The 288,358-nt window shown below is 41.6% G+C and overlaps 1 protein-coding gene, 3 long non-coding RNA genes and 1 pseudogene across 9 annotated transcripts; 4 read left to right on the top strand and 1 right to left on the bottom strand.

The window, feature by feature from the left end:
• Positions 1 to 7,764: 7,764 nt before the first annotated feature.
• Positions 7,765 to 162,732, bottom strand: LOC103458082 (estrogen receptor beta). Of its 6 annotated transcripts, none has more exons than XM_081603648.1 (11): positions 162,481 to 162,732; positions 98,298 to 98,804; positions 89,657 to 89,856; positions 89,450 to 89,566; positions 59,174 to 59,259; positions 58,909 to 59,101; positions 40,467 to 40,605; positions 22,412 to 22,545; positions 10,870 to 11,053; positions 9,737 to 10,060; positions 7,765 to 8,503 (listed from the first exon to the last, which is right to left on the bottom strand). In XM_081603648.1, the coding sequence occupies exons 2-11, from the start codon at positions 98,723 to 98,725 to the stop codon at positions 8,386 to 8,388; spliced, it is 1,923 nt and encodes a 640-aa protein (XP_081459774.1). In that variant the 5' UTR covers positions 98,726 to 98,804; positions 162,481 to 162,732; the 3' UTR covers positions 7,765 to 8,385. The 6 variants fall into 6 exon arrangements, with proteins under 6 accessions (XP_081459774.1, XP_008396871.2, XP_017158114.2 ...); XM_008398649.3 differs by adding an exon at positions 104,314 to 104,390 and having other exon boundaries at positions 58,909 to 59,259; positions 162,481 to 162,731; XM_017302625.2 differs by having other exon boundaries at positions 9,744 to 10,060; positions 58,909 to 59,259.
• A 22,148-nt stretch (positions 162,733 to 184,880) lies between these two features.
• LOC103458083 (uncharacterized) lies at positions 184,881 to 186,593 on the top strand. Its single transcript, XR_532536.3, has 3 exons — positions 184,881 to 185,565; positions 185,664 to 185,727; positions 186,035 to 186,593. It is a non-coding gene; the product is annotated as an uncharacterized LOC103458083 (long non-coding RNA).
• Positions 186,594 to 215,054: 28,461 nt separating this feature from the next.
• LOC145550056 (uncharacterized) lies at positions 215,055 to 217,665 on the top strand. The gene is made up of 2 exons (XR_014085904.1): positions 215,055 to 216,245; positions 217,362 to 217,665. It is a non-coding gene; the product is annotated as an uncharacterized LOC145550056 (long non-coding RNA).
• A 4,185-nt stretch (positions 217,666 to 221,850) lies between these two features.
• LOC103458244 (uncharacterized) lies at positions 221,851 to 224,995 on the top strand (annotated as a pseudogene).
• Positions 224,996 to 270,384: 45,389 nt separating this feature from the next.
• LOC145550030 (uncharacterized) lies at positions 270,385 to 275,225 on the top strand. Its single transcript, XR_014085870.1, has 2 exons — positions 270,385 to 273,149; positions 273,191 to 275,225. It is a non-coding gene; the product is annotated as an uncharacterized LOC145550030 (long non-coding RNA).
• The last annotated feature ends 13,133 nt before the right edge of the window (positions 275,226 to 288,358 follow it).

Consider the following 288,358-nt stretch of genomic DNA (forward strand, 5'->3'; position numbering starts at 1 on the left):
ACAGGTCAAAATCTCATGTTTGAAGATATAAGAAGCAAAGAAGCCAAAAAAGCTTTATCTCATCGAAATAAGTGAAAAATGGACTATATCTGATTTCGTAGCTCTACATTAAATTTTCAGCCATATTAGATGATGGACAGCTCCAAAATGCTAAGAAGCAATAGATCTGGCAGTTTCAAACTGGAAACAGGTCTAAATATCATGTTTGAAAATATCAGAAGCCTAGAAGCCAAAAAAGCTTTATCTCAGCGAAAGAAGTGAAAAATGGACTATTTGTGATTGCGTAGCTCTACATTAAATTTTCAGCCATATTAGTTGATGGACAGCTGCAAAATGCTAAGAAGCAATAGATCTGGCAGTTTCAAACTGGAAACAGGTCTAAATATCATGTTTTAACATATAAGAAGCAAAGAAGCCAAAAAAGCTTTATCTCATCGAAATAAGTGAAAAATGGACTATATCTGATTTCGTAGCTCTACATTAAAACTGGAATCAGGTCAAATTCTTTTGTTTTAATAGAGTTGAAGCCAAAATCGCTTTATCTCAGCGAAAGAAGTAATAAATAGATATCTTTAGTTTACAAAGCTCCACAGTGAAGATCCAATTTAGTTAGATGTTGAAAATCTTCAAAATGCTGAAGAGCAGTACATCTGGCTTTTTTAAACTGGAATCAGGTCTAATTCTTATGTTTTAATAGAGTTGAAGCCAAAATCGCTTTATCTCAACGAAAGAAGTAATAAATGGACTGATTGGGTTTACGAAGCTCCACAGTGAAGTTCCAATTTAGTTAGATGTTGAAAATCTTCAAAATGCTGAAAAGCAGTACATCTGCTTGTTTTAAACTGGAATCCGGTCAAATTCTTATGTTTTAATAGAGTTGAAGCCAAAATCGCTTTATCTCAGCGACATAAGTAATAAATGGACATTTTTAGTTTACTAAGCTCCACAGTTAAGTTCCATTTTAGTTAGATGTTGAACAGCTTCAAAATGCTGAAAAGCCGTTTTTCTGGCTGTTTTCAACTGGAATCAGGTCTAATTCTTATGTTTTAATAGAGTTGAAGCCAAAATCGCTTTATCTAAACGAAAGAAGTAATAAATGGACTTATTGGGTTTACGAAGCTCCACAATCAATTTTCAGTTTAGTTAGATGTTGAACAGCTTCAAAATGCTGAAAAGCCGTTTTTCTGGCTGTTTTAAACTTGAATCAGGTCTAATTCTTATGTTTTAATAGAGTTGAAGCCAAAATTGCTTTATCTCAACGAAAGAAGTAATAAATGGTCTTCTTGAGTTTTCGAAGCTCCACAGTTAAGTTCCATTTTAGTTAGATGTTGAACAGCTTCAAAATGCTGAAAAGCCGTTTTTCTGGCTGTTTTAAACTGGAATCAGGTCTAATTCTTATGTTTTAATAGAGTTGAAGCCAAAATTGCTTTATCTCAGCGAAATAAGTAATAAATGGACTTATTAGGTTTACGAAGCTCCACAGTCAATTTTTAGTCTAGTTAGATGTTGAATAGCTTCAAAATGCTGAAAAGCAGTACATCTGGCTGTTTTAAACTGGAATCAGGTCTAATTCTTATGTTTTAATAGAATTGAAGCCAAAATCGCTTTATCTCAGCGAAATAAGTAATAAATGGACTTATTGGGATTAAGAAACTCCACAGTCAATTTTCAGTTTAGTTAGATGTTGAACAGCTTCAAAATGCTGAAAAGCCGTTTTTCTGGCTGTTTTAAACTGGAATAAGGTCTAATTCTTATGTTTTAATAGAGTTGAAGCCAAAATCGCTTTATCTCAGCGACATAAGTAATAAATGGACATTTTTAGTTTACTAAGCTCCACAGTTAAGTTCCATTTTAGTTAGATGTTGAACAGCTTCAAAATGCTGAAAAGCCGTTTTTCTGGCTGTTTTCAACTGGAATCAGGTCTAATTCTTATGTTTTAATAGAGTTGAAGCCAAAATCGCTTATCTAAACGAAAGAAGTAATAAATGGACTTATTGGGATTAAGAAACTCCACAGTCAATTTTCAGTTTAGTTAGATGTTGAACAGCTTCAAAATGCTGAAAAGCCGTTTTTCTGGCTGTTTTAAACTGGAATAAGGTCTAATTCTTATGTTTTAATAGAGTTGAAGCCAAAATCGCTTTATCTCAGCGAAATAAGTAATAAATGGACATTTTTAGTTTAATAAGCTCCACAGTTAGGTTCCATTTTAGTTAGATGTTGAACAACTTCAAAATGCTGAAAAGCCGTATTTCTGGCTGTTTTAATCTGGAATCAGGTCTAATTCTTATGTTTTAATAGAGTTGAAGCAAAAATCGCTTATCTAAACGAAAGAAGTAATAAATGGATGTATTGGGTTTACGAAGCTCCACAATCAATTTTCAGTTTAGTTAGATGTTGAACAGCTTCAAAATGCTGAAAAGCCATTTTTCTGGCTGTTTTAAACTGGAATCAGGTCTAATTCTTTTGTTTTATTAGAGTTGAAGCCAAAATCGCTTTATCTCAGCGAAAGAAGTAATAAATGGACGTCTTGAGTTTACGAAGAACCACAGTTAAGTTCCTATTTAGTTCGATGTTGACCAGCGTCAAAATGCTGAAAAGCCGTTTTTCTGGCTGTTTTAAACTGGAATCAGGTCTAATTCTTGTGTTTTAATAGAGTTGAAGCCAAAATCGCTTTATCTCAGCGAAATAAGTAATAAATGGACTTATTAGGTTTACGAAGCTCCACAGTCAATTTTCAGTTTAGTTAGATGTTGAACAGCTTCAAAATGTTGAAAAGCCGTTTTTCTGGCTGTTTTAAACTGGAATCAGGTCTAATTCTTATGTTTTAATAGAGTTGAAGCCAAAATCGCTTTATCTCAGCGAAATAAGTAATAAATGGACGTCTTGAGTTTACGAAGAACCACAGTTAAGTTCCATTTTAGTTAGATGTTGAACAGCTTCAAAATGCTGAAAAGCCGTTTTTCTGGCTGTTTTAAACTGGAATCAGGTCTAATTCTTATGTTTTAATAGAGTTGAAGCCAAAATTGCTTTATCTCAACGAAAGAAGTAATAAATGGACGTATTGGGTTTACGAAGCTCCACAGTCAATTTTCAGTTTAGTTAGATGTTGAACAGCTTCAAAATGCTGAAAAGCCGTTTTTCTGGCTGTTTTAAACTGGAATCAGGTCTAATTCTTATGTTTTAATAGAGTTGAAGCCAAAATCGCTTTATCTCAACGAAAGAAGTAATAAATGGACTTCTTGAGTTTACGAAGCTCCACAGTTAAGTTCCAATTTAGTTAGATGTTGAACAGCTTCAAAATGCTGAAAAGCCGTATTTCTGGCTGTTTTAAACTGGAATCAGGTCTAATTCTTATGTTTTAATAGAGTTGAAGCCAAAATCGCTTTATCTCAACGAAAGAAGTAATAAATGGACTTATTGGGTTTACGAAGCTCCACAGTCAATTTTCAGTTTAGTTAGATGTTGAACAGCTTCAAAATGCTGAAAAGCCGTATTTCTGGCTGTTTTAAACTGGAATCAGGTCTAATTCTTATGTTTTAATTGAGTTGAAGCCAAAATCGCTTTATCTCAACGAAAGAAGTAAAAAATGGACTCTTGAGTTTACGAAGCTCCACAGTTAAGTTCCAATTTAGTTAGATGTTGAACAGCTTCAAAATGCTGAAAAGCCGTTTTTCTGGCTGTTTTAAACTGGAATCAGGTCTAATTCTTATGTTTTAATAGAGTTGAAGCCAAAATCGCTTTATCTCAGCGAAAGAAGTAATAAATGGACTCTTGAGTTTACGAAGCTCCACAGTTAAGTTCCAATTTAGTTAGATGTTGAACAGCTTCAAAATGCTGAAAAGCCGTATTTCTGGCTGTTTTAAACTGGAATCAGGTCTAATTCTTATGTTTTAATAGAGTTGAAGCCAAAATCGCTTTATCTCATCGAAACAAAGAATAAATGGACTTATTGAGTTTACGAAGCTCCACAGTTAAGTTCCAATTTAGTTAGATGTTGAACAGCTTCAAAATGCTGAAAAGCCGTATTTCTGGCTGTTTTAAACTGGAATCAGGTCTAATTCTTATGTTTTAATAGAGTTGAAGCCAAAATCGCTTTATCTCAGCGAAAGAAGTAATAAATGGACTCTTGAGTTTACGAAGCTCCGCAGTTCAGTTCCAATTTAATTAGATGTTGAACAGCTTAAAAATGCTGAAAAGCAGTACATCTGGCTGTTTTAAACTGGAATCAGGTCTAATAAATCAGGTCAATAAAAGACCTGAAATTTTTCAGTTGGTGTGCAATGAATATAAAACATATGACAGTTTAATTTTATCATTACATTATGGAAAATAATGAACTTTATCACAATATGCTAATTTTTTGAGAAGGACCTATTATGTCAACATAAGAACAAGGGGGGTGTTGAATCTTGTTGATGTTCTTGTTATAATAATAATAAAAAAAAATAATAATAATAAATGTAATTTGTACCGCACTTTTCATTAGAAAAAATCTCAAAGTGCTACACAGTGCAACTAAAATCGTAGATAAAATCAACATCATAAAAAAATCATGTGGAGGCAGAGTAAGCTTGCTTAAATAAAAAAGTCTTTAAGCCTCTTTTGAAGTCATCCAGTTGTGGAGCTCTCAAATAATCCGGGAGAGAGTTCCAGAGACGGGGGGCAGTCACAGCGAATGCCCGATCTCCCATGGTCCTTAATTTGGATCGAGGACGGTGGAGGAAGTTGCAGTCTTGTGATTGTAGAGATCTGGTGGATGAATGTGGAATAAGAAGGTCCTTCAGATAATCCGGTGAAGTTCTGTTTAAACATTGATGGGTAATGAGAGCAATTTTGTACTGAATTCTGTAGGTGACAGGAAGCCAGTGAAGATCATGCAGAATTGGTGTAATATGGGCAGATTTCCGGACTCTCAATAGAATCCTGGCTGCGATGTTTTGAATGTATTGAAGCTTCTGAAGATGTTTTTTATGGATTCCAATGAACAGAGAGTTGCAGTAGTCGAGCCTGGAGCAGACAAAGGCATGGACGAGAGTCTCGGAATCAGAGAAAGAGAGAGATGGACGAATTTTGGAGATATTACGAAGATGAAACAAACAGGTTTTAAATAGATGCTTAATATGATTTTCAAATGTAAGATGAAAATCCATTCTAACTCCAAGATTTGTAACTGTGGTGGAAAGGGGGATGTCTTGTCCAGAAAAGAAAATAGTCGTCAAAGTTGAAGATTGAACCTGGTGAGGTGTTGCGATAAACATGGCCTCAGTTTTGGAGCAGTTTAACTGAAGAAAGTTGTGATTCATCCACGTCCTTATCTCTTCCAGGCAGGTGGTGAAGGCAGTGATTGAAAATGGTGATGATGATGCTCCAGTTCTAAGGTAAAGTTGTATGTCGTCGGCATAGCAGTGGAAGGAGATGTTGTGCTGATTAATGATTTGACCCAAAGGCAGCATGTAGAGGGAAAATAGCAGGGGCCCCAGGACTGACCCTTGTGGGACACCACAGGAGACAGAGACAGCCTGGGACATGGCCTTGCCAAGGCTAACACATTCCAGCCGATTGGAGAGGAAAGATTTAAACCAGTCCAGAACAGTGTCATAGAGACCGACCTCCACATGAAGACGGTGTAGGAGAATATTATGGTCCACAGTGTCAAAGGCTGCAGTAAGATCTAGGAGGACAAGGAGAGAAGTAGAACCAGTAACAGCTGCCATGAGGACGTTGTTGGTAACTCTCAGCAAAGCGGTCTCAGTGCTGTGAGCAGAACGGAACCCAGACTGAAATTTCTCGTACAGAGAGTTTTGTTGTAGGTGGAGCTGCAGCTGAGCAGCAACAGCCTTTTCCAGCTGTCGCGGCCTTCTAGCTTCCAATACTCCAACTAAGGCCGTGTGTGTTAACAGGTGGGTTTTAAATTGAACGCACTTCCTCTTCATTTGTTTGCGAAAATAGATTGTTTATTTCTTATAAAATTAGTAACAAAATGTCAAAAAATGTCCTACATCTTAACCGAAAACGAAAGTAAACTTAACATGGCGTTTCAAGTAAAAAGGTGCAAAATAAAAGGTCAAATTGCAAGTGAAATGAAATGGTCAAAAAATCATTTACCAACCCTCCCGTACACACCAGACATTTGCAAAACAATGCCTCCACCAAGCACCCGGTGTTTTTAATTACCGAAATTAATGGGAGGGGCTAACCAATTACCAACATAATCAATTCTAATTTACAAATTAACCACAGACTTAATTCTAACTTTCCAAAAATAAAATTAATAGAACTTACAAGTTGCAAACATTACACAAATGGCCACCACACCAGCACTTTTGACAGGAGAGGGAGGTGAGAGATTGGACGGTAATTGGAAAGAAGATAGTAGATTTCTTTAGAAGAGGTTTGATGATAGCTGTTTTAAGAGGCAATGGCACCTGACCAGATTTCAGGGATTTGTTTATTATTTGTGTGATTAGTGGGCTTATTGCAGCATGATTAGATTTTATGAGAGATTAGGGGAAGGGATCCAGGGCACATGATGATGGCTTCATTTTCTTGATTATAGTCTCCACTTCACTCTGAGCAACATCGTGAAAGCAGCTCAGGGACCCATGATGTGCCAGGGTAGATGCCAGTCGAAGATCAGGGAGGCTGTGGAGCTGAGATCTAATAGAGTTAGCATTGTTTTTGAAGAATGAGAGAAACAGGTTGCATTTTTCAGTCAAATCCTCAGCATAAGTTTGTTGAATGGGATTGAGGAGATGATTTATTGTAGAGAAATGCTGTTTAGAATTTCCCGGACAGCTGTTGATGATGTTGGAATAATACTTAGATCGTGCTTCCTTAAGAGAAAAGGCATAAGCTTTCTGATGTTCCTTATATGCCTGCTTGTGTATAGAGAGACCTGATTTTTTTACACGTCTCTCGATAGCACGACCAACAGCTTTCATGTTCCGCAGCTCATCAGTGTACCAAGGGGCTGAGTGGGAGAATGACACCAACCTCGACTTCAAAGGAGCATGGAGCTCCAAAAGCTCCTGGAGAGATTGATTAGTAATCCACAGAGTCGTTTGCAGATGAATGATTGACAGCAGTCAAGGAGTGAAAAGCAGAAGACAAAGCCTCAGAGGAAATATTTTTCAAGTCGCAGAACTGAATAAGACGTTTAGGATTTAGAGCAGACAAAGTTGAAGGCACTTTTAGAGAAATTACAATGTGGTCCGAGACACCCAGGTCATATACAGATAAGTTGTTGATAGTTACAGTGTCTGTGATCACCAGGTCCAGAGTATGCCCCCTGTTGTGTGTAGGGGCGTCAACAAGCTGAATGAGATTAAGCAAGTTCAGAAGAGACTTAAAATCTGCTCCCAGATGGGAGGAAGGATGATCAATATGGATATTTAAATCTCCAAGAACAATGTTTTTCACAGAACGGGCACAGAAAGAAGTGAGGAGTTCATGCATCTCTAAGTTAAATGAAACATGTGGTTTTGGAGGCCGATAAAGCAATACAATATTCATCTGGAGAGGGGCTTTGAGATTGAAGGCCAAACATTCAAAAGAAGAAAAGTCCTGAAGAGCCAGATGTGACAATTTTTAATTACTGCGGTAAATGACGGCCAGACCACCACCCCGGCCCATGCGGCGAACTCTCTGCAGATAGCTGTATCCAGAGGGATGTCCACAGGGTAGATCTTTTCTTGCTAGGTTTTTCTCATGTTGAAGACCTGGTAGATAATTACTAGTCAAATCATTCAGAAAACATTAAATCTGTGAGGTTTCATTTTTTAATGCTACAGTGTCAAAGTCCATACTTTCTAAGTCCAGACTTAGAAAACAGAGAAATCTTTAACAGTCACTTTGGTAAAAGGCCACATAGCATAGTCCTGCTCCACTGACAACTTGCACGAAAGTAGAAAAACACTGAATGAAGAGGCACCAATGAGATACCAAAGTACACAAGACGTAGCATTAGTGCAAGAGGAAAATTTCACTGCAGAGTGACAAAAACACTGTCTTTTTCCTCAGAGTAACAGTCCTTATGAAAATCATGGATGTTAGCTGTGTGGTCTACATGCACCTTTAGATTTTCATATCCAAACATCTCTTCTGATGACAAAAACTTAATCTTTCTAGATGTTTGGATATGACGTGTTCTGAATATTACATCAAGATGAAGAGAAAGGATACCAGTACTGCAAATTGAACTGCTGGGTAGAAGTTAGACGACATTTTTATGAACACTTGACATAGTGTACAATCACAAAAAAATACTACAAAGCAATCAAAATGACCAGAAAGATCTAAAAAAAAAAAAAAAGAAAATTTCACAACAGCACCTGGTGCTTTTTTGTGTTTGCTTCTTTTTAAAGTCAGTTTTCTTTTTCTGATCTTTTAATTATCTTCCAAGGTGGTTTCCATGACTACTTGATCAGCAATTATGTAGCCAGGTGGCTCCACTGAAGAACTGGCATCCCTTCCATCCATAGACCAGTGTTCAGGAGCGGTGTAGCTGTGGGAGAAGTGTATGTGGTCACTTATAGTTCTGACAAATAAAACCTGGGTACTCACCCAAAGCTTATCTCGAAAATAGATAAGCAACAAGCAAAACCATGATGACACATGCAGGAGCATCGGAGACAGCTAGTATTAGATGCAGTTATGAGGCCAAGTTATGGAGGTTTTTAAAGAAAGTTTCAATCTTAAGGACTACATACCATTTGGCAAAAAAACAAATGTCCAAATTCAAGGTTCTTAAAGGGGCAGCCACATAGCACAATCAAGTAACTAGTAGTAGTTATATTACTTTCAATTGTTATAAAAATGCCCTATATATCAAATATTACTTTAAACAAATTTGACTTTAAAATCTAACATATTTAAATTGGGCCACAGTCTCTTTAATAATGTCCAGGTCATTCCAACACTACACCTACAGGAAGTCATCACAACATCGCTCCTCTAACAATGTTCTTACCAGCATGCACTGAGAAGAATAATGAGCTCAGCTGATATGCTATTCCATCAGGTATTTGCAAATTGCTGCTGGCTAGACTGAAGTAGCTGACAGTGGGGGATGGCAGAGGGGTGGAAAGTAGGAGAAGTAAGAAGCTTAGAAACTGCAGCTCCGAAGCGGACCGGACGTATGTCCTTGAAAGCAGCGCTCAGTTCCTCCAATCTGTTCAAAACAAGTGTTTTGTACAGATTTCTCTTGCCATAAGAGATTAAAGAATGTCTCAAACATACATGAAATAATCAAGGGTACATTTATATATCAAAAACATCCAGGTATGGTCTTGTTATAATAACATTATAACATGAAGAAAAGCTAAAACAATCAATCATGCATAGTACTACCCCTTTAAGATATTAAAAATGGTAAATGACTTGTACTTGTACAGTGCTTTTTTAGGTCCAGAAAGCCTGATAGGACCTGGTTGTACTCCTACATTCTACATTCAGTCATTCACATAATGAGCTACATTATATCACAGCTACCCTTGGCACCCCTTACCACCGCCAGCTGGTAAGAACTGAGGAACTGAGCGATGAAGTGCCTTGCCCAAGGACACTTTGGGGGCTCAAACCAGAAACCCACCCAGTTACAGGACAAACCCTTACCACAGATGCCATGGCTACCCCATGTAAAAAATATTGATGCATATCCAACATGTCATGTTAGTATTATGTGAAAGCACATTACATTAATGTTGAATGACACGAGTGCTATACTTCTGAAACTTACTCCTCACTTTTCATTTGAGATCCTTTTGGAGAAGACAGGAGGCCTTGAGACTGCATGTATCCAACTATCATATGGTCTTCAACTGGTTCCTCTGGAGGCACCATACAAGTAGTACTAGGACTGGCGGTGAAGGTCTGATCTAAAACAGCCTGCAGGTAAAATGGAGGGGGGGGAGGGTTACAGTAGGTCTCAGAGGTCGGCGAGGACGCAGCAGTTTGACTGCTGCTGCTAGATGTGTTGGTATCCAGCATTTCCAGGAGAAGGTTGTACACCAGAACCAAGTTCTTCTTCTTCATGGTCAACAAGTGGTCCATGCCTTTGTTGCTGTGGAGAGAGAAGGCAAAGATCTGAAAAAGCCATGTGTCTTCTCTGAAACTAAAAAGAAACTGTCTCATGTTTCATTTGTGTATTTCAGTGTATTGTAATGGGATTCTGTGTTATGAATTACATGAGAGGTGTTCAAAGTTTGATCATTGTTTTAGAACTTAAGCCTGCTTTAAACTTCTCCATAGCCATTGCCCTGACCTATCTGCAATGTTGATGATAATGGTTGATTGCTAGTGTTCTCAAATACACTAACATTAGTGTTAGTGTTCCAGCTGTGATGCCAGCTGTTTCTGCTCTCAGAAATAGCTGGTGGAGTTTAGCCATCACTTACATAAACCAGTAAGTGAAACATTTTGACGTTAAACTTAGAAACCAAGTTAGACATCAGATCACACATTTCCCCTCCCACTACAACCACAGAGTCCAGAAAGTGATCAAAAATTCTACAATTTGCCTAACTGGAGAAATTAATTAAAACATTAAATGCTTTGTAGCGGTTATACTTGAAAATCAATCAACTCCCACTCCAAACTGAGGAAATGGGATGGTAGAATGCATTATACTGTGCTGAGCTTGACAACAGGGGAAAGAAACAGCAGAAATCTGATTGGGATTACAACATGCTATATTAAGATATCATGACAATAAATGGGTGCAAACAGATGAACATGGCACACTCTTTGTGAAAAAAGTCCAATTGTGCACAATTGTGTGTTGGTCTGTTGCATAAATCTCAGTGGTATACACTAAGGATTGTGGTTGGAATGTGGATGCTTCTTCTTTATGTCATTTTCAGATGTGTGCACCTGACATGACGAATGTGGGAGAGCAGCATGGTGAGGTGGCCAAGGCGAAGAGTTTGCTGCTGAGTGGACAGCCCCAGTTTGGAAATGGCCCAAACCAGAGCATCAATGACTGAGTCCAGAAGGTGCAGCAGCTTGTTTCTGCTCTCTAGTTCCTCCGTAGTCTGTGGAGAGTTTGTACATAGATCTGAAAAAAACAAACAAAAAAAACAAAACATATGTTGCATACATTTTACCTCAACAACTGTCCTTGGCAGCAATATCCCAGTGTGGATACCCCTCGCTTCATATTTGTGTGTGTTGCATACATCAAAGTAACAGACACAAACAACAGAGAGGCCAGACTCACAAAGTGTTTAATTTCCTCACATTTAGATCTAGATTTGTTAGATCTAGACCTGTTTGACAATAGTTATCTGATTTCCATAGAAACAGTTAACAGTCTTCTTTTGCTGGAGACCATGTCTCTGGTCCCTTCGCCCATGCTGCTCCTCCGCCTACATCTGCCATCTTTAAACCTCTAAGTTTCCACCTGATTTAATCAGAAGAGATGTATGAGAAAGATGAAACCCTCCACCTGTGAGTCTTACCCAGCCTCCTTAAAAAAAAAATCACAAATCACTGCCTTAAGTTCTCCGATCACCTCTCTTAAAAACCACTCTCTCCAATATGGTCATGACAACTCCATCTTAAAGATAGCCATAATCAGATCACGCTTCAAAAAAACCCACTCTTGACCCAGAAGTTCTTTAAAATTACAGACCTATCTCCAATCTGCCCTTCATATCATACAGCACAGAAACCTCTATTTTCTTAGATATTGGTTGTAATCTCTTTTATTTATTTATTTATTTATTTATTTATCCATCCATCCATCCATTTTCTTGCACCCTTTTTCCCTCAGTGGGGTCGGGAGGGGTGCTGGTGCCCATCTCCAGCCAACGTTTCGGGCGAGAGGCGGGGTACACCCTGGACAGGTCGCCAGTCTGTCGCAGGGCAACACAGAGACACACAGGACACACAACCATGCACACACACACTCACACCTAGGGGCAATTTGGAGAGGCCAATTAACCTGACAGTCATGTTTTTGGACTGTGGGAGGAAACCGGAGTACCCGGAGAAAACCCACGCAACGCACAGGGAGAACATGCAAACTCCATGCAGAAAGACCCCAGGCCGGGAATCGAACCCAGAACCTTCTTGCTGCAAGGCAACAGCTCTACCAACTGCGCCACTGTGCAGCCTCTATTTATTTATTTATTATTTATGTTTGAGAAATCTTTTAATCTCATTAAATGAATCTCCTAGGGAACATTCAGCTGTGCAAAATGCCTGGGTGAGCCTTGGAATCTGCAGCTCCTCCTCGGAGTTACTAACAAAAGTCTTAATTACAGCCAAATAGTAGAAAATAACAGCTTTATTTGTTCGGCTGCTATTTCTCACAACCTCATGAAGTGTGAGGTTTGCATTATCAGGATGAGCCACATCCTGATAATGTGGCTCATCAACAAACCCAAAGACTGTTTTTGATTGTAACAAACACTCTGGATGAAAAATTAGAAAGTGGACGAGAGGATAAGCTATAAATCTGCTAAAATCTATAATGCTGCTAAATAGTGCTGCAAATGAGCCTCCTTAAAATACTGAATTTTATTCAGCAATATTGTAATTCGGTATGGGACTTCCATATGGTACATGACCTGTACTTGTATAATACTTTATGAAGTCCAGAGGACACCAAAGCTCCTCACACTACGTTCAGTCATTCACACAGTGAATAGTGGGAAGTTACTAGAAAGTAGCCTGACTCCCCCAGCAGACAAGGCGGTGAAGTATCTTGCTCAAGGACACAAGGGCAGAGATGGCCGGAGAGTGGATTGAGCCAGTGACCCACCCTGGTCGCCATCATTTTATGATTGTTGTTCCTTGTGGTGATTAAATAATGCCACAGCCACCATTTTCTTTGTTGTTAAATGGGGAGGGAAAGTAAAATATTCTTTCAATAAGCTAATTTAGCAAATTATCTTATTAAAAGAATATTTCATTTTCCCTTATGCTTTGCACTGTTAACAGGTTGTTTGTACACCAAATGTTGTTCTTTGTTAGCTTTCAGAGCTAATTTGGCCTCATTCCAGTTCATCAAAACAAACCTCAGTACTTGTGATGATTTTTGCTAAATAGCAATCACATTGAACTGTGATATTATTGCATTTTTAGTTATTGGTTTCAGTTTATTGGTTCCTTTTTATGTTTTTCCCTCCACAATTTATTAGTCTTTCTTAATCTTTTTATTTTCTTTGTTAGTGCTGTTACTCACCTAACTACGTGAGATTCCTGGTTAAAGTTTTTTAGCTGGAATTTGAAGTATTTTCTTAATAAATGTTCATATTTTGAAGAAAAGTTGTTTGTTACAGACATGTGTGCAGAGCTCACTGTTTGAGTGCAGTTCACAAGTTCCCCTTTTCATTCAATGTTCATACCACATCTTATCATGCAATATTTATAAAACAATAGTTGACAGAGACTGAAAGTTGTTCGGCTGCTATTTCCCAATAATCAGGTGATAATAACTTCTTAATAATTTAATAATTTCTTTAAAATTATTAACTTTGTTACTAATTGCCTTTAGCACATATTAATAGTTATTTCTAGTCAAACCAATCTATCGTTGCACAATACTAACAGACTGCTAAAAGTCCTGATCAGTTCAACTAATTTATGATCAACTGATTTATAATCAGTTGATCTTTTCACTCTTCTTTTCTTCAAATGATACTACTGAGAAAGTCTTTTGCTTATGCTGGGGGTAAAACAACATTTTTCCAAAACAACATTTGGTAAAATGGAGCTTTAGCGAAAGTTCAAGCTGGAAGACTCCACCCACTTCGTTCGCCCATCGACGTCATGCTCATCTCCGACCTCAGTGCTGGACCTCACCCGGTGCGTTCAATCAGCAATCAGGCTCTGCATAAAAGGATCCACACCCAAGCCGTCAGCTGCTTCCCAGCTGCGTTCAATCCGTTCATCGCACGTCACAGCTTCTCAGCCAGCACCTCTCAGCTTCTCCACAGCCTCGTGATTCCCCGTCCTTCGACCTCGCATTGGCCCTTTCTTTTCCACTCAGACGCTCCTCGGATGCAAGATATTTCTCCTGGCCCCAGCCTCAATCATTTGAAGCAGCTTCTCCCGCCTGTCTCTCACCTGCCGGGGTTTCACTTACTCCACGATCCACCTCCGAAAAAACATAACAAACCCTCCTGTCACCTCGTTAACTTTGACCTTCGGCCAGTGACGCACGACGCATTACCTCCCGCACAGTCTGTGAGACAAGGTAGTCAAATTCGGAGCTGTACGTGGAGGTGACGGCCTGTCTAAAGAAAGACGACAGAATCAAAGGGGATCTGATGGAAGCAGCAAAAGGCCGTCTTCCTCCGCCTGCCAAGCTTCTTTCACTTCCGCATGCCGGTATGGTCAGCATCTTTCCGGATTTCCCCCTCTACACCCGTCTGTGGCTGTCAGAACGCTCCTCAGATGCAAGAGATTCCTCGATGATTTCAAGTAGCGTCTCTCTCTTTCTCTCGCCTGACTGGGATTTCTCCATCTCCCACTCCCTCACCACCTACTCCACGGTCCACCTCTGGCAAGCGGACACGCGATCCCATTGTTTCAACCTGCACCGCCTTTCTTCACCTCAGCTCCTTCACACCAGTGCCACGCTATGGATCAGCAATGCCTACGGTTTCCATCTCCAGCATGGCCGCTGTCAGCCTGCTCAGCAACACCTCTGGTTTTCCCCCACTACGCCTGTTTCAGGCCATCAGGGTAAGACGTAGCATTCTCAAGTCTCATTCAAGTCTCGCAATACTTCATAACGCAGATACCCGTCATTAGTTTATCCCCTCCCGAACACGTTGACCGTATATTCATGCGCCACTCGAGTTCTAATGTCTACGGACTTTTACCCAAACATCGACTAAGTTAAATCCATCCATCCATCCATCCATCCATCCATTTTCTTCCGCTTATCCGGGGTCGGGTCGCGGGGGCAGCAGCTTCAGAAGGGAGGCCCAGACTTCCCTCTCCCCAGCCACTTCTTCCAGCTCCTCCGGGGGAATCCCAAGGCGTTCCCAGGCCAGCCGAGGGACGTAATCCCTCCAGCGTGTCCTGGGTCTTCCCCGAGGCCTCCTCCCGGTGGGACGTGCCCGGAACACCTCACCAGGGAGGCGTCCAGGAGGCATCCTTACCAGATGCCCGAGCCACCTCAACTGGCTCCTCTCGACGTGGAGGAGCAGCGGCTCTACTCTGAGTCCCTCCCGGATGACCGAGCTTCTCACCCTATCTCTAAGGGAGAGCCCAGCCACCCTGCGGAGGAAACTCATTTCGGCCGCTTGTACCCGTGATCTCGTTCTTTCGGTCATGACCCAAAGCTCATGACCATAGATGAGGGTGGGAACGTAGATCGACCGGCAAATCGAGAGCTTCGCTTTTTGGCTCAGCTCTCTCTTCACCACGACGGACCGGTACAGCGCCCGCTTCACAGTAGACGCTGCCCCAATCCGCCTGTCGATCTCCCGTTCCCTTCTTCCCTCATTCGTGAACAAGATCCCCAGATACTTAAACTCCTCCACTTGAGGCAGGACGACCCCCCTGACCCGGAGAAGGCACTCTACCCTTTTCCGGCTCAAGACCATGGCCTCGGATTTGGAGGCACTGAGCCTCATCCCGGCCGCTTCACACTCGGCTGCGAACCGCTCCAGTGAGAGCTGCAGATCACGTTCCAATGAAGCCAACAGGACCACATCATCCGCAAAAAGCAGAGATGCGATCCTAAGGCCACCAAAACGGATCCCCTCAACACCTCGGCTGCGCCTAGAAATTCTGTCCATAAAAGTAATGAACAGAATCGGTGACAAAGGGCAGCCTTGGCGGAGTCCAACTCTCACCGGAAACGAGCCCGACTTACTGCCGGCAATGCGGACCAGACTCTGACAGCGGTCATACAGGGACCTGACAGCCCGTATCAAAGGGCCCGGTACCCCATACTACCGGAGTACCCCCACAGGGCTCCCCGAGGGACACGGTCGAACGCCTTCTCCAAGTCCACAAAACACATGTAGACTGGTTGGGCGAACTCCTATGCACCCTCCAGGACCCTGCTGAGGATGTAGAGCTGGTCCAGTGTTCCACGACCAGGACGAAAACCACACTGCTCTTCCTGAATCCGAGGTTCGACTATCCGACGGACCCTCCTCTCCAGGACCCCTGAATAGACCTTACCAGGGAGGCTTAAGAGTGTGATCCCCCTAAGTTAAATCATGTCAGTTTTTCTCAGAGGCGCCTTTAAACATAACATTAGTTCAGTAGGTGACCGCTGTTGCATAAGAGCCGCAAGGTGTATGTCAGAATCCAGACAGTCATGGAGGGATATCTTCTGCATAAATAGCAGACCCATGTGCATTCAACTGCAGAGAACAGTGCAGCCAGTCTTTAACAGGTCGTTTGGTCACCACAGTTATCCATCTGCTTCACATTAGTTATTTGTCGCTAGTCAGCGCACCTGAGCTATATTATAACTCATGCTACCCAGGTCCGGCAGCAAGGGCGGACATCTGGGTGCATTGCCGGCTTCAGTTAGTTGTGTCCCGGCTGTCTACAAGCCCCGTGTTTTACCTACATGGCCAATTCTTTGATAGTCCTGCACCGACTTGGCACCGGAGTTTCCTCCACTTCCCTTACCATGTCGTCTGCAACCTCGTTCCGTAATTTAAACAGTTTTATGTGCCGTTAACACATCGTAATCTATTTTTCAAACCGCCAACAAACACAACGTGAGCCCAGAGACGTTCACGCCATTGCTTGTTAACAAGACGCCCGCGGCTATTGTCGTTGTGTATGTTCAGCTACGTAGATTCGTTCTGCCTGTTAAAGATTCTAGGTTGTAATATATTTTTGGAAACTCTCTGGCTCTATCTTCTGCTCACGGATCCCAGGTTCTCCCGGCGGGCCAAAGTAAAACCACACAGAAAACGACCGTAGAAGTCACAGAATTATTGGCTTTAATCCAAAAGAAGACATGAAATTACACCTGAAACTGCAGAACAGAGACGTGCATTAATTTACCTGAGACAAATGGAAAGAAGGAAGAAGGCAAAGATGTGCTTGGACGTCTTTGGAGAATTGCAAGAGCCAATCCGAGTAGTTACTCCTGTGTACAAGGTTTTATAGTAAAGGCGTATTCTAATCTTCTATTTCTTCAAATAAGGCTTATCTTTGCTCATCCATCCAGGAGCTGTCTCTGATCCTCTTTAAAGTTAGTCACTCCCTGCACTTTTTCAAGATCAAGCACTAATTGTCACTTTTATCTTAAAGCGGAAGCAGAACTCTCCTCTACTGGCCAGGACTCCTGCTGTTTCCCGGCTTTTCACAGTTCGTGTAAAGCTGGAACTTCTGATGATTTCCCACACAAAGGGCAGTTCAAACAATATACTGGTAACATAAAGGTTAATAGGGCAGAATAAGTTATTAATCTGAAAACTATAATTCGGCTTTCCAATCAAGACATGGCAATTTTTAAAACCAGCATATTTTAAATTTATTTCTTATCATGACCTAAACAGCCGATTCAATCAGTTAATCTCGTCTGGAGCAGGGGTTCGCGTCTCAGCTGGCCTTCACATATCAGAGGCATGAATTATCATTTACCTAATTGTGGACTTTTGCCCCGTTGCGACGGCGATACGTGCAGTTGAGTGGCTTGCTAACGTAACATGAATTTGGCTAATAATTTCTCTTTGGTTCGGTTGAGCCCGTCCAGAGCTCTAATTATTAATCAGCCTTAAAGTCCTATTGATGAGGGTCTTTCTCCAATCATTGTTCCAAAAAAAAAAAAAAATATTGCTCAATGTCCATTCACTACTTATCAAAAGCAACCTTAAATAGAAACTGGTTTAGTCTCAATGTGAAACATGTTTTTAGCATCCGATTTATAGGAACTTTTTCCAGACGCACAATATATAGTGGTGTTTCATATTTCATTCAGGTAGCACAGCACAATACAGAACAATCCAGAGGATTTAAATGGTCTGGCAGTCACTATTCCAGCAGGTGATCAACAAGTGATTCTTTTCGTAGCTTAAGTTTTAGATTTTTCTTAGTTGTTTCAACTCCAGGATATACCTGGTCTACTCGCTTCACCGCTATCAACCGATCTGTCCCATATTCAGATGTGTTCAGTTCAAGTCCCATTGGTCGCTTCTCAGTTCTTATCTCAAGATCTCCCGATATCAGCAGATTATTTCCCAGGCCATCCTGCCACTTTCAGGTTACGCAGTCAGTTCTCTTGCTTACCCTGGTCCCACACTCAAATGTGCTCATTCCAGTTTCACTTCTAGGCCAATAGACATTAGACACTTACCAGTCATTCTTGTGGGTCTGTCACTACGGCAATCAGCACTTGCAGGTATCCTAAAGCTCACAGCCCCATCTGGAGTCTGAACTCCCAACCCCACTGCCGGGTCCAGTGGAGTTCAATCGCATGGCACGTCTCAACACGTCAAAGCTTTTGACAAGTCTAAGATGGCATTTCCTTTCTATTTCCCATTTTAAATTCAGCCCGTCGGGCATGGCCCTTTTTGGGGGGGATCTCCTATAGTTGGTTCAGTTTCACCATCAACAGCTCGAGTTTCCAGCTTTTAAAAAATAGTTCCCTGGCCGTAACCTGTTTCCTGAGTGGCTATCTCCGCAAGCAATCCCAAGTCGTCGCTCTCATCAGTCGTGTGTTACCATAAAGCTGAACCTTCACCACTCCGTTTCATGTCATAGACCGACTTTCATCTTATATCTGCTCGTTTCACCCCTGATCCTTTTGAGACTATTGTTGATGAGCCGTCTCTCTCCACCTCTGCTCAGTTCAGTTCAGCTATTAGATGGAATCTCTCATTTCATGTTTGATCTCAGGTCTTGCTCTGTAATTTTATTTTCTATATGTCCCCTGTTTCTTTTATCCTCAATTCGAATCTTAGTTTCTCTTTATGCTCATCCATAGCTTTAGATTACATTCAACCAGTCTCCAAGCACTCCCTCAACGTTATGTCAGCACTCCTGTCTTTTTCAATATTCTCTTCATATGATTATGCATCTCTTCCTCATGTCCATAGCTCACTCTGTGCTAGACGAGCACTCCGTATTTCGCTGGTGGTGGTTGGTCTACCTTGTCCAAAGTGTAAACTTATGTGATTGTCCCTTCTGTGTCCTCCTATGCTGCTACCTACAGGTTCGTTTCTGTGTTATTACTCACTCGCATCCTAAAAACTAATCAGCTCTATTGCCAACCTTTCGGTTTCCCTGAAGCTATCTCAGTAACCCATCAGCTGGCCCTTTAGCAGTCTGACTCCATGCCATCCCAGTAACCCTGCATGTCTCTGCCCCGACAGCTGTCCCACGTCCCAGCGTCACTCAAGCCCCTGTAGCCGTCCCACGTCCCACATCTTTCAGCCCCTACAGCTGGCCCATGTCCCAGCGTCGCTCAGCCCCTGCAGCTGGCCCGTGTCCAAGCGTCGCTCTGCCCCTGCAGCTGGCCCGTGTCCCAGCGTCGCTCTGCCCCTGCAGCTGGCCCGTGTCCCAGCGTCGCTCTGCCCCTGCAGCTGGCCCGTGTCCCAGCGTCGCTCTGCCCCTGCAGCTGGCCCGTGTCCTAGCGTCGCTCTGCCCCTGCAGCTGGCCCGTGTCCTAGCGTCGCTCTGCCCCTGCAGCTGGCCCGTGTCCCAGCGTCGCTCAGCCCCTGCAGCTGACCCGTGTCCTAGCGTCGCTCTGCCCCTGCAGCTGGCCCGTGTCCTAGCGTCGCTCTGCCCCTGCAGCTGGCCCGTGTCCCAGCGTCGCTCAGCCCCTGCAGCTGACCCGTGTCCCAGCGTCGCTCAGCCCCTGCAGCTGGCCCGTGTCCCAGCGTCGCTCAGCCCCTTCAGCTCGCCCATGTCCCAGCGTTGCCTGCCCCTTCAGCTCGCCCATGTCCCAACATTACCTGCCCCTCCAGCCGGCCCGTGTCCTAACCTTTCTCTTTGTTGGTCCATGTCTCAGTGTTTTTCCTGTCCCTCATACTTTTCAGTGTGGCTCCCTTACCATGGGCACCTATCCTACAGCCTTTCTCCAGATATATTTGTGTCCCCTAGCTTCCCAACTCCTACCTGGCTCTGTGCCTTCAACTATCCTTCACTCTCTTGCCTGGTATTATTTCGGCTCTTTCCTTAGCAGGCCTTTATTCGCCAGATGAGCATCATAACATGAAAACCCCTCTATCAATCACATTTGATTCCTTCCATCAGCTTCTCATCTTCTAGTTTTCTGCACTCCTTCGGCCTACAACCCGTAGGCTCCACTCATCATCAAGTCGGCATACAAGTTTTAGATCTCACCTTTCCCGGCCTCAGCCCTTTTTTGGGGGGAGAGCATCCCTAATCAGTTATCGGGATGTTCATTGAGTTCACATAAAATCTCAGCTCAAATTAGCTGCCGGGGTCCGAGCGCCAAAGAACTGTTATTCGTTCCTGTCATTAAATCTTTTAATTGTTTCCTTTTTTCCGTCTGAGTCTCTCCAGATTGAAATGGAGCTTTAGCGAAAGTTCAAGCTGGAAGACTCCACCCACTTCGTTCGCCCATCGACGTCATGCTCATCTCCGACCTCAGTGCTGGACCTCACCCGGTGCGTTCAATCAGCAATCAGGCTCTGCATAAAAGGATCCACACCCAAGCCGTCAGCTGCTTCCCAGCTGCGTTCAACCCACCACCTCCCCTTCTCCACCCACATCCTTCGGCTCTAGGATGGCACCATTTCCTGACCACCACCACCAGTGTTGGGCGCCGGTGGAGAGCATCCCTAATCAGTTATCGGGATGTTCATCGAGTTCACATCAAATCTCAGCTCAAATTAGCTGCCGGGGTCCGAGCGCCAAAGAACTGTTATTCATTCCTGTCATTAAATCTTTTAATTGTTTCCTTTTTTCCGTCTGAGTCTCTCCAGATAAACACACTAGGAACATGTGTGAATGAACATGAATTGTAAAACATTATGAGTGAGTGTGAGAGTGCGTGAATGAGCACAAACATCAAGCGACCATCACTTTGATTATTATGAATAGTATTTCAATCACATAATCACTCTGATTATATGTGCACTTTGGACACTTCTTCATAATTGTCATCAAGATTATGTATCAATGTTGAAGTATTAGCCATCACCATGAATGTCTGATTTGGTCACTGTGGATCCATGATTGTGTTACATTTGTGCCGTATTAGGGAATATTGGCGGTCGCCCATGGCGAGCGGGGACCATAAGGTAATTTTTCCCTGGAAATAACACAATTCAACAAAAAGGCCAACAGGGTTTTTGACCTTATACAAATGGAAGAACAATCATGGAAGCAATGTCCAATTGAGTTAATCAATGTAATGAAATTGTTATATTAGTTACAGTTACTCAAGAAAACAATGTTTACCCCCGCTATTCATTATTCCATTTTTAATTGACTTCCTTATATATTTCTAAGTTTATATACAGAGTTATGTTCACAGGTAACCGTGTAAACTTAGTATAGCAAATAGCAAAAACAACTGCTAAGGTTAATTAGGATTCCACTTAAAAGCGGAATAGGGGGGATTATGTTGGAGCTGAAATACCATCTATGGAGTTGTTTTTGTTAAAGGATTCTCTGCAGGCTCTAGTTCAAACTGACCCAACTCCCTTCCTTCCATTTGTGTACAAAGTGCACAGATGGACTCGGAAGGAATGTGGTCTCGAGGGATAGCATTAACAAATTTGGTCTGTTTGGTAGTTCTGAGAAGGAGCAGATGATTAGGTCTATTGAAATCATGAGGTCTTATGTCCTTATTTGGACTCGTATTAAAGGTCGCCCAACAAACACTGGAGGAAAGCAGCTGAGAGTCTGTTGGCAAAAACAACACCCTTTCTCCATTGGTTGAAACCTTCCAATGAACACTCATGGAGACTTGAGAGTATAAAAACTGTTGAATTTGAGACTTCGGGGAGATTTTTGTTGGAGAGATTTTGTTATGGATTATACGTGTTGAACTGACGAAACTGTTTCCGTGGGTGTAATAAATCTCCGGCTCGTCTATGGCCTAGCAGCAAGAACTACGTCTCTGTGTATTATTTCCTTACTTATATTTTTGAGAATAGTCACCCTTCAATTCCTCAATACCCTTTGTCCGTCTGAGTCTCTCCAGTTTGAAATGTTGTTTTACCCTCAACATAAGCACAAGACTTTTTGAATAGTCTTGTTTTCATTTTAGAAAATGTTGTTTTGTGCCTTTCTTTTAATGTATGTGAATCAGAGATGTGGTGACTGTCACTAATCCTCCATGTTCAAGATTATGACAGTAACAAAGCTGAGGGTTAAACTCATCTAGGTTATGTAAGGACGAAAACCACACATTGCTTTACTGATTACACAGCACCAAGCACACTTTGTATCCTCATGCAACCTTGGTGTAATTTGTTGTCATAATATTTTTTTGTGTTGGTAAAACTCACTGGAGTTGAGAAGGATCATGGCCTTGAGACAGACGTACTCCTCCCTCTGCAACTTGAGCTCCCGAAAGCGAGAGGTTGCTGCAAGAAGCATGTCGAAAATCTCCATGATGCCCTCCACACACTGCCCCTCTTCCCTGAAAAGACAGAGTAAATGGTAAATGACTCAGTGCTTTATCAAATCCATAAGTCCTTACTTTACATTCAGTAATTCACACACTGATGGTGGTAAGCTACTGGGTAGTAGGCACAGATGTCTGGCGCCACCAGCCTCTCTGACCACCACTACCAGGCAAGGCACCTTGCCCAATAACACAACCACAGAGGCAGTCAAAGCGGGAATTGAACCAGCAACCCACCAATTGCAAGGTGCCACCAATTGCCTTGCAGTTGGTGGCACCTTGCACCAATTGCAACCAATTGCCTTGCAATTGGTGGCACCATCAGTGATAACCAGATGCTGGTTAGCCACTGTTGAAGAAGCAAAAAAAGATAGATGCTGGTTAGTCCAACAAGATGGAGATCGGGAAAAAAAGCATTAATGAAAAAAAATAATCCCAGCACTTCATAAACACTGACCAACTGGCCTGATTGCAAGACTGATTTATATATATATATATATTGCATATATTGGGGAATTTTTCTGCCATAATCCAAGAGCACACATTTGCAGTTTGAAAGCAGGATTTCAGGTCTTTTGTTCTCAAAAATGTTTATACTTCTGCTTACATTTTCATTTTGAAAGCAGGACTTCATGTCTTTCTTCTCAAAACTTGTAACACTTGTACTCAAAACCTCTCCTCACGCTCACACGTAGTCTCTGCTCGGACTCTCTGCTCGCTTACGAAACATGAAACTGCCTTTTGGCACAGTCTCCTGGCAATCTCGCAGCCAATAGAATGAAAGTGTTGTAGTGGCTGCGCTTATTTTCTTCTAGCGGGTGTGTGAATTCGCAATATATGTGTCTTACTACTTTATGATAAATCCAGATTAGTTGGTCTTGAAGGCTAAAGGATTATCTGAAAACTCAAAAATAGTCTGCTGGGCTTTCTGTATGGAAGAAGATTAGGGCCACTGAAAAAAAATCTGACATTGATCTCAGAATTCTGTTCTTTATGGGATTGTTCTCTCAACAATTAGTATTTATTTTATCTCTACAATTGTAAGAACTTTATTATTTTTGATACAAGAGCAGTAGTGCTACCTTTTATGTTGAATAAATGATGTGAAACACAGGACCTAACAGAATGCTTTGAAATTTGGGTCATTCTAATGGCCATGTTAGTCAAATTAACAATGGAATGTTTCATCTTTGCAAATCTATAACCTTATATCTTGCCTCCAATATGTATTTTGCTGTAAATTCAATATTTACGTGTGGCTTGGTTTGCAGTGACTAAATCAGCTAATCAGCTGATCAGCTAATTTAATTGAGAAAAATATTTAATTTTACAGGATAATATTTAACCACAGAGTAAAGTATTCAGAGATATGAAAATGATGGAAACAGAATACAAGAAACTGCTACAAAAGAACTCAGACAAATGACAGGAAACCATTTATTTGTCTTTTCAAACATTAATTAAAACACATTTAATAATTATACATGGTCTCTTACACTTAACTCCTTAACCTGCACTGGAACGTCTGTGTTTTTCCATTGTTTTTTCCGGGGCTGAGATTTAAGGGTTTAAACTCTGCCGGTGTCCATTATGACGCTTTTATTGGGCAGCCTAGAGCCCCTTTTGATTGACACCATATTCAACCAATAATATTATGAAACAGCTTTTTCCGAGACAATAATATCCAGAGAGCGACTTGAGCTCGTTCTGACATGCCTGCATTCTTTCTGGAATATTTCTGACTGGTCAACTCGAAAACTAAATCTAAAGCCACCGATGTGTAGCCAACACATGTCCTGTATAAGAATATAAGGTTTTTTTGTTTTGACATGAATCCATTAGCTGCATGCATAACCACGCGTAATCTGTGCGCCTTTGCTGCGTCAAAGTCAGGCTCTGTCCGCCCTCATGCATAGCATTATTTACAGGACTTTTTCTCACCAACAGAGAGCCACGGAGAGGCACGGGGGTGGGGGGAGGGGGGGTGCAAAGCTGCTAACCTATCTTAAAATCATTACAGAGCCGAAATACAAAATGTGATGGATCTTCACATGGGTGATGATTATTACAGCTTTTTTCATTTTAATAGCACTAAGCATTCCCCAAAAGGCATAACAACTTCAAATATTTGCAGAGATATACTGTATGTTTGTAGAAATACTCTGAAGTTTCAAATTGTTAATTTAATTTGGGATGACCAAGTCCAGAGCTACAATCCTCTAACTTTAATATGGATCCCCACTCCAGCACATCCAAATTATATTACTGCATCCCATCCCCGCAAGTCATGCACTTCTATCCACTTTATTCCTGGGGGGCTTACTGGCAGGGGCGGAGCCAGAGTGGGAGACGGGGGGACCAGTGCCTCACCTGTCATCTGATTGCCCCCACCTAGTGGCCCCCCCAGATGATTGACATGTAACAGCACCAGGTCATTCCTGTACATTATTTGGAATCATTCTAAGCCAACCTAATATCTAAAGAAGAAAAACAATAAATATATGAAAAGAAAATGTATAAAATTTTATATATGTCCATGTGATGACATAAATAAATAGATTTAGATCAGGCGCGATTCCAGCCTCCTTTATGCTTGTACTCATAACAAGCTGATATTCTTCTCCTAACGACCACATCACAGATGATTCTCTGATAGATATTGTTCTTATAATGATTAATAATGACCTCCGCGATGTTCTCTGTGCGTAAAGTTGAAACTGTCTGCGCACCAAGTAGTCAGCTGCGCTTGATCACAGTCTAGACAGAAGACGAGGGTGAGGAGGGAATCTGACATATTAACTAGGTTAAGTTTTTCTGGTTTTGTTTTTAAAACACCATTAACTAAGCAGTGTATATATTGTATAAATATTGTATATTTGGCGTTTGTCATCTCATGTGTGATTAATTGGAGCGTAACCGTGGAGCATTTATGCGCATTTATTGCCCAGCGCACTGTGCTTGTTTCCGTCTAACAAATCTGCACTTTCATTTCTTTCCTCCCTGAACAGTCAGCTGCTACTCCTCTATTTAAACTACAATAAGTAGATCAACCCAACTTGATCACACATTCTCTTTAGTTTTTCTCTGTGTGCTGCAAACTCATTAAATGTAAACTCATGACAAGCCCGAACCACCATCAGGCAAATAATTCTGGTCTGACCAGCACTACTTTTACCTGTCAAATTACCTGTCAAAACATACTAACATAGACTATTTAGCCACATTTTTATGCGGTTTAGTTAATATTCACCTAATTGAATCCAGATCCCATCACACATAAAGCAGATAAATGCATTTAACTTTTTCTCCGTAGTGACACCAAACCACTAACAGTGGCTCCAATAACTTATAACAAATGAAATTAAGCGACTCCACTTAAATTACATCTCTTCACCCGCTGGGGTCTGAACGCTCAGCTTCTCAAATTCTTCCTGGTCGCATCTGCAGAGAAACCTGCGCTGGTTTATCGACAGTTGGATCTGTCTGAACCAAACCGAACAATTGAACTCTGCGAGATTTTTCCTTTTTTTTTTTTTTTTTTAACCCTGTCCGCAGTTCGGGCGTGCGTTTTTGCCAGGATTTATTTCATTTATTTATTTATTTTTGCATGGTTTCACTACTCAAAAACGGACAGATGTTATGTCTGCCGTGCTCCTTCTGAGTATCGCTCTCCTTCTGGGTGAAACTTTTTCCTGTGAGGGCCACATAACTTTTTCCTTCTCTGTTGGGGGCCGGAGTCAGTTTGTAACAGAAAAAGTGAAACAGAAAAAGACGATTGCAGGAGTGCCTAAATGTAAAAAATATATCGTTTTCCAGAAAGCACAATCAAATAATCCTTTCCGGGTTCTTCACAGAATAAATCCAGGAAGGATTATAGTCCGTATTTTCTGAACTATGAGCCGCACCGGACTATAAGCCACAACCCCAAAGCTCAGTTTGTTTTTTAAACCAGTAAACATACACATCTAAGCCTCAGATTTCTCTGCCGGTTTTCCACAACAATGCAGCAGCAGCAGAGGTGGGCGGACACCCAAAATTTGAGTCATAACAGGTCAATTGAATATCACATTTATTAGGGTTGAAAAAGTTGCCAAGATTAGATTTAACAGAACTGATTACGGTAGTTTCCGAACGGTAACTGTAGCAGTAAAAGTGCTGATCCTTCGTGTCTGCTACTAGTATGTGTTAAATCAGTGGTCCCAACCTGTTTATTACCGCAGACCGGTCAAGACTTGGAAATTTTGTTGCGGCCCGGGACAGGGGGAGTGGGAGGGGGGATGAACAGTCAGATAAGGCTTCTGCATGTTGGTGTTCCCACTAAATACTGAATATGCCCTATTTGGGTTGTCTTGGCCCTTTTATCGCAGCCTGTGGGTTTTTTTCTGACTGGGAACGAGAATACAACCTGTTGAATGTGACAGGAAGCCCATCAAAAAGCGCGGTGACGTAGGGGAATCCCAAACAGCTGACATATTGCGCAACTGAGAGTCCGGTGGATATCGGAGATGATATGTGGAAATGTTTATTATTAAATCTAAAATGTCATTATTATGTTTATTCATGTAAAAATGTTAACTATGAAAAAACATATTCACCTCCAAATCAGAGTGCAGCAAATAGAGCGGCTGCTCCCGTCGTCTTTCATCCACCGCCTTTTCTTTTTATTACGTCTTTTATCTCTAAAATGACTCCACAAACTATCACTATTGCTTCCACATCATCATCCGTGTTTGGTTATTCTAAATTTCCGCTATGTTGGGGTTTTACTGAATTATCCTCTGGAATTGGGATGTTTGTGACTGGAATCGGTTCGTGCCGTGTGGCTGAACACGAACCATCAAACCTGTTTGACTTTTATCAGCTCTGTGGTCAGGTTTGGAGAATCGGCCGAAGCTCTACTCCTCTCCTCTCGACCACTGCCCAAACGCTCTGACGTTGGTCGCTATGGTAACGTTATATATCCCATTGAAATAAGATAAAGAAACGCCACAAAAACGAACATCTTACTTTCGTGAAAATTTTAACTCACGATAATGACTAACGGAGCCCTGAGCTTGTTTCTCTGCAACCAGACGGTCCCATCTGGGAGTCCTGGATAAATCCATTCTCCTGTCTCTTCTCTGGGCCTTTTCCCCTTTGTAAAGAAACTTTCAAAAGACATCTGATCTGTTTCTTACTCATTTTGCTGTTTGTGGGCTCAATGTTGGCACGCAAGTAACCAGACTTCCAATGATTCACTTCCTGCTAAAGAGCCCCCTCTTCAGCGGTTGAAGAAAAATCCGCATATAAACAGCTTGTAGTCTGAAAAATACGGTATATGAAAAAACTTCTAAATGCTCTCTGGTATTGTTCAGGGGGCCGGACCAAATGTGGAGGCGGGCCGGATCCGGCCCGCGGGCCGTAGTTTGGGGACCACTGGTTTAGACTGTAAATGGATAGCTCCATGTTGCATTCTCTTTAGTTTTCTCTGTTTTGTACTGGAGAGTGGAGGTAAAGGCGGCGTTTCAACAAAAGGTTTGCAAATGAGCTTCCTAACCAAGGTGTCCATATTGGTACCGTCACCCGAGCTACAGCAATCCTGTATCTGCAGCGGTGCCATCTATTTCCTGGACAACGGTTGGAGGGAAACCCCGTAGAATTTCCCTCCTTTCTGCCATTTGCTGTTTTCTATTCGAACTCTGAGGTGGGATTCTGTGCATCTGATTGAAAAAAAAAGATAAATAAAAAAATAAAAAAGATAAATAAACTAAAAAAATAGGACGAAGCAGATCTGAATCATGACAGACTTTCCTGGTTTTGGGAGAGGGAGGGGGACAGTTAGTTTCACCCCACTGCAGTCATTTGGCAGGGGTAGAGCAGGTTTGCTGGCAGCCCCAGTCTCATCCACACCTTGGCCCATCTTTGCTGAGTTAAATGAAAATCCTGTTGATGGTGACTGTGATGACTCCCATCATTCTAAATCAGACACCAAACCTAAGGAGAGCCTTTATGCAGAGATAGCAAAGCAAATTGGTGTTTCTATTGGAGAAAGCATTGCATCTTGTATTGAGTCTCGCTTGGGCTGTGGACTGGGAAACAGTGTACTTGGATCTGCCAGTAATGTGCTCTCAGAACCTTCACTTTTGAATGTGATTGTGAAATCTGATGTTAAAGAACCTGTGTGTTTTAGAGGGGATGGTTGTGACACATGCAGTGTTCAGGAATGGGAGGAAATGATAATGACCTATTTGAAGAAAAGAGGAGTACAGGTGGCTGAACAGGCTGATGAAGTGCTTAGTAAACTGGCAGGGAGGGCAAGAGAGATAGTCAGGGTGGGCATTCGTAGTAAGCCATCCTTATGTCTTAAGGAAGGCCCAGAGCCTATTTTTGAGATCCTCAAACAGCACTTTAGTGACACTGCCTGTTCAAGTATGCCTCTGGCTGATTTTAAGCAACACCCCCACTAAAACACTAAAACACCCCCACCCTTTATCTGGCCAGGCAAAGATTTCACTGGTCTGGCATGGCTAAACATGTGGCAGAGTATGTGAGGTGCTGCAAGCGATGCATTGTTAGCAAGTCACCTGAACCAGAGGCTAGAGCACCTTTAGAGAACATCAAGACATCAGAGCCCCTGGAACTGGTCTGCATAGACTTTTGGTCGGCTGAAGACTCTGCAAACAAATCAGTGGATGTGCTTGTGGTCACAGACCATTTTACAAAGATGGCACAGGCCTTTGTATGCCCCAACCAGTCTGCCAAGGCAGTGACTCACCAACTGTGGTATAACTATTTCTGTGTCTACGGCTTTCCAAGACGCTTACACTCTGATCAGGGAGCAAATTTTGAGAGTGCACTAATCTCTGAACTATTGAGTGTTGCTGGTGTCCAGAAGTCCCACACGACTCCATATCACCCAATGGGTAATGGTTCTTGTGAAAAGATGAACCGCACCTTGGGCAATATGATTTGTGCCTTGCCTCCGAAAGCTAAGCAACGATGGCCTGATGCACTCAGTGCAGTTGCATACAACTGCACTGTTCATGAGACAACCGGCTTTGCTCCATTTCTGTTGATGTTTGGCAGGGTGCCAAGACTCTCAATTGATATAATCTTTCGCTCTGTCATTGACCATCATGATTATGACCGATATGTCCAGACACTAAGGAAAGACCTCAAGGAGGCAATGGACATTGCACAAAGAATGGCAAGCAAACAATTGCAGTGCCACACGGATATCTACAACCGGAAGGTCCGGGGATCCCCAGTAGAGATTGGAGACCGTGTTCTTTTAGCCAACAAAAAGGGACGTGGCAAGAGAAAACTTGCAGATCGCTGGGAGAATGTTGTCTATACGGTCTTGGACAAGAATGACACAAGTCAAACCTTTAAGCTGCAGAATACTTCCACAGGCCAGGTGAAGATTGTACATCGCAACCTGTTGATGCCAGTGAACTTTCTCCCTCTCGAGGATGCTTTGCTGCAGGAAGAAGTGGATGTGTCTTCTGAATCTGGCTCGCTGACGGCGGATGGCGATGGAGAGATTGTGGGCGAAATGTCAGTGGCATCTGCTGGCCCACCCTCTGGTGGAGCCAGAGGGTGGGCCAGGGGGCCAGTGCCCCCCCCCCCTGTCATCTGATTGGCCCGCCCAGTGGCCCCCCCTGATGATTGACATGTAACAGCACCAGGTTATTCCTGTACATTATTTGGAATCATTCTAAGTCAACTAATATCTAAAGAAGAAAAACAATAATAAATATATGAAAAGAAAATGTATAAAACTTTATATAAGTCCATGTGATGACATAAATAAATAGATTTTTATCAGGCGCGATACCAGCCTCCTTTATACTCATAAAAACAAGCTGAAATTGTTCTCCTGGGTGTTTCAGTTATGCTGCGCTGTGATACAATTCAAAGGCTAGAGCACTTTATACCTGGTGGTGATGGTAAAACACCAATAAGTTATTTATTGATCCTCCGCAAAAAAGAGAAAAAAACCGAAGAGGGGCCGATAATGTTCTAGTTTGGAGCAGAGATTGCGAGAGAGTTTTTTTGTTGTCCATCAAAGAAAAAAAGTCATTTTATTTCCAATTTGTAGTCATCAAACATTTATTATTTCTCTGCGAGAAATGACGTGATTAGGAGACGACAGAACTCTGATCGTTTCCTGACCCCGCACTGACTTCCATCAGCGGGAGAAAAACCCCGCAGAAGCGGATCAGCTGCGCTAGGCGCTCCAAGCCTCTGGTCCGTTAAAATGTCCAGATCAGAGATGATTCTCTGACAGATATTGTTCTTAACAAGATTAATAATGAGCTCCACGATGTTCACTGTGTGTAAAGTTGAAACTGTCTGAGCACCAAGTGTCAGCTGTGCGCTTGATCACATTCTGGACAGAAACCAGCGAACTGCTCTCTGTTCTTATCAAGACGAGGGTGAGGAGGGAATCTGACATATTAACTCAGTTAAGTTTTTACTGGTTTTGTTTTGAAAACACCATTAACATAAGCAGTGTAACTATATATTGTATATTTGGCATTTGTCATCTCATGTGCGATTATTTGGAGCGTAACGGTGGAGCATTTAAGTGCATTTATTGCCCAGCGCACTGCGCTTGTTTCTGCCTAACAGATCTGCACTTTAATTTCTTTCCTCTCTCAACAGTCAGCTGTTATTCCTCTACTTAAACTACAATAAGTAGATCACATTCTCTTTAGGTTTTCTCTGTGTGCTCCAAACTCATTAAATGTAAACTCATTAGAAGCCCGAGCCACCATCAGGCAAATAATTCTGGTCCAACCCGGACTATTTTTACCTGTCAAATTACCTGTCAAAACAGAGCTTCCTAACCAAGGTGTCCATAACTCTTCAACACATTGTCAGCTCCCGGTCAGAAAAACGCATTTAGTTCAGTGTCCATGAGATGATATTCAGAAAGGATCTTTTATTTGATTGATTTTAGTTTCCTCTGCAATGAACTCTTTCTTAAAGTCTGTCATGTCTCCATGTGCGCCAGTCAAAGGTGTTAATTATAACATGTCAAATGACAGAGGGGCTTAAAAAATAACCAAATATTCAGTTTAGTTATTTTATATATATTGCCTACCCCCCCTCTGGGGGGGGCAAAATGTTAAATGTGTGTGCGCACACACACACACACACACGCACACACACGCACACACACACATATATATATTTAAAGAAAGAAAAAAAATTATATAATATATATATATATATATGAATCTAGCCTTATACAACCAATATGGAAGGTGCTGGACAGACAGAAATGTCCTGCAGAGTTATCTTTTTAATGCACGAACAGACAATGAGAGTGACAGTGCGGCTCTTAAGACTTAACACTTTACTCCTCAGATTGTGAGAGCAAAAGCCATTCAGTGTTATCTCTCAATCTGTGATGCTTTTAGAAGTAAAAGCAGGGTTAGGACGCAGCATAGCTGAGCTGCCATAGGCTCATATCTTGAGACATAAAAGGGAAACAGAGAGAGTGGATAAATCACTCACTCTCTCTGCAGATTTCAGGGCTGTCAATAGAGCTGTTTTGAAAGATAAAAACTTCAGTGGAGCCTGATATAAAGACTCAGATGGAGATTTAACCAGTGCGTGCAAGACCAGCACCAAATCCCACGAGGAACAAGTGTGCATGACACAAGTCTTTGTCTGCGTACACTTCTCAGAAACTCCTTCATCAGCATGGTGTTGCAAGGGCTTGGGCAAAAAGGGCTGTCTTCGTGGAAGCATCAGAACCCCGGCTGGTGTAACCGGGTTCTGCTAATTTTGTAATTTATCATTGTTTATTAAACTCTGAAAGCTGAGTAGCTTTCAGAGTTTAATAAACAATGATAAATTACAAAATTGTGAGATATACAATCAAAGCTAACGGACATCTCCATATAGAGCATAACACTATGCCTATGTAAGATATTTTATTAGTAATTTCTTTCTGCAGGTCTATTTTGTTATAGTATTGCAATATTCAAACCCGCAATTTAGCAAGATATGTAAATCAGAGCTGGACCAGACATATTTTGTCTTTACAGAATTACACTATTAAAAATATAAATAAGGGCGCAATGCAACCTTTTAGTGACTGTAATCTATAAAAAAGAGTTGCCTGTTTGCTGCAGTGGAGATGAAGATGGTCCATTCAGGAAAGCAGAGCTGCATCAGACTTTAACATTGAACTGGAGAAAAAAGAAAAAAACAAAAGCAAAAATTGAATTGTTAATGCATGTCACCATGAGAAAAGCCTACTGAGTTTTGCTTAAAAAAACTTTTTTAAACATTTAAATCACATTCGTCTCATGAAGTGCATTTTTTTGCAAAACAAACTTATTTTGCATGTCAGAAATCTTTTCTTAATATTCTAAGTTTTTGTTGGAGTCTCATATGACGTCTTGGGCAGGGCCCAAATTGCAACAAAAGATTTCTGATGTGTGCAAATAAAAGTTTATGTTTGGCAAATAACTTTAAGTTCACAAGACAAAAATTTGTTATTTAATTAAAAAAAAGTTTTTAAACAAAACGATTTGGTTTTAAAAAAAGAAATCATTACAATTCCACAAGTTTAGATTACAATTTTATTTTACTTAACTGAGGTTAGTTTTTTCCCCCCATTGAATAATTGGGAAAAAAAATTTAACTTCATACTCTGCGAACCAGACCCTAAACTTAAAGTCTGGATTGAGTTTTTTTCCCCTTCATTAATGACAAACTTTTATTACATTCATTATATCTATCTTTGTAATTAGAGGTGAGTTATTTTTAATTCTAAATGAATATCCTTGTTGGACTTTTATTTAAGTGTTATTCTCCTTCAAGATACATTTATTTACCTAACGCCAGAATAAATGCAATGTACATTATGTAGCAAAGGAAATTAGAAGATTGGACATATATCCATTATGGAGATGATCGGTTTTGGACGGGCAATGTGCCCCTATTGCATAAGCAATACTAAAGAATGATATCATTAAAGAGACAGGGAAGGAGCTTTTTAGTTATCTTGCTTTGCTAGCAAAGTCATTAGCTAGCAGCTAGCTAATAGCACAACAACAACAGCTCAATGTCTGTATGATAAAAATACTGAATCGGTAGATAAGAACAGTTTCTCCTCACCTGGCTGTCTCCTGCCGCTCAGTAGTTCTTCAGAGAAAGGCAGACGCAGAGGCCTGTCAGTGTCTGTTGTATTTCATTAGCTCTCTGCTTAAACCGTGACTCCGAGCTGAAGCAGAAACGATACTTCAACGTTTTCTGTCATCTGACAAGCAGCAAGTCTACTCCACTTAATTCACCAAAAACGTTTTTTTTTATTCACCAAAAACTGTTCTGTAATCTGGAACTTTCGCTACATTTAGCTCCAGTTAGCCGCCTTATCTCACTGCGTGAGAGGCAACTGCGTCATGCGTCACGGACAAAACGTCAAAGGTAACAAGGTTACCGGAGGGCTTATTATGTTGTACAAAAAATAATAAAAATAATTTCAGTACATGTTATGTGTCAGAAGAGGGCTTAGAAAATGATACAAAAAAATAAAAATAAAAATTGACCAAAAGGGCACTTTGGGGCAAGGAGCAAAAAGGGCAGGTGCTCAAGCACCCCCAGCCCCCTCCCCTCTGCACGTGCCTGCCAGAGTGGCGTAACATGCGGCGACCGGCTGCTAACGAGGCAATGAAGCTTGAAGCTGCTTCGCCACGTAGAGACCAAGCAGACTGTGGATATAAGCAACACTTTGGGTGTTATTGTCTCTCATCACTCCCTGATGGGACCGTCTCGTTGCAGAGAAACAAGCTCAGGGCTCCCGTTAGTCATTATGGTGAGTTAAAATTTTCATGAAGGTAAAATGTTCGTTTTTGTGGCACATCTGTATCTTATTTTGAAGGGATATATAAATGTTACCATAGCGACCAGAGACAGAGAGTTTGGGCAGTGGTCGAGAGGAGATGAGTAGAGCTTGAGTCTTAAGACTGGTTTAGACAGCAAGATTTAAGAATTATCGGCCGATTCTCCAAACTTCTGTGACCACAGAGCTGATAAAAGTCCAACAGGTTCGATCGGTTCGTGTGTCCAAGGTTCGTGACTGAAACCGATTCCAGTCACGAACATCCCGGTTCCAGAGGATAATCCAGTAAAACCCCCAACATAGCCGGAATTTAGAATAACCAAACACGGATGACTATGTAGAAGCAATACTGATAGTTTGTGGAGTCCTTTTAAGAGATAAAAGATATAACAAAAAGAAAAGGCGGTGGATGAAAGACGACGGGAGCAGCCGCTTTATTTGCTGCACTATGATTTGGAGGTGAATATGTTTTTTCATAGTTAACATTTTTACATGAATAAACATAATAATGACCTTTTAGATTTAGTATTATTTTATGTGTCTCTGTGTGTTTTATGTGTCTCTGTGTTGCCCTGCGACAGACTGGCGACCTGTCCAGGGTGTACTATGAGAGGCCATTTAGGACAAAATCTATATTTTGTCTCTCACACACTATAAGAAACTCACGCACACCCAAAAAAACATCACGCACACTCTAAAAAAAATCACACACTCTCTAAAAATACTCAAATTGCGTATACACACTACTAAAATGTCTCACACGCACACACATTTTATCTTTCTCGCACACATACACTGTACTAACAACTCGCACACGCACACAAATGCTATCTTTCTCGCTCACATACACACTACTAACATGTCGCGCACACACACACAAAAGCTATCTTTCTCGCACACATACACACTACTAACATGTCGCGCACACACACAAATGCTATCTTTCTCACACACATACACTCTACTAACATGTCGCACACACAAACGCTATCTTTCTCGCACACATACACAGTACTAACTCGCACACGCACACAAATGCTATCTTTCTCGCACACATACACTGTACTAACTCGCACACACACACACAAACGCTATCTTTCTCGCACGCATACACTAACTCGCACACGAATGCTATCTTTCTCGCACACGTACACAAATGCTATTTTTCTCACACACATACACTCTACTAACATGTCGCACACACAAATGCCATCTTTCTCGCACACATACACGGTACTAACTCGCACACACACACACAAACGCTATCTTTCTCGCACGCATACACTAACTCGCACACGAATGCTATCTTTCTCGCACACGTACACAAATTTTGCCCAAAAACGCATCCCTGTGCTAATTTAAAGAATTCAAGAGTTAATAGTGAAATAACTTTTTCTACATAATCTGAGTAGTTCCAATAACTGCTGGTATATGTTTTATATCGATAGGATAATATTTGAGGGGAATAGAGAAGGGATGCATATTGTGGCAGGCTCATAATCTATATTGCCAAAACATGTATCCCTGTGCTAATTGGGGGAAATAAAGAGCTGAAATGATTTAATCTCTTCTACGTAATGACACTTGTTCTCTGAGCTAATGCTATAAGTTTCATATCAACAAGACGGATGCAAATATTTTCAGGCTCATAAATTAAGTTGCATTTCCTCCTACATTAACAGACTAGAAGTGAAGCATGATATAAAATGTTCTACATAATGGGTCTCTGTTGTAATGCTTTTGAGCTATTATGATATCAAAAGACAAAGCAGAGAATTTCAAACCATTTGCGGAGAACGTTTACAACAGACACGGACTGAAAAAAAGTTCGACTCATTGTGTCAATAAAAGTGTAAAAACCGTATTTATTTCAAATAATTTGCGAAATAAAACCCACCGTATTAGGGATTACATGGTTAGGAAACGTGATAATGTTACAAATATCTTTAAAATTTCCTCTTCGGTCATATTTTTATCCGTTTCCTCGTCAATATGCGAGAGCTTAGAGCGATGCGCGCTCCCGCGACAGGGGATGCAAATTTGGGCAGGCGGGCTTTTCTGGGCATAACACCGGGAGTTGTGGAGAACCCCCGGCTGACATTAGCGTTCATAAATCGGATCAACCTTGAGCTAAACGCCGCTACTCCCCGGAGCTCGAATATCGAATATCCAACTTGAAACTAACTTCACTGCGGTCCAATAACGCCTCATTTTGAACTAGAGTTAGCCATGTTCGGTATAGCAGACTCTTTCTTCTTCGGCACTAGTTGGCGCCGGTTAATAATTCTTGTAATGCTGGCGCCCAGTGGACAGATTGTACTACAGCAATTTTGCTATTTCTAATCAATCAATCAGATTTATTTATTTCTATAGTACATATAAGTTACAAGAAAGTTTAAAGTTCTATATATATTTAAAAGCAAAATATACTAAGTAATAGAACATACAGTGAGTCAACAATCAAAGCTTATATTTTACGATCAACGCATGCGCAGTTGATCAAAAAATTATGCCCCACCTCTTCCGTGACAATTCTCACACATTCAAAAAACGAGTCTCGCTCTCACACATTCAAAAAAACGAGTCTCGCTCTCACACATACATAAAACGAGTCTTAGCACTGTGTTTGTGTGCGCAACTTTAGTCTTGTGTATGTGAGAGAAACATTTGTGTGCGTGTGCGAGTTGTTAGTACAGTGTATGTGTGCGAGAAAAGTAGCATTTGTGTGCGTGTGCGAGAAAGATAGCATTCCTGTGCGTGTGCAAGTTAGTAGAGTGTATGTGTGCGACATGTTAGTAGAGTGTATGTGTGCGAGAAAGATAGCATTTGTGTACGTGTGCGAGAAAGATAGCATTCGTGTGCGAGTTAGTACAGTGTATGTGTGCGAGAAAGATAGCATTTGTGTGTGCGACATGTTAGTACAGTGTATGTGTGCGAGAAAGATAGCATTTTTGTGTGCGACATGTTAGTACAGTTTATGTGTGCGAGAAAGATAGCATTTGTGTACGTGTGCGAGAAAGATAGCATTCGTGTGCGAGTTAGTACAGTGTATGTGTGCGAGAAAGATAGCATTTGTGTGTGCGACATGTTAGTATAGTGTATGTGTGCGAGAAAGATAGCATTTGTGTGCGTGTGCGAGTTAGTACCGTGTATGTGTGCGAGAAAGATAGCATTTGTGTGCGTGTGTGTTAGTACCGTGTATGTGTGAGAGAAAGATAGCATTTGTGTGCGCGACATGTTAGTACAGTGTATGTGTGCGAGAAAGATAGCATTTGTGTGCGTGTGCGAGTTAGTACCGTGTATGTGTGAGAGAAAGATAGCATTTGTGTGCGCGACATGTTAGTAGAGTGTATGTGTGCGAGAAAGATAGCATTTGTGCGCGTGTGCGAGTTAGTACCGTGTATGTGTGCGAGAAAGATAGCTTTTGTGTGTGTGTGCGACATGTTAGTAGTGTGTATGTGTGCGAGAAAGATCAAATGTGTGTGCGTGTGAGACATTTTAGTAGTGTGTATACGCAGTTTGAGTATTTTTTGAGTGTGCGTGATGTTTTTTTGAGTGTGCGTGATGTTGTTTTGGAGTGTGCGTGAGTTTCTTGTAGTGTGTGAGAGACAAAACATAGATTTTGTCCTAAACGGCCCCTCATAGTGCACCCTGCCTCTCGCCTGGTACGCTAGCTGGAGATAGGCACCAGCACCCCTCCCGACCCCACTCAGGGACAGTGGCGCAACTACACATTATTCAGGTGGATGCGAAAACAGAGATCGGCACCCCCCCCTCCTTCACCCCCTGAGGCGACGATACATGAAAGGTAAAACTCGCTACATTTACGTCGTTACGAGCACGAGGTGAAGGAGCATAAGGCGCGCTGAAGTGTATGGGAAAACATCATCGGCGTGCCGCCCCCCTCCAGACGGGGTTTTTAGCGCCCCCTCTGGTGCTGCGCCCCTATGCGTTGCATACCCTGCATACCCACTTTTTGCGCCACTGCTGAGGGACAAGGGTGTAAGAAAATGGATGGATGGATGGATGGATGGATTTAATAATAAACATTTCCACATATCATCTTTGATATCCACCGGACTCTCAGTTGCGCGATATGTCAGCTGTTTGGGATTCCCCTCTGTTCTTACGTCACCGCGCTTTTTGATTAGCTACCTGTCACATTCAGCAGGTCGTATTCTCGTTCCAAGTCAGGGAATACCCCACAGGCTGCGATAAAAGGGCCAAGACAACCCAAGCAGGGCATATTCAGTATTTAGTGGGAACACCAACATGCAGAAGACTTATCTGACTGTTCGTCCCCCCACCACCTCTTCCCCGGGCGCAACAAAATTTTCAAGTCTTGACCGGTCCGCGGTAATAAACAGGTTGGGGCCACTGATTTAGCACGTGCTAGTAGCAGACACGAAGGATCAGCTGTTACAGTTACTGTTCGGAAACTACCGTAATCAGTTCTGTTAAATCTAATCTTGGCAACTTTTTGGAAAACCGGCAGAGATATCTGAGGCTTAGATGTGTATGTTTATTGGTTTAAAAAAAACCAAAAAACTTTGGGGTTGTGGCTTATAGTCCGGTGTGGCTCATAGTTCGGAAAATACGGATTATAATCCTTCCTGGATTTTTTCTGTGAAGAACCCAGAGAGAGTTATTTGATTGTGCTTTCTGGAAAACAAAATATTTTTACATTTAGGCACTCCTGCAATCGTCACATTTTTCTGTTACGAACTGACTCCGGCCCCCCACAAGAGAATGGGAAAGTTATGTGGCCCTCACAGGAAAAAGTTTGGGGACCCCTGTATTAGATCTTCTATACCTGAAGGAACCTCAAAATAATGTCTTCTACATTCCACAGTTGAAACTCCCCCCACCATTTCACCACCCCAAAAGCCGATCCTTTCCACAAAGTCTGGCGTATGCACTGAATGACAAAAACAAGATGATGAAACTGAAACTAGTTTAGGACAAGGTAAAGGTCTTGTGCTTGGTCTGGTGGAACAGAGACAATGTCCTCTCAGATGCAGATTTGTTCATACTGACATTTTCACCTGATTCTGCCTCCTTGATGAAATGACTAAATGAGGTAATTTTATCAGCACATTGAGACAATGACATCTGCAGTAACAATTCTTTGTTATAATAGGTTATGCATGTCGTGAATTTTCTTAGTTTTTTATATGTGTAAATAGGCTAGATTTGTGTAATTTAGACTATGCTCTTTCCCACTGGCAACAATTGTTGCCGAGTATAAAACCTGTATTTTCACTAACATAACCAACATAAAATGTAATAATTCATAAATATTATGTGTTAGGGAGGTCCAAGGATTGGAATGCATGCACTTATTTTGCAAGAAAAAAATTGGTATTAAACGGATTGAGAAAGAGAGGTAAACTATTTATTTTTTACCTTTATCTGCTTGTTGGTAACAAATTGCTCACTTATATTTGTTTTAAATTTGTTTTAAAGTCTAAACCTGAAAACAAGGACCATTCCTGACAAGACTTCACAAACTCCAAAGTCTTTTCTTGAAAGTAAGTGCAATAAGCCCACCTTCCAATGTTTTACAGCAGTGGTGCCCTATAGTTTATCCTTGAAGCCCGGCATCCTGCATGTTTTAGTTCTCTCCCTGGTTTAACACACCTAGATCAAATGATGGCTCATTAGAAGGCCTAAGAAGAACATTGACATGATGAAAAGGTTCTTACTAGACCAGGGAGAAAACTAAAACATGCAGAATGCCGGCCCTCGAGGACTGACTTTGGGCACCACTGTTTTACAGCGTGTTGCTTAAATGTGTCCCTTTGCATCTTTTACACCAGTACATCTCTTCCCAAACAGACATTTAAAAATAGAAAAATAAATGCTCCATCTATTTTTTGTTAATGTTTCATGCAAATGTATGTCTTATGGCTAGCTTAGTTTCTAGTCTGCAGTGTTAATGGCTGGTATATACAATATACAGGAAACAAAACAAGTCATGAGATGTGTACAATAGAAAAAATTGTATTTGCAGGCAATGTGGCTCAAGCAGAAATCAAACAGAGAGTTGCGTGGAGGACTGATCTTACATGTACTTGTGATACCAGACTCTGACCTGCTGAGTTTGAAATCTGGAGAGAAGATGAGTTTCCCAGGATGATCCATAGACCTCCACATAAGACCCAGCATCAGGATCTCCAGCCAGCAGCACTTCAGCAGGTGGATTTGGTCTGCTAGACTTAACTCCACAAAACCTGTGGAAAATCATGCAAAGTAAATAAATAAATAAAAGACCAGTTATGACCTAAAGCAACTCAAAATATACAGTTGGTCAAAATTGTTATCCTCCCAAGAAAATGTAAGATTTTTCAAAAATGCCCTAAGTGTTGTTAAAAAGATCAACAATTTTCTAATGCAGCTTTAATTTTTGGAAAAACATCCTAGTTTTATTTTAAGTTTTACATTACAGTTTTCTCAATTGCTTTAACCTGCTTAAAGGAACTGGAATCCACTTGTCATCATCACTGCTTCAGCAGAGCAGAAGAAAACTCTCCCAAATGTATGAACTATTTCTCACTGCTTTGACACATTACCCATACCCTTCTGCCAGTTAACACAGATGTCACTCAAGCAGTCCAAGCTCCATTATTTAATGGTAACCAAACAGAAAACACCTGATCCTGACTATTAGAAGCTACCTATGTAGCCACTAAAGCACCTGTTTCACTTTACATCCCAAATATCTTTATATTTGACTGCTTGTTGGAATCAGCAACCAATAATATGTTGTTCTTTACCAGTATGTTGACTTTCTTATTCCAGTTTTATCTCTGTTTACATTTATAGTATTTTCTGTATTACATACAGTATTTCAGTTTTCAGTAACGGTTAGAAAAAATGTTGTATAATCAATTTTTTTTAGATTGTTTACACACATTTTCTGAAAGTATGCCCCAAACTTTCAGAACCCTACACACAAATAAAAAAAAACACACACAATGGGCAAAATATTTCAATAATAGTGCAAAATGAAACTACAACATACAATGTTGTCTTTTCTTAAAATTGTATTTTGTTTTCAGATTCATACACAGAGCTTCATATAAACAGACTTTTTAAAGAACCAGCTGGACACTGATGTGCTCAATCTAAAATACTATGATGAATGAAAAACACTTCCCCACGTCTGTTGTAAAATATTTTAAAATATTGTTTTCATACTCAGAACACACAAATACACAGTAACAAATATATTTTATTTTTCACACAAAAAACAATGTACACACTGTACATCCCAACCAAACAAAAACTATGCTGCCTCATTTATTCTGTTTTGGAATGGTTGCAGTATCCTCATCCATCATGTTTTCCCTGGCAGCAGGGAAATCTAGCATGGCCAACCCAGCAATGAAAGCATCAGCTTTTCATGCATTTCCATAGCTTGAAGAAGGGGTAGATGCATTTGTGACAAGTGTTTGCCCATGTGACGAGTCAGTGTGCACAGTAGTATTAACTTAATGTTGAATGCTGAAAATTGTGTGATGTGTATAGAAAAAAGTGTTTTAGAACTGCATTGTCATTGTAAAGCATGAATAGTGCTTGTAGTTTAGCAGAATTAGTTCCAGGGATGGGCTTACATGTTATGGTCATTGTGTCTCAAGTACCAGTAAACACTTGAGAAAAACTGTAAAATTTGCATCAGAGCATTTCTGATTCTGGATCAAATCCTTTTCAAAAAGGATAATCTGACACAGCTTATGTAGAATGGTAACAAATGGTATTCACATGAAAGCAATATAATGGATTACACTAGGAATTTTCAAAGTGTGAGCCATTTCTTTACAGAAATGGCTTATTGTCTTATTTGACAATAAGACAATTGACAATAAGACAATTGTCTTATTGTTAAATAAGACAACTGTAGTGTCTTATTTGACACTACAATTTCGTGACAGAAAGTCCTTTACAGTAAGTTAGGAATGTAGAAGTTTGGAATCTGACACGTTCAGGAACTGATGGACGCAGGGACTGAACAGTGAATACAAAAACTGGTGTTTATTTAGGAAATAAACTATTTCTTGGTCAGACAGGCCAGGGTCATCCAACCAGGGAATCCAAATCAGGGTCAGGCAATTCCAGATCTCGGGGTCAGACAGACAGGGGGGTCAGAGCCAGTGGGTCCAAATCCAGGTCAAAACAGGTTCCAGATCTCAGGGTCAGACAGACAGGGGGTCGAAGCCAGGAGGTCCAAAACCAGAGGTGGGGGTCAGGATCGGGGACAGGAGAGGCAACTAGGCAGAAGGAAGAGACAGACAGGTTAGTTACTGGGCAGTTAGCTCAAGTTACTACAGCAGGCCTGAAAGTGTTACCGCTGAGGGTTTCACAACAATCTTGAGCTGTGACAGGTAACCCCCCCCCCCCTCAAGGCGCCCCTCAGGACAGCCGTCAGTCTCCTCGACGACTGTGGAAGTCACGGACGAGCTGAGGGTCCAGGATAGCAGAACGCACCACCCAGCTCCGCTGTTCAGGACCATACCCTTCCCAGTCCACCAGGTACTGCAGGCCACGCCCCCGTCGGTGCACATCCAGGAGACGGCGAACATTGTAAACAGGGTCCCCATCAACAATCCTAGGGGGAGGGGGAGGGGGGCCAGGGGGACAAAGGCGACTAGAGACAACAGGTTTAATCTGGGACACGAGGAACGAGGGGTGGATCTTCAAGGTTCGAGGAAGGTCAAGGCGAACAGTCACTGGATTGATAATCTTGGTAATGGTGAATGGGCCAATAAAACGAGGTGAGAGTTTCCTACAGTCTGTTTTCAGAGGTATGTTCCTTGTGGACAACCAAACCTCCTGACCAGGTTGGTAACTGGGAGCTGAGGTCCTGTGACGATTGGCCAGGAGACGATTGCGTTCAGCAGTTCGGGAGAGGGCTGCATGGGTCCGTTGCCACAAGCGATGACACCGGCGAAGGTGATGCTGTACAGATGGTACTGAGAGTTCCTTTTCCTGAGAGAGAAACAGAGGCGGCTGATAACCCAAGGACACCTCAAACGGGGACATACCTGTGGCTGTACTGGTCAGGGAGTATACTACCCAAGGTAGAAACTGAGAAAAAGAGGCAGGATTGTTAATGACTATACAGCGCAGGGCTGCCTCCAATTCCTGGTTGACCCTCTCGGTCTGGCCATTGGTTTGTGGGTGGAAACCCGATGAAAGGCTCACTGTGGCTCCTAAAGCTCGACAAAAGGCATGCCAAACCTTGGATGTGAACTGGGGCCCCCGGTCTGTGACAATGTCCAAGGGGATGCCATGTAAACGGACCACATGGTGCACCAGGAGATTGGCCGTTTCCATGGCAGTCAGCAACTTAGGTAGAGCTACAAAATGGGCTGACTTAGAAAACCGGTCAACAATGGTTAAAATAACAGAGTTACCTTCAGATGGGGGAAGCCCAGTAACAAAATCCATTGAAATGTGTGACCAGGGTCGTCCTGGGACAGGCAGAGGGCACAAGTAACCAGTGGGTTGTTTATTGCTGGACTTACCCCGATTACAGATGGTGCAGGAGGAAACATATTGACGGGTGTCTTGAGCCATAGATGACCACCAGAAATGACTCTCCAATAAGGTGAGTGTTCGATGGACCCCAGGATGGCAGACGAACTTCGAAGCATGGATCCACTGAAGAACCTTAGAACGAACATTTTCTGGGACAAACAAGCGGTTGGGAGGACAGTCCACAGGGGTGGGTTGCCACCACACATGAAGCCAGTAAGACACACTCTGGTTCCTTTTCCCGAGCCTCAGGTTCAAACTGACGAGAAAGCGCATCAGGTTTGCAGTTCTTGGAGCCAGGTCTGTAGGTTAAGACAAAGTTGAATCTTGGACAAAAAACAAAGACCATCTGGCATGGCGTGGAGTTCACCTTCTTGCAGACTGAATGTAAGATAGGTTTTTATGATCAGTCCAGACTACAAACGGTTGTGTGGACCCCTCCAGCCAGTGACGCCACTCCTCCAGAGCCAGCTTAACTGCTAGTAGTTCTCGGTCCCCCACACTGTAGTTGAGTTCCGGAGGGCTGAGTCTCCTAGAAAAGAAAGCACAAGGCAGTAGCTTGTGTGCAGAGCCTGAATGCTGGGACAGAACCGCCCCTACCCCAGTGGCCGATGCATCCACTTCCACGACAAATTTGTTTCTCAGGATCCGGGTGAATGAGGACTGGTGGGGAGGAAAACAGTTGTTTAAGTTCCTTAAATGCCACTGCGGCTTCCGGTGGCCATGAGAAGGGCTGCTTAATAGAAGTGAGGCGAGTTAGTGGCTGGGCAACTACGCTGTAGTTCTTTATGAACTTGCGATAGAAGTTCGCAAAACCCAGGAAACGCTGGTGTTGCTTACGTGTACTGGGTTCAGGCCACTCCACCACTGCTTTGGTCTTGGCAGGATCAGCTCTGATCTGTCCATCCTCAATGACAAACCCCAGGAAGTTAACTGTGAAAAGATGAAAACTGCATTTTTCAGCTTTAACAAACAATTTGTTCTCAAGCAGCCTCTGGAGAACCTGACGAACATGATATGCTCCTCCTTGGTCTGTGAGAAGATAAGAATGTCATCCAAATAAATGAACACAAAATGATTTAAGAAATCCCTCAGAACATCATTAACGAAGGCCTGGAAGACAGCAGGGGCATTAGTTAGGCCAAAAGGCATTACTAAGTATTCAAAATGGCCTATAGATGTCTTAAAAGCTGTCTTCGATTCATCTCCCTCACGTATCCTGTCTAGATGATAGGCATTTTGTAAATCCAATTTGGAGAAGATGGTTGCCCCCTGCAGCAGTTCAAAAGCCGTGGATATCAGAGGTAAAGGGTATTTATTCCTAATTGTGATTTTATTTAGCCCCCGATAGTCGATGCATGGGCGTAATGTTCCATCTTTCTTGCCTACAAAAAAAAAACTGGCACTCAGAGGGGATGATGAGCAGCGGATGACACCAGCTGCCACAGAGTCGTCGATGTAGGTCTCGATGGCTTCATGTTCCTGCTTGGACAGGCTGAACAAGCGACTGTTAGGCAGCGGAGCATCTGGCAGGAGCTCTATCGCACAGTCGTACGGTCGGTGAGGGGGGAGCGAGAGGGCTCGGGACTTACTGAAGACGGCAGCTAGATTGTGGTACTCAGGATTGACATTGTGATTAGTGAGTTCAGGTCCTTGGCATCATCACTAATGGACAGGCCATCTTTTAAGGAGTCATTTAAGGCTTGATAAAACACTCCTTTGAGTGCCTCGTCGTTCCATTTATTGTCAGCGGCCAGTGTGCGAAACTCCACCGAGAACTCGGCTGCACTACGGGAGCCTTGGGGATGCCTCTAAGCGCCTGCTTAAACTGCGCCAACATGATCAGAAAACTGTTTAAAGGTAAGGGAGGTTAACGGTGTAGTTGTGTCAAACGCTAACGCCCAGGCTAAAGCCTGATCCCTCAGCAGTCCCATGACATAATATATCTTGGATAAATCGGAGGCAAAAGCCATGGGTTGCTGATTAAATACCATCCGACATTGTAACAGAAAACCCCGGCATTTTGACATTTCACCTGAGAATGGAGGGGGATCATGAACATACGGACCTCGAGAATTTACCGGAGCGGGGAGAGCAGGAGGATCGGCAGGTGAGGAGACAAGTGGGGGAGCAGCTGCAGCAGGAGCAGCAGCTGAAGCGCCCGACGGTCCTGGACTGGGGGAAAGCATCGAGGTTAGTTTGTCTACCTGTGAGGACAACTGGGTGATTTCCTGATGGAGCATTAAAGAGTGTTTGGAGAGTTTGGCTGGCTGCTTCTAGCCCAGAGAGTCGATGAACGCTTTGCCCCAGCACAACTCCTTGTCGGCTTATGAAGTCTCTCAGGGCTACAGCGGGTTCCTGTTCAGTCGGGTCCATGTTGCTTGGTCAGATTGTTCTGACATGTTCAGGAACTGATGGACGCAGGGACTGAACAGTGAATACAAAAACTGGTGTTTATTTAGGAAATAAACTATTTCTTGGTCAGACAGGCCAGGATCATCCAACCAGGGAATCCAAATTTCAAATCTCGGGGTCAGACAGACAGGGGAGTCAGAGCCAGCGGGTCCAAATCCAGGTCAAAACAGGTTCCAGATCTCAGGGTCAGACAGACAGGGGGTCGAAGCCAGGAGGTCCAAAACCAGAGGTGGGGGTCAGGATCGGGGACAGGAGAGGCAACTAGGCAGAAGGAAGAGACAGATAGGTTAGTTACTGGGCAGTTAGCTCAAGTTACCACAGCAGGCCTGAAAGTGTTACCACTGAGGGTTTCACAACAATCTGACGCCGTGCAGGGGGAAGATCCATCCTTATATGGCAGCAGCTTGGGATCCAGGTGATGACGATCAGGTGTGAGTGGTCACAGCTCAGCAGCAGCAGTGACAGAATCATGTGTGTAAGTTGCACATGATTTCTCTATCATGTGCAACTTATACACATAAATAGAGGAATCATGCGTATAATCACAGCTGATTTAACCCTTGTGTTTAGAAATGGGATCCAACAGACCCCACACCCGTAAAACCTGTATCATTTGCAGCAGTCTGCAAATGCTTGCCTCAGTCCTCGCAAGCACAAGGGTTAAGAATCACAGCTGAAAGTTATGCGGTTCAAACAAGTATTTGCACTTGGATCTCTTTCTTTTCTTTTTTTTCTATAAAATTTATTATTTTCATTTATTTTTTGTGAGGTAACATTGGGCACCTTGAAAGCAACTTTGAAATAAAATATATAAGAATTACTATGATAAGCACTTTTAATGCTACAAGCAAGGGCCGTTGCCATAATTATTGCTTCATGTGAGGTATTTATGCTAATTTACATATGTAGGAATATTCAAGGGTGGCAACATGGCGGATCAGCAGCTGCCCTCTATTTTCCAATAATTGGGATTTATAAAGGAAATATGTACAGGTATATGCATGCACAGGGCTTTATACATCTGAATTCTTTTGTGTGCCGCACTTTTCTAAATTTGTCCATGCGCCAATTTTTTTACTGTGAAAGCAGCGAACTCTTTTATACATGAGACCCTTGATCTTTTCAGATGTGACCTGTGTCTTGATGTGTGCAAGCAGGAAGAAAAACAACAATGATAATCAGGCACGTGCAGAGGGGAGGGCTAGGAGGGCTTGAGCACCTGCCCCTTTTGCTCCTTGCCCCCAAGTGCCCTTTTGCTCAAATTTATATATATTTTTTTTGGTATTATTATTTCCTAAGCCCTCTTCTGACATATAATAACATGTACTAAAATTATTTGTTATTTTGTTGGGGTTTTTTTGTACAACATAATAAGCCCTCCGGTCACCTTGTTACCTTTGACCAACAGCCTGTGACGATGACGCAATTGCCTTTTGCGCAGTGAAATAAGGTGGCTAACTGCGGAGCTCAACGTAGCAAACGTTCCAGATTACAGAACAGTTTTTGGTGAATAAAAAAAACAAAAACGTTTTTGGTGAATAAAGTGGAGTAGACTTGCTACTTGTCAGATGACGGAAAGCGTTGAACGTATCGTTTCTGCTTCAGCTCGGAGTAGCGGTTTAAGCAGAGAGGTAATGAAATACAACAGACACTGACAGGCCTCTGCATCTGCCTTTGTCTGAAGAACTACTTGGCGGGAGGAGACAGCCAGGTGAGGAAAAACTGTTCTTATCTATCAATTCAGTATTTTTATCATACAGACATTGAGCTGTTGTTGCTGTGCTATTAGCTAGCTGATAGCTAACGACTTTGCTAGCAAAGGAAGATAACTAAAAAGCTTCTTCCCAGTACCATTAATGATAGCAGTCATTCTTCAGTATCGCTTATTTACAGAGCACATCGCCTGTCCAAAAGCTATCATCTCCATAATGGATACATGTCTTCTAATTCCCTTTGCTGCATAATGTACATTGCATTTATTCTAGCGTTAGGTAAATGTATCTTGAAGGAAAATAGCACTTAAATAAAAGTCCAACAAGAATATTCATTTAGAATTAAAAATAACTCACCCTGAACTACCATGATAGATATAATGTATGTAATAAAAATGTGTCATTAATGAAGGGGAAAAAACTCAACCCAAACTTTAAGTTCGCAGGGTCTGGTTCGCAGAGTATGCAGTTACATTTTTTCCCAATTATTCAATGAAAAAAAAACTAACCTCAGTTAAGTAAAATAAAATTGTAATCAAAACTTTTGAAATTGCAATGATTTCTTTTTTTAAACAAAAAGTTTTGTTTAAAAAACTTGTTTTAATTAACTAATTTTTGTCTCGTGAACTTAAAAAGTTATTTTCCAAACAACCTATTATTTGCACACATAATAATAATCTTTTGTTGCAATTTTAGGCTCTGCCCATTTCATGTGAGAATCACAAGCAAAACTTTGAGTCACAAACAAAAACTTAGAATAGCAAGAAAAGATTTCTGACATGCGCAAATAAGTTTGTTTTGCAAATAATTTTTTTACTTCATGAGACAAAAATGTCTGATTTTAATTTTAAAAAGTTTTTTTTAAGCAAACCTCAGTAGCCTTTTCTCATGGTGACATGCATTAACAATTCAGTTTTGCTTTTTTTTCCTTCTGCAGTTCCACATTAAAGTTTGATGCAGCTGAATGGATCATCTTCAGCTCCACTGCAAGTGTAGCAAACAGGCAGCTCTTTTTTTATAAATTACAGTACACTAAAAGGTTGCTTTTAGTTTATATTTGTTTATATTTTTAATAGTGTAATTCTGTAGACAAAATATGTCTGGTGGTCTAGCTCTGATTTACATATCTTGCTAAATTGCAGGTTTTAATATTGCAATACTTTCCTATAACAAAATAGACCTGCAGAATGAAATTACTAATAAAATATCTTATTAGTAAGATATTACTAATAATATCTTACTTATTACTTAGATCTTATATAGATCTATATAAGATCTATATAGAGATCTTATAATAAGATCCCCCCTCTGCACGTGTATGTTTAAGAAATCTTATAAGATCTCTATATAGAGCATATTCTCTATGCTCTATATAATTTTCGTCCTATCTCAAATCTTCCATTTATTTCAAAAATTCTAGAAAAGACAGTTGCCGCTCAATTCCATTCTCATCTTTCCAGCAATAATCTATATGAACAATTCCAATCTGACTTCCGTCCAATGTTCCCTCTAATTTTTCATGTGTCTAGGCATACACAAAAGCTCCCTGAGCACACTGAGGACCACTGTGAGCAACATCAGATGTGCACGCTGTAACCACACACATCACACCCATTCAAAATCATAGCAAGTTACATGGCTTATTAAAAGAATCAAATCACAGCAGCAATTTTTGTTTAATTAGTTTACTTTTAATATAAGCGATTTGGCCCACTTAAAATGAAAGACAAAAATCTTGTTGGTGTTCTTGAGATGTGTAGTATGTTATGTTATGTGGGCGGATGTGTCGCTGCCCGTTCGTTTCGCTATGATAAGGGGTTGCGTTTCTTAACTCCGCCGCACTAACCTGCACGGCGCGTATGGGCAGGACACATAGAGCTATCAACGCTATGATTGGCTGCATAGCATAATTAAACCGTATTGCATCATTGGCTGAACATATGTCACTCACTGCGTTACATTGAAAAATGGTACGGAATTGGTCTAATTTAATATATTAGATTTGGTCTAATATTAGATATTAATTAATACGTTTATGGTGGATTTTATTTTATGCGCTGCATAGATTTTCTTGTGACCTGAGACTGTGCAAGCAGAGCGCGATTGCACAGGCGCGCAGCTTAGAGGGAACATTGCTTCCGTCCACTCCACAGTACAGAAACAGCGCTTCTTAAAATTACGAATGATCTCCTTGCTGCTGACTCTGGTTTATTATCGATACTCCTCCTTGATCTGACTGCGGCTTTTGATACAATTTCACATAACATCCTTATTGACAGATTATCCTCTCTTGGCATTGTAAATACACTTCTCAACTGGTTTCGTTCATATCTCTCAGGCCGCTCTCAGTTTGTTCAGTTAAAATCATTTTCCTCTCGCCCAGTTCCTGTCTCCTCAGGGCTCTGTCCTGGGATCCTTGTTGTTTATCATTTACCTCCTCCCCCTTGGTAATATTTTTCGCAAACATAACATCCACTTTCCCTGCTACGCGGATGACACCCAACTCTATGTTTCAACCAAATCTAGTTCCATGCTTCCATTTTCCTCCCTCACTGACTGTCTTCTTGAAATAAAACAGTGGTTTACTCTTAACTTTCTCAAATTAAATTCCAGTAAAACTGACCTTCTCTTAATTGGTACTAATTCAATACTAAGTAAACTTGATAATTTCTCCATTTCAGTTGATAACTCCTCCATTTTTCCCTCCCCTCAGGTTAAGATTCTGGGTGTCATCCTCGATGGCACCCTTTCTTTTGCCTCCCATGTCAATAATATCACTCGGTCAGCTTATTTTCATCTCCGAAATATTCACTGTCTCCGTTCTTCTCTCACCCCGCAATCCACTGCTGTTCTGGTCCACAGTTTGGTCACATCTCGTTTAGACTATTGTAATTCTCTACTTTTTGGTCTGCCACAGAAAACTCTGCATAAATTACAATTGGTTCAAAATTCAGCTGCTCGTATCATTACACAGACCCCTTTAATTCATCATATCACACCTATTTTACAACAGCTACATTGGCTTTCAATCACATATCGTATAAACTATAAAATACTTCTAACTTTTAAAGCAATTCACAACCTCACACCTTCATATCTCTCGGACCTCCTTCACATTGCCACACCCACCCGTTCTCTCAGGTCCTCTTCTTCTGTCCATCTCACTGTTCCTCCTGCTCGTCTTATCACTATGGGGAGCAGAGCATTCAGCCGCTCTGCTCCCAAACTCTGGAACTCACTCCCACCTGATCTCCGTAAAATCGAGTCTTTACAATATTTTAAGTCCAAACTCAAAACCCATTTGTTTGAACTAGCATATAGCCTTTAATTATCTTTATAATTGTCTTATAAATCTTGTTTGTGTTTTTATGGGGTTTTTTTTATTACCGGTATGTATTTTATAATTTGCTTGTTTTTATGTCAAGGTGACCTTGGGTGTCCAGAAAGGCGCCTACAAATAAAATGTATTATTATTATTATTATTATTATTATTATTATTATTATTATTATTATATAGAGATTTTTCTTAACTATGATTGTATATCTCACAATTTTGTCATTTATCATTGTTTATTAAACTCTGAAAGCTGTGTGGCTTTGTTCATATTCTGTCCTAGAATGCGGTTAGATGTGCCCTTTTTTTTTATCACCTGCCCCTATAATGATCTCTGCACGGCCCTGAATGATAATGCAGATTAAGCTGTTAATGTGCTGGCTCCAGTCAGACAACAGCTTTAAAATCATAGGATATGCTCCACCATTAGCTTCCATGTTTATTTCAGCAAACACTGAGCATGCTTGCAATGTGTGACATTACTGTGTGCACATGCTTTTGTTTGCAGTTCACACATGTTCAAATCATGTTCAAGTCACATACACTCACCGGCCACTTTATTAGGCACACCTGTCCAACTGCTCATTGATGTAATTGTTGAATCAGTCAGTCACATGGCAGCACCTCAATGCATTTAGGCATGTAGCCATGGCCAAGACGATTTGCTGCAGTTAAAACCAAGCATCAGGACAGAAGGAAGGTGATTTAAGTGGCTTTGAACGTGGCATGGTTGTTGGTACCAAACGGGCTGGTCTGAATATTTCAGAAACTGCTGATCTACTGGGATTTTCACGCACAACCATCTCTGTGGTTCACAGAGAATGGTCCAAAAAAGTGAAAATATGCAGTGAGCGGCAGTTCTGTGGGCACAAATGCCTTATCGATGCCAAAGATCAGAGGAGAATGGCCAGAATGGTTCGAGCTGATAGAACGGCAACAGTAACTCAAATAACCACTCATTACAATCCAGGTATACAGAAGAGCATGTCTGAACACACAACATGTCAAACTTTGAGGTGGATGGTCTACAGCAGCAGAAGCAGCCACTGGATGCCACTTCTGTCAGCCAAGAACAGGAAACTGAGCCTACAATTCGCACAAGCTCACCAAAATTGGACAATAGTAGATTGGAAAATTGTTGTCTAGTCTGATGAGTGTCGAATTCTGGTGCGACATTCGAATGGTAGGATCAGAATTTGGCGTCAACAACATGACACCATGGATCCATCCTGCCTCTTACAGGCAGTTCAGGTTGGTGGTGGTGCAATGGTTTGGGGGATAGTTTATTGGCACACTTTGGGCCTATAAATACCAGTTGAGCATTGTGTCGACACCACAGCCTACCTGACTATTGTTGCTGATCATAACCATCCCTTTATGACCACAGTGTAACCATCTTCTGATGGTTACTTCCAGCAGGATAATGTGTCATGTCAAAAAGTGTGAATCATCTCGGACTTGTTTCTTGAACACGACAATGAGTTCACTAAATGGCCTCCAGAGTCACCAGATCTCAATCCAATAGAGGACCTTTGGGATGTGGTGGAACGGGAGATTCGCATCATGGATGTGCAGCCACAAATCTGCAGCAACTGCATGATGATATAATGTCAAAGTGGACCAGACTCTCTGAGGAATTTTTCCAGTACCTTATTGATTCTACGCCACCAAGAATTAAGGCAGTTCTGAAAACAAAAGGGGATCCAACCCGGTACTAGCAAGGTGTACCAAATAAAGTGGCTGGTGAGTGTGTATTTATAAATGTGAACAACAATGCAAAAAAATAAATAATTTCCCAAAAAATAAGAACCTAATATTAAGGCTTGTAGTACAAACATAGTCAATGGGGTATATAAAGTATATCACGATCCTTAGATTGATTGATTACAAACTGTGTTCATAACTAAGTGAAAGCACATGATTTCAAAGCAGTGGTTTGAACTTTTCAATAAAAATGTCAGTTATTGAGGTGACATTAAGTTAATTATTTATTGCCAGTTATTATTTTGACCTGGGTAGCTTTTGTGAAATCATTTGGTTTCTGTGTGCAAAGTAAATCCAAAATAAAAACTAGGATGTTTGTAAAAGCGCCTCTGGCCCCAAAGGAGCTGGCCCAAGTGGCTGGGAAGAAAGAAATCTGGCCTCCCTACTGCAGCCAGACCCCAGATAAGTGGAAGAAGGTGGATCTGTTTAACAGTGCTTGAGAAGTATTTGAAAAACCTCAACATTTTCATTCATTTTTGCCTCAACTGTACATACAGATACTGTATACAATCTCTGATAACCAATAACATGGTTGAAATCAGGCAGATGATTTTAAGACCACTAGCTGAAGTTCAAAGTGAGCATATGAATGAAGAAAGTGGATGTAGTTGACATTCAACATGGAGTGGTCATTGGGCCACCAGCAGGTTATGAGCACTTCATAACCTGCTGGTCTGCTTCAGCAGATTTTCACCAACAACTATCTTTCATCTTTATCTGTTTACAGATAATGGTTTGGCAAACAGAAAATATGCAGTAACCAGCAGGTGAGAAGGGAAAAAATTCCCTTCTCACCCTCCGCGGGTGGTCTGTTTCATCCTCTGAGCTCGGGTCCTCTACCAGAGGCCTGGGAGCTTGAGGGTTCTGCGCAGTATCTTGGCTGTGCCTAGAACTGCACATTTCTGGACTGAGATGTCTGACGTTGTTCCTGGGATCTGTTTGAGCCACTGCTCCAGTTTGGGGGTGACTGCCCCGAGGGCCCCGATGACCACAGGCACCACTGTGGTCTTCACCTTCCAGGTCTTTTCCAGTTCCTCCCTGAGGCCCTGGTATTTCTCCAATTTCTCATGCTCCTTTTTCCTGATGTTGTAGTCACTTGGTATTGCTACATCCACCACAACGGCTTTCCTCTGTTCTTTATCCACCACCACAATGTCCGGTTGGTTCGCCATTACCATCTTGTCTGTCTGGATCTTGAAGTCCCACAGGATCTTAGCTCGGTCATTCTCCACCACCTTTGGGGGTGTTCCCCACTTTGATCTCGGGGCTTCCAGTCCATATTCTGCACAGATGTTCCTGTACACTATGCCCGCCACTTGGTTATGTCGTTCCATGTATGCTTTCCCTGCCAGCATCTTGCACCCTGCTATTATGTGCTGGACTGTCTCAGGGGCCTCCTTGCACAACCTACACCTTGGGTCTTGTCTGGTGTGGTAGATCTGAGCCTCTATTGCTCTGGTGTTTAGGGCCTGTTCCTGGGCGGCCAGGATGAGAGCCTCTGTGCTGTCCTTGAGTCCAGCTTTCTCCAGCCATTGGTAGGTTTTCCTGACATCAGCCACTTCAGTTATTTGTCGGTGGTACATCCCATGTAGGGGCTTGTCCTCCCATGATGGTACTTCCAGCACCTTGTCTTCTGTTCCCCATTGCCTGAGACATTCGCTGAGCACATCGTCCGTTGAGGCTTTGTCCTTGATGTATTTATGGATCTTGGATGTTTCATCCTGGACAGTGGCTCTCACACTCACTAGTCCTCTGCCTCCTTCCTTACGGCTCGTGTACAGTCTCAGGGTGCTGGATTTGGGGTGGAATCCTCCATGCATGGTTAGTAGCTTCCTAGTCTTAACATCCGTGGCCTTCATCTCTTCCATTGGCCAGCTAATTATTCCGGCAGGGTATCTGATTACTGGTAAGGCATAGCTGTTTATTGCACGGATCTTGTTCTTGCCATTGAGCTGGCTTCTCAGGACTTGCCTTATTCGTTGGAGGTATTTGGCTGTGGCTCCTTTCCTTGTGACCTCATCGAGGTTGCCATTTGCTTGTGGTATTCCCAGGTACTTGTAGCTGTGCTCTATGTCTGCTATTGTTCCTCCTGGGACTGAGACCCCTTCTGTGTGGGCAACCTTCCCTCTCTTTGTAACCATCCGACCACACTTCTCTAGTCCGAATGACATCCCAATGTCAGTGCTGTAGATCCTGGTGGTGTGGATCAGTGAGTCGATGTCTCGCTCGCTCTTGGCGTACAGCTTGATGTCATCCATGTAGAGGAGGTGACTGATTGTGGCCCCATTCTTGAGTCGGTATCCGTAGCCAGTCTTGTTGATGATTTGGCTGAGAGGGTTCAGGCCTATGCAGAACAGCAGTGGGGACAGAGCATCTCCTTGGTATATGCCACATTTGATGGACACTTGTGCAGTTGGTTTGCAGTTGGCTTCAAGGGTGGTTTTCCACAGCCCCATCGAGTTTGCAATGAAGGCTCTTAGATTCCTATTGATGTTGTACATCTGTAAGCATTCAATGATCCAAGTGTGTGGCATTGAGTCGTAGGCTTTCTTGTAATCAATCCAAGCGGTACACAAGTTGGTGTGTCGGGTTTTGCAGTCTCGGTGTGGTCTACAAGGAGTTGGTGTTTGGCTCCTCTGCTATTTATGCCTATGCCCTTCTGTGCCTTGCTCATGTATTTATCCATGTGCCCGCTTATCTTAGCCGCTATGATGCCTGACATGAGCTTCCATGTTGTAGAGAGACAGGTTATTGGCCGATAGTTGGATGGGACTGAACCCTTTGAGGGGTCCTTCTGTATCAGGATTGTGCGCCCTTCAGTTAACCATTCAGGGTGAGTCCCATTTTGTAGCAGCTGGTTCAGTTGAGCTGCCAGTCGCTCATGGAGGGCAGTGAGTTTCTTAAGCCAGTAGGCATGGATCATGTCAGGTCCTGGTGCTGTCCAGTTTTTCATACCCGAGACTCTGTCTTGGACATCTGCCACAGTGATGGTTACCGGGGCTTGTTCAGGGAGGTTGCTGTGGTCCTCTCGTAGAGAGGTTAGCCACTGTGCATTGCTGTTGTGGGACGCCTTTTCCCATATGCCTTTCCAGTATTGTTCAGTCTCCAGCCTGGGTGGGTCTGCTCTGTTGTTATTACCCTGCCATTGAGAGTACACTTTAGCTGGTTGGGTGGCGAAGAGCCGGTTAATCCTCCTGGCTTCATTCTCTCTCGTGTATCTCTTTAGGCGGCTGGCCAAGGCTTGGAGCCTTTGTTTGGCAGTTTCGAGTGCTTCAGGTATGGGCATCTGGCTGTACTTCTTGGGTAATAATCTTTTCATTGCACCCCTTTGGAGCTCTGACAGTTGACTCACTGTCAGAGCTCCAAAGGGGTATATATATATATATATATATATATTATATTTTATTTTTTATTTTTTTGTCATAGTACCCCCAAGAATTTAAAACTACTTTCACCCCTGTGTGCAACTACACATAAAGCAATGCAGACTTCTCAAAAATGCTAGTAGTTGGCATTTTATTCAAGCTGCAGTACATAACTTTGATAAAAATATGTTTTCTCCATATTTATTAAAGCTGTCACGATGTCGTAGCAGTTTGTTGTGAGACAGATAATCTGTGAAAACAATCTCTCCTCCATCTCCTTCCTGAATTACTATTTTCTTCTAAAGTAATGCACCATTCTGACCAAAACAATTAATCAGAACTAGTAGGATGCTCTTAGCACTGTCAATTAGCCTCATTCACTCACTGCTAAATGTGCTAATGGTGGAGAAACAACTTATCATTACAAGAAACTGTTTATCTGCCGTCATTGGTAGCTATGCTAACTAAACTGAGCATTCACAGTTTGAATCTGCACAGCTCTGTGCTATGCTAGTTGCAGCACAGCACAAATCGAGTTGGAGGAGCAGCACCCCATGAGATTATAAATGACAGCACTAAAACTCTCCTGCCACTGACTGGTTGTTTCTAGCACTGGGAGAAGGCAGAGGAAATAGATTTTTCACAGATTTACCTCTATACCATACTGTCACAACATAATGACCGTTTTAAAGAAATAGAAAAAAAAATTTATGTAAAAGTTACATACTGCAGCTTTAATTTCCCTCAGGAGAGGACAGGTCAGGAGGGACGTGGTAAAAGGTACAAGTTAAATATATTAATATGTTGAAAATTTCTTTCCTTAATTCATTAAATACTAGTGAAATGGAGGCAAACAGTAGTCTGTAGCTAAGCTAATTATGCTAAATGGTTGATAATCTAACACAGTCTACCCACCTCTCTTGGAGAAAAACTGGGTTATAAATTAACACTCTTGCATATCTCTCTCTTTCTTTCTCCCTCTTTGTCTCTCTCTATTTTGTTTTTTAAAACCTGATTTTATAACTTTTCTTAGCAGCATAGTAACTGCCACAGTCGCTGCTGTATTCAGCTGCAGCTTCTACTGACTGTAGCTGTATACGTCAGTCAAGTGCTCCAAGCAGGAACTAACCATTTCATGCAGATCCAGGGCAAAAACAGATGTGTGTTTTTTGGTCTGGGAGGGGCAACATAAAATTTTTGCTGCTAAAAACAATCTTTGAAAATACAATATGATTAATTTTGTATTTGACAGGACCCCGATTTTTTTATTTTATGTCTATGAACAAAATAGAAATAATTAAATTGTGGAGGGTCCCCTGCTGGTCATGGCCCCTAGAATCGTCAACACTTTTCACCCCTTTACCGGGCCCCTGATAGGAGCTACTTCTTAGAGCACCGCTGGTAAAAATGTTGTTAAAGGTTAAACAGAGAAGCATGTTGTGATGAATTCCTGAACCCGGAGTGCTGGAAAGAAGAGGAGCTGCTTAAAGAGACAGAGACCCAATTTTAAGATGTTAAATTTTTTTTAAGTCATATTTGTTACTGAAGGTAACAGCATTACTTGATTGTGCTATGAAATGATTTTCTATGTGGTTGGAAAACACACAAGACTCCCCCTTTAAACAAGACAAAAACCTAGATCCTGTCTTGTATCAATGACTGGTGGTGGTTTCATGGTTTGAGTGATATTTGTTGGCATTTTTGGACAAGCTTCCCAACTTTATTCATCAACTAGGATTGTTTTCTTAGTCTACCTTAGCCATTATGTTTCCACCACAGCAGGGTAAAAACAAATGGCATGGGTAAAACATAAGCTCAGTTAGAGGCCATGGCAGCAAGGTGATAGGTTTTTATTTACTCCTGTGAATTACTTTGAAAGTAGTATTGTGGAGAGAGTACTGAGTATTTAAATCTTGTTCAAAATTTTCAGCAGTATAATTCAGCCAGGTCAGCTATAGGTTAAAATGGTATAGTTCAAAGATTATTAATCATCTACAAATATACAATCATCACAAAGAGGGAGGACATCCTGTTATTGAACTAATATTTTAACTGTGGCCACATTCGAGCTTCTATGAAAATAGAAGCTCTACCTTCAATCAGACAGAGCTATGGCTGTTTTACAAAGAAGACCGGGCAATAGTGTCAGTCTCTTTGTTTGATGAAAGCAGAACAGAAAAAAGATACAAATGTGAAGGAATCTGGACTAAAAGCCAACTTGATGGAAAGATCAAGAAAAAGGGAAAGGAAGCCTCCAAGGTAAAGAAGCCAAGTATTTTAATGTTTCATTTGCTTCCATGTTAGAAGTGAAATGATAAAGTCAGGATTTTTCACCTAGAAACCTTTAAGTCTCTATCCAGCTAAAGACGAGCAGTAGTAAACAATCTCAAGAGATTTGATCCATCTCACCAGGAATCTTTTTGGCCCAGCTGATCATGAGTACCAGCTCCTTGTCCGCCAGGTTGGTAAGCGACATCATCATGCTGGCCTGAGTGAAGGGCTTCTTCAGGTCCTCCATGAGGTAGATCTCAGGGGGCTCTGCCTCCATGATTCGGGAGATGAACTCCTCTGGGCTCATGAACGGTTGGTTACTTTGGCTCGGCTGAACCAGAGGGGGAAGGGACAGTTCCATCGGGGGGAGGCGCTGAATCCGCGGAGCCATCCCGACCCTTACCAAACTCCTGCCTGTTGCATCTCGAAGGTGGAGTCCACTACGACGATGTCGGGCCCCTCGATAGCTGCAGCGTTCACGCCTCACAACTAAATAATGTAGCGGGACAAAGGAAACTTGCATTACCTGTAATGAATATTTATACTTTATGCCACATACATAAAGACAAGTTTTGATGTTAGTTGCTAAGTAAGAGACACAATATACAGAATCTGAGATTTAAAGGTTCACTGTTATGCAAAATTCACTTTTTGCATGTTTCTGTATTACCAAGTGATAGTACAGAAACAGTCCAAGAGCAAAAATGAAACAACCAACCATTTTTTGGGAATAAGTAAATGTTCTGCTGGTGTCTGCAAAACTGTTTCAAAGACCTCTAAATTGCTGTGTCGTAATTTTTTACGGAGAAACAAAAAGCCAAGTCCAAGCCCTCAACTTGCAACTTGGAGCTCCACCTACTTCACTACAAACTATCACTGTAAAATGGCTGCTGGAAAAGTAAAGTGTTTTGTTGTAAGAGCATGTGTCAGTGCATTTTCTCCCAGTGATGAAGAACAGAGTTTAATTTTATTTTTGTTTGCAATGTCACTGCAATATTTCCAAAATAAAATTATAGTTAGCACAGATAAGCTTAAGAAAAATACTGTTGAAAACTACCAACAGTCCAGGCAGGATGGATTTACCAAAAAACGTGGACTGAAGGAAGGTGGTCCTACTGTTCAACACAAATCTGCTGATGATGACAATGTCCTTTAGCGCAAGTTAACGCTAAATGATAGCTCTGCTAGAAGACTCGCATTACTTTAACCTAAAATATCAGATCATTTACTGTAGCAGTACATCCATCCATTCATCCATCCATTTTCTTCCGCTTATCCGGGGTCGTGTCGCAGGGGCAGCAGCTTCAGAAGGGAGGCCCAGACTTCCCTCTCCCCAGCCACTTCTTCCAGCTCCACCGGGGGAATCCCAAGGCATTCCCAGGCCAGCCGAGAGACGTAATCCCTCCAGCGTGTCCTGGGTCTTCCCCGAGGCCTCCTCCCGGTGGGACATGCCCGGAACACCTCACCAGGGAGGTACAGGAGGCATCCTTACCAGATGCCCGAGCCACCTCAACTGGCTCCTCTCGACATGGAGGAGCAGCGGCTCTACTCTGAGTCCCTCCCGGATGACCGAGCTTCTCACCCCATCTCTAACGGAGAGCCCAGCCACCCTGCGGAGGAAACCCATTTCGGCCGCTTGTACCCGTGATCTCGTTCTTTCGGTCATGACCCAAAGCTCATGACCATAGATGAGGGTGGGAACGTAGATCGACCAGTAAATCGAGAACTTCGCTTTTTGGCTCAGCTCTCTCTTCACCACGACGGACCGGTACAGCACCCGCTTCACAGTAGACGCTGCCCCAATCCGCCTGTCGATCTCCCGCTCCCTTCTTCCCTCATTCGTGAACAAGATCCCCAGATACTTAAACTCCTCCACTTGAGGCAGGACGACCCCCCCTGACCCGGAGAAGGCACTCTACCCTTTTCCGGCTCAAGACCATGGCCTCTGATTTGGAGGCACTGAGCCTCATCCTGGCCGCTTCACACTCGGCTGCGAACCGCTCCAGTGAGAGCTGCAGATCACGTTCCGATGAAGCCAACAGGACCACATCATCCGCAAAAACCAGAGATGCGATCCTAAGGCCACCAAAACGGATCCCCTCAACACCTTGGCTGCGCCTAGAAATTCTGTCCATAAAAGTAATGAACAGAATCGGTGACAAAGGGCAGCCTTGGCGGAGTCCAACTCTCACCGGAAACGAGGCCGACTTACTGCCGGCAATGCGGACCAGACTCTGACACCGGTCATACAGGGACCTGACAGCCCGTATCAAAGGGCCCCGTACCCCATACTCCCGGAGAACCCCCCACAAGGCCCCCCGAGGGACACGGTCGAACGCCTTCTCCAAGTCCACAAAACACATGTAGACTGGTTGGGCGAACTCCCATGCACCCTCCAGGACCCTGCTGAGGGTGTAGAGCTGGTCCAGTGTTTCCACGACCAGAACGAAAACCACACTGCTCTTCCTGAATCCGAGGTTCGACTATCCAACGGACCCTCCTCTCCAGGACCCCTGAATAGACCTTACCAGGGAGGCTTAAGAGTGTGATCCCCCTGTAATTGGAGCACACCCTCCGGCCACCCCAGTCTGCCAGTCCAGGGGAACTGCCCCCGATGTCCATGCAATATTGCAGAGTCGCATTAGCCAATACAACCCCGCAACATCCAGAGCCTTAAGGAACTCCGGGCGGATCTCATCCACCCCCGGGGCCCTGCCACCGAGGAGCTTTTTGACCACCTCGGCGACCTCGTCCCCAGAGATTGGAGAGCCCAACCCATAGTCCCCATGCTCAGCTTCCTCAACAGAAGGCATGTTGGAGGGATTGAGGAGGTCTTCGAAGTATTCCGCCCACCGGCCCACAACGTCCCGAGTTGAGGTCAGCAGCGCACCATCCCCACTATAAACAGTGTTGGTGCTGCACTGCTTCCCCCTCCTGAGACGCCGGATGGTGGACCAGAATAGCCTCGAAGCCGTACGGAAGTCTGTCTCCATGGCCTCTCCAAACTCCTCCCACGCCCGAGTTCTTGCCTCAGCGACAACCCGAGCCGCATGCCGTTTCGCCCGCCGGTACCCATCAGCTGCTTCTGGAGTCCCACAGCCCAAAAAGGGCCGATAGGACTCCTTCTTCAGCTTGACAGCATCCCTCACCGAAGGTGTCCACCAACGGGTTTGAGGGTTGCCGCCGCGACATGCACCAACAACCTTGCGGCCGCAGCTCTGATAAGCCGCCTCGGCAATGGAGGTACGGAACATGGTCCACTCAGTCTCAATGTCCCCCACCTCCCCCGGAACGTGTTCGAAGTTCTGTCGGAGATGAGAGTTGAAGCTCCGTCTCACAGGGGACTCCGCCAGACGTTCCCAGCAGACCCTCACTACATGTTTGGGCCTGCCAGGTCTGACCAGCTTCCTCCCCCACCACCGGAGCCAACTCGTCACCAGGTAGTGGTCAGTGGACAGCTCCGCACCTCTCTTCACCCGAGTGTCCAAGACATACGGCCGCAAATCCGATGAGAGGATGACAAAGTCAATCATCGAACTGCGGCCTAGGGCGTCCTGGTGCCAAGTGCACATATGGACGCCCTTATGCCTGAACATGGTGTTTGTGATGGACAATCCGTGACAAGCACAGAAGTCCAACAATAGAACACCGCTTGGGTTCAGATCAGGGGGGCTGTTCCTCCCAACCACGCCTCTCCAGGTCTCACTGTTATTGCCCACGTGAGCGTTGAAGTCTCCCAGTAGAACAAGGGAGTCCCCAGGAGGGGCACTCTCCAGTACCCCCTCTAAGGACTCCAAGAAGGGTGGGTAATCTGAACTGCCGTTTGGCCCGTAAGCACAAACAGTCAGAACCCGTCCCCCCACCCGTAGGCGGAGGGAGGCTACCCTCTCGTTCACCGGGGTGAACCCCAACGTACAGGCGCCCAAATGGGGGGCAACAAGTATGCCCACTCCAGCCCGGCGCCTCTCACCGTGGGCAACTCCAGAGTGGAAGTACGTCCAGCCCCTCTCAAGGAGACTGGTTCCAGAACCCTCACTAAGTAGCAGTACATGCAACAGTAAAATGGAAGTGATAGTCTACATTGAGAAGATGCAGTGTGCGTGAGGCATGAAGGTCTGTATTTTCAGGAAGTTGGTTTTTTTGTTTGAAATGAAAAAACGGAAATAGACTCATTTTTTCGTTTATTAAACCAAAATCGGATAACTGCTCGGTCTGTGTATTTTCAGCTCGTTATCCGTTTTTTTCCAGTTTCATTTTGTGAACTAAATGGAAAATCGGATAACGAGCCAAAAATCTTATTTCCGAGTTTGGTTTTCTAAACAGAAAATGAAAAAAAAGAGTCTATTTCTGTTTTTTAATTTTCCATTTCAAACAAAAGAAACTCTCAGAAAATACACAGACCCGGTCCACAAATCCGATTTCCGATTTTGGTTTGATAAATGGAAAAATTAGTCTATTTTTGTTTTCTCATTTTTCATTTCAAACAAAAAAACGAATTGCCTAAAAATACACGGACCTGCATAGAAGCTGAATGCTGCTTCTTCTCGTTTGATTCTGGTTCTGGGGATGCAGAGCAGACCAGAACCAGAAAACCTGAGGGGTCTGGAAGGTTGGTACAATAGCAGCTAGGGTTGCCACCTTTCAGAAATCAAGGGACGCCCACCACAGCGTGTCGTCCTACTTTTATGTGGTGGGCGTCCCCTGCAGTGGTAGACATTTTATGGCGGTGTTTTTTTGTCTTTAAAAAGTAATCATAGAACAATCATCTATGCATAGAGGTTGGTTAGAGTACCCCAAAATTGTACTGCAATCAGAGTAGTATACCTTAAGTACGTTTAATTAAGCAAGTGTAAAAAGTATTTAGTAAACCACTCAAGTACTGAGTAACTGATCATCATCTTCAGGCAGCCAAAAGTATGAAAGTTATGTCAACAATCTGGTATTTTACAGAGTACTAAAACAAATATACAAATAACTAGTTAGGTTTGGAGGCAGGTTCTAGACCAAATGTTCCACAGGGGCCAGGATGGTCAGTGTTTTCCCATGGCGACACTTGAAAAAGAATGGGAAAAAAACAAACAAAAACAGAGTAATATTTTATTATTGGATATATTAAGTGAGCCGAAGACCCACTTGTGTCTCCAGAGATCTAGATTGCAGATCCCTGGCAGATGGAAAGTGTGATCCTATACAGCAGCTAAAAGTGCAGCACTAAAATTTTTAATTAATTGTTAAAGTAAAATTGTGAAGGTTAAAAAAAAAATCCACCACTTAGTATTAACACAAGACATTTATGTCATGGTGGAGTTAAGGGATCTAACCCACATGCAGAACACGACTCAGTGGAATAAAGAACAGTAAATGTATTTAATGAGTGATCGGGGAGGGGAGGTGGAAAACACGGACTGGATCAGCCACCGGTCGTCTCCTGGTGGTAGGTTCAGTAGAGAACAGAGCGACAGCACGACTGGTCCGGAGGGCAACAGCACCAGATGGATCCGGATTCCGGCAGGTAGGTACTGTGGCGTCTGACGGCAGCGTCGCGAGGAGACACAGGGAGATCCAGATAGACGACGGGGAAGCAGACTCACAGAGCTCCTGGGGCAGACGGCACACGCAGGAGGCACAGGGATGATCTGGAAGGGAGGACAACGAAGAGTCAGTAACGAGGAGACCAACAAGAGGGCCTAGCTCCGAACGCTGTGTTACCAGTGGTAGTTAACACTCAGGCGGGGAGGAGACATCTGACTGCTGCTTAAGAAGCCCAGTAATCATCCTCTTGATCAGCCGCAGGTGAGGAAGGTAGCGACCCAGCACTCCACAGGAGTGGCGTCACTGGCGGCATCTTGTGGATGCTACTGGAAGCAGCAGGCGTCACCCAACATAAAAATAAACTTAAAGACAGCACAAAAACCACACAAGACGAACGGAAAAAACACAGACCCTAACAGTACCCCCCCCCTCAACGGACGCCACCTGGTGGCCGACCAGAAGACAAAGCCTGGGAGTCCCTAAAATCTCGAACCAGTGTAGGGTCCAAAATGAACGATCCGGAAACCCAGGAGCTTTCTTCCGGACCGTAGCCCTCCCAGTCGACGAGGTACTATGGAGGAATTCAAAGGTGCTAAACTCATGAATTAAGAGACGATACACAAAACTCCATTCTCTCCGGCTCACTGACAACCAGGAAGACATTTAATGCACATCTGCGGAATCACATATTACATTTTCATCATCTCATTTCATCGTCTCAGAATCCAAAATGTCTTGTCTTCTGCTTCTGGCTTCGAGCATTTATACCGCTTTCAGTCTGCTGTTGTGTATTGGAAACCATCTGACTAATGGCGCTCTGAATCTTGCTTCTGGCCACGACCCCGTCGACGGGCAGCCACGATCCGGCGGACGGAAAACGCAGGATGGCCGTCAATGTCCCGGGCGGGTGGAGGGGGTTCGGCCGGAGGGCACAGTTCACTGGCTAACATGGGCTTGATCTGAGACACATGGAATGTCGAGTGGATGTGCATAGCCGGGGGAAGACGGAGGCGCACAGCCGAGGGGCTGATGACAGCAACCACTTCAAACGGGCCAACAAACTTGGGAGATAGCTTCTTAGACATCCCCTTGAGTGGGATATCACGGGTGGACAACCATACCTTCTGGCCGATGGAGTACTTCGGGGCAGGAGTCCTTCTCCGGTCCGCCAACCGTTTATTCTGCTCGGCTGTGTTATTGAGGGCCGTGATAGCATCCGACCAAATCCTCTTGCTGCGGCGGATGTGATGCTGCACAGAGGTGACGGAGTTATCCTTCTCATCGGCAGGCAGGAGAGGTGGTTGGTAGCCTAGGGAGACCTCGAAGGGGGAGAACCCGGTGGCCGCAGAAACATGGCTATTGTGCGCATACTCTACCCCCGGTAAGTACTGGGCCCAGTCCTCAGGGCTGGAGGATGTGAGGCAACGAAGGGTGGCTTCCAGCTCCTGATTCATCCTCTCAGTCTGCCCATTAGTCTGGGGATGATATCCGGAGGACAGGGAAACCTTGGCACCCAGAGCTGAGCAGAACTGCCGCCAAACCTGGGAGATAAACTGGGGACCACGGTCAGAGAGAATCTCCTGGGGAATGCCGTGCAACTTGAAAACATGTTTGACCAATAACAGTGCAGTTTGGTTAGCTGTGGGAAGTTTGCGAAGCGGGATGAGATGGCAGGCCTTAGAGAAACAGTCAATGATGGTGAAAATGGTTGTAATACCTTTCGAGGTGGGTAGGCCTGTCACAAAATCCACAGCGATGTGTGCCCACGGTCACTTGGGGGTAGGTAGAGGCTGAAGGAGGCCCGCTGGAGGGTGACTGGAGGACTTATTCCTAGCACAAGACTGACAGGCTGAGACAAAATCCCTTACATCCTTATGTACCGAGGCCCACCAGAATCTCTGATTTATCAACCCAACAGTGCGGCCTATGCCTGGGTGAGCGGAGAACTTGGATGCATGGATCCACTGCAGGAACCGTGACCGAACGGACGTCGGTACGTACAATTTACCTGGTGGGCATGACTCTGGGGGCGGATCGTTACGATGGGCCTGACGGATGATGTCCTCAATCTCCCAAGTAACCACCCCCACCGTGCAACTAGGGGGGAGTATAGGTGTCGGGGTCTCCTCTGTGTCGTCTGGGGTATAGAGTCTGGACAAGGCGTCAGGCTTGACGTTCTTGGAACCTGGACGGTAGGAAATAGACAGGTTAAACTGAGAGAACCACAAGGACCACCGAGACTGGCGAGGATTAGATCTCTTAGCAGACTGGATGTATGACAGGTTCTTGTGGTCCGTCCAAGCCACTATAGGGTGTTCCGCTCCCTCCAACCAGTGTCTCCACTCCTCCAAAGCCAACTTAATTGCCAGCAACTCCCTGTCTCCCACATCATAATTACGTTCGGCTGGCGTGAGTCTGCGGGAAAAGAAAGCACATGGATGGAGTTTTTGGTCCTTGTCAGACTTTTGGGAGAGGACTGCTCCAACCCCCGTGTCGGAAGCGTCCACCTCCAACACAAACTGTTTACTGGGGTCCGGTTGGATGAGGATGGGTGCCTGGGAAAACAGAGACTTCAATCTCACAAACGCTGCCTCAGCTTCGGCTGTCCAGGAAAAAGCCGTCTTGGTCGAGGTGAGAGCTGTGAGAGGGGAGGCAGTCTGACTGTAGTTTCGGATGAACCTACGGTAAAAATTGGCAAACCCTAGGAAGCGCTGGAGCTGTTTACGAGTTTCAGGCTTGGGCCAATCCAACACCGCCTTGATCTTATCCTCCGACGCCTTGACTTGTCCCTTCTCCAGGACGTAACCTAGAAACGTGACTGTCTTGCGGTGAAACTCGCACTTCTCAACTTTGACGTAGAGCTTATTTTCCAGTAATCGCTGGAGGACAAGACGGACGTGTCTCTGGTGCTCTGCCAGGGATCTAGAATAAATCAGGATATCATCTAAATAAACAAACACAAAGACGTTGATGAAATCTCTGAGGACGTCGTTGATCAGACCTTGGAAAAAGGCTGGGGCGTTACATAAACCAAAGGGCATAACCAAATACTCAAAGTGACCCATGGGTGTCTTGAAGGCAGTTTTCCACTCGTCACCCTCTCTAATGCGGAGAAGGTGATAAGCATTGCGGAGGTCTAATTTGGTAAAGAACGTGGCCTCCTGAACGGGTTCAAAGGCGGATGACAACAGGGGCAACGGGTACTTGTTCTTAACCGTTATCAGATTGAGACCTCTATAATCAATACACGGCCGAAGGGAGCCATCCTTCTTCCCAACAAAAAAGAACCCAGCCCCTAGGGGGGAGGATGAGGTCCGGATAATACCTGCCCTCAGCGAGTGGTTTATATAATCCTCCATAGTCTGCCGTTCAGTTCTGGAGATGTTATAGAGGCGGCTGTTCGGCAAGGGTGCACCGGGAAGCAGGTCGATAGCACAGTCGTATGGTCTGTGGGGAGGTAACGACAAGGCCCTGTCTTTGCTAAACACGACAGCCAGATCATGGTACTCACTGGGGACATCAGACAGGTCTGATTGTGGTTCGTCCGGGGCCATGGAGGCGGAACTTCCGGCTGGTACCGCGGCATGGAGACAGGTGGAGTGACACAGAGGGGACCATGATTCGATGGTGGCTTCCCTCCAGTTGATGTGTGGATTGTGTTTGACTAGCCAGTCAAAACCCAGAACAATGGAGGAGCTGGTTGCGGGAAAAACAGAAAAAACTAGGTCTTCTGAATGGTTACCTGATATTAGGAGGCGAAGAGGCTTGGTGCGATGGGTGATCCTGGGCAGCGCCTCCCCGTCCAGGGCGGAGACTCGAAGGGGAACCGAGAGACGCTCGGTAATAAGAGACAACTGGGCAACTGTCTCAGAACTTATAAGATTCTTCTCACATCCAGAATCAATAAGCGCAGCAAAAGTGAATGGTTCGTTGTCTTTGAACAGTGTGACTGGGAACAGGAGACGGGCCCTGGGGGTGGTCTGTGGCTCCGGCAGTTTCCCCCTCATAACTGCCGGGGCTGCCTGTTTAAACGTAGAGGGCAGGTGGCGATGACGTGGTTAGGCTCACCACAGTACAGACAGAGCCTAGAACGCATCCTCTTCTGTCTCTCCTCGGGTGTTAGGCGAGTATGCCCGAGCTGCATGGGTTCCGGTTCTTCAGCTACGGGGAGATCAGAAGAGTTAGACACAGGGACTCGAGGCGTCTCTGTCCGACGAGCCTTCTGCTTAGCTCTAGAGCGTAACCGGTTATCTAACCGGATAGCTAGACTGATCAACTCCTCCAGGGTTGCGGGGTCTTCCAGGGTGGTTAATTGGTCCTTTAGCTGTTCATCCAGAGCATGTAAAAATGCGCTCTTTAACGCGACCGAGTTCCAACCCGAGGAAGCCGCTTTAATGCGGAACTCTATAGCAAAGTCCCAAACACTCCTCTTTCCTTGCTTTAATTCATAAAGGTCTCGGGAGATGGAGGTTTTGTCAGTCTCTTGACTGAAAACTAATCTAAACTCCTTCAGAAATTCTGAAAAAGTACAGCCATACTCGAGGGGGTTGGGAAATCGGGCTTCGGCCCACTCAAGGGCTCTGCCCGTCAACAAAGACAAAACATAAGCCACCCTTGAGTCATCTGTGGGGAAACTATGTGCTGAATGGTTGAATATGATCGAACATTGGAGAATGAAACCTTTTACCTGGTTACTGTCTCCCGAAAACTTCTCTGGTGTGGAAGGACTGACCTTGGAAAACGTGGAACTGGATGACTGAACCGGAGTTGCAGGCGGAGGCGAAGCTGGAGCCTGCGGGGTAGAGCCCTTCAGGAAGCTCAGTATCTCAGCTAGCTGCTGAGACGTTTCGGTCTGCGCGGCTGCCAGCCTTCTCAAAGCCTCGTCATGAGACTGGATCTGAGAGCGTTGTTCGGATACTGCTCGCCTGATCGCGTCTGCTGGGTTATCTGTCTGGCCTGAGTGTTCTGTCATGGTGGAGTTAAGGGATCTAACCCACATGCAGAACACGACTCAGTGGAATAAAGAACAGTAAATGTATTTAATGAGTGATCGGGGAGGGGAGGTGGAAAACACGGACTGGATCAGCCACCGGTCGTCTCCTGTCGCTCTGTTCAGTAGAGAACAGAGCGACAGCACGACGGGGCCGGAGGGCAACAGCACCAGATGGATCCGGATACCGGCAGGTAGGTACTGTGGCGTCTGACGGCAGCGTCGCGAGGAGACACAGGGAGATCCAGATAGACGACGGGGAAGCAGACTCACAGAGCTCCTGGGGCAGACGGCACACGCAGGAGGCACAGGGACGATCTGGAAGGGAGGACAACGAAGAGTCAGTAACGAGGAGATCAACAAGAGGGCCTAGCTCCGAACGCTGTTACCAGTGGTAGTTAACACTCAGGCGGGGAGGAGACATCTGACTGCTGCTTAAGAAGCCCAGTAATCATCCTCTTGATCAGCCGCAGGTGAGCTAGGTAGCGACCCAGCACTCCACAGGAGTGGCGTCACTGGCGGCATCTTGTGGATGCTACTGGAAGCAGCAGGCGTCACCCAACATAAAAATAAACTTAAAGACAGCACAAAAACCACACAAGACGAACGGAAAAAACACAGACCCCAACAATTTATTTAGTATAACTTCTTTGGTACGCCGTTGGCCCCCATGTAGAACCTCCCCTGGGCAGCAGGTCTGTGTCTGGCACATAAATGACCACTGAACAATGAATTCATAAAATATATCAACATTTCAAAATAAAACGTACAGAAAGCACTAACAAATCTTTTAAAGTAGGAAATATTCATGCATTTACTGTTAATCTATTTGTACGATTTGTTCTTCAAATGACCATTTATACTATTTTGGCTCATATTATTATACATTAACTAAGCAAATAAGACAATAATAATAAGAAACACAATAAGAAATGAGAAACTTTATCAGACCTAAATTTTCTGTACCATATCAGCCTCAGGAGATGATTGAGAATAAAGAGACTCTGATTTCTGGTTCTTTAGGCTCTAACTGGTCTGCAGTTCCTCTCCTGATCCATTCTGTCTTGACTCACACTGCGCCACGATGGACACATTTTTTTAAAATTGTCTTTTTCATCATCACTAACATTATTCAGCCTTGGATTTGCGTCTTCCCTCTCACGTATGTATCTTTGCGAGAGGTTTTGCTTCTAAGGACCACCAGAAAAAGATGCAGGTTGATAGCACCTCACTGCAACTGCATAGTGTCCGTCTCTGGGCAACCGTGACAACAGCGTTGGTCCGTTGCGTTCTGGGGTCCTGTGTAGCTCCCACCATGACAATTTAGCTGACTTTAATATTTCCTGAGTTTTATTTTGGTCATTATTGTTACACTTAGTGTTTATGTGTGTGACAGGCATGTCTATCGGATATTTATAAAAATACAGAACAAATTGCATCCCGTATCAGTTCAATACGGGACACAACATTTAACAGCCAAATACGACACGATTCCGTATTTTACGGGACGGGTGGCAACCCTAACAACAGTAGATATTTAATGTATTGTGGTGATAAGCCGTTCAGTGATTTATAAACTAACACCAGTAATTTAAAGTCTCTGATCTACAGTGAGCCAGTGTAGGGACTTTAAAACTGATGTTATGTTCTCTATCTTCCTGGTTTTAGTGAAAACGCAAGCAGAAGCGTTCTGGATCAGCTGCAGGTGGAGGATTGATTTGTTGGACAGACCTGTGAAGAAGCTGTTGCAGTAAATTTGATTTCCATTGATGATTTTTGTGTGATTTAGTTGTCAGCATATTCAACTTTGTACAGAACAAAGTATTCAATGAGAATATTTCATTCATTCAGATCTAGGATGTGTTATTTGAGTGCTCCCATTATTTTTTGAGCAGTGTATATATATATATATATATATATATATATATATATACAATTACTTCTTTGTGTGCTTTGGAGTTTCTGTGCTGATGAAATTTTTGCGAAGCGATAAAAGGAGGGTAGCTCTTGCAATATGGAGCTGTATTTCCTTCAGCCCACTGGCTGCAATGTTGACACCACGAGATGTCATGAGACCTAAATTCTGAACATCAAGACATGGCGTGCATCCCAGTTTTCCATGTCTGGCATATAACCATTCATTAGGAGCGCTGGCGAAGCACTGGCAAAGGCCTATTGTAACAGGATTTCTTCTTCTTCTTCTTCTTCTTCTTCTTCTTCTTCTTCTTCTTCGCGTGAGAGGAGGGTGAGTGGAGAGCGGAAGGAGAGCGAAAGAGCGAGCGAGTGGGTCTTTTCCTATCTTTGCGTTTTCTTTCGTATCACTGTTTCACTTGGTGTTTATGTTTATAGTTTAGTTGTGTATTTGTGTTAACTTGTATCACAGTTTGTTCAGGGGGTTTTGTGTTTCGGGGTTTGGGTGTGGCCGTCAGGCGTGCCTGGCTTGGCCGGCGTCTGACGCCATGGTGGTGGTCGGTGGTGGTCCTTTCTCCACGCTGACACGGAAAATGGCGTCAAGGTGGGCGCCGGCTCCGTGCAGCGTGGAGGAAGTGTGCTGGCGGTGGGAAACTGATCGGACACGGGGCAATTAGATCTGCGGCCCGGATGAATGGTGCGGTGGTGCTGTTCGTGGAAAGGTTGAGCAGGCCCAACGGTTGTGGAGGTAGGGGTGACTGCTAACGGTTGTTCCTGCAGGTCCCGCTCGCATTACCTTCAACAAGGTAACTCTGTCGAACGTCCCCCCATTTATAGCGACGAGTTCCTGTGAAAGAGCTGTCGCGACATGGAAAGGTGGTCTCACCGTAAAAAAGTACCGTCAGGGTGCAAGTCTCCCTATGAAGCATGTTGTCTCCACCGGAGACAACTCTTCATGATCTAAACCGAGAGATGAAGAGCTAAATCTAAGTTCCGGTAAGAGTTGATGACTTTGATTATATATTGTTGCACATCTTCAAGTATGAAGTGTTTGGCTGCGGCCAAGAGGGGCACATTGCAAAATGTGCCCCAACAGAGCCGAACAAACACCGCCGGTCTCAGCCCAGCAACAGCCTGCTGCTGCCGAGCAGGTGAGGACCCGCAGGGTGAGGCAGAGGGAAGTCCGCTGCGCTGGGGAAAATCTGCTGCTGCGGCGGAGGAACCCGCGGCGGCCTCGGCGGAGAAATCCACAGCGGCCGCGGAGAAATCCGCGGCGGCTGCGGAGGAAGCCGTGCTGCGGGGGAACCCGCCGCGGCTGCGGAGGAACCCAGCGCGGCGGCGCGGAGGAACCCACCACAGAAGAACAAGCAGAAGGGAGCTGAGGTGGTAGGTGAAAGTGGAAATGAATGAAGGAGTGAGAGAGGATGAGAGCACGGTGGTGTGTAGTGATGGGATGAACGGCAACGGTGGGATGAACGGTGGTGGCGAGAGTGAAGTGAGAGAAAAAGGTGGTGTGCAGGGAAAGCAACAGGTGGAGGTGAGGGCAGTAGGAACAGTCAGAGTTCGGAGACCAGGGAGAGAAAGGAGAGGCGAAGGTGGGAGGAAAAGATAAGGGCGAGAATAGTGAAGGTTTGCTTTGCGAAATCGAAATGGAAAAGGTGGCAAGGAAACCATGGAAAGGAAGCTTCAGCCCCATAAAAAGGCGAAGCAAGAGAAGGAGCGCGTTAACGGCTGAGAAAGCCAGCAAACAGGCTCATAAGCTAGATGCAGAAAGAACGAGGTGTCAGACAGCAGTGACGCCGAGAATTACATCTCAGACAGTAGCGATATATCACTACCCAAACAAACAGCAGAGCACCAAGATACCCGGTAGAATTGTTAGGAATTTTTAAGAGACACCAAGGGTTCAGAGGAATAAAAATAGAGAGCTACTCCCTGACCTCAAAATATTTATTTCTCTGCAAAGGGTCACATCAAAAACAAAGAGACATCAGTTTCTCAAATAGAGATATATCAGACTAAAGAAAATAATGACAAGGTTAGAAAACAAATTTGATTTAATGATGCAAAGTAGCATTTATCATTTGTATAGTTTTTATTTCCTTGTTTTTAGCCTCTTTACCCAACATGATCCCTTTAAAATAGCATCCTAAATCTTAATGGGGCGAGGAGGCTGAAAAAGAAGCACTAATTTATCAAATGCTAATCAAAGAAGATCGACGTAATATACTACAAGAAACGCATAGCGATCAGTTAACAGAAACAGACTGGGTCAGAGAGTGGAGGGGGAGGTTGTTTAAGTCATGGCACCTCCAGAGTGCAGGGGGGCTTCCTCTTTTCAAAAGCGTTCACCCCAAACTCCACAGAGATAGAGCATATCGTACAAGGGAGGTGTCTTTAGTAAAGACAAAGTTGATGGTTTAGTATAGTTTATCAATATTATGCTCCCACCACCAATGCAGAGAAGAAGCGTTTTATGAAAAAATTGGGGAACGGCTGGGTGATTGTGGGTCAAAGATACGTTTTATAGGCGGGGATTTAATTGCACTGAGAACGAGTTTTTAGACCGCAATCACGCAGAGCCGCATCCAGCAGCCCAACGTGCTCTGCGGCAGCTGGTCTCGTCCGCTGCCTGGTGGACGTATGGAGAAGGATGCACACAGGTGCAAGGCAGTACACATGGTCCCACCTTAGTGAAGGCAAAATCTCTTTAGCCCGGCTCGATCGCTTTTACTGTTTTAAGCACAATTTAATGTGTTTAGAACATGCCAGATCTTACCATAGCTTTTACAGATCATTCGCTGCTTTTAGGTAGTGTTTTATCAGAAACATTTTACCCAGAAGCGCCTACTGGCATTTAATGCAGCTCTAACACATGACCGGAGTTTTAAGGAGGTTTTAGCGTTTTTTGGAGCAGTTTTAGACAGAGAAAAATGGATTTTACTAATCTAAAACAGTGGTGGGACCATGGGAAAGTACAGATTAAGCTACTAAGCCAACAGCATACTCTCAATGTCACCCGTGACATACCGGATCTATCAGAGATCTGGAGATAAACATTGTGGAGTTAGAACAACTTTGTGCATCCATAGGAAATCGAGAGCATATTGAAGCTCTCAAATCTAAAAAGCTAACCTAGCAAACCTGCTGGAAAACAAAGTCCAGGGCGCACTGGTCAGGTCCCGGGTCCAGAACATCACAGAGATGGATGCTCCCTCTAGCTTCTTCTTTAGCTTGGAGAGGAAGCACGGGCAGAGGAAGCAGATCCACTCATTGCTGTCGGACACGGGGCGACAGCTGAGCGAACCGGGTGAGATAAGGAGGAGGGCGGTGGAGTTTTACCAGTCACTATACGGAAGCGAATATAGGGAAGACGATAAACTGTTTGGGGAGTTCAGTGAAGAGCTACCCCAGGTCTCTGCGGAGACCAACTCCGAGATGGAGCGTCCCCTAGAGCTCCGAGAACTCCATGCGGCCCTCCTCGGCATGCAGGGCCAGAGGTCCCCGGGCGTTGATGGGCTCACGGTGGAGTTTTACAAGGCCTACTGGGACCTGCTGGCCCCGGACCTCCTCGAGGTATACAATGAAAGCCTCACCACCGGTTCGCTCCCCTTATCCTGCCGCAGGGCAGTAATTACCCTGCTGCCAAAAAAAGGCAACCTGCAGGAGATAGGGAACTGGCGCCCTGTGTCCCTCCTCTGCACCGACTACAAGATCCTCTCCAAGGCCCTGGCCGCGAGGCTGGGGAAAGCTATGGAGCAGATCATCCACCGGGACCAGACCTATTGCGTCCCCGGCAGGTCCATGGTAGATAACATCTACCTGATTCGGGACGTTTTGGAAGTCTCCAGTTCATTGGGATTACAAACGGGCTTGATCTCATTAGATCAAGAAAAGGCATTTGACCGCGTTGAACACGAGTTCCTATGGAAAACCATGAGAGGGTTCGGGTTCAGCGAGGGTCTTATTGCCAGGGTCCAGGTACTGTACAGTAACATTGAGAGTATGTTGAAGATCAACGGTAACCTGTGTGCTCCTTTTAGGGTGTGTAGAGGCGTTCGGCAGGGCTGCGCCCTCTCCGGGATGCTCTACACTCTCTCCCTGGAACCCCTCCTCCAGAAAATACGTTCGTGTGTGCATGGTTTGTTTTTACCTGGTTTTACTAGTAATATTGTTTTAACTGCTTATGCTGACGATGTTGTCATTTTCACAAGAGACCAACAAGACATCAATGTTTTAACCACAATCACAGAACAATTTTCCACACTGTCCGCAGCAAGGGTGAACTGGGGGAAAAGCGAAGCCCTGGCCGTCGGCGAGTGGACTGCGGGGCTCCCGCTTCTCCCCCAGGGCCTCACGTGGAAGAAAGATGGTTTTAAATACCTTGGTGTCTTTTTAGGAAAAAAGGACATTGTAAAAAAGAACTGGGAGACAACAGAGCAAAAAATCAAAGAGAAACTAGCCAAGTGGAAGTGGCTGCACTCCCAAATGTCCTACCGAGGTAGAGTTTTGATTTTAAATAATCTAGTAGCAACACAGCTGTGGCACAAACTATGTGTATTAGACCCACCAGCAGGGCTGCTGGTGAACTTACAAAAAGAAATGGTAAACTTTTTCTGGAGCGGTCGACACTGGGTGCCACAGTCTGTGTTGTTTTTAACCAGAGAGGAGGGGGGCCAGGGCCTTGTCCACCTGGCCAGCAGAACCGCAACATTCCGCTTTTTATTTATACAAAAGTACTTGACAGGATCCCCTGTGTGGAGAGACGTGGCCAGCTGCATCTTCAGACGCGTTAATTGTCTGGGGCTGGATGCTGCTCTGTTTCTAACCGATTTTAGTTTTTTAAAGCTAAAGGGGTTACCTCAATTTTATCAGGGTGTTTTTAAGTCCTGCGCTCTTTTTAAATGGAAAAGAGCACAAACGCTTAACTCTCTGCATTGGCTTTTAGCAGAACCATTGGTGAACGGAGCGAGACTGGACGCCCGGGACAGCTGTGTGCCGGGAATGAGCGAAGCACTGACCAGGTCTGGGACGGTGACGCTGTGGCAACTAACACGGGTGGCTGGGCCGGACCTCGCAAACATCGAGGAGGTCGGCTCACTGCTCGGGGTCCGGTCCGCCAGACTGGTGCAGCGTTTTTTGGAACGGGTCAAAGAACGGTTGGCACCGGAGGAGAAGCGGCTCCTGCAGCTGCACAACAGAGGAGAACTCCTGCCGGACCAAGACGACCCGTTCCCGAACGTGACCGTGGAGGCTGACCTCGGGGAAGACAGCGGCCCCCTGTTGGAGGTGGCGGAGCTGGACCTGCGTGTGGCGAGCTCAAAGAGCACGTACAAATCCTACGTAAAGACAATGAACAAAAGGACTCTCCACAACCGACCCACCGACGTATGGAGCGATAAATTAAAAGGACAAAAACCTCAGTGGAGAACAATATACAAACCTCCAATAAAAAAAAGGACTGGCGACCTCCAGTGGAGGATTCTCCACGGAGCAATCGCAACGAACGCGTTTTTATCGGTTGTTAACCCTGGGGTTTTAACGAGTGTCCTTTTGTAAGTTGTCCGAGAGTGTTTTTCATGTTTTTACAGATTGTGCACGTTTATCCAGTTTTTTTAGTATTTTAATGAGATTTTTTAGCTTGTTTAATATAGTTTTTACAAATTATGTTTTCATCTACGGTGTGCATCATAGCCGAGCCACCAGTTTTAAATCCCGCATTTTAAATTTTTTAATCGCCGAAGCCAAAATGGCTATATATATAACTTGCAGGGACAAGATACAGACAGGACCTCAGGTCGATGTTGTGGCTCTGTGGAAGTGTAACGTAAAAGCAAGGATTAGGTTAGAATTTTACTTCCACAGAGCCACCGGGGATTTTAATGGTTTTAAACAACTGTGGAGTTTTAACGGTGTGCTATGTAATATTGATGACGACAGAGAACTAATTTTTAACAAGATGCTGACATAACTATTTATTTATTTATTTATTTATCTGTCTTTCTATTTGCATGTTATGAGGAAGTGATGGATATGTGAAAAATAATGCATGTTGTCTAGAAATAAATGTTTTGTTAAAAATCAAAAAAATCTTCTTCTTCTTCTTCTTCTTCTTCTTCTTCGCGTGGGAGGAGGGTGCTTGGAGAGCGGAAGGAGAGAGAAAGAGCGAGAGAGTGTTTATCTTCTATATTTGTGTTTTTTCCTACTGTTTTTTACACGGTGTTTATGGTAATTGTTTAATTTTATTGGGTTAGTGGTGTTACGTTTTCGGTAAAAGTTTTTGTTTGTTCTGTTCACGGGTTTGGGTGTGGCCGTCAGGCGTGCCTGGCTTGGCCGGCGTCTGACGCCATGGTGGTGGCAGGTGGGGGTCCTTTCTCCGCGCTGACGCGGAAAAACGGTGTCAAGGTGGGCGCCGGTGTTCCGTGCAGCGTGGAGGAAGTGTGCTTGGCAGTGGGGACTTTGATAGGCCACGGAGCCATAAAATCGGCGGCACGGATGAGCGGGGCAGTGGTGCTATTTGTGGAGAAGGTCGAGCAGGCCCAACGGTTGGTGGAGGTGGGGTTACTGCGAACGGCCTTTTTCTGCAGGTATCGCCACTGGCATTACCATCAACGAAAGTAACTTTGTCTAACGTTCCCCCGTTCATCAGCGACGAGTTCCTCGTCAGAGAGCTGTCGAGGCATGGTAAAGTGGTCTCGCCGATAAAAAAGTGCCGTCCGGCTGTAGGTCCCCACTGCTCAAGCACGTTGTCTCCCATAGGAGACACTTATTTATGATTTAAACAGGCGAGACGAGGAACTAAATCTAAGCTTCCGGGTAAAAGTGGACGACTTCGATTATATTTTATTTGCAACCTCGTCTAACCTGAAGTGTTTCGGCTGTGGACAGGAGGGGCACATTGCCAAAATGTGTCCAAGCAGAACAGGACAGGCAGCACCGGGCTCAGCCCAGCAGCAGCCTGCTGCGGCAGAGCAGGGTAAAGCGGGGAGAGTGCCCACTAAGGCCGCGGGAGAGCCTGCTGCTGCGGAGGGGGAACCCGCGGCGGCCGCGGCGGGGAAACCCGAAGCGGCCGCGGAGGAATCTGCGGCAGCTGCGGAGGAACCCGCTGTAGCCGCGGGGGAACCCGCCGTGGCGGTGGAGGAACCCAGCGCGGCGGTGGAGGAACCCACCTTGGAAGGAGAAGCAGAAGGGAGAGCTGAGATAGCGGTAGGTGGAAGTGTGGAAGCGGATGAGAGAGTGGGTGAGAATGAGAGCACGGTGGTGTGTAGTGATGAGATGAACGGCAACGGTGGTGGGATGAATGATGGTGGAGAAAGTGAAGTGAGAGAAAGAGATGGAGCACAGGGAGAGCAGCAGGTGGGAGTGAGGGAAAGCAGGGAACAGTCAGGTTTTGAAATCCAGGGAGAGAAAGGTGAGGTAAAGGTGAGAGGGAAAAGCAAGGGCGAGACTACTGAAACCGACATGGAAAAAACGGCAGGAGAGACAGAAGAAACCATGGAGGTAGAGGTGTCGAGCCCGCTAAAAAGACGGAGCAAAAGAAAAAACGTGCTAATGGCAGAAAAAGCCATCAAGCAGGCTTACAAGCCAGCGGTAGAAAAAGATGAGGTGTCCGACAGCAGCGATGCTGAAAACTATCTCTCAGATAGCAGCGACATGTCAGCCACACAAATGAGTAGCAGGGCACCAAGATACCCAGTCGAATTGTACAGAAACTTTTTACGGGACACCAAAGGTTTTAGAGGTATAAAAATAGAGAGCTACTTCCCCGATCTTAAGATTTTTTACTTCTCCGCAAAAAACCATATAAAGAACAAAGAGACATCAGGTTTCTCCGATAGAGACATTTTTAGACTAAAGAAAATAATGACGAAAGTTAGAAAACAAATTTGATTTAATGACACAAAGCAACATTTTACCCTTTTGTACTGTCCTTGTTTTTACTTTTATCTTGGTTTTAGCCTCTTTTTACCCAACATGGATTCCTTTAAGATAGCATCTTTAAATCTGAATGGGGCGAGGGAGGCTGAGAAAAGAGCGTTAATATATCAAACTCTGAATAGAAAGAAAATCGATGTAGTTTACCTACAAGAAACGCACAGCGACCAAGTAACAGAAACAGACTGGATCAGAGAGTGGAGGGGGGAGGTCATTTTAAGTCACGGCACCTCCCAGAGTGCAGGGGTGGGCTTCCTCTTTTCAAGAGCGTTCACCCCAAACTCCACTGAAATCGAGCACATAGTACAAGGGAGGTGTCTTTTAGTAAAGACAAATTTTGATGGTTTTAGTATAGTTTTTATCAATATTTATGCTCCCACTACCAATGCAGAGAAGAAGCGTTTTTATGAAAAAATTGGGGAACGGCTGGGTGATTGTGGGTCAGAGAATTACGTTTTTTTAGGCGGGGATTTTAATTGCACTGAGAACGAGTTTTTAGACCGCAATCACGCAGAGCCGCATCCAGCAGCCCAACGTGCTCTGCGGCAGCTGGTCTCGTCTAACGGCCTGGTGGATGTATGGAGAAGGATGCACGCAGGTGCCAGGCAGTACACATGGTCCCACCTTAGTGACGGCAAAATCTCTTTAGCTCGGCTCGATCGCTTTTACTGTTTTAAACACAATTTTAATGTGTTTAGAGCATGTCAGATCTCACCAGTAGCTTTTACAGATCACTCGTTGCTTTCAGGTAGTGTTTTTATCAGAAACATTTTACCCAGAAGCGCCTACTGGCATTTTAACGCAGCGCTAACGCAAGATCGGAGTTTTAAAGAGGTTTTAGCGTTTTTTTGGAGCAGTTTTAGACAGAGAAAAGCTGATTTTAATAATCTAAGACAGTGGTGGGACCATGGGAAAGTACAGATCAAGCTACTAAGCCAACAGCATACTCTCAACGTCACCCGCGACATTACCGGATCTATCAGAGATCTGGAGATAAACATTGTGGAGTTAGAGCAACTTTGTGCATCCATAGGAAATCGAGAGCATATTGAAGCTCTCAAATCCAAAAAGCTAACTTTAGCAAACCTGCTGGAGAACAAAGTCCAGGGCGCACTGGTCAGGTCCCGGGTCCAGAACATCACAGAGATGGATGCTCCCTCTAGCTTTTTCTTTAGCTTGGAGAGGAAGCACGGGCAGAGGAAGCAAATCCACTCTTTGCTATCAGACACGGGGCGACAGCTGAGCGAACCGGGTGAGATAAGGAGGAGGGTGGTGGAGTTCTACCAGACACTGTACGGAAGTGAATATAGGGAAGACGAGAAACTGTTTGGGGAGTTCAGTGCTGAACTACCCCAGGTCTCTGCGGAGACCAACTCCGAGATGGAGCGTCCCCTACAACTCCGTGAACTCCACGCAGCCCTCCTTGGCATGCGGGGCCAGAGGTCCCCGGGCGTTGATGAGCTCACGGTAGAGTTTTACAAGGCCTACTGGGACCTACTGGCCCCGGACCTCCTTGAGGTATACAACGAGAGCCTCACCACCGGTTCGCCCCCTTTGTCCTGCCGCAGGGCAGTCATTACCCTGCTGCCCAAAAAAGGCAACCTGCAGGAGATAAAGAACTGGCGCCCTGTGTCCCTCCTCTGCACCGACTACAAGATCCTCTCCAAGGCCCTAGCCGCGAGGCTAGGGAAAGCTATGGAGCAGGTCATCCACCGGGACCAGACCTATTGCGTCCCCGGCAGGTCCATGGTAGATAACATCTACCTGATTCGAGATGTTTTGGAAGTCTCCGGTTCATTGGGGTTACAAACAGGCTTGATCTCATTAGACCAAGAAAAGGCATTTGACCGCGTTGAGCACGAGTACCTATGGAAGACCATGAGAGGGTTCGGGTTCAGCGAGGGTCTCATTGCCAAGGTCCAGGTAATGTACAGTGACATTGAGAGTATGCTGAAGATCAACGGTAACCTGTGTGCTCCTTTTAGGGTGTGTAGAGGCGTTCGGCAGGGCTGCGCCCTCTCCGGGATGCTCTACACTCTCTCCTGGAACCCCTCCTCCAAAAAATACGTGCGTGTGTACATGGTTTGGTTTTACCTGGTTTTACTAATAGTGTTGTTTTATCTGCCTATGCTGACGATGTTGTCACTTTTATTAGAGACCAACAAGACATCAATGTTTTAACCACCATCACAGAACAGTTTTCCACGCTGTCCGCGGCCAGAGTGAACTGGGGGAAAAGTGAGGCCCTGGCCATCGGCAAGAGGTCCACTGGACTTCCGCTTCTCCCCCAAGGCCTCACGTGGAAGAAAGACGGTTTTAAATACCTTGGTGTCTTTTTAGGGAACAAAGACATCGTCAACAAAAACTGGGAGTCCACCGAACAAAAAATCAAAGAAAAACTAGACAGGTGGAAGTGGCTTCACTCCCAGATGTCATACCAAGGCAGAGTATTGGTTTTAAACAACCTAGTAGCAACACAGCTGTGGCACAAACTAAGTGTGCTAGACCCACCAGCAGGACTGCTGGTGAACATACAAAGGGAAATGGTGAATTTCTTCTGGAGCGGTCGACACTGGGTGCCACAGTCTGTGTTGTTTTTAACCAGAGAGGAGGGGGCCAGGGCCTTGTCCACCTGGCCAGCAGAACCGCAACTTTTCGTCTTTTATTTGTGCAAAAGTACCTGACAGAATCCCCTGTGTCGAGGGACGTGGCCAGCTGCATCTTCAGACGCGTCAATTGTCTGGGGCTGGATGCTGCTCTGTTTCTAACCGATTTTAGTCTTTTAAAGCTAAAGGGGTTACCTCAATTTTATCAGGGTGTTTTTAAGTCCTGCGCTCTTTTAAATGGAAAAGAGCACAAACGCTTAACTCTCTGCATTGGCTTTTAGCAGAACCACTGGTGAACGGAGCGAGACTGGATGCCCGAGACAACAGTGTGCCAGGGCTGAGTGAGGCGCTGACCAGGTCCGAGACGGTGACGCTAGGGCGGCTGATACGCGCAGCCGGGCCGGACCTCGCAAACATCGAGGAGGTTGGCGCACTGCTCGGGGTCCGGTCCGCCAGACTGACAAAGCGCTTCTTGGAACGGGTCAAGGAACGTCTGGCACCCGAAGAAAAGCAGCTCTTGCAGCTGCACGGGAAAGGGAAACACCTGCCAGACAAAAACGACCCGTTCCCAAGGGTGACCATAGAGGCCGACCTAGGGGAAGACAGCGGCCCCCTATTGGAGGTGGCAGAGCTGGACCTGAGTGCGGCAAACTCAAAGGGCACGTACCAATCATGTGTGAAAGCAATAAACAAAAGGACACTCCACAACCGACCCACCAACGTATGGAGCAAAAAACTGACAGGACAAAAACCACAATGGAGGACAATATATAAGCCACCAATAAAAAAAAGGACTGGCGATCTCCAGTGGAGAATTCTCCACGGAGCAATAGCCACGAACGCGTTTTATCGGTGATTAACCCTGAGGTTTTAAACGAGTGTCCTTTTTGCATGCTGCCAGAGAGTGTTTTTCACGTTTTTATAGATTGTGCACGTTTATCCATTTTTTTAGCGTTTTAATGAGATTTTTTAGCTTGTTTAATATGGTTTTTACAAACTCCGTTTTATCTACGGTGTGCATCATAGCCGAGCCACCAGTTTTAAATCCCGCATTTTAAATTATTTAATCTCCGAAGCAAAAATGGCTATATACATAACACGAAGAGACAGAATGCAGGCAGGACCTCAAGTCGATGTTGTGGCTCTGTGGAAGTGTAATATAAAAGCAAGAATCAGACTAGAGTTTTACTTCCACAGAGCCACCGGGGATTTTAATGGTTTTACACAAATGTGGGGTTTTAACGGTGTACTGTGCAATATTGGTGATGACAGAGAACTAAATTTTAACAAGATGCTGACATAACTATTTATTTATTTATCTGTTTTTATTTAGTTTTCTTTTATTTCATCCAGAACCGAAAGAAATGTGAAAAATGCACCCTGTTTTTAAAATTATTGTACAATAAATGTGTTGTTAAAAAAAAAAATCTTCTTCTTCTTCTTCTTCTTCTTCTTCTTCTTATTATTATTATTATTATTATTATTATTATTTTTCCGCCAATTTGCGGGGCTGTTTGGGGCCTTTAAGATATTCAAAAGCTCACCAAACTTGACCCAAAATTGTCCCCGGACGAAAATTTTTGGTTTCCGGTGGAATCGCAAACTGTCTACAGCGTCCACTAACGTGAGTTGGGGGAAACCATAGGTCGTAGAGACCTGAAAACTGGTATGTAGGTAGATCTTCTGAAATCAAGAAAAAAAGTCTCTTGGAGGTTCCCTCTAAAATGCTCAGAGAGGTGGTCATTTTGGGTCAAAGGTCATTGACCATTTTTTAATTTTACTTACTTTAACAAACTCCTCCTTGAGTTTTTGACCAATCGGCTTCATTCTTGGTCAGAATGCAGTAAAGGCATGGGGCATTAAAAGTTACCAATAAAATTTACTTTTTGTATATGTTCAGGGGCGTGGCAGAGCGGCGAACTTGGCATACTTGCCAAAACAAACGAAACTCTATAACTTTCTCATAAAAAGGTCAATTGGCACCAAACTTGGCATGAGGGATCCTGGTTGGATGCCTGACGATCCTATGTCATCATCGTCAAGCCTCACCTAGAGATGCCTCACAAGATGATCTTGTGTCAGATGACTGATAACAAATTGGTCTCACTTGCTTTAAAGTGCCAAGAATTTTCAGTGGAGGGCGTGGTCGTGGAGGGCGTGGCCGTGGCGGCGTGGCAAAGTCACAAGTCACGCCACTGCCATTCGTTTAGCTCTAGATTCCACATGTTTCAGCCCAGCTGCACCAAACTCACTGAGATCAATCCTTGTCCATCCCCCAACAGGAATCCAGTGGGATACTTGGTGGGCGTGGCCTAATTCCTCCACAGCGCCCCCTAGAATATTTTAAAAATCAGCACCCAGCCATGCTTTATCCCAGAATTATGAAACTTGGTACACATGTGTATCTTGTCAGGACCTACAAAAAAGTCTCTTGGAGCCATGGTCCGAACCCAACAGAAAGTCAGCCATTTTGGAACAAATTCACACTTTTGTCTATTTTAATTATGTCCTATCTAAGCGAACTCATCCCCTCATTAGTTCCCAGCTGCACCAAATTCAGAGATCAATCCTTGTCCAACCCCCAACAGGACTGCTTTCCAATATTTGGTGGGCATGGCCTATTTCCTCCACAGCACCCCCTAGAAATTTTTAAAAACTCAGCTCCCAGCCATGCTTTATCCCAGAATTATCAAAGTTGGTACACATATGTATCATGTTGGGACCTACAAAAAAGTCTCTTGGAGCCATGGTCCAAACCCAATAGGAGGTCCGCCATGTTGAATCAAATCCACCATTTTGTCTATTTTACTGATGTCGTATCTGAGCGAACTCGTTCTAGAGCTTTTAAGATACAGGCTTCAAAGTCAGACAGCACAGTCTTGAGGCATTGAAGATCAAAAGTTATCAAATTAATTTTTCTATGTCAAAACATGTGGGCGTGGCCAAGCCTCAAATCAGGCCATTCTCCGTGAAACATCAAGATGGAATAACTTCCCCATATAAGCTCCCAGCTGCATCAAACTTCATTTGTTTCATCACAGACCAGAGCTTATTACATTGAAATGGTCAATTGGTGACATCAGTTTAGCCTGGCCCCCTTCCAACTGGAAGTCACCTGTTGGAAGGAGCAGTTAGAGGATTTAGAGCAGTCTTTCTTTCTGTTGGAAGAAAGACTGCTCTAAATTATACATGCATTATCCTATTGGCAGTAAACTTGTTGCGCTTGACCTTTTTTAGCCTCTAAAGAGCCCAATAGCTTGAAATTGCGCTTCGACTGCGCTTGTGCATCGTCAGGAAGCAGTGCGGAAGATGTAGGTGTGTGTCGCCTGGCAGACGGTTGCGGGAACTGTGCGAGAGTGTCAGCGGTGGCGAAAGCGTGGCGGTGTTGTTTCCCCATGGTTGCCAATAGGCCTTCGACGCGATTTGCTGCGAGGTCCTTCAATGCTGCTTGCGGCTTTAATTAGGCCCAAGCAGCTGTGAAGGCCTGTTGTAATCACAGGATTTCTTATTCTTCTTGTTGTTGTTTTTCTCATTATTTTTCCGTCACTTCGCGGGGCTGTTTGGGGGCTTTATCATATTGAAAAACTCACCAAACTTCACCCATAATTGTCCTCCAACGAAAATTTTCGGAATCTGGTGGAATCCGAAGTGGGCGTGGCCAAACGGCTCTACAGCGCCGTCGTAGAGCCGTCGTAGAGATCTGACATTTGGTATGTAGGTAGATCTCCCCAAATCAAGACAAAAAGCCTCTTGGAGGTACCCCTAAAATGCTCAGGGAGGCGGCCATTTTGGGTCAAAGGTCAAATTTTGGCCATTTTTCCATTTTACTCACGTCGAACTTTAACGAACTCTTCCTAGGGATTTTGACCTATCTGCTTCATTTTGGTCAGGATGCAGTTAAGGGGTGTGCCATTAAAAGTCATCAAACGGTAAGTTTTCATGCATGTTGAGGGGGCGTTCCGGGGCGCCAAAGTTGTCGTACTCGCCACAGAAACCAACCTCTACAACTTTCACATAGGTCAATTGGCACCAAACTTGGTATGAGGGATCCTGGTTAGATACCTGATGATCCTATAGTCTGAACTCACCTAAGCCCGCCCCTCCGAACAAGAAGTGACTTGTTTTTACTTAGAAAGATACAACTCTGGCTCTCTTGACCTAATCAATATGATCTGGTGTCAGATGACTGATAACAAGTTGGTCTCACTTGCTTTAAAGCGCCAAGAGTTTCCAGCGGAGGGTGCGGCCATGGCGGCACGGCCAAGTCACAGGTTACACTGCCTAGATTCCACATGTTTCATCCCAGCTGCACCAAACTCGCGGAGAACCATCCTTTTCCACCCCCCGACAGGAATCCAGTGGAAAATTTGGTGGGCGTGACCCAATTCCTCCACAGCGCCCCCTACAATATTTTAAATCAGCGCCCAGCCTTGCTTTATCCTACAATTATGAAACTTGGTACACATGTGTAACTTGTCAGGACCTACAAAAAAGTCTCTTGGAGCAATGATTCAAACCCAACAGGAAGTCGGCCATTTTGGATCAAAGTCACCGTTTTGTCTTTTTTATTGATGTTGTATCTAAGCAAACTCGTCCTAGAGTTTTCCAGATCCAGGCTTCAAACTCAGTCAGCACAGTCTTGAGGCATTGAGGGTGAAAAGTTATCAAAGGAATTTTCCTATGTCAAAGCATGTAGGCGTGGCCAAGCCTCAAATCTGTCCATTCGCCATGAAACATCATGGCTGGGGGTACTGCACCAGAGCATCAGCGGTGGCGAGAGATTGGTGGTGCAGGAACCCCCGCGGTGGCAAATAGGCCGGAGTGGCGCTGAGCTGCGAGGGCCTCAAACTCCGCTTGCGGCTTTAATTTTAGCTTTGAAACTGGTTATATTGATCCTGTGTCCAGAAAGAGCTATAATCAGTCGGCCTAGGATCATGAACTGTTTGTTCTGAAGATCCTGCAGCTTCCACTTCTCTTCCTAACATGGCGCCTCGCCTCTTCACCCTGACTCTCATATTGAGGAACCACAGAGCTCTGTTAGGCTAAAAGCACATCTTCTGAAGTTGGGATATTTTTCCTCCAACAGGTTCCAGAGGAATCACCTCAAACCAGGGACTAGAATTTATTTCAATGTCATTTGTGAATGATAGAACCTCAGTTTCAACAGTTTAGCTATAAAGATTGAAAAAGGTTATCATTTTGGAGAAAGTCTCATCAACATCAATATTTCCACTAAATAAGAGGCAACAAAAAATAGTTTGATAGAATAAAAGCCTCTCAGAGTCTGAGCTCAAAGTGAGATGCCCAAACATTTTTTTTAAATATTAGACAATTAATTTAATTCAACATTATTATCGCGGTACAAACCATTTGTTTGTTAAATACTTAATGAAACATATTTACCATGTTTGATGTTTGTTGTAAATGACGTATAGTCACAGATGAACGAGATAATTAGTCCAGGTTTGTCGTTTATTGAACGTTCAGAAACTACAGCGGCTCTCTCTTTGTCATTTAAGCACACCAGTTGCCGTGGCAACCGCCTGCGCTCTGCAAGCCGAGCACAGATTACTTTAAAAACATAACATTCTGTCTGTTACAATATTAACTTTTCAGGCTTGATATTTAATTAGAGATTATTAATAAGCGTTCCCCTGAACACAGTGGTGGTTTATTAGTAATTTTAAACTCCTGCTCTGCTAGTTATTTTGGTATGGAAGCAAAAAGCACAGATTTGCGCAACACCTTGTTGAAACAATAATTACTGAGATTATTATTTTTGTTGGGTCATTAATTTGAACATGTTTTATTGATTTTATTTATTTATGTTTTTGTTCTTTAATAAAGTTACGAACATTTTGATAAGGAGTCAGAGGAGGACTTGCTGGTCTCAGAGTCCTGGCGGCGTTTGTCACCTAATGGCAAGATCGACTCAAAACATTCCGCGATTGACGAATTGCACCCCTGCTCAGCAAAGCACGAACAATTCCGAAACAATATGAAATGCGAAAAAGAACTACTTAAATCTTGTTTTATATTGTTCTTCAAAAACTAATCAGTCACGGCTGATTAGTGGGTGCCAGGGGCGCAGTATAGGGGGGGAAAAGTGATGACAATTCTAGGGGCCCTGACCAACAAGGGGCCCCTCCACAATTTAATTATTTATTTTTTGTTCATAGAAATAAAATAAAAAATTGGGGACCTGTCAATTACAAAACTAATCATATTGTATTTTCAAAGATAGTTTTTAGCAGTAAAAATGTTATGTTCCCACTCCCAGATCAAAAAACACACATCCATATTTGCCCTGAACCCCACTATCTGCGCTTCAGAGTGACGCTGTTAACAGCAGACAGTAGGAAACAAGAACGACTGTGGCAGTTACTATGCTGCTAAAAAAAGTTATAAAATCAGGTTTTCAGAAAAAAAGAGGGAGAGAGAAAAAAAGGCAAGAGTTATTTATAACCCAGTTAAGAGGTGAGTATACAGTGAGATTATCAACCATTTAGCATAATTAGCTTAGCTACAAACTACTGTTTGCCTCCTTTTCACTAGCATTTAATGAATTAAGGAAAAAAATTACCAACATATTCATATATTTAATTTTTTACCACTTAACAGATGAATCAGTCAGCAGCAGTTTATAACCCACGTCCCTGCTGACCCGTCCACTCCTAACTGAAATTAAAGCTGCACTATGCCACTTTTATATAAATATTTTTATATAAATATTTCAAACTAATTTTTTGTCAGGGGGCCCAAGATTCCTGGCGGCCCCCCTGGTGGGTGTAGTCACGGCTGCACAGTGAACCCATTGATTTTTTTTTACAGCAGATAGCCACTCCCCTTTCTTGCAGGTACTGCGTACCTCCGCTAAATCTTATAGGGGTACGCAGTACCCGACCGTACCCACCTACTTTCACTCCTGCCTCTAATCCTGGAGATGTACTTCAGGTGATAGAAGGCCGACTTTGTGATTGTCTTAATGTGGCTCTGAAGGTTCAGGTCAGAGTCCATCACTACTCCCAGGTTTCGGGCCTGATCACTAGGTTTTAGTTGTAATAACTGAATCAGTGCATTAACTCTAGATAGCTCCTCTTTAGGTCCAAAAATAATGGCTTCAATTTTGTTTCTGTCTAGCTGGAGAAAGTTTTGGCACATCCACACATTTATCTGTTCTAAGCATCTGTTCAGTCATTGAATGGGTTCAGAGTCACCTGGTGACATTGTAATGCAGAGCTGTGTATCATCCGCATAGTTATGGTAGCTAATCTTATTTCCTGTTAGAACCTGAGCCAGTGGAAGCATATAAATATTGAATAAGATCGGTCCTAGGATTGAACCTTGGGGTACCCCACATGTGACCTCTGACCTCTTTGATGAGAAGTTTCCAATTGAAACTAAGAAATCCCTGTTCTTTATGTAAACAGAGTCCTCAGTTTGAATTAATAGCATTCTAATTGTGCGTCAGACTTGCATCTTCAGTGGTTATGATGGTTGTTCAGAAGGCACCATTTCTGCTTTTGGGTCAAAGATGTATGTTTGTACCACTCTGCTTGTAGCCACAGGTCTGAGGTGCTAATGTAAACACTAAGTTACGAGGGTTTGGTCAGCAGCAGCTCATTTGGATAATCGTGATGTAGCCCTAGAATAACACTATCGCAAGATGGAAAAATCTAAAGAATATTAGTAAAATTATGCTTACCACACTTCATCATGCCTACTTCGTAGCATTTCCGTAAACGGCAGGCCTGGCAGCTTTTACGTCGGTTCTTGTCAATAGTGCATTGATTTGTGGCAGGGCAAATATAGTCGTTGTGTCCTGGGAAAAGAGGAACAAGACCTTATAATGTTTTTTTATAGTTAGAAAGCAAATGAATTCATAGACAGGAGGTTCAGAAAGAGATAATACCTTGAATACTTCTCTTGAAAAAAGCTTTGCAACCTTCACATGACCACACACCATAGTGGTACCCAGAGGCATAGTCATGACAGACAGCGCAGAAGTGCATGTCAGCTTTCCCTACAGCAGATGAACATGAAGAGTACTTTATTTCTTCTCCAACTTCTTCTGATTTCTTCCTCTGCAGCTTGTTACAGCTGATTACAGAGCTGCAGAAAGAAGAACAGACTCAGTGAAAAGGACAACTTGACATCATGGATTTTTGCTTCATCATTCCTTGGTGATTTATCCTCCACCAAACTCTATTATCTGAGAAACTGCATATATCATTGATACCTATGAAATCACCATTGCAGTGGTCATGTTGTCTGATATATAATGGCTGATTACATTCCCTCGTAAAACCATTTCTACCCATTAAGTTCAATAAATGTTATTGGTAGTATGCAATAGACCAGCACAAAGTGGTGCATAATGTGGAAAGTAAATTCTTGTTTTAAGACTAAAAGTAGGAAGTGTAGATATATTCAACCCCATTTTATTGAATATAGTAGAGAAACAAAATCACCTAATCACAGGATTAGGATCACCTGTGTATTCCAAAGGTCTACGCTTTATGGGAGAGTGGCAAGAAAAAAAGGCAAGTTGAACGTGCTCTGGTCTGTTGAGAGCAAAACTGAACTTTGCAACCAACGTGTAAAACAAATGGAATATCCCTCTGAACACACCATCTCAATATAAAACAAGGTGGTGGTAACATCATGTGTTCGAACAGTGAGTTGGACATTATTTTGTATTTCTGAGTGGTTTCATAGAAGTTTTACTTTTACCTACAGTTGATTGTATCCTGTATTGGAACTCAACACTGGAATCTCTAGAACAGTATTTCTCAACCTTTTTTGGGCCAACGCCCCCCTATCCATTATCCAGGTCCTTCACCGCCCCCCATCAGAGAAGATGTAGGATAAGAACAAAAGTTTGTTCTTAATCAAATCCTAATGAGTCAGACTGAATGTGTCATGGAGTCATCAGCCTCATGACATTAACATCGACATGAAAAAAATAATCATATATCTTTTTTTTTTTTTCAAAGCCGGGCTGCAAGCGTCTTTTTTGCTCTTAGCATTTCACTAGCAGAGCAGATTTATTCTTAAAGGATATGTTTATAATAGATACGTTTATAGTTTATGCATTTAAACCCGAAAGCGTGCGGACTGGCTCCTCTGCGCTTTGCCTCTCGCGCTGCCGCTGCTTTATCTCAGCGGGATCGCGCGCGCCTCCTTTCACTCAAACTGGACACAGGCTGACCTGTATGGATATTTACATAAACCTACTGTGAGGAATTATGATCCTTTGGAGAACTCTAAAAGTAAGAGTTTAAAACCCGCCGCGTTGGCTCTGGTTGCGCAGCTCTATGTGAACTGCAGGAATAACTTGTAGCGAATTCAGAAGTGCGCGTTGTGGAGTGATGAGAATGATTTATCTTTGTGAACGAACAATTATATGGGGCGTTTACATCTCAACACCTGCCCAGCGTGTGGCTCTGTCTTCCCTGTAAAGTTTATGTCTGTGTTCCCGGTAGGCTGGAGAGTTTGTGGATAATGAGAAGCGCTAACCTCATCAGGTTCAGCCCGGTGAGGAGCTTTCGCGCTCTCCTCGGAGTCACGCATCACGCTGATTTTATATTATTTTTTATTATTATTTTTAATATTTTTCCGGTTACACGATGCATCAAACAATGTCAAATGAGTTGTCTAATTATAGTTAATGCGCGCGGCCGCACGGAGATCTGAAAAACTCGTCCCATAAACTCAACCAACCAAAATAGTCTCTGTGACGATTAAAAACTTGACACTAAATGAAAGAGCTACTAAAGCCACATTAGCAGCACTGAATTAAATCTCCCGTTTATTGCGCATCTCTGCGTAGTGCAGCAGATTACCTCATCATGCAGGGCCGGTCTAAGGCTGTATGAGGCCTTCAGCAGAATTTGATTTAGGGGTCCCCTATCGGCTTCTGTGTTAGATTTAGTGAAAATATGGGAGAAGGGAGTAGTTTAATTGGCCAGTCTAAAAAGCAATGTTATAATCACAGTTTACTAATTTGTATTTGTAAATTCAAAGATTAAACTCACAGCAACAGATTGTTACTATGGTAACAAAACAATCTAACTATGAATATTGTTCTTTGAAGTTTTACAAAGTAAACTTGCCAGCTTCTTAAAATCTTGTATTTAAATGTTAAACAATTTAAAATCATTTAATGTATGTATGCCTAACAATTGAATACAATTTAACAGCATTGAAAATCTCAATAAACAAATGTTACATTTATGCATCTGTGGTCTGTTTTAAAATATTAGCGTTTATGGGGCCCCTGAAGCCCTTGGGGGCCTGATGGACCTGCTGACTTAATGTGGATTAAACAGTAGTGCAAATTTGTTGTTTTTAGACTAGTTGTGGGTTTAAATAGCATTTCACTGGAGATCTTTTCCCGTAACATATAATCACACAGTAATACTTTTACATTTCCTGTCAACTTAACATCTTTTAATACCAAAACATAGTGGACCGCCTCGACGCCCCGACCACTGGGCTTAGCAAGTTTTCTGGGGGAATCCCTGATTATAGTTTATTTACTGTTCTTCCATCACCTTTCAATGCGGCTCTTACCGCTGCGTGCACCCCCACAAAAGTGGTATCAAAATGTCTGGCTCGATGCCGAGAAGCTAGTTATTGTTTTTACGACATACATTGAGAAAAATAAGAAAAATCAAGACTGAGTGTCTCACAGAATCAGTAATCTTTCTCTCTGAAAAACACACACAGCACAATGGATTTTTGACTCCAAAACTCTTTTCAACTCCCCCTCACGGGCGCAAATATTGCCCTATTGGTCTCAAAGTCGGTCATGTCATAGATACACATGCCTGCTCCCATAAAATGTTTTCAAAATTTTTCTAGGGCTTATGGTTCTTTGTCAAACTGCTTTAGACTGACACTGAGTGTCTCACATAGATAGGAACTCTTTCTCCACCATTCTGTCTGACACAGAGACACAGCCCAGGTGCAGGTCAGTAATTACCATAGCATCGCAGCCAGGGTGAAACTGGCTGAATTAAACAGAGAATTCTCTCCCCCTCTGTGTCACTCACAGCTGCACTTGGCAGGGGATTAATTACCGTAGCAACAGAACACAGAGCAGGGCAGAGGAGTTGTTTAGGACTACAAACACGCCATCTCTGTAGTTCTATCTATGGCGAAAACTCAGTTAAAAGAGAAGTCTGAGCAGCATGACAAAACTACAACATGGCGGAACTATCAGTTACTACAGAGGACTTACCTGTGTTTTGAGCTTTGTATAACTGATTTAACCCAATCACTATTCCACATGGGATTAGTGTTGCCATTTGAAATGAAGCTTAAAATTTTAAAATAAAAGTCTCAACATTCCTTGCAGGTTAGTGCATCGCCATAGGCGGTGCAATAATATTAGACTTTATCATCATTCTCTCAGGTTATGGCATTGGCTTGTGCAGCAAGCCAGAGCATTAGCATTAGCCTTTTACCTAAAATAAGCTATTAGCTAATTTTATTACTTAACAGCCATGTTTAGTATATTGAATTGAGTAAGTCAATGACAGACAACATGCTAGTGATGCCCCACATGCTACTGATAGCATTCATGCTAACAATAGCATGAATGCTACCTGATTCATTAATTTTAACATACTGAATGGTACAAGTAGAGCTTAGTGACCATGCTTCTAACTCTCCACATGTTACTGATTACAATTTAGCTCAGCTCAGCATTGATGCTACTGTTTAGCATCAGAACACTTTTCTTACTTCTTAGCCATGTTTAGTATACTGAATGGACTAAGTCAATGACAAACAACATGCTTCTAATGCCCCACATGCCACTGACAGCACTCATCCTAACTTTAGCATTTTGGCTAATTTTACATGATTAATTAATTTTAACATACTGAATGGTACAAGTACAGCTTGGTCAACATGCTTCTGACTCTCCACATGTTACTGGACACAATTTAGCTCAGCTTAGCACTGATTCTTATTTTTAGCATCAGAACATTGTGTCCAAACCTATGAGCACACTTTGGCAGGCCTGCGTTAAATTTCTTCGGGAATTTTCTAGTTAGTTTTATCCTCTCTTGGTTTCTTGTCATGTCCTCTTTAATTTCTTTCCTGTTGCTAGTTTTATTTTATCATTTGTATTGACCCTCACCACCAGTAATCTTCACTCATCATGCCATTCTCCTGCTGCGCTTCTTAATCATCATGTGTTTCACCTGATTTGCCCTCATATTGATTTTTCACTGTTCACCGCTGGATTCTCTGATCATAATTCACATATAGTTTGTTCGTTGCTCGGTTCTACATCCCGGTGTTATGTCGATCCACGTTTCCCCATCAGATATGGTTCCCCCTGCGTTTTCTTGCCGCTCTGCACCGCCCAGGCAGCACAATAGGCGCATGCTCGTTATGAGCACTGAGAAAGCACGCGAGTACCAAGAGTACCAAGCACAGCACATGCTTGTTCAGCACGCTTATCTGGAGAACTATGGATACCGTGAAAGCTCAAACAAACTGTTTTGGCAAAGTTGTCACACTTTCTTCATGTTTTTTCGTGGAACTACAACTACTACTAATAATAATAATAATAAATACTAATAATAAATACTAATAATAGTATTGACATCCCATTCTAGTCCAAATGGGATGTCACTCGGACTAGAGAAGTGTGGTCGGATGGTTACAAAGAGAAGGGGTCTCACTCCCAGAAGGAACATTAGCAGACATCGAGGACAGTTACAAGTACCTGGGAATACCACATGCAAATGGCAACCTCGATGAGGTCACAAGGAAAGGAGCCACAGTAAAATACCTCCAATGAATAAGGCAAGTCTTGAGAAGCCAGCTCAATGGCAAGAACAAGGACTTTCTTTACGTGCAGTGAGGAATCCTTTTTGATACGAACTTAAAATGATTTGTGTGATGACAAAGATGAAGATGGTGAGGAAGGAGAGGGAGAGGATGAACATGTAGAAGAAACGGTAGTTCCTCCTTCCCATATATATATATATATACAGTGCTCAAAACAATAAAGGGAACACTTTAACATTTAAGTGAACACTGAAGTGTTCCCTTTATTTTTTTGAGCAGTATATATATATATACATAGATAGATAGACGCTAATAGGCTAACAGAAACACTGAAGAGAAGAAGAGCTGCCATCGATACCGTTGCAGCATGTTTTAATGTTACACAATACAGTTTTTAGCAAGTAGCTCAAAATTTAAACAGGTATTGTTGTGCAATTAAGGTGTAAAGTTTACCTTGGAGCAAATGCCCCCCAAAGGCATCAGCGCCCCCCTTTTGTAAAAATTTCCGCCAGCGCCCCCCCGGCTGCCGTCCTCTGAACGCCCCCCGGGGAGCGGTACTGCCCCCATTGAGAAACACTACTCTAGAATCTTTAGCTTCCCAATGATCCGTATTATGTACATAAAAATGGTATCACAAGAATACATCTAACTTATGCCATATCTGTGAAGTATTTATTTATTTAAAACGGGAAAAGATGAAAAGAAATTGGATCTGGCTCAGCACAGTTGCTGTTTTACAGCAGGTTCCTGTTTTGCAGAACAGGACAGATGCATGAGACTTCTTACAAAGTAGCAGTCGTTTTTTATTTCAAATGAGACAATGTTGTGTGTTGAGATGAACTTCATATGTTGTGGGATGTCATTCCATGTTTTTTATATGTTTATTTTTATAAACATACAAAATGATCTCTGGTTGTAACCGTTTTTACAGACTGGTATTTATGTAAATACATGTAGCAGTTTTCAAATCTGCTGCAGCAGATTTGTTTTCATAAATACACTAATGGGTTAGTATTCATCAGAAGGGACAGAAGCAGCTGATGTCCCATTACATGCCATTTGGCCCTCCCATTCTTTCTTTCTAAGATATTTGTTTGGAATTCTATATTAATTGCACCTTTAGAGATAAATTTAGTTCAAAAATTAGTGATGTTTTAAAGAACCCAAATAGAAGAATGGGGAAAACTTCCCTTTTTAATATTTAAAGCAGGTAAGGAATTCTCCCCGAAACACCTACAGCTGGAATTAAAGAAAATTGTGCTTATAAGGTTTTTACTCAGCGGCCTGAATCACATTATACAGAGATTTATTTGTACAAAATTGGGAAAACTATGTATAATTTTCCTTCCCCTTCCTTCCAGTCTGCATTACTGGTAGGGTTGCCACCAATGTTCCCTCTAATTTTTCATGTGTCTAGGCATACACAAAAGCTCCCTGAGCACACTGAGGACCACTGTGAGCAACATCAGATGTGCATGCTGTGGCCACACACATCACACGCGTTCAAAATGATAGCAAGTTACATGGCTTATTAAAAGAATCAAATCACAGCAGCAATTTTTGTTTAATTAGTTTACTTTTAATATAAGCGATTTGGCCCACTTAAAATGAATGACAAAAATCTTGTTGGTGTTCATGAGATGTGTAGTATGTTATGTTATGTGGACGGATGTGTCGCTGCCCGTTCGTTTCGCTATGATAAGGGGTTGCGTTTCTTAACTCCGCCGCACTAACCTGCACGGCGCGTATGGGCAGGACACATAGAGCTATCAACGCTATGATTGGCTGCATAGCATAATTAAACCGTATCGTATCATTGGCTGAACATCTGTCACTCACTGCCTTACATTGAAAAATGGTAAGACATAATAAGACATTATTGGTCTAATTTAATATATTAGATTCGGTCTAATATTAGATATTAATTAATACGTTTATGGTGGATTTTATTTTATGCGCTGCATAGATTTTCTTGTGCGCTGAGACTGCGCGAGCAGAGCGCGATTGCGCAGGCGCGCAGCTTAGAGGGAACATTGGTTGCCACCTTTCAGAAATCAAAATAAGGGGCGCCCACAATGGCGCGTCTGTATGTGTGTATAGGGGTATAAAATATAGAAATATCACAGTTCATTATGGACCTTGGTTTTAGAGTTGTGGTTGACAAATTTTCTGTACATTTCAATCAGAAAACAAACAAAAATGTAAGTTTTCTGAGTAAATAATGTAAAAATCCTTTTAGTAATAAAACTACTTGAAAATAATGACTTTTTGATAAGATTTGTTTACAAATAGAAATATGCTGAAACCATTTTTTAGGACTTATACACAAACAGCTGTTCTGTGAATGAAGAGGGGATGCAGACAGTGCACCCCCTCTGCCCTATACGATTCAGTGTAGGACTTGTTCTTGGATGCATCACAGAAGCAAAGCAGTTGGGGAAAGATCTCTTGATGGATGGGCTCTTCTAGCGTCAGTACTGCTGTGAAGGTCTCATGGCTGCTGCTGTGAACACTTCCATTGTGTTTGGAACTGGTTGAATTATTCAGGCAGCTGGGTTTGGACTATAGCTGACTTTCTCTGTACTAGTGATCCTTATATTTTATAATTAGGGACCCAAAAAAATGCCGTCTTGTGTTTTAGTTTTCATAGAAGCTAATTCGTGTTTGGTGTTCTTGGTTAGCTGTGACACATATTACCTACTGTAGATCAATGCCCTAGACCAAGGCATTAAGCCACTGCTAGCAGCACCATTATTTCCTCCTTTTATAAATAATACTCTTGACTCTCAGTGTTTAACCCTATCTCTCTCCCAGATGGGGACAGAGGAAACTGTAACTTCAGCTGTAACGGATCTCTTTTATCCTTTAGACTTGAACACTAGCTCACAGATTACCTGTTTAGCTGTGTTCTTCTCACTAAAGAAGCTGCTGCTACTTGTCATGATTCATGTTCTACATCATGTCCATGCTGAGTTTTGCCACTCATTCAGCATACCTGCTACGCCTGATTGCTTACCTGTCTCACCTGGGTGCCGACATTTGTGTTCTCCACATTTCTGTCCAGAAGACTTTGAGTCATTTGTACGAGCAAAACTGACAAAGGCTCCATCAGGTGATCGCTATCTTAACAAGTTAATGCTGACAAGTTTCATCCACACTAAAAGGAGACCAGACCCTAAACATCTTCGTTACCTCTTGTGATTCAGTCAGTCATGGAAGATTCTGGTTCAGCTGGAGGGTTCTTCTGGTTGAAAATGAGTTTTCCTTTCTACTGTTACTACATGCATGTTCAGTATGAGGGATTGTAGATCAGTTAATGACACTGTGAGTGCCAAGTGAACTGCATTGTTTGAGATTTGGATCAAATCAGAATTTATTTTGAGTCTGTCAGTAGGCTGACTTCTTTTTTTTGTCAAATGCACTGAAACGGCAAACTGAACTCAGTTGGTTTGGTCTGTCTTTCTTTCTCTAACCTGTCTGAAATTGAATGAGAAGCTCCCACAACAGCAGAAATTAGTGCTAGCTGGGAGTCCTGTCTGCTTTGTTTTAGTGTCACTTTTTAAAGTTGTGCAGCAGAATGCAGAATTATTCACTTTATTTCTGGATGTCTAGGTTCTTTATGGGTTCAGGTTTAAGACAACACAGCATTTGTGTCAAACAGTTTAAAAAACAAACCCATGTAACATTACACCATTAATCAGTGTATTTTTTTTTCATCCATAGGTGAGTATCAGCAGTCCTACCTGTTTGGGTTCATGCCATGGGATTTTGACTCAAGCCAGGGTCCTTGTGGATTTGGTTCATTGTAGACAAGATGTTGGGTGCAGTGCAGAGTCAAAGAAGGTGTGTTGTGGTGGTTGTGAGAGGGCCAAAAGGCAGAGGGACTCAGAGGGGGACGCATGGATGATGGGCTTTCAGTGATGGGTGCTCTGGTATAGCTCAGCACCGAAGGACTGTAGAAAGTCAAGGGTGGATGTCCGTGGTAGTCATGACTACTGTCTGTGTAAGGAGAAGGGATGCAAACAGTGTGGCTCTCTATGCCCATTGGAGGACTGTACATAGTAGGGAGAAGCCCTGGTGAGGTCGGCCTCTCTGAAGCTTTGTTATAGTCCCCATCATGGAGCTGAAGCATGGGTAAAGGATCAGGACTTAACCCAGGGGAAGTCGCCATGCTGAGCAGATGATGATGCCTTTATTGATCTGTATGACTTTGGAGCTCGTTGCTCTACAAGTTCTGGTGGACATAAATCCTGTAGCAGAAACAGTAAAAAATGTGAAATAGAGTAAATGATATAGTTTTTTACTCTATTTGAATGAAAGTAGCCACTTTCACCAAGCAGCTCATCATCTTTGTCATGTTAATTTTAATTCATCTTAACTATGCTCAACTAAAATGATAATACATTTTATTCTCAATTTTTCTAACACCCAAGGTCACCTTACACCATTTAACATAAAAACACAATATAAAAGACGCAATAAAAATAACTATAAAAATGAATGAGATGATAGAAGAGGATCTGAGGGTGGGGGTCGGTGTAGCAATGTAAAGAAGATCCAAAAAATATGGAGGAGTGAAAGTTGTGGACAGGTTTAAAGGTAAGGAGGAGTTTCTACACTGTAAAATAAAACTTATAGTATTTACCTTCAAAAAGCTGAGCTAACAATTTGCAATCTGCTTGGGTAAATTTAACCAAAACATTTTTGTAAAGAGTATCTAATTCCAACAGCTCTGAAACACTCTGAAACTGAATTTGGTAAAATCTACCTAACATTTCTGGTAATATTTAAAAACTAATTGCCTTAAAAATCAGAGTAATAGTATTCCTTATTCTTCATTGTTAATGTAGTTAATAATTTTCCCTATTTTTTAATTAAGGTAATTAACTATTACTGACCTGAAAAGTTACATAGAAATGCAATACAAGGTCAGACCAACCTTTATTTAATAAACTACATGCTCAACAAATAAACATAATCATACATGCCAAATTTCACACATCTTTAACTATGCCACATTATAGTAAGTAAAATAGTTGTAAAGATACAAATCTCTTGAACAGTTTTTTCCACAATGCTACCCAATCATTGGCAATCAAAAATCTTTGGTTCGGATTTTACACAAGTTTCCATTTCCCTCTATCACAACTGATATTTCTGCTGGATCAATTCAGTTCAATTCAAAAATACTTTATTGATATAAAGAAACAAATTGCATGCATGCACTTGCATTTTTGCATAAAGACATTTAAATATTGTTGCAACTCATTTAATTAAATAATTATTGTAGGTAGTGATGGCTTTAGGGAGGAAAGATCTGTAGTAGATCTGTAGGCACTTCTGTAGTGGTCTGTATTACAGCAAATTTGAAGAAGCTTCTGGCTGAATACACCGTTTTCGCAAGTCAGTCTCATGAAGAGGATGGTCAGGGTTGTCCATAATTTTCTTGAAGAATCCTTTTTTGCATCATGATCTCCAGAGGTTCCACAGTTGTCCCAAGAACATAACTAAACAGAACCAGCCTTCTTTGTCAAGGCTTTGTAGCTCCCTGGCTCTGATGCTGCTGCCTCAACAGAAGACAAGAAGTCCAGTCTGTTCTGTCCCTTCTGATAGACAGCTTCACTGTTACGTCTCCAGTCCACTCTGTTGACCAGATGAACACAGGGATCCACCTCTGCTGTAGGATCACAAGTACCTTCACAGTGTGATCCATCTCGTCGTCCTGTTCATCCATGATGTTAAGGGTGTAAAAAACAAAAAGCAGGGACAATTTTAAATAAAGTATTTATTTGTATTTGTATATTGTATTTGTATATTTGATAGGTACAGAGTCCCCTAGGGAACATGGAGGATTTGTTTTTTTACTTTTGCATTTTCTCGCAATGCTTTTGTGTTCCCTCGTAATAGGTTTTTCATTTCCCTCGCAATAATATACTGATCTAGCTAACCCCAGCTGTCACATAGTGAGGTTTGCGGACAACACAGCATCATGAACAGTGATGAGTCCATATACATAGAGGAGGTGGAACACCTCGTGCAGTGGTTCAAAGAAAATAACGTGAAGAAGACCAAGGAGATGATGATGGATTTCAGAAGGGACAAGGATCCTCTTCAGTCCCTGTACCTCAGAGGAGCAGCTGTGGAGGTGGTCTCCAGCTACGGGTACCTGGGTGTGCATATATCCAGTGGCCTCACCTGGAGTACCAACACCTACCATCTGGTCAGGAATGCCCACCAGCATCTCTACCTCCTCAGGAAGCTGCGGAGAGTTGGACTTGGGAACTCAGTCCTGAGGAGTTTTTATCGGTGTGCAGGTCTCTGCACTGCATTACCGTGTGGCACAGCAGCTGCACTGCTGCTGAGAGGGCGGCTCTGCAGACGGTGGTCAAGGCTACATAAAAGATGGTGGGGAGCAGCCTTTCCTTCAGCACAATGCAGGAGGAGGGCGCACCTCATCATGAAGGACTCCACCCATCCTGCACACAGACTGTTCCAGCTGATCTCCTAAGGCAGGAGGCTAAGGAGCATCCAGAGCAAGACCATCAGACTGAGGAACAGTTTCTTCCCTTCAGCCGTCAAACTCCTGAGCTCGGGCTGCACCAAATGCAGTTTTCTCCCCTAGATTATTTACACACAGACACATCACTTTATATATATATATATCACTTAAATTACTTTATTATTTATTTATCAAATAAATTTATTTATCTGATTGGTGGATTTCTTGATCTGGGACCCGAGTCCACATTTTGTACCACGAGCTAGCTGGTTGGTATGACAATAGAAAATCCTTGAATCAGTTCATGCAACATAATTGAATACTGTAAGCCTATCTTACAGTGGCCCTCCTACTTTCTGCTATTATATAAGGTTTTCGTAAGGTTTTTCCAAGTATGTTAATATCTCATTGTGGAATATCTGAAGTTTTGTTTTAAATCTTTTTCGCTAGCATGGAAATGCACCACAAACCTATCGTAAAACCCAAAATTTTCTGTAAGTAGGAAAGGAAGAAAAAGTACATCCAAACTATTTGGACTATTTCTGAGTTATTATCACAGTGTAATCAGTCATCGGACAATTTTGATTGTTTCTCTTTTGTGCTGAATGATTTAAAGGGCCGTTTTCATGTGCAGTTCCATCTCAACCTTACACAAACAAACATGCAATGAATATGCATGTGCACCATAATAATAATTCCATCCATCCATCCATCCATTTTCTTGCACCCTTTTTCCCTCAGTGGGGTCGGTAGGGGTGCTGGTGCCCATCTCCAGCCAACGTTTCGGGCGAGAGGCGGGGTACACCCTGGACAGGTTGCCAGTCTGTCGCAGGGCAACACAGAGACACACAGGACACACAATCATGCACACACACACACACACTCACACCTAGGGGCAATTTGGAGAGGCCAATTAACCTGACAGTCATGTTTTTGGACTGTGGGAGGAAACCGGAGTACCCGGAGAAAACCCACGCACAGGGAGAACATGCAAACTCCATGCAGAAAGACCCCAGGCCGGGAATCGAACCCAGAGCCTTCTTGCTGCAAGGCAACAGCTCTACCAACTGCGCCACTGTGCAGCCCCATAATAATAATAATTATTATTAATAATAAACATGTTTCCACTGAGGCTCTTTAAATGTGTGTATATTTGAAATTTTAAATTTACATTTGCGACTGTATACAAAATAGACCAGCAAATATTGCAGTATAAGCATGTTGTCAGGGAACACAAAATGTATTGTGAAGTAACGCAAAAGTATTGCAAGGGAAGGCAAAAGAAAGATTTTTCCCTGTGTTTCCTAAGGGGCTCCATATATAGGGACACATAGTCAAGCTGAATAAAACATAAATCCCGTAGTTTCTGTTTTATTAGCTTATTTAGCATAAGCTAATTTGCAGCACCTGCCCCCACGTGGGCTTTTCTAAACATCCATCCATTAACCCCCACGCATATGACTGGTGATGTCGCGAGGGGTGCTGGTGCCTATCTCCGGCAGTCAATCGTGATACACACGTACACCAACTAGTACAATGCAGCGAGACCAATCAACCTGACAGTCATGTTTTTTGGACTGTTGGAGGAAGTTGCACATGCACAGGGAGGAAATGCAGATTCTGTAAACACTATTAGGAAGTGACATGGTAATAATAATTAAAAATAGAACATGATAGACAACATATGCAAAACCATATATAAGTTAAAAAAGTAAAACAACAATAAAAAAGAAACAGATGGATACAGTTCAGTTTTTGGCATAGCCTGAGTTTTGTCTTTTGAACACACTGAAGCTGGTTATACAGGGTGGGCCATAAGTTTCCATACATAGGAAAATGTAAATTGTATATTTCTTTTATATTTCAGATACCCAAGAAGATGCATTTGACAAACGAGCAAAGAACTGAAATTATACTGATAGCTGGATTGGGAAGCAGTCACATGGTTGCACAAAACTTTAACAGAAGACATGGAACGAGCATCACACCTAACACTGGCAAAACATATTTGTAAGTTTCAGAAAACTATCACGAAGTGGTCCAAGATGTGCAGCAATTACACAGAGTCCCACAAAAATAAAAATAATTGTCCAATATAAAATATTTATTTTTTTCTATGCATGGAAACTTATGGCCCACCCTGTAGATTTTAAATTCACAGGAAGTCAGTTTCAAACTCCAGTCTTCTCAAAGAAAAAGCACTTTGAGCAAAAGTGCTTCTGATGTTCTAAGGGAACCTTACAGTTGCTGATCGAAGTTACTCTGGTAGATCTATTGTTACCCTGCAATTTTTTCTGTATAAAATTGCTTAATGGTTTAGGTGCAATTCCTCTTAGACATTTAAAATAAATTTTAAAAAGTTGTGACTCATAAAATAAAAAAAAAAGATAAAAAATCCAGAATACCAAATTTATCCAGGATATGGCAGTGATTAAATCAGATTGGCTTTTGATATAAAACATTTAACCATTATACTCTATTGGTTTGAGTATAGTTTAGTTAGTCTGTGACCAAACAGTAGCTATGTAAGAAAGCATGAAGCATGACAGCATGATTGAGTGGAAGGACACTCTGCCAAGTGAAGTGTTAAGACATTATCTAATTATCTAACAATTAATGTTTGATCTTGCGGTTTTTTGTATTTTATCAATATGGCTCTTAAAGTTCAACTAACCATTCAAAAATTTTCACAAGTATTTGTGATTCTAGTTCAATAGAATCCCCAGTGATCAGAATGGACTGTAATGGTGTTTTCTTTATGGAAAAGCAAATACTTTGTATCAAAGGTTAAGCACAATGATATTCTACTGGTGCTGCTGTTCCGTTTTCTGCCCTCCTCAATGTATCAACTATAAATCCCTCTTTCAGGAAGGACTCTGCTCCACTAGTGCGCAGCGGAGTTGACCATACAGACCGGAGTTACTAATGTATTAAAAAACATTTAAAATAAAAACGAGCAATCCTAAGCCTGGTGGCAGGGCATGTAAAGTCAGGCAATCCACCAGACCTATAGTACACTGGGGGAATCACTGGTATTGCAACACTCATTTATCTGATTCTTGTTTGAAACTTCATCCCATCGCTAGTTCAGCCATATTTTATCAACGTCAACACCAAGATGTTTTGATATAATCTAGTTTTCCTGGTTGATTTTTGTGTAATGTGAAAGAAGTGAGGAAAATGAGACAAAAGAAGAGGACAAAAAAGGAGAGGAGATATTATGTAAACATCTTGAAATAATCAGTCATTTAAGTACATACCTGTCATGAAGAAAACTTCTTGCTTTTCCCCAAGAAACTCAATAAGACAACAGCATCCCCTTTTTTCTCTCAACACTCTGGGACACACAAGTGCACATTTTTAGTTTTCTAGTGTAATTATTTAAATAATTCAGCAGTATGAGTAGCAGTTACAGTTTTTCAGTAATTATTAAACCTTTGCTGGCAGCTTCTTGAGAAGTCCAACATTTACACTGCAAACACAAAATAAATAGTTTCACTTACGTTTGATGCAGTTTCTAGGTTGGCAGTTAACGTTAACGTATCTAACGCTTTGATTATCAGTGTAGACTAGCTATATACTTCCTGACACATACACACGATGTAATGCAGAGGTTCCCAAACTGTGGGGCTGTGCTATTGCAGAGGGGGCTTGGGATGGATGAATGAAAAAAAAAAAAACAAAAAAAGCAACGATGAACCCTGTGTGTGCTGGAGGGCCGGGGGAGTGGAAGTCTCTAAGTCTCTAAGAGTCTCTCTACACATTGAACACACATTGTATAACGGGAGTCGTCAAACAGGGAGTCTCTGTAATACCTCTTCCCCCTCCCCCCCGGTCACACACACATCATTTCAATTAGAAGACCAAAGTCTAACTCTCCCTATTGTAATCCACAAGGGGGGGCAGAAACTGTTTCGAAGCCGCGATGTGATGTGTACTGTTGTTGCGCAACACCCCCTTCCCCCTTCTCTCTCTCTCTACTTCCCCTTCTCAGAGGAGGGAGATGTGCTACCAGCTCTCCATTCATCCATCCATCCATGTTATTTACACCCTTGTCCCTTAGAGGGGTCGGGAGGGTTTGCTGGTACCTATCTCCAGCCAACGTTTCGGGCGGGAGGCGGGGTACACCCTGGACAGGTCGCCAGTCTGTCGCAGGGCAACACATATACACAGGACAAAAAACCATGCACACACACACTTACACAATTTGGAGAGGCCAATTAACCTGACAGTCATGTTTTTGGACTGTGGGAGGAAACCGGAGTACCCGGAGAAAACCCATGCATGCAAATATCTCTGCAAATTCCATGCAGAAAGACCGGGGCTGGGAATCGAACCCAGAGCCTTCTTGCTGCAAGGCAACAGCTCTACCAACCGCGCCACTGTGCAGCCAGATCAGCTCTCCATCTAATGGGTGAATTGAGTTTCCTAAATCTGCTGGGATTCTACCCTGTCCAGAACTGAAGCTCTGTTTAAGCTGGCGTCGAGGAAGACTAGCCTGGTTTATGACGACCTCCATCCAGATGTCCCACCCTTTTTCACCCTGTGAATTAGCCAGATTGAGCAGCCTGCAATCAGCTAGTTTCACAGAGCACATCCGTTAATGGTCGCTCTCTCTCTTTATTACAACTTGCACTTGTTACTGAACCATGTTGGTTTTAGTTACTCGTGCGAGTCCCAAAAGGGTGTTGTTTTAGTTTTGGCTAAAAGCAACCTATAAAACATTTTCCACTTTTTCCTCCCAGAATCAAACTTCATAGCTATTTTACAAAGAACTTTAAGGTGACTCATTAATTGAATGTCCACAGCATCTTTTAGATTTTCTTAATGCTAATTATTTTATTAATAAGGCAATTTTGCAAGGGTCAGTACAGCTTAATTCAGTAGCAGAAATAATCAAATAAGTAAAATCAATAATCTAGGCCATCTTTCCCTAATGCTGACACTGTGAACTAAAAAAGGTCAACTTTGAGAGAGACGGACGGAGTTTGACATCTTGAACCCCAGAACTGGCTTGATAATGAAGAAGGTGTTGCAGCAGCAGGAGGCTCCCAGTACAGGAAGAATACTGACTTAGAGCGGCAGGTCTCGGGCCTCAGGGTGACTCCTCATGCACGTAGTAGTCCTCAGCTTCTTGTCTTGCAGCTCTGTATCTCCCTTCTCCTTGTCCCATGTCTTTCTGGTCCATGGAGATGTAGACGAGCTGGTCTCATGTAAGGAACACACCAGTTCTTCTTCTTTGCCTTTGCTCTTTGCCTTTGTCTTTATATTCATCTTTGCCTTGGTCTTTTGTCTTTGGTGTCCGAACCCAGCTGATGAGAGAAGTGCAATTTGAAGCCACATGTTGCGAGGCTAACGGGTTGGTCCCCATGTGCCGGACAGTCTTCGGCTCTGTGGCCCCAGCTCTTCTTCAGCTGCGGAGTTCTTTGTCCATCTCGATCTTGGCTTGAAGCTGCCTGAAGGATCCAACCAAAGATTCCTCTTTTGCACCCACCTTATAAAAGGTTTATCCACCCTTTTGGTGCATTTGCATTGGCTAGGTTTGTTGCTGTGTCTGTCTTATTGGCTGACTACTTGGACAGATGATCTCGTATCCATCACCTTGGAGACCTTATGACCTGATCTCTGTTCAAATGATCCCCGAGTTGCTCAACAGTCCTACATCTGTTGCTTGCCCAACCTTTTCTTAGGAAAGTCAAAGTATAGCAATAAGGCCTTGGTCAGCTCTGCTCTCCTATCAGTTCCTCTTTCCCCCTAACCTTACACCTACCATCTACCTCCAACGCAACATCAGTGACCCATTTTGAGTAATTGGATAAAAACCAGAGTAAAATACTTACATTAATAATAATACCTTATAATTAAGCCAATAATTTCTAGTAACCACATTTTGTTACATTACAATCACAACGTTTAATGTGTTTCATTGGGATTTTATGTGGCAAACACCAAACAGTCCATCATGATTACGTAGAAGGCAAATGATACAAAACATTTTTCTTTATATAGTATATACATAAAAAAATAAAGTGTGGTTAGCATGAGCTTCAACAAGGTCTGTTATGATAAATTTTGCTGCATGGTAAATTGTCCCAAAACTTATTGCGATAAACGATAATGTTTTGAGATAATTTTCAAATATTATGATAGGAACAATGGCGTAATAATGCAAAAACACATTCTCATGGATCAGTAAACTTAAAATTATAATGAACATTTTAACCATGGAACTGGAAGACATTTGAAATGGCCAAAATTAAACAGAAACAACAAATAAAATGAACTATTTAGTCTATGTAAACAACATTAGATAAAAAAGGGACAGTTGAGACCAAAACACCAGACTGATGACTTGTATCATTCAGTTTTTGGTAAAAAGAGAGAGAGAAAATAAAAAAGATAAATCAAGCAAATTAAAATTATTGAGATTCTTTTAATTTATCATGCAATTAATTGATTTATTGTTTATTGTGACAGGCCTAGCTACAACAATATTTAATTTCCCTTTTGGGGACATTTCTGTCCATTCTTCATTGTAAAACTGCTCAAGACCGATTTGACTGGATGGACATCTATGAACATCAATATTCCAGTCTTGCAACAGATTCACAGCTGTATTTCTTTGTTTGTTTTAATGTCTTATATGTGCATACTAAGCTGGAAGTTGCCAAAAGGTTTCATAATGACTAAAAGATGCCTGTAGCTCATAATGATTGTCTGTTGTGTGTTAACAGCTGATGGAGGAAGGCAGAGAGTACTGGCAACAGAGGACGTGGCATTCTGGAAGGATGGCAACTATGAGGCGGTGTCAGAATGGACCCCAAGTTCCTCCAACCAGGAGCTCAGTGACATCAGGACTACATTACAGGAAGAGACGTCAGGTCCACACTACAGGAGAGAAGTTGGGCCTGTCCTGAACGCAGCATAATGTTTGATCATGTTTCGACAAAAAAACACTGCCAGATGGTCCAGAAATGGACAAGCATTTATGTCTTATTTTGTGTGCAGCTGGACTCACAATTGTGGAATTCAGAGCCAAACGTATGGACACGGTGTTACAGGTATATTCGGCACACCGCCACGCCCACCGGCTGCCTCCAAAACAAACAGCGTTGGAAACCATAACACTCCAACATGTCTTCTGTTTGTGGACACAGTTTCATGTTGATTAGGTTAAAGAGGTCAGATAGGGACCGATCACAATAAAACATGACACTTCCTGTTCTAAGGGGGCGTGGCTTATGTGATCTCAAACTTTCACGATTGGGTCTTGTAGGGCATCCAAAGGTGATCAAACACAGAAAGTTTGGTGGCTCCGTGAGTTTCTTTGTAGGAGATATAACTGTTTATTATTGTATGGTGAGTCAGTGAACTTTGACCCCTGGTATCACCCCTTCAGCATGCACGAAAACTCACCATTTTGATAACTTTTAATCGGGCATGCCTTATGAACCAACTGACCAAGTTTGAAGCCGATCCATCAAAAGCCCTAGGAGGAGTTCGATCAAATGCGAAGGCTATAAACGGCCAAAATGGCCGACTTCCTCTTTGACATGCACTATGAGAACAATTATAAATTCTGAGTGCCTTGGGGAGTTTTACAAGTGTACCAAATTTCAAGTCTCTACAATAAAGTAACTGAATAGGAAAGGGTCTTTTGAAATTTTCTAGGGGGCGCTGTTGAGCCATTTTTTTTGCGATTTTTGCGTAGACCTTAAAATACGTAAATTTTTCAGAGTCTCTATCGGCCCACCAATTTTGGTGAGTTTTTGAATATGTTAAAGCCCCCAAAAAGGCAATTCATTTGACAGAAGAAAAAAATAAAAAATAAAAAAATAAATAAATAAACATTTGAAAAACAATAGGCCTTCGCAGCGCTTAGCTGCTCGGGCCTAATAAACATTTGAAAAACAATAGGCCTTCGCAGCGCTTAGCTGCTCGGGCCTAATAAACATTTGAAAAACAATAGGCCTTCGCAGCGCTTAGCTGCTCGGGCCTAATAAACATTTGAAAAACAATAGGCCTTCGCAGCGCTTAGCTGCTCGGGCCTAATAAACATTTGAAAAACAATAGGCCTTCGCAGCGCTTAGCTGCTCGGGCCTAATAAACATTTGAAAAACAATAGGCCTTCGCAGCGCTTAGCTGCTCGGGCCTAAAAATAAAAAAATAAACATTCGAAAAACAATAGGCCTTCGCAGCGCTTAGCTGCTCGGGCCTAATAATAAACATTAGAAAAACAATAGGCCTTCGCAGCGCTTAGCTGCTCGGGCCTAATAATAATAATAAACATTCAAAAAACAATAGGCCTTCGCAGCGCTTAGCTGCTCGGCCCTAATAATAATAATTAAAGCTCCGCGGAGCCTCAAGCCGCCCTCGCAGCCAAGCGCCTCTCCGGCCTATAGCCACTGCAGGGGATCCAGTACCGCCACCCACCTGCCACCGCGTACGCTGTCACACAGTTTAGGCGCGCGCCCGCCAGGCAATACACACCGATGAGTTCAGCATGGTTCCCTGGCGACACATCACAAATTTGGTGCAGATCGGTCGATGTAGAGAGGAGTAATAGCTGACGGAATGACCTAGGGGGCGCAGTGGAGTCAAATTACAATTCAATCCTGTTGGGCTCTTTAGCATTGAACATACATATCCAGTTTGGTGCCAATCGGAAGATGCGTGTGTGATTCAGAGACAATTGTATGCATATGGCGAAGGACAGCTAGTTGGCCACGCCCCCACGGGTCAGAGTTCATCATCAGAGTTCATCATCAGGTCATATTATGTCAGGTGGTAGAAGATTAATTCCATATGTATTTCTCAGTAAAAGTAAGACATACAGTAGAAAAAAAACAGGTGACATCCTGTCGGAAGTAGGCGGGGCTAAGGTGACGTCATCATCTGACCATGAGAATGTAATGAGGGTTGGTCAGTAGTGAGACATAGGAAGTCTGAAGCAGCTGTGACCTTGTATGTGGAAGTTATGTCACTTTGATGTTTTATGGCGAATAGTCAAATTTTGGAACTTAGCCACGCCCACATGTTTTGACATACAAAAATTCCTGTGGTAACTTTAGACCTTTAATGTCTGAACTCTGTGCTGACTGAATTTGAAGTCTGTATGTCAAACGCTGTAGGAGGAGTTCGATCAAATATGACATCTATGAAAAACAGGAAATGGCGGAATTTTATCCAAAATGGCCGACTTCCTTTTGGGTTTTGAACATGGCTCCAAGAGACTTTTTTGTAGGTCCTGACAAGTTACACATGTGTACCAAGTTTCATAATTCTAGGTAAAAGCATGGCTTGGGGCTGATCATTTAAAAAAAATTCTAGGGGGCGTTATATAGAAATTAGGCCACGCCCATCAATGGTTGTTATGGTTTCCTGTTCGGGGATTGATAAGGGTGCATCCTTGTGAGTTTGGTGCAACTGGAATGAAACATGTGGAATCTGGAGCCAAACGTATGGCGGTGGCGTGACCTCTGATTCGCCGCGGCCACACCCTCTACTGGAAACTCTTGGCGCTTTAAAGCAAGTGAGACCAACTTGTTATCTGTCATCCAATACAGAATCATCTTGATTAGGTCAAAAGAGCCAGAGATGGAGCATTCCAATGAAAAAAAGGCATTTCCTGTTCTAAGGAGGCGGGGCTTTGATGACGTCAGACTATGACGACATATAATCGTAGGGGATCGATCCAACCAGGATCACTCATGTCACGTTTGGTGCAGCTGGGCTCAAAATTGTGGAATCTAGAGCCAAACGTATGGACACGGCGTTACAGGTTACTTCGCCACGCCCACCTACTCCATCGAAAACAAATCCACAACACACCAACATGGGTCAGATAGGGATCGTTCAGCATAAAATATTACACTTCCTGTTCTCAGGGGACGGGGCCTAAGTGATGTCATCATTTGACCATTGATTATTCTATGGGATTCTATGATGATCAATTATTGAAAGTTTGGTGCCTCTGTCTGCTTTTATGTAATAGTTATAACAATTTTGTGTTGCACGGCGAGTCGGTGAACTTTGACCCCTGGTACGACCCCTTCAGCATGCTCGAAAACTCACCAATTTGATGACTTTGAATCGACCATGCCTTATGAACGATCTGACTGAGTTTGAAGCCGATCGATCGAAATACGTAGGAGGAGTTTGATCAAATGCGACGTCTGTAAACGGCCAAAATGGGGTCAAAATTGGAACTTCAATCCAAAATGGCCGACTTCCTAGGATACTTGCACTATAACGTTAATTGCAAATTCTGAGCGTCTTGGGGAGTTCTACAACTGTACCGAATTTCAAGTCCCTTCGATAAAGTAAGTGAATAGGAAAGGGTCTTTTGAAAGTTGCTAGGTGGCGCCCTTCGGCTGTTTCTTGTGCGATTTTCGCGCCGACATTAAAATACATACATTTTCACTGGGCTCTATGCGGTCGCCAAGTTTGGTGAGTTTTTGAATATGATAAAGCCCCCAAAAAGCCAATTTACTTTACGGAAGAATAATAATAATTTACAGCACGATTACAATAGGCCTTCGCAGCGCTTAGCTGCTCGGGCCTAATAATTTACAGCACGATTACAATAGGCCTTCGCAGCGCGTAGCTGCTCGGGCCTAATTAAATTTATATGTAGAGTGCACCTATTAAGACAAATACAAAGTTTTATGCAAAAAAAATGCTTCCAACTATTTTTTAAAAACAATTAAACTTTAAAATGGGTCCATTTGACCCGCAACATAACAGGAGCATTAAATCAAAGATATCTGGACTTCTGTTTCTTGAAGGCTTTTTAATTCTGATCTAAATAACGGTTTGATATATTACAAGTTGTATCCAGAACAATCACTCCTCATCACTGGGGAGGTTCCAGATTCGTACCTCAAAGCAAAACTCAGAGCCACGAATAATCAGAGTGGCTCAATAAAACGGTTCTACTATGACCGAAAAGACGAAGACGAAACTTCTCCATCCACATTAAAGCAAATGGACCACCTCCGTTCACTGTCCAACCTTTAATCTTTCCCTTAAATTAAGAACCCAACGCCGCCCTCTAGTGGTAATTTGGCTCAACGATCGTAAAGACTTTAATGCACCGGGTAGCAGCGTTAGAAACAGGTGGACCTACTTATTAAGAGCACAGCTCTTGAAGGAACAGTTCCTCAAACTCATACATAATAAACAATTTTAGTGGCATTTGTTTGCTCAGAGAAGTAAACTATTAAATTCAAAAAGTAAATCTAGAATTTTGCGTCTTGATGATATCAAGAAAAAATGTAAGATTTTGTTGATTTTACATTGTACTTCTAAGCCAGGGGTGTCAAACTCAATTTTACCGAGGGCCACTTCAGCATATTGGCCTCCCTCAATGGGCCACATTGACGGTACAAATCAGGAGTTCCCAGGTGCAGTACTGCAGACTGCAACTTTTAGATGCATCCCTGCTAAAACACATCCCAGACAAAAGGTTGACTCCCTTATTCAGTTCTGTAGAGGCTTATAATGAGTCAATGATCCAGGTGTGTTAGAGAAGGAACGCATCCAAAGTTGCAGATGGTAGCTCTGGAAAACTAGAATATGGCAGCCCTAGCATAAATGTATGAAAATACAATGCTAAAAATAAATTAAACAACACCTCATATTGTTAAATAACTGATTTTATGTACTGAAGTTTTAAATATTGCATTTGAGTTTGCATAGATGTAAAATTACTGCTCAGTTTTAAAAATTACAATATTTAAATCAGTGTTAAAAGGTAAGAATCTGCTTAATTTATGATGGGATCTGGATTCACGGTGAATATTAACTAAACCGCATTAATTGCGACTAAATAGCCGATGTTAATATGATTGTAATTTCACAGATAAAAATAGTGCATGACCAATTTTTTTTATGTTGTCGCTCAAGATAACGGATAACAAAAAAAGTCTAGCGTGACCTGCTGCCCTGACACCAACTCACACACATCTTCATTCAGTTTTACTTGTAAATCGATTTAAAAACTGACTACTACAGCCCCTCTGTAATATGCTTGCAGAAAGTTAAACCCTTAAAGAATTACCTCCTTCTCTACAAAATAACAGTACTACCTAAACCTGGAAAACCTCCCACCAGATGCAAATCTTTTCAACCAATCTCTCTTATAAACGCCAACATAATATCTAAGGTACTAGCACTTGGGCTTGAGAAATGTTTACCATCTCTTTCTGAACCTGATCAGAACGGATTCATAAATATGAACATCCCGATACAGCTTTACTTTCACTTGATGCAGAAAAAGCATTCGACAGAGTGGAACATAATTATCTATACAATGTTTTATCTCAATTTGGCTTAGGTAGTTATTTCATAACCTGGATTAAAATAATTTATAATAAACCCACAGCCTCAGTTATAACGAATAATATTATATCTGATTCATTTAATCTAGCTAGGGGAACACATCAAGGGTGTCCCCTCTAACTCCCCCTCTTTATTCTGGCAATTGAACCATTGGCTTTTGCCATAAGGAACAATCAAAACATACAGAAGAAAAAGTCAGAATAAAAAGTATTGAATCTAAAATTGGACTATTTGCAGATGACATTATTTTAATGTTGTCTAATCTGAAGTGCTCAATCCCTCAACTACTTAAAACCATCAATGAATTTTGGTTATCCATCCATCCATCTATCCATTTTCTTAACACCCTTGTCCTAAATTTTTTTTTTTTTAATTTTTAAAAATTTTTTAACACCCTTAAAATTTTTAACACCATTAACACCCTTGTCCGTTAGGACAAGAAGTTAAGAAAATGGATGGTTGCTGGTGCCCATCACCAGCAAACGTTCGGGGCGAGAGGCGGGTCACCCTGGACAGGTCGCCAGTCTGTCGCAGGGTAACAGAGACAAACAACCATGCACACACACTCACATCTAGGGGCAATTTGGAGAGGCCAATTAACCTGACAGTCATGCTTTTGGACTGGGAGGAAACCAGAGTACCCAGAGAAAACCCACGCATGCACAGGGAGAACATGTAGAAACACCGGAGCCGTGAATCAAACCCAGAACCTTCTTGCTGCAGGGCAACAGTTCTACCAACTGTGCCACTACTGTCCAGCCTACACACACACCTAGGGACAATTTGGAGAGGCCAATTAACCGGATAGTCATTTTTTTGGACTGGGAGAAACCGGAGTACCCGGAGAAAACCCACCATGCACAAGGAGAACATGTAGAAACACCGGAGCCATGAATCGAACCCAGAACCTTCTTGCTGCAGGGCAACAGTTCTACCAACTGTGCCACTGTGCAGCCTACACACACACACACACACACACCTAGGGACAATTTGGAGAGGCCAATTAACTGGATAGTCATGTTTTTGGACTGGGAGGAAACCGGAGTACCCGGAGAAAACCCACGCATGCACAGGGAGAACATGCAGAAAGACCGGAGCCGTGAATCAAACCCACAACCTTCTTGCTGCAGGGCAACAGTTCTACCAACTGTGCCACTGTGCAGCCTACACACACAAACCTAGGGACAATTTGGAGAGGCCAATTAACTTGACAGTCATTTTTGGACTGTGGGTCTGAAGTTATCAAGATAACGAACAGCAATTATCCTTATCTAGCAGGTGTGGGTTGTACTTAGCCCTATCCTCGCATGTTGGGCAGGCGGCGTATTTTGACTTATGAAGAGCTCGAACGCCATAGATATCTTCTTCCCTTGCCCTTTTTTGCAGCACAGAAGTCAGCGTTTCATAGTCTGGTCTCCTTTTTCCAGAGCAAACGTCCTCAGCCGAGGACGTTTCCCCTGGGACAGCCCTCTCTTGGGACCGGTCTTTGAATGCCACTTCTGTCAGAGCAGAGGTTGAGGACTCAACAACCTCTGCTCTGCAAACTTCCCCAGCCGGGGAAGTTTGTTTTGCAATTGGCGAAGGGTTGAAAAGAAAGGCATCAAACTCGTCATAGTCAGTGGTCTCATCCTGGTAACTCCAGGTTTCAAATTTTATCCCAGGAAGTATTTTATTAAAAATCTTCCTTACTCCGGTGGTGATGACATATCCAGCACCAAAAGTTAATGGGAAAAAGACGGTTGTAAAAACCTGTTCCATACTAAAATTGCTAAAACATGCAGTGTCGAAGAGTCAAAGAGATGATTGGGTATGAACTCCTGTTTTGAGATTCAAGCATTCATAACCTCAGATGTTCTTTGATCTATGTCATAGATGATGATGTCATAGCTATAATGAGCTCACCGTGGTTCTGGGGGAATGTCTTGCTTCTGATGGTTGCTATGGAAACGGTCAAATCAGTTCTGCATGACTCAAACTATTTTTTTTTCCCAAGATATTTTTATTAGAATTTTCTGTCCAGGTGTCAGGTGTATAACTTGGTGTATAATCAGGTGTGTAACTTGAAACTGCAACTCAAAAAATTTTCTTCAACATTTTTTTACATTTCATGCAATAGAGATTAATAGCAATTAACCACGGTGCTAGAGTGTGATTAACCTGATCAAGCTTTTTTAATTGATTGACAGCACTAATCAAGTCCAGTACCCACAGAAACACATTAACATTGAAACTTGCAGTCAATCAATCAATCAAATTGTTTTTGTATAGCACATTTCAGCAGCAAGGCATTTCAAAGTGCTTTACATAATTAAAATAAAAACAGCATTTGACATTGAATAAACAGTGAGAAATAGAAAGATTTTGAAAAAGATAAAAAAAAAAGATAAAAAGATTAAAACCTGCACCCCTTAAGGACTTCAGTTAAACGTCGTTTAACTGGGACTCTAACCCTCTGGGACTATAGTCAAAAAACACAGTTTGACAAAAACTCCAACCTCTGGGTTTTTAGTTGAAACACCGTCAACTGGGGCTCTAAACCCCGTAGGACTTTAGTTAAACGTTGTTTAACTGGGACATTTTCCGGGGGCTTTACATCATTGAAACGGAGACAGTGACAATAAATAGATAAAGATAAAAACATTAAAAACATCAAAGACATCAAAACCCACACTCTAACCCTAATTTAGCCATAAGCAACTCTAAACAGGTGGGTTTTAAGTTTAGATTTAAAGGCACTCAGTGTTTCAGCTGTTTTACAGTTTTCTGGAAGTTTGTTCCAAATCTGTGGTGCATAGAAACTGAATGCTGCTTCTCCTCATTTGATTCTGGTTCTGGGGATGCAGAGCAGACCAGAACCAGAAGACCTGAGGGGTCTAGACGGTTGGTACAACAACATATCTTTAATGTATTGTGGTGCTAACCCGGTTAGTGATTTATAAACTGACAGTATTTTTAAAGTCTATTCGTTGAGCTACAGGGAGCCAGTGTAGGGACTTTAAAACTGGTGTTATGTGCTCTATCTTCCTAGTTTTAGTGAGAATGCGAGCAGCAGCATTCTGGATCAGCTGCAGCAGCTTGATTGATTTATTAGACAGACCTGTGAAGACGCTGTTGCAATAATCAAGATGGCTAAAGATAAACGCATGGATGAGTTTCTCTAGATGAGTTTCTCTATTCAGTGATTGGATGGGTTCATAGTCACCTGGTGGCATCGTGATGTAGAGCTGTGTATCATCCGTGTAGTTATGGTAGCTAATCTTATTTCCTGTTATGACCTGAGCCAGTGGGAGCATATAAATATTGAAAAGAAGGGGTCCTAGGATTGAACCTTGGGGTACCCCACATGTGACCTTTAACCTCTGATGAGAAGATTCCGATTGAAACAAAGAAATCCATATTCTTTATGTAAGATTCAAACCAGTTGAGCACTGGACGGGAGAGTCCGACCCAACTCTCCAGTCGATTCAGTAAAATGTCATGGTCAACAGTGTCGAAAGCTGCACTGAGGTCCAACAGAACCAGCACAGTGGTTCTCCTACAATCTGTATTTATATGGATATCCTTGAACACTTTTACTGTGGTGAGTACGAAAACCAGACTGGAAGGAGTCAAAGCGATTCATTATTGTTAGGAAGTTATTTAATTGTTTAAAAACTGCTTTTTCAATAATTTTGCTGCTGAATGGGAGGTTGGAGATCGGCCTGTAATTCTGCAATAGTGATTTGTCTAGATTGTTCTTTTTTATCAGTGGTTTGATAACTGCTGTTTTCAAAGCCTGGGGGAAAGAACGATAAGTTTACTATTTGGATCAGATCATTAGCAACGACAGGCAGGACTTTCTTAAAGAAATGTGTGGGTAGGGCATCCAGACAGCAGGAACTGCTGCTTAATTGACTTAGAATTTCTTCTAGGGTTTTATAATTTAGTAGTTGAAATTGGGTCATTGTTCCTGCATTTGTTTTGTTTGGGCACAGCATTGGTACTGGCTTTGGGGTGGATGTGCTGATTAATACTCTGATCTTTTGAATTTTCTCTGGAAAATAAACTGGAAAACTTGTTGCAGGCAGCATTAGATTGAAGTTCAGGTGGCAAAGTTGTAGGGGGGTTTGTGAGCCTGTCAACAGTAGCAAATAAGGCTCGAGCATTGTTAATGTTTTTGTTTATGACATCTGCAGAGAAAGCCTCTCTTGCATATTTTAGTGTTGTGTGATAGTCTTTCTTTGTAGATGTCATAATATACGTACACAGTTGAGTTTTATGGCATTTCCGTTCGGCCCTATAGCAGAGTTGTCTTGCAGATTGAACTGTTTGTGCATTTCTCCATGGAGATTTCTTCCATGGAAGTGGAAGTCACAACTTCCACTTTAATGGGGGCAATGTAATCAATGATATCTGAAAGTTTGCACTGAAAATCGTCTACCAACTTATCTATGTCTTAAGGGCGAGGAAGAAGAGTAGATTTGATTAAATGTTTCTGCTGTGTTTTCTGTGAAAGTACGTTTTGTGATGGTAGCTGTTTATCCAAGTGGGTTAACGGATAAAGAACTGTCAAAGATAACAGCAAAGTGATCCGATAAGGCGACGTCAGTTACAGAAACATTGGAAATATTCACACCCTTACTTGATAACCAGGTCCAGTGTGTGTCCATGAGTGTGTGTTGCTTGTTTGACATGTAAACCAAAACTCTATTACAGAGCTTTTTTGCCCCTCGGTCTTGGGGGTTGTCAAAATAAATGTTGAAATCACCGACAATTATTAAACAATCATAATCACACTTTACCTTTAATAACATAGTTACCTATTTTTAAAGTGCAATCAGTAATAATTTTAGAACAAATTTATATTAGTAATGATTTCTTGGTTAATGTGAAGTTGTCATAAAGACATTTTGAATAATGTCAACTTTGTATTAAATGTCATAATTTACCAAATGACGCTTTATGACAACAGTCATAAATATTCATGGCTTATTCATGTTCATGACAAGTGTTTATGACAGTGTCATGTCAATCTTATTCACCCCCCCTTCAAACAAAGTGTTACCAAGATGGGTCTGTCATTGTGTCCATGAAAATTAAACTCGGAGAGAAAAACATGATCAGTTCAAGGTTTCAGAAAGAGATAGCAAGGTGAACCACTGACAATTAACATGAAACTGTGAGCCAGTTTGTATTTACTCAGACTGGCTAAAAGTGAACATTTATCTCATTTTGTCTACTAGTAACAGGCAAGCAGTTTAGAACTAAGTTGGGACAACAGTATCAGTTATAGGATAATATAGATACTCCAAAAGCTGTCCAAATAAAATTTAATAGTGCACTTACTTTGTGGGCTGTGCATACCAAGAGCTAGGATTTCAGCAGCAGATAACCAAAATGTTGCTTTGTTGAAACATGCACCGGAGGTTGAGCTTTGAACAGACTACTGTTGATGGCAACCACCCATGGTAAATCACAGCACAAGCAACAAAGAGACAAAGGGCATAATCTCAATCCACCTTGCAGTTTTATTCCACTGCATCATTCATGGCATCAGTGATCTGGTTTTTAGTCAAACTGGCTTATACTGCGTTCAGACAGAATGCGATTTAAGTGTCAGGGGCATCTGGTTACAAACGCACTGCAGTCATAAAGGTTGGTTGAAAATAATCTGAGAAAAATACTTAAACATTGTCAATGTGGAACATGTACTTAAGAAATGCTTTAGTCTTGGAGTGCGGAATAGAGTTTATTCTATTACTAAAACCCAAACAAAGTCTGGAAAACATAAAAGATGGATAAACGTCTGCAGAATAGCTCAATACTACTGTGATCAACAGCATAACTACGCCATGTTCACTTGAAGTGAATGCTTAAGGTTAAATCAAAGATTAATGTACCAAGCCGGGTCCAAAACAAAAAATATGTGATGTGCCTGGACAATTTCTTTGTAAAGCAGTAACTTTTCAGGCATGTGGTACAAATATTCCTACATAGCCTGACAGACATGATAAAAACATAGTTCAGATATGTACTACTAAGTAATTACTCACCAACTTTTTGCAAGTGCCAAATGTGCCTGAAATAAGTAGGATGAAAATATACATGACTAGTCAAATATCTGCAAAGTTAAATTATTATCCATTCATTTTCTTTACACCCTTGCCTATTAGCAGGGTCGGGAGGGGTGCTGGTGCCTATCTCTAGCTAACGTTCCGGGCGAGAGGTGGGGTACACCCTGGACAGGTCGCCAGGCAACACAGAGATAGACAGGACAAACAACCATGCACACACACACACACTCACACCTAGGGACAATTTGGAGAGGCCAATTAACCTGACAGTCATGCTTTTGGACTGTGGGAGGAAACCGGAGTACCCGGAGAAAACCCACCATGCACAGGGAGAACATGCAAACTCCATGCAGAAAGCCGGGAATTGAACCCAGAACCTTCTTTCTACAAGGCAACAGCTCTACCAACTGCACCACTGTGCAGCCCATAAATTATCATTAGTGTTAATAATAATAAGTGTTAATAATAATAATACTGTATTTTTCGCACTATATGGGGCACCTAAAAGCCTTCAATTTCTTCAAAAGCCGACAGTGCGCCTCATAACCCGGTGCGCCTTATATATGGACCAATATTGAGCCACAACAGGCCTAGCAACTACGGTAAGCAGCTGCCGACTTCATTTTCCCCCGTAGAAGAAGAAGTGCGCTGTGCATGCTGGGATAGTTGTCAGAACGCTGGTTTGTAATCTATTAATAAAGTTTGATTGACCTATCTACCTGCCGACCATCTAGAATCAGGTCATCTGCAGGTCATTTAGCACCACGTTCTCCACGAACATGCTGTGCGCGAACGGAGAAGGGTGACCATCGTCCGACCACGCTCTCCTCGCCGACCGGAGTCTGACTGTTTTGTTGACATTCCCTTTAGTGCAACTCTGTCTAGTGCATGCATAATGTAACTCCAGCCTCTACTGTAGCATCTATTCTAGGAGCCTTATGTATGAAAAAAGTTTTCAAATAGGCCATTCATTGAAGGTGCGTCTCATAATCCAGTGCGCCTTACAGTGTAGAAAATATGGTAATAATAATAATAATAATAATAAAATAGATTACCAATCTTCCCCAGCAATGCTAATTTTGAGCAGCAGAGCAACCTAATAAACTCCTGATCAAAATCTTAAGACCAGTTAAAAAACTGGAAGAATTTGCATTTTGCACTATTGGATCTTAAGAAGGTTCTAAGTAGAGCTTCACAATGTTAAAAGAAGAAATCAGCGTAAGAGACAAAAACTGTTGAGCAGGGAATTAGTTGAAAACTGCATTTATGCTCAAACATGATTTTTTTCAGCTGATCAAAAGTTTAAGACCATAGCTCAAAAAAAACCCCAAACCCTCCAAAACAGAAATCAAAGTGTCAAAAAAAAGGACTCAGTAATGAGTAGCTCCACCATTCTTGTTGATGACTTCAAACAATCGTTTAGGCTTGATGCCAGTGTTTCCAGGAGGCTAGTGGGAACGTTGCTCCAAGTGTTGAAGATGGCTTCACGAAGGGCATCCACTGTCTGGAACAGATGTCCATTTTTGTAAACTTCCCTTGCCATCCATCCCCAAATGTTCTCAATTGGGTTTAGATCCAGGGAACATGCAGGATGGTCACTCTTGGAAGAACTCCTTTGTCAGGCGGGCATTGTGAACTGCAGCATTGTCCTGTTGAAAAACCCAATCATTACCACACAGCCCACATGCCCTCAGTCATGAGGGATGCCCGTTGCAACATCTCCATATAGCCAGCTGCTGTTTGACGCCCCTGCACAACCTGAAGCTCCATTGTTCCATTGAAGGAAAACGCACCCCAAATCATGATGGCGCCCCCACCACTGTGCCGTGTAGAAAACATCTCAGATGGGATTTCCTTGTCATGCCAGTAACGTTGGAAGCCATCAGGACCATCAAGGTAAATTTTTTGTCTCATCAGAGAAGACAACTTTCTTCCATCTTTCAATGTCTCATGTTTGGTGCACCCTTGCAAAGTCCAAACAGGCAATTTTGTGGCGTTGAAAAAGACGTGGCCTTTGAAGACGTTTTTTGTTTCTGAAGCCCTTCTCTCGCAGATGCCGTCTGATGGTTATTGGGCTGCAGTCAGCACCCGTAATGGCCTTAATTTGGGTAGAAGATCGTCCCGTGTCTTGACGGACAGCCAATCGGATCCTGCGGCCCAGAGCTGGTGAAATTCTTTTGGGTCTACCACTTGACTTTTTTGTTCCATAACCCTCAGGATCATTTAAAAAATGCAAAATACTGCGTCCAACGTCAGCAGCGATGGCACTTTGCGAGAGGCCTTGCTTATGCAGCTCAACAATCCTACCACGTTGAAAGTCAGTGAGCTTTTTTGCTTTTGCCATCAGGAGGTCTTGACATTGTAAAGACTTGACAGAAAATGACATGGAATCCAGATTTTTGCACAGCTTTTGGCTTTCAAAGACTATGGTCTTAAACTTTTGATCAGCTGAAAAAAATCATGTTTGAGTGTAAATACAGCTTTCAGAAAATTCCCTGCTCAAAAGTTCTTGTCTCTTGCACTGATTTTTCCTTTAACATTGTGAAGCTCTACTTAGAACCTTCTTAAGATCCAATAGTGCAAAATACAAATTCTTGCAATTTTTTGACTGGTTTTAAGATTTTGATTAAGAGTGTAATTCCAGTGCATCTTCAGGTTATGGCACAACACTTATGTCTGGGTGCTCTGAATTTAAAGCCAGAAAAGGTTTGGGACTGCTGACCACATTTATGTGCCGTACTTTCTGCAAATTGCTACTTTCCGCACTATAAGGCACACCTTCAATGAATGGCCTATTTTAAAACTTTTTTTAATATATAAAGCGTTATAAGGCGCATAGAATAGACGCTACAGTTAGGGTTGCCACCCATTCCGTATTGAACCTATACAGGACACGATTTGTTCCATACTCTACAAATGTGGATGTGTAATAATAAAGACGTGGTAGAGTACTTTATATAGTAGGCTGCCCCAGTCTTTGTTTCACTCACGGTGTTGGTGTTGCGATATTGTGCCCAACTGCTTTCTGGGTAACACAGACTTTAATTTTAATTAACAAAAATTTATTTCAACTGCTACCAGATATCAATAATAATATCCCAGGTAATGCAGAAAATTTCAGTACCATCACCATATAACTGTTTTTTTGTCGGTGGTTTGCTCTACTTCTGCATGGGAGGAGCGGTATTCAGTAGACAGCTTATAACAAACTCATACTGGGAAGAAAAAACACCCACAAGGCTCTATCAATGTCAGGGCGATCTGCTCTGACAAACGGCACATTTTTCTCTTGTCGCAGATCATTTCACTCTGAATTACGCTACAACTACAGTTTGGGATGGACAGATGTGGCCAGAGCTACTTTCCCTTCATTTTCTTGGTTAGCAGAGTGACAATCCCTTTGGGAAAAAATGTAAGCAACGACAGAAAAAGGTTTGACGGTGAGCAGGTTTCTGGTACACACAAAGTTTAATGGTCTTCACATTTTCAACTAAAAGATCAAAAAGTGTTAATTTATGCTAAGACTATGAGATTATTAAAGGAATACATTTGTCAGTGGTTAAACACAAGTTTTCTCTGAACTATATTTGCACTCAAACATTGTGGAGTTACAGTGATGTTCCTCCACAAAGCCATTTTGATTCTTTTTATGATGGATTTTAAGAAATATATTGCAGTACAATGGGTAATTGTAAGGTATTTTTACATTTATTAATTTTTTTGTAATAAATGTATTTTTTCAGTCTGCCGTGTCATGTTTATGACAGTGTCATGTCAATCTTATGTGCACCCTGTCAAATAACCACTGCATATCAATGAAGGTATTTCAGTCAAAGGGGATAAGTCTACATGGGCGACTGTGGCTCTGTGGAAAGAGTTATCGTCTTGTGATCGGAAGGTTGCAGATTCGATTACAGCTATGGCCTGCCACATGTCGATGTGCCTTTGGGCAAGGCACTTAACCCCAAATTGCTACTGATCTGCATATCTATATGCATATGTATATAAATGTGTGAATGTGAATGGGTGAATGTGATTCTAGTGTAAAGCGCTTTGAGTGGTCAAAAATTATTGGAAAAGCGCTATATAAGTTCAGTCTAGAGATGTGCCGATCAGGTTTTTTCCTGCCGATTCTGATTCCGTTCACCCATGAAGGGCCCATGATCACGGCCGATCACCGATACCGATCACATAATTATTATTTTTTTAATCATAAGCACTACCTGTTACATTATGTGGAAAAAGGAACCATGAACTCACCTTAATTTAGACAAAAACTTGTTTTTAATAACTTTTTCCAAAAAATAAAAAACAGGCGTTGTGCAAATTGTACTGCTATTGGTAATACTATCTTTAACAGACTGAAAACATATGAAGACTCTGAAGAGGCTAAATAATAATGAGAGTCAAAATAAAATTTCTCAACATTGCCAAAAAATTCAAGTATAAAACTTAACATTCAAAGGCAAATACAGGATCCATTACAATTAACAATCCTGAGTTACTGAATGAAAACTTCCTGATAGCATGGCGGCTAGCTGATTACTGCTAGTTCTGAATGGCTGTTTCTGTCTGAGTGGAGTAATGCAGAACAGGGAGGAGATCGATTCTTTTTTCAGAGATTATCTGTCTCATGTTAGGACAGCGAGTTTTAATACGTATTGTCGAGAAAAGTCGAGCTCATCCCACTTCCCCATGCTGGAGATTTTAGTTTAATAGTAATAATAAATAAAACCACCGTAGAATTAATTACACAGGTGACATCAAGACCCAACAGTAGAGTCAGACGGTAATAAAATGAATCTGGTTGTGTGTGTTGTTATTGTGTCCTGCAAACTTTGCTTTAATTCTACTTTTTTCTATTTAATCATAAAAAATCAAAGTCAGGCAGAAAGAGAGTCATGAAACAGGAAAAGCTGGTTTCCTGAAGAAAAGGGGAAGTTTCTATCTTGCATCAGGCTAAAAATAATTCAGACCATTCCTTATTTTAAAGCATTAAAGGTTTTTAAAGAATAAAATCTAAACATTTTGAGAGATTGGATAAAACCCAGAGTAAAATACTTAAAATAATGACTTATAATTATGCCAATAATTAATATTGGTTTAACCAGTGGTTGATGTTGGTTTGATTATAAGAATATTTACACTTACTCTTACACTTGTGGAAGTACTTAAAGGTGAAACAAGAAACTGTAACATGATATCAGATAATTAGAATAATGGATTATCATTGGTTTCTTTTCAGAAGTATCTGTAATAACTCACATTATGATTGTAATAAGAGTAACTAATAAGTTATGGTTATTATAACATTATAAATGAATGTTAAATCAAAAAGGTTATAAATGTGATTTTGACATTGAACTTGAAAAGGTGTAAAATGTTGTAACTGTAATTAAAGGTCACTGATGTTGTGTTGAAGGTAGATGGTAGGTGAAAGGTCAGGGGAAAAGAGGAACTGATAGGAGAGCGGAGGTGACCAAGGCCTTATTGCTAAACTTCAACTTGCCTAAGAAAAGGTTGGGCAGGAAACAGAGGTAGGAGGAACTGTTGAGCAACTTGGGGACATTAGAACAGACATCAGGTCATGAGGTCTCCAGGGTGATGGATATGAGATCATCTGTCCAAGCAGTCAGCCAATGAGACAGACACAGCAACAAACCTAGCCAATGCAAATGCACCAAAAGGGTGGATAAACCTTTTATAAGGTGGGTGCAAAAGAGGAATCTTTGGTTGGATCCTTCAGGCAGCTTCAAGCCAAGATCGAGATGGACAAAGAACTCCGCAGCTGAAGAAGAGCTGGGGCCACAGAGCCGAAGACTGTCCGGCACATGGGGACCAACCCGTTAGCCTCGCAACATGTGGCTTCAAATTGCACTTCTCTCATCAGCTGGGTTCGGACACCAAAGACAAAAGACCAAGGCAAAGATGAATATAAAGACAAAGGCAAAGAGCAAAGGCAAAGAAGAAGAACTGGTGTGTTCCTTACATGAGACCAGCTCGTCTACATCTCCATGGACCAGAAAGACATGGGACAAGGAGAAGGGAGATACAGAGCTGCAAGACAAGAAGCTGAGGACTACTACGTGCATGAGGAGTCACCCTGAGGCCCGAGACCTGCCGCTCTAAGTCAGTATTCTTCCTGTACTGGGAGCCTCCTGCTGCTGCAACACCTTCTTCATTATCAAGCCAGTTCTGGGGTTCAAGATGTCAAACTCCGTCCGTCTCTCTCAAAGTTGACCTTTTTAGTTCACAGTGTCAGCATTAGGGAAAGATGGCCTAGATTATTGATTTTACTTATTTGATTATTTCTGCTACTGAATTAAGCTGTACTGACCCTTGCAAAATTGCCTTATTAATAAAATAATTAGCATTAAGAAAATCTAAAAGATGCTGTGGACATTCAATTAATGAGTCACCTTAAAGTTCTTTGTAAAATAGCTATGAAGTTTGATTCTGGGAGGAAAAAGTGGAAAATGTTTTATAGGTTGCTTTTAGCCAAAACTAAAACAACACCCTTGGACTCGCCCGAGTCACTAAAACCAACCTGGTTCAGTAACAAGTGCAAGTTGTAAAAAAGAGAAAGAGCGACCGTTAACAGGTGTGCTCTGTGAAACTAGTTGATTGCAGGCTGCTCAATCTGGCTAATTCACAGGGTGAAAAAGGGTGGGACATCTGGATGGAGGTCGTTAGAAACCAGGCTAGTCTTTCTCGATGCCAGCTTAAACAGAGTTTACTTCAGTTCTGAACAGGGTAAAATCCCATCAGATTTAGAAAACTCAAATTACCCGTTAGATGGAGAGCTGGCTGCACATCTCCCTCCTCTGAGAAGGGGAAGTAGAGTGAGAGAGAAGGGGAAGGAGGTGTTGCGCAACAACAGTATGTAAAATGTATTTTTTTTAAGTTAGATGCTGCAGCTTTAAGCAGAGGTTCAGTGTAAGAGTCACTACGAGGTGGAGCAGAAGCGGTGCTCCGTCTGTGAAGTATTACTACCTGTAGCTCATAGCAGCAGTTCAACAGCGAGAGCAGAACCAGCGGTGTAAGACGCTGCAGCGTCATAATTTTCGTCCGCAAAATTATGCGGACGAATTCAGACCCTCGATGTAGCCAAACTCCGTCAAGTATGGCATTGTTTTTATGTCATATTAGATTTGCCGTGTTGATGCATTTTGACGTGCTTCAATTTTCCGCCACAACACGCAAACTTCCCCATTCACTCAGTGCGTTATAGATCCACACCATCGCTTAGGATTTTTTGCTGCACGTTTGCGCAGAGTGAAGGAAAGAGGAGACCAGCTGAACAGGCAGGCTGCGAAATGAGATGCAGGTGATCCGTTTGTGTGATCGGCAACAAGAGACCGCAATCGGCGATCACCGATCATACACTTTTTCACGGAAATCGGCCGGTTATGACCGGTGGCCGATTATGATCGGTGGCCGATCGATCGGCCCACCTCTAGTTCAGCCCATTTACTATTAGGATGTCAAATAATTGTGGATAATGAGTAAAACAAGGTAAATTTAAGGTTTTAGCCTGGAATTAAGTCCCTTTCTTTAAAAAAACAAACAAAAAACCAATAAGAGTATCATGTTTTATGATACATGAACATTTCTTGATAAAGAACTGCATCTTTAATAGGGTGTCAAAACTGTATAGGATTTCTGATTTTTTAAAAAAAGGTATAAAAAATTATCCCTCCTCATCCTGACACTAAGACAAATATAAATAATGTTGGTAATCCTAACTGACTTTAAACAGGAAACATTAATTGTACATATATTTTTATGCATTTAACAGCATTTCAACTATAAAGTAAGGTTGAAATTCACTGAAATAAATTGACCGAGTGTTCAAATCAATAAAACATGAGAACAATTCAGACTCAGGAGCCTCAATGAAGAAAAGGAAAAACTGCCTAAAACATTCCCTCAATGGAAGAAAGAAGATGGAAGATGTTATCCTTTATGACAGCAGTGATATCAATAGCTTTGTGTTTCTGATAACACCCATAGCTGAGACTTCTCTACTTTCAAATCTAAAAACCTTTTCAACATTTCAATTTGTGTAAAGTTCCAAAGAGCACACACTGCTATTACACTTCAACAAAACATCTGTCAGCAAGAGGAAATATCTAAAAACTTTACCATGAATGGAAGAAAACATTTTGTTTGGAGAGCACCTTACACTGGCTTCCACATTACAAGCATGTTTATCTTGTGAATAAAAGAAGCCTGGACCTTTCTCCCGTCAGCTGTCAGCCAGAACCACATACCAAAGCACAATGAGATCCCTTATAACCATTACACAGCCTCTATTCCTTCATTCTCTCAGACTCACAAAGCCAACAAGGAGTTGCAAGAGAGAAGAGTTGAGCTGAACTGAAGAGGTGGACGGATTACATGGGAGAAAAAGCTGTTGGTCGGAGGTGCTTCTGGCTCCTGGGGATGCTTAGCAGTGAGAGGCGCTAACAGAACGGACAGCCTAAATACAGTGTCAGGATTTAGAGTCATTTTGCCTGTCACCTGGAACTGCTGTAGCTCCATCTACCTGCCACACAACTCACTTCCATTCATTACTGGACTCTCCTCCAAAATTCTGGGCCACATTCTCTGGAAGTCAATTTCTGTCATCTGAGCCTTTTGAGCAGCTATAGAACAGAAAATAACTGCAGATTGAAGGATTGCTGATGTCAGACAACTTTATCTGTTTAAATGTTCTCATTTAAACAGATAAGCGGTCAGAAAGCAATAAAATTCACCAAGCAAATGATCAAAACTCTAAACTTATATAGAACTGTTAATGGCTGGTGTGAAAGTGAAAGTATAATAATCTTAAGTAAAAATATTGCAGTTTTCACAGTATTCTATAACTGCACTCATTTAGAACAATAAGCCAGAATACGATCTAGAAAGGAAATAAGTATTTTTACTGATTCCCAAAAAAGTTTGTTTTTGCCATTTGTTGTACTTTCATTATTGACAACAAAGTTAATATTTTGGAATGGCTGTGGGAAAACCCATTGTGTAATTGTGGGAGGTGCTGAAATTTTGTGTGTGAAAGAGATGTCCAACAAAGAGACAATTCTAACAAAACTATTGTGAGAAGTTTTTGAAAGGAAATACAGAACATCAGACCCAACTCAAGACATGTGTTGAGTCCCTTACAAAAAAAGAAACCATAGCTTCTTATCTATGTTTCTGGGTGGTAATCATATCTTTGTGCCTTCAGTCAACTGTGTGCTGACAAAACGTGTAGAAAAATGTTCTCCTGCGCTGAGCTTCGAGTTCATTCATTTTCTGGGGAAGACGTCTGTGTTTCACAGATTTTTTTCACCATGGCTGACAGGTGAATCAAGAGAATGAGGAGAGAGGAGAGCCAAGCAGACGCAGAGCCCACTGTACAGGACCTGCAGCAGCCAAAATACTACAGAAACTGCTGTATGTTCTTCTGCAGGCCTCAATTAAAGTCAGTGAGGCCTGCATTTTTAAAAATCATACAATAAAACAGGGTGATGGCGGAGTGATAATTTGTGGTAGCTTTTGCTGCTTTAGAACCTGGAGGAGGCACTGTAGTTCAGGGCCGTGCAGAGACCACTAAGGGGGCAGGTGCTGAAAAAAAAAGGGCACATCTAACCGCATTCTAGGACAGAATATTAACAAAGCCACACAGCTTTCAGAGTTTAATAAACAATGATAAATGACAAAATATACAATCAAAGCTAAGGAAAATCTCTTTATAGAGCATAGGGAATATGCTCTATATAAAGATCTTACAGTAAGATCTCTATATAGATCTTATATAGATCTATATAATATCTAAGTAATAAGATATTACTTATTGGTAATATCTTACTAATTACTAATATTAGTAAGATATTACTAATAAGCAATAAGATATTGTATTAGTAATTTCTTTCTGCAGGTCTATTTTGTTATAGGAAAGTATTGCAATATTTAAACCTGCAATTTAGCAAGATTTGTAAATCAAAGCTAGACCACCAGATATATTTTGTCTTTACAGAATTACGCTATTAAAAATATAAACAAGGGCACAATGCAACATTTTAGTGTACTGTAATCTATAAAAAAGCGGTGCCTGTTTGCTACACTTGCAGTGGAGATGAAGATGGTCCATTCAGGAAAGCAAAGCTGCATCAAACTTTAATGTGAAACTGCAGAAAAAGAAAACAAAAGCAAAAATTGAATTGTTAATGCATGTCACCATGAGCAAGGCCTATTTTCTCATGGTGACTTTTTAAAAAATTTAAATCACACATTTTTGTCTCATGAAGTGAAAAGATTATTTGCAAAACAAACTTATTTGCGCAGGTCAGAAATCTTTTCTTACTATTCTAAGTTTTTGTTTATGACTCAAAGTTTTGCTTGTGATTCTTGCATGACATAGTGGGCAGGGCCTAAAATCGCAACAAAAGATTTCTGATGTGTGCAAATAAAAGTTTGTGTTTGGCAAATAACTTTTTAAGTTCACGAGACAAAATTAGTTATTTAATAAAAAAAAAGTTTTTTTATACAAAACTTTCTTTTTAGAAAAAGAAATCACTACAATCCAAGTTTTGATTACAATTGTATTTTACAAAACTGAGGTTAGTTTTTTTTTTTTTTTTTATTGAATAATTGGGAAAAAAAAGTTTACGGCCTGCAAACCAGGCCGTAAACTTAAAAGTCTGGGTTGAGTTTTTTCCCTTCATTATTGTCACTTTTATTACATACACTATATCTATCATGGTAGCTCAGGGCGAGTTATTTTTAATTCTAAATGAATATCCTTGTTGGACTTTTATTCAAGTGTTATTCTCCTTCAAGATATATTTACCTAATGCTAGAATAAATGAAATGTACATTATGCAGCAAAGGAAATTAGAAGACATGTATCCATTATGGAAATGATAGGTCTTGGACAGGCGATGTGCTCCGTATCGCATAAGCGATACTGAAGAATGACTGCTATTATTAACGATACAGGGAAGAAGCTTTTTAGTTATCCTGCGTTGCTAGCAAAGTTATTAGCTAGCAGCTAGCTAATAGCACAACAACAACAGCTTAATGTCTGGATGATAAAAATACTGAATCGATAGATAAGAACAGTTTTTCCTCACCTGGCTGTCTCCTCCCGCTCAGTAATTCTTCAGAGAAAGGCAGACGCAGAGGCCTGTCAGTGTCTGTTGTATTTCATTACCTCTCTGCTTAAACCGCGACTCCGAGCTGAAGCAGAAACGATACGTTCAACGTTTTCTGTCATCTGACAAGTAGCAAGTCTACTTCACTTTATTCACCAAAAACGTTTATTTTTGCTTTTTTTTAATTCACCAATAACTGTTCTGTAATCTAGAACGTTTGCTAAGTTGAGCGCCTTATTTCACTGCGCGAGAGGCAATTGTGTCATGCGTCAAGGGCAAAAGGTCAAAGGTAACAAGGTGACCGGAGGGCTTATTATGTTGTACAAAAAAAAAACAACAAAAAAAACCTAATAATTTTAGTACGTTATTATGTGTCAGAAGAGGGCTTGGGAAATAATAATACCAATAAAAAAATAATAATAAAAAAAAATTACCAAAAGGGCACTTGGGGGCAAGGAGCAAAAGGGGCAGGTGCTCAAGCCCCCTCTAGTCCCCCCTCCCCCCCCCCCCCCCCCCCCACATACCTGCTGTAGTTCATCCTGCAAAAAATCATGAAGGAGAATGTCCAGCATACAGTTTGTGACCTTAAGCTTACATTTACTTCAGTTATGCAGCAAGGCAATAATCTAAAGAGCACAAGCAAGTCCACTTTTGAATGGCACAAAAAACAAAATGAAGCTTTTGGTCAGACATAGTCAAAGTTTTGACCTAAATCTGAGTGAGATCCTGCAATAACCTTAAACAGATGTTTCTCATTTTCACTGCAGTGAAGCAAGCAATTCTCACAACCTACATCAAAATGGCAAATGATGCACATTACTTTTTGGATAAAGTACAGAAAGAAGATATGGAATTATGAGCAAAAAAAAACAACATAATTTATGACTTTGTTGGCACCGGCTTTCTTCCAGAATTCTTTGAGACATGAACTACAATACAAAAATCAAGTTTCAGATCACCCCCTGTCATCTGATTGGCCTCCCCAGTAGCCCCCCCGATGATTGACATGTAACAGCACCAGGTTATTCCTGTACATTATTTGGAATCATTCGAAGTCAACCTAATATCTAAAGAAGAAAAACAATAATAAATATATGAAAAGAAAATGTATAAAACTTTATATAAGTCCATGTGATGACATAAATAAAAAGATTTTTATCAGGCGCGATACCACCCTCCTTTATACTCATAAAAACAAGCTGAAATTGTTCTCCTGGGTGTTTCAGTTATGTTGCGCTGTGGTGCAACTCAAAGGCTAAAGCACTTCATACCTGGTGGTGATAGTAAAACACCAATAAGTTATTTATTGATCCTCCACAAGAAAGAGAAAAAACCGAAGAGGGACAATGTTCGTAGTTTGGAGCAGAGGTGGCGCTAGAGATTTTTCGTTCTCCATCAAAGAAAAAAAATCATTTTATTTCTAATTTGTAGTCATCAAACGAAACATTTATTATTTCTCTGCGAGAACGTTTTTGAAATCAAGTAACATTTCACGAAATGACGTAATTAGAAGACGACAGAACTCTGATCGTTTCCAAACCCCGCACTAACTTCCCTCAGCGGGAGAAAAACCCCGCAGAAGCGGATCAGCTGCTGGACGCTCCAAGCCTCTGGTCCGTTAAAGCGTCCAGATCAGAGATGATTCTCTGACAGATATTGTTCTTAGTATGATTAATAATGAGCTCCACGATGTTCTCTGTGGGTAAAGTTGAAACTGTCTGAGCACCAAGTGTCAGCTGTGCGCTTGATCACATTCTGGACAGAAACCAGCGAACTGCTCTCTGTTCTTATCAAGACGAGGGTGAGGAGGGAATCTGACATATTAACTCAGTTACGTTTTTACTGGTTTTGTTTTTAAAACACCATTAACATAAGCAGTGTAACTATATATTGTATATTTGACGTTTGTCATCTCATGTGTGATTAATTGGTGCGTAACGGTGGAGCATTTATGCGCATTTATTGCCCAGCACACTGCGCTTGTTTCTGCCTAACGGATCTGCACTTTAATTTCTTTCCTCTCTCAACAGTCAGCTGTTATTCCTCTACTTAAACTACAATAAGTAGATCACATTCTCTTTAGGTTTTCTCTGTGTGCTCCAAACTCATTAAATATAAACTCATTAGAAGCCCGAGCCACCATCAGGCAAATAATTCTGGTCCTACCCGGACTATTTTTACCTGTCAACTTACCTGTCCAAACAGAGCTTCCTAACCAAAGTGTCCATAACTCTTCAACACGCTGTCAGCTCCCGGTCAGAAAAACGCATTTAGTTCAGTGTCCATGAGGTAATATTCAGAAAGGATATTTTATTTGATTGATTTTAGTTTCCTCTGCATGAACTCTGCGTAAAGTCTATCATGTCTCCATGTGCGCCAGTCAAAGGTGTTAATTATAACATGTCAAATGACAGAGGGGCTTAAAAATAACCAAATATTGAGTTAGGTTATTTTTTAAATGTGCACACACATATTTAAAATTTTGCCCCCCCAGAGGTAGTCCTGCCCCCCCCCTGTCCACCCCAACTTTAAAAGTCTAGCTCCGCCACTGATAGGGGTGAGGGAGATCAGGGAGTTAGGGTGGCCTTGACGAGTTTTCAGCACTAGCTGAAATAATTCTTTTCAACGAGAATGTTGGAGCGCAGCGGAGAACAGAAAGGAATGTCCTCAAAGTCTGATTTTTTTTATTTCAGGTTATGACAGGACCTCCCTCCATCCTCCCATCTGACACACAAGTAGAAGCTCACATGTTCAACTCCCCCACACTTCAGTTTTTTGCAAGTGGAACATGAATCAGATATTTACAGCCACAGACAGATTATAATTGCACTGAGAGCAGTTTCAAGGCTAAAAGGAAGGAGAAATGGGGGAAGGGAGTTACCTCCTCATTGGTTTCCAGTGAAGAGTCCAAATATAAAAAATAAAAACAGGAGCTGATAAATTCTGTAGATGTGATAAACTAATGTATGTGCTTTGTAGACATATTCAAAAAATTTTCTTTTCAGCATAAGGACAGACCCTGGACAGAGTATAGTTAATCAGTTCTGTTTGTTTTAAAGTATCAGTTCACAACTGAAGCTGCACAGTGGCACATTTTGTAGAGCTGTTGCCTTGCAGCAAGATGGTTCTGGGTTCAATTCCCGGCCCCGGTCTTTCTGCATGGAGTTTGCATGTTCTCCCTGTGCATGGTGGGTTTTCTCCGGGTACTCCGGTTTCCTCCCACAGTCCAAAAACAAGACTGTTGGGTTAATTGGCCTTTCCAAATTGCCCCTAGGTGTGAGTGTGAGTGTGTGTGTGCATGGTCGTGTGTCCTGTGTGTCTCTGTGTTGCCCTGCGACAGATTGGCGACCTGTCCAGGGTGTACCCCGCCTCTCGCCCGGAACGTTAGCTGGAGATGGGCACCAGCAACCCTCCCGACCCCACTGAGGGACAAGGGTGAAAGAAAATGGATGGATGGATGGAGTTCACAACTGCTATTATCTTAAAACCAGTGGTGGAGAAAGTACTCAAAAAATGTACTTAAGTAGAAGTACAAATACATGTAGAAGTACAAATACACAGACAAAAATGTACTCAAGTAAAAGTAAAACTACATTAACATTTGTACTTAAGTAAAAGTAAAAAAGTACTGGCTTTTAAAAATCCTTAAGTATTAAAAGTAAAAGTACTTGCTGAATGGATTACCTAATCGCTAATATCATTAAGTGTACCGATAGGCCTGTCGAAATTAAACCTATATTGACCTCATTTTAATTATTGGTTTTATCGTCTCTTCCTGCCTTTTTTTCTTTCTATTGATGACACTGAATGAAAAAAGGCTCAGCTCTGGTGCTCTCCACTGACCCTCCCTTCCTCATTTCCTTAGCGTGATGTCCAGCTCACACTACACGAGCTGTCGGCCGATTGTTGGCCCATTTTCTAAACCTTAGACATTAGCTGACAGAAATCCTAGGTATAACGGATCGATTTGGTTCGATCGTGCTGTGTGGTGTCCAGCCACATGGGCAGAAAATAATGGCTTCAAGTCCAGTTAACTAATGCTTTACTATGCACATGCATAGTAAAGCTTTAGTTAGCATTAGTGGCTAGAGTCAGCGTAAAGTCCTGACTGAATGAAAATCATTGTAACCTATTTATGTCACGTTAACGAAGAAAAGCTGAAAACCTACCAGATTCATCAACTGCAGTAGCAATTTGGCTCCAACTCCTCCACTTGTCATTTCTATATTCTTTGCACGAAATGTTGAATAAATATTAATGTTGTTTCCACATATCATCTCCGATGGACTTCGTGTTGCCGTGTCAGCTGTTTGGGATTCCCCTCGTAATTTCCCCTCAGAAAGCACGGAGGAGAATCTGCACTTTCCCTTATGGGAAAATAGGGGCAAAAAATGGTGTAGTGTGAACTACTCCATTAGGTAGTCGGATGTGTCAGTTTTCTCTATTTAAATCTAGTGATTACTGAAGGGCAATATAGTATACAGACTTCATAATCTGCACTCTTTTGGTTGAATGCAGTATTTATTTCCACTTTGGCTTTATGTTGTTTAGTTTTTATTCAAGTATGCTTTTTGTTAATGGAGACCAAGAATCCATTTTATTTTTGTTTTTGGTCGTTTTGTTTATTTAGTAGAGATGTGCCAATCAGGTTTTGTCCTGCCGATACCGATCACCCATGAGGGCCGATCACGATACCGATCACATAATTATTATTATTGTTTTTTTTTATCATAAACACTACCGGTTATGCGGAAAAAGAATCCATGAATTCACCTTAATTTAGACAAAAACTTGTTTTTAATAACTTTTTCCAAGAAGAAAACTAAACAAAAGAGGCATTGTGCAAATTGTATTGCTATTAATAATACTATCTTTAACAGGCTGATTGCATTATTTAGCCTCTTCAGAGCCTTCATATGTTAAGAGCCTAAATAAAACCTCTCAACATTGCCAAAAAAATTCAAGTATAAAACTTAGCATTCAAAGGCAAATGCAGGTTCCATTACAATAAACAATCCTGAGTTACTGAATGAAAACTTCCTGATAGCATGGCGGCTAGCTGATTACTGCTAGTTCTGAGTGCCTGTTTCTGACTGAGCGGCGTAATTAAGCAGAACAGGGAGGAGATCAATTATTTTTTTAGAGATTATCTGTCTCATGTTAGGACAGCGAAAGTTTTAATACGTATGTAAAATGTATTTTTTTAGGTTAGATGCTGCAGCTTTAAGCAGAGGTTCGGTGTGAGAGTCACTACCAGGTGGAGCAGAAGCGGTGCTCTGTCTGAAATATTACTACCTGTAGCGCGTAGCAGCGGTTCAACAGCGAGAACAGTACCAGCTTCTTACATCGCAGCTCGACGACTTAAATAATTTTGCGGGTTATTTGTTTAGCTTTCTGACAGTCATGCTAATCCGGGTGAGTGATTGTAGCTGTGCGCTGCTTTACCTGCTTATCTGATCCTCCATATGTCGTTTTTACTGCAGTGAGCCTCGATGTAGCCAAACTCCATCAAGTATGCCATTGATTTTATGTTGTATTAGCTTCGTTGTGTTGATGCATTTTGACATGCTTAAATTTTCCGCTGCAACACGCAAACGTCCCCATTCACTCAGTGCGTTATAGTTCAACATCACTTAGGATTTGTTGCTGCACGTTTGCGCAGTGTGAAGGAAAGAGGAGACCAGCTGCACAGGCAGGCTGCGAAATGAGATGCAGGTGATCGGTATCGGCAACGAGAGCTAATGATTGCCGATCACCGATCATGCACTTTTTCCCGAAAATCCGCCCTCTTATGATCGTTGACCGATCGATCGGCACACCTCTATTTAGTTTATCAGTTCCAGTGTCATGTGTTCTTTTGAAAATAAAGTGTATCTATCTATGGCAGGAAATTGCGTGCATTATTAGCCATTTCCATTAAATCAGTGTCAAAAGGTATTGAAACAATATTATTGTTTAATCGCAATAATTTTTTAGACAATCGTCCAGCAAAATGTGTTATCATGACAGGCCTATGTACTGATCGTATTTAATTTTAATACATTGGAAATTTGCCATTTTAATGCCACAGATAAAGCATGTTTTTATTGTGTCTACTTTGTAACATAGTTCAGACTTAGATATGTGATTCTATGCATCATAATATCAGGGATGGAAACATCTCGTCTCCTGTTCAAACATAACATGAACTTCACTTTTTTTTGCCACTAGTGGCATTTATTTTTAAAGAAATCCAACAGAAAGGGGATGGAAAGAAGGTGGGTGGGAGAGGACAGGCAACCAAGGAGCCAGTAGCAGTGTTGTAGTTAAGACCACCTACCCAAGACCAAGTCAAGACCAGCACTCTGCGCTACATGACACAAAGAAATAACTTTTACCTATCAAAATTGCTTCTCAAATTGATCTGAAAGATCCAAATTCCCATAAAACACCTAGATATTAATTACTTAGAGCTGAAATAAATTTAATCAGTAAAGATCCGTTCAGAAGAATCGGATCGTTCCTAAATATCATGCCACTTTATTGCACTTTGGTACTAGCGTTGTCCCATATATGCGACACCTCAGTCAACACCTCCACACAATAATTCAGTGCGTGAGTGACAACCTTTTTTCATCGCAGATGCAACATGTGTCTCAGTACAGCTAGCTTTGCTAGCAACACGTCCACGGAGCTTACCTTTCTTTAAGCTTTCCTTCCAAGTGATGCTAAAAGTTGGACAAAGTCCCCACCGTCTGTGAAAGCGAAGCGCTGCTGATTTCACATGTCGCCATATAAATTTATGCAGCGCTATTATATTACTGGTGATTAGACAGACATCGCCTTCCGCTCAGAGGAAACCACTGCGCATGTCTTGGAGCTCCGCGTGCGAGTAAAGGGGGAGGCGATGGGTGACAACAGACACGTACGTCACGTTATTGCTCGGATTTTACGGCGCCACCTTAAGTCCCTGAACTTCACATTTTAACGGACAAAAAGAGCAATGCGACTTGGATGTAACGAGTAACGCGACACTTTTGTAGAAATGTAGTGAAGTAGAAAGTACAGAAAGTACTGTAAAATGTAGTGGAGTAAAAGTAGAAAGTACCCATTATTAAATCTACTGAAGTACAGATGCACGAAAATTGTACTTAAGTAAATTGTACTTAAGTACGGTACTTCGTTACTTCCCACCACTGCTTAAAATACTCAATTGGTCTGTACTTGTACAGTGCTCTATCAAGTCCAGAAGATCTACGCAGCACACTCGGCACATACAAACCAAGAGGTCACACCGCATACACCATACACCAACCATGAAAGATAGTCCCTGTTGCTCAAGGTGGTTCTTGATCTCGAGTGAGAGTGCATACCCTTTGAGGTACCTAAAAGTGGGCAGGGAACCAATCGTGGTGGGCCCGCAGCCTCAAAGAGTGAATCCATAAACCCCTGCAAGTAGTAAATGGAATGACTCTCCTATTGCTGATTCATATGGAGAAGGAACAAGAAAAAGTAGCCTAAAGGTGCTTTTCCACTGGCACATCGCGCTCTGACCAGTTAATGTGGGTTCTACCCCACAGTGAGCTTTTCCTCATTAATGTGGGCAGGACGTGAGCAGCTGTCGTCAGCTCCCTGCTAATGTTTGCAGCGACACAAAGGAGAACCTTGAGGTTCTAGTTCTGATAGACTCAAACCCAGATATTTCATTTTGTCTTATAAAAATTTATTGCTGACCCAAGCATAATGAAAAAGGCTCAGATCAGCTGATTATTTTGCTAAACATATACGGTAATAACATTCTGACACTTATTTTTTTAAATGTGCAACCTTTTGGATTTAGGTAAAGCAGTCAAAAGATGTAAATCAAGCCTGAACTTTATTGTTATTATTTTTAATCCATATGAGAAACAAAATTCACATCACAAGTCAATATTATGTAGTTCTGGTATTTCACACTGTCGGCGCAAAACTGCAGCTCCATCAGAAAGCTGATCACAGCTGCAGTGTTTCCCTCTTCTTTATAACTGTTCGTGTTTCAGTGAGATGAGCTGCTAGCAGCGCTGCTAGTTCATGGTCATTCTGCTGCTAAACTTACTGCATGTCTGCCTGGTGCTGCTCCTGATTAAACTCAAAATTAAACTCCTCCTTAATGGGGAGCTCTCTAATAGCAGAGAGCATGTCTGCAATCCGCAGCTAAACTAAATGATGTTTGGAGTTTCCAGTGATATAAAGCAAGAGTCAATCAACGAATGCGGTCAGCAGTCAATCAAATGACTTTGGTGCCATACCCTGCTCTGTGCTGCTAGTATTACCCCTGAAGTAGGTATGAAAATCTGAGAACAGCCGGGCAGAACTGCACAGGATCTGCTAATGGAAAATTAATCTGACTGCCGTGGTTAGAGGCGGTTTAGTGAAAAATTGTCTTAAAGTGATCCAGAATTAGTTGAACATGCTAGCCTTAATATGTTGCAATTTTCCTATTTTCCAAGAAAATACTGTTTGTGAAAAGCCAAAATTCATAATTAATATACATATGTATATCTTTTGTTACATTTTTCACTCATGGAGATCGTCATTTTTTCACCAGATGGTTTGATGGTGCTGTTTTGGTCAATTCTGTATTGAAATCTGCAGAATGAACACAGGAAAGCTAACTTTACCGAAGTTGTTGTTTATCATATTGTCTGGTGTAACTTTAGAAAATGCCACACTGTGTCACTGTTTGCTGTAATCAGTGGCAGATCAAGAAAAATATCTACTGGGTGGCAAGAGAGGGGCAAGAATTTTTTAGGAGTGGCAGCTTATGTCATTTTTCCTATATTGGTCAATCGTTTTATTTTAAATATGCTGTAGGAGCCGTAGTTTGATGACTGTTATAAATGCATATTCTATGAACAAAGGAGGAATTAGTTCAGTTTTTGTCGCTTGTTTAACTTTTAGAAATTGCAGCGGTAGCAGTGCGCCGCAATAAAAGCGAAATTAAGTTGACAAACAGGTGAAGAACAAAACAACCACTTAGAAAAGGAAAATATTCCCTGAATGTACAAGCTGTGTGTGATTATAAGTACAGATTCATGGATGTTGTTGTTAAGTGGCCTGGAAGTGTTCATGATGCTCGCATCTTTGCTAATTCCACAATAAACACCTACCTCAAGAGTGGAAAAATCCCATCACTGCAGCGGCAAATTGTGGATTATGAGGAGCCGATTCCAATTTTTCTTTTGGGGGACCCTGTCTATCCACTACTGCCTTTTTTGATGAAGGAATATTCAAATGGTGGCCTAACTCGACAAGAACAATATTTCGGACTCTGTCTCTGTCTCGCGCATGGTAATTGAATGCGCATTTGGACGGCTAAAGGGTAGATTTGCCTGCCTGAGGCGACCCATGGACATTAACATTCATGATCTGCCGCATGTCATATATGCTTGTTTTGTGCTTCACAATTACTGCGAATCTTGCAAAGAAGGTGTGGATGAGCACCATGTTAGTGGCGTCATACGGGATGACCGTCAAGACCAGCCTCCAACAGAGAGCAACAACTATCTAACAGACACTATTCAAAATGCTTGGAAACTAGTTTGAAGAGTTGTCACCAAATACCTGGATCCTTAAAGCATACCTGATTAACAGCTGTTTTAGATAACACTGTTGTACTCTAGGCTAAATATTACAGACTGTTAGTCACTGTCTGACATTTTCTTGAAACTTGTGTTTATTAGATTTGTGATATCAGTTTATTTTTGATTTAGATCATTTTTAAATTTTACTGCAGGACATTTTCTTGAAATTTGTGTTTATTAAATTTGTGATATTGATGGGGGTCACATGATGCAGGTATCCTGAGAAGATGCTTGTCGCTGGGCTCCCACTCCTTTCGAGCCAATTTGGATTATTCTTGTATCTCTTGTATCTTTATCTAAACTAGCGGTTCTCAACGTGGGCGGTACCCCCCCCCACCCCCCCCCGGGGGGACATTCAGAGGACAGCAGGGGGTGCTGGCGGACATTTTCACAAAAGGGGGGCGCTGGGATGCCTTTGGGGGAGCGTTTGGTCGAAGGTAAAGTTTACACCTTAAATGCACAACAATGCCAGTTTAGACTTTGAGCAACTTGGTAAAACTGTATTGTGTAACATTAAACCATGCTTGGCTGCAACTGTATTGATGGCAGCTCTTCTTCTATTCAGTGTTTGTTAGCTTCTGTTAGCTTCTTGGCGCAGCTCCGTTCTCCTGCTACTGGTAGCTAAAATCACGATACCTTCACTGTGTATTCCTTTGAAAAATGAACCCATTTAAATATAGAAATCAAGAAATCCCTCCATGCGTGATACCACGATAGAGAGCGTTCATTTTGTAGCGTTAACACCTGTGCTCTAAGTGGTCCGGTATGAAACAGGGGTGATAGAACAACACAGCACTTTTACATTTCAATAATCAGAATCCAGAAATTGTTTCTGTTGTTTTAAAAGGTTTATGTCAGTCTGCCTTTTCCCCATCAATATGCTTCCCGACCGCCCTGCACCATACGCGGTAAAAAAAAAAAGAAAAAAATTGCACATTGCGCAAAACTCTGAAACAGGAGAAGCAGGACATGAAACGGGGCGACGAACTAGATGTGAATTATGGCATAAAAACAGAGAATCCGACGCTGAACATATGATGTTAAAAAATCAACATATGATTGATTTTTAATGAAATAATAAATAAATAAAGTAATAAAAAAAATCAACATATGATGTGAAACACATGACGATTAGACGGAGCAGCATTTGATGAGTGAAGCGTCAAACGATAAAATAAATCTAGCAAAGAAACTAAAGTGGACATAGCAATAAACCAAGAGAGGATAATACTAATCAAATGAAACTAAGTAGAAATGAATGAAGAACAAAATGCAAGAATAAACTAAGAAACTAAACTAAATACAGAGGAATAAACTGGTATGGCAAGACCTTTCGAGCAATAATTAATACAGAGACTGTATGGCAAGAATAAACAGACACTATTTCCAAATAAAATGTAAAATAATATTGTTTAAGTGCCATGGGTTTGTTGAGACCATATCTAGTACTGAGAATAAATATATCTTACAGACCATGACAGTAAATAACTGATCACTTATTTATGTTTTTAATTAGATTTGATATATTTATTTCTTCAATATTATTTTTCATGTCAGTGTTAATATCATGAGGCTGATGACTCCATGACAGTTTTAATTTGACTCATTAGGATTTGATTAAGAACCAGATTTTTTCTTGGTAATTTCTGTCCAGTAAAACTATTAATCTATAAATCAGTAGACATGTCTATATAAAGATATAATCCATGTTTCTGTCTCATATTTCTATGGCATTAAAAGGACCTGGAACTTTTGTTTTTCCACTGAAAGCTCTGGTTTGCACAATAAGTGCCATGTGGGAGAAATTTTATGGATGATAGTCTGATGTCCCATTCTCCTGAAGGCAGCACAGAGCTGCACCACCAGAAACTGACAGAAACACTGAAGAGAAGAAGAGCTATGATTAATGTAGTTGCAGTTCTATCCATGTTTTAAAGTTGCAGAGCTCAGTCGTTTTGCAAATAGTTCAAAGTTTAAACTGGCATGTTGTACATCTTTTATCTGGTCATTTTGTGCAAGATTTAACAACTAGAAAATGGCACAAAATAAGAATATTTTTTCCACTCTGATTGGCTGCTGTTAGGACTACCAATTTTAACTTGAATGTTTATTGCATTTTTCGTAGACGCCTGTATTATTTTTATATTATTATATTATATGTATTATTTTTGATGACAAATACAGAAACAAGCATAAAAATCAAAACATCTACAATAGTGACAGTAATATTTATTATAAAATAAGTAGCCGGCAAATTCTTTGGTGGGGGGCGGTGAGGGACCTGGATAAAGGCTAGGGGGGCGCTGGCCCAAAAAAGGTTGAGAAACACTGATCTAAACTAACAAGTTGTAGGCTTATCTTATAGCAACCCGACACTATGCCCAACCCTAAAACAGCCAAATCTTCGCTTATAAACCAACTGAAAGCCAACAAGGAAGAATACGCTAACTAGCAAAGAAGCTGTTCAGGTAGCTCAGCAGCACGAGGTGCTTGCTAGCGACTCTGACACTCTAGCCGCAGATATTTCCCAATCTGTCACTGAGAAGATTTCGGCTCTGATTGATATGAAGTTTAATGAGTTTTCCACCACTTTGGGTAACATCTCTGCTAAATTAGAAGCCAACACGGAACGCATCACGGAAGCAGAGCACAGCATCTCAGCGGTGGAGGACGTCATGTCTGCGGTGGGACCCAGGTTGAAGGAGCTGGAGTCGAAAGTACGCACTCTGAGAAATGTACCAATTTGGAGGGACGGAGCCGTAGGGACAATATCCTGATCTACAACCTCAAAGACACGGAAGGCCGACAACCAGTCTCATTTTTTGAGAGATGGCTCCCTACTCTTCTTGGCTTGGAGTCTAAAACGGGGGGTCATTAAGATCGACCGGGCTCATCAGAGCCTTGAACCACCGAGACCTGACCGATTGTTAAGTTGCTGTGATTGTTAAGTTACATCACTCCAGAGATACATCCAGGATCCTGGCGGCGGCAAGGAAGCAGGCTCCGCTCACATACGAAGGCCAAACGGTCTTCATCAGAAAAGATGTGACCGCTGCTGTCAGGGAGATGTGCCGTGCGTTTAACGGGGTGTGTGAACTTCTTATCAAGAAGGAGGTGAGATTCTCCATGCGATATCCGGCTGTCCTGTCTTTTACGCAAGAAGGGAAAATCCGATCGTTTCGATCACCCAAGGATGCACTTGCTTTCCTGGACAGAATGAACTGAGACCATCTCATGGTTTGGTTGGATACACACGTTGGACCTTTGCCTGGAGGCTGATGCTCTACTTTTTCTTTCCTTTTCTCTTCGGTGCAGAACTCTGTTGTAAAGGTATGTGGCTAATTGTTGGACAGATGTTCCACGACTTGGATTTTTGTTTACTTTGTGCCTCACATGGATAAACAAGATATGATTAAAAAACATTGGTTGCTGGGATCTATCACCAACATGTTTAAATTGTTGTGGCTCGTGATGGGGTGGGGGGGCTTAGCTTTAGGGAGGATGTCTGATCTTTTCTCGGCGGCAACTCTTCTCGGTTTCATGTGCCCCGGTTCTCATTTTTGTGAGTTAGATGGTGTGCTGGGGCCATCATTTGGGGATGCTGTTCTTTCGTTCATGTGTTGTTGTTTTTTTTCTTGTTATTGTTTAAGCCAGCATACAATGTACGCTGGCGTAAACAAGCGTACAATGTTTTTCATGCCAGAAAGCTGCCGGTCCATGGAAGTATGCTGTAGCTATTAGAACACTCTCTCACAGATTATCAAACTATCGTCAACTTTACTATGTGTGATCTCAAAATAGTCTCCCTTAATGTTAAGGGAATAAATAATGTGATAAAAAAACGAAAGATCCCAACATTCTTGAAAAAGGAAAACACAAAAATAGCATTATTGTCAGAAATCCACTTAACTGACAATGAGCACCTTAAACTGAGGAGGAATTGGGTGGGCCAGGTGTTTTACTCATCACATAACTCTACTATGAGCGACAATGATGGTCGTTATGTTCTTATCTCAAGTTATCTTTATGGAGAACACATCTTAATAGGTTGCATATATAGTCCAAATATATACGAGGCCACTTTCTTCCCAAAACTTCTGTCGGACATTGCATCGGTACACACGCCTTATATGGTTGGGTGGGGGGGTTTAATTGCATTCATAACCCAGACGTTGACCAGTCTCCTCCTAGATCTACTACAACTTCAAGAAAAAGTCTGAGATTGCGAGTTTTGCCAAGACTTCGAACTGTATAACACCTGGAGAGTCACTAACCCTAGAGAGAGATATTACACTTTTTTTCTCAACCCCATCAAACGTTCTCTCGGATTGATTTCTTCTTATCTTCAAGAATGGTATTGGATCGAGTTAAAAACCGTTCAATTAGCATGTGTACAATCTCTGATCACTCTCCTGTTATTATATGCCTTATGCTGATCCTGCTTCTTGCCACTGAAGGATGACTCTCTCTTTACTGAGCTACCCACCTTTTATTGACTACATTACAGATCAGTGGAATTTCTTTATGGATACTAATAAGACCCCAGATGTCAACCCTTCATTACTCTGGGAGACAGCTAAAGCTTTTATTAGGGGATGTGTCATTTCATATACCACAGCTCAGAAAAAAGCCGCCATCAAAGAACAATTACACTTAGAAAGAATAGTACAACAAACAGAGTTACAATTTAAAAATACACCCTTTAGTGCACTGTCTAAAAAACTAGAAGCAGCTCGCTCAGCTTTAAATCAATTACTAACAAAACAAGCAGAATCAACCATTTTCTTTGCTAAACACAGATTATATCAGCCAGGGAACAAACCGGGTCGGCGATTGGCAAGGCTAACAAAAGGCTGAATGGAAGCAAACACAATTTCATCATTACAAGACAACAACCAGGACAAACATCATAAAACGACAGACATTAAAAGCTCCCTGAGCACACTGAGGACCACTGTGAGCAACATCAGATGTGCATGCTGTAACCACACACATCACACCCGTTCAAAATCATAGCAAGTTACATGGCTTATTAAAAGAATCAAATAACAGCAGCAATTTTTGTTTAATTAGTTTACTTTTAATTTAAGCGATTTGGCCCACTTAAAATGAAAGACAAAAATTTTGTTGGTGTTCATGAGATGTGTAGTATGTTATGTTATGTGGACGGATGTGTCGCTGCCCATTCGTTTCGCCATGATAAGGGGTTGCGTTTCTTAACCCTCCTGTTGTCCTCATTTTCTGTGTATAGGGAAAACACATACAAATCTCGGTCATTTTGACCCAATTTCGTAACTCCGTCGCACTGTTGTTAGCAAGCTAACCTGCACGGCGCATATGGGCAGGACACATAGAGCTATCAACGCTATGATTGGCTGCAAAGCATAATTAAACCGTATTGTATCATTGGCTGAACATCTGTCACTCACTGCGTTACATTGAAAAATGGTATGGAATAAGACATTATTGGTCTAAGTTAATATATTAGATTCGGTCTAATATTAGATATTAATTAATACGTTTATGGTGGATTTTATTTTATGCGCTGCATAGATTTTCTTTTGCGCTGAGACTGTGCGAGCAGAGCGCGATTGCGCAGGCGCGCAGCTTAGAGGGAACATTGGTTATGAGGGAATGCTATCAAAAACTGTTTTCATCTGAAATTCATCCGATGTTAAAATAACAAAATTCTTAAGTGGCGTGACTCTACCTCGTCTGATAGAGGAACAACAAGAAGTCTTAGGTGCTCCAATCTCTCAGATAGAAGTCAAAGAAGCCATCGCCTCCCTTAAGGGTGGAATAGCTCCTGGACCTGACGGTTTCTGTCCAGAATTCTATAAGAAACTAAGCCACCTGGTGGTGGGACCACTTACTGACATGTTTATGCACTCGTTTGGGGGTGGAGGCTTGCCGGCAGCTCTTAACCTGGCGAACATCAACCTCATCCTCAAAAAAGATAAACCACCAGACATATGTGGCTCATATAGACCTATTAGTCTTATCAGGGTAGATGGTAAGCTGCTCTCTAAATTACTTGCAACGAGACTGGAGAAGCTGTTGACTTTCTTAATAAACCCAGATCAGACTTGGTTCATACAAAATCGTTTCTTCTTCACAAATATGAGGAGATTACTTAACTTAATTAAGTACTCAAGCCAAATGAACTGTAGAGCCTTTGCTGTATTTTTAGATGCTGAAAAGGCATTTGACAGGATTGAGTGGAAGTACTTATTTAATGTTTTGGGGAGATTCAGGATAGGGGGTGATTTTCTTAAATGGATCAAGATACTTCACAGTTCCCCATCAGCCTGTGTCATGACTAATGGTGTTCAATCTCCACCTTTTACAATACATAGGGGAACTCGACAGGGTTGTCCTCTATCCCCGCTTCTGTTCGCTCTTGCGTTGGATCCCCTAGCGGTGGTTATTAGATCACAACAAAATGTGCATGGTGTGATGATTGGCGATAAAATCCTTAAAATAGCGTTATCCGCAGATGATATTCTGTTACTTGTAACAAAACCTGACATCTCAATACCAGCTATCTTATCCACTATTCATGAGTTTGCTTCCTTTTCGGGTTATAAAATCAATTTTGATAAATCAGAAGCAATGCCATTAGGTATTGCTACTGTCCAGGACCTACCCTATAGCTCAGGGGTGCCCAATACGTCGATCGTGATCGACCGGGGAAAGGTTTTGAGTCAATCTCGGCAGGTGACAAACTGAACGCCGCCAGGACGCTGAGGCCAGCACTTCCTCTTCTGAAAGGCTTATCAAAAATATTCACTAAGATCCTAAACGTTTGTAGCTTCATTAAAAAAGAATAATTAGAAAAAGTCAACGAAATATGTTCAAATTAATAATCTCGGTAATTATTGTTTCAACAAGATGTTGCGCAATTCTGTGCATTTCGGTTCCATTAACAACAACAAAAAAAAGAACACTCAACGACCGACTGATGAGTCACCGGCGGTTGCCACGGCAATGGGTGTGCTTAAACGACAAAGAGACCGAGAGTAAATAGTTAGGAGATGTTTTCAGTTGATAGTCTGTTCGGGTTGTTTTACCTTTTTTTACCTTTGCTGTGGCTCATTACACCCGCTGTAGTTTCTGAACATTCAATAAACGACAAACTTGGACTAATTACCTCGTTCGTTTGTGAGCATACGTCACAGTGGTGGAGAAAGTACTCAAAAAATGTACTTAAGTAAAAGTACAAATACAGAGACAAAAATTTACTCAAGTAAAAGTCAAAGTACCACATTAACATTTTACTTAAGTAAAAGTAAAAAAGTACTGGTTTTTAAAAATACTTAAGTATTAAAAGTAAAAGTACTTGCTATGCATTGCCTAATCACTAATATCATTAAGTGTACCGATCATATGATCATATGATCATATGCCACAGATAAAACATGTTTTTATTGAGTTTACTCTGTAACATAGTTTAGACTTAGATATTTGATTCTATGCATCATAATTTCAGGGATGGAAACATCTCGTCTCCTGTCCTAACATAACATGAACTTCACTTTTTTTGCCAAACATTTATTTTGAAAGAAATCCAACTGGCAGAGGAGGACATGGAACCAAGGAGCCTCATAGCAGAGTTGTAGTCTGGACCACTGAACCCAAGACCAAATCAAAACCAGCACCCCGCGCTACATGACAATAAAATTAAGTGCACCTATCAAAACTGCTTCTCAAATTGATCTGAAAGATTCACTTTCCCATCTAGATATTAAATACTTAGAGCTGAAATAAATTTAACCAGTGACAATTCAAACTCTTCTTCATTCTGTTTTGCTTTCATCTCTGTGCCACAATCCACAGAGGTCTCCTGCCATCCCTAAAGAAATAACGCCCTGTGCGGTTGCCCATATTGCCAATGTCAGAAATAATAATTGTCTGCACCATTAAACATAGCAATTAACAACGCTCAACTATGAACACTGTCCAAGGCCCAATAAGCAAGAAGTAACCAAGCAGGAGGAGCACCGTGACTGTTCTCATCCTCCCTCCTGCTGCAATGTCTGCCACCACGACAGGTGACGAAAACAAAGAGCAATGAGCATGCTCTGCGTTCTTATGTTCTTGTTTTATTTATTCACCAATTAAATATAAAAATATTTTAATGAAATAAAATAGCTACTGCAGTGTACGCAGAGCATTACAAGAACAAAGAACGGCTCTCAGTGAGGCTTCAGTACTATAGGACTTAGTCAAGATCCGTCCAGAAGAATCGGATCGTCCATGAATGTCATATTACAATATTGCACTTTGGTCACAGCGTTGTCCCATATCTGCGACATGTCAGTCATCACAGATGCAACATGTGTCTCAGTCAATACAGCTAGCTTTGCTAGCATCACGTCCACGGAGCTTACCTTTCTTTAAGTTTTCCTTCCAAGTGACGTTAAAAATTGGACAAAGTCCCACCGTCTGTGAAAGCGAAGCGCTGCTGATTTTACATGTCGCCATATCTTATGATTTATGCAGCGCTTCCGTACTATTATATTACTGACGCTCAGAGGAAACTACTGCGCATGTCTTGGAGCTCCGCGTGCGAGTAAAGGGGGAGCCGATGGGTGACAACAGACACTAAGTCACGTTATTGCTTGGATTTTACGGCGCCACCTTAAATCCCTGAACTTCACATTTTAACGGAAAAAAAAAACACAATGCGACTTGGATGTAACGAGTAACGCGACAGTTTTGTAGAAATGTAGTGAAGTAGAAAGTACAGATACTTACTGTAAAATGTAGTGGAGTAAAAGTAGAAAGTATCCATTATTAAATCTACTTAAGTAAAGTACAGATACACGAAAATTGTACTTAAGTACAGTAACGACATACTTGTACTTTGTTACTTCCCACCACTGGCTGGCATCAGGTTTGCAACCAGCTTCTGACTGAGAAACCAGTAAGCTGCTCCCAGTGTCAGAATCTCACTGAGGAAGAAACTGGATTAGGTTTTCTGTAACTTTATTATTTCTGCTATAACTGATGTATGTTCCCATATAAAATAAGTCAATAGAGTTTAATTTGCAATGTGTATGTCTTTGTGTCATGAGGTAGATATCAGGTGGCTGGTGAGAGAAAAAGTAGATCTTGCTCTCAAAAAGTTTGGGCACCCCTGCTCTAGCTGTTCCTTGAGATGCTCCCAACATGGCTTCACCTACCTGGGAATCAAGGTGTCCCCTAACCTGACAGATCTATGGAAGCTTAATTTCTCTCCAACAGTTAGTAAAATAAGGAGGGACTTAGAAAGGTGGCATGACCTTCCCTTATCATTTATGGGATGTATAAGTTTAATTAAAATGAAAATTTTCACACGGTTTTTGTATCCCCTCCAAATGTTACCTCTTTGGCCATCCAAAAAAGTCACTACGAATATAGAGAGGGCATTCTCCAGATTCATTTGGCATGGCAAAAGACCACGACAGAAAATCAAAGCTTTACAGCTTCTTGTTGACAGAGGTGGCTTGGCTTTGCCAAACATCTACTATTACAATTGGGCTTGCCATGCTCGTTATTTGTGGGAGTGGTTACAAGCTCATCTTAACTCGAACTCTTGCCTGGATTCGTGGGCTTCTCAGCCTGCTCCTTTGTGGAGCCTCACCACCGGAGATAGGAGGAAGCTATCAAGAGATATTAAACATAATCCAATCATTTATAACACAATTAGAGTGTGGCAGAGAATTTGGAACCATGCAGGAGGTGGGCTCTGCTCCTCACTCCTGACACCTCTCATAAGAAACCAGGATTTTGTCCCAGGCCTTGAGCCCAACATTTTTGACCTGTGGCATAGCAGAGGAGTGAGAGTGATTGGAGATCTGTTTACAGAGAATGTACTCATGACATTTCAACAATTGCAGTTAAAATTTGATATTGCTGAATAACACTTTTTTGGTTTTCTTCAAATTCGCCATTTCATTGGTTCTATGAGGCTCTCTCATTCCGGCTTGGTCACACACAACGAGATTGAGAAGTTCCTCGCCGACGGGAAAAAAACTCAGGCATTTTATTTCCTCTTTCTATGCAGTGCTCTACTCTCTCACCCAAGGTGATTCCGGGGACATAGCGCGGAAATGGGAGGGAGACCGCTGTAGTTTCAATGTATACTGTAGACAGTATACATTGAGGATGACTGGCAAGAAGGCATTAATGTAGTTAATTCAACCTTTTTATGTAATATGCTCAGAGAGACACAATATAAAATACTACATCATCTACATATAACTCCTTTTATACTGAATAAGATGGATCGCCAACTCTCTCCCTTATGCAACAAATGTGGAAGAGAGGTTGGAACATACTACCATTATTTCTGGCAATGCAAATTGATTAAAAGATTCTGGGGCGCAATTTCTAAAGAGGTGAGTGATGTGTTTCATGTAAAGATCAAATGTGACCCAGGTCTGTTTCTTCTTGGCCTCCCTTCAAAATCAGTCACTCTGACACAATCACACTTTAAACTTTGTGACAAATTATTGCTTCTGGGTAGAAGATGCATTTTAATTAATTGGATTAAGGATAAGCCACCAACTGTCACACAATGGTATAAAAACAATATTGTATACTGTTATATATACTGCCACCCCTGAAAAAGTCCCTGCCACCCTCTTGCCACCCCATAAATATTTTTTCTAGATCCGCCCCTGGTTATCGTGTAAACGATCCAACAAAAACGGAACAAAAGTGCTGCTTTTGTTGGATTGTTGTCGTGTAAACGCCCCCTTATTCTGCTTTTTCTCGTGTCGTTTACCCTACACGTTTCCATGGCAACCAACAGACAACAGCTCAACAAGCATATAAAGCAGAGTTTACGTTCAAATATATGAGGGGGAATCAATGCCAAAAAACAGACATTTCCTACACAAAAAAGTACGTAAAAACGCCAAAACAGAACATCTAGTCTGTTACATTATGCTGTCAGGCTTGATATCTATATTGCGATTATTAATAAGCTTTCGCCTGAACACAACAATTGTTTATTAGCTGATTTAAACACCTGCTCTACTGATGAGTTGGTGTGTGGGTTGTCTCATTTCAGTGCTAATGGAACCAAAACACACCGAACTGCGCAGCACGTAGGTTATCAAAGTCAATAGTAGGCTGGCAACAGTTAGGCTAGCATAACGGATGTACTGCTCACGTTTTCAATATTTTCTTTAATTTAAAACTTTTTCCTCACCTGTGAAATGTGAAACCCTTATCTATGGCTGTCATAGGGTTGAATTAACCGCTAAAAATTTAGTCCTTTTTTCAGATTCTTTGTGTGACTGTGGTATTTTCTTGACCACAGATATTCCTGATTCAATGGATAGCATGTGTGGCACACGACCTATCGTGTGCTTGACTTATCAAGTAACATCCAATCCAGTTGGATGCCTCGCACTCTGTCCTTGCAGCTTCTCTGGCACTTCCCGCTATTCAGGAGAAGGTGTCAGGTTACAATGTGTTGCATTCAGGAGAAGGTGTCAGGTTACAATGTGTTGCATTCAATGTTGCTGGAAGAAAGAGATTCATGCTCTTAATATCCAATTTGCCATAACTATTTCTTGAATTCATGATCACCAGCTTGAGGGGGCAACAAAGATGGCAAGGCTCTCAGTTGGGGTGGCAACTGCCTCCCCGTGTCACCCCAATAGATCCACTCCTGGCTGTAATATAAAAAAACAAACAGTAAGGTGAATCTGGATAATTTCTCACACTAAAAAAAGAAAACATACCAAACACTGGTGTGTCCTTCCACACACCCTGGTCGTTCCAGTGTGTGTTCCAACACTGGAAGGACCTACATTTGTGCCCTCAATATTTCTCTCCCGAAGACTTTGAGTCATTTGTACGAGCAAAACTGACGAAGGCTTTAACAAGTGATTGTTATCTTAACAAGCTAAAAACCAATGGTGGTATTGTGCTGGGACAGACAGAGATGGAAGTTCTTTGAAATGCTAATGGAATTATACTGCTGCTGGTACATAATATGAAACCACCAATCCAACCAGACCAAGACCAAACCTTAATCAACTTTTAGTGGACCGGACACAGACTTACAGACAGAGAAACATCAAAGACAAGCAAACTAACGGAGCTATTACTACTGGAAATGTTAACGGAGTTATACTACTGCTGCTACTGAATATGAAATCACTGATCTAACTGGACCAAGACCGGACCCTGAACAGCTGTTACCAGACTGGATCACACAGTACAACCAGTGGCGCAAAAAGTGGGTATGCAGGGTATGCAACGCATAGGGGCGCAGCACCAGAGGGGGTGCCAAAACCCCGTCTGGAGGGGGTGGCGCGCCGATGATGTTTTCCCGTACATTTCTGCGCGCCTTACGCTCCTTCACCTCGTGCACAAAACGAGGTAAATGTAGCGAGTTTTACCCTTCACGTATTGTCGCCTCGGGGGGGGCTGAGTGAGCGTCACTCCTTCACCCTGACGTTCCTTCCCTCGGTCGGGGGGAGGGGGTGTCGCCGATCTATGTTTTTGCATCCACCTGAATAATGTGTAGTTGCGCCACTGAGTACAACCAGAGGTATGTGTCATTCATTGTTTCATTTATGAAACAATGAATGACACAATGAATGACACATTGTTTCATTCAATGTGTCATTCACATTGAATGACACAATGTGAATGACACACATTGTGTCATTCAATGACACAATGTGTCATTCATTGTTTCATTGTTATGAAACAATGAATGACATTGTTTCATAACAATGTCATTCATTGTTTCATTTATGAAACAATGAATGACACAAAGTGCATTTATATGCACTTTGACCATATAAATGGTCAAAGTGCACAGAGTTGGTGCAGCAAAGCACCAACTCTGTCCCCTTCCTCTGTTTGTTATTCAGTACTTGAGTAGATTTTTACCAAACACTTTTCACACCTGCTTAGGTAAATGTAAATAAGCACATGCTGAAAGTATACTACTGATTGGAGTACAATTTTAGGGTATTCTATTCAGACTACCAAGGCACTGTACACTGTACTCAAGTCAGTGGTTGACTTTGTTCCAGGCTTGAAAATCAGACTGGGCACTTTACATATGTGGCCTTTCTCAGGGTGCTCCAGCTTCTTACCACAGTTTGAAAACATGACTGTTAGGTTAAATAGTCTCTCTAAACTGCTCTTAGAAGCAAGTGTGCGCATGAGCACATGGTTTTCTGTCCTGAGGGTCTCTTGTTTAGTTTATTTTCAGAATTTTTTTTTGCATTTATCAGAACTTGATCTCTGATCCAATTTTTCCCCTTCTACTTTTGTATAGAAGAGCCCCTGCCTTTGCTCTCCTAAATTTCTCAAATAGGAATAATTCAAATTACTTCGTGGGCTGATTTAATTTAAAAATGTACACAGTGGAACTGAGATAATGAAAAATGATAGAAGCAAACACAGTCATGATAATACAGAAAGTCTTCGTTTCTTTAATACTAGGATTTTTTGCTCCTTAACTTAATACGCTGTTCTAAAAACATAAAGCCCTAAATTAACAATAACATAGAACATATTTTATGTCATTATTAAACAAAGCTGAGGCTAAAGTTTTTGCACTGGTGCAAAAATTCTGTAAACCCCAAGACCTCCTTAGTGTGAGCTCCTCTGCTAAAACAGTAGTTTCTGCAGCTTACAGTTGCTGCAGGTGCCAGCTCCAGAAAACTGTAGCAATGTCCCAGTCAAAGTGCAGACCTCATTCTGTCGGAAATGCAGAGAAAAATTCAACAGAGCTGTTATAGATCAATATCAACCAGACTTGTATCTCTCATTTACAGCTTGTACAAAACTCTGCCACTTACTTTATCACTCACTCCCATAAACATAAAAATATTACTTGTGTCCTTTCATCTCGGCACTGGTGCAGTTCATACTGCTGCTGTTTGTTTTTAAAGCTGAATGGCCTTTCACCATCCTATCTAGCTGAACTTTTGAAAACCCAGCAGGTCAATCAATACCTGCTGGGGATGCCTTGCTCTACACTCACTAGATCCTCACTTTCATGTTTTATTGTCACACTTAAATTGTCATGTTCATGTGTTCACTTTTGATGTGTAAACTGATAATTTATGTAAAGTTGTGAGTAAAATTGGACAATTTTAAAATGTTGGTAATAAAACAAAATATTTGAATTGCCTTGGGCATCTTGTGTAATTAATCTTTCCATGTAATTTTAGCCTAAAACAATGTCATTTACAAAATAGGTACGTAGGAATAAAGACTTTCACGAGTAATTAAAATTGTAGTTTATTATCAATAGCAGGAAATCAAAAATAAAAATTAAGTGTAATTTAAATACATTACTAATATATTAATAGTATATTTAAAATATATTTTGAAGTGTATTAAATATATATTTTTTATATAATTATGAGACAGAATTATTACACTCAAAAATATAATAATTATATCAAAATATAATAATAAAGCTCTGAAATATGATATTTAAAAAATATACTTTAAGTATACTAAGTACACTTGAGGTTGTTCCAAAAAAGTACATATAGTATACTAAAATATACTATTAGTTGTAATTTAATACTATTTAAATACTGCTAAAGTATATTTAGCACAAAATTAGTTGTTCCAAAATAGTACAGTTTAAGTACATTGATAAAAGTATACTAAAGTATGTTAAAATTTAGTATACTAAATAAAGTATACTTTTTTTTCACCTGGGCTCTTTGGTGAATATTATTTAACATTGTGAAGACGAATGAATAAGATGGAAAAAGTTGATTAATATGATAACTGAAGCCAGAATTTATATATTTGCATTATTCTGTGGTGTTTGACTGTCATGTGACTTCAGTGAGGAATTGTGGGTAGAATTTATGTTTATTGATAATCATGTCAGTGAATTGCTTAGCGTTATTCTTTTAAGTCATTAGTCTGTTCCAATAACTCTAATTTATGGCCCCGTCTAGGGTTGCCACCTGTCCCGTAAAATACAGAATTGTTGGCTGTTAAATGTCGCGTCCGTATCGGTTCAATACGGGACGCGATTTGTTCTGTATTTCTATAAATGTCCGATAGACATGATAGACACACATATCAACACTAAGTGTAACAATAATGACCAAAATAAAACACAGGAAACATTAAGGTCAGCTAAATTCTTGTGGCGGGAGCTAGATGACCCCCCGTGACAACAGCGGTTGCCTAGAGACAGACACTACACAGCCCTGTGAGCTGCTGTCAGCCTGCGTCTTTTTAAAACATCCTCGACCCGATTCTCCACCGTCTTTAGAAGTAAAACCTCTTATAAAGATGCATACATGAGAAGGAAGACGCAAATCCCAGGCTGAATAATGTCAGTCAGGCTTTTTTAAAATGTATAATATCAGCCAAAATCATATAAATGGTCAAAACAAATCATGTAAATAGATTAAATGCATAAATATTTCCTACTTTAAAATGTTTGTTAGGGTTTTCTTTAGGTTTTATTTTGATATATTTTATGAATTCAGTGTTCAGTGATCATTTGTGCACCAGACCCAGACCTGCAGCCCAGGGGCGGATCTAGATGGGGGCCAAAGGGGTACCAAAGAAGTTATACTAAAAAATGTCTTTTGTTGATACTCAGTGGTGGACTTTTTAAATTTTTACAATTTTACTTTAACAATGAATTAAAAATTATAGTGCTGCGCTTTCCTCCCGACCCCACTGAGGGACAAGGGTGTCAAGAAAATGGATGGATGGCTGGATGGAGTGCTGCGCTTTTAGCTGTTGTATAGGATCACACTTTCCATCTGTCGCGTCTTTCCATGCAACTTGTATCTCTGGAGAAGCAAGTGGCTATTATATTAAATTATGAAATATTGCTGTTTTTTGTTTTTTTGTTTCATTCTTTTTCAAGTGTTGCCATGGAAAAACACTGACTACCTTGGCCTTGTGATAAATTTGGTCTAGAACCAGCCTCCAAACCTAACTCCTTATTTATATAAATATTTTGGTAATACTCTGTAAAATACCAGAATGTTCACATAACACTTATACTTTTGGCTTCTGAGGATATGAATATTAATCAGGTGTTATGATCAGTTACTCAAGAATTTCGGTAGTTTACCAAATACTTTTTAAACTTGCTTAATTAAACGTATTTAAGGTGTTAGAGATTTTTTGGTATTATCATTTTGTTGTTACTTTAGTTCATATTCAGTCTAATGTTAGTTAGTTTAAAATGTTCTCTTCTTTAGTGTGTGTATTAACTGACCTGGGGGTCACAGCTGCCTGTTCATCTTCAGGTGAAACAGTTTGACCGAGATTTGAACCGGGCTCAGGCCATAAATCAGATATCGCATCTGGAACTGGGTTGCTAGTTGTTTAGGTAAATTGTTTTACGACCTTTGCTTTGTTTAGGTAAATTGTTTTACGACCTTTGCTGTTTTTCCTCTGCTGTCTATCTTGCCTATCCTCCCTCTTTGAATTTTGAAAATAAAAGACAAGCTCTACCCAAAGATCTTCAGAACGCTCTGTGAACGGCTCTGAGAAGCAGTTGACAGAGTCTTCTCCTTTTGCTTGCAGAAGCTTTGTCATGAAATTCATATACGTTGTCTGTGGTTCTTTTATGTAGGTTCTAGGAAAATACCTATCATAAGGTATACTACTCTGATTGGAGTGCAATTTTGGGAAACTAACCGACATCTATGGATCACTTTCTAAAGACAAAAAACACAACCATAAAATAATGTCTATCACTGCAGTGCACGTCCCATCCCATGAGAGTAGGGCGACGTGCGGTGGTGGGCATCCCTTATTTTGATTTCTGAAAGGTGGCAACCCTAGCCCCGTCCCAACACTCACACTGCACCTTACACCCCTCTATGAAGTGCACACCTGTCAAGTTTGGATTTAAAAATAAAGGAAATATTCCAACGCAAATCGTCCCACCAGCCCAACTGTTCGAGGTCCAGCATCCCTTAAAGACAGGTTTACAAGAAATCTAAAATATCTACCTATCCAGCACTTAGAAGACACAATTAGGTGCTCAGAATCTGATAGCTCTACCTTTGTTGACACTGAAATGCAGTGGCGATTCCTATGTAATTCCTATAATAAAGCCTAAATGAAAAGTAAAAGGAATTGAAGCACAGTTATTTTACATATGTATATCAACCTACACAATATAATCCCTTTGAATTTAACTGTTATTTAAGGTAGAAATTACATTTCACTGGGCAGGAAATGAACATATATTTGGCATTTTTGGCAGCTTTTTGGTGTGATACTGAATGCATTCTACTATTCAGTGCATAAGACTTATGCTTTAATTTTCTGAATCAGTAGAACCCAGCAGTTTAAAAAAGTCAAAAATCTTTATCGTTATTATTATTTATAGAGTTCCATCCACTGTGACAGACTGGCAACCTGTCCATGTGACCTCACCTCTCACCCATTGACCGATGGAGATAGACACCAGCACCTCTCATAACCCCAGTAGGGATAAAAGTGTTGGATAATGGATGGATGGATGGAGTTCCATCCATCACAGGACAGTGATCACACAGTGGTTTGAAACGTAACCTAGCTTAATGCAGATAACCCATGAAAAGAAACACTTTTTGACATTATGAATTTAAATGGGCGTATATTATGACAAACGACAAAACATGCGACACTCTCATGGGGAGAACATCCCTAGTTATATGGATAGAAAAAGACAAACCTTGGTTGTAATCTTGGGCATACAACAACGTGTTTTATTGCTGAACCACAATTTGTATAAAAGAAGTAAATGACAGAGAGACACATTCTAGCAGACTAAACGCGCTCCTTAGCGCACTCCTTCATGGGGGCGCGCCCCATCGCACACGATCAATATTTGACCCACTGTCACTTTTTGGCACAACACCTGATTTGTTCCCGGGTTATAATAATATGCTGTAGTAATAAATGATGCTACTAGCTTTTTTTAAAAATTATTATTATTGTTATTTTTCTTGCACAAACTGCTTAGAAGGCAGTTTGTGCACTAATCTTGCACAAACTGCCTTCTAAGCTACTGCAGGTGGACGTTCTCACATGGTTAATGACTTAATTCAATTAGGATAAGTACAGAAATTCTTATTTGAAATTATTATATTATAATACGGGAAATTTATGGGAAAATACCAATACGGAAGGATAGCGGGAAAGAGGGGTGAAATATGGTAGTTTCCTGGCAAAAGTGAGAGACTTGACAATTATGGAAGTGTTTACTCAATCAAAGTGAACAAGGGTTCGAGTGTGCAGGTTACAAGAGCACTTTGAATTGCCTTGTTGCTGAAAATGTGCTAAATAAATAAAATTACCTTACCTTACAAGAGTGCAAAATTTTGAGAATTAGAACAGTATACCTCTGCATATCAAGTTTGATTTCCAAAATGGTGGATAGGTCAGTGTACTAACATTCACAGGCTTAAAGGCAATTCCTCTAACTATGATTCATCTAATTAAACGTAGGCTTACACATTTAACTGCTACTCAAAAAACCCCATCTCTGATTACAAATGGCTATAGAGACACAAAATGTAATAAATTCATAAGGAACAATCTAACATCAATTTTCTTGCCATCTCCACTAAGAAGAAAACATTTGTTTAAAAATCATGATCTCAAAAAAAACAACCTCATGCCTTTCTTTTTCACTCCCACAAAAAAATTTAAGAAATTAATTTAAAAATTATGTAAGACATTTTCCCTGTAATGACTTTCTGCAAAAATAAATTTAACGTAAATATCAACTAGTGCGTGTTTTGTGACAGATGTTGATTCACTTTTTATTCCAATTTCAACTTCATTGTTGTTTTTAGATAGATTTTCAAAACTGGATCTTGTACAAGAAATCTAATCTTCTTTTAAGTTTTTATACAATAACATTTTATCTTCTAACCCAACAGGTGATGAAGAGTCAAATTATGGTATTAATGAGTTAATCATCTGGCTAAATTTTTATTCACAATTGCCGCTTTCTTCTCCATTTCTAACATATTTTAAGTGAAGTGCTTAAACATTGAAATAACAAAAACAGAGTAATCTTTGTACAAATAGTAATTTAAGACTTGAAATTCCTCTTGCATTTTTGCCATTTTCTGTTTTACTTTCCTCACACACTTAGCTTGTGTGACTATTCTTTTCTTTATTTTTTTCTGCTCAGTTTATCTTGCCAAAAGTTTTAGTTACGAATTTGTGCCTTATTTTCTTTGAACTTTCAATAAATGCAAAAAAAAAAAAGCCATATTTCTGCCTTTTATCTCAAAGCGTAACATGCATATACTTCACTGAAGTCTGCCCAGATGCAGACTAAGCAGAAGTGTGGAAATAGAACCCAAGAGGGGTGGGGCTTAAAGACTGATGTGGAGAATTGGAACACACTACACATTCAAACCCTTTAACATGAACACGCATTGGAAGGTCGCAAGGGCAGAACAAGTGAGAGTATTGCGATGGGCCTTATGTGTTTGCTGGATGGTTTAACACAAACTGAGTAACCAGAAGTGAAGAGGTAGTCATCATGAACACCTGTGAGATTCACTCCTTTGAGGTTAACAAAATAAGCCTCAAAAATGACGGTTGATTCTTGAGCTACAAGAATAGCTGCACTTTCTCTTTCGCCAGCTGTAAAGTGTTATGCTGTGATACTTTACCAAATGCTTTGTTTAATTGGTAGAAATGTTTGTTCCCTAAAGCAAAAATGGTGTGATTTGAATTTTCTTAACTACACTGTGAAAACTGTTGATATGTCTTAGTTTAGTAAATCAAACTAAGACTTCTACTTCTATATCTATTTAAACTAGATAAGTAAAGCAAAATTCATTGATTGCCACACTAACTTATGTCAGTAAAGTTGGAACTGCAAAGTATTTTTTTTATAAGTTTTACTAAGTACAATAAAGGTTTTTGAATATACTGAACATAACTCAGTTTTGTGGAAATTGCTGACATAACTGTATTAAGTAAATGGAACAATCTTTTTTTTTTTTGTAGGTGTGCGCTATGAGAGGACAGGTCTTTTTCTGTAGTTAGTCCAACATTCTCTTCAAAACCAAACTTAAGACCCATTTATTTAAAAATATTTTTGTCTTTTAGTATTTTTAGATAGATTTTTTTAACAAGGTTATATTTTATAGCTTTTTACTATTTCTGTTTTATTGTGTGTATTTATTTGTGTTAATGTGTGGAACAATTTGGTCAATGCAAAGCATTGTTGAAATGTGCTATATAAATAAAATTTGATTGATTGAGAGCACTCCAAAAATAAATGTGGATAAAACTCGATGACCTGAAGCAATATTAGAAACAAACTATCCCCACAGTGATAGAAAACACTGTTGAGACGTCTTGCTGCTGAAGGTGTTTGATCATGGGACAGAATTAGGTTTTCAGCCAGACCTCTTCATTTCTGGCCAATAAAGGACAACAGAATCTGATGTGGATTTGTGCATTTGATGACAGATTTAGTAGAACCTGGTAAAGATGAGCCTATTATCCATCCATCCACTATCCAACATGCCTATCTTTATGGGGCCATGAGGAGTGCAGTGCATCTCCAGCAATTGCCGGTTATTATTTATTAAAAACAATTAAAGAAGGATGTACTTTCTTTTTGCCATCACTGTTGGCTATGGACCAAGGTAGATTTTGTTTATTTGTTTATGTCCTCAGTGTAGGCTAGCATATTTGGCCAACATTTCCTAACAAAAATATAAAGGAGAATCATGTTCAGATCATTTTTAGGTTTGCAATTAAGTTTTGTGCATTAATTTAAAAGTCCTTAAGAAAATTTTATTGTCTTACAAAAGAGAACCTAAACTACATCTGGCTTCACAGGTAACTCCATTTACTTCCTACAGCGGTGAGCACCAGATAGGGAAAAGTTGGTGTTTTATCCAGATTCCGTCAGAATTTTGTTTCTCAGTATCAAAATGTTTCCAACTTCAGCTCTGCCTTCATGGTCTCCCACCTACACACTCAGGCTTTTCATCGAGCTGCCCGTCTCAGTGCTACTAAGGGGGACAAACAAAACATTTATTTTAATATAAATGTTTACACATAAATATAATTTCATTTATATTGTCTTTTTCTAAACACTTGACATTAGAATCACATTGACCCGGTCACACTCACAAACACACACATTCCTACACTGACACGGTTTAGATTTCCGATCCATTATGATAATGTTTAATATTATATAAAAATATTTATCTAATTTCATAAAGACAATTTTAAAAAATTACACAAAAAAATTACAATGTTCCATTAAAAGAAATCTTTACACTCCTGCATGGTATACATGCATTCTTCACCCAGCCTGGTTTCTGGTTTTAAAAAGTGCCAATATAAAATACTGATAGAAAGATGACAGCAAAAACATTTAAGTAGCACTGTTTACATTGGGCAAACTTTGTGTGGAATGTGATTGCATCCTCTATCAGAGAAGATAGTCCAACTAATTAACCAGCAGACATCAACTCCTTAGACTCCTAGAGTTCCTCTAGAAAGACTAGAAAGAAAAAAATAAGTTTTTGGGTTGCTTTGAACACCGGGCTGCTCCTGCTATTCCTGCCTCCCTTCACTCCTCTGCTTTGGCTCACAGATCCTCCCCACATTAGTGTTAAAGAACAGACCTGCATAAGTGGTTGTATTCTGCACAATAGCACTTTTACTAAAAAACACTTATGCTAACAGTTTTTTTAAAGCCACTGTATCCTGTAAAACCTTCAACTGTTCACATGTTATTAAAATGACCTTTAATCCATTATATTGAAATCTATTTAGTCAAAAGAAAAAAAAAATGTTCTTTTGGTCAAAAATAGACAAAAAGCCAAGGGAAAAGGTAATAAAACTTTGATTCTTATTTCAATAAGATTATATTTTCATTTCTGTCCATCTTATAATTTTTTTTTCCATTCACATTTCATTTATTTCGGTATCTACTAGAAATCATGCCACATTTAGTCACAGTTGATGAAGTCTGAGCTCCGGTATATTATTTTCCAAACAATTTCTTTCCGTTGTCCTATTGTGAGAAGCTTAGACCTATACAATTTTAAATCAACCTATTCTATGTACTCCAGTTTAGATCTAAACGCAGTAAATTCTATTAGTTATTATTAGTTTTAGTTATGATCTGAGTAAACTTGCCATCTGTCTAGACCAGCCCGGAACCTGTTCGCACCGGAGCTCCTCTCAGACTCCTGGTGCGGCTCATGGGGCTGCAGGAGGAGCACCTGTCGGAGTGAACTCCACTCTCTGAGCTTGACATGGCGGGAAGGCAGGGAGTCACTGACCTGTCACTCAGTTGATGCGCTGCTCACACCAAACCAGCTGCTTCTGCTTCCTCTGGACTTGGAAATAGTCTTTCTGCGCATTCAAAGCTGCAGCACCAATGAGCCCAAAAAGACGTTAACACGGTACTGAAGTACAACTAAAGTTTCAGACAGACGCAGCGCCTCTTCCTAAGATTTTTGTCTTCTGAGAACTTTATGCCTGCCTGTATGTTTTCGGCCATCCCTTCTCCCCCCCCAACCCTCTGCCGAATCCAGCACTCAAAGAGCAAACATGAAGCTTTAGCCCATTTCGAAACGTCTGCAGCCACGCCCCCCTCTTGCGCACAGAGGAGGGTGCCTCAGCAGCCAGTGGCGGAGCCAGGGGGGCCAGTGCCCCCCCTGTCATCTGATTGGCCCCCTCAGTGGCCCCCCCTGATGATTGACATGTAACAGCACCAGGTTATTCCTGTACATTATTTGGAATCATTCTAAGTCAACCTAATATCTAAAGAAGAAAAACAATAATAAATATATGAAAAGAAAATGTATAAAACTTTATATAAGTCCATATGATGACATAAATAAATATATTTTTATCAGGCCCGATACCAGCCTCCTTAATACTCATAAAAACAAGCTGAAATTGTTCTCCTGGGTGTTTCAGTTATGCTGCGCTGTGGTGCAACTCAAAGGCTAAAGCACTTCATACCTGGTGGTGATAGTAAAACACCAATAAGTTATTTATCGATCCTCCGCAAAAAAGAGAAAAAAACCGAAGAGGTGTTTCCGCTAAATCCTCAATATACCCAATTTGGGTTGTCTTGGCCCTTTTATCGCAACCTGTGGGGTTTTTCCTGTCTGGGAACGAGAATACAACCTGCTGATTGTGACAGGTAGCCAATCAGAAAGCGCGGTGACGTCAGAACAGAGGGGAATCCCAAACAGCTGACATATCGCGCAACTGAGTCCGGTGGATATCGGACATGACATGTGGAAATGTTTATTATAAAATCTAAAGGTCATTATTATGTTTATTCATGTAAAAATGTTAACTATGAAAAAACATATTCACCTCCAAATCATAGTGCAGCAAATAGAGCGGCTGCTCCCGTCGTCTTTTACCCACCGCCTTTTCTTTTTGTTACGTCTTTTATCTCTAAAATGACTCCACAAACTATCACTATTGCTTCTACATCATCATCCTTGTTTGGTTATTCTAAATTCCTGCTATGTTGGGGTTTTACTGAATTATCCTCTGGAATCGGGATGTTCGTGACTGGAATCGGTTCGTGTTGCTCCTGCCTTGGACACACGAACCGATCGAACCTGTTGGACTTTTATCAGCTCTGTGGTCACAGAGGTTTGGAGAATCGGCCGACAATTCTTAAATCTTTCAGTCTAAACCAGACTTCAGACTCATGACCGCAGCCCAAACGCTCTGACTCTGGTCATTATGGTAACGTTTATATATCCCTTCAAAATAAAATACAGATGCGCCACAAAAACGAACATTTTACTTTCATGAAAATTTTAATTCACGATAACGACTAACAGGAGCCCAATGCTTGTTTCTCTGCAACGAGACGGTCCCATCAGGGAGTGATGAGAGACAATGACACCCGAAGTCTTGCTTATATCCACTGCCTGCTTGGTCTCTACGTGGTGAAGCAGCTTGAAGCTTCATTGCCTCATTAGCAGCCGGTCGCCGCATGTTACGCAGAGCGGCTTGTAATGTGGGACTTACCTACCGGTCCAGGATAATTCCATTCTCCTGTCTCTTCTCTGGGCCTTTTCCCCTTCGCAAAGAAACTTTCCAAAGACATCTGATCTGTTTCTTACTCATTTTGCTGCTTGTGGCCTCAGTGTTGGCGCGCAAGTAACCGAGAGAATCCGGTTAAAGGATTTTCAAAAAAAGATCCTCCAGACTCAAATAATACATAAAAACGGAAATATTTCACCATTTCTTGCGCGGCCCGGTACCAATTGGTCCACGGACCGGTGCCGGTCCACGGACCGGGGGTTGGGGACCACTGCGTTAAAGCGTCCAGATCAGAGATGATTCTCTGACAGATATTGTTGTTAGTATGATTAATAATGAGCTCCACGATGTTCTCTGTGGGTAAAGTTGAAACTGTCTCGTACCAAGTGTCAGCTGTGCGCTTGATCACATTCTGGACAGAAACCAGCGAACTGCTCTCTGTCTTATCAAGACGAGGGTGAGGAGGGAATCTGACATATTAACTCAGTTACGTTTTTACTGGTTTTGTTTTTAAAACACCATTAACATAAGCAGTGTAACTATATATTGTATATTTGGCGTTTGTCATCTCATGTGTGATTAATTGGTGCGTAACGGTGGAGCATTTATGCGCATTTATTGCCCAGCACACTGCGCTTGTTTCAGCCTAACGGATCTGCACTTTAATTTCTTTCCTCTCTCAACAGTCAGCTGTTATTCCTCTACTTAAACTACAATAAGTAGATCACATTCTCTTTAGGTTTTCTCTGTGTGCTCCAAACTCATTAAATATAAACTCATTAGAAGCCCGAGCCACCATCAGGCAAATAATTCTGGTCCTACCCGGACTATTTTTACCTGTCAAATTACCTGTCCAAACAGAGCTTCCTAACCAAGGTGTCCATAACTCTTCAACACGCTGTCAGCTCCCGGTCAGAAAGACGCATTTAGTTCAGTGTCCATGAGATGATATTCAGAAAGGATCTTTTATTTGATTGATTTTAGTTTCCTCTGCATGAACTCTGCGTAAAGTCTATCATGTCTCCATGTGCGCCAGTCAAAGGTGTCAATTATAACATGTCAAATGACAGAGGGGCTTAAAAAAACAAATATTCAGTTTGGTTATTTTTTAAATGTGCACACACATTTAAAATTTTGCCCCCCCAGAGGTAGTCCTGCCCCTCCCAACTTTAAAAGTCTAGCTCCGCCACTGATAGGGGTGAGGGAGATCAGGGAGTTAGGGTGGCCTTGACGAGTTTTCAGCACTAGCTGAAATAATTCTTTTCAACGAGAATGTTGGAGCGCAGCGGAGAACGGAAAGGAATGTCCTCAAAGTCTGATTTTTTTATTTCAGGTTATGACAGGACCTCCCTCCATCCTCCCATCTGACACACAAGTAGAAGCTCACATGTTCAACTCCCCCACACTTCAGTTTTTTGCAAGTGGAAAAGGAATCAGATATTTACAGCCACAGACAGATTATAATTGCACTGAGATCAGTTTCAAGGCTAAAAGGAAGGAGAAATGGGGGAAGGGAGTTACCTCCTCATTGGTTTCAAATTTTTAACAAATTCTACCGCGATAATTATGTGAAATTAAATTAATCATATCCCGACTTCAGAAGATTTGCCTTTACATTTACTGGGCTCTTGGTTCCTCCTATCAGTCTGTAGTTTCTCATATTGAGGTCATCAAACCAAATTTCAGATCTACCATGACTGACTGACACCTGCTGGCGTCAGGTTTGCAACCAGCTTCTGACTGAGGAACCAGTAACCTTCCTCAGAATGTCACTGAGGAAGAAACTGCATTAGGTTTTCTGTCACTTTATTATTTCTGCTATAACTGATGTATATTCGCATATAAAATAAGTCAATAGAGTTTAATTTGCAATTTTTGTGTCTTTGTGTCATGAGGTCTCAGGCGGCTGGTGAGAAAAAAAGGAGATCTTGCTCTCAAAAAGTTTGGGCATCCCCGGTTTAAGACATGTTGTTTCAAGGGCGTAGGTCCCTTCTCATTATTGGGGAGACCATAAACAGGAACATTTCTTAAGACCAATTTTTTTGTTTTGTTTTGGGGGGGAGGGTCGGCAAAGTTACAGTGAAATGTAACGTAAAATGTGGTTTAAAGAGTTTTTAAACCACATTCAAGCTGCAGGACAAAAGTGACCAGTAATGCACATCAAACGTGTTTTTCTCAATAAGCAACCTATTGAGAATTAAAACTAAAACTCAAATGTTGCTGATATGAGTTTTGCTCATTCTCACTGATCTAATCTCTGCTACTGTAACTGGGTCTATATTAATAGTTTTATATTTCCACAAAATGTGTTATTTTATGTATTTGTCTGCTTCTACTTGACTGTTGCTGTGTTCCTCTGTGTCTACTATAAGGGGTTTGGTCCTCCAACTCCGCCTTATTTTCTTCTTCTTTTGTTCAGGGTCCTCCAGGACTATTATAAATATTAAGTTATTAATTTCCTCTCCCCTTTTGTTATTCGTTCCACTGGGGAGAGGCAAGTTTTATAATCTATTGTAATCCTTTCATTTATATTGTTCAAATGTTTATTTTTCCTTCTGTATTAATGATAAGTGTTTGGATATTTTCATTTGAGTTGCTATTACACCTTTATATCATTTGATGCATGCTAACTATTATTTTGTATAGATCGGGTTGGAGAACTGGAGCACATGCTAGGTGCTAATGCTAATATCTCCCGATTGACAGGTACGTTAGCGGGCCCTTTTGTTATTCGTTCCACTGGGGAGAGATCGGGTTGGAGAACTGGAGCACATGCTAGGTGCTAATGCTAATATCTCCCGATTGACAGATTAAATAAACGGAGACCGCCTCCAATCCCAGACTTGATGTCTTGTGGTTTGTCTGATCACCACACAACACACACAACGCAGAAATCCACCGGTCACACTTGGTGCCGTTCGACCCGAGACATCTCCGATCGAGTCTGCAGTCAGCGCTCCCCAGTCCAGCGGGGCTGTGACGATGTCTGGCTGGCTCCTGGTTTCGAGCTGCGCCGCTAGAGTCGCTTTGCCCTGAGTGTGGTCTTTCAGGTCTAATACTACCCTTTTTTTGGCGCAAGCCGCTCGGAATCGACAAATAAAAAAAAAAAAAACAGAACAGTAAGTTTTCCATTTAAAACAGGTTTTTTCTTTTCTTTTTTTCTCCTTTCTTTCCGCATTTGTTCTGGATGTGTGAATTATTTTAAAAAATCGTTATTCTAATTTTTTTATTTTATTTTATTTTATTCATCTTATCTGTATGCTTTGCTACAATTCTCAGACATGTCTTATGCAAATCTGCCTGAACTTGAATATGTTGGAAACAGTGTCAGTTTTGGTCCAGCAAAAAATTCACACAATGCTTCGCTGTGTTTTGGGAGGGGTAGGCCTGTGGCACCTGGTCACAATGAATGCACAGTTGACCAGTCTGCGATAAAAACAAAGTTTGTACCTGTTGCAAACTCCACTCCAGTTCCTCTGGTTGATTCACAGCCTACACATGTTGCACAAGAGGCACTCAGTGGTTTAATATCTGACCTGGCAAAACAAATTGGAGATAATATTACAGCTAACTTGTGCAACATGCAACAGGCCAGCCACTCCGGGGAGTACCCTGCTAATAACGGGTCTCCTACTCTACTGGAGTCCCCCCATGTTAAGGTTGTGGTGCAGTCTGAAGCCAAAGCCCCTCCGTTCTTCAGAGGTGACAATAGTGACACATTTTCCATTCAAGAATGGGAGGATCTGATGAGGTGTTACCTATCTAGGGCTAACTGTGAGACACCAGAAGAACAATATGGGCTCCTGATGTCGAGATTAACAGGCAAAGCCCGTGATATGGTGAAAGTCTCTTTGCGGTGCCGCCCTGAACTGTGTGGAGGTGGGTTAATTAATGCTGTGTTTGATGTCTTGAAGCACCACTTCAGTGAACTCACATGTTCCAACTTGCCAATGAGAGACTTTTATGGTACTGTTCCAAAGGCTGGTGAGGATGCTATGGACTATTGGATCCGTCTTAATAAGTCCATTGATGCTGTGGTTGAGTGCCTCCGCAGGCGCGGTAAATGTGTGGAGGACCCTAATGCAGAGGTTGTGATGATGTTTATCAGCCACTGTCCTGACCCCACCCTTTCCTTGTCATTTCAAATGAAACCACCAGAACAGTGGACGGCAGCTGAGGTCCAGCAGCGCCTGGATGATCGTGTGAGGAAGGTCAAGGGCTTAGTGGCAAATACACAGGCTGTTGACTGTGCCGACACATCACAAAACCTTATGACAACCCAGCAGCCCACTGAGGTGTCCAGTGTTATTGCTACCGAACCTGTTACTCAACAGATGGTGACCATGTTTGACAAGGTTCTCTCTCTGTGTAATGCGTCACTGGCTACCGGTCAACAGACAGCGGGTCGATCTCAGGTTCCTCGACGCATACAGCCCCGAGGATGTCGAGTCTGTGGATCCAGCGAACACTCCACACATTCACATTGCAGACTATTCAGGTTATGTCTTCACTGTTTTGAGCCAGGACATGTGAAACGTGACTGCAGGCAGGCAGTGGGACAGAGATCCTCAAATGCTGCTTCACATGTTGATTTAAACTGACCAGCCTGTGTGATGAGAGGGGCAGCATGGGCATTGTAAACAACACCCTCACAAATTCTGGTAATCCACACTCTGTGTATGTTGACTGTTGTAAAAGCTTCCCCGAAGAGAAAACAATAATTTTGGTTGGGTCACAAAGAGTTCAGGAAGCTAGTGAGTTGTTTTATGCTCCTGTGTCGATTGGTGGCCAGACGTCACTGAGAGGGATGCTGGACTCGGGCAGCATGTCATGTACACTTAGTGAAATGGGAGAGGCTAAGTTGAGAGCGGCAGGTGTTGTCCTGTCTCCACAACCTGTCCCTGAAAAAGTTGTCCTTGTTGGTTGTGGTGGACTCATTACACGACCTAAATGCATTTATGAGCTGAACATAGAGCTCTACGGTCTTAAGTGTCTAGTGCCAATGTTCCTTGTCCCTGGTCAGAGGGATGAGTTGATTATTGGCACAAATGTGCTTCGACCAGTAATCCAGAAGATGAAATCTGATGGGAAATACTGGGAGATGGTGTCCTCTCATACAACTGACCCTGATTGTGAACAGTTCCTCCAGTTGCTGAGTTGCACCTCTCGGTGGCTGAGCCCAGAGGTACCCGATAAGGTGGGTACTGTGACATTGCAGCAAGCCGTTACATTGCTGCCTCGAAAGGAATACATTGTTTGGGGAAGGCTTCCTCCCTCTGCTCCTGTGTCACCTGGGAGCACTGTCGTTGTAGAACCAACTTCAGCTCGCTCCACACCGAAAAACATCTTGGTTGGTCGGGTTATTACACCGATGTGGGGTGATCGTTGGGTTCCCATGAAGGTTCTTAATCCCACTGATAAACCTCTTATATTGCGCCGCAATAGTAAGTTGGCTGATGTGTTCCCATGTGTGGCCGTTGAGGACTTTCCTGTCACTCCGGGCCCATGCATGGTGCAGTCAAGCCAGGCTACTTCCTCATTCTCTCTGGGATGTGAATCATCAGATCCTGTGCAGATGCTAAAGGACTGTGGACTTGGTGACGTGGACTTAGAGGGTTGTGAAGTGTCCGATGAGTGGAGGAGGAAGCTGGCTGATCTGTTGTTGAGCTTCCAGGATGTGTTCTCCAAGGACCATTTGGACTGTGGGGAAGCAAAAGGGTTTGTCCATCGGATCCATCTATCTGACGCTCGCCCCTTCAGGTTGCCTTTCCGCAGGGTGCCCCCAGCGCAATATCAAGTGTTAAGAGAAGTGTTATCAGAGATGGAGATGAAAGGCATAATCAGTAAGTCGATCAGTGAATATGCTTCACCCTTGGTGTTGGTGTGGAAGAAGAATGGCGACTTGAGAATATGTACTGATTTCCGTTGGCTTAACGCTAGGACAGTTAAAGATGCACATCCACTGCCCCACCAAGCTGATTGTCTTGCTGCCCTGGGCGGGAATGCCTTCTTCAGCACCATGGATCTGACCTCTGGGTTTTACAACGTGCCTCTGCATGAGTCCGACAGACGTTTCACGGCCTTCACTACACCACTTGGCCTATACGAGTATAACCGTCTCCCTCAAGGTCTCTGTAACAGTCCTGCATCGTTCATGCGCATGATGCTTAGTATCTTTGGTGACTTAAACTTCTCCAGTCTCCTCTGCTATTTGGATGACCTGTTGGTGTTCGCGTCTTCTGAAGAGGAGTCGTTGAACCGTTTGAGGGTTGTATTCTCCCGGCTGCGGTCCAGCAACTTGAAACTCTCTCAGAAAAAGTGTCACTTCCTGAGACGGTCTGTGGCATTTCTTGGACATGTTGTGAGTGCATCTGGTGTCTCTGTTGATGAGGAGAAGGTGAGAGTAATAACTGGCTTCACAAAGGCAGATCTAATGGAGGCTGATGGTCACACTCCCTCTCAGCAGAAGGTTAGATCATTTCTTGGGATGGTAATATTTTACCAACATTTCATCCCTGCATGTTCTCGTATTGCCAAACCACTTTTTGCCTTGACTGCAGGCCAGAAGAGGAGACACAAGGGCATCAGTCATCATGTGAGACCTGGGGCGTTCAGGAAACTGACACCACTTGATTGGACCCCTGAGTGTGAGGCAGCCTTTGTGCAGTTGAAACATGCACTCCTCAATTCTGTGGTTTTGGCACACCCGGATTTTGACAGGCCTTTCATCCTTTCCACAGATGCTTCCACTGATGGTCTGGGTGCTGTTCTTTCTCAGGTACCGGTGGGTGAGGAGAGGGCACGACCAGTTGCTTTTGCTAGCAAGTCTCTCAGTCGTAGCCAAGCCAAGTACCCCGCTCACAGACTTGAGTTTTTGGCTCTTAAATGGGCAGTGTGTGATAAATTCAGTCACTGGCTCAAGGGTCATATATTCACTGTTTGGACCGACAATAACCCTCTCACGTATATTCTGACCAAGCCAAAGTTGGATGCTTGTGAGCAACGCTGGGTCTCCAAGCTTTCTCCATACACCTTTGACATCAAGTATGTTCCGGGCAGGTTGAATATTGTGGCGGATGCTCTGAGCAGAGGACCATTTGTCAAGTCACTGGCTGAACGTGTGCTGGCAGAACCCTATGCTGAGCTATTGAAGCAGGCCTGTGATGTGAAGGATGAGTCTGTGCAGGCAGCTTTTCATCTGACTTGCCACCCCCAGTCTTTGGTTGACTTACCGTTCTCAACGGCTGTCAATGTCTCCATGTCTGACGATGATGTCTCTTCGGTGTTATCATCCATCAGCAACTGGGAAGTGGCGCCTAGACACCGTGCCACGTCCCTAGCTGACCACTTGCCATCAGTTGTTGTTTCTAATGTTGATGCTTCCTCTGTGCTATCCAAGGCGGAGCTTCAGTCTCAACAGGAGCGTGATGCCACGCTTTCCAGGGTTCTCCATTATGTGACCAGGAAGCGGAGGCCTTCTAGACGTGAACGCCACAACGAGTGTCAGCAGACCGTGAAACTTTTGAAGCAGTGGGATAGACTTGTGTTTTTGGATGGGATTATTTACCGTGTCACAAAAGATCCCTTGACGAAACACAAGCGCTTCCAGTTTGTCGTACCAGAGTCCCTTCGGTCAGTGGTACTTTCTGGCATACATGACAACGCCGGTCACCAAGGCCAGCCGCGCACTTTGTCGCTGGCTCGTCAACGCTTTTTTTGGTTTGATATGGACAAGGATGTGCGTAACTATGTAAGGCAGTGTTCAAGATGTGTTCTCAGTAAGACCCCTGAGCCAGCTGCCAGGGCACCACTGGAGAGTATAGAGACCTGTGCTCCTCTTGAGTTAGTGTGCATTGATTTCTGGTCAGCTGAAGACAGTCACAACAAGTCTGTGGATGTGCTTGTAATCACTGACCACTTTACTAAGTTGGCACATGCCTTCACCTGTCATGACCAGTCAGCTAAGAGTGTGGCAAAGAAGCTGTGGGAGGGTTTCTTCTGCATATATGGTTTCCCTCAGCGCATACACTCTGACCAGGGCCCAAGCTTTGAGAGTGAGTTGGTGGCAGAATTATTGGATATGGGTGGGATTCTGAAATCACACACTACGCCCTACCACCCCATGGGCAATGGCATTACGGAGAGGTTTAACCGAACTTTGGGGAGCATGTTGAGATCTCTGCCTCCTAGAGTGAAGCAGAAGTGGCCACAAATGATTCAGTCGATGACATTTGTGTACAATTGTACTGTACATGAAACGACTGGGTTTGCACCTTTTTACCTGATGTTTGGACGGGTCCCACGGTTACCGGTTGATCTCATTTTCAAGAGTGTTCTTCGTGATGACACAGTTTGTGATTACAATGCCTATGTCAAGTCACTCATGGATGATTTACATTCTGCTATGGCCCTGGCTCAAGAACACAGTGCTTCTGAGCAGAGACATCAATCAAGGCAGTACAACAAAAGGGTCAGGGGCTTACCTCTGTTGGTGGGGGACCGGGTGCTGTTGGCAAACAAGGGCGCGAGAGGGAAACGTAAGCTGTCAGATAAATGGGAGTCTACAGTTTTTGAGGTGGTCGCTTCTAAACCCGGCCTCAACGTTTATAAGATCAGGGATTCGACAGGACGTGAAAAGACAGTTCATCGCAACCTCCTACTCCAGGTCAACTTCTTGCCTTTGGACCCTTCATTGGGTGAGCAGCACTCTGTTAGTTTTGTTGCTGCCCCTGGGGAGCCCGATACCTCTACCTCGGAAAGAGGAGCTGACACCCTTGTGCCTGGTATGCCTCCTTGTGCCAGTGAGTCTGCAGAAGCCCGTACGGCATCCTGGGTTCAGGCACAGTCGTCATGTGGGAGCGAAGACTTACCCTCTTCTGATGGGAAGTCTTCTGCCCCCCTTGGGTGGGCTGGTGCAGGTGCTCCCTCAATCCCTTCCATTGAGTCACATAGTCATCCAAGGGACTTGAATGACCTTCAGGGATTAGGTCACAGAGTGACTACGCGTCTTGGCAGGATTATTAAGCCAGTGTGTAGGTTGATTGAGTCTATGGCCCAGATTGAGTCTGTTTTTGAGAGTCAAAAAGTTAAACCTCCTATTACGGCTGTGTAATTTTTTATTTTTTTTCTCTCATTTGTTTGTTTGTTTTTCCCAGTACTTCATCTTTGGTCACCTGATTGTTATGCTTCTAGGCAAGTGTTTTGTTGAGTACGTGGATGGCATGTGCACAATTTTATTTCTGAATATTGTCATTGGCCAAAACGGTGTGGTGTATAGGGCACCGCATCCTGTCTGATAGGTTTCTGTCACCTCTTAATCTTTTACTAGATGGCTCTTCTGCCGACTTTATCAGTTGGCTGTGGTGATTTTTGGCCTGTGTTGAATGGTTTTTGTTTGTTTGTTTGTCTATTTTCCTTATGGTTTTATAATTTTGTGTAAATCTAGGGGGGTGAATGTAACTGGGTCTATATTAATAGTTTTATATTTCCACAAAATGTGTTATTTTATGTATTTGTCTGCTTCTACTTGACGGTTGCTGTGTTCCTCTGTGTCTACTATAAGGGGTTTGGTCCTCCAACTCCGCCTTATTTTCTTCTTCTTTTGTTCAGGGTCCTCCAGGACTATTATAAATATTAAGTTATTAATTTCCTCTCCCCTTTTGTTATTCGTTCCACTGGGGAGAGGCAAGTTTTATAATCTATTGTAATCCTTTCATTTATATTGTTCAAATGTTTATTTTCCTTCTGTATTAATGATAAGTGTTTGGATATTTTCATTTGAGTTGCTATTACACCTTTATATCATTTGATGCATGCTAACTATTATTTTGTATAGATCGGGTTGGAGAACTGGAGCACATGCTAGGTGCTAATGCTAATATCTCCCGATTGACAGGTACGTTAGCGCAGGCCCTTTTGTTATTCGTTCCACTGGGGAGAGATCGGGTTGGAGAACTGGAGCACATGCTAGGTGCTAATGCTAATATCTCCCGATTGACAGATTAAATAAACGGAAACCACCTCTTGATGTCTTGTGGTTTGTCTGATCACCACACAACACACACAACGCAGAAATCCACCGGTCACACTACACCTTCACAAAATTTTAATATTCTAAATAAAAAATCTTTAATGAATAACTGCTCTTAATAAAATTCCTCATAAACATAGATTTTTTGAAATGGCTCCCAATACAAGTTATAGGCTATTTAAATTATAACTTGTTAAGTTGCTTTATTTTTAAACCTTTTTTAGTTTTGCCATGTGCTGTGTGACAGAGAACCAACAGGTAGATTAAAATGGATATCTGGGGGGTATTATAACTTAAACTTAACATTTAAAGGACCAGGGTTTATGTAGAAAAATATTCAGATTTTATGTCGTGATTTTAAAGGCTCTACATCAAAGACAGTGAGAAATAAAGGCAGCTTTCTGCTTTTTCTATCTGTTCTCTCTTCTGTCCTCGGCTCCCACACTCTGAGCTGGGTCCACTTGCTCAGCCCCTCCTCCCGTTTCAAGCTCTTCTAATTAACTAAAAGTTAAAGAGCTAAATATTAATGAGATGTTTGCTACCTTTGACAAAAAAGCTTAAGTCTATGAAAGCAGTGTAGCAGTTTTGCTAGTAGCTTATCATGATTCAGCCAAGGTAAAAAATAACGAACTGCAGTCTGATCTTTATTGTTAATGTGTTTCTTCTTATTGATCAGTGAAAGTAAATGAAACGTGTTACATGTCTTTTAATTATTTTCTTTCTTGAAGATTTTTATGTTTGTGCTACAGACCCGCAGCTAATAGCTAGCTCCTCACTTCAGCGGCTCTAACGAGCCTGTGCCATTCAGCGCTGCTGTTGCTCCTCCTACACTTTGGACTGAACCATTGTTCTAACAATGGTAGGGGGGGACCTAAAAATTAATTTTTTTTTTTCTGAGATAAATGGTGGATTTAGTTAGTTCTTTGTTTCTTTTGACTTTTCATATTGATATTATTTAAATGCAAACATTTCTTCAATTATTTTTTTTGGGGGGGACAATTCTAGACTTTTCCAAGATTAGTTTGATGTGCTTTTCAAACAAAAAAGTGTGGCATGGGTATTTGTTCAACCTCCTTAACTCTGATACCCCTAAATAAAATCCAGATGGGAAGTCCAGAAGCCACAAAAGAGCTGTTAAGGCAAAAACTGAGAAGAGCAGCGAGAGGGACCAGAACATCTGCAGGCCACCACATGAGGAAGAAAGAAATCCTTCGCAGAGAGGAGGAGCTGGTAACCCCAGAGACCGAAGGGTTAGGCTGATGCTGGGAAAGACAGTAGCGGAGAGGCTGCTGCTGCTGATGATAAAGGCTGACCTCTAAAGGATGAAGGTGCTGTAGGCGATAAAGGGAAAGTTGCAGAAGTTGCATGCTGCTTCGTCTGGGGTGTCATCAGGTATGCACCTGAGTCAAGTGTGATTTTATAGAACAATGAATGCAGTTAGCAAGCAATGCAAACACATTAAGAATAAACACCTTCCCTTGGAATCATACCCAGAATGTATTAACAAAATACTCAAGCTTTACAGTAAAAATTGTTAGTTTTTCTCAGTCACTTTGATGCATTTCTCAAAACAGAACTGAAATTCTCAAAAATCTTCAAATCAATTTGTCAGTTGTGCACATAGAAAAAGCAGTTTCCAGTTCCTTTGACCAAGTTGCAATTGATTTTCTACATCTTGCACTAGCATGATTGTACATATTACTAAATATGTACAATTAATTCTCTGCTTTTTCCTACATTTTCAATTGCTTTTGTCATGTTGGTCAAAATGTATATGCGTTTCTGTGGAATAGTCTTGACCTTCCACAACATTTAATTTCATTGTGAAGTGGCACTCTTTCTTCGGTTTTTTAAAAGAAACCACTCAGAGCTGCAGACACAATAACTTCTTCACTCGCACAACATGACGAGTTCTTTAGGTTTAGATGTCTTTACTTAAAAAATAAAGAAGTTACAAGTCATTTGCACGCACATTAAGAAAACTATATGCTCTCGTACAGCTCTGACTAATATGGCACTGCACGTTCTCCATTACGTCACTACAAGGGAGCGTCAAGCATTTTTCATATCAATAATTTTCTTAGAACTAAAACTACATAACAAGATGAATTAAGAATTATATAAAATATAAACGGCAACTATAAAATTTACTTTTCCACATTCTATCTTTCCTGCTTTATGGCTCTTACATATTGTATAGGATTATAGCTATTTAATTGAATTAGAAGTTTTTTCTAAATTTGTCCCGAATTGGTCATTGCTCACAGGTGAGTCCTGAGTTTCTACAATTTAGGTAAATATCTGGAGCATTATATCAACCAATGATTTACCAATTTTCTGGAATAGATTGAAGGACCTTGTGTGACCAGTGGACTTCTGAGTTTGTCTGATTGCCATTTTGTTAGGTGATCAGACAAACCACAAGACACCAGCTCTGAATTCAGAGGCGGTCTTCATTTATTCAAATTGACAACCGATATTAGCATTAGCACATAGCAGGTGTCAGAGATCTCCAGCCTGATCTATGCAAAATAATAATCCATGTTAGCTAACATTGCACATCGTGGTCATAACAAAACCAAGCTTTTAGCACCATCAAATGTAATAACGACTCAAGTGAAACTATTCACTATCAATCAGACCTATCATTAATGCAGAAAGCAAAAAAACAACATTTGAACAGTATAAATAAAAGGATTATGGTAGATTATAAAACGTGCCTCTTCCCAGTGAAACAAATAACAAAAAGGAAGAAAAAATTAACTTGGTATTTATTACGATCCTGAAGAACCTGTAAAAAAGATGAAGAAAATGAGGTGGAGCTGGAGAATCAAATCCCCAATAATAGACACAGTGGAGCACGGGAACTGTCATGAACCATGAGCGGACAAGTATAGTGTTTAAACCTGGAGAACAACACAGTAATAAATTTCTGACAATAGAAGGACACATGGATTTGGATGGAGTCAACAGACAGAGAAGAAAGGGAAGAATAGTGAGGCCGTTTTGCCACTTTCTCTGTTAGGAGGCAAAACAAACGAAGGTGCAGTAGAGTCTAAGGACATAATGCCAGTTTCCAACACTCCAAAATCATCAGGTAATGATTTATGATCCACAACAGGATTCTGATGGAGTTCCTCTCACGTTGCTCTTCATTCTTTAACCCCACTGAAGATATTTTTTCAGCATACAAATGGAAAGTGTAGAAAGACTGCACTGTAACTGTTATATACATTCCCCAACTTATGCAGCTTCTTTTTGTCACCTCTTGGGACACCATATAGTGGATTTCACAGTGTTCTGTGAAATCAGAATCATTACAAAGTTTAAAATAAATTGCACTGGTTCAGTGTATATTTAGCATTGGTACTGTTAACCTGAATCCTGCATATTGCAAAAAAGAAAAGTAAGAGGAAATGAGATCCAGCTTGTGACCTGGATAACTGAGAATCTACACTGACACAGGGGAGCTTTGTGATGATGTGAATGTAAATTTGATAACATATTCCACCTTAATCTTTCCAGACACACCTGAAATATTTAAGGTCACTCTGTCTCATTTCAACTGGCTTTTCCTAAACTCATTTTATGGAATTTTCTCCTTTTTGTATGCAACAATTCAGCTTCTGACCCCCACTCGACATGCAGCTGAGGGGTTTAGTGAATAGATTTTATGCCTGAAATCAGTTTTAAATAGCTTTGAAAGGGCCAAAAGGGTAACTCAGTGTCATTTGGTTCTTTTGATAAAAGTTTGCTCACTAACACAACTTTTTGTCTCAACTCTTTTACTCTGGAAAGTCAAATCAATTTATTTGCTTTTTCTGAAAACAAATTGTGTCAAAAGCTCGATAATAGAGCCTTTACTTTTAGCCTTGTTTATAAATTATGAAGTTGTTGTTATTGTGACTTCTGCACTGTGATAAATTAAAGACATAGCTATATCACTCCAAATGTATGTATTTTGTTGCTTTATCGCTATTTCTCCTTGGAGAAACAAATCAGGTGGGCCGTTCCAGTGGTCGGCACAAGGCTGCCAACAGTGGCAGAGAGGAGAACACTGAAGAAAATCCTTGCTCTGATGGACACCAGCCACGTTCTGCAGTAGCCCCTGCAGCTGTACGGCTGTGCACACTGTACGTACCTTGAGATTTTTCTTTAAGTATAAAAAAAAAAGAAAAATGTGATTGGATTTTTTAATTTTTTTAAAGTATTGCAGGGAGTTTTTTGGAGACACACCAGGAACAATAAAGAGAATGCTACAACTGTTGGCTAAACACAGGGAGAAATGCACTGAAACATGTGTGAACCTAAACAATGGGAAGCTTCAGCTGACTGAGCAGCCATCACCTGGGTAGCTCACGCTGGCTGGTATGTGGACATTGATAATTCTTCAGTTGTTATATGAAACAGATATTTTGAAGGTGTTTAGCAAAGAAATATTTTTGTGGTGTCTTGATGTCTTAAGACAATTATTGTTTGAAATCACAATTTTTGAAATTGATGCTTATATAAACAAACACCCTCATCCATTTTAAAACTGGCATTTACAGCAGAGAATAATAAAGCTGAAGCAATGGTAAACAAATTAATTGAATAACATCTATTAGCCAGGACAGGGAGAGCACACTACTGCTCTTTCAACAATGGAAGTAAAGTGGTGCTTCGGCATCAGGAAATGTGTAAGTTATTGTGTGGCAGACATGACTAGCCTGTATGGCAAATGCTTTGATTTGTCTAAATCGGTGTTTCTGAACCTTTTTTGGGCCAGCGCCCCCCTAGCCTTTATCCAGGTCCCTCACCGCCCCCCACCAAAGAATTTGTAGGCTACTTTGCACTGACATTATTTTATTATTAATATTACTATCACTATTGTAAATGTTTTGATTTTTATGCTTGTTTCTGTATTTATCATCAAAAATAATTTCCCAGAAAACAAAAAAGCCATGGGAATAGAAATTATTTTCACTGGCGTCTACAAAAAATGCAATGAACATTCAACTTAAAATTGGTGGGCCTAACAGCAGCCAATCAGAGTGGAAACAATATTCTTATTCTTTGACCAGATAAAAGATGTACAACAATACCAGTTTAAACTTTGAACTATTTACAAAACGACTGAGCTCTGCAACATTAAAACATGGATATAACTGTAACTACATTAATCATAACTCTTCTTCTTTTCAGTGTTTCTGTTGGTTTCTGTTGGTGCAGCTCTGTGCTGCCTTCAGGAGAATGGGACATCAGAGTATCATCCATAAAATTTCACTCACATGGCATTTATTGTGCAAACCAGAGCTTTCATTGGAAAAACAAAGTTCCAGGTCCTTTTAATGCCATACAAATATGAGACAGAAACATGGATTATATCTTTATATAGACCTGTCTATTGATTTATAGATTAATAGTTTTACTGGACAGAAATTACAAAGAACAAATCTGGTTCTCAATCAAATCCTAATGAGTCAAATTGAAAGTGTCATGGAGTCACTGAACACCACCATGACATTAACACTGACATGAAAAATAACATTGAAGAAATAAACATCCGTCCGTCCGTCCATCGTCTTCCGCTTATCCAGGGTCGAGTCGCGGGGGCAGCAGGCTCAGACTTCCCTCTCCCCAGCCACTTCTTCCAGCTCTTCCGGGGGAACCCCAAGGCGTTCCCAGGCCAGCCGAGAGACATAGTCCCTCCAGCGTGTCCTGGATCTTCCCCGAGGCCTCCTCCCGGTGGGACGTGCCCGGAACACCTCACCAGGGAGGCGTCCAGGAGGCATCCTGACCAGATGTCCGAGCCACCTCAACTGGCTCCTCTCAACATGGAGGAGCAGCAGCTCTACTCTGAGTCCCTCCTGGATGACCGAGCTTCTCACCCTATCTCTAAGGGAGAGCCCAGCCACCCTGCGGAGGAAACCCATTTCGGCCGCTTGTACCTGTGATCTCGTTCTTTCGGTCATGACCCAAAGTTCATGATCATAGATGAGGGTGGGAACGTAGATCGACCGGTAAATCAAGAGCTTCGCTTTTTGACTCAGCTCTCTTTTTACCACGACGGACAGGTACAGCGCCTGCTTCACGGCAGACGCTGCCCCAATCCGCCTGTCGATCCCCCGTCCCCTTCTTCCCTCATTCGTGAACAAGATCCCCAGATAATTAAACTCCTCCACTTGAGACAGAAATAAATATATCAATCTAATTAAAAACATAAATAAGTGATAAGTTCTTTACTGTTATGGTCTGTAAGATATATTTATTCTCAGTATTACATGTGGTCTCAACAAACCCATGGCACTTTAACAATATTATTTTACCTTTGATCTGGAAATAGTGTCTGTTTATTCTTGCCATACAGTCCTCTGTATTAATTATTGCTCAAAAGATCTTGCCATACCAGTTTATTCCTCTGTATTTACTTTAGTTTCTTAGTTTATTCTTGCATTTTGTTCTTCATTCATTTCTATTTAGTTTCCTTTGATTAGTATTATCCTCTCTTGGTTTATTGCTAAGTCCACTTTAGTTTCTTTCCTGTTGCTAGATTTATTTTACCACGAGTGATCTTCACTCATCACCTGCTGTGCCGCCTAATCGTCATGTGTTTCACATCATGTGTTGACTTTTCACTGTTCAGCGTCGGATTCTGTTTTTTATGCCATAATTCACATCTAGTTCGTCACTCCATTTTATGTCCCGCTTCTCCTGTTTCAGAGTGTTGCGCAAAGTGCACGTCTTTTTTTTTTAACCCCCTGAGGTGCAGGGAGGTCGGAAAGCATATCGATGGGGAAAAGGCAGACAGACATAAACCTTTTAAAACAACGGAAACAATTTCGGTATTCTGATTATTGAAATTTAAAAGTGCTGTGGTACCATTGTTCTATCACACCTGTTTCATACCGGACCACTTACATCACCGGTGTTAACGCTATAAAATGGACGCTCTCTAGCGTGGTATCACCCATGGAGGGATTTCTTTGGTTCATTTTTCAGAGTGATACAAAGTGAAGGTATTGTGATTTTAATAATTACATGTTTATAAGAGCGATTTTCTGTTGTCCTTCCATGGAAGCGTGCAGCTTTCAAACGGAAATAAAACACTTTTAATATAAGTTGCTGCTTAACATGATCACAGAACTGCCAAAATATATATACAAAAATACCAGACAAAGTGAATCTCAGCAACGTCATCAGCCGGTGTAACGCTGAACTGATGCGGTGAAGCTACTAGCAGGAGAACGAAGCTGCACCAAGAAGCTACAAACACTGAATAGAAGAAGAGCTGCCATCAATACAGTTGCAGCCAAGCATGATTTAATGTTACACAACACCGTTTTACCAAGTTGCTCAAAGTCTAAACTGGTATTGTTGTGCATTTAAGGTGTAAACTTTACCTTAGACCAAAGAAATCTCAGCTCCCCCTTTAGTAAAAAATTTCGCCAGCGCCCCCTGCCGTCCTCTGAATGCCCCCTGGGGGGCGATACCGCCCACGTTGAGAACCGCTAGTCTAAATGAAACTTGTTCATTTTAGACAAATGCACATGCTTTGCAAAATACTTTTCATTAACACCTATTCTTTTGGACTTAGTTATCACACTGAATAAAACACTTAATATAATTCCAATGTGTGGGAAACCAATCTGTTCCACAGTTTAACCTGGCAGCATACCTTCAAGAAAATACACAGGGCAAATCTGACCCACATCTACCGGTGCCCTCCTGTGAGATACTGAGAATTGCAAATTAACCTATCAGCAGTGGTGGAGAAAGTACTCAAAAAATGTACTTAGGTAAAAGTACAAATACACAGACAAAAATGTAGTCTAGTAAAAGTACCACATTAACATTTGTACTTGAGTAAAAGTAAGAAAGTACTGGCTTTTAAAAATACTTAAGTATTAAAACTAAAAGTACTTGCTGAATCCATTACCTGATTAGGTAATGGATTCAGCAATATCATTAAGAGTAGCTATCGTATTTAATTTTAATACATCAGAAATGTGCCATTTTAATGAACAATGCCACAGATAAAGCATATTTTTATTGTGTTCACTCTCTGTAACATAGTATGTGATTCTATGCATCATAATTTCAGGGATGGAAACATCTTGTCTCCTGTCCTAACATAGCATGAACTTCACTTTTTTGCCACTAGTGGCATCTATTTTTGAAAGAAATCCAACAGAAAGGGGCTGGATAGAAGGTGGGTGGGGGAAGACATGCAACCAAGGAGCCACGGAGTAGTATTGTAGTCAAGACCACCTAATCCGAGACCAAGTCAAGACCAAGACCAGTGCCCCGCACTACATAACACAATAAAATTAAGTAAAAATTGTTTCTCAAAATTGATCTGGAAGATCAACATTCCCATAAAACACCTATATATTAAATTCTTAGAGTTTAAATAAATTTAACCAGTATCAATTCAAACTCTTCTTCATTCTGCTTTATTTCCATCTCTGTGCCAGAAATAACAATAAGGGATGCCCACCACGGCGTGTCGCCCTACTCTCATGGGGTGGGACGTCCGCTGCAGTGATAGACATTATTTTATGGTGGTGTTTTTTGTTTTTAAAAAGTGATCCATAGAGCAATCGTACATACATAAAGTACCTCAAAACTGCACTGCAATCAGAGTAGCATACCTTAAAACACGTTTAATTAAGCAAGTGTAAAAAGTTTTTGGTAAACTACTCAAGTACTGTGTAACTTAGCGGTTCTCAACGTGGGCGGTACAACCCCCCAGGGGGCGTTCAGAGGATGGCAGGGGGCGCTGGCGGACATTTTTACAAAAGGGGGGAGCTGGGATTCCTTTGGGGGGTTCTATAACAAATTCACCACGAGGGCCAAGGTAGTGTTTTTGAAACAAACAAACAAAAAACAGAGCAATACTTCATCATTTGATATATTAAGTGAGCCAAAGAGCCACATCTGTCTCCAGAGATTCAGTCTGCAAATCCCTGTCAGATAGAAAGTGTGATCCTATACAGCAGCTAAAAGTGAATAGAATAGTTATAGAATAGTTAATTTATTGTTAAAGTAAAATTGTGAAGGTTAAAAAATTTCTTTGGTACCTTGTTGGCCCCCATCTAGAACCACCCCTGGGCTGCAGGTCTGTGTCTGGTGCATTAATAATACATTAAATGACCACTGAACACTGAATTCATAAAATGTATTAACATTTCAAAATAAAGCATACAGAAAGCATTAACAAACCTTTTAAAGAAAGAAATGTTTATGTATTTACTGTTAATCTATGATTTGTTCTTTAAATGACCATTAGTATTATTTTGTCTGCTATTATACATTAAATAAGCAAATAATCAAACCAATATAGTCGACAAAAAGCACAATAAGAAACTTAATCATAGCAAAATATTCTGCACCATAACGGCCTCTGGAGATGATTGAGGGATGAAGAGATGTTGATTTCTGGTTCTTTAGGCTCTAACGGGTCTGCAGCTCCTCCCCTGATCTACTCTGTCTGGACTCACACTGCGCCACGATGGACACATTTTTTAAAAATTGTCTTTATTCATTGTCACTAACATTATTCAGCCTGGAATTTGAATCTTGCAACTCATATCTTTAAGAGAGGTTTTGCTTTTAAGGACGGGTTAAAGACGCGAGTTGATAGCACCTCACCGCGGCTGCGTAGTGTCCGTCTCTAGGCAACCGTGACAACAGCGTTGGTCCGTAGCGTTCTGGGGTCCACGAGAATTTAGTAGACCTTAATATTTCCTGTGTTTTATTTTGGTCATTATTGTTACACTTAGTGTTGATGTGTGTGATAGGCGTGTCTATCGGACATTTATAGAAATACGTCACAAATCACATCCCGTATCCCGTAGTTCAATACGGGACGCAACAAATACGGGACGATTCCGTATTTTACGGGACGGGTGGCAACCCTACCTTTGCTCATGTCAGAAACCACAACTGTCTGCACTATTAAACATAGCTATTAAGACAATGCATTAACGGTAAACAAAGCTCAACTATGAACTGACCAAGGCGCAACAAGCAACAAGTAAACAAGGAGAAAGAGCACCGTCATATGACTGTTCTCACGCTCTCTCCCGCTGCAATCACAGGCGTAAATCCCGGGGAGCTCGTGGGGAGGGGACTCCCCAATCTTGGAAAAGTCTAGAATTGTTCCCCCCCAAAAAAAATCATTGAAGAAACGTTTGCATTTAAATAATATGAATATGAAAATGCAAAAGAAAAAAAATGAAAACAATGGTTCAGTAGGCTGGTCAGAGCCACTGAAGTGAGGATCTAGCTGTTACCTGTAACGCTTGTATCACTAATTAAAAACCCTTTCAGTTAGTAAATACTTACAGCAAGAGACGTGAACATTTCATACTTTCACTGCTCAGTGGCAAGAAACACATTAACAGTAAAAATCAGACTGCATTACTTTAGCTGAACCATGATTAGGACTGAAACAATTCCTCAAGGGATTCGGGTACCTCAATCATTAAAATTCCTCGAGGAAAGTTTATGAACAAAACTTCAAAGCTTTGTTAAGTTATATTTTGTTATTTAATGCACTGTGTTCCAGCTGGACTGTTACTTGCGTTGCTCTGCGCTCTCACTTCCGCCTGAGTTGTTGACAAAAGCTAAGTGTTAGCAGCATAATGTCCAGTTTTCAAGTTCGGCATGGAAGGATTTTATTAATTCATGATAATGCCTGGATTTTTGTCGTTTTTCGGGGGACCAATAAGTTCCTTAACAAGACTGGCACGATACCTGGAGCTTTTCTCCTCCCGGAGCAGTGTGATTTTCACACTGATCTGTGAAAAGCCTTAAAACAGCAGGAGTTCAGGAGAAGCTCTGCTTCCACTTTGTTTAGATAAAGGTGACAACTGGTGTTTGATCTTAGAAACAAATTGCAGGGAGTTTCTTTAAAGAGGGTCAGAGACAACTCCTGGTTGGATGAGCAAAGATATGCCTTATCTGAATAAATTAAAAACTAGAATGCACCTTTTACTATAAAACTTTGTTACCAGGAGTAACAAATTGCTTTTGCAACACTCCAAAGACGTCTTTGCTTGGAGATCCGCGATAAGGAAACGGTTAAGCTGGGCAGCGTGAGTCTGTGTTAAAACGGTTATAGCACTGGATACGAACTAAACAAACGCTTTCCCAGATATCATCCGACTTCTCAGCTGGAAGTGTGAAGTAAAAAAAAAAAAGACAACTTCACTTTTTCTGCCAAACACCGTTAGAGCTAACTTGTTACCTCTAACGGTTAACGGCCACTAGTTTAGCTCTAACGGCTACTAGGCTACGGTTTAAGTTAATCTTGTTCTCCGCTCAGTTGAAGGTAAAACCTAAATTACACTATATTCTTACTTTGTTCATGATGAAAGATCATATTATTGAGGTTAAAGCATGGAAAATATGCCTTATTACACTATCTAGTTGCCCCACGGGTCTGGACTGAGAGCCACCATATTATTGTCCCTAACGCGTCGCATTGAGATCGGTGAGCATATAATGTGCATTTCATTTGGGTATTTGTTTTGTTTATCACATTTTTGTTGAATAATATTGTTTATCTGAACCATTTAATTATCAAAATGTAAACTTTTACTGATTTTGGATAAAATGTAATGTTTAATATTGTGTTTGAAAAGAAATGCTTTTGTAATGTACAGAAAAGTAAATTGTTTTATTGCAAATTATTTGATAAATTGATATCAAATATGATGTCTACAGAAACATGATTTAAAGATTAAAGCTAGAACAGCTTAATAAAATTCTATGATTCTGCTGGTCCTGTCTGTTGACAGGTCAGTTTTTTTTTATTTATGCTGGATTGTTCCTGAGGTGGATTCCTCCTGTGACTTCGATGGCGAGCCTTCCCACCTGGATTCAGAAAGAACTGGATTCATTCTTTTCCATTTGGAGTCCTGCTGCACCCAACGGTGTGGTAGGCCTGTATCACTCACATCTTCACACACAGTTGGTTATGAGTGAGACCACTGACTGACATTTTTCATTCTTATTGTTTAATCTTGGAATTTCTGACCTTACCTTTTGGACCAGTTTTTATTTTGGAACTTTATAAACGAACTGCTGTGTAGGAAATTCTCCTCATGTGAATGGTGTTGAGTTAAACTTAATTGGAACTGAAATTGATTAATCTGTTGCCTGTTACTATTTAGAATTCAGATTACCAGGGTGCACCCAAACGATTTAAAACTGAGAACTAGCACTTGGCCACGTATTTTTATTATTTCTTGTATTTCACTTTGTGTAGTTTTATTTTCATAATTGTGAGATTGTGTGTCTTGTATAACTGTTTGTCAATTCATGGTTTGTGTCACTAAAGCCAGTTCTTTAAATTCATTTAACAGCCTTTGTGTGTCATTTGAACACCCCACCTTGCTCTGATAGTCGAACCTATTGGCCCATTCATCTAATATACATAAAATACCCTTCTCATCTGTGTTACATTGACTGTCATCTCTATTTTTTTAAGGTTTTGTTGGCTCTAGTGGCCGTTATTTGAAGGTAGTTTGACAGGAAATGGGGTTATGAGAGAGGGGGAAGACATGCGGCAAATGTCACCAGGCCGGGAATCGAGCCTGCTACCACCGGCATCAGGACTAGGGCCTCAATACATGGGTTGTGCTCTGCCCCTGCACCACTACAGCGCCCCATGAGTGTCATCTCTGTGTGGGTTTTGTTTCCACGCATGGAATCATTGAATCCGTGAGGATAAGAGAATATAATGAGCCAGAAGTTTTTTATTTTATTCTCTTAACAATGACTTTCTGTGTGTCACAAAGGAAAAAGTCAAATCCCGTCAATGGAGTATTGACATTTTTTATAAGCGTTTTTGTGAGCCTGCCTCTATTATTGAATTGAATAAAATTTCTGATTTTTGTATTACTTTTTTTCCAGGTTAACTTAGAAAGTGAGCTATTATTGTTATAGGTTGATTTTCTAAACTACAGAAAACTTATTGTTAGGGAAGCTCAAATGTAAAAAATAGACTTAAGCTATTTTGTTAAAGGTAGCAAACATCTCATTCATATTTAGCTCATTAAGTGTTAGTTAATTAGAAGAGCTTGAAACGCGAGGAAGGGCTGAGCAAGTGGACCCAGTTCAGAGTGTGGGAGTCAAGAACAGAAAGAAAAACAAAAAGTTATGGCTTTATTTCTCATTGTCTTCAACGTAGAGCCTTTAAAACTACAAAATAAAATCTGAATATTTTCTATATAGACCCTTGTGCTTCAAGTTTTATGTTTAAATTATGATACTCCCCAGATATTCATTCCTATCTACTTATTTATTCTTAGTCACCCAGGATATGGCAAAACTAAAAATGGCTTAAAAATAAAGCAACTTAACAACTTATAATTTACATAGGCCATAACTTGTATTGGGAGTCATTTCAATAAATCAATGTTTATGATGAATTTTATTAAGAGGAGTTACTCATTAAAGCTTCTGTATTTTGTATACACCTTTAAATTTTTGTAAAGGTGTAGCAGAGATTAGATCAGTCAGACTGAACAAAACTCGTATAGAAGCAACATTTGAATTTTGGTTTTATTTCTCTGCAGGCTGCTTACTTAGAAAAACACATTTGATATGCATTACTAGTCATTTTTGGTCCTGCAGCTTGAATGTGGTTTCAAAACTTTTTAAACGACATTTTAACATTACATTTCAACAGGGGCTCGGTAAAGTGGTGAAAAGTGATGACAATTCTAGGGTCCCTGACCAGCAGGGGGCCCTCCACAATTTAATAATTTATATTTTGTTCATAGAAATAAAATTAAAAAATCGGAGTCCTGTCAAATACAAAATTAATCATATTGTATTTTCAGATTGTTTATAGCAGTAAAAATTTAATGTTACCCCTCCCAGACCAAAAAACACACATATGTTTATGCCCTGAACTCCCCCCTATCTGCCTTAAATGGTTAGTTCCTGCTTGGGCTTGAGAGTGACGCTGTATGCAGCTGCAGTCGGTAGAAGCTGCAGCCACGAACGACTGTGGCAGTTACTATGCTGCTAAGAAAAGTTATAAAATCAGGTTTTCAAAAACAAAATAAAGCAAGAGAGAGAAAGAAAATGGCAAGAGTGTTAATTTATGACCCAGCTTTTCTCCAAGAGAGATGGGTAGACTGTGTGAGATGATCAACCATTTAGCATAGTTAGCCTAGCTACAAACTACTGCTTGCCTCCATTTCACTAGCATTTAATGAATTAAGGAAAAAAATTACCAGCATATTCATATATTTAACTTGTTCCCTGTACCTTTTACCACTTAACAGATTAGTGAATGAGCAGCAGCTCCTGAGTGAAATTAAAGTTGCAGTATGTAACTTTTACATAAATGTTTTTTTTTTTCACATATTTTTTAAAACTGTCATTACGTTGTGACAGTAATGACAGTTTTAAATGTTAAAAGTATGAGAGGTAATCTGTGAAAAATTTATTTCCTCTGCCTTCTCCCATGGTTCTCTAGAAACAACCAGTCAGTGGCAGGAGAGTTTTAGTGCTGTCAATCACAATCTCATGCGATGCTGCTCATCCTTCCTCCCCCTTGATTTGTGCTGTGCTGCAGCTAGCATAGCACAGAGCTGTGCAGATTCAAACTGTGAATGCTCAGTTTAGTTAGCATAGCTACCAATGATGGCAGATAAACGGTTTCTTGTAAATGATAAGTTGTTTCTCCCCCATAACCACATTTAGCAGTGAGGGAATGAGGCTAATTGACAGCGCTAAGAGCATCCTAAGGTTCAGCAACAGTAGTTCAGGAAGGAGGAGGAGGAGATTGCTTGCCATTTATTTTGTGAATGAGTCTTTCGTAAGAGGCGGTCTCTAAAAGTGCTGTATACCATTCTGTATAGGTAGGGATATTTTGGCCTTTCCAGTGTCTTAATATAACTCGTCTTGCTGTGGTTAGTGCTATTTTTAACCATTGTGTATTTTCAGTTTCTATTTGAACCTTGAAGTCTAAGAAATTAAGGAGTCCCAATGTAGGTGTCAGGAGTAAGTTTGAATTAAGGATGGTGTTGATTTTTCCCATAACCTTCTGCCAATAAGAAGTTAGAATCGGACACGTGAGGAACATATGAAGCAAGTTTCCTGGACTTTGTTTACATCACCAGCAAATATCAGAGTTACTTATCTTAGCTCTAAATAGTTTGACTGGTGTCTGATACAAACGATTCAGAATTTTGAACTGTATCAATTTGGAGCGCGCATCTCTCATGGGTTTCAACATTTGTTTGGCTATTACAACTCACTGCTCCTCTGTGAACTTTTTGTTTAGTTCTGATTCCCATACCTTTTTAAGCCTTGTATTGATGTTGCAATTTTTCTCAATCAGGACGTGACTTACTCGTCTTGGGAAGTTTTTCAGTTTATTTAACATATTGTAAATTGGTGATTCCATGGGTATATTTCCCTCAAGTTTCTTTAATTTTGTGAGGCAGTCCCTTATTTGTAGGAACTTCCAAAAATCTTTATGGTGTAGATTGTATAATTCTTGAAATTGTTGAAATTACAGTAAGTCGCCATTTTGGAAGAAGCAGTTTATACTATCAGTCCCTTTTGTATGCCAGCTCCCCCAAAAAATCGTTTTCCCCTCTATTTTTATTTTTGGGTTATTCCACACTGAGGCATTTCCTTGAGTGAAGGAACAAGCATTTGTTTTTTTATGTAAATGCTGCCAAACGTTTTTGGTGTGGATCATAATTGGATTGGATTTAACTCCATCATTTGGATGCTGGGATAGATAATCAAAAGCTTTGAATGGAGCAATTACTTCACCTTCACCTACCCAGATAGGACTATTATGGTTCTTTAACATAAGTGATGTTATTTGTGCACTTATAAAAGCTTCCTGATAAAGTTGCATATTAGGTAGTCGTAATCCTCCGCATTCCATTTTAGTTTGGAGTTTTATGGCAGACATTTTAGGCTTTTTCCCCTCCAAAATAGAGTTGTTTATCATTTTGTCCAGGGTCTTAAATATAGAGTGTGGTATTTGAAGTGGCAGCCAAGTAAAAAGGCAATTTAATTTTGGTGTAATCATCATTTTAATGGCCTGGACTCTACCCCACAGCGATATTTGAGGTTTGTCCCACCCCTTTAAAAGCACGTTTATCTTATTTATGACCGGTTCAAAGTTATCTAGAATAATATTTCCTAGGCCCGGGTTCAGCAGTACGTCTAGGTATTTAAGTTTTTTTGGTACCCACTGAAAATTTCACTTTTGTATGTGGCTTTTATAACAAAACTTTGATATAGGCATTACTTCCCATTTAGACCAGTTGATCTTGTATCCGGATAATTCAGAGTAATTATTAATCAAATCAAGTAAAGGAGGTAGATATTCCTCAGGCTTCGACAGTAGAAGCAGTACATTGTCTGTAAAAATCAACATTTTGTTGTCAACATTGTTATACCTTTTATTGTTTCATTTTGTCTGATGACTTGAGCTAACGGTTCGAGTGTGATAATAAAGAGCAGGGGTGACAATGGGTCTCCCTGTTTGGTCCTGCGTTCGATTAAGAATTGAGTTGATCTCGATCCGTTGGTTGTTACCGTCGCTTTTGAATCTGAGTATATCATTTTTATTATTTCTAGAAAAGATTGTCTAAACCCAAATTTTGTAAGTGTGTAGTAGAGATAATTCCAGCTGACCCTGTCGAACGCCTTTTCCGCGTCCAATGACAGGGCCGCTACTGGAACATTTAACTGTTGGGCCTTCCAAATAAGATGTAGTAATCGCCTTAGACTATCAGTGGAGGTTCTGCCCTTGACGAAGCCTGTTTGGTCAGGGTGTATAATTGGTGTTATAACCTTGTTAATCCACATTGATAAAATTTCTGTGAATAATTTTGCATCACAACATAATAAGCTTATCGGCCTGTAGCTTGAACATTCTAAAGGGTTTTTCCCTTTTTTTGGGATAACAGTAATTAATGATTCCTTCATAGATGTGGGGAATCGATGTGAGTCGATAGCTGAGTTAAAAGTTTTCAATATTTCTGTGTTCAGTTCAGATGAAAATGTTTTATAAAACTCATTAGCTCACGCTGAAGGGTTTAAAAGTCTCCAAACATCTGATAAACCAGTATGTTTGCACAGATCTTTGATCGCGTCTAGGGTTTTACTGGTTTTAGGAATTGATTTCCCCGATCTATCCAAAACAATGTCTAGGACTTGGTTGAAATCTCCAGAAGGAATGATTCGGAAGTCTCCAAAATCTAGAAAAAAAATTTTTAGCTGTAAGAAAAAGTCTGGATCTTCTATATTAGGAGCATATATATTAGCTGTAATGATGTCTTGTCCTGAAATATTGACTAGCAGAACAATTACTTGACCTTCTTTGTCTTTATGCTCTTTCTCTACTTGAATTGAGAGATGTTTAGAAAATAGGATGGATACGCACCGTTTTTTCTGTTGGAAAGTATTGTGGTAAGCTTGTCCAACCCATCTGTCCTTAATTCTATTGACGTCGTTCTCTAACAGATGTGTTTCTTGTAGCATCATCACATCTACTTTTTTCTGTTTTAGATATTTAATAACTCTGCTTCGTTTAGTGTATGAGCCCAAGCCATTAACGTTCCAGGAGGATATTTTAACTACGGTCCCCATAGTTTATGTCCATTTGTTGATAATAGTAATAGGAGCATCCTTCTATCTTGTGGTGTAATCGTTGTGTGTACACATATAACTAAAGAGAAAACAAAAAATGACTGGCTCAGAAGGAGTGCCCCAAAACAAAAAAAAAAGTAAATAACTGGGCCTTATTCCTTATAACAAGCATGGAGGACTTCAGAGTGAGTTGCCCCAACCAATAATATATAGTAATAATAAAGATCCAAAAACTTCCGCCAGAGCTTTGTTAGCTCAAATGACTCGGATAAGAGAAAAGGGAAAAAAATAACGAAAGGGCTGTCCTATTTAAACTGTATACATTATGTGGGATATGAATACATGGAAATCCATATTGTAACCTCACGTTCATGTATGGAAGTCCAAATCGCCATCCATGCAGCTTAGATTGCATAAATAGCAATCCATTTTCACCGTGTGCAAAGTCTCATTGAAATAACATAAATTTAACGAGTTTAACGGAGTCTAGTTTTAGCGTGTATAATACGGTAAACACTTTGGCCTTAATAAATTGGAAGTTATGATTAGTGATCTCAGAGAGGATATATTATCAATGATCACCACAGTCTGTTCATTCATTCTCCTGCCTCCGGGGGTTGGTATTGGTCTATCATCTTCTTTGCTGGGGCTGCACAGTGGCGCAGTTGGTAGAACTGTTGCCTTGCAGCAAGAAGGTTCTGGGTTCAATTCCCAGCCCCGGTCTTTCTTGCATGGTGTTTGCATGTTCTCCCTGTGCATGCGTGGGTTTTCTCCGGGCACTCCGGTTTCCTCCCACACTCCAAAAACATGACTGTCAGGTAAATTGGCCTCTCCAAATTGCCCCTAGGTGTGAGTGTGTGTGTGCATGGTTGTGTGTCCTGTGTGTCTCTGTGTTGCCCTGCGACAGACTGGCGACCTGTCCAGGGTGTACCCAGCCTCCCGCCCAGTACGCTAGCTGGAGATAGGCACCAGCACCCCTGCCGACCCCACTGAGGTACAAGGGTGTAAGACAGTTCTTTGCTACTGTTGCGTCTTCAAAACGGAGGCGTTCCTTACCAAGGGAGACCCAAAACACTGGGGGGTATTGCGTGGTGTATTTCAGTCCCTTGGCTCTGCACATATGTCTGACCTCAAAGAATCTATTCCTTCTTTCTTGTACTTCCTTCGTAAAGTCTGGGAAGAATTGTATCTTATTTCCCCTCCATTGAAAAGATCCGACCTCTCTGGCTCTAAGTCGTATTTTCTCCCTGTCCGCGAAGCAAATGAATCTCACCAGGATGCGGCGGGGTCCGGCTGACGTGTTTCGCCCATCTTCTTTTAGTGTAGCGGGTATTCTGTGAGCCCTCTCAACGACGAATTGATTAGTATCCTGATCCTGTGGAAGTAGGGAGCATAGCACATCCATAACACATTCCAGTGCGTTATTCTCCTTCTCCGACCGCTCCGGGACACCCTTGATCCTCAGATTGTTTATTCTGCTGTAATTTTCTTGATATTGAATCCGACCTTACAGCAGTGCAACTTTGGACTTCAGTTCAGCCATGTTGGCAGTGAGCACTGCGTTCTCATCTTCGAGTTGCGATACTCTGTTTTCGGCTTCCCCAATTCTGCTGTTGAGGCCGACAACATCGGATTTCAGGGAGTCCAGACAGTCTTTAATTGTAGTCACGTCTGCCCCGACTTGTTGTATTTTGTCTTGAAGATCTCGGTTCATGATGCGAATCTCGTTTATAATCGATGAGTCTGTCCCTGTACCAGCTGGAGTCTCCATGCTAATATTAGCGGTAGCTCCGTTAGCTCATGAGTTCGACATCATCATTTGGTCGATTTTGGGTCCCGAAGTGTTCTTTAGTCTTGGATTTTTTCCTCTATTCATCTGTGCTGCTTAGTTTCCACCGTCTTCACATGTATTAAGCCCTCTGACGGAAAGTAGAAATTTAAAATTGGTCTATATCAGCTCTAGCTCTTCAGCATGCGTCTTCTCCTCGCCGCATCGCCACCGGAAGTCCTAATCTATATATTTTTTAATGAAATAAAATAGTAATGGCTATTGTAGTGTTCGCAGAGCATCACAAGAACTAAGAATGGCTCTCAGTGAGGCTTCAGTGCTGTAGGACTTAGTAAAGATCCGTCCAGAAGAATCGGATTGTTCGTGAAAGTCATATCACTTTAGAGCTCTTTATAGCGCTGTGACCGTTGTCCCATATATATGCGACATGTCAGTCAACACCTCCACTCAATAATTCAGTACATGAGTGACAACTTTTTTCATCGCTAGCTGTATCTCTGTACAGCTAGCTTTGCTAACATCACATCCACATAGCTTACCTTTCTTTAAGTTTCATTTCCAAGTGATGTTAAAAGTTAGACGAAGCGCTGCTGAATTTACATGTCACCAAATCTTATGATTCATGTAGTGGGATTCTATTACTGATATAGATAGACATCATCTCTCGCTCAGACAAAACCATTGCGCATGTCTTGGAGTCCCGCGTGCAAGTGAAAGAGGGAGGCGATGGGTGACAACAGACACACATAATTACCATATTTTCCGCACTATAAGGCACACCTTCAATGAATGGCCTATTTTAAAACTTTTTTCATATATAAGGCATTATAAGGTGCAGAGAATAGACGCTACAGTTACAGTGGCCACCCGTCCCATATTGAACCTTTACGGGACGCGATTTGTTTCATACTCTACAAATGTGGATGTGTAATAATAAAGAAGTGGTCCCTGAGTACTTTATATAGTAGGCCACCCCAGTCATTGTTTCACTCACGGTGTTGGTGTTGCGATATTGTGCCCAACTGCTTTCTGGATAACACAGACCAACCGACATGCTGCTGACGCAGTCTCTGTCTCTCTTCCCCTGAACCCCCCCCCGGCTTTAAATGTATAGGGGCTGGTCCCTTGGTAACCCTAGTCGAAGCACCCCGGATGAAAAGCCACTTTGTTGACATAAAGAATATCAACAAAACAGTCCGACTCGGGTCGGCGAAGAGAGCCTTCCGCGACTGGGCCGGGGCATGGTCGGACGATGGTCACCCTTCTCCATTCGCGCACAGCATGTTTGTGGAGAACGTGGTGCTAAATGACCTGCAGATGACCTGATTATCAGGTCGGCAGGTAGATAGATCAGTCAAACTTTATTAACAAACCAGGGTTCTGACAATTATCCCAGCATGCATCGCACGCTTCTTCTTCTAAGGGCAAAAATGAAGTCGGCGGCTGCTTACATGCTGCTTACCGTAGTTGCTAGACCTGTTGTGGCTCAATATTGGTCCATATATGAGACGCACCGGATTATAAGGCGCACTGTTGTCTTTTGAGGAAATTGAAGGTTTTTAGGTGCGCCTTAGAGTGCGGACAATAAGGTAGTAAGTCACGTTATTGCTTGGATTTTACAGAACAACTAAGTCCCAGATTCATGAAAATTGTACTTAAGTACTTCCCACCACTGTCTATGAGCATGCACTACCGAGAGCAGCGGAGTGAAACAGACTCTTTGCAACTTAAGAGAACTGTTTATAAATCACATTATAATTCTTTCTCTAACAATCACACAGTATAACTACATTTTGAGGGAACATTTCTGTTTGGTTGACCACTAACCTGATTTGACAACTGAGCAAGGTAGGGGGAAGGATCCTGGAGGGGGAGTGTCAGGGGAAGCCATGGCTCCAGATGAGTTTAACAGGGGGGGGAGGGCATCAGCTTATTTGGGGTGGAGAGAGGGCAAAATGAATCTATGTAGCAATAATATTACTCAAGTAAAAGAAAACGGTACAGTGCAGTAAAATTACCCTTAAAAGTATTTTTTTTTCCAAAAAAAAAGTTACTCAAGTGAATGTAACAAGTACTACCCACTTTTGAACATAGACAACACCAGTATCTTACAGGCTACTTGTTAACAAGCTTTAGGTGCTGAATTAGTATCAGCTAGTCATCTTTTAGCTAACATTACCTGCATCCAACAGCATTACTGAACTCAGTCGGTTAGTTTGAGGGAAAAACTGTCCAAAGTTTTTTGTGTTTTGCTGGTTTGCTGCCATGATTCAAACACACACCTGTGCAGCTTTGCACAGCAGCAGCAGGTCTCCTTCGCTGCCGCACAGGTGTAAACCAGGCTCGAGCATATTGGCGCTCATGTTGCGTTTAAAGGCGACTCTGAAAAACAGGTTATGACGTGTTAACAATGGATTAAACAGTTTTAACTGCTGAAAAAAGTGACAGATATGGGAAGTGCGGAAGCCCCTACTGTATAAAATCAATATAGGAATAACAGAGAGTTGGCCACTTTAAGATAAAAACAACAAACAGCTTCCAGTCCAGGGGGGGCACGGTTGACTCTGTGGGCGGGCAATGCCCCTCAATGCCCGCCCATGCTGCCGGGCCTGAGGGGGGGGGGGGCTCATGCTGTCCCCAACAATATGCTGCCCTGGGCTGTTGCCCATGTCACCCATATCAAAAACCGCCACTGACTTGTAGTTCTTGCTTATTCAAACCACACTTATATGTTCCTACAAAACTTGACAACAAAACCTTTTGGTATTTTGAAGACTTCTTTTAGCACCCTGAGGTTTGCTCTGAGGTGGGACTTGCTGATATATACATATACATCCTGACCATGTTGTCAGCTGCTTTGAATATCCTCAGATAAAGGTTGTCACAAGGCGTCCTAATCTTTTCATGGCTGTATGCCTCATATTTAAAAATTCCTTAAAGGAGGCATTTTGTCAGTTTTTGCCAGATCCTTTTAATTACTTTTGTTATAAATCTTGGATTTTTTTCTTACTGAAATTTTATTTTTCACGATACTTGCTGTCTTGGCTACTATCCATGTGCTCTGAGGATTGTTCAGATACTTTAATGATGATGTATTCTACATGATCCTCAATACAATCATTGCAAGGCATAGAAAAGAGAATGCTGCATATGAGGGAGAAAGAAAACCTAGACAGTATCCAGCTCTGCTGGTTTCTGTGATTACTCATTCTGCCGTATTTGCTCTTTTAGAAATACATATTACTATTTCTGATTCGTTGATTCTTTGCCATCCTACTTCAATTATCTTTTGATATCTACTCAGTTTGCCAAATTAGTGACTGACTCTCCACAGTAGGATGTTACATGTTACAAAGCATCACCAGATCACAATTTCCATTTCCACAAATCCTGGATAGAAAGAAGCAGTACATGTCCTGTGTCTCCTTTAGCCTTCCCTCTCATGTAATGTATCTCCTTTAGCCTTTGCTCCAATAGACACCAAGTCATAGTGAAGACAAATATGTCCTCCTCCTCTTATTAGGAAACGTGTTGCGTTGCGTTTATGTTGGAAAAAGACCTATGAACATCTCCAGACAGAGATTCTGCTCTAATATTGAGTTGCTATGTAGTGTAGGTCCTCAGGATTCATCCTTTGCCCACTGTTTTTTTCTTAATCATATCCAAACTATTTTCACTGGACCTCTGTGTTCCGACCTTTCAGTCAGCAATGACAGATGGGGAGAAGACACTGGATTCAAGGTGCTTTCATTCGCCTGTTGCCTATTACTCATGTAATATACTGAATATTCAACTGCATGTACTCTATAGAGATGTGCAAGCTATTTCAGAGGGGACTGATGAATTATATCTGTGCAGCCCACAAATGACACAAACCGAACACTGCCTGAATGTAACACCAGATGAACCCCATCAGTTGAGCCACAACTCAGAGTTGTCCTCAAGCAGGATCTGCAGTTAATCGTTTCAGTAGAAATCATGATAATCTATTTCGATATACAGTACTGTTATAATTAATAGTTTCTGGCATCATCATTATAATGGTTCCTGAATATAATTATTATAATCAATATAATTAATGATTGAGTATGAGAATGAGTACTTAAGTTTAGGTACTCATGATACCAAGTAATTGCTACTTATATAACACACAACTTTTGAAAACAAATTTATTTCATTTTTAACATGGTGCCCCTTTTTCTTTATAAACCCACCAAGTGTATTAATAAATCATAAATAGAGCAATACGGATTGTTTAGTCATAAAATTCTTTATCAAATTACTCGTTAAAAGACTTTTCAATAGAGTTCAAAGGTGGAGGGTGGAGATTCCCAGGTTCAGGTGACATGTCTGAGATTTCAACTTGACCCGCCTTACAACTGCTGGAGGGTTAAAACTCCACTTACTTGTTTTTAGCTAGCTACACTGTATATGTAACTTACAGAAAGAGCACCAAGCTGCCAAATAAGACAAAAGTAAACTTACCAACAGCGGGGTTTAGGAAGGACATGGCACAGACTCACACATATGTGGGCTATGGGTAGGATGTTTTGACACAAAATACTTATTTTCTTTAACTTAAAGGAATATTTCAAGATATGCACAGTACTTACAGTCGAACAGCTGCGCTACTTTGAACAGGCAGATAAAAATATTTGGTTCCCCCCTCATAACTTTGGCAAATATTGAGCTAATGTTTTCAAACTTACAGAATTTATTGTTGATGAAGAGAGGAATAAGTGTGGTTAAAGACTTGCTGGTAATTGAATTAACTCCCATGGGGGTCGGGAAGAGATTATTTCAGGTGGCTAAAATATTTAGTTCCCCCCTCATAAATTTGGCAAATGAAAAGCAAATATTACCAAATTTACAGGATTTATTGTTGATAATGATATGAATGAACACAGTTTGTAAAAAAAAAAAATATTTAGCTCCCATATTATAGAGGGGTACAGATTATTTCAGGTAGGTGAAATACACTGCTCAAAAAAATAAAGGGAACACTTTAACATTTAAGTGAACACTGAAAAGTGTTCCCTTTATTTTTTTTGAGCAGTATATTTTGTTGATACCCCCCACCCCCAAGTAATTTTGGCATATAGTCAGCAAATGTTACCAATACAGGATTTAATATTCATCCATCCATCCATTCATTGTCTTTACACCCTTGTCACCGTTTTGTCGTGGGGTCGGGAGGGTTGCTGGTGCCCATCTCCAGCTAATGTTCCGGGTGAGAGGCGGGGTACACCCTAGACAGGTTGCCAGTCTGTCGCAGGGCAACACAGAGACAGACAGGACAAACAACCATGCACACACACACTCACACCTAGGGGCAATTTAGACAGACCAATTAACCTAACAGTCATGTTTTTGAACTGTGGGAGGAAACCGGAGTACCCAGAGAAAACCCACGCATGCACAGGGAGAACATGCAAACTCCATGCAGAGAGACCCGGGCCGGGAATCGAACCCAGAACCTTCTTGCTGCAAGGCAACAGCTCTACCATTTAATATTCATGATGAAAGGAATAAACACAGTTAAAGACTTGCTGGTAAAGCAACTAAACCCTCATTTGGCAAATAAAGAGCAAATGTTTTCAAAATCTCAATTATGTGTGATAGTATGATTGAGCCACAAAAAGTCAACTATACATTTTTTTTATCGAGCAATCTGTCATATTTTACATTAGAACAGTATTTTCCAGAAAGCCTAAACTCTCATTTTTTAAGGAAGTCTGAATTTTTCGTGCCCTGCTATCAGCCAGCTTCCATCTTCTTATATCAGCAATGAAAAATTACCAATACACACAATGTGTTGGAACCCCGTGTTTGGTGACTGACATTTAATTGTTAGGCTTACGTGACGAAAGTCGGAAAAAGACAGAGACAGAGGGGATTACAAAAAAACACAAAACGGTGTAAGAACTCCACACAAGACCTCATATATTTATTTATTTTACAATTCTGTTAGTTGCCGATTAAACTTAAAGTTACAATGTTGGCATGATTATATTAGTTATTTTACCGAGAAATAGATCAGAAGTGCCGTGAAAATGATTGGATCTGCCTCTCTGGTTGCAGTGTGCGCCCCTGGCAAAGGGGAAACAGATTTTCACAGGGGAACAGAACTTCGTTCAAGACCGATATGAAACCTCCACGCCCCCAAGAAAACCAACATGAATTAGAAAAACACACCTTACTATACCGCAGTGTTTGAAGTGTGGGAAAAAAGCAGCAGCTTATAATCCAAAATGTATGGTTGCTATGGGAGATTCAAAGATTTCTCGAACATGCATGAAAGAATGAAAGCAACACTCCAGGTATATTTTTGAGGAGGGAATAACATTATAAGATTATATAAAGCTCAAAAAAGTCAATTTTACATAATATTACTTCTTTAACACATCTTCCTCAATTTTTTCCTGAACCGGGGATCAACTTAGTGGAATAAAAAACAGCAGCACAACCACAGCAGGCATGTTTTAAGCTGGCAGTAACATATCAATTACATATCAATGATCAGTTCAACTAACTCAAAGCTGGTATGAAATCATAATGAAACATCCTTGACGAACATCACCTCCTTTAACTCTTCCCAACAAAGACTCTGAGCTTTTGTTAGTTTGTGGCAGTGATTCTGACTCACAGTGTGTGGGGGAGTTTAGAGGAGCTGCAGGGGAGGTTACCTTGAACCCCCAGTCCCCTGAAAATCCTTTCCTTGTCTGGGAAATCTATGGGTTTTTTATTCTCTGGCAGAACATGAACTGCTCTCTCACATGATGGCAGAAAGTTCTCAATGAGAATGCTGAAGTAATAATAGATTGAAAAATTTTACTTTTGAAAAGGTTTATATTCTTACAAAACATGCTTCCTTATACACATAAGCATAGACATTGTAATGAATATATGTAGATATAGAAAAGTCCGTCAGTTCTGCATTAAATGTTTAATTGACTTTTTTCATCTGTTTGCTGAATGCATGTTTTTGAGTTTGGTGCAAAGCCTGAATGAATGGATGGATGTCCTTCAAATAGAAACAGTAACTGTAATTCTGCAAGACTAAGTACACAGCAAATCCAGGAGGCCCAAATTAACTTTGTCAGATTTGATTTCAGCACTTTTAAAGTGTCTATACTGGTCCACACCAGAAAGTGTTAATTTAACCCCTTTTGGAGAGTTAGTACCTTAACTCTTATTAAGTGTCAAATATCAAATCGGCTGGAGGTAATAATTTAACACTTACTAACACTAATTCAGTGTTAGATCTTAATATTAACTCTCACAGAGTACTTTAACTTCTTAAGAGTTATTTGTAATTAATATTAAATAGGTACTTTATTGTTTTTAACTTTTAAAAATTCTTTGGAAAATAAACATTTAATAAAGAGGTAATGATTTTCTCAAATGCATTTATTTCAAAACGTGCACCATAATTACAAAATATATAACAACGTGGAATAATGTGCATGTTTCATTCACATATCGCTTATTAAAAGGTCTGACATATCAGCTGTGCAATACAAAATGGAGTATGCTTAATAAATTTTTCTTCAATACCATATGCATGAAGTTGTTCAAAGTACAAGGTAGAAAAAGTAAAGCCTGTATCAATGCAATGCAGTTCATGTAATATGATAGAGCATATTTTCTTTTAACAGGTAAATTGCCAGATATGTACATTACATAACAGACCAACCTGATAATCAGATCCATCATTTTTTACCTAGTTTATGTTTCTGTTGATAAGAGACAGTTCCTCTCTGCACTCCACCAGAGATGTCCACTCACTAACAGACTGTCTTCAGGTTGTTGTTCTGTTTGTGACGTTTGGCCGGAGACACCAACATTCTCCTCTACTGCATCAGACAGTCTTCAGTCTCTGAGTAGGACAGTCAGTGTCGGTCTCTGGATCATAACAAACAAAAAACATAACAATGAGGAATGGAGCGAAGGAATACATTTTTACTGCAACTCTAACAACAAGCCTCCATTACAGAAATGTAGTTTCAGAGATATTAACACTTACATAATCATTTTTGGAGCTTGAATCTTCGAAGAATCCATGGAGGGTTCGGGAGGGGGAGATTAGGGTGACGACTGGAGATTCATCCTCAACCAAACTGGTTCTAATATATACTAAAAGACAATAAAAGGATTAAAACATGCTGCAAAACGTATATAAGAAGACACAGCAGTGGGAATAATGCTCTCAACGTGAAAAAGCCTTTTACATTTTTTCAAAGGAAAAAAAATTATCAGAAAGGTTGATAAATCTGACCAATATGCATGTAAAGGTTCAACATTATGAAAAAACATACTCCAGATTATTACGGATCTGTTCAAGATAGCCAAGAATTTGACAGAATGTTCACCGGCTTGATTTTTTCCAACACTTATACTCCGCTAACATTCGGCATGCTAAGCTAAAAATGCTAACACCGAGCCGTGTGGCGAACGTGACGTCTATCATACAGGTTGAGCTCAACTCAAAATAATAGTTATAAACCATCTCAGAAAAAAAATAACTTACCAAGTGCAGCAAATTACTCAGACATGTGGAAAATGAACAGTCCTTAAATGACTTGGCTTCTGTCGCTTCACTTAGGTGGGAATCTATGATTCTGGTGTGGAGTCAGTGAATTAACTCCTTCAGTGTTAGAGCCGCTGGTGGAGTTTAGAGTTAAGAAGTCAAGAGTTATTGATTCTATTTTAGCGCCTCTAGATTTGATACGGAAACACTTTGTTTTAACACTGGATTTTAACTACTAGTAATATACACCCCAGAGTTACATAAACAGAATGTGACTCTATAAGTGTAAAATTAACTCTGCTTTTGCACAAAGTCTACTAACACCAAAACATTTGAATTTGCTGTGTGGCTTCATTATCATTTCCTGAAATGCTGGGTAGCGTGGTTCATCTTTTAAAAGTACACAAAAGTAGACATATTTTTCAACCAGTAAAACTTTTTCTCATGTTTTATTTTATTTTTTTCAGTTTTAGACTATTGCTAATCCTGTTTTTTCTCTGAGCATTGCACGTTCTGACCTTGAGCTTAATCTCCTGGGAAGACCGCCATCTGATTACATAACTTTTTCCGATCTAAAGTCTAAACTTAGTTTACAATTAGCCTTGCAACGTTTCACAAATTGATGTGAAACAACAGCGGTATGTTATATCAGTTCAACAATTAGTTTGCTTATTAAACAACAACAACATTCACCTGGTTCCTTCCTTCTTAAATCCTATGCAAATAACAAGCGATCGTTACTTTAACCAGCTAAAAATAAATGCCATGCCAAATAATGCCAAATAAATGTCTGCTGAAACAGACAGAGTTGGAATCTCTTCGAAATGCTAATGGAGCTATACAGCCTTCCGATGATCGGACCAAGGCCACTCTAAACGGCTGTTGCCGAACAGGACACAACTCTACAGATGCTGGGGGAAACATCAAAGACAAGCAGCGCTAACAGAGCTATTACTACTGGAAATACGAATGAGCTAGAACACTATACTGAATGTGAAACCACTACAACACCAGACAGAGTTCGGATCCTAAGCAGAGCCTGTTGCCGAACTGGACACAGAGCTATAGTATTTACCAGATCACACAGTCTGACCGGAGGTACATGTCATTCATTGTTTCATTTATGAAGCTAAAGGCAGTAGCAGCTAACATAGCGGTTCTAGACGTGGGCGGCACCGCCCCCCAGGGGGCGTTCAGAGGACGGCAAGGGGAGCTGGCGGACATTTTTACAAAAGGGGGCGCTGGGATGCCTTTGGGGGGCGTTTGGTCGAAGGTTAACTTTACACCTTAAATGCACAACAATACCAGTTTAGACTTTGAGCAACTTGGTAAAACTGTATTGTGTAACATTAAACCATGCTGCTTGGCTGCAACTGTATCGATAGCAGCTCTTCTTCTATTCAGTGTTTTTTTTAGCTTCTGTGAGCTTCTTGGCGCAGCTCCGCTCCTGCTACTGGTAGCTAAAATCACGATACCTTCACTGTGTATTCCTTTGAAAAATGAACCCATTTAAATATAGAAATCAAGAAATCCCTCCATGGGTGATACCACGATAGAGAGCGTTCATTTTATAGCATTAACACCGGTGCTGTAAGTGGCCTGGTATGAAATGGGGCTGATAGAACAACACAGCACTTTTAAATTTCAATAATCAGAATGCAAAAATTGTTTCTGTTGTTTTAAAGGGTTTATGTCAGTCTGCCTTTTCCCCATCGATATGCTTCCCGACCGCCCTGCACCATACGCGGTAAAAAATTTTTTTTAAAAAGACGAGCACATTGCGCAAAACTCTGAAATGGGAGAAGCGGGTCATAAAACGGAGCAACGAACTAGATGTGAATTATGGCATAAAAACAGAGAATCCGAAGCTGAACAGTGAAAAAAATCAACATATGATGTGAAACACATGACGATTAGGCGGCGCAGGAGGTGATGAGTGAATATTACTGATGGTCAATAAATGATCAAATAAATCTAGCAACAGGAAAGAAACTAAAGTGGACTTAGCAATAAACCAAGAGAGGATAATGCTAATCAAATGAAACTAAATAGAAATGAATGAAGAACAAAATGCAAGAATTACCTAAGAAACTAAAGTAAATACAGAGGAATAAACTGGTATGGCAAGACCTTTTGAGCAATAATTAATACAGAGACTGTATGGCAAGAATAAACAGACACTATTTCCAGATAAAAGGTAAAATAATATTGTTGAAGTGTCATGGGTTTGTTGAGACCATATCTAGTACTGATCATTTATTTATGTTTTTAATTAGATTTGATATATTTATTCAACATTATTTTTCATGTCAGTGTTAATGTCATGAGGCTGATGATGACTCCATTACCCCTTTAAATTTGACTCATTAGGATTTGATTAAGAACCAAATTTGTTCTTTGTAATTTCTGTCCAGTAAAACTATTAATCTATAAATCAGTAGACATGTCTATATAAAGATATAATCCATGTTTCTGCCTCTTATTTCTATGGCATTAAAAGGATCTGGAACTTTTGTTTTTCCACTGAAAGCTCTGGTTTGCACAATAAATGCCATACGGGTGAAGTTTTATGGATGATACTCTGATGTCCCATTCTCCTGAAGGCAGCACATAGCTGCAACACCAGAAACTGGCACTGAAGAGAAGAAGAGCTATGATTAATGTAGTTACAGTTCTATCCATGTTTTAATGTTGCAGAGCTCAGTCGTTTTGCAAATAGTTCAAAGTTTAAACTGGCGTGTTGTACATCTTTAATCTGGTCATTTTGTGGAATATTTAACAACTAGAAAATGGCAAAGAACAAGAATATTTTTTCCACTCTGATTGGCTGCTGTTAAGCCTACCAATTTTAACTCGAATGTTCATTGCATTTTTCATAGACTCCTGTATTATTTTTATATTATTATATTATATGTATTATTTTTGATTATAAATACAGAAACAAGCATAAAAATCAAAACATCTACAATAGTGATAGTAATACTAATGATAAAATAATGGTCAGTGCAAAGTAGCCTGCAAATTCTTTGGTGGGGGCGGTGAGGGACCTGGATAAAGGCTAGGGGGGCGCTGGCCCAAAAAAGGTTGGGAAACACTGAGCTAACCCCAGCTGCTACGGCAAACTCTGTCCTCTTCCTCCGTTTGGTCCTCCTCACCTTCATTACTTCTTGTGATTTCTACATTCCAAATGGTTTCAAATTGAAAAGGTGTAACGTTACTCATCACTGTTTTCCCTGGAGGGAATTAGGCAGCTGGATCGTGACACGTCATTGACCCAGGATGCACTGCAGCGTGAACAACATGGCAACATTTATGTGACAATATTTTATTGAAATTTACAAAAACTAAATACCCTACAGTATCATCTGTACTGTTTTTACATCTAAAATAAATATTTCCAAAATAAAGTCAATTGATAAAACTAACCATGGATCCCTAATACCTTTGCTATTAAGTTTTACACTGAAAATGTATCTACTGTATTTGCAAAGTTTGACCACCAAAAGTTTAGTAAACCTTTGTCTTTTAAATTATGACAACCTGTTAATTTAATTTCTGACATTCTTTAAATCTGCCTGGTGAAAACTTTTCAAATGTTCCTTTTCTGCAAAGTTTAAGTCATGAAACTTCAAAGTCTTTTCAAAACAGCTTAAATACCTTAGTTTCTTATATTAAGCCAGCAAACCATTTAGTCTCATTAATTCCACGGCATATTCTGTAAACACAGCTTTATTACAGCAGAGAGCTGTAACCTGAGAGGAGTGTTTGCTCACTTTTAATCAATGCTCTTTTTAAAATCTGTAGAGCTTTATAGGAGAGACAGGGAAACGTGACAGATGAATATTCGTGCAGGCAAATCCTACATTTCTTCAGAAGACTTTTAATACCTTTCAATTGACTAACTTTATTGGTGGAGCAGCTAACAAAAAAGGAGAAGTTTCTTTTTGCCAAAAAAAAAATCTATCAGCCTTTTTATTAGACATGTCTTTCTTTTCCTTTCCCAAATAACTGTCTTCATTCTGAGCTGACAGATACCTTAATGCACTGAGCAAACCTCTCCCTTCCTCACAAAGAAGCTACAGTATTCAGCTCAGCTTTTTTCTTTCAGTGCCGCACTATCCCCAACACGGAAACAGAAGTTTGGCCCTGAGAAAAAAGTAGCTCCTAAAATCAGTCTTTGTCTTCATTGTTCTAAAGTTACAGAATAGCCTTTCTAAATACAGATATTGTAAAGCCTGCAGTTCATGTATTGGAGAAATAATTAAATGTTGATGACATTTGAGGATATTTTTTAAATGCTTTTTGTGGAATCCTTAATGTGGCCCAGCCTCACCCAGACTCTGCCTTCAGCGGCCCCCGGGTAAATTGAGTTTGAAACCCTTGCTATAAATCCTACAAAATTTAATAAAAATAAGTGTCCAATTTTCATGATTCACATTTCTGGCATTTCTGTTTAGTTTGTGTTTTCATTTTATGTCATGTCACCATGTTATTTATGCCAAAAGTCTGTTAATCAATCAGCTCCACCTCAGCCATGCTTGATTAGTTTTCTGTCTCACCTGTATGCTGCACTGCAAAAGCTATCACCAGCCTCTGGCTGTCTACCAGATTATTGACAGACTTGTTCCAGTACACGTAAAGTGATCTTTCCCTTCATTTGTCTTCAAGTTGTTTCTGGATTACTCTCATCTTGCCTTGCCCATGTAGGACTTCTACTGCCTTTTGGATATCTAGACATCAACCCATTGTGAGGACTTAGGTTTCTGTGTATGTATTTTGGCTTATTTAGTCCCCTGTTGTTGTCTCTTGCACTTGATTGTTTCCAGCTGTCTCTGGACAGCTGTCTATCTAACCTCACCTGTGTGTTCTGTTCCCCGCTGGATGCTAGACATCTGTTAGTCAGTTTTGTGTTTGAGCGTCACATACCTGTGCCACTTGTTTCGACCCTTGTGTCTGGACTCTTTATCACAGCTTTGATGGCATTAAAGAAAGCGTACTACCTCATCCTGGACTTCAGTTATGCTACTCTTCTTCCAAATCATGACACCCATATTTTGATTCTTGGCCACTGATTCCCACCTGAAGGCTTACACATATTTCATCTGAAGATGAACAGTCAACATGCAGTCATGGTTACAGTCTTTTCGTTGTAGCACCCACCTTTCATACAGTGTTGCAGACCACCTGGGGAACACCTCTCTTGCTGGTTACCCACTAGGGTCCCCTCCTTCCCCTCAGTAACAGGGAGTGCCACACCTTTCTGCAGACAGCTTTCTCAGTGGACAACGTTGCATTTTCCATCCAGGAGTTATTAGCCATTTTACAATCTTATTATTATAGTAGGTATTTAGTAATGGATGGCACAAATGTACATAATTCTTTTCTTTTTTTGCTTTATCTTTCTTTGTGAAAGATCAAAAGATGCCTCTTGTGTAAGTTAAGATTAAAAATCTATAAATAAAGCTTTGAAGTAATTTGGCCAGTTCCTAGTGTGGAGAAGGGGAGATTGATGCCTCTCTATGAACAAAATGTTGCAATTTGCATCATGTGTCTATGCCAGTAGGAGCTGATGACTTTGGATGACCTATGTGAGAGGCTTAATCCACTTGTAAAAAATGGTAACCATTGACTGTTTATTGACCATATATTAGGATTTTGGACTGGTGCTTTAACTGTGGAGTTTTTCAGTGTACAGAACTCATGCTTTGTTTATGAACTACCTCGCCTGCTTTCATCACTGACAGCTGTCATTGTCCGTGTCTGTTATGTTACTGGAATAGCACTCTACAGACTGAAGAGGATTGCTGTTTAGTTTTAGTGTCTGCTTTCCACATGGTCAGGCTGTCTAACCAGAGTTCCATTATCACTCGCTCTCTGATGCCACTGTGGCTGCTGTATCCTCAAGTAGTGTTCCTAGACCAAAGCAATAACCTGTGGCTCAATTTTCTCAGTGTGACCTGTTATTTCCCTTTGTTGTTTCCAAGTTTGTTTGCTTTACACATACGCCTGATAAAGAAACCCAAGATGTCTGTTTTCCATCTCTAAGAGGACATAAAATAATTTATCTGCACAAAGCATTCAAGTAATAAGAAAATATGAATTGGTTGCACTTGTCATTCTCTCTGTATTTTATTAATGTGAAGGTCAAGAACTAGATTTTTATCTTTGACAGTTTTCCTTGATTGTTTTCTGGTACTTGAGAGACAATGGCCACGATATGCAAGTCATGCACCAACCCCATCAACGTTGTGTTGGTTGGAATGTACAGTATGTACATTGTTTTTTGTGGGAAAAATTTAATATATTTGTTACTGTGTATTTGTGTGTTCTAAGTATAAAAATAATATTTTATAACACACTTATGTATGTACTGTCTGTAGTAAATGTAACACTGAGCCATTATGATGAAGTGTTTTTCATTCATCATAGTGTTTTACATTGAGCACATCAGTGTTCAACTCGTTCTTATAAAACTCTATTTATATGAAGCTCTGTGTGTGAATCTGAAAACAATACAATTTTAAGAAGAAATAACCTTGCTTTGAATGTAGTTTCATTTTGCAATAGTATTAAAGGGTTTTGCCCACTGTGTGTGGTTTTTGGTTTACTTGTAAAGTTCTGAGAGTATGAAGCATGCTTTCAGAAAATGTGTGTAAACAATTGAGAATAATATTGTGGGAAACAAAACATTGCTGTCATCTGCAGACCAAGACTAACTCTTCTACTCAAACTACTGAAATGCAATTTTGTGTAAGACTGGGAGAGTACAAAGTGGATCAATTGTGCCCTCTGGTGAAAGGAGATTAAATCACCTGGGCTGCTTTATTCAAAGAAAATTGTACTTTCCACTGCTTTTTAAATTAAAAAGAGTCAGAACAATTCTGGAGGATCTGTATTTTATTAATTTTAAACAGTGACATTTTAAACACCCTTAAAGCAGCAAACACTGCTTTAAGGGTAAGCATGTGACACGTGTTCCTCAGCCTTTGAGGAACACAAGATGGTAGAGGAAGAACGGAAAGTTAATTTATATCTTAGGTTAATACAATACAATATTATCTGTAAAATGACCTGAGCATCCTCTTCATCAGACGATCATACAACAGTTTTCTGTCAGAGTCTTCTCTCAAATCTGGCTCTTCTTCATGAACTTTAGTAGGGCTGTTGTAAACGAATATTTTAGTAATCGAGTAACCTATCAATTATTCTTATGATCAATCAGGTAATCAGATTTAAAAAAAAGATCAAATAAAACATTGGTAAATCTAACATAACAGCAGTATTACATTCGCATATCAATATCAGTCCAATTTTTCACATTCGGTCTATCTGCTCATTGTATAAACAATCCTGCTGTGCTCGTGCCCGCCGTTTGCTCTGAACCAGCAGCTCCGGGAGGAGAAAAGCTGCTGAACTCCAAGCATTGCTCCTGTCATTTTAAGGATGTTTATTGGTCCCCAAAAAATGACAAAAACCCGGATGTTATCATGAATCAGTAAAATCCTCCCAGGCCGAACTTGAAAATTGGACGGTATGCTGTGTTATTGCGCAACACCTCCCTCCCCTTCTCTCTCTCTTTATTTATTATTACTATTAAACTAAAATCTCCAGCATGGGGAAGTGGGATGAGCTCGACTTTTCTCGACACCCCCTCCGCGAGGTCAGACCTCTCACATGCTGGGAACCCAACAGCCTCTTGCAGGTCTGCGTCCTCCTCCCCTGGAAAGAGAAGATGGTCGTCTGGGATGTGAAGATCCTCCATCGTCACCAAGGCCACAGCAGTCTGGGATGTGAAGATGCAGATCCTCAGTTGTCACCAAGGCCACAGCAGTCTTAAAACTCCACTGCTCTTTGACACCCCATCCTTGGAGTTTTGATGTCTCTCAGGAAGTGACGAATGTCGAAGAGAACCCAGGTCGCTCTGATCCTTTAACAGTGACAAAAAATCCTCAGCTGAATGAAGCGTTGGTTCTTCAGGATGTGGAAGATTCCTTAGGGACAGGTTGATGGGCAAAAAGCCTCAATTAAAAAAAAAACTCTGGGTGTTCAGTAGAGCAAAGCAAAAAGCATAAGCAGCATGACGCTTTATCCATAATCATAATTCTTTTGTGACAGGAGTTCTTCTTTAGCATAATCCAATTTCTTCAGGGCCCTCCTAGTCCTAAGCCTTGAAGTTGTTCTTTGAATGGCAATCATCCTGTAATAGTAGCCAGTCTAATACAGGATGGCATGGTGCTTGATTCTTGCAATGTTCTGGTTCGCTTTAGCTAAGAACTGGCTTGAACACTGACCTCGTGGACCCCTTTTTTCATAAGTAATACTTTTTTACAGTGCAGTACTTGCTTCACAAAATCCATTCCATTGAATTTCAGCTTGATCACCGTGACTACAGGCCGATCTTGATCTTTAATCCAAACTTTCTGTCCTGTTTTCAATGACACTGTAAACTGCAACTTCTCCTTTCCCTCTCTGGACAAAAAGGAGAAGTGCCTTCGCCTTCCTGCTTTCTGTGACGTGAACGGAGTTCCTCTGCAGGGGAAGACCTGCTCTTTTTCAGCTGTCACTGTTACACCATGTCCATCAGCACCAAGAGGTACTCCTCACTTCTCTTTTCTGTTATCCATGGGGCCTGCTACATCCATGCAGACTGAACCCCCGGGTAATGTGCTCTTGATGAACAACCCTTCCATCCGCTGCCCTGCGAGCCCTGCGTATTGACCACATACTCACAGTCCCGCAGCTGCATCGGACGGTCTGAAGGGACGTCCAAAGGTTTTGTTCTACCAGTTCCTCACGTGTAGGTCGTACGCCTGCATGTCCAAGGGCCTCATGCACGCTCCGCACGACCTCATCCACGTACTCTTCTGGGACCTCCCGTCCTCTGGGAGTACTGTCCCATTTCTCGGCTCCGACAAAGACAATTTTCCTCTGCTGGACATAGCAGTCCACTTCATCATTTCCACGCCAATGAGCTCCCTCATGCGTGCGCTCTCAGATGCTCCTCCTTGAGCTCCAGATGCATTTCACCACTTCCTTGTGGAATTACTTGCATCTTCTGGACGTACGACCTCGCGTCGTCCTCCTCGTTCTCCATGTTGTCTTTGTCTCCGAGTCGCCTATACCCCAAAGCCTCTCTTAAGCCATCGAGCAGGGATGGGTCTAGGCTATCTTGGCTACTAGCTTCACTGATGGACGTGGTCAACTGTCCTCAGTGAAACTCCCCTCACCCACACGCCGTGCAGTTACTGCGAGGGTGGTGACTGATGGCCTTTCAGTCACCGACAACTCTACCCCTGTAGAGCTGCTACTTTAAGCGAGCTCTCCAGAACTATCCTCCTGTTTTACACGCTTAGACTTCTATGACGTTGGGCGCCACCTTGTTGTGGTTACGCAACGCCCCACGTTGGGCGCCACTTGTTATTGCGCAACACCTCCCTCCCCTTCTCTCTCTCTCTACTTCCCCTTCTCAGAGGAGGGAGATGTGCAGCCAGCTCTCCATCTAATGGGTAATTTGAGTTTTCTAAATCTGATGGGATTTTACCCTGTTCAGAACTGAAGTAAACTATGTTTAAGCTGGCATCGAGAAAGACTAGCCTGGTTTCTAACGACCTCCCCCTCCAGATGTCCCACCCTTCTTCACCCTGTGAATTAGCCAGATTGAGAAGCCTGCAATCAACTAGTTTCACAGAGCACACCTGTTAACGGTCGCTCTTTCTCTTTTTTACAACTTCCACTTGTTACTGAACCAGGTTGGTTTTAGTGACTCGGGCGAGTCCCAAGGGTGTTGTTTTAGTTTTGGCTAAAAGCAACCTATAAAACATTTCTACTTTTTCCTCCCAGAATCAAACTTCATACCTATTTTACAACCATCAAAGAACTTTAAGGTGACTCATTAATTGAATGTCCACAACATCTATTAGATTTTCTTAATGCTAATTATTTTATTAGTAAGGCAATTTTGCAAGGGTCAGTACAGCTTAATTCAGTGGCAGAAATAATCAAATAAGTAAAATCAATAATCTAGCCTATCTTTCCCTAATGCTGACACTGAGAACTAAAAAAGGGAAACTTTGAGAGAGACGGACAGAGTTTGGCATTTTGAACCCCAGAACTGGCCTGATGATGAAGAAGGTGCTGCAGCAGCAGGAGGTTCCCAGTACAGGAAGAGTACTGACTTAGAGCGGCAGGTCTCGGGCCTCAGGGTGACTTCCTCATGCGTGTAGCGGTCCTCAGCTTCTTGTCTTGCAGCTCTGTAGCTCCCTTCTCCTCGTCTCACGATCTTCCTGGTCCCACGAAAGAAACACACCAGTTCTTCCTCTTTGCCTTTGTCTTTATCGTCGTCTTTATCTTCATCTTTGCCTTGGTCTTTGTCTTTGGGGGTCTAAACCCAGCTGTTGAGAGAAGTGCGATTTGAAGCCACATGTTGCTGGGCTAACGGGTTGGTCCCCATGTGCAGAACAGTCTCCGGCTCTGTGGCCCCGGCTCTTCTTCAGCTGCAGAGTTCTTTGTCCATCTCCGTCTTGGCTCGAAGCTGCCTGAAGGATCCAACCAAAGATTCCTCTTTTGCACCCCCCTTATAAAGGGTTTATCCACCCTTTTGGTGCATTTACATTGGCTAGCTTTGTTGCTGTGCCTGTCTCATTGGCTGACTGCTTGGACAGATGATCTCATATCCATCACCTTGGAGACATTATATCCTGATGTCTGTTCTCTTTTCTTAGAAAAGTTGAAGATTAGAAATAAGGCCTTGGTCACCTCTGCTCTCCTATCAGTTCCTCCTTTCCCCTGACCTTTCACCTACTATCTACCTTCAACACAACATCAGTGACCTTTAATTACAGTTACAACATTTTACACCTTTTCAAGTTCAATGTCAAAATCACATTTATAACCTTTTAGTTTCTTTGATTTAACATTAATTTATAATGTTATAATAACCATAACTTATTAGTTACTCTTATTATAATCATAATGTGAGTTATTACAGACATTTCTGACAAGAAACCAAGAATAATCCATTATTCTAATTATCTGATACCAAGTTACAGTTACTTGTTTCACCTTTAAGTACTTCCATATGTGTAAGAGTAAGTGTAAATATTCTTATAATCAAACCAACATCAACCACTGGTTAAACCAATATTCATTATTGGCATAATTATGAGTCATTATTATAAGTATTTTACTCTGGGTTTTATCCAATCTCTCAAAATGTTTAGATTTTATTCTTTAAAAACCTTTAATGCTTTAAAATAAGGAATGGTCTGAACTATTTTTAGACTGATGCAAGATAGAAACTTCCCCTTTCTTCAGGAAACCAGCTCTTCCTGTTTCATGACTCTGTCTGACTATGATTTTTTATGATTAAATAGAAAAAAGTAGAATTAAAGCAAAGTTTGCTGGACACTGTTAGAATTATTATGTTTGTTATCATTCATACATTTATAATTTTATGTTACTAGTTTTTATTTAGAGGTTTAGTGTTCAAATTTGTTGAAACTTGGGAGACAAAATTAAATCTTCCTTAATCAAGCATGTTTGTATAGATGGTGACTTAGATCTTCCTGGGAAAGTCCTGAGCTGTAAAACCTGTCTATGTGTTAATTTAGTTTCTGTGTCTCCCCTCTGTCTGTCTGAATTCACATCCTACTGTGAAGATAGGATGTGGATTTCACCCCCTCCATTCCTGTTCACACCTTTCTCTCCCCTGCTAATAAAAGAGACAAACAAACTGAAGGTTTTCAGAACGCTCTGTGAACGGCTCGGAGGAGCAGTTGACAGAGTTTTTTTCTCCTTCTGCAGAAGTTGGCTAAAAACTCATATACGTTGTCTGTGGTTCTCTTTTTCCATGTAGGTTTCAGAAAATACCTAACAGACACAATAACAACACACACAACCAGATTCATTTTATTACCGTCTGACTCTACTGTTGGGTCTTGATGTCACCTGTGTAATTAATTTTAAGGTAATTTTATTTATTATTACTATTAAACTAAAATCTCCAGCATGGGGAAGTGGGATGAACTCGACTTTTCTCGACAGCTGCTAGCACTAAGCTTTCGTCAACAACTCATGCAGAAGTGCGAGCGCAGCGGAACGCAAATAATGACCGGGCTAGAACACGGTGCGCTAAATAATAAAACATAATTTAATGAGGCTTCAAGGCAGATAATCGAGGTACTCGAAACACTCGAGGAATCGTTTCAGTTTTCAAAATATGGCCAAGTAATTTTTTGTAGATTTATAAAATATAAGTGAACACGAATCAGGAACAATAATTAAAAACACAAACAATAGCACTGTCATATTCTAATGTGCTACTGCTTTTGTAGAATGAACCCAGATAGCACACTATGTTAAATCAACGTTGAAAAATAGTTAGAATCGTTGATTTTTGGTTGAAGTCGACAAATGACGGTGGATCAACCAAACAACCATCCAATCAAACCGTTGAAACTGTGTCATTGAATCAATGTTGTTTTGTGGTTGAAATCTGATGACTGAAATGCCGAGGTCTGATTAATGGTTGATTTTTGGTTGAAGTTGACAAATGACGGTGGATCAACTATAAAACACACTCTAAAAAGAAAATAGTTGAACCAACTTAATTGAATTGCTTATGTAGGTAACAAGCAATTCAAATAAGTTTATCCAACTGAATTTATCCAACTTAAGTTATTAAGTTTACCCAATTCAATATATTATAATCATCCAACTCAATTTGTCCCTTGCAGGAGGGAGCTGGAATTGAACCATCAAACTTCTGACCACAAGACAACTGCTCTAACCACAGAGCCACAGCGGCTTACCAGGGAATCTGTCCCTGGTTAGCTTAAGTCATTGTGTCAGAAGAGGAATACAAATGTATAGGACTTAATAATTTCAAGTAAAGTCAAAGTGAATCCAGTGTGTTTCAGCACTGGTCCTCCAAGCCCTGCAAGTTTTAGGCATTTTCCTAATTCGGCACACATGATGTCTGATTAACGGGGTTTTGCTGAAATGAAAACACGCAGGTCAGTTTGCCTTGAGGACAAGGTTTGGGGAAGAACTCATGATCTAAATGTTCAATCAATGGACGCTGTTTTTCACACCCCTCTACACACACCCATTTCCCCCCACCACCCACCTGGGCTCATCTACCCCTCAATCTCCTCCCCCTTTCCTCTCTCCTCCCCTCCTCCTTGGGTTCAGGGTGAAACAATTTTAATTTTAGGTGAGGGTTTTAAATTTTCACGTTTTATTTTGTTAAAGATTTTTTTGGCTCTACTGGCCTTTATTTGATAGTTAATTGACAAGAAAGCGGGTAATGAGAAAAGGGGGAAGACATGCAGCAAGGGTTGCCAAGGCCGGGAATCGAACCTGTGACACCTGCGTCAGGGACTGGGGCAGGGGTGGACAACTCCAGGCCTCGAGGGTCTCCTGCAACTTTTAGATGCGTCTCTACTTCAACACACCTGAGTCAAATAATAAGGTCGTTAGCAGGACTCTGGAGAACCTGCCTGCACTGAGGAGGTGATTCAGCTATTGGATCCAGGTGTGTTCTATCAGGGAGACATCTAAGAGTTGCAGGACACCAGCCCTCGATGACCAAGATTGTCCAACCCTGGACTAAGGCCTCCATATGTGCAATCTGTGCAGTTTGTTGCACCCCTCATCACCTTCTCATCTCCCCCTACTCCCTCCCAAGGCTCCCCACACCCACCTGCTCCTCCCAGCCTTCACCCTCTCTCAACCCTTCTTCCCTCCCCCCATCCTTGAGCTCTGGGTCAGAACATTTTATTACTAAGTGGGGGTTAATCATGTTTCAAATTATGCACTACATGTTGAGAACAGTGGGCTGTGATTCCTTTATGTACATTTTCTTACTTCTCAGTAAATATTATTACTGACTGTGCATAATGTGTTTGCACAAAAACATCTAAAAGTCTCTACTAGGAGTTGTACAGTCTGACTCCCCCTTTTTACACTAGTGGTTTGTCCCAACCAAACAGCCATTTTGCTGCTGGTTTGTTTGCAACTGGCTTCTGAATTGAATTCTCCTCTGAGCAGTTTTATGGTAAGTTTTTCAATATTACTTTGATCTTAAATGTGTTTATTGAAAAATAAGGGCATTGTTTTGTGCCTATAGTAATCCTGGTTATTTTGGGGCAAAACGGATATTTTTAACAATTGAGGTCATGTCTCATTTTGTATTATTTTCATCCTGCCCACCGCTCCAGGCCTAAGTATGAAATCCTGTGAGATGTTGTGAGATTTGAGTTTTTAAAATAGGGCGGGGTCTATTGTTTGGTCTGAGAGAGCATGTGGTGGACAAGGAAATGTAAAGGCTGGCTGCTCCAGGTGGGCTTTAAATTGTTGTGATAGTAATCACTTGTTTTTCATTTTTTATTATGATGAGCTTAGGGACGTGATTAGATGTGTCTCTGTTCCAGAACAACTGAGTTATATATTTGCATGACAGTCTGCAGCCATCAAGAAGTGCAGAAGGTTGTTAATCATCTACAGATTAAATCCAGGTGAGGCAGAAAGGGAACGCTTAAAACATGTAAGGCAGGTGAAACACTGAACTAAACCTGCAAATGACTGATTCAGTCTGATTCTTGGGTTGGTAACTGGATAAACTGAACTTGTCTATTATTACTGGTGTAGGATCTTTATCAGCATATGGACATTTTTGAATGAATTCAACTTATTTGGAAATATTTGTAGTTGATTGAAGATTAAACCAGCTATTTGATGGAAGTTTATTCTGTATAAATTATAAATAATTTTTCCAACTACAGTATAAATCACCTTTTGCTCTAATTATCTGTCTCTGGTGTGTTAAATAAACCCTGATCCTCCCAGAGTTTTATCTTAAGTTTTCCGATAAACAGCCTTTATTTTAAATATTGATTCCCTCATTTTAACACGAGTGCAGCATCATAAATCCTACACTAGACTGCAGCTTCATAGGTAAATGTAGTTGTACATGTAAACATTAAGATAAATATTAATGAACAATTAAGATAATTATTAACAGTGAGTGTACATGGGGAACTATATGGTCTGCATTTGTTTTCAGACCTCTAACCAGTACACTGTTTAATCTTTCAATGTCTTTCAGAACTTTTCAAATGTTTATCATATTTCTACCCGACACCTTCCTCACTTTTATTTTTGTGTTTTTCAGCCATTGCTCTGCAGTTTGACCAAACGCTGACTCTTGAGGACAGTCTGGGAAACTGTCAAGAAGTGGCTTCATTACACGCCAGAATGAGAGGAAGACATTACAAGGAATCAAAGTGGCGCCAACCAGAGTCAAACTGGGGTTACCACAACTAGTACTGTTTCCCTGGTTCATACAGTACAAACCTTAACCTCATGGACTCTGTTCTTCTGTGGACAATAGACTGTTATTCTGACAGTCAAAAAGGAGTCAAATATGTTTAAAGATCTGTCCCTCTTCTCTTAAATTAAATGTTATATCAAACCTATGTTGTCATTTTTAAACTTTTGTACACAGTTTACCCATGATCTGCCAATAATAATGTTTAACACCAGTGAAGAAACTTTTAGTGGTATGTTATGATGCAGACCTATCAGACCTAAAAATGTGCATAAATCCTTAGCTTTCATTCAATGTGAATAGGTTGAATCAACATTGACTCGTAACTGATTCAATGTAAAATCAAACCAAATATGCATGCAGATCTACGTTCAGATGATGGTTGAATCAACATTGATTCCTGACTGATTCAATGTAGAATCAACACAAATGCATGCAGATCCACAGTCAAATGAGTGTTGAATCAACATTGATTTAATGTAAAATTAACAGAAATATGTGTGCAGAACCACATTCAGATGAAGGTTGAATCAATGTTGATTCCTAACTGATTCAATGCAATATCAACACAAATATTCATGTAACTTGACATACAGATGATGGTTGGATCAACATTGTTATGTCAGTTATGTTTGAAACCCTAACGTTGATTCAACATTCAAGTCACCGGCCACTTTCAATGTTGTTTCAATCATTCTGTGCTATCTGGGGAACCACTGCTTAATTCAGGCAGCATATCTGGAAAATTCTGTCTTAATCCGCTGTTCTGGTTTTGCGAAAACAGCCTTTTGATTCATTAGTGTTTATTAGTGTGTTTTTTTTGTTTCAGTTCCAGGCCTTTTAAATTTTTTAAACTTCCATTCCATCCATGTTTCACCTTTCCGCAGTTTCTTTTCCTGCACAGCTGTTATCTCCTCGTTTCCCTACTGCATTCTCTCTGTGCTGTCTGCCAGTTATTCTTGATGAACTCCTCTAGTTCTTTTGTCTCTTCCACCTCTCCCTCTGTGTTTAAGCTTTCTTATCATTATCACTCCTTACTGGTTCTGTTGTATTGTCTGTTTATCCAACATCCTGCTCATAAAGTCATCTTTTGCTGTTCTTATTAAAGTTTTCTTGCAAGTTCTCAGTGTTTAGATCTTCCATTTAAAACTCACCATAACATTTACATATGTTTTGGTCACATGAGTTTGTTTTTAGTCTTTGTCTGCTCAGTTCATTCAGCACAATACATGAGATTAATTATATTATATTTAGATTCACTGACATCAGACTCAGTTGAATATAAAAGGCCTATATGTATATATGTTGCTTTATAGAGTCCCTCTGTTCCATTTCCGGGTCACCATGGTGCACTGCACTTTTTACTTTCAAGAACATTAAAATATGTGAACAGTTATAAGCGCTCAAGACATGCGAGACAAACTTATTTGTGAAACAATATAGAGATTTGAAAATATTTTCTTTCTTTTGCTGACGAGGTGAAGTTTTTGTTTTTCCTGCAGAGGGTGCTGTGGTCAAAGAAAGGTTGCAGATGCCTGTCGAGAAAAGTCGAGCTCATCCCACTTCCCCATGTTGGAGATTTTAGTTTAATAATAACAATAAATAAAATTACCTTTAAAATTAATTACACAGGTGACATCAAGACCCAACAGTAGAGTCAGACGGTAAAAAAATTAATCTGGTTGTGTTTGTTGTTATTGTGTCCTGCAAACTTTGCTTTAATTCTACTTTTTTCTATTTAATCATAAAAAATCATAGTCAGGCAGAAAGAGAGTCATGGAACTGGTTGAGATCTTTCCAGGACACACAGAAAACAGGTCACAAAGGCCTGGAGCTACTAGTAATCTTGTATTATGCTTTAATGTCGAATGAAACTCATGTAATCTTTGTTTTTATATGCAAAATGAATTTATTATGTTTTAAAGATGAGTAAAATACATTGTAATCCTTTATTTAAAGGTTACAGGTTGGAGAGTAGAAATGAAAAGACCAGAGATAGATAAAAAGTGTCTGATGCTGTGTTACAAATACAGTATAGGGGTGAAAGAACAGTTAAGCAGAGAGAAAAGAGGAAGTGAGATTTTTAGACTATATCTGCAGCAGGTGTGAATACAGATAGAGGACTTCAGCAAGAAGTTTTAAAGAGCAAGGAAGGTTAAAAGTTAAGTGGAATAAAGGTCGAGGCTAACTGAAGATACCTGACGTCAGGGAAAGTACGCGGGGATGTAGGAAGTGAAAGAACTGTGTACGTGCCCCCCACCCCCCGAAATGTAAAAGGTATAAAAATATATGCAGGCGAAGAAACGGTGTTCTTCGTTCTTCGGTGTTCGAGTCGAGACCACACGAAGATGCAGCATTAAGATAAGGGCGATGCAACGGGACTACGGGGAGGTGAAGACTTCGCGCCGCTCGAGAAAGGAACAAGATCTAGTTGCCCACAGCCCGAGTTCTGATTCAACAACCGCCCTACACTCAACTCAAGACCATCTCAACGATGCAGCAGCAGACATAAACAACAATAAACAGCAGAATAAACAAAGATCGCATATGGATAAAGAACTAATTACATGGAGGATTCTCACCAGTTCAACTTTGGATTTATTCTAAATGGGATTCCGCCTTCTCAAGACAGGACCTTGTCCATGGATGTTAAAGTTTTCTGCTGCCAAGTTTAACCTCATCATCGGGGGTCGAGTGGACCTACATCACAAAGCCTCTCATTTTTAGTTAGTGACACAGTAGGGACTGGTAGGGAGTGTGATTTCTAAAGATTTTACTTATATTAATCTTTTAATTTTTTCTTTTTGATTTAAGAAGCTGTATGTCATTTTCCCCTGCTAAAGCTTGATAATAAAATACTAAAGTCTAAATTGATGCTCTGGACAGTTAAATTAATTAAGTCACTTGGAAACTAGTTTTTCAGGTTAATGTAAAATCAATGTTCATGATCCTAGTGAATTGGGGGCTTCAGACGTTTCTTTGGTTATGATAAATAATGACCCTGGGACTCAAGCCGAGTCTCTAAAATTATCTAAGCTGTAACAAGTGCACATTATTAATAAGAGAGAGAACTACCGTTAACGAATGTGGTTTTTGTTCTCGGGCACCGGCGAGCTACTCCGATGTCTGATACAGGAACTGTAGCGGGTCATAACGTTCGGATTGAAGGTAGTTAGAGCTTAGACGTGTCTCTCTCGTAGCCAGCTTAAACAAAATGTCCTCTACAATTCAGCCATGGTAATACCCAGGAATTAGGGGCTTTTTCGGACCCGTTAGTTGGAGAGCTGGTCAGTAGTCCGTTAGAGATGGGAGGTGTTAGGGGCGTGGCTGATTACTGGGTAATAACATGCCCCAAGCCGTAAATAATTTCTTTTTATTGTATTAAGCTATTAAGCTTGTGTAAAAACAAATTAATTAATAAAAAACACAGAGGCACATGGTTTTCTTGTTTGTGGAAAGCTAGCAACTACCTGGAGATAGGCACCAGCAACCCTTCTGACCCCACTAGGGGTCGGGAGGGTTTCAAAGGTTTTAGAAAATGGATGAATGGATGGATGAATATCAAAATAAATTAATGGCATTTTAATGCAGAGTAGTAAAAAACACACAGACAGATGAGAAAACAGAATCAGAGGCAAAACTCATTGGTTTCTGATCAGTGTGATTGCTGACTGATCAGATAAGGCTCCAGGCTTGACCAAGTCTGGCTGCACAGAATAAATTGCCATGGTAACTTATGTGTTACTGCTTTTGTGAAACTGAATCAAGGCTTAATTAAGCCAAGATGTCCAGAAAATTTTGTGAAACCAGCCCTGTGGTTCTATTCTACTCCAGCCCTGGTTGTGTTTGCACTGGGCAGAGTGGGGGTTGCCATATTAAAAATGAATTCCTGCTGAGACTGTGAAACTGCAGGGGGAATGAGCTCTGAGACCGACCGTAGCACTTTTTTGTTCCTCATTGTCCCATTTAGGTTGTTCTGCACCTGCTTTTCAGTGAAGAAAATGAGAATTATTGTTATTTTTACTAAATGTAGTTTTAACTTTAAAGATTAAAGGTAAAGCTGAGATACTGACGGAAGTGAGTGTGTGTGGCATCAGGAAACAACTCATTCAAAAAGTCTTGCAATGTCTAAAAACCTTCAGTTAGATAAATGTTTCATGATGTCAAAATGGAGTTAACTTGTTAAATTAGGTTCAGGAGCAGGACCACTCCTCAAACCACACCTCCAATTTCCTAAACAGCCCATATATACCCCGCTCGAGAGCCGTTCCACGCCTGTTACATAGTTTGTCAACTGACTAAGTTGCTTGTCAACAAAAAAGTTCTACTCACAATGGAAGACGCTCTTTCTCTCCAGCCTGACCACTCCGACTCGGATGACCTCTTTGATCCGTCTCCAGCTGCCTCAACCTCTCCTCCCCAGGCCACAAAACAAGCCTCCGGTTCCAAACGCCTCCGCTCCGTGATCTTCAACCCTCCAACCCAGCTCCACTCCTCGCTGTCAGCAGCACCTCGTCCAACCACGGTCCATCCACCGACGTCACATTCACCCCGCGGCCGAGGGACAAGCCGCGGGCCCAGCCGTCGACTTCGTTCTCCCGGTCCCAGACGACATTCCCAAACGCTGCAGTTCCAGAATACCAACCCGGCTTCATCTCCGCGACCCTCTCCAGGCGTCCTAACTCGCCAGCTCCTCAAAGGTTGGACCGTCGCCCGCCTCCACCGCTCATTAAAAGAAAAAGGAATCCCCTTCAGTCACTCCGACAACAAATTGAGGCTCTTTCAATTGCTCTCCTCCTCAGGTCCGCAGCAAACGTCAGGCCCGCCGTCATCCGAATACCCCGGACTTCCAGGTTTTTCTCCAGCATCCTCTTCTTCCCTCGTCACCTCAGACGTCATCCGGCCTACGCCTTCGAAGTCCTCGCACCCGGAAACAGCTCCTCCTCGCGGGAGCCAGGTCGTATTACTGTCATGAGCTGAGCGGTTGCGGTGAGAAAGTGGACACAGGTAGACCCAGGATGTGATGAAACAATGATGAATTTAATGGTAATGATCAAACAGAGAACAGCACGGGGAAACAGGCATCAACGGAAACAGACGACATCAATAGACAAGGACCCGACGAAGAACACAGACAACAGGTGAGACTAAATACACACGGGGCAATCACGGGAACGAGACACACCTGGGAGACAATCAACGGGGAAAGACGCAGGGACAGGACTAACGGGGAACAGGATCACACAGAAACTCGAAAAATAAACACATAGAAATACGGATCACGACAATTACATCCTCCACCAAACGCACCCTGCCTAGCCGATCTCTCTCAGATGCTATCTTCGGCTATCGCTTCGCTGTCCTCACAGACTCCTCAAATCCCGCCATCTCATTCTTCTCTCCACCCCCCCTTCTCCTCCTCAGCTCTCCCCACCTCCATAAACGCCACGACCTCCGGTTCTTCTCAAGCCATGGGAAACAATTTGCCGTCGAATTTGCTCTAGCTTTTTCTCTTTACAGAGACACAATTTGCACAATCTTTCCAGACCGCAGAGCCGAATTCGACAACTATCTCTCCTTAGTTCTTGACATGGCCCTACGGTTCAGGGGCACCGGGTTTTATCAATTTCATTCTCTTCGCCAACCAAGCAGCAGGTCGCTTGCAACAGTTCAGCCTAGGCACTTACTGGGGTTCTCTTGATTCCGAATTATACTGCCGCATTTTCGCCGCCCGCGCTTCTCTCTCCTGCAATCTTTGCGGTGCTCCATCTCACCCAGCCACAGCCTGTACATCTATCATCCCTCTCTGCTCTCGCCCTCTTCCTCGCGCTTTTTCTACAGGAGAATGCTCTCGTAACCGCTCTCAAGCATCACCCAGACAGGGATTTTGTTAACTTTCTCATTAACGGCTTCACTCACGGTTTCCTCCTGGGCATAGAAATTATTCCAGATTCCACCTACCAATGTCACAATCTTCAATCCGCTCTCTCAGATCCCGACACAGTCGACTCTCTCCTCACCGAAGAAGTTCAAAAAGGGTTCGTTATAGGCCCCTTTTCTAGGTCACCTTTTCCTACTTTCCGCGTCAGCCCCATTGGCATCGCCACTCGCAAATATTCAGGTGTAAAAAAAAAAGCTAATCATAGATCTTTCAGCCCCTCACGGCTCTCATGTTCCCAGTATCAATAGCGTCATTCCGTTTCCCGACTTCTCCATGCAATACGCAACCATAGATCACGCCATTAAACTCATTCGATCAGCAGGTCGCGGCGTCCGGCTCTCCAAAGCCGACATCACCAGCGCTTTCAAAGTTCTACCTATTCACCCCGACTTCTGGCGCTTCTTTGGCGTAGTTTGGAAAGGCGCCTTTTACTTCACCGTCCACCTCACGTTCGGGTGCTGTAGCAGCCCCAAAATTTTTGATTCACTGTCCGAAGCCCTCTGCTGGATCCTTATCAATACCTATAAACTCCCCTACGTCATACATCTTCTGGACGACTTCCTGGTCGTCACTCCTCCATCTTCCCCTCCTCGTTCCGGTCTTAACGCCCTAACTCAAGCCTTTTCCCAGATGGGAATTCCCCTCTCAGAGGAGAAAACCGTCGGTCTGCGCACCTCTTTAGAGTTCCTAGGCATCACTCTGGACTCTTTATCTTTCCAAGCTTCCCTATCACCCGAAAAGATCAACCAAATCACCTTAATTCTGTCTAATTTCTTACTCGCCGACAAATGTTCTAAACAATAGCTGCTCTCTCTCCTCGGCCATCTAAACTACGCTATTCGCATCATTCCGCAGGGTAAATCCTTCATCTCTCACCTCCTGTCTAAAGCGGCCAGCATTCCCTCCCTTCACGGTTCTCTCGCCATCGATCACTCCTGCAAATTAGAAATGCGTCTGTGGCACTACTTTCTTTCATCCTGGAACGGAATTTCTTTCTTCTACAACGATTTCCTCACCTACCCTGAAGACATACAACTCTTTACTGACGCAGGTCCCTCAATCGGTTTCGGTGGTTATTACAAAGGAAAATGGTTCGCCGACACATGGCCGCTCGAGTTTAAGTCTCTTCAGAACGCCTCGGGCTCTCCTTCTTCCGCTTTCTTCGAACTTACCCCATCGTCATCGCTGCGATCCTTTGGGGTCACGAATGGTCTAAAAAATCCATCCTCATTCATTGAGACAGCACGGCAGTAGTAGAAATCATAAATAAAGGCCGCTCTCGCTCCCCCGAAATCATGCAGTTCATGCGCAGACTTACCTTAGTTTCTGCCCAACATCAGTTTCTCATTCAAGCCGCTCATATTCCCGGATCAAAAAACCGCATCGCTGACGCTCTCTCGTTTTTCCTTTCAGAAATTCAGACTCTTGGCCCCAGATGCAGAAGCACGTTCCACGCCAGTCCCTCCGTTTTCTTCAACCATATTCAACTGAGCCCTCCATTACCTGATCTCCACCGAGCTTCTCAAGAATTAATCCTCAGCAGTCTAGCTCCTCGCTCGCTTTCTGTATATTCGACCAGCCGGAACCGATTTAAATCTTTCCACGCCACTTATAATCTCCCTTTTCCTTCCCTAGACGTTTCCACCCTCTGCCTCTTCATTATGTACTCCTGATTAGTCCTTAAGATCCGTACCTCCACTATCCAGTCCTATCTAGCAGGCATCAATTTCTTCTTTAAGCTTTCTGCAGGAGTCAATTGCCCCTCCATCTCTCACTGCCACGTGAACACGCTCATCAAAGGCTGCAAGAAGCAAGAACCAAACAGCATCATTCCACGTCTGCCCCTCACCACCGACCTCCTACGCAAATGCATTTCCACTTTGCGTTCCGGTTACTCCTCTAATTTCGTAGACAGGACCCTGGAGTCCATGTTCCTACTAGTTTTTTTGGCTTCCTCCGCTGTTCTGAATTCGCTCCAACTTCCTCCATCCTTTCAGCCCTTCAGATATTTCCATTCTCAGCCACGACACCATGATTTTTACTCTGTGGAAAAGTGAGACCGATCAGCTCGCCGTCTCTTGTCCCATCTATCTTTTCCGCCTCGATTCCTCCCTCAACCCGTACGAGCCCATTTTCAATTATGTCCAGTCCCGATTCATCGCTAACGCTTCTCCTCATGATCCTCTCTTCATTTCTGAACCAGGAAAACAAGCTTCTCGCTTCTGGCTCTCCCGCCATTTCCGGCAGGTCTTATCGTTATCAGGCATTTCACCCGATCATTACTCCGCCCATTCATTCTGCATCGGCGCAGCCTCGTCCGCATCTAGTCAGGGCGTCCCAGACCACACAATCCAAATCCTGGGTCGCTGGTCCTCGCAAGCCTACCATTTGTACATTCGTAACAACCTTAAAGATTTATTCCAAGCTCACTCTCTCCTCAGCTGCATTTAATTTCTGATTCTTTTGGGGATCCTAAGCGAGCCGGAATATACTCAAGATGTGTTTATCCCTGAAGACAAAGCCCCGCTCGAGTCTTCACTTGCAGGCCCTCCATCACCGTCATCATCATCACTGCCCGACTTCATCCAATTCACCCCTCCATCCCTTCATCTCTCCTTCCCTTCTCCCTCACCTCTCCTCCCTTCCTCTTATCCTCAATAAATATTTAAATCTGTATTCTGTAGCGTGGTCCATGCTAGTGAATCTTATATTGAAGTTGGTGCTTGTAATTCCAGTGTCCAGAGTAAGTGCAGATTCATTATCCTGATAGACATCAAAACCCTGAGATATTTAATTACACAAAGGCAGATGTAAAACTGAGGTCCATGGAGGAAGCTGTGAGACTACATTCAGGCCACAGCAGGTGAATTATTCATAATTTAAGTGTGGTTGTTTGATTTTATAATTTATATGTATTTACCGGAGTAGTTTTGTATTTTGTTACTGTAGAGAAAATGCTACATGTAAGAAAAGTCAACTTCTGGATGAAATTATGTTTACAGTGATCCCTCGTTTCTCGCGGGGGTTGCATTCCAAAAATAAGTGAAATCCGCAAAGTTAGTTTTTACAATTATTATACAGCATAATTAAATACTCTACATTGAAACCAAAAAATAAAACCTGTTTTCAGGTCAGTGGATGTGCGTGTTCATCAATCGGGGCCTAATGTGATCCGAAGTCATGTCATTGAAGCCGTTAGCCAATCAGTGCTGCGGAGGAGCACTGATTGAGGAGTTCCACTCTCAGCATCTTTTCGGGGTTGGTACTGCCTCTAGTGCAGTGGTTCTAAACCTGGGTTCGATCGAACCCCAGGGGTTTGGTGAGTCGGTCTCAGGGGTTCGGTGGAGTCTCTTCCGCGGAGGTAAAGAGACACTTGTGTAAAGTCGTGATGACGCGCCCCGCTTTGCCATCACTTGCTGCAGAGGATCACGTTCCAATGCTTAGCCAATCAGTGCTGCGGAGGAGCACTGATTGAAGGAGTTCCACTCTCAGCATGGATTTGAACTTGTGTCTTTAATTACTTCAGCAAAGCTCACAATTTTTTACCAAATTCTGTAGCTTTCGGTGTACTTCTAAATCTGCTCCTTAGTCGCATCTCTTCGGGGTTGCTACTGCCTCCAATGGCATGGGGTGGTAACACAACACTTACAAAGACTTTATTATTTAATATTAATTTTTCATTCTCTTAAGAATGTAGAGCTAATTAAATGATCTAAACAAGACCTTAAAGTGATTCCAGTTTCTCCTGATGGCCAACCTGTTGAAACTGTGGCAAATTTTAAATATCTTGGGTCGTTCCTGGACAGTCAGCTCAACTTTACTGAAAACACTGATGTGGTGGGATGGTGTTCCACCCTCCCCCACTCTGTGCACTGGGCACCCCCGGGTTTGGTGGGCGGGGCAAACATCTTTATAGTTGGGCAGGCCGCTGCAGGGTGCGTGCGTCTTTGTTTCTCCCACTGTTGCTATGGTCGGCGGCTACATGTCGGCTTGTGGGTTTGGTCGACTCGTCTGCGATCGTAAGTGGCAGTTTTGCTATTCGTGGCTGAGATCATGGTTGGTTTTTGGGTGCTACACCTGTCGTGCGTTTCTGCAGTGTTGCTCTGATGGCGTTGCCGGCTGCAGCTGGGGTTGCTGTGGTGTGCGGCTTCTGTCTGGTCCTCACCTGCTGACCCGCTTCCTCCTGGGTTATGCTGTGTTTCCACCCCTGGGTAAGCTTCTTGCTATTTAGCTTTTGATTTCTTCTATCTGGATCCACCGTTAATGGGTTTTTCTGTTTCAGGCACCTGATTGTGTTTGGAGCTGCAGCACTTTGGACGCTCTGCTGTCTTGTCTTGTCTTGCCATTGTTTTGGCCGTTCTCAACTAAACCTGTTGCGGATTGAGCAGGCTATGTGGGCGGGGCGTTACTCCTCTGGTCCCATTGAAGGGCATTTGGAAGCGGATGACAACGATTTGTTCCATTGTTTTCTTTTATAGTTTTGTGATTGAAGCTACTACTTTGTGTTCTGTTTGATTTACCAATTTCTTTTGCATTGCATGTTTTGTTTTGTTTCTTTTGGAATAATTGATCTTGTCTGTCCTTTTTCCTCTTGTTCCAGGGACCCGAGTAGTGGGCCTGAAGCCTCGTTTTTAAAAAGAAGAAATGTTTTAAAGAATTGTTTAATAAAATATTGTGCACTGCTAAATCTGTGCTCGGGTGCATCTTGTCACTTTTAAAAAGATCTCCACCTGCTGGTCACACTGACTATATTTTGAAGAACTGTTCTCAGAGACTCTACCTTTTAAGAAGACTTAGTGATCTTATGCTATAGTTACAAATTATAGCATAATTTGTAACTAGAATCTAGTTGGGTCACCTATGTCTTGAATTGGGGAGCGCAGGGGGGTGGGGGAATCATATTTTATTTATCACTACAGAAGGGTTCAGTGAATGCTCATATGAAACTGGTGGGATCGGTACCTCAGAAAAGGTTAAGAACCACTGCTCTAAAGCCATTTGTCCCCTTTTTGTCTAAATAAAGTGAAAGCAGAGACTCTCCTGAACTCTTGCTGTTTTACGGCTTTCACAGATCTGTGTGAAAAGCTGGAACTTTTCCTGACTGTTTTTTTCCAGACACACAAAGGGCAGATCAAAGAATCTGCTGTAACTACAAGTAAAATAAAGGTCAATAGGCCAGAATAAGTAATTAATTTTAAAACTACAATTAGGCCATTTCAATCAAGACATGTTAAGTTTTTACAACTAGCATATTCTAAATTTATTTTCTTAACAATCCTTCTTTTAATCTCTTTAAAGAGATTACACTCTAAAATATAAATTTAAAATATAGTATGAAAAAGTATAAGCCCAAATTCAGAAACACCATCGTATAGCTGAAAAAATCACACCCCTGCATCCTTCTACATAACATTTGTTGTTTAAAATGTTGGCATATTCCTTGCAAATAAAATCAGACAGCAGAATCATATAAAGGATTCAAATCCTAAAATAAATGTTCAAAATTGTCTAGCCCATAGTCATGTCTTACCAGAAAAAAATATTTAAAATGCATAAATTTATCAATGCTTAGAAACTTTACCACAAATCTTAATGTTATAGTTAAATGGTTTTTAGAAAAGTCAAGTATTCCTGATGTAAATAGGATGTTACACAAATGTTTGTCCAAAATTATCCATGAAATGAATGAGCAAGTTAGACACAATACACTGCATATAAAAGACTTACAAACTATCAATAAACCTCCAGTTGCTGTGAAAGAAGAATTGATTAGTAATAGTTTTGTACATTTTTTTTTTTACATATCCATTTTGTGTCTCTGTGTTCCTTGCTGCTTCTTGAAGTAAAATGAGTTCGTTGGCAAGTCGTAGGTGAAAGATGAAAACTTTGGGGATTATTGTGCCCACATTTTTGGTGAGTTTAACAAAGAGGTAATTTCCTCTTTTCCAATTTGATGACATCAGAAACAGAATAGATTGAAAGAAATCCAGATGAATGTCTGGGTGTGAGGTCGTCCTGCGGCCAGGGCTGAAGATTCTCAGTTACACCAGGTTGTGGTCCTTTGATGTTTGATGGGGGCATCAGGTGGTCGGCGTACTGAAACAGAGTCTGTCACCCTATCTAGAGCTCCTTAATGTATTTTAAAATAAAATAAGTCATTCCTTCCAATTTGAATTAATGTTTTATTTACACTGATTTGTTAATCAATACTCTAATTATTCTTTATTGTTTTAAGTCATATATTGGTCTTGTTATCAAATCTTATTTTAATAGTTATTTTATTATCAGGAAGGGAGAGATTTTGTGGTAGCTTTTAGTTTTATTTATTTCTCTTTAAAGCTTCATTCCAAATTATAATTTCATTCCTTATATTAACTCTCCTCCTGTAGTTTTCCTTTTGTATTATAGCTCAGTAAACTTAACATTTTAAAAAAGCTGCTCGTTTAGAACTGTATTTTGTCAATCTTTTGACCCTCTTTTTATATAAGGCCTACACAAGAAATTAATATTTCCCATCGTGTTGAACCCAAAACTTAACTGTATTTTAGAAGCAGTTGCATAATTGTTAATTTGTAAATCTCCAATTTAGACCAATTTATTTAATTTAATTTATTTTAATTTATTTATTCATTAAATTTATTAAATGATGTAAATATTTAGTTTAGACCTTCCTGGATGACTTAGTTAAAAAACTTATTTTAAATCCTATGAAGAGAGATGCAATAGTCCAACAATCACTTTCCCTCTTTTAGGAAACACTGTTTTGTATAAACTATTTGACAGGTAATATTATTAAGTTTAATGTATTCAATTTACAAATTTTAGTTATTTCTTATCTATTCGATTTCCCCCTCTACGCCCGTCTCGGGTTGCCAGGACGCTCCTCAGATGCAAGAGATTCCTCGACGATTTCAAGTAGCGTCTCCCCCTTTCTCTCGCTCGACTGGGATTTCTCCATCTCCCGCTCCCACACCACCTACTCCACGGTCCACCTCTGGCAAGCGGACACGTGATCCCACTGTTTCAACCCGCACCGTCTTTCTTCGCCTCAGCTCCTTCACGCCAGTGCCACGCTATGGATCAGCAATACCTACGGTTCACCTCTCCTGCATTGTCGCTGTCAGCCCGCTCAGCAACACCTCTGGTTTTCCCTCACTACGCCTGTTTCAGGCCACCAGGGTAAGACGTAGCATTCTCATGTCTCATTCAAGTCTCGCAATACTTCATAACGCAGATACCTGTCATTAGTTTATCCCCTCCCGAACACGTTGACCGTATATTCATGCGCCACTCGAGTTCTAATGTCTAAGGACTTTTACCCAAACATCGACTAAGTTAAGTAATCGTCACTTTTTTCTCCGAGGCGCATTTAAACATAACATTAGTTCAGTAGGTGACTGCTGTTGCATAAGAGCCCCAAGGCGTATGTTAGAATCCAGACAGTCATGGAGGGATATCTTCTGCATAAATAGCAGACGCACGTGCATTCAACTGCAGAGAGCAGCGCAGCCCATCTTTAACAGGTCGTTTGGTCACCGCAGTTATCTATCTGCTTCACATTAGTTATTTGTCGCTAGTCAGCGCACTTGAGCTATATTATAACTCATGCTACCCAGGCCCGGCAGCAAGGGCGAACATCTGGGTGCATTGCCAGCTTCAGTTAATCGTGTCCCGGCTGTCTACAAGCCCCGTGTTTTACCTACATAGCCAATTCTTTGATAGTCCTGCACCGACTTGGCACCGGAGTTTCCTCCACTTCCCTTACCGTGTCGTCTGCAACCTCGTTCCGCAATTAAAACAGTTTTATGTGCCGTTAACACATCGTAATCTATTTTTCAAACGCCTACAAACGCAATGTGAGCCCAGAGACGTTCACGCCATTGCTTGTTAACAAGATGCCCGTGGCTATTGTCGTTGCGTATGTTCAGCTACGTAGATTCATTCTGCCTGTTGAAGATTCTAGGTTGTAATATATTTTTGGAAAATCTCTGGCTCTATCTTCTGCTCATGGATCTCAGGTTCTCCCGGCGGGCCGAAGTGAAACCACACAGAAAACGATCGTAGACGTCACAGAATTATTGACTTTAATCCAAAAGAAGACATAAAATTACACCTGAAACTGCAGAACAGAGACGTGCATTAATTTACCTGAGACAAATGGAAAGAAGGAAGAAGGCAAAGATGTGCTTAGACGTCTTTGGAGAATTGCAAGAGCCAATCCGAGTAGTTACTCCCGTGTACAAGGTTTTATAGTAAAGGCGTATTCTAGTCTTCTATTTCTTTAAATAAGGCTTATCTTTGCTCATCCATCCAGGAGCTGTCTCCGACCCTCTTTAAAGTTAGTCACTCCATGCACTTTGTTTTCAAGATCAAGCACCTATTGTCACTTATCTTAAAGCTTAAGCAGAACCTCTCCTCTACTGGCCAGGACTCCTGCTGTTTCATGGTGTCGAGAAAAGTCGAGCTCATCCCACTTCCCCATGCTGGAGATTTTAGTTTAATAGTAATAATAAATAAAATTACCTTAAAATTAATTACACAGGTGACATCAAGACCCAACAATAGAGTCGGACGGTAATAAAATGAATCTGGTTGTGTGTGTTGTTATTGTGTCCTGCAAACTTTGCTTTAATTCTACTTTTTTCTATTTAATCATAAAAAATCATAGTCAGGCAGAAAGAGAGTCATGAAACAGGAAGAGCTGGTTTCCTGAAGAAAGGGGAAGTTTCTATCTTGCATCAGTCTAAAAATAGTTCAGACCATTCCTTATTTTAAAGCATTAAAGGTTTTTAAAGAATAAAATCTAAACATTTTGAAAGATTGGATAAAACCCAGAGTAAAATACTTAAAATAATGACTTATAATTATGCCAATAATTAATATTGGTTTAACCAGTGGTTGATGTTGGTTTGATTATAAGAATATTTACACTTACTCTTACACTTCTGGAAGTACTTAAAGGTGAAACAAGTAACTGTAACATGGTATCGGATAATTAGAATAATGGGTATTCTTGGTTTCTTGTCAGAAATGTCTGTAATAACTCACATTATGATTATAATAAGAGTAACTAATAAGTTATGGTTATTATAACATTATAAATTAATGTTAAATCAAAGAAACTAAAAGGTTATAAATGTGATTTTGACATTGAACTTGAAAAGGTGTAAAATGTTGTAACTGTAATTAAAGGTCACTGATGTTGTGTTGAAGGTAGATGGTAGGTGAAAAGTCAGGGGAAAGGAGGAACTGATAGGAGAGCAGAGGTGACCAAGGCCTTATTTCTAATCTTCAACTTTTCTAAGAAAAGAGAACAGACATCAGGACATAATGTCTCCAAGGTGATGGATATGAGATCATCTGTCCAAGCAGTCAGCCAATGAGACAGGCACAGCAACAAAGCTAGCCAATGTAAACGCACCAAAAGGTGGATAAACCCTTTATAAGGGGGGTGCAAAAGAGGAATCTTTGGTTGGATCCTTCAGGCAGCTTCGAGCCAAGACGGAGATGGACAAAGAACTCTGCAGCTGAAGAAGAGCCGGGGCCACAGAGCCGGAGACTGTTCTGCACATGGGGACCAACCCGTTAGCCTCGCAACATGTGGCTTCAAATCGCACTTCTCTCAACAGCTGGGTTTAGACCCAAAAGACAAAGACCAAGGCAAAGATGAAGATAAAGACGAAGATAAAGACAAAGGCAAAGAGGAAGAACTGGTGTGTTCCTTCCGTGGGACCAGGAAGATCGTGAGACGAGGAGAAGGGAGCTACAGAGCTGCAAGACAAGAAGCTGAGGACCGCTACACGCATGAGGAAGTCACCCTGAGGCCCGAGACCTGCCGCTCTAAGTCAGTACTCTTCCTGTACTGGGAACCTCCTGCTGCTGCAGCACCTTCTTCATCATCAAGCCAGTTCTGGGGTTCAAAATGCCAAACTCTGTCCGTCTCTTTCAAAGTTTCCCTTTTTTAGTTCTCAGTGTCAGCATTAGGGAAAGATAGGCTAGATTATTGATTTTACTTATTTGATTATTTCTGCCACTGAATTAAGCTGTACTGACCCTTGCAAAATTGCCTTACTAATATAAATAATTAGCATTAAGAAAATCTAATAGATGTTGTGGACATTCAATTAATGAGTCACCTTAAAGTTCTTTGATGGTTGTAAAATAGCTATGAAGTTTGATTCTGGGAGGAAAAAGTAGAAATGTTTTATAGGTTGCTTTTAGCCAAAACTAAAACAACACCCTTGGGACTCGCCCGAGTCACTAAAACCAACCTGGTTCAGTAACAAGTGGAAGTTGTAAAAAAGAGAAAGAGCGACCGTTAACAGGTGTGCTCTGTGAAACTAGTTGATTGCAGGCTGCTCAATCTGGCTAATTCACAGGGTGAAGAAGGGTGGGACATCTGGAGGGGGAGGTCGTTAGAAACCAGGCTAGTCTATCTCGATGCCAGCTTAAACATAGTTTACTTCAGTTCTGAACAGGGTAAAATCCCATCAGATTTAGAAAACTCAATTTACCCGTTAGATGGAGAGCTGGCTGCACATCTCCCTCCTCTGAGAAGGGGAAGTACAGAGAGAGAGAAGGGGAGGGAGGTGTTGCGCAATAACAATGGCTTTTCACAGTTCGTGTGAAGCTGGAACTTCTGATGATTTCCCACACAAAGGGCAGTTCAAAAGATCTTAGCAAAGAATCTGCTGGTAACATAAAGGTTAATAGGGCAGAATAAGTTATTAATCTGAAAACTATAGTTCGGCTTTCCAATCAAGACATGGCAAGTTTTAAAACTAGCATATTTTAAATTTATTTCTTATCATGACCTAAACAGCCGATTCAATCAGTTAATCTTGTCTGGAGCAGGGGTTCGCGTCTCGGCTGGCCTTTACATATCAGCGGCTTGAGGCATGAATTATCATTTACCTAATTGTGGACTTTTGCCCTGTTGCGACGGCGATACGTGCAGTAGAGTGGCTTGCCATCGTAACATGAAGTTGGCTAATAATTAATCTTTGGTTCGGTTGAGCCCGTCCAGCGCTCTAATTATTAATCAGCCTTAAATTCCTATTGATGAGGGTCTTTCTCCAATCATTGTTCCAAAAAAAAAAATAATAATAATTGCTCAGTGTCCATTCACTACTTATCAAAAGCAACCTTAAATAGAAACTGGTTTAGTCTCAATGTAAAACATGTTTTTAGCATCCGATTTATAGGAACTTTTTCCAGACGCACAATGTATAGTGGTGTTTCATATTTCATTCAGGTAGCACAGCACAATACAGAACAATCCAGATGATTTAAATGGTCTGGCAGTCACTATTCCAGCAGGTGATCAACAAGTGATTCTTTTCGTAGCTTAAGTTTTAGATTTCTCTTGGTTGTTTCAACTCCAGGATATTCCTGGTCTACTTGCTTCACCGCTATCAACCGATCTGTCCCATATTCTGATGTGTTCAGTTCAAATCCCATTGGTTGCTTCTCAGTTCTTATCTCAAGATCTCCTGAAATCAGCAGATTATTTCCCAGGCCATCCTGCCACTTTCAGGTTACGCAGGTTACGTTTGTTCTTTTGCTTACCCCGGTCCCACACTCAAATGTGCTCATTCCAGTCTCACTTCTAGGCCAATAGACATTAGACACTTACCAGTCATTCTCGTGGGTCTGTCACTACGGCAATCAGCACTTGCAGGTATCCTAAAGCTCACGGCCCCATCTAGAGTCTGAACTCCAAACCCCACTGCCGGGTCCAGTGGAGTTCAATCGCATGGCACGTCTCAACACGTCAAAGCTTTTCGATGAGTCTAAGATGGCATTTCCTTCCTATTTCCCATTGTAATTCAGCCCGTTGGGCATGGCCCTTTTTGGGGGGGATCTCCTATAGTTGGTTCAGCTTCACCTTCAACAGCTCGAGTTTCCAGCTTTTACAAAATTGTTCCCTGGCCGTAACCTGTTTCCTGAGTGGCTATCTCCGCAAGCAATCCCAAGTCGTCGCTCTCATCAGTCGTGTGTTACCATAAAGCCGAACCTTCATCACTCCGTTTCATGTCATCAACCGACTTTAATCTTATCTCTGCTCGTGTCACCCCTGATCATTTTGACTCTATTGTTGATGAGCCGTCTCTCTCCACCTCTGCTCAGTTCAGTTCAGCTATTAGATGGAATCGCTCATTTCATGTTCAATCTCAGGTCTTGCTCTGTAATTTTATTTTCTATATGTCTCCTGTTTCTTTTATCCTCATTTCGAATCTTGGTTTCTCTTTATGGTCATCCATAGCTTTAGTTTATGTTCAACCTGTCTCCGAGCACTCCCTCGACGTTATGTCAGCACTCCTGTCTTTTTCAGTATTATCTTCTTATAATTATGCATCTCTTCCCTGTGTCCATAGCTCACTCTGTGCCAGACGAGCACTCCGCATTTCGCTGGTGGTGGTTGGTCTACCTTGTCCAAGTGTAAACTTATCATGTGATTGTCCCTTCTGTGTCCTCCCATGCTGCTACCTACAGGTTCGTTTCTGTTATTACTCACTCACATCCTCCAAAGATTGAACCGGCAAGTCTACTTCTAGCTTCTTTGTCCCTCAACCAATCAGCTCTATTGCCAACCTTTCGGTTTCCCTGAAGCTATCTCAGTAACCCATCAGCTGGCCCTTTAGCAGTCTGACTCCATGCCATCCCAGTAACCCTGCATGTCTGCCCCAACAGCTGTCCCACGTCCCAGCGTCATTCAGCCCCTGCAGTTGGCCCATGTCCCAGCGTCGTTCAGCCCCTGCAGCTGGCCCATGTCCCAGCGTCGCACAGCCCCTGCAGCTGGCCCATGTCCCAGCGTCGCACAGCCCCTGCAGCTGGCCCATGTCCCAGCATCGCTCAGCCCCAGCAGCTGGCCCATATTCCAGCGTCGCTCAGCCCCTTCAGCTCGCCCATGTCCCAGCGTCGCCTGTCCCTTCAGCCGACCCGTGTCCTAGCCTTTCTCTTTGTTGGTCCATGTCTCAGTGTTTTTCCTTTCCCTCATACTTTTCAGTGTGGCTCCCTTACCGTGGGCACCTATCCTACAGCCTTTCTCCAGATATATTTGTGTCCCCTACCTCCCCAACTCCTGCCTGGCTCCGTGCCTTCAACTATCCTTCACTCTCTTGCCCGGTATTATTTTGGCTCTTTCCTTAGCAGGCCTTCATTCTCCAGATGAGCATCAGAACATGGAAACCCCTCTATCAATCAAATTTAATTCCTCCTATCAGCTTCTCATCTTTTAGTTTTCTGCACTCCTTCGGACTGCAACCCGTACTTTTCTTTTCTCCACGCATCATCAAGTCGGCATACAAGTTTTAGGTCTCACCTTTCCTCGGGCCTCGGCCCCGGCCTCAGCCCTTTTTTTGGGGGGAGAGCATCCCTAATCAGTTATCAGGATGTTCATCGAGTTCACATCAAATCTCAGCTCAAATTAGCTGCCGGGGTCCGAGCGCCAAAGAACTGTTATTCATTCCTGTCATTAAATCTTGTAATTGTTCCCTTTTGTCCGTCTGAGTCTCTCCAGATTGAACTGTGCAGAGTTCATAGTGTAAAAACACCTGGAACAGGCCAAGCATCCGTAGAGCACAGCAATGTCCCCTTATTGAACTGAGGTCAGCTCTTGACAGCAGAAGTGTTTGTGGGGGAGAAAACGCAGCAAAAGTCACAGAACAAAGGAGGGTTACCACCCAACGTACTTCATCCCCCGTCAGGATGTCTTTGATCCTTGAAGTGCAACCTCCTGCCGAATTCAGCCGTAGCATGCTTCATCAAATAACAGTCAGAGAGCACATCCATCCCGGGGTCCTGTAAGCATCAGCGTGACCCAAGTAACAGGAAATAGCAGGTAATCTTCACCGACCTCAGTTAAAGTATAGGAGGTGTCGTCACTTCCAATTGACAGTCCGGCATAAGAGGCACAGTTTGTAGTTGCAGCACTGTGGACAGCTATGTCGTGGCTTAAAGCAACAGCAGACACCCGAAGCCAGATGCCAAGCAACACCATCATCTCACACCTTCCAGCATGGTTCCAAGCCTCAGAAACCCACCCCCAAGACCGACTTCAACCTCCAAGAGCAGAACTGCCAGAGAAAAATAATACAAGATAAATTTTAAAAAAAATTCAACAAAAGTCTATGCCAACTTTGCTCACTCCAAAATGTCAAATGAATTTTCACTTCTCTGTGTTCTAAGTTTCCACAGAGCTCTCTGCCATTCCTCTTGCTTCACAATCCAAACTCTGTAAAGAGAAGAAAAATAGAATTAAGCAAGACATTTCACAACCAAATGTGGCAGAAAGTAATGACGTAAGCTCACTTACTGTTTGTATCAATAAATGTCAGTACCTCGATGACATTCACTCCGCTTGTGCCAGATATCAACTACAAATTTTAAAATCACAATCTCTCACAAACTCATTTAAGAATTTAAACAAAATCTAGAATGTCCTAGGACTAACACTTTTAAAAGTTGTGATTCGATTGCACTTGTCAAATAATTATGAATTTAATATTATTATACTAAATACCAAACATTGTCCCACGCTTCAAGACAAAGTCCTATTTCAAAATTTAGGTTGAAATAAAACTATTACTGTTATGGTGACATTTTCAAAACAGCTTATATTTTATTTTATGATGTCAGAAGTTATTCACATTTTATTTTAATTTCATAGCAGTTTTAACCAAAGTTTTCCTCAAAATTAACAATTTACACCCAACTGTAACTGTATACAATTAAAATAGCAGCAATGATGCAGGAAATCCATCAGCAATTTTAAATGAAATAAACATGACATAGATGTTGTTTAAAAGCTTTTCAATTTTAAATTACTAATTTTAATTTAGTAGAAGGTCCTATATCACAGACACCATATTGTGTCATGCAGGAAAGCAATATAAAAGCTTTTTACCTAAATAAATCCATAATTCACTATTGTCGAATGAAAAAGTCAAAATTATTGATTAACAAATTTACAATTAACCGTATCCAAAAATTGACCAGGAATGATTGTCTATTTCCCCTTCTCCCCTTGTTGACATAAAAAATAATCACTTTGAAAACAATTTGGGATCTATATTACTGTTATATGATAATTTGCTGAAAAACCAAAATATTGTGAGATGTTCCACCAGGTCTCCAAATCTTCCATCTAGTATTCAAAATATACTGAGATGGTTTAAATTTCAAAGTTCTATCAGTAATATCTTAATAAGAAAAACACAGGGGGATATTATAATCAAAAGAAAAACAACTAAGAGCTGGAAAACCAAAATTGAAGAACTTTCCCCCATTATGCTAATTAGTTTATAGAGCAAGGCACCCATGTACCACATAAACCAACAGTTAATGCAGTTAGTAAGTTAGTGTGTTATTAAAAAACTAAAATAAGATAAAATAAAGCATCAAAATGGATGAGACAGTCTCTCAATCACTAAATTGATCTGCTGTAAGCCAAGGTTGAAGTTTTGTTGCTCCTTTTGTTGTATTAATCCTCAAATAGAAGTAAAATGACCGTTATATAGAACCTCAAAATAACATTTCAATTTAGATTAGAATCAAAAACTGTCTCTGAGACAAGAACAGTCTAAAACCAACACAACGAATACTAAATCATGCCGTGTCACAATTTCCAATTTAAATCATATAGCCCATCATATTACATTTACCAATAGTATACCTTTCTGTTAAACACTCCAAAGTGACCAATTGAAATGAAACTAATTCCTGTTGTGGGAACAAAATAAGAGAAAAAATTTTGAATTGGCCATGATGAAAGACCAAGTCTGCTAAAGACCACAATTTCACAATTCCCATTAATGTTAATGTTGAAGCCGTAATCAATCAGGCCAAAATTCTAAAACTTCAACAAAGCAGATGTCACTTTGTTTGTTTTCAATTTTACTCGTAATATCTCCTAGTGTACAAGCAGATGAATCCGCTGTAAATCAGAATGTGATACAATGTAGTAGGGGTGTAGTGATACAATAATTTCACGATACGATATACAATATTCTGGTCACGATACGATATGTATCACGATGTTTGGTGAGCGATACAATTCGATACGATTCAGTGCATTTTTACGATTTTCTGAAAGATTTTAGTGACATTTTGTGTTCCATAGACTTGAATTTACTTAACTGAAAACTGATTAAAAGCACCAACTACACAATACGCTTTTGACATTTCTCTGATAATCAGAAAAATATGGTTTACTAATTTTAGCATAACTCCGGTTATATTTGGCCTAATAACACAATTTAAAAACTGGTGTGTAGTTTATAATATGCACTTTCAGCTCATGTTGAAAGTGAGACTGAGGGAGGCGGAGTCTTGCTGCTACGCCGTAACAAACTAGACGTTAAAAAGAGCTATAAGGCTATGGACCCTTGTGGTTTAACGGATCAATACTCGCGGATTCACAGATCTGAGTGAAAAGCTGGAACTTTTCCTGACTGTTTTTTCCAAGACACACAAAGGGCAGAGCAAAGAATCTGCTGTAGCTACAAGTAAAATAAAGGTCAATAAAGGTCAAATTAATGTTATTAATTTTAAAACTACAATTAGGCCATTCAATCAAGACATGTTAAGTTTTTAAAACTAGCATATTCTAGATTTATTTTCTTAACAAAATGCAAATGTTGTCTCCACCTGACACTTAGAAATGGTACAACTAGTTATACATACACACACATGCACACACACACACAAATATACATATATATATATCTAGACCCCTGCATGTTATTGTTTACATAAGGAAATTTCGCGCAAGCGTACAATGCTGGAGGGCAAAAAGACTATTCTTTAATATGTGATGCTTAGCCGCGCCACCGCCGCAGAATAATTCCAGTATCTCAATCAAACTTAGACATGTAGATATTATTAATTTCGTGCTGTGCTTATCAGCAAAGGGAGAAACCGTTAAAGTACAACTTAAAACCATGTCTTTCTCGCTCTCTGTATCAGCGCAGCTACTGTATGGCTAACTCGCTGTTACTGTCTCTTACTCTGCAGTTGTGGAGTCACAATGTCTGGGTTCATGAGCTCCCCCAGCCATGAGGCACGAGAACTGCCCGCCTCACCTCATATCTGTTCTCTGCCGTTTCTGATCGCTCCTCAGCACATGAAACACATTACACACATAGTTGGTGACAATTAAAACTCAGTACATTAAATACATAAGCTAAATTATGGAAAATCTGTTCATACAATAAATGTTTTTAACCATTTTATTGGCGACGTACAGACAGGAAGTGCATGCTCTCATAGAATGGCAACCGGTGCAGTTAGCAAGAGGCTGCGCAATCCCAAGTGAGGCTCAGCTCGCTGCTGCCTCACCGGCTTTGCTTCTAACCATTTGAATGGAAAAATGCTCAAATTCAGTGATTTTGAAGGAAAATAACATCAAATTTGGTTAAATTAAATGAAACATAGGTTGTCATGTCCACGAAGCTGTGCTGTGAGTGTGTGTTGTCTCCCACCCTCTCTCCTGCAGGGCGTGTCGGACAGGAGCGGCCAGCTGGAGCCCATCTATCCATCAGGAGGAGCGGTTAAATAGAAGCCGGATCCTGATGGCGCTGCCAGATGGTTCTACGCTTCCAGTGAGTCCTTGTTCCTGGTCAAAAAGAGTCCTTGTTCCTTCGTCTGAAGTAATCCTCGTTCCACCCCACTTCTGGTTTGGCTTCCGGCTCCTGCTCGCAGCTGCTACCCGTCTCCTGCCTGGCTCCGTGTCCTGTCCGTCCGCCTTCGTTGCTGGATCATCCCCGCTCAACACGCTCGCCTGCCCGTCCAACCATCGACCTCAGTGGATGCGCCGGCTCTCCCTCCCGGCACCTCCCCCCCCTCGCCTCCTACAAGCAAAACCCCGACGAGTCCTTACCCGCTGCCTGCTACCGCTCCATCCACCCGTCTGTTTCCGCCCCCCGCTGCTGGTCACAAATAAATTCAACTTACCTTCTGCTTGTGCTCCTGTTTCTGCTTTGTAGTTGTTTCTGCACTAGAGTCTAGTAAACAATCATGTCAGAACCATCTGGCCATGTTGACTCTGCAGCCCAACTACGAAATGCATTAACGGAGCAAGGAGTTCTGTTAGGCCGCCATAACAACGCGCTTCAGGCTTTGCAGCAGCAGCAGTCTGAGCTAACGCAGAGCCTCTCCGAACTGTCCCAGCAGCTGATGGAGATAAGTGCTAAACTCAAGCCGTCTGCTGCTAGAACCGATACTCCTGCCGCCTCGCCAGCTCCCGTCACTACCTTCCCTTCACACAGCTTCCGCGAAGTTGTTTCCCCTCCGCCGGAGCCGTTTTCCGGGGAGCAGGGTAAGTGTAGGGGTTTCCTGCTCCAGTGCGCTTTGGTTTTTGGCCGATCACCTCAATCCTTCCGCGATGACGCCAGTAAGATTTCTTACGTCATTGGTCTTTTAAGAGGTAAAGCCCTGAAATGGGCTGAGGCTGTAATTAACGAGTCAAGCATACATCTTTACTCGTATGATGACTTTATTGAGTCCTTCAAGCAGGTTTTTGATCTGGCAGCCAGTAGGGAGGACGCTAGTAAGAGACTTTGGGAGCTACGACAGGGTAACCGGCCTGTCTCTGAACTCGTGGTGGAGTTCCGTATTCTGGCTGCTGAGACGGGGTGGAATAGTGCGGCTCTTAAAGGAGCTTTCCGCAACGCTCTCTCCGAGAGGATGAAAGATGAACTCTCTTACCGTGACGAGACTGAGACTCTCGAGGAGCTGATTAATCTAGCAGTCCGTGTTGATAACCGAATACGGGAGAGGTCCAGACAACGATCCGGGACCTCCGCAGTCCCGTCTAGGGCCGAAGTTCTCAGAGTCACATCTCCGACCCCGAGTCCTCCTTCGTTCCCATCACCACCGCCTGAACCTATGGAGATTGGTCGGGCTCGGCTCTCTCCCGAGGAGCGTCAACGGAGGAGAGACACCGGATGCTGCTTGTACTGCGGGGTTCCCGCCCACTTCATCGCCAACTGCCCTGTTCGCCCAAAAGCCGGGGCCCGTCAGTAAGCGTGGGGGTACTGGCGGGCAAACTCACCACCAAACCTCATGTGAGTATCCCTTCCCTTCTTAGTATCCGTCGAGAGACTCACCCCATACTAGCATTTATTGATTCAGGGGCCGAGCAAAACCTAATCAGTCCAGAGGTTGTTAAGGAGTATGACATCCCAATCCACACTCTCTCTGCCCCCATTCCAGTGTCGGCGTTGGACGGAGGTCCATTAACTACCATAACCTGCTGCACTGACCCACTCTCGTTAGTGGTTTCAGGGAATCACCATGAACAGATTTCATTTTTTGTGTTTCCGACCAAGTCCGCCCCCCTGGTTCTTGGTTACCCTTGGTTACAGACTCACAACCCGCACATTAACTGGTCCACTGGTCTCATTGAGTCGTGGAGCGAACACTGTCATGGCTGCTGTTTACAATCTGCCGTCCCCAGGGGGCCCCCCAGTCCTACTGCAGAACCTGAACCCCCAGACTTATCATCGGTTCCCACCGAGTATCATGATCTTAAGAGAGTTTTCAACAAGACACTAGCTCTATCCCTCCCTGCACACCGCCCTTATGATTGTGCTATTGAATTGCTCCCTGGAGCCCCCCTGCCTTCAGGCAGACTTTACAACCTGTCAAGACCCGAACATGAAGCCATGGAGAGATACATTTCTGAGTCTGTTTCCGCGGGCATAATCCGTCCATCCTCTTCCCCCGTGGGGGCAGGGTTTTTCTTTGTCCAAAAGAAAGACAAGTCACTCCGTCCCTGCATTGATTATCGGGGGCTCAATCAAATTACCGTCAAGAACAAATATTCTCTCCCTCTCATTTCTTCATCCTTTGAGTCAGTCCAGAGGGCCACCATTTTCTCCAAATTGGATCTGCGCAATGCATATCACTTAGTGCGAATAAGAGAGGGAGACGAATGGAAAACTGCTTTCAAAACCCACATCGGACATTTTGAATACTTGGTTATGCCTTTTGGACTTTGCAACGCTCCAGCAGTTTTCCAGGCCCTAGTAAATGATGTCCTTCGGGACTACTTGAATGTTTTTGTGTTTGTCTATTTGGATGACATTCTAATCTTCTCCAACAGTCTCACCGAGCACCGGACCCACGTAAGGAAGGTTCTTCAACGTTTACTGGAGAACAACCTGTTTGTGAAAGCAGAGAAATGTGAGTTTCATAAACCATCCTTGACCTTTCTGGGTTTTGTGTTTGAGGGAGGACAGGTGAGGCCCAGCCCCGAGAAGACTCAGGCTGTCCAGGAGTGGCCAGTTCCAACTTCCAGGAAGCAGCTGCAGCGCTTCCTAGGTTTCTCGAACTTCTACAGGCGGTTCATCAGAGGCTTCAGTTTGGTGGCCGGCCCCTCACGGCTCTTACCTCTATCAAGAGACCTTTCTCCTGGACCCAAGAAGCTGACCAGGCCTTCTCAGAGCTAGAGAAGAGGTTTGTTAATGTACCCATTCTGATTCACCCAGACCCATCTGCTCAGTTTGTCTTAGAGGTGGATGCATCCGACACCGGGGTAGGGGCTGTTCTGTCCCAACGATCTCACCTCGATAATAAGCTTCACCCATGCGCCTTTTTCTCTAAACGTTTCACTCCTCCCGAACGCAATTATAACATTGGGGACAAGGAGCTCCTAGCCATCAAATTGGCTTTGGAGGAATGGCGACACTGGCTTGAAGGGACAGAGCAGCCCATCCTGGTCTGGACAGACCATAAAAACTTAGCCTACCTGCAGTCTGCTTGCCTTGCGCTTGCCTGAACCCTAGACAGGCCCGCTGGACGCTGTTCTTTTCCCGGTTCAACCTAACAATCACATACCGCCCCGGGTCCAAAAATTCTAAACCAGACGCCCTCTCCAGACAGCATTCCCCTGACAGCTTGGACGACTCCTTCAAGAGTATCCTCCCGCCGACCTGTACGGTCGGGTCCATCACATGGGAGCTGGAGAGCTCCCTCAAAGCTGCCCAAGCAGGTGAACCTGATCCTGGAGGAGGTCCCCCCAATCGAACCTTTGTCCCCACCTCTGTGCGGTGTCAAGTGATCCATTGGGGTCACGCATCAAGGTTCTCCTGTCACTCTGGGGTTAGCCGCACTATTGGACTCCTCCGACGCTATTTCTGGTGGCCATCCCTTAACCAGGATGTGCAGGAATATGTCAGGGCCTGCAGCACCTGTGCTAGGGGTAAATCGTCCTACCGTCCTCCTGCTGGCCTGCTTCAGCCTCTCGAAGTCCCTTCACGTCCCTGGTCTCACATTGCCCTGGACTTCATCACTGGTCTTCCCCCCTCCCATAATAAATCAGTCATTCTCACCATCATTGACAGGTTCTCCAAGGCATGCCACCTAGTGGCATTGTCCAAGCTCCCGTCGGCCCCCGAGACAGCCAAACTCCTTTTGCAGCATGTCTTCCGCCTGCACGGCATCCCATCTGAGATTGTCTCTGATAGAGGGCCTCAGTTTATCTCGCGTGTGTGGAAGGATTTTTGCTCCGCGCTAGGGGCCCAGCCCCGTCTATCTTCTGGGTTCCACCCCAGACCAACGGGCAATGTGAGAGACTTAATCAGGAGTTGGAGAATACCCTGCGTTGTGTTTGTGCATCTGATCCTGGTTCTTGGAGCACCCACCTATCTTGGGTGGAGTATGCACACAACACACATATCTCGGCCGCTACAGGCTTTTCCCCTTTTGAAGCCTCTATTGGCTACCAGCCACCTCTCCTACCGTCCTCTTTTCCAGATTCACTAGAGTCTAGTAAACAACCATGTCATAGGTACTTTATAGTACAAACCACAGGGTGAAAATATCTATATAAATGATTTTATTATTATATATTATTTTTCCATGATGACAGTGTTGTTGCGAAACACCCCCCTTCTCTCTCTCTCTACTTCCCCTTGTCAGAGGAGGGAGATGTGCTACCAGGGTGAATTGAGTTTCCTAAATCTGCTGGGATTTTACCCTGTCCAGAACTGAAGTAAACTGTTTAAGCTGGCGTCGAGAAAGACTAGCCTGGTTTCTGACGACCTCCATCCAGATTTCCCACCCTTCTTCACCCTGTGAATTAGCCAGATTGAGAAGCCTGCAATCAGCTAGTTTCACAGAGCACACCTGTTAACGTTCGCTCTTTCTCTTTATTACAACTTGCACTTGTTACTGAACCAGGTTGGTTTTAGTGACTCGGGCGAGTCCCAAGGGTGTTGTTTTGGCTAAAAGCAACCTATAAAACATTTCTACTTTTTCCTCCCAGAATCAAACTTCATAGCTATTTTACAACCATCAAAGAACTTTAAGGTGACTCATTAATTGAATGTCCACAACATCTTTTAGATTTTCTTAATGCTAATTATTTTATTAATAAGGCAATTTTGCAAGGGTCAGTACAGCTTAATACAGTAGCAGAAATAATCAAATAAGTACAGGAAGAGTACTGACTTAGAGCGGCAGGTCTCGGGCCTCAGGGTGACTTCCTGAGGCCCGAGGAGCGGGCCTCAGGAAGTCCCACTTCCTGAGGGGACTTCCTGAGGCCCCTCAGGAAGTCACCCTGAGGTCACCCTGACCTCAGGGTGACTTCATGCGTGTAGCGGTCCTCAGCTTCTTGTCTTGCAGCTCTGTAGCTCCCTTCTCCTCGTCTCACAATCTTCCTGGTCCCATGGAAGGAACACACCAGTTCTTCCTCTTTGCCTTTGTCTTTATCTTTGTCTTTATCTTCATCTTTGCCTTGGTCTTTGTCTTTGGGGTCTAAACCCAGTTGATATGAGAAGTGCAATTTGAAGCCACATGTTGTGGGGCTAACGGTTTGGTCCCCATGTGCAGAACAGTCTTCGACTCTGTGGCCCCGGCTCTTCTGCAGCTGCAGAGTTCTTTGTCCAGCTCGATCTTGGCTCGTAGCTACCTGAAGGATCCAAACAAATATTCCTCTTTTGCACCCACCTTTTAAAGGGTTTATCCACCCTTTTGGTGCATTTGCATTGGCTAGCTTTGTTGCTGTGCCTGTCTCATTGGCTGACTGCTTGGACAGATGATCTCATATCTATCACCGTCTTGGATACCTTATAACCTGATCTCTGCTCTAATGACCCTGTTCTAATGATCCCCGAGTTGCTCAACAGTCCTCTTACGTCTGTTGCCTGTCCAACCTTTTGTTAGGAAAGTCAAAGTTTAGCAATAAGGCCTTGGTCATCTCTGCTCTCTGATCAGTTCCTCTTTCCCCCTGGCCTTTCACCTACCATCTACCTTCAACACAACATCAGTGACCTTTAATTACAGTTACACATTTTACACCATTTCAAGTTCAATGCCAAAATTATATTTATAACCTTTTAGTTTCTCTGATTTAGCATTCATTTATAATATTATAATAACCATAACTTATTAGTTACTCTTATTATAATCATAATGTGAGTTATTAGAGACATTTCTGAAAAGAAACTAAGAATAATCCATTATTCTAATTATTTGATACCAAGTTACAGTTACTTGTTTTATCCGTCAGTGCTTCCATAAGTGTAAGAGTAAGTGCAAATATTTTTATAATCAAACCAATCTCAACCACTGGTTAAACCAATATGAATTATTGGCCTAATTACATATTCAACATTTTTGGTGCCGAAACCCAGGACACAGGAGACATGGAGGCGCAAGGAAGTGGCATGGAGCGACAAGACAGCGGAGAACAGCGTATTGAAAGAATAAGGATGAAGCGCCGGACAATACGAAGTTCTACTATGCGACTACTGAATCAGATTGATAGTGAATTATTAAAGGATGACTCGGAAGTCGGACGAGTGCGGGAAATGCTGGCTGTGTTAATGGCTAAGGGGGACAGTTTGAATGAGCTGAACCGCACTATTGAGGAGCACACTCCGCTGGACGAAGTGGAGGCGGAGACCGAACTCGCAGAGGAGTATAACGACCGCATCATCAGTACAAACGAACGTGCTAAACGAGTGATAAGGACGTTAGAAACTGTGAGTACAGAGCCCCGACAGGCGCGAGTGAGTGAGACCAACGCAAACTCCACACAGCACAGTAATGCTACAGTGAGGCTGCCTAAGCTGATAATTGACAAATTCAACGGAGATGTTAGCTTATGGCAAGAATTTTGGAGCCAATACAAGACAGCTATTCACAGTAACGAAGCTTTTTGTAAACGAGAGAAGTTTACATACATGAAGACTTACCTAACAGGCACAGCTGCGAAGGCTGTAGCAGGGCTCACTCTGACAGACAGTAACTATGATGCTGCAGTTAAGATACTAAAAAGCAGATTTGGAAGAAAGGACTTAATAATAAACGCTCACATGTCAAAGCTCCTGAATTTGACTCTTGTAAAGAAATTCTCTGATGTGAGTGTTGTATGATGAATGCAAAGTTCAAATTAGAAGCTTGGAGTCACTGGGAGTAGTGTCAGACACATACGGAGGCCTGTTATGCCCAATACTGCTCCAGATGATGCCAGAAGAACTGTCTCTTGAGTACAGCCGTCAGAGGGGAGATCAGGATGAGTGGAAGGTGCATCAAGTACTGGAGTTTCTACAGAAAGAAGTTCAGAGTAGAGGGAGAGCCTTGCAAATGATGAGATCATATAATCAAAAGGAAACTCTACCTGGTCCCAGATTGTGCAGCAAATCATATGGATTCACTGACACAAAGCAAAAGAAACCAAGCATGGCATCAGCAGCTGCACTCCACACTGCTAATCAAAGGACTCAATCCTGCCTCTTCTGTGATAGCGCTGAACATAAGGCTGAAAACTGTCCAGAACATGGGGTGTCAGCGCGTAAAGAGAAACTGAAGAAGCTTGGCAGATGCTTTGTGTGTTTAGGACAGAAACACATCGCAAGGTTCTGCAGATCTAAGGGTGGGTCATGTGCCACATGTGGCGGCAAGCATCACATAGCTCTTTGTGATAAAAACGAGACCCCAGCCCCTACAGTCTCTACCAATATGGAAACCGTTATTTCCTCTGTAATTCCCCAAGCTGAGGAAACCAAGCCTAATAATGAAAGCACTGTGCTGCTGCAAACTGCCAAAGCATGGGCGGTTGGACCTACAGGCAAGAAGATGGTCCGTTGCCTATTAGATGGAGGAAGTCAAGGTAGATTTGTGCACGAGAATGTTGTGAGAGCACTGCAGCTACTTGTCACAAAGCAAGGGACACTTATGCTTCATACATTTGGCTCTTCATCTCCCACCCAAGTTGAACGCAACATAGTGAAGCTATGCTTCCCTACCAGTTACTTTTTTGTAGACCGGGGGAGCAATACGGGATATTTACGGCTCCTCCGTTCAGAAACTCATCTACCAGCCATGTTCCGCCTCCCGTTTGTTCAGACCGGGATGATATAAGTTTATTGTGCGGTTCGTCCGTAAAGCTGCTCTTACCCTGTAAGCATCAACCCTCAGTCGCCCGCCGTGTTCAGTCTCTCCGCTCACCTGTATAAATCCTCCTCAGCTTCTTCCCGCCGTTCACCCAGGAGCTCCGGAGCAGAAAGGCTGCCGAACTCCCGGCATCGCGCCGGTCATTTTAAGGATGTTTATTGGTCCCACAAAAACGATGAAAACCCGGAATTATCACCAATCAGTAAAATCCCCGCGGGCCAAACTTGAAGATTGGACGTTATGCCGCTAACACGTAGCTTCCGTCAACAACTCAGAGGCGGAAGTCAGAGCTCCGCTCAACGCAAATAATTTTCCGGCTGAAACACGGTGCGCTAAATGATAAAACATAAATTAACGAAGCTTCGAGGCAGGTCAATTTTCCTCAAGGAATTTTAATAATTGAGGTACTCGAATCACTCGAGGAATCGTTTCAGCCCTAGTCTGGTGGCATCTAATTCCAGGGTGGCTCCACTTAAAATGATGACACTGCCACGACTGGAGCTAATGGGAGCCGTAATAGCCGCCAGGATCGGGAGCACGCTCATTAAAGCTCTTCAACTAGACCAAACCCGGTTACATTTATGGACAGACTCTATGATAGTGCTGCATTGAATTCGAAGCTCTGCCGGTAGGTGGAAGCAGTTCGTGTCCAACAGAGTTACAGAAATCCAGTCTCTAACTGATCCACAGGCATGGTCGCATTGCCAAGAGAAAATCAATCCAGCTGATCTTCCCACCAGAGGGTTGCTTGTCTCTCCAAGAGCTGATCCAGAGCACATGGTGGTGGCATGGACCTTGCAGACTAACATTACCTGATCAGTCAGAAAACATCCAGGAACCTGTTCAGGAAGATGGGGTGAGATCTGAAATGAGATCCAAACACCAGGTTGCGGTACACTTGGTAAATCAAGATGCCAAGTACTTAAAACCAATAAGCTGGAAAAATACAGCAAGCTAAGGACAGAGTGACAGCCTGGATAAGGAGATTTATCACAAATGCTCGCTCAAGTGCAAAAATCAGTGGTGAGCTGACAAAAGAAGAGTTGGAAAAGGCAGAAAAACTCTGGATAAAGGTGACTCAGAATCAGTGTTTCAAGTCAGAAATTGACATGCTGAAGCAAGATAAATGCCTCAACACCGACTCTAAAATTCAAGAACTGAAACCATTTCTGGATGAAGATGAGCTGTTTTCTGTTGGAGGAAGGCTGCAACAATCCGAACTTTCATACAGAGAAAGACACCCATGGATTTTACCTGGTCATCACAGATACACAGAAATGTTAGTGCAGTGGCAACATGAGAAAATGATGCATGCAGGTGTACGAGACACTTTAGTGCAAACTAGAGAAAGATATTGGATCGTGAGAGCACGCCATGTGGTCAAGAAAGTTGTGTCAAGATGCACATTTTGTAAAAAGTTCAATGCCAAGGCGGGATAACAGACTACTGCACCACTGCCAAAAAATAGAATCACAGAATCCCCACCATTCGAGGTCACAGGTGTAGACTTTGCAGGGCTGCTCTATGTAAAGGAACAAGGCTCCATGAGAAAATCATATGTTGCACTGTAACTAGAGCAGTCCACCTAGAGCTGGTTTCAGACCTGTCCACGAAAAACTTTCTGCTGGCTCTAAAAAGATTCATCTCAAGAAGAGGCTTGTGTAAAGTGATCTACTCAGATAACGCAATGACATTCAAGAGAGCTGAACAGTATTTAAAGAAGCTCTGGGAAAGCATTAAAGACTCACAGCTGCAAAACTTCTTCTCTGAGGAGGGCATCACCTGGAGGTTCATTGCTGAACGAGCATCCTAGTGGGGAGGATTTTGGGAGAGACTCATCAGGTCTGTAAAAGTAATCCTACGAAACGTACTCGGCAGAGAAAAACTAAGTTTTGAAGAAATGTGGACGACTCTTACTGAAGCAGAGGCTATAATAAATTCCAGCCCTCTAACATAGGTGCACAATGATGTGGATGAGCCACAGCCTCTGACACCTGCACACTTCTTAGTGGGCCAAAGACTGACTAGTTTGCCTCCAAGAGTATTCTCAAATCTTTAAGACTGGGGTCTTTAAGACCCCAGGGATCTGGGGTCTTAAAGACCCCAGGGATCTGAGCCGAAGCTCTCCTGCAGATCTCTATTCTCCTTTGTACTTTAAATGCTTAACCCAGCAATAGTTCTTCGGGTTTTAAATCACTAACACAAACCTGTTCAAACTTAAGAAATTCGTTCTAAAAGGTTTAAACTGTGTTGAACACTAAAAATAGTCATTTTTCCTCAACATTATACACAGAAATAAGAGAAATCATTACTCCCTGTAGTGACACAAGGTGACTTATAGATGCATGCGAAGCAGTCACCAATGACATTATCAGAGTTGCATATGAAAGACTCTCAGGCATAGATGACTATGACAGTGGGGAAGTGAAGGCACGTCTATGTGAACTTCTTGATCCAGACTATGCTCAATCCATTTACAGTTCTTCCATCACACACTCAAGTAAATGCTCAGCTGCCAGTAATTCAAACTCTACAAGGTCAGTAGTAGCTGTAAAGAGAGTAGAGGCTGCAGCAGAGTTAGCTGCCAAGGAGGCATAGCATGAAGTGTTATTAGAAGAAGAAAAACAAAGAAAGGATTCAACTTTTGGAGGAAAGACAGAGAAAGGAGTTAGAATCTCAAAAACGTGAGTTAGAGAGATTAAAGGCTGAAAAGGAGTTAAAGGCTGCAGTTAGATTAATAACCTTTGACCAGGAGATAAAGAGCGAGAGCAGTGTTCATGTTGACAGAGCAGCTCAAAAGGCTTCTATAGTTTCTGCTCCCATTCAGTTATGTCCACTGAAGCTGAGATTGTGTGCAATCCAATTACGTCATTTCAGGCTCTTCACTCAACAGACTTCACCAAAATAACCAGCAAAGTTAACCAGAAAGAAAAAAGGCCCACCTCCAGTGTTCTCCATACGCAAGTGGTAACAGAAACGGAAGGCACAAAACAAAGGTCAAATGTTAAACCAACATGCATGCTCTGTCAAGACAACGGACACAAACTTCACAGTTGCCCTCAGTTCAAAGACAAACCACTCGAGGAACGAAGGAAATACATAAAAGACAAAAGACTTTGTTATGGGTGTCTTAAACCCGGACACGGCGCAAAGGACTGTCGTTACAGACATGTATGTGAAATATGCAAGAAAAAACACCCTACCTGTCTGCATGACTTTAACTATGACAACGACAATCACAGACAAGCCAATTTCAAATGAGCCCTGAACAGACTGCAGCAACCCTGTCTCTCAGTGCAAGAACCAATGAACAATGTATAAGCACCTCTATGATCGTACCAGTATGGGTTTCTTCAGAGCAACAACCATGTGAAGAAAGGCTTGTTTATGCACTCTTGGACACCCAAAGTGATACAGTGTTCATTGACTGTGATGTGTCCAACGATCTCAAAGCTAAAGCAACCCCAATAAGGTTAAAACTTACTAAAATGCTTGGTAAGGATGCAGTTGTGCCAAGCGAACGTGTCTCAGGTCTCAAGGTGAGAGGATACAACTCTTCAGACATACCGGTTAACCGCTCACATTCCTTCCTGTGAAACGGCAAGGCAATGGGATCATCTCAAGGTAATAGTGAATGAGATCCCCCCACAGCTAGAATGTGAAGTTGGGCTGTTAATTGGCTACAACTGTTCCAAGGCATTAGCTCCAAGGCAGGTCATCTTAGGAGAAGGTGAACCCTATGCTGTCCGCACAGCATTGGGCTGGAGTATCGTAGGCCCCACATCATCTCACAGTGACTCTTTTAGCATATCTGCTGTGTGTCACAGAGTCACAATCAAAGAGCTTCCTTTAATGACTCCCGCTGATGCACTCAAGGTTCTCGAGTCTGACTTTAAGGATGATAACAAGGATAACAAATCAGTGTCTCAAGATGACATTCTCTTTCTGAATACATTTATAAAAACTATGAAGGACATTATGAAATGCCACTTCCATTTAAGGAAAGACCTCTATTACCAGACAATAAAAAAATGGCCACTGTACGACTTCAAAGCCTCAAAAACAAACTGTCAAAAGACCAAAGATACAAGGAACAATATGTAAAGTTTATGAACGAAGTCATAGAGAAGGGTGAGGCACAGGAAATTCACAATGAAGCAAAAGAAGGAGAAAAGTGGTATATTCCTCACCACGGAATATATCATCCTCAAAAACCAGACAAACTCAGAGTAGTCTTTGACGCCTCATCAAAATACAAAGGAAACAGTCTCAATGATCATTTAATGTCAGGCCCAGATTTGCTGAACAATCTAATTGGTGTTCTAATGAGATTCCGACGACATCAAGTTGCATTACTACGCGACATTGAAAAAATGTTCCATCAATTTCAAGTGAACGAAGCAAATAGAGACTATTTAAGATTTTTATGGTGGAAAAATGGCAACTTAGACACGGAACCCCAAGAGTTTAGAATGAAGGTACATCTCTTCGGAGCCAAATCTTCTCCAGGATGTGCAAATTATGGACTAAAACATCTTGCAAATGAAAACAAGACCCAGTTTCCCCTTGCATCTCAGTTCATAATGAAAGATTTCTATGTGGATGATGGTGTCACAAGTACTGCAAGCATCAAGGAAGCTATTAGCTCATCCATGAAACTCAGACACTTTGTGCTTCAGGTAGCCTCAGACTCCACAAGTTTGTAAGTAATGACAAAACAGTGTTAGAAAGCATTCCACCATCTGAACGTGCCTCTCCACAGCAAGCATGTGACCTAGCGTTTAATGACTCTAAACTTGAAAGAGCGCTAGGTATTCACTGGCACATTGACTCAGACACTTTACGGTTTCGCTTTCGCCCCAACAACCAACCTGATACAAGGCGTGGCATTCTATCTATAGTTGCATCTTTGTACGACCCATTAGGATTCATCTCCCCCTTTGTGCTCACAGGTAAAAGAGTGCTTCAAGAAACATGCAAACAAGGTACAAGCTGGGATGATCCCCTTCCCAGTGAACTAAAGCCAATGTGGAATAAATGGAAGGATGACTTAAGGAACTTGGAGAAAATAACAATACCACGCTGTTATGTTCCTAAAGACTTTGGCCAATTAGTAAAAACAGAGCTGCATCACTTTTCTGATGCCAGTTCATATGGTTATGGTCAGTGTTCGTATTTAAGATATACAAACGAAGATGCTAAGGTGCATTGTGTTTTGGTTACAGCAAAGACCAGAGTTGCTCCTATTAAAGTAACAACAATACCCAGACTCGAACTGACAGCCGTACAAAGCCATACAAAGCCACCCAAGCCATTGCTAGACTGATTCGCTGTGCCAAAAGAGATAAAACAACGAGTCATAGCACAGTACAAGAAAGGCAAAAAGCTCAAAGTGTTATTCTAAAGGACATACAAGTAAAAGAATACGCAAAGGAAATAAGGATGATGAAACATGGAAAGGCTCTTCCTCATAAAAACAAACTGTTTCAAATGGACACTTTTCTCGATAGTGATGGACTCCTTAAGGTGGGAGGAAGGTTAAAGGATGCTTCTTTCTCTTCCTCACTGAAACATCCAATAATAGTTCCAAAAGGTCACCATGTCACTCAACTGCTAACTGCTCATTTCCACGATAAAGTGCAACATCAAGGGAAAGGACTGCGAGCAACGTATTAAAGGATGAGCTTGGACTGACACAGATTGATGAATATTTCTGGACAGACTCTAAAGTAGTTTTGGGCTACATCAATAATGAGGCACGCCGTTTTCATACCTTTGTTTCAAATCAAGTTCAAAGGATAAGGCTCAACAGCACACCCCAGCAGTGGAGATCTGTCTCTTCTGAACCAAGCCCAGCTGATATTGCCTCCCGAGGCTCAAGTGCAAGTGAGCTCATTTCATCTGACTGGTTCAAAGGGCCACTGTTTCTGTGGGACAAAGAAATTCCTCCATCTGCAAAGATAGATGTAAACTTGCCACTTGGAGATCCAGAAGTTAAAAAGGCACAAGCACTGAGCACCTTCAAAACTGAAAAAAAGGGTTTGGCAGCAAGTTAACAAAGTTTTCTTCTTGGTACAAAGCCACCCAAGCCATTGCTAGACTGATTCGCTGTGCCAAAAGAGATAAAACAACGAGTCATAGCACAGTACAAGAAAGGCAAAATGCTCAAAGTGTTATTCTAAAGGACATACAAGTAAAAGAATACGCAAAGGAAATAAGGATGATGAAACATGGAAAGGCTCTTCCTCATAAAAACAAACTGTTTCAAATGGACACTTCTCGATAGTGATGGACTCCTTAAGGTGGGAGGAAGGTTAACGGATGCTTCTTTCTCTTCCTCACTGAAACATCCAATAATAGTTCCAAAAGGTCACCATGTCACTCAACTGCTAATTGCTCATTTCAACGATAAAGTGCAACATCAAGGGAAAGGACTGACAATTAATGAGATCAGATCAAATGGAATTTGGATTCCAGGTATCAACAAAGTCATAGCAAAGTTTATACACCAATGTGTAAAGTGTCGCAGACTCAGAAGAGGAATAGAACAACAGAAAATGTCTGATCTACCAACAACACGTTTAGAGCCATCGCCACCGTTGGAATGGATTGTTTTGGTCCTTTTATAACCAAACAAGCTAGAAAGGTGCATAAACGTTATGTTGCAGAGCGATACATATAGAAATGCTAGACGACTTGACCACAGACGCGTTTATCAACGCGCTCCGTTGTTTTATAGCCATAAGAGGAACAGTCAGCGAGATAAGGTGTGATCAAGGAAGCAACTTCGTTGGAGCTAAAAATGAACTGCAGAAAGCTTTAAAACAACTGGACTCTAACCGCATTACCACATTTCTAGCCGAAAAGCAGTGTGACTTCAAAATGCACACTCCTCATTCAAGCCACAATGGAGGCGTATAAGACAAATCAGAACTGTTCAAAATATTCTATGCTCAACAGCTTCACTTTTTTCATACAGGATGGACAATGCATCTTTAAGGACATTCTTTTATGAAGCAATGTTGATTGTGAACAGCCGACCTCTTACAGTGGATAACCTCAGTGACCCAAACAGTCCCGATCCATTGACTCCAAATCACCTGCTCACTATGAAGTCAAAGGTAGCCCTGCCTCCTCCAGGTAAATTCATCAAAGAAGACATTTATGCACGGAAAAGGTGGCGGCGGGTGCAGTATCTAGCAGAGCAGTTTTGGTCACGTTGGAAAAGGGAGTATCTATCCAACATCGCAACAAGGCAGAAATGGCACACTCCAAGAAGAAACTTGAAGGTCGGAGATGTTGTCATGGAGAAGATGGATGACTTACCTCGTAATGAATGGAGATTAGCACGTGTGATAAGCACAGTAACTGATAAGGACGGACTTGTAAGAAAAGTGAAGACTCGTTTTGGAGAACGGAAGATGGAGAAAGGACAATGTCCCAGCAAGGCTTCTATAGTGGAACGTCCAGTACAGAAACTGGTTCTACTATTAGAGACTGTTTAACTTAAGTTCTAATGATTTGGTGGGAGTGTAAATAACTTTATTGATACATATATCAATTGATTTTTTTGTTTGTTTTTTTTTTTTTTTTATGTTGTTTCCTCATTTGGCCAGGAGTTGTTTGTTGCCTTTTGACCAATCTTTTGATTAAAGAGGATTTTTGGGGGGACAAGGTTGCTAGGCGATCTACACAAACCTCTGACGGTAATTGACAGTTGGCTGTTTTGGACATAGTGCAGAGAGTGAGCAAGCATACGAGTCACGGTTGAAGGGAGATAGCTAAGAAATGGTTCAATTGGGGTCCAGGCAATCAATTAACTAGCGCTCGGTTGATGAGGGAACAAGGTGGGTGTTTTAACAAGAGTATTGTATTTGTTGAATGTGATGTTTATGTTTCAATATGAAATGGTATTAATATTTGATTAACTGTCAAACAGTTGAAACAGTTGGAATACATTTGAGTTAATTTTTAATATAGAAATGTTAGTTAATTAAATACATGTATTGTAAATGTAATGTTATTACATAAAGTAAGTTTTATAGGTTAAGGGAAAAGGTTAGAACCACTAAGAGTTACTAATGGTGTTTTATTTGTATGTTTATAGCTCTTATGGTGTGTTCATGTATAAAGACTGTTAAATAAAGAAACGTGAACCATGAGTTAAAGAGACCATCTTTTCAACCGGGACGCTACAAATACAGAGGAATAAACTGGTATGGCAAGACCTTTCGAGCAATAATTAATACAGAGGACTGTATGCCAAGAATAAACAGACACTATTTCCAGATAAAAAGTAAAATAATATTGTTGAAATGTCATGGATTTGTTGAGACCACATCTAGTACTGAGAATAAATATATCTTACAGACCATAACAGTAAATAACTTATCACTTATTGTTGTGGCCATTTATGTAAAGTTTGCAAATTGTAATTTCTACTAATTTAGTTTTCTATTTTGGGAAGTTGGAATTTATTTAAGTTAAGTCTAGATCCAAAATCTGTAATTAATTTGTATATCTGAATTGAGTGTTGGTAATTGGTTAGACCATTAATTTAAGTAATTAAAAACACACGGGGTGCTTGGTGGAGCCATTGTTTGGCAAATGTTTGGTGTGTGGATGGGAGGTCTTTTGTAAATGATTTTTTTGACCACTTTTCATTTACACTTTTTACCTTTTTGTACTTGAAACGTCATGTTAAGTTTACTTTCATTTTTTTTGACTAAGTTGTAGGACAATTTTGGTAATTGTTTTGTCGCTTTTTTGTACTAGAAATAAATAATATATTTTTTCAAACAAATTAAGTTGGAAAGTGCGTTCAAATCAGAGACCACCTGTTAACACCCACGGCCTTTGTTGGAGTATTGCTTTTTGGAAACTAGAAGGCCGCGACATTTAAGTCAAAAAATCATTTTTTGGACCATCTTTGGAACCTTTGGAGATTAGAAAAGCTTGGAAGATTGGATGATCGCACTTGGGCGACTGAAACTTCATGGAATGGACTTGGAGAAGACGCACAAAGTTCGTGAGTAAATGTGACACTTTGTTGGAGAAAGCAGCGACGCTGAGCTGCAAATTGAAAAGTTTGTTTTGGACAATTATCTTTTGGATTTAGAGAAACGAAGTTTGTGTTGAAAATGGATGAACAAGATGAAGGATTTCAAAAGGAAAGGGAACTCTTTAATTAAAAGGCGCAGAGCCAAACTCGGCATTCTGACAAGAAAAAGAAATGACATTTATGCTTTAATTGATAATGGAGAATCAAAACCCTCCATACATGAGCATATGAAAACTTTTAATAATTATTTAGCAGAGTTTATGTACTTGCAATCTTCAGTTCAAAGACTTCTGAACGATGATGAAAAAGAAACCGATCACGACGATTGGTATGAACCGAAGTTGATCAGTTTTAAAGAGTTCTTGGATGAGATCGAAGTTTGGATGAAAGGCGATCCTGATGCACAGAAGAGAGAAGTATGTTCAGCATTAGACGTTGAATCAAAGGCGGCATCTCATGACCGTGACGTTGAGCCGGATGACAGCGTCTCATAGACTGCGCAACAAACGACTTTGAAAGGCGATCTGGGTCCGCAGCTAAACCAGCCAGCAAGACTGCCAGCACGGCGCCCAGTATAATGAGTAAAGCTTCAGTGCTCGGAGTTCGAGTTCCCGTGCGGCTTCAATGGTGCTCATGGAAGCCGAGGTGGAAAGAGCCGCTCTGAAAGCGGAGGCGGATGCGCTGCAAGAAAAACATGCGCTCGAGCTGGAAGAACTCCAGTTAAAAGCAAAAAAAGAAGCATTGGCTTTGAGGACCAAGCTGGTGAAGGCGGATGCAAAGATGAAAATCTACAACTCTGCGCAAGAACAGAAAAGTTCCAGCGCTGACGTCGCAAGCCAGGATACATCAGGTTCCACAGCATCTACAGAGTTCATACCCGCTGCTACAGCTCAAAAGGCTCCAAGAGCACAGAAGCGATCGGCAACTCTTGCACCTTTGCAAATGCCCCAAGAGACATCTATTAATGAAACATTAAAAGTGAAACCGGAAGGGAAAAGCCCAAGACAAATATCTCAGGTTGATGTTCATAGTAGTGCTTTAACAGAGATCATGAAGAAGCAGAATGAAACACTGAGATGCTTGTAAAACAGCAGACTGTCACTCCTGCCATCTGTAGAAATCCCTGTTTTTAGTGGAGATCCTTTGCATTTTAGATCCTTTCTTAAGGCTTTTGAGCAAGGAATAGAAACTAAGACGGATAACATGCAGGACAGGCTTTATACTTACAACAGTTTACCTCAGGTCAGCCAAGAACTTTAGTGAGAAGTTGTCTGCACTTGAGTCCACAAACTGCTTATGTAGAAGCCAAAAAACAGCTTGAGTGGAACTTTGGTAACAGAGCAAAAATAACATCTGCATTTATAGATAAAGCTCTGAATTGGTCAGTTTTAAAGTCTGATGATGCCACTGCTTTAAGAGCTTATACATTATTTCTAAGAAGTTGTTTCAACACAATGGATGAAGCTGGGTTTATTGATGAGCTTTAAAACTCAACCAATATGAGGATTCTTGTTTCAAAGTTGCCTTTTAGACTTTGTGAAAAATGGCGATTTTTGGAAAAACGAACAAAAGCTGCATTAGATCCTGTTTTTGGAGAAAGTCAAACTGCAAAAGAAAACATGGTTTTAAACCCATCAAAGGTTCCTTTTAAAACTAAAAGCAGCAGTTTTGTCACTTCTGTCGCTGTAGTTTCTAAACAGAGCAATGACAAACAGTTCCAGTTTAATCATGAGGATGTAAAGGTGCCTAAAACTCTGTGCTTATTCTGTCACAGAAGTCATTGCATGGAAAAATTTGACTCCTTTAAGAGGAAAACCAACAAAGAAAAGGTGACATTCATTAAAAGTAAAGGTATTTGCTTTGGCTGCTTACAGAAAGGGCATACAAGTAAAAACTGTCCACAGCTTTTAACAAGCCTCGACTGAGGGTGAAGAGTCACCCTACGGTTCTGCATATTGAACCAGCAGAGCAGCAGCATCACACAGTTAAGACTGAGGGTGAAGAGTCACCAGTCTCGAATGCTCTTGTATCCTTGAATGTTGGTAGCTACACTGGGGCCGGGTCTAATGAGTGTGCTCTGTCAGTTGTCCCAGTAAAAGTAAAGTTGGAAAAGGGGACAAAGATTGTGGAGACTTATGCCTTTTTAGATCCAGGCAGCTCTGCAACATTTTGTACAGAGGCTTTGATGATGCAGTTAAATGTGTCTGGAAAGAAAGTGGAAATCATGCTGAAAACCATGGGTCAGGAAAGGCATGTAAGTAGCTATAGATTATCTGGTTTGGAAGTAGCGGCTTTAAAAGAAAATGTGTACTTGAAGTTGCCTGATGTATATACTTAACAATCCATTCCTGTCACTAAAGAAAATATCCCTAAAGAGGAAGACTTAAGAAAATGGTCTTATCTAAAAGGTGTTGAGTTGACACCAATAGATGCTGGCATTGGGCTGCTCATTGGTGTAAATTCTCCCAAAGCATTAGAACCTTGGAAAATAGTTAACAGTGAAGGTAGTGGGCCTTATGCTGTGCTAACACGCCTTGGTTGGGTTGTTAATGGTCCACTCAGTCAGGGTAGTGAAGAAAATGGACATGTTGCTGGTTCTATTCAGGTGAACCGTGTCTCTATAAGTAGTTTGGAAGAGATGCTGGTCAGTCAGTATAACCAGGATTTTGTAGAGCACCAGTGCAATGAGCATACTGAAATGTCTGTAGAAGACAAACAGTTCATGGACATTATGTCAAAGTCAGCGGTGCTTAAAGACAGTCATTATTACCTGAAGTTACCCTTTCGTAATCCTGACGTAAAAATGCCCAACAACAAACAGGTGGCCCAGCAGAGGGCGCAACGTCTGTTAAAACGATTTCAGAAGGATAAGCTATTTTTTGAAGAATACAAAGAATTTATACATAATGTTAGTGTGGAAGGACATTCAGAAATCATTCCACAAGATCAAGTGGAACATGAGGAAGGAAAGGTGGGGTATGTACCTCATCATGGGGTCTACCACCCCCGCAAGAAAACACTGCGGGTTGTCTATGATTGTGCTGCAACGTTTGCTGGAACATCACTGAACAAAGAGCTGTTACAAGGACCAGATTTGACTAGCACCTTATTAGGTGTGCTCATTTGTTTTCGGCAAGGTCCAATAGCACTTATGACAGACATTAAAGGGATGTTCCACCAAGTCAGAGTTGCTGAAGAACATGTAAATTACCTACGTTTTCTCTGGTGGCCCAACGGTGACATCAGAAAAGAACTTGTTGAGCATAGAATGTTGGTCCATATTTTTGGTGCAGTCTCTTCCCCTAGTTGTGCCACATATGCACTTTTAAAGACTGCTGATGACAATGAACATCTGTACCCAGAAGAGATTATTAACACAGACACAGTTTTTATGTAGATGACTGTCTCAGGTCTGTACAGACTGTTCAGCAGGCCATTTCTCTTTATCAACAGCTCACTGAGGTGTGTGCCAACAGGGGATTTAGGCTCAATAAATGGGTGTGTAGTGAGCGCTCTGTCCTCTGTCAGATCCCTGAAGAAAATAGAGCAACAGGTGTAAGGATGCTAGATCTTAGCCGGGACCAGCTTCCCACTGAAAGAGCCCTTTGGGTGCAATGGGATGTTGAACAGGATGTTTTCACCTTTAGCATTGTAAACAAACACAAACCTCTAACAAGGCGTGGTATTCTGTCCATTGTCAGCTCTATTTACGACCCTTTGGGTTTCTTAGCTCCAGTTATTCTCCCTGCTAAACAGATTCTTCAACATTTATGTAAAGTGAAGTTTGGCTGGGATGAGAGAATTCCACCAGAAAAGGCACAAATTTGGAAAAAATGGGTCGAAGATTTGGTTCTTCTTGACAACTTTAGTGTCAGAAGATGCGTCACACCCAAAGAATTTGGAGAGATAAGAAGTGCACAGCTACATCACTTTTGTGATGCCAGTGAAACTGGGTTTGGTGTTGTGTCTTATCTTAGGGTATCTAATGACAAACAGGAAGTGTGTATTTCCTTTGTTATTGGCAAAGCAAGGGTAGCACCATTAAAACAAGTCACCATACCACGACTTGAACTTGCTGCTGCAGTTTTAGCTGTGCGTCTGGACAAAATGCTGTCAGTTAAACTTGGACTCGATCTGTGCGAATCAGTCTTCTGGTGAGACGGCACAATCGTCCTGCAGTACATTGCAAACACAACGACACGGTTTAAAACGTATGTAGCTAATGGAGTGTCCATCATTCGTGATCTTACAAAGGTTACTCAGTGGAGTTACATCAGCTCAAAGCTGAATCCAGCTGATGCAGTCTCTCGAGGCATGAAGATTAGCTCTTTTTTAAAGTCTTCCACCTGGATCAGTGGACCAGAATTCCTCGCAAAACCTGAGATCCATTGGCCAGCAATGATTAAAAAAGACCTGTCCATTTGGAAATTGATCCAGAGGCTAAAGATCAGATCCTGACATGTGCAGCCTTGTTGGAAAAAGTGTGCCCCACTACTAAGCTGTTAATGTACTTTTCCAGTTGGACAAAACTAAAAAGTGTAGCATGGATTCTGAAACTAAAAAGGATACAAACAAAGAAGATGCTAACTGCACACTGTGGAAATAAAATGTGTAATGAACAGGACAATAAAATGGGATGTTCAGCTTACAACTGATGATCTCTTCAAGGCTGAGGAAGCCATAGCGAGCTTTGTGCAGAGAAAACATTATGGCGATGAAATAGCTGCCCTGAGCTCTGGTGCAGTGAAGAAGTCAAGTCATCTGTACAAACTTGATCCTGTTGTTGCTGATGGTGTATTGAGAGTGGGTGGCAGACTGAGCAGCAGCATTACCTGAAGAAACAAAACATCCTGCAATATTGCCTAAAGAGAGCCATGTTTCAAAGCTCATTCTTCAACATATCCATGAAAGGGTTGGACACAGAGGAAGAAATCACATGCTTTCTACTCTTCGACGACAGTACTGGATCCCTCATGCTAATTCAGCAGCTAGAAAGATCATCAGAGACTGTATGGTGTGTTAAAGACAACAAAAGCCAGGTGAGCAAAAAATGTCAGATCTTCCTATTGACAGACTCTCCAATGATCTTCCACCATTTTCTTATGTTGGTGTTGATTACTTTGGACCGATAGAAGAGAAGAGAGGGAGAACTATTGTTAAAAGATATGGAGTTCTCTTCACATGTCTAACCTATCGTGCAGTTCACCTGGAGGTGGCACATTCTCCTGACACAGATTCCTGCATAAATGCCATCAGGAGATTCATCTGCCGCAGACAAGTCAAGGAAATCAGGTCGGACAACGGAACCAACTTTGTCAGCTCAAATTGTGAATTAAAGCAAGCCGTGTTGGAGCTAAAACAAAGCAAAATCCAAAAATGCTTAGCACAAGATGGCATAAAGTGGACTTTCAACCCTCCTTATGGTGGTGTATAGGAGCGCCTGGTGCAGGAAATAAAGGGAGTGCTGTGCTCCATCACAAACCAGCAAGTACTAGATGATGAAGGCTTGCACACAGTTTTTTGTGAAGTGGAGGCTATATTAAATGATCGCCCGATTACACCTTCTTCTGAAGATCCCAATGATTTAGAGGCTCTTACTCCAAATCATTTGCTCCAGTTAAAGGGTAAGCCTGTGCTACCGCCAGGTTTGTTCAAAAAGGAGGACTTGTACATGCGAAGACATTGGAGGCAAGCTCAATACATTGTGGACCTGTTCTGGAAACGATGGGTGAAATATCTCCCTATGTTGCAAGAGCGACGGAAATGGAACAAGACTCGCAAGAACTTTGTCATTGATGATGTGGTGCTTGTTGTCAACGAGGCTGCACCGAGAAATTCTTGACCTATTGGACGCATCACAGAAACCATGGCAGATGCAAGTGGATTGATTCGACGTGTTCGAGTCAAGACAAGAACAAATGAGCTGGAGAAGCCGATCAACAAGATATGTCTCCTACTGGAGGCTGTGTAGAGACAACAATAAATGTTTGTCTCCAACTGAGTTAAGTTCTGGAACCTCTGGCTCTAAATCTACACTGATGCTCATTTACTGACATGCTGATCATCACATTCTATTACATACACCTTTTTATACATGCACATGGACAAGAGAAGAACTTGGAAGTCACGGAACATTGACTGTTTTTGCTTTTTAATTTTTCTAAGAAGACAAATGGACCATAAAAAAAAAGACTACTGCATAAATTGATGTTTAAATGAATTTTTGTTGATACAGAAACATTGGAGAGCTAAAAATCTGCTAATGTTAATATTGATCTTGTATTTGGTAATGGCCACGTATGCCATTAGATATAATTCTTGTTATACATGAATTAGGGGCCGGGATATTGTGGCCATTTATGTAAAGTTTGCAAATTGTAATTTCTACTAATTTTAGTTTTCTATTTTGGGAAGTTGGAATTGATTTAAGTTGAGTCTAGATCCAAAATCTGTAATTAATTTGTATATTTGAATTGAGTGTTCGTAATTGGTTAGACCCTCCCATTAATTTGAGTAATTAAAAACACACCGGGTGCTTAGTGGAGCCATTGTTTGGCAAATGTTTGGTATGTGGATGGGCGGTCTTTTAGCCCTGTTTCACATGTTTGAACATGTTTCAGGCATTATAATCCAAATTAGTGCATATCTGCAAAAAAATCAAAGTTTATTTGTTTGAAAATTTTATATCTTGTCTTTGTAATGAATTCAATTGAATGGTTGAAAAGGATTTGCAAAACATTGTACTCTGCTTTTATTTTTGTTTTACACAACATCCGAACTTCATTCGAGTTGGGTTCGAGGTTTTACTTTCACCTCCTGGAATAAAACCATCCCCCCATGATTGTCAATGTATAAAATGCTATGCTACCAGCCACACCCGGTCTGGTGGTCGCAGAGCAAATTCAATAAGTTTTTTTACACAACTGGAGTCCAGGTAAGTTATGTCAGTTCCTGAATCTGCATTTCAACTTCCTTATCACAAAGCAACCAGCATGTGTCCATATGGTTTGGACTGAATTCCCAGTTTTGCCCTAGGGTCCAATGGTATGTGTGCTTTGCCTGTCAGCCTCTCTGTGTTGCAGCTGTGCAGTGATTTGTGGTGCAGGGCAGTTGGGACTTTATGGTTTAATTGCCCTGGTGCTGCTGTCGACAGACAGACACACCCAGTCCTTCCCTCTTATGTTGCGTTAGGATATTTTCACAGGAGGTGGGCACCTGCCTCAACTTCCTAGCCGATTGTTTTCAGGGCTGGGGGCCTCTGTAGTCCTGACATTTTTTGCACTGAGGTAGCGTTTCCTTGCATTATGGTCACAGAATAGCTCCCCTTGTCCATTGTGGAGAATGTTAAAACTTCTTATGGATTTAGGAACAGTGATGGGTGGGTGGGGGGGTTGGAGGGAGTGTGGGGAGATTCCAGGGGATTCCAGTGGCATTCCTTTTAGATTGCCTTCCTCACTCTTTTCTTGTTTCCTTTTCAGTTCAGCTCTGTGTCAATGTCATGTCAGCCCATTACAAAAGTCAAGCTTTATTCTGGATGCATAGGTTTTCATGTTTTTAATGCTTTCAAAAAGCATTTGTACCCTTTGAGCTTCAATTCTTAAAATTAGGTCAAACTGCAACAAACAAGTGCATTTTACAGGAGTTTTTGTGGTAAATCAACACAAAGTACTATCTAAAAAATTGGAGGGAATATGATGCATGATTTTAATATTTTTATGAATATAATAAATTGTAGTTGGCTGTATGTTTAGGACTGTTTTGCTCTAAGGACCACTTGTGTCAATTCTTCTGCAGCTTTTAGCATGCTTTCTTCCAGGAGTGTTATGGATTTAGCTTCATTCATCTTTTCATCAACTCTGACCTGGTTCTCTGATTCTGTCACTTCCAAATATTCTTCCTACAGCATAATCACAACGCCATCATATTTTACTGTGGTTTTGTGTATTTAGGGTGGAAATGACCATTACTGTTTCTGCCCTATTGTATTTTTAGAGATGATTTTCTCTCTGACCTATATGCTGTGTTCCTTGTTCTTCATAATGCTGCTTGTTGTCTAATGTTCTCAAACAAACATTTGAGGTCTCCATTAATCAGCTACATTTATACCCAGATTGAATGTTTACCAATTAGATGACTTCTGACTCTAGTGAAGTACACTGGGTTTTATCAAGAGGTATCAGAGTGAAAGGATCTGAAATCAAATATAGGCTTTCCAGGCTTTTACTTACAAAATGTATTAAAGTCTTGTGTTGTTATTCAACCTTTCAATTCTCCATTACTTTATGTTGGTTAAAATCTTGGTTGCAGTCAGGGGCTCAAAGTTCAAAAGGGGCACACAACACAAAATCTTGAAACACCGTATAATGTACCCATATTAATCATAATGATGCGGGGACAATGCAAAGCAAATTCAGTCCGTTTTACCCGAGGGTATAAAGTTGCTGCTTCTGCTGATAACAGTACTGGAGGCTGTGTAGATCTGAGACTGTAGTTTTTAAACAGACCAGAGGAGAGAAGGTCGCTGGTTATGAAGTATTTTATGAAATAAGCAAATTTGCTGCTATTTTGCTACATAAGCCCTTATAATATCTGACTGTTTAACCTCCATAGCAACTTGGCTGCAGACTGCGTTAAAGATCAAAAAAGCTCAGCGGGATTAACTCTACATTATAGAATTTGTTTGTGAATGGCATTGCTTTTAAAAAATATTTAATACTTTCAGCAGAGATAAATTAAATCGTACATTTAGGATTTAATTGGGAAGTTGACTTTGAAAAAGTGCACAAAATCATCTTGATAGCTTAATTGTTGTGTTACCATGGCTACAATATGGCGCTGTCTTTGTGTTTGAGCTCAGTCTGTTCACAAATACATCACCCCTATAGGCATTAATCAGCGATTGATTGCCAATTAATCTGTGCCCCCTCTCGCAGATTTCACTAAATCTATTTTTAAACACTGTTAGTAATGGTGATGATTTTTGAAAGAAGGGGGGCCCTTATCAGATTCTGCCTAATACCCCATATTATCTTGGGCCGCTGCGCATCTCTCAGCTGGATGGGAGTTCAATAAGAAGATTTAATTTACAAGGCACTAACAGGGACAGACCTTCAGACCACGCTTTTCTGTTTCCTGACTGTTGAGTTTGCAAAAAACAGAGGGTGTTTTGGTTGCCTGAGCTTCACGGAGTGAACTTTTTTTCTGATCGTCACTGTTCATCGTCAGCCGGGGGCCATGTTGCGCTGGTTAATGTGTTCACAGGTTTCCTCTGCAGCCACAACTGAAATCTCCCTGACTGCAGCAGCAGAAGCTAGGCAGGGAAGGCATTTGATATTATGCATTTTGAGGCATCTTGGCAACGCAAAACAAGAGGGTGCTGCGTGCTGCATGTTTTGGCACAGAGCTGTGCTGGAGCTGCGTGGACGGTCCAAGTGCCCACTAATGGAGTGGTCCATTGGGAAATCCTCTGTTATGCCAGCCTGCCCTGCTTTTTGACATCTTGATTTATTTAATAGCAGCATGTTTGGCTTTATTCTGCAGTCCAAATTATTGGTACAGTAGTGGTAAAAATGTTAAAGGGGCGCTGTTGTGATGAGGGCAGAGTTTCAGAAAAAATAGGAATTTTTAAAGACACAGGCCGAATTTCAAGGTATTAAAACAGGAAGTAAAATTTATTTTAAGTCACATTTGATATGTATTGCATTTTTATGACAGCTAAAGGTAACTTAGTACCTTGATTATACTATAAAATGGCACAATGTAACTGGAAAACATATAACACTGCCCTTTAAGCACACATAAACACAATCAGCATAAAGTTTCAATGATTGTGCGTCACTCAAAGTTTTAAAGAAATCAGATTAGGACTTCTTCAACAAAGATGCATCAGAAAGTGGTTCTTGCACCTCTGACTGAAAGAGAAAAACAAATGAACCAAGTTCCAGTCCGGGAATGTGTTGACAGTTAATACAATAGTTTACTCAGTCTAGAAGAGAGAGAGCAATAGCAGGTCAGCCTGGGTGCTGCTTGGCTTTTGCTTTTCACCTGGTGATGCTTGGAATGACATGAAAGCTTCAAAGGTAAAAGACCCCACTCCAATAGTTGAATTGTCCCCTCATCCATTAGTCTTTGATGGTGGACTGAGGAGGTGTGGCCTGCATCCATTGGATCACAGAGTATCCACTTTGGCCATGTGTAACAGGAAACGGCTTCTGTGCTTTATGGATTACTGAATCTCAGAACATCCTTCCTTCAGGAGCCAGGTTTAGCAAAGAGAAATTCCACATTGTTTCTTGTTCTGATTCATGATTTGAGTTTCTTCTGCACTTCAAATATGCTGGCTTCTTGTTAGTTTGTGCAGTTTATAAACACCTGCATAAATGCAGACAACTGACAACTGTCATTGATGATAAATGCTACCCTTCAGTAGCATGTGGTTATTTCTCCCTCTGTGTCTGCACTGTGTTTGCAGACTTGTGTGCGCTCAGAGCTCCTGATGGCACACAAGAACATTTTCCCACTGCTGTGTGGAGCCATGGTTCTGTTGTCACCATGCCACAGCCGTGCTGATCATTGTATTTATGTCCTGGTATGACTTCCTGCTACAGACTGTGGATTGTTAGGAAAACAATGGTGTTTTTTGCCTTGAAAGGACACCTCAATCGTTTACCACCATGCTTTAAATGCAGAAGTATACAGCATGATGAAACAATATGTATTTTTCATCCCTGCAATGTCACTTGAATGGAGGTTGTGCTGACATAATGAATCAGAACGGATGTATGTGTGAGATATTACTTTTTTTAATAACATCTGAATACAATGCAATGAACAGTTCTCCGTGCAGGCGACATGTCACCAAATTTCGGAAATCTGGATTAAAAATAAATAAAAATGATCAAAAAATCTTCTTAAAGATTATAGAGACAATTAATGTGCAATAAAACTGTCTTCATGGTATGAACCAGTCTGCAATGTGGCAGAGAAATCTAGCAAAGCTGTGCAAGTGAAATTGGGGGTAAATGTGATAAGGTGGCAACATCGATGGGCTGCCACCTTATCATGGTGGAGGGGTTTGAGTGTCCCAGTGATCCTAGGAGCTATGCTGTCAGGGACTTCATGCCTCTATAGGGTAGCTAAAAAGCAGACGGGTTCTACGTGAGGAACCAGACAAAGCGCAGCCCGAAGACCCCTTATGATGAGCAAGATTGTTAGATCCAATGTTCCCTCTCTCAAGTGCGGGTCAACGGGGCACCACCCTGGAGCCAGACCTCGCACGATGGTGAGTGCCTGGTGATCAGGCTTTTACCCATAAAACCAAAATCGGAAATCTGATTTTTGGCTCCGGGCCGAGCCACAAATCTGATTTCTGATTTTGGTTTTCTAAACGGAAAACCAAAATCTAGTTTATTTTCGTTTTTTTATTTTCCATTTCAAACAAAAAATCTAACTGCCTGACAATACACGGACCGAGCTATTATCTGATTTCCGATTTTGGCTTAATTGACAAAAAATGAAAAAACAAGTCTATTTTTGTTTTTTTGTTTTTAATTTCAAACGAAAAAAACGAACTGCCTGAAAATACACTGACCAGCAAGTCTGTGGAGACTGCAAATTGGTCCATACCACAACTCGGCATTAAAGGGGTTGGGGGGAATGGGAGTTTATGTTAGTTTCAGTTAGGTTTTTGTGTGTTCTCCCCTTAGTGTCTTCTATCTGGCCTGACCCAGCCAGTACTTAAAAGTTTTATCTCATTTAAATAGGTCTGTTTGTTTGAGTTGGTCAGAGTTGAAGTCTGTTACTTTGACCTCTTTTTTGGGCCCAACTTTGTCATTTTTTCATTATTTACCAAATTTCTGTTTTGGGTGAAATAAAAACCAATTCTTCTTGAATTTAAACCTGTGCCTGGTTTTCCTTTGACTGCTCAGTCCATCACAGAAAGGAGCCTGAGCTTGGGTGTCAGGTTGAGAGATTTTGGCTGGAAACAGTCTCCTTGAGAGGGGTTGGACATACTTCCACTCTGGAGTTGCCCATAGTGAGAGGCATTGGGCAGGAGTGGGCATACTTGTTGCCCCCCATCTTGGTGCCTGTGTGGCCTACGTGGATCTGGTGGCTTCTCTTGGTGTGGTAATGAGCTGCTCAAGTTGGCACCAGTTGTTTCTTTTATTCACCATCTGCATTTCACACAACGGGCATGGAGGTAAGGTCAGTGTCTGGAATAAAACAAGCTCCTCATCGGTGATCCTCATGGCTCTGAGAATTTCACACAACGGGCATGGAGGTAAGGTCAGTCTCTAGGACAGTGTTTCTCAACCTTTTTTGGGCCAGCGCCCCCCTAGCCTTTATCCAGGTCCCTCACCGCCCCCCACCAAAGAATTGCAGGCTACTTTGCACTGACTATTATTTTAACATTAATATTACTATCACTATTGTAGATGTTTTGATTTTATGCTTGTTTCTGTATTTATCATCAAAAATAATACATATAATAATATAAAAATAATACAGGCGTCTACGAAAAATGCAATGAACATTCAAGATAAAATTGGTAGGCCTTGCAGCAGCCAATCAGAGTGGAGAAAAATATTCTTATTTTGTGCCATTTTCTAGTTGTTAAATATTCCACAAAATAACCAGATAAAAGATGTTCAACATGCCAGTTTAAACTTAACTATTTTAAAAACGAGCTCTGCAACATTAAAACATGGATAGAACTGTAACTACATTAACCATAGCTCTTCTTCTCTTCAGTGCTTCTGTCGGTTTCTGTTGGTGCAGCTCTGTGCTGCCTTCAGGAGAATGGGACATCAGAGTATCATCCATAAAACTTCACCCACATGGCATTTATTGTGCAAACCAGAGCTTTCAGTGGAAAAACAAAAGTTCCAGGTCCTTTTAATGCCATACAAATATGAGACAGAAACATGGATTATATCTTTATATCAACCTGTCTATTGATTTATAGATTAATAGTTTTACTGGACAGAAATTACCAAGAATCTGGTTCTTAATCAAATCCTAATGAGTCCAATTGAAAGTGTCATGGAGTCATCAGCCTCATGACATTAACACCGACATGAAAAATAATATTGAAGAAATACATATATCAAATCTAATTAAAAACATAAATAAGTGATAAGTTCTTTACTGTTATGGTCTGTAAGATATATTTATTCTCGGTACTAAATGTGGTCTCAACAAACCCATGACATTTCAACAATATTATTTTACCTTTTATCTGGAAACAGTGTCTGTTTATTCTTGCCATACAGTCCTCTGTATTATTGCTCGAAAGGTCTTGCCATACCAGTTTATTCCTATGGATTTACTTTAGTTTCTTAGTTTATTCTTGCATTTTGTTCTTCATTCATTTCCATTTAGTTTCATTTGATTAGTGTTATCCTCTCTTGGTTTTTTGCTATGTCTACTTTAGTTTCTTTCCAATTTATTGACGCTTCACTCATCAAATGCAGCTCCGTCTAATCGTCATGTGTTTCACATCATGTGTTGATTTTTTCACTGTTCATCATCGGATTCTCTGTTTTTATGCCATAATTCACATCTAGTACGTCGCCCCGTTTCATGTCCCGCTTCTCCTGTTTAGAGTTTTGCGCAATGTGCGCTTCTTCTTCTTTTTTTTTTTTTTTTCACGTATGGTGCAGGGCGGTCGGGAAGTGTATCGATGTGGAAAAGGCAGACTGACATAAACCTTTTAAAACAACGGAAACAATTTCTGCATTATGGTTATTGAAATTTAAACTGCTGTGTTGTTCCATCACCCCCGTTTCATACCGGACCACTTACAGCACCGGTGTTAATGCTATAAAATGAACGCTCTCTATCGTGGTATCACCCATGGAGGGATTTCTTGATTTCTTTATTTAAATGGGTTCATTTTTCAAAGGAATACACAGTGAAGGTATCGTTATTTTAGCTACCAGTAGCAGGAGAACTGAGCTGCGCCAAGAAGCTAACAGAAGTTAACAAACACTGAATAGAAGAAAAGCTGCCATCAATACAGTTGCAGCCAAGCAGCATGATTTAATGTTACACATACAGTTTTACCAAGTTGCTCAAAGTCTAAACTGGTATTGTTGTGCATTTAAGGTGTAAAGTTTACCTTCGACCAAACGCCCCCCAAAGGCATCCCAGCGCCCCCCTTTTGTAAAAATGTCTGCCAGCGCCCCCTGCCGTCCTCTGAACGCCCCCTGGGGGACGGTACCGCCCACGTTGAGAACCGCTACTCTAGGATAAAACAAGCTCCTGCAATTTGCCGCGTGGGAAATTTCTCACGTACTAAAAGGTGGCGTTGGTGAGAGGCAGCATTGGCTCTGTCAGTGTGCAACAGGGAAGCTGTGACTACTATTCAGGAGCTCACCACCAACAGTGCGTGAATGGGTGAGTGACTAATGTAAAGCACTGTGGAGTCCTCTGGACAAGGTAAAGTGCTATACAAGTACAGACCATTTACCATCAATACAAACACAGGTGAGAATCATAAAACCACACATGGATAATCAGAAGATCAAGGTTGTCACCATTAAACTGTTACTCAGGTTATCTAATATTTAAATAGATTTTAGGGTTAGCACCAGGGGTGAAAGTAGGGGGGTATGGTAGGGAACTGCATACCCCTAAAAGATTTAGCTGGGGTACGCAGTACCTGCAAGAGAGAGGAGCGGCTGTCAGCTGTAAAAAAAAAAAATCAATGGGTTCTCTGTGCACCCACTAATCAGCCGTGACTGATTAGTTTTTCAAGAACAATCTAAAACCCGACTTAATCAGTTAATAAATAACTTCTTCCCCATTTCATATCGTTTCTGAACTGTTTGTGCTTTGCTAGAGCAGCGGTGCAATACGTCGATTGCGGAAGGTTTTGAGTAGATCTCGGCATTAGGTGACAAACTGAACGCCGCCAGAACGCTGAGACCAGCACGTTCCCCTCCGACTCGCTTAAAACGTTTGTAACTTTATTAAAGAACAAAAAAAAATAAATTAACAAAACGTGTTCAAATTAATGACCCAACAATAATAATAATCTCAGTAATTATTATTTCAACAAGGTGTTGCGCAATTCTGTGCATTTCGGATCCATTACCCAAATAACTAGCAGAACAGGCGTTTAAAATTAACTAATCAACCACCACTGTGTTCAGGGAGGCTTATTAATGATCGCAAAATAAATATCAAGCCTGCAAACCTAATATTGTAACGGACTGAATGTTATGTTTTTAATGTAATCTATGGTCGGCTTGTGGAGCACAGTAGGTTGCCATGGCAACAGGTGTGCTTAAATGACAAAGAGAGACGGAGAGTAAAAAGGTGCGAGTGGTTTAGAGTTTATCACCTGTACAGGTTATTTTATCTTTGTTTACCTTTGCTGTGGCGCGTCACGGCCGCTGTAGTTTCTGAACGTTCAATAAACGACAAACGGGCTAATTATCTCGTTCGTCTGTGACTATACGTCAGTTACAACAAACATCAAACACGGTAAATATGTTTCATTAAGTATTTATTTATTTAAATCTTTTTATTTGTTTTAGACATGTAATAACAGTTAAACAAAAACAAAATAACAGGTGCTAACATCACATATTTAGTAAAAAGGGAGGAGGAGAAGAGGAAGGAAAGAAGGGGGAGGGGGTGAAAGGACTACGTACTCATGAAGACTGTCTCAAAATACAAAAGAAATGGCTGCCAGGTAACGTTGTATTGTTGAATGGAGTCGTTGACTGTATGTTTCAGATGCTCAAGCTTCAGATGGAACATTACATCCTCCATCCATTGCCTATGAGACGGAGGAGCGGTTCTCTTCCAGTTAAATAGTATTAAGCGTCTGGCAAGTAATGTGGCGAAAGCTATGGCATTGGCCTGCTGCGTTGTTACTGGTGTTGCCGGAGGGACAACCCCAAATAGGGCAGTTAGAGCACTTCGATCAATATTCCTCTTACATACAAATGTAAACGTGTTAAAGATTGACTCCCAAAAGGGGAAGAGCCTGGGGCAAAGCCAGAACATATGACTGAGGTCAGCAGGGCTGTGGACCTAGCACAAGATGACTCTACATCGAGATACATTTTAGATAGTTTATTAGGGGACAAGTATAGTCTGTGCAATACCTTAAACTGTAGCAGGTTATGTCTAATGCAAATTGAAGAAGAGTGGATTCTAGAAATTGCGGCCTGCCAGTCTGCATCAGTAAATGATTCCCCTAACTCTTCTTCCCATGATTCTTTCAGATGTCTAAGTGATGGGGATGCAGCACTCAGAATTATGCCATATATAGCTGATACTAAGCTCTTATCTGTCAGATTCATATCCAAACATTCATCAATCCATGTTGTTCGAGGCAACGTTAATGAGAAATTAGCTTTCACATAACTACGTACTTGGAGATACCTGAAGAAGTCAGCCTGAGGTATGCCAAAGTCCCTTTTTAGCTGTTCAAAAGAAATAAATTGGTCTCTTTCAAAGAGGTCCTTTATGCAAGTTATGCCTCTTTCATGCCACTTCTGAAAGGATGGGTCTATCAAGGATGGGATGAACTGAACATTGCATCGCACAGGAGATGCAGTTAATGCATTTCTACTTTGAAAATGAGTCCTAAATTGGGACCATATTTTTAGAGAGCCCCCAACAACAGGATTGTTTGTCCGATGGCATTTACTCAATGGTAAAGGGCTACATATTAATGAGCCAAGCAAAACTGGATTGCTGGAATGTTGTTCCAGGTGGACCCAAACTGGAGATTCGGCATCTGACTGATCCTTAAACCAGTACAAAAACTTATGGATATTGGTTGCCCAGTAATAGTAAAGAAAATTAGGTAGGAATAATCCACCATCCTCCCTCTGTCTCTCCAGATATTCCTTTCTAATTCGTGGGATGTTTTTATTCCAGATAAACACAGATATATGTTTGTTTAATTCTTTGAAGAACTTCTTAGGAATAAAGACTGGTATGGTTTGAAACAGGTATAAGAACCTTGGCATGATAGTCATCTTGATTGAGTTTATTCTTCCTACAAGAGACAGAGGGAGTTTTGACCATTTCTCCATATCCAACCTAGCCTTATTCAATGCCTTAGTGAAATTTTTGTTAAACAAGCAATTGTAGTCATATGTTACACAGACACCCAAATAATCAAAATTATCTTTACTGACTGTAAAGGGGAAACTATGGAAGGTCATTTGACGCGCTTTTTCGTTGATTGGGAATAAAACACTTTTGGATAGGTTCAATCTATAACCAGATACCTGCCCAAATTTTTCAATTAGATTTAGAGCAATAGGTATTGTGATACTGGGTCTAGACAGAAAAAGGAGGAGGTCATCAGCATAGAGGGATAATTTGTTAACGTGCCCACCTCTCTGCACACCAGCTAAATTAGCAGAGTCTCTTATCATGGTTGCCAGAGGTTCAATAGCAATATCAAATAAAAGGGGGCTAAGGGGGCATCCTTGTCGAGTACCACGTGAAAGAGGAAAGAAACTAGACGTGACCTTATTTGTTCGTACTGATGCCTGTGGGGCTGTGTACAAAATGGTGATCCAAGTGCAAAAAACTGGGCCGAATCCAAATTTTTTGAGTGTAGTAAACAAAAAATTATATTCAATTCTATCAAATGCCTTTTGGGCGTCAAGGGATATTACTACTTCAGGTTCAACATTATGGCGCTGATAGATTACATTAAAGAGTCGTCGCAAATTACTGGATATCTGCCTGCCCCTTAAAAACCCTGTCTGGTCTGGGTGAATAAGTTTGGGAAGAACATCCTCTAGTCTGCCAGCAAGGATCTTTGCCAAAATCTTATAATCACAACATAGCAAACTAATTGGACGATATGATTCACAGAGCATGGGGTCTTTAGATTTTTTAAGTATTAGTGAAATAACTGCTTGCGTCATAGTCACAGGAAGAGCCTTTTGGTCCAATATTTCCCTAAAAACTCTTAACAGTAAAGGGACTAATTTTGGTGCAAATTTTTTAAAGAACTCTATGGGAAACCCATCTGGACCAGGCGCCTTTCCAGATTTCATTTTTGTGATGGCCTGAGTTATTTCTGATATTGTAATAGTGCCCTCCAATTTAGATTTGTCTGAATCATCTAAAACGGGCATAGTCAAATTGCTAAACAGGTCTTCGATCAAGGCAGTATCATCGGCCTCAGAAGTATACAGATTCTCAAAAAATGACTTAAACTGGGCATTAATCTCATTTTGATTAGTAAATACACAACCATGCTCATCCTTTATTGCTGTAATGAAACCCGCAGCTGTTGACTGTTTAAGTTGATGGGACAACATTTTGCCGGCACGATCCCCAGACTCATAATAGGTGAGACGAGACCTCAGGTGCATGTCTATAGCTTTGAAATTCGTAACTGAATCAAATTCTGTTTGAAGTAGGATTCTTTCTCTGTATAAATCATCGGAAGGTGTAGCTGAATATAGTTGATCTACCGTTTTAATTCGTTCAATAAGCTCTGAAGCCTGTTTAGTCCTCCTTTTATTTTCACCAGCCACGTAAGATATCACTTGACCTCTCAGGTATGCTTTTAGACTTTCCCAAAGTGTAACATTACTTATCTCAGGCGACTCATTCAACTCAATAAAAATATCTATTTGTTCATTGATAAAGTCAACAAACTTTTGTTCAGACAGTAGTCTGGGATTAAGTCTCCACGAAAAGGTGGGAAATTTGTCTTCGGGAAAGCTCAACCCCACAGTAACTGGGGAATGGTCTGATATAACAATGCTGCCATAGTCTACTTGGGTGACCATGGGCAAAAGTTTCTGATCAATTAGAAAGTAGTCGATCCTTGAGTAGGTTCGATGTACTGGGGAGAAAAAAGAGAATTGCTTGGATGATGGATATTTGAATCTCCAGGGATCCACCATTCCATATGTTTCAAGGAACGTATTAATACATCGGGCTGAGTTGCTAAGCTTAGTAGACTTTGGGCTGGAATGATCCAATGTTGGGTTCAAAGTACAATTCAGGTCCCCAGCTAGTATTAAATTGTGTGACTCGAGATCCGGTAATAGGGAAAAAAGATTGCTAAAGAAATCCACATTATCCCAGTTAGGTGCATAAACATTGGCAAGAACAACAGGCCTATTAAATAATTTGCCTTGTGTGATGACATATCTGCCATTTTTGTCTCCAATTGTTTTAGACTCTTCATATTGTACATCTTTATGTATTAAAATAGCTGTTCCTCTGCTCTTACTGTTGAAATCAGAGTGAAAAAATTGTGAAAAGCCTCCTCTGCGAAGTCTACACTGATCTTTATTTAGTAAGTTAGTTTCTTGTAAATAGACGATGCGGCCTCTTAAGTTATGAAGATGAGAGAATACTTTGTTGCGTTTGACTGGATGGTTTAATCCCCTGACATTCCAGCACACCAAAGTGGTGTTGGTTAGTGCCTTATTATTTGCAGAGGACATAGGTAGGACTCAGCGAAGGAGACATCCAACATGTAGTCCATAAGGGGAATAGAGAGGTGAAAAAAGGGCAGGGAGGGTAGGGGGAACAGGGAATAATGAACACAAAGTTAACAAAGCACCAATAATAAAACGGCAAGAAAAAAGGAAAATAAGGAAGAAAAAATAAAAATAGCCTCAAAAGGAGACCGCTTTCCTTCCAGTTCGCACAGTGTATCCTCATACTATACAAACCAATATAATGCTTACCATGTTAGCCCACACCTGAACCCAAATATAAACTAGTTAAAGTATAGTATTTTCTACAGCGATAATAGCATATATTCCCAAGATAGCATCACAAGGCTCCATTTAAAACAAAAAGTGCAGGTATAAAAGAAAAGCCAGAACTTAGAATTAGAAGTTATTACAGATTGTTTCCTATATGAAGTAAACGTACTATATAACATGTATTACCTGTAAGATTCAGTTCTGCAGCACTATTGCTCGTTATTGTCTTGCAATGGTGTCGTTCAGTTCCAATAACTCCAGCAAAACTTCAAGCCCATTGTTGTGAAAAGTCATGTTCAGTGGGATGCTTCAGCGCTCAATAGCTCCTTCAGAACGAACTCCTTCGCACGCTTTGGATCCTTGAAGGTCGTTTCTTGCCCATCCGCCGTAGTAATCCTTAACGTTGCTGGATACCTGATACCTGAGACCGTAGCGGACTCCAGCGCAGCTGCGAAGCAGTTTCCTTACTTCAGTAAAAGCGGCGCGTTGTTTACTCACAGCTTGGGTGAAGTCCGGCAGGACACGGATAGTGTCACCATCAGCGGTTGTTATCAACCCAGACTCTGCTGCCTTTTTAAGAAGTAATTATTTTTCCGTGAAGTAGTGGCATTTAACCACAAACGCCCTTGGTGGCAAATCATCTTGTATTGGCTTTGTACGGAGGGTCCGGTGCACCCTATCCAGAGTCGGCAACTTGTCCAGTCCAAGGGCTTCTTTCAGCATACTGGCTACGTAAACAGATGGATGTTTCCCTTGCTCTCGCCCCTCTTTCACTCCGGTGATGCGAACGTTGCAACGCCGTGATCGAGCTTCCAGATCCTCGCACCGGGCTCTAAGCAGGGTAAGCTCTTTTTTCATCCCAGACAAGTCAGACTCCATAGCCGCAATAGCGTCGGCGTTAGCGGTCACTCCGTTTTCCAGCTCAGACGTGTGGTCCTCAAGTTTGTCCAGTCTTTTATTAAGCTTATCAGTGGCGTTGCGCAGCTCCGTTTGGATTTCTATAGCTTTTTCGTCCATTTTCTTCAACAATTCTTGTCTCATTGATTGTAATTCCTCCATGATGGCATTCTGGTTGCCTGCTGCAGTCGCCATTGTTGCCTTTGAGCAAGCTAGGCTAGCTGAGCTAGCCTCCGCCTCAGAGGCTCCCGTGTCCTGTCCGAGCTTGTAGGCTTGAGATTTTTTAGGCATACCTGGATGATTGTTTGTTGTCTAATATATACAGAAGCCTGTGTGGGGCTATATTGCGTAATTTTATAAGAGCCGTATCATAAATGTAATAGTTCAGGTGTGGAGCTCACAAACCCACGTCCTCACATGGCGCTGCCTCAACCGGAAGTCTTCATTAAGTATTTAACAAACAAATGGCTTCTACCGCGATAATTATGTGAAATTAAATTAATTGTCTAATATAATAAAAATCGTTTGGTGCTGTCGGGCTCAGAGTCTGAGACTTTTCCTGTATCAAACTACTTTTTTTTTACGTCTTATTTAGTGGAAATATTGATGTTGATGAGACTTTCTCCAAAATGATAACCTTTTTCAACCTCTATAGCTAAACTGTTGAAAATGAGGCTCTAACTTTTACAAATTACATTGAAATAAAATCCAGTCCAACATCTGGTTTGAGGTGATTCCTCTGGAACCTGTTGGAGGAAAAATATCAGAAGTTGAGCTTTTAACCTAACAGAGCTCTGTGGTTCCATACTGATGTATGAGAGTCAGGGTGAGGAGGCACCATGTTAGGAAGATGAAGTGGACACTGCAGGATCTTCAGAACAAACAGGTCATGATGCTGGGCTACTGATTATCCCTCTGTCTGGACACAGGACCAATTGAACCAGTTTCAAAACTAAAATGAATGGTTATATGCCAGATGTGGAAAACTGGGATGCACTCCATGCCATGATGTTCAGAATTTAGATCTCATGGCATCTCAAGGTGTCAACATTGCAGTCAGTGGGCTGAAGGAAATACAGCTTTATTTTGTAGCAATTCAAGAGCTAATTAAAAAAATAAATCGGCACAGAAACTCCAAAGCACACAAAGAAGCAATATATATATATAATATATATAATTTATTATTTTTTGTCATATTACCCCCAAGAATTTAAAACTACTTTCACCCCTGTATATACATGTGTGTATATATATATATATATATTAGAGATGTGCCGATCAGGTTTTTTCCTACCGATACCGATCACCCATGAGGGCCGATCACCGATACCAATCACATAATTTTTTTTATCATAAACACTACCGGTTATGCGGAAAAAGAATCCATGAATTCACCTTAATTTAGACAAAAACTTGTTTTTAATAACTTTTTCCAAGAAGAAAACTAAACAAAATAGGCATTCTGCAAATAGTACTGCTATCGGTAATACTATCTTTAACAGACTGATAACATATGAAGGCTCTGAAGAGGCTAAATAATGCAAAGAGCCAAAATAAAACCTCTCAACATTGCCAAAAAAAAAATTCAAGTATAAACCTTAACATTCAAAGGAAAATACAGGTTCCATTACAATAAACAATCCTGAGTTACTGAATGAAAACTTCCTGATAGCATGGCGGCTAGCTGATTACTGCTAGTTCTGAGTGGCTGTTTCTGACTGAGCAGATTAATTATGCAGAGCAGGGAGGAGATCGATTAATTATGCAGAGCAGGGAGGAGATCGATTTTTTTTTTTTAGATTGTCTGTCTCATGTTAGGACAGCAAAAGTTTTAATACGTATGTAAAATAAATTTTTTTAGGTTGGATGCTGCAGCTTTAAACAGAGGTTCTGTCCTGTTGAGATTAATTTGTCGAACCCACATGGGCAGAACACACTCTGGAGACAGGTAAGATTAAGGTGATTTATTAAATACAGTGTAGACAAAAGATATATACAAGATGGTCCGGAACTGGTGCTCGTCTTTGTGGTTCTGGATCTCTCGGTGAAAATAGTACAGGTTGGAGGCGTTCAGAGGTTGTGGGAATTACAGTCCAGTTAGAGACCTACTTGCTGAAGATTTCGTCTGAGCACTGAGAGGTGTACCACAAGGATCCGGAGCTGCAGGCTGGAACGGGGGCATGAGCTTCTCTAGAGGGCGGACAGGTGAGTGGAGGGAGATGCCAAATGGGGAGCCGCTTGACCAGGGATCTGCCACTGACACAACTGAGAGCTGGTCTCAGAGATTGTGGCCACCTACGGGTAAGATCCGCGGGGTCCCGAGGATCTTGGTTGATTTGCCGAGGTTCGTGGAGATTCAAATAACTCAAGATTTCACGGAATGACGACCTAGGAGAGGCAGCACAGAAGGAGATTACTAGGAGAACAGGTTGGTCGGAGGTGAGCTATCAATGATTTACCATCACAGGCTAACACTCTGGCACAGGAGTGTCGGCGGCTCCGTCCTGATAAACTCCTCCAACAATGGTAAGTGGCAGCAGGTGTGCAGCTGCAGGTCCACGCCCTCCAGGAGGTCCCCGGATGCCCCCTGGTGGAGAAACTAGAGACGCCCCAACCAGCCATCCCCAAATCCTAACAGGTACGGTGTGAGAGTCACTGCCAGGTGGAGCAGAAGCGGCGCTCCGTCTATGAAATATTACTTCTTGTAGCGCGTAGCAGCGGTTCAACAGCGAGAGCTGAACCAGCGTCTTACATCGCAGCTCGAAGACTTAAATAATTTTGCGGGTTATTTGTTTAGCTTTCTGACCGTCATGCTAATCCGGGTGAGTGTTTGTAGCTGTGCGCTGCTTTACCTGCTATCTGATCCTCCATATGTCTTTTTTACTGCAGTGAGCCTCGATGTAGCCAAACTCCGTCAAGTATGTCATTGTTTTTATGTCGTATTAGCTTCGCTGTGTTGATGCACTTTGACGTGCTTCAATTTTCCGCCGCAACACGCAAATCACTCAGTGCGTTATAGTTCCATATCGCTTAGAATTTGTTGCTGCGCGTTTGCACAGTGTGAAGGAAAGAGGAGACCAGCTGCACAGGCAGGCTGCGAAATGAGATGCAGGTGATCGGTATCGGCAACAAGAACCAATGATCACACCGATCATGCACTTTTTCACGGAAATCGGCCGATTATGATCGGTGACCGATTGATCGGCACACCTCATATATATATATATATATATATATATAATTTTTTTTAAATTTATTTATTTATTTTTTCTGTCATAGTACCCCCAAGAATTTAAAACTACTTTCACCCCTGGTTAGCACATTTTCACAGCAGTGTCTATTAGCAGTATAAGTATGTTGTTTACTTGGGCCCCTTTTTAGAGAACAGTAAAGATCAATTAGTTCCTAAAACATTTCTATTTTTGCTAACAGTAAAATAAAGAGGCCTAAATGGAAGTGATGCTTACATTATGCAGATAATCAGTATTTCTTAAAAAAAAGAACACATTTAAGTGCCTTGTTGCATGCTAACAAAACCTTTTACAAGGGGCCTATTTCATGTAAATTCAGGGGTGATGTAATTGTCAGGGGTGGTGTATCGCCCACTGTACAAAAGCTGAAATATTTGTGTTGGCCAATGCAAACATGCCCACCTCCACAAATATGCAGTCAAGCACACACTTGTTCTAGGTTATGAATGTGGTGATGGTGGTGCGAGGGAAGTTTGTCCCGCATCCCATCTCACCTCCCACCAAACATGTTGTGCAAAGTAAAGTTAAATAATAAGTCAAAGCAAACTAAAAGCTAAATGCAAACCTAAGGAGAAAAAAAGAAAGAGCAAAGCTAACATGTTCAGACTCAAAGGAATTCTTAAGTCTGCTTTAATTAGGCTGGAGCATGTCGGTGCTTCTATTGCTGCACTTCAATAGGCAGTAACTTTACAAGAGCTGTAAGGGAAAAAAAGATTGATTCAGATTTATTGCAAACATAATTTGAAGACATAAACCCTCTAATGACACTAAACTTTATTCTTTTGAATTTTAACAAGACAAAAGTTCTCATCTATGGACCAAAACCTGTAAAAAAGAAACTGCTTAGTTAATTTTCTGATCTGGATGGTATTATTTAACAGAGACCAATTCTGTTAAGTAAATAACCTCTGTGTTATTTTTGGTCAGAATATGTAATTTAAATTGCATATTGTCAAAATTAGAAATATTCTGTCCAGGAGTGACGCTGCAAAACTAATGTATGCATTTGTTACCGTACTTCAGGACTGCATTACAGGAATAATATATAACCAGGAAGTCCACAAAACATATATGTGTCAGTGTCTATGTTGCCTCATTGTTGAGTTTCTGCATGCTCTCCCTGTGCATGCGTGGGTTCTCTCTGGGTCCTCCAGCTTCCTCCCCAAGTCCAAAAACATGATTGTTAGGTTAATTGGTCTCTCTAAATTATCCTTAAGTATGGGTGTGTGCATGGTTGGTTGTCCTGTCTCTGTGTTTCCCATCATTTGATTTATTTTCCACCCATCTATTCTCATACATGCTTATCCCATTGGGGTCACCAGGTGTGCTAGTGCCTATCCAGCGGTCAACGGATGAGACGGGGGGTCACCCTGGACAGGTCACCATTCCAATTTCTAATATTTTAACCCTTGTGTTTACAAAAACCGACCCCACACCCTTATCATTTGTATCATTTGCCTCAGTCCTCGTACGTTTGCCTCAGTCCTTGCACGCACAAGGGTTAAAAGGATAAGTGTGGTGTTCATATGAACTTTAATGATATAACAAAACCTCACTTGTGCTGTGGCTTTATAGAACTCTACTTTATAGAAAGACACCGATATTAACCAGGTGAGGTATGTTGTCCACTTGATGTGGCAGTAGAGCAAATGAAGTGCCATGTCAGATCACGAGTAGAACTGGATGGAATGCTTCAGTGCTTCATAAAGCTTCATCTCACCATCTCTTACAAAAATGCAAAAGTCTAAGGAACAGAAACATCCAAACTGGAGACATGGGGAGATCTCAGCAAACCAGGGAGAAATGAGACAAACCGGCAAGTAGTGATAGACAATGAGGAACTTAAATGTTGGGGAGGTTGTGAGGTTGACAAAAAACCTGAGCTGATGAGCTAATTCCAGGTGGAAAAAAGTATACTTTAGTATATTTCAAACATACTTACATTTGTGAAAGTACATTTGAAGTATAGCTACCTTAAGTATTAAGTGTACTACCTAGTATAGTACACTTAGTATATGAATTATACTAAAAGTATGCTTGTACCAATTTCTAAATAAAAACTTTAAACATACTTAAATATAATTGTACCAAAATACACTTTTAAGAAATATATTAAATAAAAGTATACTTTAAGTGAACAAAATATATATTTGTCCAGGTGTAAATATACACTTGCTCAAGTGTATATTTAAAAGATATTTAAAATATCTGTCAAAGATATTTTGTGTATATTTTAAAATAGAATGTTTAAATTCACTTAACGCTTTAAATAATTAATTTCAGTATTTTTTAAATTACATCTCAGTGTTTACCAGTGGTCCCCAACATACGGCCCGCGGGCCGGATCCGGCCCGCCTCCACATTTAGTCTGGCCTCCTGAACAATACCAGAGAGCATTCAGATTTTTTTGCATATATTGTATTTTCCGGACTATAAGTCGCTTATATGTGGATTTTTCTTCAACCACCTCTTTTCCAGGAAGTGTGTCCTTTAAACTGTGGGTGTTTTGTTTTGCATGGCGCATTGCTGCCATCTGCTGGACGTTTAGGGAACTGCTTGACTTTTATGTTATTTAATCAGTACGGTTGTTTGCTAGCAGTAGAGCAGATGAACACACGTGTCTGTTATGAACACCGCATTCCAGGTCGAGTTCTTCGAAACAATGCCTGTAAGTAGCAGCTTATACTTCAAAACGAGCCTTTATGTTAACATATTGTAACAGGTGGAACCACCAGGGGTCGATTCCTCCACATCTTGAGCTCCCATAAAAGGGAAGCTGGCAGGCTGGTGGCCAATTGTCAATTTCCTCTGTGTGTTCGACCAGGTGTGTTGGCCCACGCGTTCCACTGGTATGACGCCTTACTTTTTATGTTTGGTAGAAAACCACAGTTGCCTGTGGATGTTTTTGTGGGTTTGAGTGAAAGTGATGGAGGACCTGACCAGCCCTTGGAAGAGTGGGTTGAAGAGCACCAAAAATCACTCCATGCTGCCTATGAAATGGTACACCAAAAAGTAGAGAGTAGAAGGGCTCAGAGACATCAGGAGGAGGATGTTGCTCCAGATTTTCTGGAATTAGACTTGGTGTATGCGAGACATCATTCAGTGAGGGGTTGCAGCAAAATTCAGGACTTTTATGATTCAACTCCATATCAAGTGGTTCGTCCACCTTCTGAGCGAGGGGTAGTGTACTCCAGTGGTCCCCAACCTTTTTATTACCGCGGACCGGTCAAGACTTGGAACATTTTGCTGAGGCCCGGTGGGGGGGGAGGAGGCGGTGTTGGTGTTCCCGCTAAATCCTGAATATACCCAATTTGGGTTGTCTTGGAGTTTTTTATCGCAATTTGTGGGGTATTTCCTGTCTGGGAACGAGAATACGACCTGCTGAATGTGACAGGTAGCCAATCAAAAAGCGCGGTGATGTAAGAATAGAGGGGAATCCCAAACAGCTGTTGTATATGAGCAACTGAGTCCGGTGGATATCAGAGATGATATGTGGAAATGTTTATTATTAAATCTAAAGGTCATTATTATGTTTATTTAGTTAAAAATGTTAACTATGAAAAAACATAGTCGCCTCCAAATCAATAGTGCAGCAAATGGAGCGGCTGCTCCCGTCGTCTTTTACCCACCGCCTTTTCTTTTTGTTACGTCTTTTATCTCTTAAAATGACTCCACACACTATCACTATTACTTCTACATCGTCATCCTTGTTTGGTTATTCTAAATTCCTGCTATGTTGGGGGTTTTACTGGATTATCCTCTGGAATCGGGATGTTCGTGACTGGAATCGGTTCGTGTTGCTCCTGCCTTGGACACACGAACCGATCGAACCTGTTGGACTTTTATCAGCTCTGTGGTCACAGAGGTTTGGAGAATCGGCCGATAATTCTTAAATCTTTCAGTCTAAACCAGACTTAAGACTCAAGCTCTACTCATCTCTTCTCGACCACTGCCCAAACGCTCTGACTCTGGTCGCTATGATAACGTTTATATATCCCTTCAAATTAAGATACAGATGTGCCACAAAAATGAAAATTTTAACTCACGATACTGACTAATGGGAACCCTGAGCTTGTTTCTCTGCAACGAGACGGTCCCATCAGGGAGTGATGAGAGACAATGACACCCGAAGTGTTGCTTTTATCCACAGCCTGCTTGGTCTCTACATGGCGAAGCAGCTTGAAGCTTCATTGCCTCATTAGCAGCCCATGTTACGCGGAGCGGCTTGTAATGTGGGACTCACCTACCGGTCCAGGATAAATCCATTCTCCTGTCTCTTCTCTGGGCCTTTTCCCCTTCGGAAAGAAACTTTCCAAAGACATCTGATCTGTTTCTTACTCATTTTTGCTGCTTGTGGCCTCAGTGTTGGCGCGCAAGTAACCGAGAGAATCCGGTTAAAGGATTTTCAAAATAAAAGACCCTCCAGACTCAAATAAAACAGAAATATTTCACCATTTCTTGCGCGGCCCGGTGCCAATTGGTCCATGGACCGGTACCGGTCCATGGACCGGGGGTTGGGGACCACTGGTGTACTCTATAGCGCCCGTGGGTCAGGAGGAACCCCTCCTTCAGGTCCACAGGGTCGAGCTTAGAAGTGTCCCTGAAAATAGTGGGGTGGAAGGGTGTCAGGAAAATGGTTTGGAAGATGTGCAGACAGATATTGGGGTGGGAGATGAAATAGTGGATTTGCCTGAATCTTTTTTAACTGGACTGAATTGTATGTTTGTATTGCAAAGATTTAATAGGCGTTTGGTAATTTTTGTTTTTTGCAGTTGTCGCTGCACCCTGCTGTTCTCTGAGTTTGAATTTTTTTTTCCTTGTTTTTCCATTTATTTTGTTTATCGATTGTTTTTGCAAATACACACCCTCTTATTTTGTAATAATAAATATTGTCCTTTTTATACTGGCTGTTTTATTGCACTTCAGCTATAAGTGGTCGTAACACTTAAGTGGTTCCACCTGTTACAATATGATAAAAGTAACTTGTTTATTGAAAGTTTTGGAAATAACTGCGGGCGATTTGATTATGTGCTACGTCATTGCTAACTAGCAGTCTGCTAAGACTTCTTAGGTCGTGTAGCATTGCAGCTCATGGCATTCTGAGGTAGCTGTTGTATCAGTTGTACTTCTAATGTATGTATCTGAATGTAAAACACTTCTGTAAGCTGCTCTGAGCTCATCCTGAGTTTGTTTTGACAGTTTCACTCCATTCTACATGAAAATAAAGGAAGAACTAATTAATCCTGACTCATGTGAAAGGAGTTTTGCTGATTAGTTTTGGTACAAGACACGATAGCGAGACCATTACAAAGTGAATCATTGGAAGTCAAAATTGGAAATAAAAAAAGAAAGCGCCCATTAAAACGGAATTGGGTTTTAATAGGGAATTGAAATTTGAGAATGTTGTTGATCAGTTAAATGGCAGTGAGGGGAAATGCTATTTAGCCGTTTTTTAAATAATACTGGGATCATTATAATAATTTGAGGTATGTATATATATATATATATATATATATATATTAGGATCCAGTAGATGGCAGTAGTGCAACAATAATGGATGCAAGCTTCCGTTGAAATCTAAAGAAGAAGAAAGTGCCCATTTCCATTTAGCACATGCTAGTCGCAGACATGAAGGATCAGCACTTTTACTGTTAAAGTTTGGAAACTACCGTAATCAGTTCAGTTAAATCTAAACTTGGCAACTTTTTCTTTTTCAACGTAATGTGATATTCAATTGACCTGTTATGACTCAATTTTTGGGTGTCCATCCCCCTCTGCTGCTGCTGCATCGTTGTGGAAAACCTGGAGCAGCAGAGATATCTGCGGTTTATGTGTATGTTTACTGGTTAAAAAAAAAACAAACAAAAAAAAAAACTTTGGGGTTGTGGTTTATAGTCCGGTGCTGCGGCTCATAGTTTGGAAAATACGGACTATAATCCTTCCTGAATTTATTCTGTGAAGAACCCAGAGAGGGTTATTTGATTGTGCTTTCTGGAAAACAATACATTTTTACATTTAGGCACTTCTGCAATCGTCACACCATTTCTGTTACAAATTGACTCCGGCCCTCCACCAGAGAAGAGAAGTTATGTGGCCCTCACAGGAAAAAGTTTGGGGACCCCTGCTCTAAAGTGTACCTATTGTTTTATTATGCTAATTTTCACAAGCATGTTGGCTGTAAACTTTTAATGTATTGACAATTTGTACAATTCTGTTATAGTATATTGGCTCTTGAAAAAATGTGGGTAACATTTTATTTGACCCGGTGTGGATAAGGCTGATATGATACTGTCATAAACATAATATAACTCCTGTTAGGAACATACCAACAGTGTCATAAAGTGTCATTCAGTAAATAATGACAATTTCAATGAGACGTTGCTGTAAAAGTTGGATTAAAAGGTTTTATGTTATGTTTATGACAGTGTCATGTCAGTCTTATGCACACCCCATCAAATAAAGTGTTACCAAAATGGTAATATATTGAAAGCACAATATTAGTTTTACCTGTAAAGTGTGTTGTAATGGATCCTTCTGTGTTCTGGTAACCTGATGTGTGTATGAAGCAAGTA

This window comes from Poecilia reticulata, chromosome 22 (genome assembly GCF_904066995.2).
Source record: "Poecilia reticulata chromosome 22, P_reticulata-male-v2, whole genome shotgun sequence".
Lineage (NCBI taxonomy): Eukaryota > Metazoa > Chordata > Actinopteri > Cyprinodontiformes > Poeciliidae > Poecilia > Poecilia reticulata.

Bases quoted from the DNA above. Each gene is read 5' to 3' on its own strand.
- LOC103458082 (XM_008398650.3), bottom strand. From the start codon at position 98,725: ATGGCGACTTCCCCTGGGTTAAGTCCTGATCCTTTACCCATGCTTCAG. The intron at 59,260-89,449 runs GTAAGCATAATT...TACATTATTTAG, and splicing joins AGTAGGCATGATGAAGTGTG to TTGTGAGGCGTGAACGCTGC. The intron at 8,504-9,736 runs GTAAGTTTCAGA...CTTCTCCCACAG, and splicing joins TCTCAAATGAAAAGTGAGGA to CTACACCGCTCCTGAACACT.